The sequence below is a fragment of the Strix aluco genome, chromosome 2, assembly GCF_031877795.1.
Source record: "Strix aluco isolate bStrAlu1 chromosome 2, bStrAlu1.hap1, whole genome shotgun sequence".
NCBI lineage: Eukaryota > Metazoa > Chordata > Aves > Strigiformes > Strigidae > Strix > Strix aluco.
In genome coordinates, this window is record NC_133932.1 from 58,466,655 (window position 1) to 58,755,012 (window position 288,358).

Sequence of the window (288,358 nt, forward strand, 5' to 3'; positions counted from 1 at the left end):
TAAAAAAACCCTCCAAAACCACAGAGAGAAATTGCTGTAAGCCTCACCTCAACAGTGAGAAATTTAACTAAAACTACATTTAGGCTAAATGTGCCATGTTTCAAATAACTTTCTCTAAATTCACATTTATTGTTTGTGTGCTCCTCCTACTATCTATCTTGTTTCAGTTTTATGCCTTCAGCTTTGACTCTCATTCATGTTTTTATAGCTTTCAGCTTTTTTGTTGAGCACTGCTGCAGTTATTGAGGTCTTGTTCTTCAGATGAATTTAAAGATGAATGGTAGGATTCATATTGCCTAGTGTCGTGGTTTAACCCAGCCAGCAACAAAGGATCATGCAGCTTCTCGTTCACTCCTCCCCCCATGGTGGGACAGGAGAGTGAATCAGAAAAAAAGGTAAAACTCATGGATTGAGATAAGAACAGTTTAATAATTGGATAATAATAACAATAACAATAACAATAGCAACAACAATAATAGGTCCCTGAGCAGCAATTGGCCCCTCCTGGACAACTCTTCCCAGTTTATGTACTGAGCATGACGTCCTATGGTATGGCATATCCCTTTGGCTAGTTCAAGTCAGCTGTCATGGCCATGTTCCCTCCCAGCTTCTTGTGCATCTCCTCACTGGCAGACATGGGAAACTGAAAAGTCCTTGACTTAGGATAAGTGCTACTTAGCAACAACTAAAATATCAGTGTGTTATCAACATTGTTTTCATACCAAATCCAAAACACAGCACTGTACCAGCTAGTAGGAAGAAAATTAACTATCCCAGTCAAAACCAGGACAATATCCATCCCTTATTCTATAGCATCTATGTCATGCCCAGGTCCCACACTTTCTAATACATCCCAATTAATCACCACCACCTTTCCAGTCCCTTGATATATACACACAGATATCATTCCCTTAGTCTATGGGCCATCTCTTTAAAATGTCCCTTGAGTTCATTTAGTCCATGACTTTGGGCTCCATCTGTCATGACAGTCTTTCAGGGCAGGAAAGACAGTGTGCATGCTGAAGCCAGTGTCCAGTTCTGTCATTGCTACACTTTGCTCGCTTTCATCAAATTTCATTCCTCATTAATCTGAGTGATTTTTACTGTAATACCCTTGATATGTCATACAGCCACCATAGAAGAGATGATATACAGTGCTATATAGTAATTAACTTAATACAATTTAATGAATTAGTTATTCTCACCCAAAATCAAATCCCCCTGAGGCACACATCGGACTTACACATCCTCCTGCATTACCCACCAAGTGCATCCAGGTCCTTGAGCAAAAGCAATCCCATGGATGGGCTTGCTTTTGCCTGAGGCAGGAATAACGCAGTCTTCCCCTGCATAATTTTTGTGTTCACTACAAGGGCTTTATCCCCTTCTACAGCACCTAAAAGTTTTGATTAGGCAGGGCCAGCTTGATTGGCACATCCCCTAGTGTTGACTAACCAGGTGTCTTTTGCTAAATGTATATCCTAATGTTTGAAGGTCCCACCACCCATTGCCGTCAGTGGAGTCTTTAACACTCTATTGTACCATTCAGTTTTCCCAGAGGCTGGTGCATGATAGGGGATGTGATATACTCACTCAATGCCATTTGACCCAGGTGTCTATGAGGTTGTTTCAAAAATGAGTCCCATTTTCTGACTCAATTCTTCCTGGGGTGTCATGTTGCCATACGACTTGCTTTTCAAGGCCCAAGATAGTGTTCCAGGTGGTGGCATGTGGCACAGGATATGTTTCCAGCCATATGGTGGTTCCCTCTACCATTGTAAGCACATGGTTCTTGACTTGGAAGGTTTGTGGTAGTGTGATATAGTCAGTCTTCCAGGTCTCCCCATATTTGTATTTCAGTCATCATCCTCCATACCACAGAGGCTTTAACTGATTGGCTTTCTTGGCTGCAGTGCCTGTTTCACATTGATGGATAACCCGTGCAATAGTGTCCACGGTCAGGTTCACTCCTTGATCATGAGCCCATCTGGATGTTGCATCTCTTCCTTGATGGCCTGAGGTGTCATGAGCCCAATGAGCTATGAATAATTCACTTTTATGTTGCCAGTCCAAATCCACTTGAGCCACTTCAATCTAAGCAGCCTGATCCACTTGTTGGTTGTTTTGATGTTCTTCAGTGGCCCGACTCTTGGGTACCTGAGCATCTACATGACGTACTTTCACAACCAACTTTTCTACCTGGGCAGGAATATCTTGCTACAGTGCAGCAGCTCAGATGCTGTCAATTGCTTCATTTCCACTGCCTTAACCACCCCCACGGAGCATTTACCACCATCCATGAATCAGTACAGAGATATAGCACTGGCCATTTTTTTCATTCAGCAATGTCTAAAGCCAGCTGGATGGCTTTCACCTCTGCAAAGTGACTCAATTCACCTTCTCCTTTAGCAGTTTCTGTGACTTGTCATATAGGACGCCATACAACTGCCTTCCACCTCCGATGCTTTCCTACAGTGCAACAGGACCCATCAGTAAACAGGGCATATTGCTTCTCATTTTCTGGTAGCTTATTATACAGTGGGGCTTCTTCAGCATGCAGCACTTCCTTCTCTGGTGACATTCTGAAATCTTTGCCTTCTGGACAGTCCATGATCAGTTCCAAGATTCCTGGGTGACTGGGGTTTCCTATTTGAGATCATAGTGTGATCAGTGCAACCCACTTATTCCACATGGCATCAGTTCCATGATGTGTAGAGTGGACTGTCCCTTTGAACATCCAGACCAGCACCAGCAGTTGGGGTGCCAAGAGGTGTTGTCCTTTCACACCAACTACTTCCAAAACAGTTCGAATACCTTCAAAATTGCCAGTATTTCTTTTTCAGTTGGAGTATAGTGGGCCTCAGATCTTCTATATACCCGACTCCAAAATCCTAAGCGTTGGCCTCTGGTCTCCCTGGGTGGTTTCTGACAGAAATTCCAGGTAGGGCCATTCCCCCCCAGCTGCAGTGTAGAGCATGTTTTTTACGTCTTGCCCTGCCCAGACTGTCCCAAGGATTACTACAGGAGCTGTCTCCTGTTTAATTTGTTCAAAGGCTTGCCATTGCTCAGGGCCCCCTTCTAAGTCATTCTTCTGGGTCATCTGTTAAAGAGTGTTCACAATCAGACTGTAATTTGGAATGTGCATTCTCCAAAAACCCACAATGCCTAAGAAAGCTTGTGTCTCCTTTTTACTAGTCAGTGGAGACATAGCTGCAATTTTATTGATCACATCCATTGGGATCTGATGACATCCATCTTGCCATTTTATTCCTAGAAACTGGATGTCCTGTGCAGGCCCCATGACTTTACTTTGTTTTATGGAAAAAATGGCTTTCAGAAGGATTTGGACAATTTCTTTCCTTTTCTCAAAAACTTCTTCTGTATTGCCCCACACGATGATGTCATCAATGTATTGCAGGTGTTCCAGAGCTGCATCCTGTTACACTACAGTCTGGATCAGTCCATTCCAAATGGCAGGGCTGTGTTTCCATCCCTGGGGCAGTTGATTCCAGGTGTTTTGGATGCCCCCCCAGCTGAAAGGAAACTGTGACCTGCACTCCTCTGCCAAAGGGATAGAGAAGAACATGTTAGCGATATCAGTTGTTCCGTAACATTTGGCTGCCCTTGACTCCAGTTCGTATTGAAGATCTAGCATGTCCAGAGCGGCAGCACTTATCAGCGGTGTGACTTCATTCAGGCCATGATAGTCTCTGTAAGCATCCACTCTCCATTAGACTTTTGCACTGGTCATGGGGCTGTTAAAGGGTGAGTGAGTCCTGCTGATCACTCTTTGGTTCTCCAGCTGACAAATCAGCTTATGGATGGGAACCAAGGAGTCTCGGCTAATGCAGTATTGCCACCAGTGCACCATTATGGTAGCTATTGGCACCTGCTGTTTATCAGTGCTCAGCAACCCCACAATAAAAGGGTCCTACAGGACACTGGGCATGGAAGACAGCTGCTTGATTTCCTCCATCTCTGAGGCAGCTATACTGAAAGCCCACCAGTACCCTTTTGGTTCCTTGAAATATCCTCTCCTAAGACAGTCTATGCCAAGGAGTGATCAACAGGACTTGCTCAACAGTCTGTTTTTTTCCTGTGCAGCATGGGAAACTGAAAAGTCTTTGCTTTAGGATATGCACTGCTTAGCAACAACTAAAAGATCAGTGTGTTATCAAAATTATTCTCATGCTAAATCCAAAATACAGCACCGTACCAGCTAGTAGGAAGAAAATTAACTTTATCCCAGTCGAAACCAGGACACCTAGTCTGGCTGCCCTGAGCTGAGACAGGTCTTACCTGGTCCCTCAGACTCTCTTTATCAACAATTCAAAAAATAACTAGATACATGGGATTACATTAATTTTATTTTAAGAAAGAACAAATCATTCCTATTATCTAATTATCACCACAAATTATAAAGGAAATCAAGGCACACTAACTTATACTCAGAGATCCAGCTTTTAGATGCTTCAGTGTCATGTATTTCACCTCTAATTTCCATTTTATTTGATTGTCTATTTTTTGTACATCACTTTAAAATTTGTCTTGCAGGTAACTAAGAGGAGAGGGAAGGCATCAGTGGTACAAACACTGTTCTGCCTATGGCTAGAAATTCCTTAGAAAGGTGTATGTATATAAAGTAAATCAGACTACAATCTGTCCTCCATTTTTTGGGGTAGTTCTTTTTCATAAGTGTTTCCTTTTTTTTTGTCCCTAACTTCATGTTCGTTTCTCTTGACTCTAGAATTTGTATTTTCCCAGAAGAGCACAGCTGCCAATTGTCAAATCAAAACTCAAAAATCAATAGATCCTCAGTCATCTGGAATACTTTTGAAAACACCTCATTCTTTTCCCCTGAAGCTTGCTCCCAAACTTTCATTCATCATTGCCTTCTGGCACAAGCCTGTGGGGGATCTGTGGTCCACTCAACCTACACAGCCAGAAAGCTTAACACGCATCAGACACAGAACATTTTGGAAATTGTCTGTTCTTCTTTTCCCACTAGAGTCAGTCTTTTACACATTTACCTGCCAGTTTCAGAAGTCAAATGCCTTCATTATGATCATTCATTGCCAGCAATGTGCTCTGCACTATGCAGTATATAACACTGCAGGCAGGGTCTTCTCTAGGGACAAAGAATATTGTTCTCTAGCTAATGGCAGGCAGTGAGATTGTAAGGATTTTGAAGGCAAAATATCTTCTTGGGCTTTACAGCTACAACAAGAAAAAGATCAAAGTATTTTGAACCAGTCAGTGCAATCCTCACAGCTCCCTATTAGAGCAGGGGTTTTATTTGTTTTGGATGTGCTTATGTTGTGGACAGAATTCTAGACACTTTCTCAAAATAAGTCAATACTTACATTATACTTCACCACTGTTTGCTTTTTGTCAGAGTAAGACATTGTTTTTCTGTATATTTTAAGATGGGAAGTGCAGTCTCAGAGAAGGAGTAACACATCCTTTATCATGCCATATGCATGTGCCATGTTTCTGTGACACAAACAGAACCTACACTTTTCAACAGTACACTGCCTGTGTCCAGAAGTTACATCCTTTCAAATGATGGGACTTTGGAAGAATTGTAAATGGAAGCAAGTTGTATAGTGGTGGAGTGTCATACTAAAAGGTCCACATACTAAAGGTACACATATTAATGCAACTGCATCACGCCAGTGAATTCAAAAAGTATACTGAACCTTGTGTTAGAAGGCAGCAGTTGTATTATCCATCATCAACCTCTGCAGATGACATTTAGGCATTTGTAAGAATCTGAGATGCCCAGTGTTACTTATCCTTTTGGCTCTTCAGTTACTATAGATTGACACACCAGCCACCCATAAAATACTTTTTCCTGTTGTTCTCTATAGGTAATGTACTTGTAAGTTTTGCACACTTGCTTCACATTAATTCTCGGTGTCATGGTTTAGATCTTCTTCATTTAACTGTAAGATATATGACAACATTCTGGAACAGCCACTGAAGAAGAGATGAAGGTTGAGTTTGGTAAGTGTAAGATAGCTACTGTAATGTCAGCTGGCAGTGAACACACTTCTTCCAGCAGATGAAAATAAGAACATCTAAAGGTGCTATTTTCCAACACAGTGAATGAAAAGGAAACTTAGAAATAGCTATTATTAATCCACTTAGTGATGAATGCTACTATTTTTCAACAGCGTTAAATAATTTCATAAGAGGCCATGGCTTCATATTGTGAATTGCTACTTACTTGAGCAGCCCTAGTCACTCTGTAGGGAAGAAACACACAGTAATTGCCATATTTAGTAAGAATGAAATACTATCTAACACAGTGTATCATTTATAAATGCAGCCAGCACCAGATAGTTCTTATAAAAATTAGGAAAATCCTATGATCTTGGAACAGAAAGACCTCCCTAGGTATTTTACATGAGGTTACTGTTAGCTTTGATGCATTCTTAACAATCTAGTGGCCAAAGTATGAGAGGACAAAATTAAAAGTATATTACAGTGATATTAACACCATTTTCATTAGAAATACTGTTGGCTTTTGTATATGAGAACATAAGGATAATACTAACCCAGGATAGTTGATTTTTAAAAAATTATTTACCCTAAGTTGCTAAAATAACAGCTTGCTAATTTGGTTATATCTATTATTGACATATTTTTTCCTATTACAATGAGATCACTATATGCTGCCCAACAAAGAAGTGATAAAGTAAAAAGCATGGCAGGAAAAAAAAAAAAAAGTGGAAAACAATTTTTAAAAGCATTTTGATCACCTCAGGGCAGGATTAGGACCAGAAACAAACATCCTAGGCCCTGTGTCAGGGCCTAGACCATGAACCACTTTTTTCTCTGCAACAAAAGATAATGATCTCAGAGAATAGTCAATCATGCACTTACCTTTTCTGCTGCAATACAATCATATTCCTTTGAGTTTTAAAGACCCTTATTGCTCTTTTCTCCTCTGGATCCAATTTTTGGAGATGAGCCACTGTCACTGGCAGTAATACTAGTCTTAGTCAGAGCTTGTTCTTTGTTTGTAGAGAGATCCTTTTATTAAAGGTGAGAATTAAGCATTAGTATCAGAAAAGAAAAAAAAAAAAAACCACAACACAACAAGACAACAAACCAAAAACCCACAGAGGAGGAAGATTAGGCTGCAAAGAGTTTATTTCACCACTGACAAATTTAGAGTTAGGTGCTAAGAGCTACTAGTACTGGATGGTGTTAAATCATCTGATTTGGCTTGCAGCTCACAAAGTTTACAGAATTACTTTTCTAGAGCATCCCATTGCAATCCTTTTCTATTTCTTTCTTTCCCATCTGATCTCTCTAGAGTATGCCACCTTCATTGGGGTAAATCTTTAACTAGTAACACTTCTAAGTGAGTTGTGAACAATATTGATTTATATTAAAGAAGCATGTGCATTTTCCCCCTGCATTTCTTTTTATAAACTCATTCTTCACATTTGCAAAATTTCAGAATAGTAATTCAGCACTACTGTGATATCTCCATGCCATAGGCCTCCCAAGGTATGACTGGTCTCAATAATGCAGTTTTCATTGCATTGTCCAGTCCATTTTTTTAAACAAATGCTATCTTAATCCATAAATAAGTTTTCATAAATCAACACATCGACACATTTCCTACCTTTAAAGCTGGTGAAACTTGTGAATATAAGACCTAAGTTCTGACAGAATTGGTACTCCTGGGGATCAAAATTGCTATGTAACAGTGCTTGTGAGGAGAGGACAGGAAAATATTTTTCTGAGTAGGTCCTATGAATATTCTTTTGGTCTCTTATAGGCTAATTCACTGTCAACTTCCTAAAAATCCTGTTGAAGCTTAGTGCTATTTTCACTCAGTGTCCTCAATTTAGGAATGTTTGTGCATGGGTTCAAAATGTATATGTGCATCTTGAGGAAGGATTGTTTTTAACTATGTTTTAGGTTAAGTAGCCAAAGAGAGGAGTCTGCTTTAACACACTAGTCCCAAATTTCTGCCTAGTTTCTAAAGCAGAATGACATAATTTTTAATCTACTCAATTAGACAGAGCCTGCTCCAAACTCTAGTAACATAAGACATTTTTCTCTTATTGATTACAGCTAAACTTTTATTTCAACAGTATTTTGAACACCACTGTTGTTCCAGGAGCTTAATCTCATTAATTTCATTTCAATATTGTTCTTTCAGCTTTTTTCTCTTCAAAGAAAATCTCTGCAATTTGTCATCAAAGCTCTAGCCATAGACAAATTATTTGCATTTTCTACCCTGTGAGGCTTATCTTTCAGTTTAGGCAATTGCTTTGGAAGTTTGCATTTTGGGGTAATCTTCAGACCTTTTCTTCATTCAGTAAGGAGAAGAAATTCACAGTCAGAATTATTCAACTGCAGAAACTTTGACAATTGTAAATTTTATGCTGAATTTAACCTATGCTACAGCTGATTGCACAGCTGCTACATGTTTATACTAATGTGGGTTGCAGTTTTTGTTTAGACCCAAGCACCAGTCACCCATATTCTGATATGTCAGTTGACATTCAAATTCTACTCTTGAGTGAGCCAGCTGGCTTCCCTGGCAGGAAAATGAGGGATTGCATTCAAGTCTTTTCCCTGCGGACTGTGCGATGACCAGAACCATGCTGATTAAAGCCAGTTCACAGTGCTCCTCTCCTGTCTTCCCATACCCCCAAGCATGAGCCACATTGTCCATGCTGCATTGACCTTGGCTTTTTACTGCAGAAGTTCATACAAAGTGGGCTGCAAGGCAGCCCTCTCATTTCTGGGTAAGTTTTCAGTGTACCTCCTATGTAAGGAGGGTGGTTGGTATCCCAGAGAAAAATGGAGTTCTCACCCATACTTTGAATGTGTCCACATCTGAGTGCAGAGCATCTAGTGTGAATTCTATAGCAGGAGAAGGAGGCAATCTCCTACAATCTTCTGTGCCTTTGTCAGCAGGGGAGCCACACAGATGTTTTCGTTTGTTTTGTTTTTTAAAATAAATTCAGGAGTGTTTATTCTCTGCTATGTTCTACTATATCTGTGATGAATTGCACAAAATACATAGCATGGAAGCCACAACTGGGACATCTAGAGCTCAGGCAGCTTTAACTAAATTTCAGCACAAGTCCCAGCTGAAGCCTCAGTGAATGGGAATCACAGAATCCAAAGAATGAAAAGAAGACCCTTACACACAGCTAGGCCTGAAGTCCCAGTAGAGGTTAATTTTCAGGAGTCTAAGGCTCCAGAATTAATTCCTTAAGAGATCCTTCAGGACTATACTAATTTCTCCCATAGTCTGCATAAATGCATTACTATGTATAATCTTTCTGACATATGTAGAAGAATAGATAGATGTATGGGCTCTGGCTAGCAGAAATGTTTTATGAGGTACTGACTGGTTTGTAGGACCTGGCCTCTAGGACATAAGAACCATTAAGATACATTAAGGTGTCATAAATCCTCAACATAACTGCATCTTCATCATCTGCAAGATACCATCTAGTTTAGCTACTTCTAGTTTAAATGAAGGAAACTACTCTGATTAGTAAGGCTCGCATATCCCAAACAATTTTTTTAATTTTTTTTTTTTTTTTTACCATGTTGGCAATTTTTTATTGCGTGATTTGGAGCAAATCTCTTAACCTTTTTTTGCCTCAGTTTACCAAGCTGTAAAAACATTACTCTGGCACTGTCTTTCTTTCCTATGACACTGGCCATTGAATTAAATATTATTGAGTATTGAATTGTATATTATTGCATTAAAAATATTTTTTGATTTAAATAATCTTTGTAACTCCTGTCAAGGTCTTCAAGATCCTTTTGTACTGAAATAATACTAAAGATTTATTATTATGTTGTTCCTGAATCTTCTTACATTTCCAGAATATACAGCATCGGTATCAGGACTGCTGAATAGGCTTCTACTGCCCACTGAAAGCTCAAAAAATGTGTAGACGATGTTTTGTGTTAAACTGCTTGTACTTCCAGTCTGTATAAGAACCTTTGGTTTTGGCTAAGGTTAATGGAAGACTAAAGGAATACCTTTGCTTAAATTTTTGTTTCAAGGGTTTGAAAAAACTTTTCCTAAATTTTAGTATCAAAGGTTTACTCCAAAATTAACTTTATCCTTGTTTTTTACTTCTACACAGCTTTTTTGAGTATCTTCCAGCCAGAGAACCCATCCTAGAGTGCAGGTGATTCAAAGCATGTGGTTGAAAATCCCAGTGTCCTGGTTTGACTTTGTAGCTCTATTAGATCTGTCTAAATCTACCCAGAACAGGACTAAGCTTTTTATAGAAAGTTTTGAAATGTCAACATGGTTTCTCTAAAATGGAACACCATTTATTATCTATCGATAGATTAAATAAAAGGCTTTGATTCAGAAACTCATGTTATTCCTTGTCACCCATAAAGCAGAACAGATTAAAAAATTAATAAAATATTTGTTTTGAAATATTTTTTTCTCCAATATGTTTCACTTTAATCCATTCATATTTATAGTTCTGTAAAAGGGTTGGATGCAAATGCTGTACTGATGAATGTGGATGCCTCACTGTTATATGACACAACTCTTCTGCAATGAATCTTCCTCTTTGGGAAATTTTTTTCTGCTTTGAATAAACTCACTTTAAAAGAATTTCCTTTTTTCTTGTAATAATAAATAATTTCTATGACAATATCACACATGGCAAGGAAATGTCTACTGTACCTGAAGATACAAAAGTAATATCTTATCTGCTATAAAATTACTATTCATATAATTCATTACTATCTTGTGGTCAAAGCAAATAGAAATACAAGAATCCGAAAAGCATATATAAACCATACTTTATGCTTCATATAGCTAAAAGAACAATATCACGAGATGATATTAACAAAGATAGAGCTTTTTATGTACTATCAAAAGATCCTCCATAAATCACCATTTCTTGTGGTTTTTTGTGTGTTTATTTGGAGGTTTTTTTGCATTACAAGTATAAATACACATTTGCAAATAATACATCATCTCCAGCTGTCTTTGACAGCAACACACATAACATTTAGAGGATGGAGCCACATGTCTCTCAGAGGATTCTGGCACTATTTCATGTAGCTGAGGATATATTCAGAATTATCCTTTCACTGTGCATTTTTCCCTGTCCTTCACTTATTATAGCATCAAGTACCCCAGTAGGTGGAGATTTTCTCCTCTAGATCTTTTTTCTTGTCAATGTCTTTACTTAAAACTTTTTTTCAAGTGACCATAAAAGCATACCTCAGGTAATGTATAAACAAGCAGCTAGCTGATAGAAAAGTTCTCCTTAAAATAAATACGCACAAAAACACTTGTGTATTAACTCTAACACTCTTCAGTAAATGACTGAGATTGATGAGAAATAAATTAAGCTGTTTTTAGAAAACCCAGCGTTATGGAGATATGTACCTTGCAGGTGGAGTTTGGTTTTGTATTATGGATATTATTTTGCTTCTACTTTAGGTTAAAAGAGTAACAATATCAAGTTAAAGTATTCAGAATGACTTATTTTTAAAAGGCACTTTGTAATACTATGAGAAAATGGAAAATTAGTTTCTTGCTTCAATCGCAGTTGAAAGATTTCTGGAAAAGGAGGAGAATCAACCTGAAAAACAAGTCCAACAAAATTATGTTTTAAGTTACCTAAGCAACTTGGTCTGACCACAAGCTGATCTTACTTTGAGCAGGATTTGGCACTAAATAACCTCCTAAGGTCATTCTAACCTGAATTATTCTACAATCCTATGATTTAGATATGATTTTCCACAGACTTTAAATGGAGTTAAGACAGATCCTTTTATCCGCTGGACCACTCCTGAATTACTATTAAATTTCTATAAATATCCTATAAGGCTGTTGTCAGAGATATTATTTAGGATTAGTGGTGTATCAAATTGCAATACCGATTTCATACCTCTTTCCAGAATCTTTACAAGGCCTAATTAAAATGTTCATGAATGTTTATGTTCTATGGATTTGGGAAACACTAATACTGGAAACTCAAAGTAATCCTGATGAGAAGAAGGGTATATTCCCTTCTACTCCATACTGATGAAATTGCTTTTGGAATATGATCTTCTGTTTTGGATGCCCATTAGATTCCCTGGAGACTTTGCACTGGAAAGTGAAAATAGATCAAAACAATCACCTGTCTGGTAAATCTTCCTGTCTCTAACACTGCATAGATTTATGAGCAACCTCTATACCAATCAATAAAAGGGGTTAATATGGTTCCTGACCGACACAGCCCAATTAGTCTAAGCACTGTCCATGCCCAAGCATATTCTGAGAGGGTGATAGATAGTCCAGGCCAAAAATATCCTGAAAATGGTGCTAAAAAAGTAATAATATGGATGCCCATTTGATTTGGGGCTGTGATCTGTCCATATTTAGTTTACAAGAATAGATAAATCCAGAGTTCCAACCAATTCAATGATTAGGCATTAATACCCTTATACTAAGAGCAAACAAGCATTGTGATGAATATCCCAAACTTTTCTTTATAAATTTCTAAAAAGAATTTAAAAGAAAATCTGGAGAGAGAAAGAGCAATCAGTATAACAGTAATAGATGCTTAAAAACAACTCTGCATAAGAACTATGAAACAGTAGTAACGTCAAAATAGGAAACTACATTTATTAAATACTCCTCCAAAAAAGAAAGTAAATTAAGATAGTGAGTCAGAAGGTATGTATGTAACAATTGTTAAAATGTGATTAAAGTCTAAAAATACAACATAGCTGGCAGAAAGAAAAAAGAACATAATTCAAACAATAATGCAGGAAACAGAAGGTGGAACAGCTGGGTGAATCTGAGATTTTTGAACGTCTGTGATCAGTTACCTCCATTCTAAGTGACAACATTTGGGTTTAGATCCAAATGGCTCCAGAGCTCAGCCATGTCAGTGTGTGCAAAGCTTTTAATTGAAATTCTGTGATCTGGTATCTGTCAGAGACCAAGGTGTGGCAGCCTCAGTTTCATAAATAGCTGTTAGCAAAAGATGTGTTTATTTTGTGAGACTGAGATCAAATGCTAGGGACTTCAAGGCAACTGATAATCACTAGATCAATGTTTGTTAAAGCTATCTCTGTTAGTATCAACTCAGCAGACTTTAATTATCAAGTCTACTTCTTAGACAAAAGAAGGAGCTCCTTAGCAGTTTTAAGAGAAACAAAATAAAAGCTAGGATTTGGAGGTCTATTTCCACCAGTATGAGCACTGGATTAAGGGATGATCATGGCTAAGTGTTTCCTATTGTCCTTGCTCCAAATGAGGATGAGATAGAAAGAGGGACATGAGATGTCCATCTGGGCTATAGAAGAAAAAATCCTAAACCAACACTTCAGCATTTGGAAAGCATTGTAGCAAAGTATTTTAATGTCCATTCATTCCAGTCACTTTCTTTACATATTTGCATGAATGCCATGATTTTCTTACAGGTTCCAAATCTTCTGACCATTTGTTACCATATCTTGATTTCCATTTTTAAAACTCAGTTTGTGCTATCTCAGTACAAAATGTTTCCTTTTTGTTAGGTTAATTTCCTATCAACTCATTCCTTCTTTTTTTCTAGTCTCATTATCTTTGATTGACATAGATTCTTTTTCTTGATTGCTGCTGAAATTAAAAAAAAAAAAAAAAGTCAGCCAAACTCATGACAAAGAAACATTGCTGGGCAATGAAGAGACTGGGTATATGTTAAAGGCTTGACATTAAACCACATTGCTTGATTTAAAGATTTCTCTAACTGAATACAACTACTAAGGCACTGAGACTCAGATCAGATCTTCACAATTCTTGCATCTAAGTAGTCTAAATTATGTTGAACAGCTGCATATAAATAAAATAAAGAATTAATAAATATTGGAACACGGAAAAGGATTATTTCACTGATCAGTTATAAGTAAAAAGATATCACTTTAATTACTTCATATGAAAAAACTTGCTTTTGTCATTTTAACTATTAATCTCAAAGAATAAAAGTTGTTTTAGCTGGAAAAATAACATGCACATTTTTTTAACTGTTCAGTAATTTTAACATGTCTTTAGCTTGTTGTTGTATTATAACAAATGTTCTATACAAAAAAAAATTATTTGAATTGAGTGGTGGAATTCCAAACTATTATTTGAGTTTAGGGTTTTTTTGGTTGGGTTGTTTTTTGGGTTTTTTTTACAATAAGAAGTGATACTTCCCTGAATCTGGAAACAGATTAAGCATAGTAGAAATAAAATTTTTGGCTCAGTATAGGTGATTTTCAAGCCACTATATTTAGTCCACACTTACTATCAACAGTATCTATGATGAAACTGAATTTTATGCAGTAGCTGCATAGAAACTATTGAAGTACTGAAATACGTGAATTTCATATTGATTTTGAGACTTAAGTCATATACCTTTAAGACTTCCTAACACAGTAAAATATTTTAGCTTTAGCCCGTTAGCTTCATGCTATCAATGCTTGTCACTGCTTTTCTTCAGTTTTAAACCTGTCATTCTGAAGTCCACAAGTTCCTTGATATATTATTACTAATTTTTTCTTTAGAAAGAGAGATTCTTGAAAGGAAAATAAATAGCACAATTCAATATCTGAAATGAAAGACAAATTGTGTGTGTGGGATCAGCCACTTGGCAAAACTTAGTGGAAATAACTAGAAATAAGTCTGGTAGCACAAATTATGGAAATGAATTCTGAAACTGTGTTAGTCCTTTGTTTCAAAACTCCAAGAAATATTTTGTTTGCCTAAGTGATCTGGGAATTTTGGAAAAGCAATCTCTTTCTGAATATTTTCATTTGCTCTGCTTTCAGTCCTTCAGAAATTGGTAGTAAAGAATATGGAAATAACTTTGATTAAGTTTATTTAGTCCTCTAAAATATTAAGGACAGATATATGAATTGTGACAAGAGTGCATATCATGGGGATTTATTTGAACACACAATTAAGACCATCAGGGTCTTGTTAGCTAATTTGAGCTATTTTTCCATAGTCTGCCTCCCCCATTCTTGTTTGATGTCTATATAAAATTATAACCTGAGGAAATATACTGTGATACTTGAAAAGACTGGTTTTGCAGAAACTTTATGTTTCCCTTAGAACAAGTAACAAAACCAAAACAAGATAAAACCAAACCAGTTGTAGTTGAATTCAGATGAAATCCACAAGGATCACATTTGCAGCATGCTCATTTCCTTTTCCCTCTTCCTCTCAAGGGTCAAGAGGGGGCGGGAGGCTCCTGGCAGTGGAACAGGAGGTGGTAGCCAGGGCCCATCTGGGCTTTGTTCCCTGTCACAGAATCCCAGGATGGTTGAGGTTGGAAGGGACCTCTGGAGGTAATCTGATCCAAACCCTTTGCTCAAGCAGGGCCACCTACAGCCAGTTGCCCAGGACCATGTCCAGATGGCTTTTGAATATCTCCAAGGAGGGAAACTTCACAATGTCCCTGGGCAACATGTGCCAATGCCCAGTCTTCCTCACAGTAAAAGAGTGTTTCCTGATACTCAGACAGAACCTCCTGTGTTTCAATTCCTGTCCTTTGCCTCTGGTCCTGTCACTGGGCACCGCTGAAGAGCCTGGTTCCATCTCCTTTACATCCTCCCTTCAGGTATTTATAGATACTGATGAGATCTCCCCTCAGCCTTCTCTTCTTTAGGCCAAACCATCCCAGCTCTTTCAGCCTTTACTCATAGGAGAGATGCTCCAGTCCCTTAATCAGTTCTGTGGTCCTTTCTTGGAGTCTCTCCAGTATGTCCATGTCTCTCTTGTACTGGGCAGTCCAGAAGTGGACTGGAGAGTTATTTCTACCATGGCTTCCTGTCAGCTGCTGTTCTCATCTGCTCTGAAGGACACTGTCTCCAAGTGTATTCCAAGTATGTTCACTCTTCTGTCTGCCTTTTGCTCTGGTGATAGCTTCTTTCACTGTACTGCTTTGGAGAGGCAGGAAAGTGGAGAGTGCATATCAAGAAGAAAAGAAGGTATAAGGGAAAGATATTTAACGCACAGGAAAAACAGGTTCCCTCTTCTCGATGGAGATGCCAAGACCTGAACTAGTTTCACTATCAAATAACAATGAGCTGTAACTGATAAAAATTCATAACAGGCTCCATTACCTAAATCTCCTTTTCAAAAATGGGGGGGTGGGGGGGTGGGGGTGGGGGGTGGGAGGTGTCTGAACCTCTGCAGACACTTTAGAAAAAGAAATCAGGATAGTATCTTCAGAATGAAGAACATCTCCCAGCCTTTATCTAAAAAACAGAACTATTTTAGCTGATCTGTTAAAACATCATCTTGAGCATTGAAAATGCCATCAGTTAAAGTTGAGCAAATTTAAAAGAAAATGAAAACAGGCCATACAATGTTAAAAAGTGGTCAATTCTGAGAGGCATCATTAACATTCCAGATTATAATGTTATGAACCTTGATGTTTTGTGGATACTGTTTAGTATCTCTTTCATTTAATGAACATTTTTCTGATAATTTAGATAATTGTTGGGCTACAGAGTCAGGAAAATCACAGCTGGGAAAGAGACAATTACAAAAAATTTAGCCATGTCTGTGCACTGAACTAGTATCAAGTACAGTTAGACCTTTCTGGAAGATATTTGTCTAACCTCTTTTTCATAACCTTTTATGAAGGTATAACCTTTCTCATTAATATCTGGAACAGTCTTATATTTTTATAATATGTATTCTGAATTTTTCTTATAAGGGAAAAAAAAAGGACAGTTTTCTTCTAGTCCAACATTCATGAACATGGAAAAAATCTTTCACAGTTCTGTCTCTGTATATTATTTGGTTAGTGGAAGACTATTATCCTGTCCCCGTTCTTTAAACTTTGCATATTAAAACTTAACAATCCCAGTTCTTTCAGCTTCTTTTCTTAGCTATTTTTTATTGTACATGACTAGACATTACCTAGCTTGTCCAAAATGTTGAAATGTGATGCCCAAAACTAGATGCAATATTTCTTTTGAGAGTCCATTAGTAAAGTATCAGATGACATAACTCCCTTTTGTTTCATTTATGTGAGATTTGTCAATTTTTTTCCCAGTAGAATCACAGTAGTGCCTTCAAATACAGCTTGTGATTTATGAATCATTTACTGTTGTAACATTTTATAATTATATTCAGGTCTCCATCATCAAAGTCATTACTGAAAAAATTGAATTACTCTGACTTTTTGGAGAGCCCACTTTAATTACTTGTCCACTTAGATAGCAAACCAGTGAGTGTGATATATTCAGGCAGTTGTTCATATAATTTATGGTGTTTTAGTTAGACCATATATTTTAGAATGATTATGAAAAATATCCTGTAAGTTAGCCATTCCTAAAGTCAAGATACATCAATCACATCTGGTATTTCACTTTTTGCAATTGGGTTAGTTATATGATCAAAAGAAGCAAACCAGGCATTTTATGTGATTTCTTCAGAAACACATGGTAGCTTCTTTTATCACTATATAACGTAGACATTTATAATTGTCTGATTGATTATATTGCAAGTATAACATTTTATTTATGTATTTTCACCCTTTCTACTTGTGCTCAGAAAAGAAAAGGTGCTATCATTCAACTATGCATCTGTGGATAAATTTGAGGACAGGAGAGGTTGTGGGAAAATATATTTTTACTTTCATTTCAGGTAGTATGAATTCCTGAAAAGGAAAAATTGAAACCTCAGTATCTCATAGTATGTTGAATTCTTCCTCATTAAAATTGTCTGAAGAACATCAATGTCAACACCTTAAAAAGGGAATTTTAAAAGAGAGAGCTAGTTACCAGATTAAATGACTGACATATTGATGATAATCAAGAGACTGTGCTTTAATTTCTTTTAATTTCCAGTGTAAAGGACAGGTTGAAATTCAAATAAAAAGGAAGGAAAAATACTTAAAATATAACTTTCCTCCTTGATTTTTTTAATAGCTTTATTAAATCTCAGTGAAGGATAGCCTCAGGAACACTTTTAGGACCTGGTAGACTGACTTTTTTTTTTTTTTTCTTTAGTGAGCCTTGTCACATAATTGCGAATAAGTGCATTTCAGTGAAAATATTGCCAGTTAGATTTATACACTCCCAATGTTTATAAAATACTTCTAATGAATGAATGTCAATTTAAAATGAAATTTTAAAATTACAGATTAACAAGGCAACGAAATCACAGATTCATTAATATTTATACTTTTTTTCAATTTAACATGTATCCAAGACACATTGTGAGAATAGCAAAGAAAAAGCAAACCAAAACATTTCAGAAGTCAAACACAGAAAAAAATGGGAAAGTTAGAAGTGGAAAACAATATTCTGGAAAAACTCTATCTATATATATATATTCTTTTTTTTCTTGTGATACTATATTTTCTGATCCATTAGATTCTTCTTCACACATATTTTTTAAATTCTACCATTTGTTGATTTTAGGTGATGATGATGATGATAAAAGAATAACAGAGATAAGTGATGGGATGTATTGTAGTATTGCAGCCATGGCTCTTCCTTTTAAATACTCTATTTTTGTAATTTTTATTGTTTTCTGTAAGTTAACTAGAAAATCTTTTAAATCCATAAAATTTGCCTGATTGTTTATACATGTGACAGTAGAATAGTTGAAGACTAATACTACTCTGTAGCAACAGACCATGTTGTAATGCAACTGTATTATTGTGGTATTGTATTATTGTAATGCAGCTGTGTTCTCACTATGTTTCTTTAAGGTGTCATTCTGTTCATTGATTGCTTGGTTATACTTTTCTCTTCTTATGTTTGTTGTTTATGTTTTGAGTTTTTTTTCTCCCATAACTATTATCTTGTATAAAAACCATTAAATGAAACAGCAGAAGAAAGGTAAGTATAGTGGAATACCATTTAGTGAAGCAGAAGATGTAGAAAACTGTTGCTAGTCTGGATGATGTCTTCTTTTCTGAAGTGCGTACTTAAATGTTTGGAATTGGTTTTGCATTTTAAACTGCAGGCAATTTTTAGATTTAGTAAAATAAACAATATTTTTATTCAAACTTCTCAGAAGTCACAGAATCACACAATCATTCAGGTTGGAAAAGACCCTTGGGATCATCAAGTCCAACCATCAGCCCTACTCTACAAAGTTCTCCCCTACACCATATCCCCCAACATCTCATCTAAACGACCCTTAAACACATCCAGGGATGGTGACTCCACCACCTCCCTGGGCAGCCTATTTCACTATCTGACCACTCTTTCTGTGAAAATTTTTTTCCTAATGTTCAGTCTGAACCTCCCCTGCTGCGGTTTAAAGCCATTCCCTCTTGTTCTATCGTTAATTACCTGTGAGAAGAGACCAGCACCAACCTCTCTACAATGTCTTTTCAGGTAGTTGTAGAGAGTGATGAGGTCTCCCCTCAGCCATCTCTTCTTCAAACTAAACAGTCCCAGCTTCTTCAATTGCTCCTTATAGGATTTATTCTCCAGGCCCTTCACCAGCTTTGTTGCCCTCCTCTGCACTCGCTCCAGCACCTTGATATCTCTCTCATATTGAGGTGCCCAAAACTGGACACGATACTCAAGGTGTGGCCTCACCAGTGCAGAGTACAAGGGGACTATCACCTCCCTACTTCTGCTGGTCACACTATTTCTAATACAAGCCAGGATGCCATTGGCTTTCTTGGCCACCTGGGCACACTGCTGGCTCATGTCCAGCTGCTTGTCAATTAGAACACCCAGATCCTTTTCTTCCAAATAGCTCTCCAGCCACACCTCCCCACGCCTGTAGCGATACATGGGGTTGTTGTGGCCCAAGTGCAGGACCTGGCACTTGGCCTTGTTGAAGCTCATACCATTAACATTGGCCCACTAATCCAACCTATCCAAGTCCCTCTGTTAGTGCCTCCCTATCCTCCTGCTTAACTTGGTGTCATCTGCGAACTTACTGATGATGCACTCTATGTCCTTATCAAGATCATGTTGATGTTTCAGAAGTTATTTTTAGTTCCTGGTCTCTAAAGTCCATACAGTAGTAGAAAAGAAACAAGAAAAATCATGTCTTTTCCTTTCTTCTTCCTACCCATTTGGAAAGTCACACTAAGAAACTTAACCTCCCATAAAATTGCTGAACTGTAATTGTAAAGTATTAATTAACACAAATTTTCTTGAGAATTTGATCAAAAGTAACGTCATTTTCTCCAGATAGCTTCTCTTTGAATAAGCTATATGTAATATAATAATTATTCACTATAGTTTGCAAAGCTTACACTTCCAGAATTACTACAAGATGAATCTCAAAAATTAGAGGCTGGTGCCTCAACTCCTTCAAGTCAGATACTCCAATGGATTTTGCTGACTTAAATGAGTCCTAGTGAATATGCTCCTCTTTAATATCTTTGTTAATATCTATGCCTTCAACGTAGTTTGAAATTGAACTAATTCACAGAGATATTATGAAGAGGGGAAGTTCATACATATCCAGCTTAAAAACACCAGCTGCCAGCTGTTCCTTCAATGTGTGAACATTGCCTTTTTCTTGGAGCCCATGATATAGTGGTCCTATGATAAAACCTGAAACTGTAGTATCTTCTATATCTAAATAGATCCTAGGGTAGGATGTGAGATATGGGATATCAAGCCATATTGGATAAGATGTTTTTATATAATAAGATGAGGAAGACTTTTCAATCTAAAATTGTTTAGGATAAGATGGGCATGAAAAGTTAAAGAGCTGCATCTGACTTGCAATATCACAGTCTCCCATGAAAAAAACTTAGAAATGAGATAAAATCTTCAATTCAAGCCACCTTCTTTTTCCTCCAGAGTTACACAGTCTTCTATTTGGGTCAACAGAAGCCAGATCCTACTTATTTGGATATTAAATCCAAATGGTCTAAGGTATTTATTTCCACATGTATATTTTTCCTTGATATGACTTTCTTAAATAAATCAATTCCAGTTAGTTTTTTTAAATGCTCATATTAAGAGAATCTTAGGTGTTATATTATATTCATTAAATTTTCTAGTGTATTATTGGGTCAGGCTGTCAATAGCAACTGCAGGCATAAGAACTATGTAATTCATGACCCACCAAAAGTCTGACAATTAACACCGTCATGTTATTACAATTAACTAGCCCAGTGGTTGATCAAATCTGCAAAGCTCATCTGGCTGTTTTCCAAAAGTTTGGTTTACCTAGAGTGGTACAACAGAATAAGTACAAGCAGGTCTGTCATTCTCTGAGGAGGAACGCATTAACCCTTTTGAACATCCAGTGTATTGCAACGGTGAAAACAATGGGAATAGTAGTCTTTCATTAGGTTTCTTAATAATTTGTTTAATAGTAATATATAATTTTTTAAAAATCATAAATGTTTGTTACAGTGCTCATACATGATAATTATGTTGCAAGATTAACACTTTATTTAAGGAATTGTGCAGAGGATATATACAATACAGGCACATACAGGCATTTAGATTCTGTCAAAACTAAACCCATCTTTGATGTGTTGGATTGGAAAACAAGTTTCTGAAATATCATCAGAAGCAAGAGAAGTTCTTATTTCAGTCAACTTTTCAAGAACTGAAACAACTCAGAGAAAGATTGATATCAGAAGATGTACACAGGGGAGGAATTTGGCAGTTCTCTCCATCTTTGTTCATTAGGCTCTAATTTCCTTAGACTTGCACGTCTGATATGCTCAGTTACATAAGCAATATATATGTCTCATCTATAATCCTCTAGCTGGTATCTACACCTCTTGATCCAATAAATATTACCATAATGATAGAAGTCTACTATAAAAACAAGCTCTTAAGGTAGGTGTTGATTCTGAGGGGTCCAGAGAAGTGTCAGTGAGGCACCAAAAAGGCAGGAAAGGTTCTGTGTGGCTGCTTCCTCAACCACAGCATCTCAGATCTTGCCCTACACAAAGTGACAACTACCCACCACCATTCTAAAGTAAAAAGGCTGCAGATCTACAGTTCCTCATTCTCATCACTTTTGCTTGAGAAGAAAACTTTTTGTAGTCAGTGAGTTTCTAGAGGATAAGAAAAAAAGCCATTCTGTGATTATAGTAATAGACTTCCAGTGTGACCTCTGACTGATTATTCCACCTGTCATCAGTGCTTTTCGAGATCGCAGGTCAGAGTGGCTGATGACATAGGGCTTAGAAACTTATTTTCATGTCACTGCTCTTGTTCTTAAAACCAAGATGAGTTCAGTTTTGATAAAACATTTCACTTAAAGCCTTTAAGTCTGCAAAGCACTTATGCAAATGTTTAATTTTAAACATGTGAATAGTACTATTAACTTTGATGGGACTATTCGCATACCTAAATCTAAGGACATGCTTAAGTGCTTCGCTAATAACAGTGAAGGAGGGGGAAAGAACACCCATGACCTCCATTTACGTTATTGCTTCATTATTTTTTTTATTTATAGTCTCCTTTGTGGCATTCATCATCACAATATTGGAGCATGTCAAGAATATTAATGTTGCCATTCATTTGCCTTTGCTTGACAACTGTTGTGCTTCACGAAAAAAAAGGGAAAGAGGATTCTGTGGAACATTGAGAGGCTTCTGTAGGCAATCATGACAAGTTCTTAATCTGATTAGAAAAAAAAAAAAGTATTAAACTTTTCCAAAAACCCCTGAGACTCATAAAATGATAGAGATTTGAACTTTAGTGTGCTGTAAGTTTTTCCACAATCATAATTTTCTTTTCATTTTTTTTTTTTTAAAGAAATACTCCCAAATCAAGGAAATTATTTCCAGAAAACAGAAACTTTCTAATCTTCACTATTTTAGCAAAGCAAACCAAAAGAATCTGTCATGCTTTTAAAACATTTGCTTAGAATCTACTAATTATTGTGTAATTTCTTCCTTTGCTATTCCACAGATGGTATGTTATAGGTCCCACCCTGAAAACTCTCTCTAATGTTAAGTGTAGGTCCCATGACTCTAATTCAAGAAATTCATATTGCCTAAATGTTAGCAAGATAACAGTCCTTCATACAAAATAATAGCCATGTCACAATGGAGTAAATTTTGAAATCTAGTCTTTTGTACTCCCTGTTTTACTTCCATTTGCTCCTTTACCTAACATCGGAAATGCAAATTTTAACGGCTGACAATGCTATAGGCTGATGAATGTGAGAACTAGAGGACTGAATAAAAAGTAATGCCTAACCTCTCAGGTGGAACCACTAATTCTCTTGGGTGCTCTCCCTGAGTCTGTCCCCAATTCATTACTGACAGAAAAGATTACTTAAATGTGCTTTTTACAAACGTTATGAACTATAATAAACAAAAATGAAATATGACATAATTAATCACTTAGGCAGGATGATTACAAATTCCATCGAGCTAATTGAAAACTAAGCTATATAGTTATCAAACTAATACTGTTTAGCAGATATTTGTGATAAATTTGGAATTATGGTTTATATTTCCTTGTAAAAGTAAGACTTAAGGTCTTGGCATTTTCTGCTGAAGGCAACATCCAGTCAGTTAAGCAGGCTTCACAGAATGAATCCTATGCTTAGACTCTTTGTTAACCCGCTGGTGTCGACCAGATCTGTATTTCACATTTGCTCTGAAATACAAACCGACTCTGGTCAAAGAGTTGTACCACCATCACACCGTAGCTTCAGGTATGTTGAGGAGTTGGTAGTTAGCTCATCTAATTGTGACCCTGGTCACATCCTGTCAATGCTTTCTGAGCTGGAGCTGATTTATGGGCAGCCAGGCTGGACAGCACAGGCAGAATTAGCATCATGTACCTGCATGTGTTCATGAGTACATGAAGCTCAAGTTTCCCAGCTCTTTCACTATGAATTTTAGCTTGGTTTATAACATGGTGTGGAGGTTTGAACTCAGCCAGCAACCAGACACCACGTGGCCAGCCATTCACCTCCCCCTCCCCCCTCTGGTAAAATAGGGGAGGGACAAAAAGAAGAGAATTCTTAGGTTGAATAAAAAGAAAGAATTTACTAAATATAACAAGAGAACAACACTAACAATAGTGAGTCCAAAAAGAAAACGGGTAAAATGCAGCAGTGGCTTACCGAGCGTGACGACCGCCCCCCCCACCCCTCCTCCCCCAGCAATAACAAGGCCTGATGAGCAGACGGCCAGCGTGCAAGCCCCAGGTGAAAAACCAAGAGAGAGAGAGTGAGAGGGAGCCCGCCCACATAAATCCCTGGGCATGACATCACATGGTATGAAATACTCCAATGAAAATTAACTCCATCCCGATCGAAACCAGGACAGTCTCCACCCGTTATTCCATACCATTGACGTTATGCTCAGGTTTCCAAATACATCTTAAGGAATCACACCCCCCCCTTTTTTTTTTCCCCAGGTCTCACAGATATCATTCACTTAGTCTATGGGCCATCCTTCCACAATGTTTACTGAAGTTCATTTGGTCCATAACTTTGGGTTCCATCTGTTATGACAGTCTATAAGGCTGGAGGAATGAGGTGGAGTTGGCTCAGTTGGTGGAGCAGGAGGCTTTGGATGTGACATGGGGGTGTTGCAAGGCACCAATTGCCATAACAGGGTTATTTGTCAGTCTGGTTCATTGGCTGTTCTCACCTAAAATCAAATCTCCCTGAGGCACACATCGGATCTCTCCATCCTTCTGCATTACCCACCAAGTGCACCCAGGTCCTTGGGCAAAAGTAATCCCACGCATGGATTTACCTTTACCCAATGCAGGAGTAACCCAGACGGCCTTCCCCAACATATTCCTAATGCGCACTACGGGGGCTTTATCCCCATCCACAGTACGTAGGAGGTTTGATTGAGCAGGGCCAGCTTGCTTGGCAGATCCTCTGGTATTGACTAACCAGGTGGCTTTTGCTAAATGCACGTCCCGGTGTTTAAAAGTTCCACCACCCACTGCTCTCAGTGTAGTTTTCAACAATCCATTGTATCACTCAATTTTTCCAGAGGCTGGTGCATGGTAGGGAATGTGATATATCCACTCAATGCCATGTTCTTTGGCCCAGGCGTCTATGAGGTTGTTTCGGAAATGTGTTCCATTATCTGACTCAATTCTTTCTGGCGTGCCATGATACCATAAGACTTTCTCCTCAAGTCCTAAAATGGTGTTCCGGGCAGTGGCATGGGACATGACATAAGTTTCCAACTAGTGGCTGCTTCCACCATTATAAGCACATAGTGTTTGTCTTGTCGAGTTTGTGGGAGTGTGATATAATCAATCTTCCAGGCCTCCCCATATTTATATTTTGACCATTGTCCTCCATACCAAATGGGCTTTAACCATTTGGCTTGCTTGATCGTAGCACATGTCTCACATTCATGGATTACCTGTGCAATAACATCCATGGTTAAGTCCACCCCTTGGTCATGAGCCCGTCTATATGTTGCATCTCTTCCCTGATGGCCTGAGGAGTCATGGGCCCAGCGAGCCATAAATTGTTCACCCTTATGTTGCCAGTCCAGATCTACTTGAGACACCTTGATCTTGGCAGCCTGATCCGCCTGTTGGTTGTTCTGATGTTCTTCAGTGGCCCGGCTCTTGGGTACATGAGCATCTACATGGCGTACTTTCACAACAAGATTCTCTACCCGAGCAGCAGTATCTTGCCATAATTCAGCAGCCCAGATGAGTTTGCCTCTGCGCTGCCAGTTTCTCCATTTCCACTGCTGTAACCACCCCCACAGACCATTTGCCATCATCCATGAGTCAGTATAGAGATAGAGCACCGGCCACTTTTCTCGCTCAGCGATATCCAAGACCAACTGGATGGCTTTCACCTCTGCGAACTGACTCGATTCACCTTCTCCTTAAGCAGCTTCAGCAACCCGTTGTGTGGGGCTCCATACAGCTGCTTTCCACCTTCGATGTTTTCCCACAATGCGACAGGACCTGTCGGTAAACAGGACATATCACTTCTCATTATGCAGTAGCTCAGTATATGTTGGGGCCTCTTCAGCACGTGCTACCTCTTCCTCTGGTGCCATTCCAAAATCTTTGTCTTCTGGCCAATTTGTGATCACTTACAATATTCCCGGATGGCTGGGGGTCCCTACTCGAGCCCATTGTGTGATTAATGCGATCCATTTACTCCACATGGCTGCATGGTGTGTAGAGGGGACACTCCCTTTGAACATCCAGCCCAGCACTGGCAGTCGGGGAGCCAGGAGGAGCTGTGCTTCAGTCCCGATCACCTCTGAAGCAGCTCGGACCCCTTCATATGCTTCTAGTATCTCCTTTTCAGTCGGAGTATAGTGGTCTTCCGATCCTCTGTATCCCTGACTCCAAAACCCCAGGGGTCGACCCAGAGTGTCCCCTGGTGCTCTCTGCCAGAGACTCCAGGTAGGGCCATTCTTCCTGGCTGCAGTGTAGAGCACATTTTTAACATCTTGCCCTGTCCAAACTGGCCCGAGGGCTACTGCATGAACTATTCCCTGCTTAAATTGCTCAAAAGTCTGTTGCTGCTCCGGGCCCCATACAAAATCATTCTTTTTCCGAGTCACTTGATAGAGAGGGCTTACAATCTGACTGTAATTTGGAATGTGCAGTCTCCAGAAATCCACAACACCCAAGAAAGCTTGTGTCTCCTTTCTGTTAGTCGGTGGGGACATAGCTGTTATTTTATTAATCACCTCCATTGGAATCTGATGATGTCCATCCTAAAAACTGAATCTCTTGTGCAGGTCCTTTGACCTTACCATGCTTTATGGCAAACCCAGCTCTCAGAAGGGTTTGGATTATTTTCTCCCCTTTCTCAAAAACTTCTTCTGCTGTATTACACCATATCATGATGTCATCAATATACTGTAAATGTTCTGGGGCTTCACCTTGTTCCAGTGCAGCCTGGATCAGTCCATGGCAAATGGTGGGGCTGTGTTTTCACCCCTGGGGCAGTCGATTCCAGGTGTATTGGACACCTCTCCAGGTAAAAGCAAACTGTGGCCTGCATTCTGCTGCCAGACGGATGGAGAAAAATGCGTTGGCAATATCAGTCATGGCATACCACTTGGCCACCTTCGACTCTAGTTCATATTGCAGTTCCATGTCTGGCACGGCAGCACTCAGCGGTGGCGTGACTTTATTCAGGCCACGATAGTCCACTGTCAATCTCCACTCTCCATTAGACTTTCACACTGGCTATATGGGACTGTTAGAAGTGGAGCGTGTCTTGCTGATGACTCCTTGGCTCTCTAGCTGATGAATCAGTTTATGGATAGGGATTACAGAGTCTCGATTGGTGCGATATTGCCATCGGTGCACAGTTGTAGTGGCAGTTGGTACCCATTGTTCTTCAATCCTCAACAATCCCACAACAGAAGGATCCTCTGATAGACCAGGCAACACAGACAGCTGTTTAATTCCTTCTGTTTCTAAGGCAGCTATACCAAAAGCCTACCGATAACCTTTTGGGTCCTTAAAATACCCTCTCCTGAGATTATCTATGCCAAGAATACATGGAGCATCTGGGCCAGTCACAATGGGGTGTTTTTCCCACTCTTTTCCACTTAGACTCACCTCGGCCTCTAATATAGTCAGCTGTTGAGACCCCCCTGTCACTCCTGAAATACAAATGGGTTCTGCTTCTTTAAAATTTGATGGCATTATTGTGCACCAGTGTCCACTAGAGCCTTATACTGCTGGGGGTCAGATGTGCCAGGCCATCAAATCTACACAGTCCAGTAAACTCGGTTGTCCCTGTCCTCCACCTGGCTGGAGGCAGGGGCCCTCTAATGTTGGTCATAATACCCGCTAACGACAAATGGGTTAGTGTGGTGTGCACGGGTTTCAGCCTCATCTTGATCACTCACTTCTTGTGAATACAAGTCAGGAGTTCTTCTCATAGGACCATGAGCAAAGTTGACCTTTTTGCTCCATTTGGGCACTTGATTACTGGAAACCGGAGCAGCATTTCTCCTGAAAGGACCACGTTCTGTACTTGTTCTTCCTTCCAGCTCACATACCTGCTTTTCTAGGAGGTAGGTAGGTTTTCCATCCCATTTCTTCATGTCTTCTCCATAGTCACACAAGCAATGCCACAGCTTCCCCCTTGGTGTGTACCGGTTCTCTCGAGTAGAGAAACGATTGCTCCTAATAGCCGAGATTCTGGTCCGTGCAGGTGGGGAGTAGGACATGTTCTCGTTAAGTTGCTGGACATCTTGAGATAATTTGTTCACAGCCGCAATGATGGGGGAAGAGACACTTTCTTCATATTGTTGTAGTCGGCGAGCCAGTTCATTCACTGTTGGTCCCTCTTCGTCTCTCCAGTCCATTAGTGCTAATGCATTGGCATATGGTGATGGTGTGCTCCGTACAAAAGTCCTCCACATGGGCCAGGTGCATCAGACTTCACCTGGATCTGTGGGTAGCCATGCGTTATCTGGGTCATAGTAAACTACCTCCCGCACAGCTAGCTCCCTCAAGTATTGAATGCCTCTTTCCATAGTGGTCCACTTACTTGGTCAACATGTAAAGTTGTCCTTGAAGGGATACCTCTCCCTCACACTTGACAGAAGTCACTTCCAGAGACTAAGATTTTGTGTCTGCTTTCCAATGGCTTTGTCAATGCCTCCTTCCCTAGACAGGGATCCCAGCTGCCTCGCCTCCCTGCCCTCTAGTTCCATGCTACTGGCCCCGCTATCCCAGCACCGAAGCAGCCAGGTAACGAGTTGCTCATCTGGATGGCGGCTGTAATCTTTTCTTATGTCTTGCAACTCACTCAAGGACAAGGATTGGGTGACTATCACTGGCTCTGCCTCCTCCTCCTGTTCTCATGATGGGCCTGGTTCATCATCACCCTGCACACTGTGAGAGGATTTTCTTGTGTATTTCTTCTTCTGTATGGGAGCAACTGACACCGTCATGGGTTGGTTCTCTGGTTCAGCTGCAGCGCCCATCCTTGAGCTTGTAGTGGCTGCAGTTTCTGTTACTTGGTTAATCTTAAATAGTAGCTTAACCATAAACAAAACCTGAACCACATTCAGGAACACAGTAGCTCCTAACAGCGCGGCAGCCATGTTTATGTCAACGTTCCAAAAATTTTTGAACTCCCCATATTTCTCAAACACAACTGTAAATAGCCCCAGGGCTGATGACTGCACACTATCATAGATTAGCATCACATAGGGAAGGTGAGCAACAGCATGGGAAACATGTAATGCAAATGAGGCGATAAGATCTTAAGGAGTCAAGCAATCCACATTTTACCCATTTTGTTGTTATCTCAAACAAAAAGAAAAACCTCGGGGCCCCACCTTGGGCACCAAAATCTGTGGAGGTTTGAACTCAGCCAGCAGCCAGACGCCACGGGGCCGGCCACTCACCTCCCCCTCCCCCCTCTGGTGAAATAGGGGAGGGACAAAAAGAAGAGAATTCTTAGGTTGAATAAAAAGAAAGAATTTACTAAATATAACAAGAGAACAACACTAACAATAGTGAGTCCCAAAAGAAAACTGGTAAAATGCAGCAGTGGCTTACTGAGCGCGGCGACCGCCCCCCCCCGCCCCCAGCAACAACAAGGCCTGATGAGCAGACAGGTGCACGTGCAAGCCCCCAAGCGAAAAACCACGAGAGAGTGAGAGAGAGCCCGCCCACCTAAATCCCTGGGCATGACATCACATGGTATGAAATACTCCGATGAAAATTAACTCAATCTTGGTCGAAACCAGGACACATGGCTAGCTAAATTTGAGTTTGAGATTCCACTAGTGGAGAGCACCTAAAAGCTACAATACTAAACCTCAGTCAGCATTCATGGATTTAAAGCTAAGTATTTAGGAATTTTATTGATAGTCACAAAATGATTGTGTTAGAGAATCCTTAATTATTTTACTGACTAGTGGCTATATTAAATCATAAAGATAATTTTTTAAGCTAATATATATCAGCTCCTCCTAAAAGGAAATATTCAGAACTTGTTCAATTCTACTGTATAAGCTGCTGTACATATTTTCATACCATTTTTATGTATTTTAACAACCTTGACTTCAAAGAGCTTTTATTGTATATAACGTTAAAATATATATACTTTCTGAACTGGTTGCTAAGAATAAGCAGTGGTTTTTTTCCAATCTCCTCTACTTCTGAAGTTGTACAGCATCAGATTTCCAGGGTGATTCTGATGTGAGACTCCAGCAAATGGAACACTTTCATGTTACCCTATTAGAAAGTGTTATGGATTAATGCAAAAGGTCAGTCTTATCACAGTTTGTGCAATACACCATGCTACTGTGCATTAGGAGTTGGAATATATCAAGGGCTAATATTTTAATACATTTTTCTTCCGTAATAGGAAGACAAGAAACTAGAAGCTTTACATAATCAGGGTTAAAGGTTTCTGTAAAAGCTTAAATGATGCAAAAATATTCTTTTTAAACATTTAAACCTGCAATTAGAGGTATATCTGAGACATACATCTATGATCTTGAATCTCAAAGAGCAACTGGGCATGTTTTTAGATCAGAGGTTTTTATAAAATATTTTGATTTGTGTCAGCCCGTTTTTTGCATGAGGAATAGTTAGAAACAAAGTTTAAAACTTGTACCAGTTCATCTTCTGTTCAGCCTTGAGTCTAATGTTTTGTTGTAGATCCGTTTCCAACTTTAATCTCATCCAGATAGTGGACACAGAACTGTCTTTCAGTAGGTCTTTTTATCATTGAATAGGCATACAATAATATATATCCAATTTATTTTCAAAGCAATTTTGACAGTTCAGATACATTATACAAGTTGAAATACTTTGGCATAAGGTCTTCCATCCTCATTCCTAACCTTTTGTTAATATTATGGCTACCACTCAGAAAGTGGTTCAGTAATATCAGAGCATGCTGTCATGGATCTCTGGAATCATATAGATGTTAGCTTATAATTTGAGTATTTTGATTGTTAGGATTTACTACAGGGAGCTTATTTTCTCATTCTGACCATACCATCCTCAGCTTTTGATGTATGACATGGGAGTTGAGAAAATGGGATATACATAATCTCTTTTTTACCACTATTAGGCTTTTTAAACTGTACCGAGAAGTGTTCTGCTGCACTGAATCCTATGACAACCAATATTATTTATAACCTCTCAAAATTGTTTTCAGAAATGCTGTACGATGTGTAATGAACAAGATATACATTGTACTGTAAATATAAATTCAAATAAATGTCACCTAGTTTTATAAAATATAAAATTCCTGCAGGAACAGAAACCTTAAGTAATGGTTTGCTCAGGAAAATCAGTTTAGTCAATCATTATAATGCATGTTTCTATCTATTTCAATAGGAAGCTACTTCCAAAAAAAATGTCAATATTATGACTTTCTGGAATGTTGTACACAAAAATACCAGTTGCTGCTGCCAGTTTTAGTTTCATAGATAGTATGTGATAGTATCTAGTACATACTAAGAGTTCAGAATGAGTAGACTACACGGTTCTTTATTTACATACTTCGCAGAGATAAAGTAGCTAAAGTACTAAATCACAGTTATTCCAAACTATTAAAGGTCATCCTTTCTCAGAATAAACTCATTCAAGAATTGAGTTCTCATGCTGAAATAGGTATTGGCATTTTTTTCTTTTTGCCTGATTTTTTCTTTTTCCTTTATAGACTCAAAATATACAATTTTTATCACACTTAAGAGTCAAAAATTGCTGCATTTCCTAAAGTTGGAAATAAGTATTCCTGAAATAAAATTTTTTGTTCTGTTTCCCTGCGAACTTTCTGTTATGTATAATCTACATTTCTATCTGAAGTAATCAGTATACTGTATGAAAGCCGCTGCAGTACAAACATTTAGTAATGAGATGGCACCAAATAAAGGATCTATAGGACAAAAGAATTATTAGTCAATTTTCTAGTACTATACAGTTAGAAATTATGCTACTGAAACTTCATACTGAATCTTCTGTATCAGTTAAGTTTTATAAATCTATGAAGAACTGAAAGCAGTAAGTTTATTGTCGCAAGAATATAAGGAAAAACAATGTTGAGCACAGACAATGACAGTTTAAGAATGGGCCTAAGCAGAACAAGATTTGTAGGAATGTGTTATGGTTTTTATTGACCAACTAAAAAGGTGAAAAAAATGAAAAAGGAAGAAATAAGTAAATACACTGGCAGCAGTGATATTGAATAGACATACTTTCTTTCAAGGCTGTAAAACTATTTTTAGACACTTTTCTAGTCTGACCTTGTCTTTAATAGCATATCTAACTTATTCTCAAATAAAATGCCTCACATATGTGAAAGATAACAAGTCTTGGATGTTAAATACCATTGTCAATCAAATGGATAATCTTCTTAAATAAGAATGCCAACTGTGTTTGGCAAGATTGTTTCTCCATGATGTCATGCAGCTGACATTAATAATGCTTCATGTTTAATTCCAGAGAGACATGTAGACCATATCATGCTCCCTGTGGTTTTTCACCCATGTCAAGTTGCCTGAGTTTGCTATATTTCCAATATCTGTTCTCTGGAGCTTGTGGAGTACTCTACACTGTATTCTGTCAACTGTCACTGATTTCTAAGGTTGACTTTCAACCCATTATTTTAAAAAAGTGAAGAGCTACTAATCTAATTTAACATATTTTAAAAGTTGTTTATTTCTTAGTGTCCATGATGATATACTGTAAAAGTGGAAAACTTGTTATGAATTGTAAGCTCTGAGTACACCCTTACGACTGAAAATAAAAAGAAGAAATATTCATCAAATGCTATTTAAATTTTGTATAGTTTTACCACCCTTCTTTACTAAAAAATCTAAATGAGTTTTAATCACTTGTCCCTGATGTATACTTTTAAAAATATTTAACGCCAATTTAAATGGCATTGAAATAAAAAGGCTCGTAGAGTCTAGATTTCCATTTTTTATTCCAGTGATGTGGCATTCATCTGCTGTTGCTGTTCCTTTCTTCTCTTTTCTTTGAAAGAGTGACTTCTTTTCTTAATTTCAACAACAAAGGAGTCATGCGACATTACATGTTCAATAGCATTTTATATTAACATGTATTTTAAATTTAAACCCATAAATTTGTATCCAGTGACTACTGTTATGGCATGCTTAAGAAGAGAATTTGCATATTTTTTTCTTGAACAGTTCCCTTCCTGTAGGGAAAGATTTTGTCAGTTTATTTGTAAGACCATGTCTTCTTATCAGAATAAGTTGTTTCAACCAGAATAAGCTACTTTTTCCAGGCACATTAACAATGTCTAAGCTTATAACTACATAACTAATGTCTAATTTTTTAACTGCGGGGTTTGAGACTGACCATGAAGTTCATGGATCCAGTACCGTTAATCACCAAGACAATCTGTCAAGCACAAGTTATATACTTTGCATTAGAAAATACAGTACTGGTGTGACATTACAGAAAGGTTACCCATGAGATATCATGTAGACAACTTATGGTAGCACATCAATTAAAGAAGCAATGATTGAGACTTGAATTTTAAAAGCGTGATTGTATGTTGACCAAAGACTTGTGAGCCTAAAGCATGCTGCAGTCCTTGAACTGAATTAAGTCAATCAGTGTGGGAACACCATTTGCTGTAGGCAAAGGTTGCCTGTGTTCAGAAGAGACAACATGCTGTAGTCAGTGGTTCAGAATTTTGATATCTTTAGACAGAAAAAACTGGGGACAGGAGCTTTTAATCTATGAAATTGGAACATAAACCAAGGTATGCTATACTAAAGCTAAGCAGTTTCAGAACAGGATCCTTCTATTCTCCCCCTTAACAATGAAGACAATCAGAAGAACAACTTAGCAAGATCATAGTACATTCTCTGTGACTGGGAATTTTGGATTGGTCTCCCATAAAATCTTGGTGTGTGTGCTGAGGCAAGCATGAGCATCACAATCATGTGCATATAATTTATAATTTCTCCTCAGGGGGCTGTTTCCAAGAACATGAAGTAGTACAGTTATGACATGAAAGATTGTTACAAATGGGACTGAAAGTTGCACTGGATCTGACCTATGTGTAAATACAGAAAAAGGTGTCAAAATTCCATAGCAATGCCAACATCTGAAATATAGTCAGATGGCTATAAATGTGTCGCTATATATTTCAACTTAAAAAACCCCATGAAAACAAATAAACAAAACACACCATACTTGAATATTCAACAGCATGAAAAAAACCATGAAATTACTGAGGTCCTGATCCATGACCTGTAATTTGTTAAGGGTAAAGTTTTGCCTGGCGTTACTCTGATGTAGTAAGTTTTATTCTAATGTGAAGAGCTATAGATTATCAAAACATACTTTGAAGAGTTCTATCCAATCTTTTCCTTCATAAAATAATGGGTGCAGCTAGTTGTAGCCATTTGTTTCCATTGAATGCTTTGGGTTTGACAGGTCTTGTGCTAGGGATTTTATGATGTGTATATAAAAAGAGAACAAACTGTAAAAATTTTAAATTTTGGAAAGGTAAACAAAATAACATTTTTTAAAAGTCAATCGAATCAGGTTTCATCAGGCCTGTAAGGATATAATCTTAATTTTTTCACTAAAATCAGGGTAAAAGGTACAATTCCTCTGTTCAAATTAGGTTGTCTTTTGAAATATTAGTAAGTACACTAAACTACTTAACCAAAGGAAAATAAGTAGGTTTTATTTTTTTCTGTGTGGATATAGGACTCAGACTTAATGAAATATTATGTGGAAAAATAGATATCAGACATCCCTGATGTAGCTCTAATTTTATTTCGTCTTCCAAGACATAATACAAAATAAAAATACACCTACTAATATACCATGTCAAAGTTTTCTTTTAGTGCTGATTCCCTTCAGGAAAACAGAAAGATGACAGACATGTTGTAAAATCACTGTGAACATTCCTAACAGTGTATTAGTAACCAATAAATGATATTTTATTGTTGCTGAGGAACTGGCATTTGCCAACTGCTGCTTTTGAACTAATTGCTGTGATAACAGATTGATAAACTGAATTCAAAGGTTCAGGTATAGAACCAGCTGCGTTCAGACGTAGTGATGGTAAGGGAAAAAATTGTTAGAAAACCTATCCTATCATACAGAAAAATGTTAGTTTTTGCTGTCCTTGCCTAGGCAAATGTGGAACTTACTGCTAATTTTCAAGTATTTTCTATCTTCTAATTCTATGGAGATTTTGGGGTTTTTCAGTGGTTTAATAGTTATTAGACAGCTTCTGAAGTCACAGATCGGGACTGACATGATATTTTTATCACCAAGAAGCAAGAAACTGGAGAAATATTGAATGAAAAGCAGCCTGAGATTAGAGGGCCCAGCCAAGAGGGAGCTGAAATAGAACGGCCTTGGGTGAATCCACCCTAGAAGTACAAGGAGTTTTAGCATTATACTAGTACAACACTGTGCCAGAGGGAGCAGTGGGTTTTGAAAGCAGAATTAGGAGAGCCGGCCTGACAGTTTAAATGCAAAAGCTAGGGTCTGAGCCATTGATTCTGGCCTGCTCATTACAACATGAAGATGCTGTAAGTTTACATCTCTGTTCAAGGTCCAAGATTATCACTATACATATATGCTCTTCTTTTACTGATTTTAGCATGAAATTGAAATAACGGTTCATTAGTCCAACACACAGACAGACTGGGTTAATTGATAGTCAAATGTATTTTTCTTTTTGAGCAGGTATTTGAGCCCAAAAGAGCACCTTCTAGAATACAAAATATGTCTCTATACGCAGTGCTATGTTCTGAAGCAGCAACAAAACTAGAAAATGTTTCAGGCCATTAATTAAAGTGTTTACAGTTTCTCTTTCAAGTGGTTGAAAGAATAATAAATATTGAACAAAGAAAATTAATCTGTTTCTGCAGCATTCTGTTTTACCAGTCTGGGGATGTTGAATAACTTCCTGTCCAGAATAACAGAGACACAAAAATGTCATGTATTGCACATGCTGCTTCCTTAAAATTGCTTTCTCCCTTGTGTGGGTCCAGTCTTACAAGCAGTGTGAATGTCAGTTTAAATTTGAGAATGTAAGAGTTGTGACTTGAAAAGGTACAGAACAGTGGCGGCAATATTATCTCCCTGAAAATCAGACAAAAATACCTTTTTTTTTTTTTTCCAGTTAGAAGATAGAACACCTCCTCAGCAAGAAATGAAAACTAACTTCAACCCTTCAACTTTCAAAGTTGTGTTTATCATCAGGGATGATAAAAGTTCTGTAATTACAACTTCTTAGCATTATGACATGCAGTGTGAACTTTTTGGTATGGGAGATGAAAGTCAGGCTCTGATAATTGTTCTGTATAGTTTCATATCTAAAATAAGACTGGCAATTTATTATGTCTTCTGTGAATCCTGTGGATCTTATTATCAGAAAGAAAAATTAGTATAGAAAGGTAAACGAATTACAAAAGTGAGAAAATCCACAAAATACCACGTAATCCAGACAGCACCATTTGTATTATACAGAATATATAGGACTTTGCAGATCAAGGATTTCATTTGGTAGCAGACAAAAAATCCTAAACTTCAGTGTATGAATTTATCAATGAATTGCAGAAGAGACATCCAATTTATCATATTTTCTCATAAGAATGGCAGTTTTGTGTATACAAAACTTAACAAATTCCACAAACATCTAATGTCAAAATAGTTAAGAGTTCTGAGGATGAGAAGACTGACCTAAAAAAAAAAAAAAAAAAAAAAAAAGAAATTACTAAATAATCATGAATTTAGATAAAAGTTCAGACTTTCAGGTACAGGATTCTTAGTGAAATTTAAGGTTAGTCTTATTTGAGGCTGTCCTGGTTTCAGGTGGGATAGGGGTATTTTTTTTTCCTTCTTAGTAGCTATAATAGTGCTGTGCTTTGGATTCAGTATGACATTCGATATGAGAAGAATGTTGATAATATAGTGATGTGTTTAGTTGTTGCTAAGAAATCAAGGACATTTCAACTTCCCATGTCCTGCTAGTGTGCAGGTACACAAGAAGCTGGGAACGAGCACAGCCAGAGCAATGGACTCAAACTGACCAATGGAATATTCCATATCATAAAATGTCATGCTTAGTATATAGATGAGGGTTGACCAGAAATTTCTCTCTCTTCCAGGATTGTGTTTTTGGGATTTTCTCTCCTCTGGGATTGCTAGCCAGGAATGAGCTGGGCATTGGTCAGCGGGTAGTGAGCAATCATGTTATGCATTACTCATTTGTATTTGCTATTATTACTACTATTACTGTTATTATTTTTTTAAATTTTATTTCAATTATTAAATTGTTTTTATCTCAACCCACACGTCTCCTTACATTTACCCCTCCAATCTTTCTCCCTTTTCCCCAGGAAGGGTGGGTGAACAGTTGCGTAGTGTTTGGCTGCCAACTGGGTTTAAACCATGACAGAGGCACAAAAGTCTCTAGTGGTACAGGATCAGTGCAGTAATCTGTTTTGGCTAATGAAAGAGAAGAAAGTGGAAGCTATAGTCTCATGCATCAGTGAAGAAAAAGAGAAGAAAGATTACAGTGGTACCACAGAAAATACCTGATATCACCCTGTCTGATACTTCAGATCTTTGCCTAAAGCCATGTTAATATCTTCATAAAGAAGCTAAAATTGAATGTCATTGTTGTTGTAGTACTGTTTGAGAAAATTCAGCATTTATTTGTTATTTAAGCTTGCTCGTATGTTCACTCAGTTATAAAACTAGAATGTTACATTTTCTTATTTATTTTTTTCTAGAAGACTATTTTTATAACACCCTTTAATGAATAAAATTACAAGTAGTCCCCAGGTGAAACAATTAATACTTACTCATATTTATAAGGTAAGTGAATACACTTTACGTCTTGGTGGTTTACATCTTTTTAGATCAGTATTATTTTATCATTATTTTATGTATTATCAGCATATATTAATTATGGATTAGCACTATTTCTTTACTTGTGGATCTGATAGTAAATTTTAAAAAAGTATTAGAACAAACTCAAAACAATCATTGGCCCCAACAGAGTCAAATATTTAAGAATGTCTTCAGCTTGAACTGTATTTTTAAGTGCTCTGCTGATACGGAGTCACGATGAATTAAATATTTCTCCTTTTTTTTTTTTTTTTTAAAGAAGACAAATATGTAGATTTTAACCAAATGGCTTCAACCACAAATAAAAATCTCTCAGCTTCATGATCATGCATAATGCATTTTTATACAAAGTGCAAACTCTGTAGCATTTACAATCTGCCCAAAGTCTTCATAATAAATTAGGTCAAATTAATAGTTGATGTTATACATACTGACATCAGTGAAATTACATGAATGATTAATTTGGCCCACTGCTTAAGATTCAGTTTTGAACCTCTAGGGTTAGACAATTTGCATTATGAAGAACTGATCCTGTGTTAAGGTTAGAGTATGTACCTATGTTCTGAAGTCTAATTCAAAGCTCAGATATATAAATAGATGGATTGATCAATTTTGAAAAGGACAAATTAGAATAATAATAATAACAGCTGTGAAACAATTTCTCATTTTCAAACTGGCTGTCATTGCTTTTTTGGACATTCCATAAAGGCACAACTCGTTACATGCTTATACACCTCACAACAGGTGAGGTTCATTTTGAGACAGAGACTCTAAACTGAACTCTTAAGGTGATTGTGTATGAGGGGAGAAGAGTGTATATCATCCACCTTGACTTTACCATTATCTATGAACACATCTTTGTATTTGAGGTGGGTTGTTATGGTCTAACTAGGTGGACTACTAGATGTATAAAAAAACGATTAGGTTTTTGTGATTCAAGTGGAGTGATTAGTGGTTCATCCTCTACCTAAGGCTCAGTTACAAGTCAAGTTCCTCAGGAGTAATTGGACATATCCTGTTTGATATCCTTATGAAGGACCTGGTGAGATATAAACTGTAGACACTCTCATCAAGTTTGGAGATGGCACTGTACTAGGAGGCACAACTGATACACTTGAGGGCAGGGCCACCATTCAAATGGAACCTGACAAGCTGGAGGAATCAGCTAACAGAAACCTTTTAAATTCAACAAAGATAAGTTCTGCACCTGGGTTGGAATAAAATTCTACAGTAGCTGGATTGGGGATTTACTAACTTGGGAACAGTTTTGCTGAAAAGTGCCTGGGTGTCCTAATGAACAACAAATTGAGGAGGTTGCTGAGGAGAGGGGCTCCAAAGAGGAGGATAGTGGCGGGGACCCTCCTGAAAGCATCAAAAACCCACGGCAAAACCGCAAGACACGAAGGCAGAAGCCCAGTGAAGAGGGAGAGCCTCAAGTCGCCTCCCCCCTGAGCGGGAAGAGTGAGCTGCTGCTAATGAGGAGAGCGGTGACTCAGAGTGGGCGGAGACTGAAGTGACAACACCCCACACCCCTCACATACAAGAGCAGCCCCCAGGGAGCATGAGCGACCAGGACTGCCATGAACAGGGCGGGCAAACTGGGCGTGGCGAGTCAGAAGGGTGAGGTGCGTCAGTTTGCGTGGCAGTTCGCGCAGGCAGGGCGAGTGGACAGGGCGCAGTCTATCTCCGGGGTCTACATCTTATACGAGCTAGTTTCATCTTATCGTCCTCGATGAGTAGACTGAACCATGGTCTCCACTCACGTCAAAACCAGCACCAGAAAGAACGTGGTGACCCAGACGGAGCTGCCACACAGACATGCAACGGTCCAGGTCCCAGGCTGCAGGGAGTGCCTGAGGCTGTGAATCCTGTCAGAAGGCACCAGTGATAACACCTGTGTGCACTGTGATCAACTGGATGACCTGCTCAGCCTGGTGGCTGAGCTCAAAGAAGAGGTCAAGAGATTAAGAAGTATTAGGGAGTGTGAAAGGGAAATTGATTGGTGGAGTAGCATCTTGGCATCCCCAAAGCAACAGGAGCAAATGGAGGCTCCAAATGAGGCAGGTAATCGCTCACCCTCTTGCTACCAGGCAGAAGGAGGGGACCTAAGAGATGGGGGAAGCTGGAAACAGGTCCCCACCCAGGGAGGCAGGAAAATCCTCTCCCTACCTCCCTCACCCTCCATGGTGTCCCTTCACAATAGATTCGGGGCCCTGGAACTTTTGAGTGAAGAAGAGAAGGAGGAAGAAAATGAGACAAACAAAGAGGAAGACCAAGGTCCACCAAAGCCAGGTCGTTCTAGACCAGGTCTTAAAACCAGTCCTAAAAAGAACCCCAGAAGAGTCATTGTAGTGGGTGACTCCATTCTGAGGGGTACCGAAGGCCCCATATGCAGACCAGACCCGCTTCATAGGGAAGTCTGCTGCCTCCCTGGGGCCCGCGTTAAGGACCTCAAGGCAAAACTCCCCTCTCTAGTGAGACCCAAGGACTACTACCCTCTCCTGGTTTTTCAGGTAGGTAGTTGACCACATTAGCAGGAAAAGTCCTAATGCAATGAAGGGAGATTTCAGGTCCTTGGGAAAACTGATTAAGGGGTCGGGGGCACAAATTGTGTTCTCCTCCATCCCTTCAGTTGGGGGGATGGATGAAGAAGAACACCGGCGAACTCAACAGATGAACTTGTGGTTCCAAGACTGGTGTTACCATCAGGGCTTCGGATTTTTCAATCATGGATTGGTATACAAGATGGCAGAACTTTTGGCATTAGATGGGATGCACCTGTCCCAGAGGAGGAAAAGGATCTTGGGGCAGGAGTTAGCTGGGCTCATTGACAGAGCTTTAAACTAGATTTGAAGGGGGAAGGGGGCAAAACATCAGCCCATCTGAAGTGCATGTATACCAACGCACACAGCACAGGTAACAAACAGGAGGAGCTTGAAACCATGATGAAACAGGAAAATTATGATGTCGTGGCTATTACAGAAACATGGTGGGATGTCTCCCATGAATGGAGTGCACCAATTGATGGCTACAAGCTCTTTAGGAGGGACAAACAAGGAAGGAGAGGTGGTGGGGTGGCGCTGTATGTTAGGGACGGTTATGATTCCTTTGAGTACAAGTGTAGTCAAGACAGGGTAGAATGTCTTTGCGTTAGAATCAGGGGGAAGGCCAACAGGGCAGATGTTGTAGTAGGAGTCTACTATAGGCCACCCACCCAGGACAGAGAAGTCGAAGAAATATACTATAGGCATTTAGGAGAAATCTCACAATCGCTTGTCCTTGTTCTTTTGGGAGACTTCAACTTCCCAGACATCTGCTGGAAATACAACACAGCAGAGCAGGACCAGTCCCGGACATTCCTGGAATGTGTGGCAGAAAACTTCCTGACGCAACTGGTGAGTGAACCAACCAGAGAAGATGCCCTGCTGGATCTCCTCTTTGTGAACAGAGAAGGACTGGTGGGTAATGTGGCAGTCGGAGGACGACTAGAGCACAGCGATCATGAAATAATAGAGTTCTCTATTCCTCGAGAGGCCAGGAGAGGGCTAAGCAGAACTGACATTCTGGACTTCCAAAGGGATGACTTTGTCTTCTTTGGGCACCTTGGGAGACGATCCTGAAGGGATCCTTTGGGAGATGATCCTGAAGGGTACAGGGGTCCAGGAAGGCTGGCCGCTCTTCAACAAGGAAGTCTTAATGGCACAGGAGCAGGCGGTCCCTAGGTGCCGTAAGAGAAGCCGGCGACAAAGAAGACCACCCTGGCTACACAGGGAGCTTTGGCTGCAACTCAACGGGAAAAAGAGAGTTTACGGCCTTTGGAAGAAGGGGCTAGCCACTCACAGTAATTACAAAGATGCTGTGAGGCTATGCAGGGCGGAAATCGGGAGGTATAAAGCCCAGCTGGAAATTAATCTGGCTTCAGCAATCAAGGACAACAAGAAGTGTTTCTATAAGTACGTCAGCAGCAAAAGAAAGACCAGGGAGAGCCTCCATCCCAAGCTAGACACGGGAGGAAACATGGTAACAAGTGATGAGGAGAAGGCTGAGGTCCTTAATGCCTTCTTTCACTCAGTCTTTAATAACAAGACTAGTTGTACTGAGGGAATCCAGCCTCCTCAGCCAGAAGACAGACACTGGGAGAACGCCCCCCGCCCCCCCGCAATCCAGGAGGAGACAGTCAGTGACCTGCTGCATCACATAGACACACACAACTCTATGGGACCAGATGGAATACACCCGAGGGTGCTGAAGTAACTGGCTGGGGTGCTCGCCAAGCCGCTTTCCATCATTTACCAACAGTCCTGGCTGACCGGGGAGGTCCCGACAGATTGGAAATTGGCCAATGTGATGGCCATATATAAGAAGGGTCGGAAGGATGATCTGGGAAATTACAGGCCTGTCAGCTTGACTTTGGTGCCCAGGAAGCTGATGTAGCACCTCATCCTGGGTACCATCATACAACACATGCAGGACAACCAGATGATCAGGCCCAGTCAGCATGGGTTTATGAAAGGCAGGTCCTGGCTGACAAACCTGATCTCCTTCTACGACAGGGCGACCTGCTTATTGGATGAGGGAAAGGCTGTGGATGTTGTCTACCTTGACTTCAGTAAGGCCTTTGACACCGTTTCCCACAGCATTCTCCTGGCAAAACTGGATGCTCACGGCTTGGATGGGCACACGCTTCGCTGGGTAAAAAACTGGCTGGATGGCCGGGCCCAAAGAGTTGTGGTGAATGGAGTTAAATCCAGTTGGTGGCCAGTCACGAGTGGTGTCCCCCAGGGCTCGGTTTTGGGGCCACTCCTGTTTAACATCTTTATTGATGATCTAGACGAGGGGATCGAGTGCACCCTCAGTAAGTTTGCAGATGACACCAAGTTGGGTGGGAGTGTTGATCTGCTCGAGGGTAGGGAGGCTCTGCAGAGAGACCTGGACAGGCTGGAGCGATGGGCTGAGGCCAACTGCATGAGTTTCAATAAGGCCAAATGCCGGGTGCTGCACTTGGGCCACAACAACCCCCAGCAGCGCTACAGGCTTGGGGAGGAGTGGCTGGAGAGCTGCCAGTCAGAGATGGACCTGGGGGTGTTGATTGACAGCCAGCTGAACATGAGCCAGCAGTGTGCCCAGGTGGCCAAGAAGGCCAATGGCATCCTGGCTTGCATCAGCAATAGCGTGGCCAGCAGGGACAGGGAAGTGATCTTACCCCTGTACTCAGCACTTATGAGGTCGCACCACTATTACTGTGTTCAGTTTTGGGCCCCTCACTACAAAAAGGACATTGAATTACTCGAGTGTGTCCAAAGAAGGGAAACGAAGCTGGTGAAGGGTCTGGAGCACATGTCGTACGAGGAGGAGCTGAAGGAACTGGGGCTGTTTAGTCTGGAGAAGAGGAGGCTGAGGGGAGACCTCATTGCCCTCTACAGCTGTCTGAAAGGAGGTTGCAGAGAGCTGGGTATGAGCCTCTTTAACCAAGTAACAAGTGATAGGACAAAAGGGAATGGCCTCAAGTTGCTCCAGGGAAGTTTTAGACTAGATATTAGGAATAATTTCTTTACAGAACGGGTTGTTAGGCGTTGGAATGGGCTGCCCAGTGAGATGGTGGAGTCCCCATCCCTGGAGGTGTTTAAGAGTAGAGTCGACATGGCGCTTAGAGATATGGTGTAGTTGGGAACTGTCAGTGTTAGGTTAACGGTTGGACTGGATGATCTTCAAGGTCCTTTCCAACCTAGATGATTCTGTGATTCTGTGATGACCACCAAGGTAGTGGAGGTCTGGAGCACTTGTCTCCTGAGGAAAGGCTGAGAAGCTGGGAGACTTGGGCTTGTTCAGCCTGGAATTTACTTAGCTGACTAGATATGGAATACATGAATCTCAAGACCATATGTAGGCAGTTAGTGCTATTTGACACTAGGGTATTATTTGAGACATCTGTGTAGGTAATATGAGAAATTGGTTGCTAAAACAGTGACTATGTAGTAATAAGACACGTAGTAACTAACTGGTGGTAATAAATGCAGATAAAAATAGCAATGATGAGATAGTATAAGTTGGTATGTTAGCTGAGAGACACAGTGGTAAGCTAACCAATACTTATTACATTTTAATATGTGATGCTCAGTGCTGCCCAAAATATATAACTGCAGTCATCTAGAAAAAGTGGGAAAGGGAAATAAAAAGCACTGAGAGGATATTGAACTAATAGTTCAACACTGTTAATAGTAAATTATTATCAAGAAAATCAAAGAACTGAAAAAGAAGAATTGAGGACAGATTTAGCCCAAAGAGCTTTTATTTCACAAAACTATAAACACCTGAAAAAAAAAAATCTAATAAGAAGGTTTCTTAGCTATAACTGTAAAGCTGTTAACTAAAAAACCCCTATAATTCATTGTGAAGCCAGGTTTGAAATCTAACTTCTCATCATACACCTCAGATTTTTTTACTGTGACCTTTTCTTCAGTGTGCCATAAGTATCTGGGAGGAACACTGGGCACGTGCAGAGAATTACTGAGATGATAGTTAACGAGTGTGAAACAAATGATAAACTATTAATTTAAAAATCACTTTTTCTCTTAAGTAGACTTTTCCTGCACTTTTTTGTCTTTGAAAAATTTGGATACAAAATTTAATAGACACATTGATATGGAAAACAAGTACCTTTTTTTTGTTAAACAGTATATGAAAAAATTAAATATGTGATATTCAATCTTCTATACTAAAGTTACAGTTGCATTATTATTTGTATGTCAGTAATGCCTATAATCCCAAAGAATGCCGAAGGTGGTGGTAAACAAGTACTTTGTAAGACACACTCTAATTCTTCCAGTTTAAGGGGGGAAAAAAAGAGATGGAAGAGTATAGCATTGTTCCTCTTTTCTCAGTGCAAGTACTGGTGCAGAAATTAGATGGTTTCTTTAACAGTTTGGAATTTAGGTCTCTTGAGTTCTAGTTGTATATAAACTCTCTCCCCTGTCCATAAAGTCTTTCACCTCTTTTGCTGATCTTCTTAGCTGATCTAGGACTTCTGATATAATTTCAATTCTTTTGCTTCTTGCTAGCTCAGGTTTACCAGCTGTCAGCTCTGCAATAGTAGATCTCATTAGAAAACTTGCCATTCAAAAGGAGTATTCAGGGACATGTTACCTGAACTACCTTAATTCTGAGAACCATGCTTTTTCTCAGTTAGCTCAGTTAGTTTGCTCTAAATCTCTTTGGAAATCTCATTTCCAGAAATTTTCCCAGATTCCTGATAAAGGGGTGTTATTATTTTACCATAGTGTTGGCAAAAGATTTAGATATTAGGAAATGGGGCCATGATTTTCAGCTCATGTAAAACAGTACCTTATGTGTTAATAGAAATTCATGCAGCTTTTCCTATAAGATATATTAAATTTTTGAGTGTTATGTATATTGGAGAGCAGAATTTGGAATCAAAATATATTATTGAGTTTTTTTAGATTTTGATAAATATTTACAGATAAAATTAACCCAAGTTTAGTAGAAAAACATTACAATACTTATGAACTTTAAAATTCATTTTAAGTTTAGCTAAATAGTGGTTTCTTCTTTAAATAGAATGCTAAAAAAATAATAAGATATAATGACAATTGTATTTAGTAATAGGGAAACAGTCAATGTGAAAAAATAATTTTTGGAGGGACGCAGTGCAAAACCATGCTTGAACTAAACAACTGTCATCAAATAGTTTAAAAAAATCAGGTTTTGCATAACATTATTAATTTTCTGCTCACATAGCCCTTCTATCATGTCTGTAACAATTTTCAAATTAAATTCAAATTAGGATAGCTATTGGGCCTTAAGTGTGTTTGACTAATAGAAGGAGTTTGAGGAAAGGACACATGAAATGCATACTACAAGAGGAAAAATATGTTAGTTTTCTACAGTGGGACAAAGGGATGCATAGATGGGCATATACTTATTAAACCATATTTTGTTCATTGTTAGCCAAAACATTGGAAACCTCGTGCCTGATGATGAGACCAAGTGAAACTCTGGGAGTGAGGAGTCCAAAGTCAAAGATGAGGAAAGACAGAAAGTGGATCTGAGAGCAGCTCTGTGTCTCTGGAAGAGATTTGATGCAATTCTATAAGATGTCCAGGTTAGTCTAACAGCCCTCTTTTAATTACAGCAAGACTTTGAATCAGCTCAGCTGTACTGATTGATTGGATCATCACAGCTTCCATGATCCTGTCCTCACCCCACTTCTGACCATGCAGTGCTACCCCCAGCTATCCCAGTAAAAAGAAAGGGGATAAAGAAAGCAGGATAAAAAGCTGGGCCAGCTTCCCAGACAAGTCCATTTCAGAGTCACATGAGTGACAATGTGAGTAGAAGTATGGGTTTTCAAAAAATGTCTTAGGATAAAGTTACATTTTGGGTTGAATGCAGATACAGTCAGCTCAATTCATATGTCTGCAGTAAAAATTTCTGCATGTCATTCTTGTGTCTTTATTTCTCATCACAGCCAGTGGAGATCTCTGGTCTTCTTCAGTGTCAGTTTAGATGGTGTGAGCTATCTCACCTTGACTTCATAACAGCTTTCAGAAGAGCACAAGTTTCCTACATATTTTATGTCTGCCAGTCCCATCTAAGTATCTCAAATACCTAACTACATCTTGAGTGGCACTACATATGTATGTTAAGCCCACTAAGATGAGCCTGTTGCCAAATTATAACTGATACTTAGAAAACCATTAATCTGAAAAAAATATAGACATTGACTTCTGGATGACATAATAGCTTTCCATATTCTTCTAATTAGATCTCCACTGGCTTAGACATAATGACTGCATATAGACACCTTTTGCTATTGACTTGTGCACTTATATTTTGCTGCTCTTCAACAGTCTTGATAAGGAGCTAACCTCACCCATGATGTTTTAGGTGATCTAATAGATCTCTATTGTCTGGAGGGGTTTGTCAGATTACCCACAACTGAAAAATGAGCTGTAAGAGAATGTAGATTCTTCACAGAAATCCTTTTCTTTGATTCCTACAGTAATCAGAAAACCATCCATCTCAAGCAGAATTACATCAGTGAAATAGCTTCATGTACTACTGTTTCCTCCTAATAAACCACAAGATACAAAATGTAGTTAATTATGTATGTAAGAAAAAGATTAATTTTTTATGTATTATTTCTTCTAGTACAAAATGAGTCAAAGAATCTAGCAACTGCTACAGCAACTGTTACATATAAAATGACTGCTCAGGTAGTATTACTTTCTAGTAAAGTAATGAAGTATAAAATGGTCTTTCTTTGACCTTTTCCACCTAACCATGTAGTAAACCATAAACCACTCTCCTTACCACTAAAGCCTATTGGTCTTTATCCAAGTGAGGATTCAGTGTAATTAGTATGCATGCATTGCTACTCAGAGAATGCAATCATTTGTTCTTTACATGGTTATCTAGAACATACCTTTCTCAGATATGCTGTCATTCTCATTGCTCCAAATTATTTATACACTCTCAGTTCATTATATGGCAATCTAGATGCATAAACTTGAGCCACATCTGATATGGCCATAAATTCACAAACTCATTATGGCACATGCTGTGAAGTCTATGCTGGTTAGAGGAGGTGATCTTAACATATACATAATTCCCACTAAAAGGTTAACACTTTTGGACCACTTAACCACTTCTGAATAGTTATCACTTTCAGACCGGCACTGGAAGTTTATGCTTAATCATCACTCAGCAGGCTTTGGAACAGGAATTTTGAATATGGAGCTATGAAGCTAAAGTAATGAAACTGCAATATGGCAGCACAGGAGAGGATGGAAGGCAACTGGAGGTTGGTGTCATCTGGTTCTTATTAGTCAAAGCCAGACTAATTCTCTTAGAAAATCTTGGGTCTTCAACCAGCTCACTAGGCCTCTAGTTTATTTAAATATGGTTGCCTATGTAATTAGATGTGACTTGAATTACAGTTTTAGATGAATCTATAAGCAATACATAGATTAAGGTGTTTTCTTAAGCAGGATAATATGAAATAGCATAAGCAGAAGGTTAGTAGTGAGTTATGGGTATAGTCTCTTAACATGATAGTGTGTATTGTAAACTAAATATTTAGCAATAGTCTGTGAGACTGAATATTACTGGAATCTGTCCTTGAATGAACCAAGGAAAACTTTCATGGAAAAGCTAATGGCTCAGCAATTGTGCATGTGTCTGAAATTTTGTTTATGTTGACTATTTCTTTGATGAAAAGTCACCTTAATACCTGTATGAATTGTTCAAATATTCATTTGCATCTGACTGTCTGTGACAAAACATATACAACAGGAAATAGAAATAAAAATAAAAAGGTCATTCAATAGTGCCCATGCTCTGCTGGGCACTTTCCAGGTAGGTCCTTTGCAGTACAAGAGGGATACAAAAAATGCTGTCTTGTTTCTTCAAAGTCAATCCCATTATGTTGAAGCCAGATAGAAAATCTTTTTTTCCCCTTGATATGTGCCAATCATTGCTACTGTGTTTCAACTGTCATTACTGAAAATAATTCCTCATATATATGTGGTACGGTCAGTTTTCTGAATTCCAGCTATCCGTGACACATTTGACACACAAACTTGAGTGTGTATATGACTATAACCCCATATCCAAAACCGAAAGATCCATTTCGAAGACATAAAATGTATTTCTAACATAGTAGTTTGTCATGAAAAGAATCAGAAATTATCAAGTTTCTCTTTGCTGCTCTTAAGCTAAGAGCTCTTCGGAGGCATGATGCAAATAGGCAATTTCATAAGCCATGTCAGAAGTCATATTGTTTCTGGAGGGGCACCATGTTTAGTTCTCTAGCCTACAGACCATACTACAACTTTGAGTGATTGACCAGGTTCAGGAGAAACTGAATTCAAGCACAAATATGCAAAAATTTAACCTGTTCAGTGGTACCTGATTTTATCATCAAAATTTTGCTAAAGGGATGACTTTATTCAAAGAAGTTAGACACAGGCATAAATGTCTGTGAGACAGAGGCTTTGGGGAAATTGGTGATGGAAGAACATTAAAACTGTAGTAAACACTAAGACAAATATCAGCAAACAAGTCAGAGACATAAGTAAAATGTTAATTTTATTTTCTACTCTATATACTATTTATCGTTGTGTTTGTATGAACCAAAGCAATTTCACATCTCTGAAAAAACTTTTCTGCAATCACAACTTTTTCCTAAAGTAGCACCTGTAATATTTACAGCACAAACATTTCTGTAAACTCTGGTAATGAGATTCTGAAACAGGAGAGATGAAGGATAAAGTATAATTGCTTTTTTGACTCCAGAGATTCTTGGATAAATTCTAACATATGGCACCATACTATATCCTGAAAGACCTACAAGTTTTCATGGGAGTAGCAATGTCATGATTCTGTAAGCCCAGGTTACGCGCTTGATATCTGGCTTATTTTGATGACTTCTATTTCTGTTAAAATAAGGTACTTGTTAATTTGTTTGCTTTAGATAAATTCCTGTGCTATCCTAAAAATAGTTGCATTCAAAGTTAGATATGCTTTTCTTACTTTCTGTAAATAGAAAATACACAACTTGCCTTGTTGGAAAGACTAGTGATTAAAAATTAATTTTTCATAATGCCTAGTAATCTGTCCTCTGAACCTACTGTCCTGAGAGTGGCCTATTACTTTCAGATAAGTGGTCGCATATACATTATTATTATATAACTGTTATAGATACATTGGCTGGTTAAGTTAACCTTGCAAGATAATTCTTACTGGCACCTTGAAAGTTGTGTTATTTATCTTTTTCTGCTTTTAAGATTCAATCAGTTGTGTCCAAGACATCATCAACTATTATATCTTCCCTTCATATTAAAGGATATCTTATTAATATGTTCATATATGAATAGTGTTATCTCTCTACAATTATAAGATTAATTCATTTTTTTTTTTTTTTTGTCATCTGACCATAATTTCACTGTTCTCAGTTATGCTCTCGTAATGTATTATCTTGATATAACCCTCTGGTTAATCTAAATTTCAGTCAATTGTAAAAATTAACCTGTGATAATGAGTTTTCTCTGAGTCTTGCAGAAACAAATGGTCCTTCATTAGGGGACAGGTTTATTTTGCAGTAGGATAAAGTAAGTATTTTAGTGCTAATATTTCTGGATAGGAAAATCTGTTATTCATAGTCACTTCTTTTTTGGCTCTGTGACTTCTGAAAAGAAATTTTCACCTCTTTTTTTTGTTTGTTTTTTCTTTTTTCACTCTGCTCTCACACTCCTATTTCCTGAACCTTTCTATCAGTATGAGGACACCTTGGTGACTACTATGAGTTAATGCTTTGGAAAATGTAATACTAATGGACATATCTCAAGATCACAGATCTCATCTGCTGAATAAAATTATTTTGTTATGAGAAAAAAATTTTTTTTTAAAGAGCAATGAAAAAAAAAAAGTCAAATAAAAACGGTTCCTGTCTTTCATGTGCACAAGGGACCCACACAAGCTCAAATGCTATCATTCTGGATGAAAAGATGATGTGGAGGCTGGTGCCATTTAAATATTTTATTCCTTACACGTACTACCTCTTTCTTATGAACTGTGGGTAGGGACTATAAAGTTTCTTGGATAACGCCATGATAGGTTTGAATCTATTTATTCAGGATTTCACAGAATCACAGAATCATCAAGGTTAGAAAAGACCCTGAATATCATCTAGTCCAACCATTAACTTAACACTGATCTTTCTCAACTACACCATATCCCTAAGCGCTATGTCAATATAACTCTAAAACACCTCCAGGCATACGCACTCCACCACTGCCCTGGGCAGCCCATTCCAACATCTAACAACCTGTTCTGTAAAGAAATTATTCCTAATATCCAGTATAAACCTTCGTTGGTGCAACCTGAGGCCATTACCTCTTGTCCTATCACTTGTTACTTGGTTAAAGAGGCTCATACCCAGCTCTCTACAACCTCCATTCAGGTAGTTCGAGAAGGCAATGAGGTCTCCCTTCAGACACCTCTTCTCCAGACTAAACAGCCCCAGTTCCTTCAGCTCCTCCTCGTACGACATGTGCTCCAGACCCTTCACCAGCTTCGTTTCCCTTCTTTGGACACACTCGAGTAATTCAATGTCCTTTTTGTAGTGAGGGGCCCAAAACTGAACACAGTAATAGTGGTGCGACCTCATAAGTGCTGAGTACAGGGGTAAGATCACTTCCCTGTCCCTGCTGGCCACGCTATTGCTGATGCAAGCCAGGATGCCATTGGCCTTCTTGGCCACCTGGGCACACTGCTGGCTCATGTTCAGCTGGCTGTCAATCAACACCCCCAGGTCCATCTCTGACTGGCAGCTCTCCAGCCACTCCTCCCCAAGCCTGTAGCGCTGCTGGGGGTTGTTGTGGCCCAAGTGCAGCACCCGGCATTTGGCCTTATTGAAACTCATGCAGTTGGCCTCAGCCCATCGCTCCAGCCTGTCCAGGTCTCTCTGCAGAGCCTCCCTACCCTCGAGCAGATCAACACTCCCACCCAACTTGGTGTCATCTGCAAACTTACTGAGGGTGCACTCGATCCCCTCGTCTAGATCATCAATAAAGATGTTAAACAGGAGTGGCCCCAAAACCGAGCCCTGGGGGACACCACTCGTGACTGGCCACCAACTGGATTTAACTCCATTCACCACAACTCTTTGGGCCCGGCCATCCAGCCAGTTTTTTACCCAGCGAAGCGTGTGCCCATCCAAGCCGTGAGCATCCAGTTTTGCCAGGAGAATGCTGTGGGAAACGGTGTCAAAGGCCTTACTGAAGTCAAGGTAGACAACATCCACAGCCTTTCCCTCATCCAATAAGCAGGTCGCCCTGTCGTAGAAGGAGATCAGGTTTGTCAGCCAGGACCTGCCTTTCATAAACCCATGCTGACTGGGCCTGATCATCTGGTTGTCCTGCATGTGTTGTATGATGGTACCCAGGATGAGGTGCTACATCAGCTTCCTGGGCACCAAAGTCAAGCTGACAGGCCTGTAATTTCCCAGATCATCCTTCCGACCCTTCTTATATATGGCCATCACATTGGCCAATTTCCAATCTGTCGGGACCTCCCCGGTCAGCCAGGACTGTTGGTAAATGATGGAAAGCGGCTTGGCGAGCACCCCAGCCAGTTACTTCAGCACCCTCGGGTGTATTCCATCTGGTCCCATAGAGTTGTGTGTGTCTATGTGATGCAGCAGGTCACTGACTGTCTCCTCCTGGATTGCGGGGGGGCGGGGGGCGTTCTCCCAGTGTCTGTCTTCTGGCTGAGGAGGCTGGATTCCCTCAGTACAACTAGTCTTGTTATTAAAGACTGAGTGAAAGAAGGCATTAAGGACCTCAGCCTTCTCCTCATCACTTGTTACCATGTTTCCTCCCGTGTCTAGCTTGGGATGGAGGCTCTCCCTGGTCTTTCTTTTGCTGCTGACGTACTTATAGAAACACTTCTTGTTGTCCTTGATTGCTGAAGCCAGATTAATTTCCAGCTGGGCTTTATACCTCCCGATTTCCGCCCTGCATAGCCTCACAGCATCTTTGTAATTACTGTGAGTGGCTAGCCCCTTCTTCCAAAGGCCGTAAACTCTCTTTTTCCCGTTGAGTTGCAGCCAAAGCTCCCTGTGTAGCCAGGGTGGTCTTCTTTGTCGCCGGCTTCTCTTACGGCACCTAGGGACCGCCTGCTCCTGTGCCATTAAGACTTCCTTGTTGAAGAGCGGCCAGCCTTCCTGGACCCCTGTACCCTTCAGGATCATCTCCCAAAGGATCCCTTCAGGATCGTCTCCCAAGGTGCCCAAAGAAGACAAAGTCATCCCTTTGGAAGTCCAGAATGTCAGTTCTGCTTAGCCCTCTCCTGGCCTCTCGAGGAATAGAGAACTCTATTATTTCATGATCGCTGTGCTCTAGTCGTCCTCCGACTGCCACATTACCCACCAGTCCTTCTCTGTTCACAAAGAGGAGATCCAGCAGGGCATCTTCTCTGGTTGGTTCACTCACCAGTTGCGTCAGGAAGTTTTCTGCCACACATTCCAGGAATGTCCGGGACTGGTCCTGCTCTGCTGTGTTGTATTTCCAGCAGATGTCTGGGAAGTTGAAGTCTCCCAAAAGAACAAGGACAAGCGATTGTGAGATTTCTCCTAAATGCCTATAGTATATTTCTTCGACTTCTCTGTCCTGGGTGGGTGGCCTATAGTAGACTCCTACTACAACATCTGCCCTGTTGGCCTTCCCCCTGATTCTAACGCAAAGACATTCTACCCTGTCTTGACTACACTTGTACTCAAAGGAATCATAACCGTCCCTAACATACAGCGCCACCCCACCACCTCTCCTTCCTTGTTTGTCCCTCCTAAAGAGCTTGTAGCCATCAATTGGTGCACTCCATTCATGGGAGACATCCCACCATGTTTCTGTAATAGCCACGACATCATAATTTTCCTGTTTCATCATGGTTTCAAGCTCCTCCTGTTTGTTACCTGTGCTGTGTGCGTTGGTATACATGCACTTCAGATGGGCTGATGTTTTGCCCCCTTCCCCCTTCAAATCTAGTTTAAAGCTCTGTCAATGAGCCCAGCTAACTCCTGCCCCAAGATCCTTTTCCTCCTCTGGGACAGGTGCATCCCATCTAATGCCAAAAGTTCTGCCATCTTGTATACCAATCCATGATTGAAAAATCCGAAGCCCTGATGGTAACACCAGTCTTGGAACCACAAGTTCATCTGTTGAGTTCGCCGGTGTTCTTCTTCATCCATCCCCCCAACTGAAGGGATGGAGGAGAACACAATTTGTGCCCCCGACCCCTTAATCAGTTTTCCCAAGGACCTGAAATCTCCCTTCATTGCATTAGGACTTTTCCTGCTAATGTGGTCAACTACCTACCTGAAAAACCAGGAGAGGGTAGTAGTCCTTGGGTCTCACTAGAGAGGGGAGTTTTGCCTTGAGGTCCTTAACGCGGGCCCCAGGGAGGCAGCAGACTTCCCTATGAAGCGGGTCTGGTCTGCATATGGGGCCTTCGGTACCCCTCAGAATGGAGTCACCCACTACAATGACTCTTCTGGGGTTCTTTTTAGGACTGGTTTTAAGACCTGGTCTAGAACGACCTGGCTTTGGTGGACCTTGGTCTTCCTCTTTGTTTGTCTCATTTTCTTCCTCCTTCTCTTCTTCACTCAAAAGTTCCAGGGCCCCGAATCTATTGTGAAGGGACACCATGGAGGGTGAGGGAGGTAGGGAGAGGATTTTCCTGCCTCCCTGGGTGGGGACCTGTTTCCAGCTTCCCCCATCTCTTAGGTCCCCTCCTTCTGCCTGGTAGCAAGAGGGTGAGCGATTACCTGCCTCATTTGGAGCCTCCATTTGCTCCTGTTGCTTTGGGGATGCCAAGATGCTACTCCACCAATCAATTTCCCTTTCACACTCCCTAATACTTCTTAATCTCTTGACCTCTTCTTTGAGCTCAGCCACCAGGCTGAGCAGGTCATCCAGTTGATCACAGTGCACACAGGTGTTATCACTGGTGCCTTCTGACAGGATTCACAGCCTCAGGCACTCCCTGCAGCCTGGGACCTGGACCGTTGCATGTCTGTGTGGCAGCTCCGTCTGGGTCACCACGTTCTTTCTGGTGCTGGTTTTGACGTGAGTGGAGACCATGGTTCAGGATTCCCTATCATCAGCAACTCTGTGTTGCTAAAGAATATGCATTAAAAAAAATGGACTAGCTAAGTGATACTGCAGTTACTGAAAATGTACTGCTAGAAGTTTGGTTCCTTTTTTTTTTGTTTTTAGCCCTTGGGTCAGACAAACATATTTGTATTTTTCCTGCTGATTAATCGCTGCAATTCAGATATTAAGAATTAAGTCATTATATATTAACAACCCATTTTATTTCTTTAGAGCAGGCAATTTTAGCTATTGAAGAATGTCACACGTCCATGTTGAGCCAGCAGTGACACAAAAGATTTTTTTGAAAGTGACTAAATTGGTCTAGATTAAACAGACAGTTTTCTAAGAATCTGAGATTGTGTCAAACTGAGATTTGAAAACATTAGAGTGTGGGAATTCAAATTTCTTTTCCTTTTCTTTCACTCATCTAAATTCTCATAAGCACAGGGAATTATGAAAGAAAAAAAAATGCTAGAACAGAAGGAACATAAAACAAATCCCACAAATCACAATGTGCTAAATGTTTTCCTCCAGTCCATAAGAAATTTAAGAAATACATGGCAAACAACAAGAACATCAAATACATGGTATTGAACAGGAGAGATCAAGACCACTGTTGATATCCTATGTCTGTGCACTAACAAGGAATTAATTTATATAAATATGTAAATGATCTTGTGATAATATCATGTATTATTCAGGTAAGCAAGAAACCAAACCAAAGCAATTATTAACATCAAATACATAAGATCTCAGCAACTCTCTAAACACCCTTGTAGTTGTTCTTGGGGTAGGGAAGGATCTTTCTTGATTTGACTTCAAATTTGGGGTTGGTTCATTATAAGCAAGGGATGTTGCAAGCAAATGGAGAACCTTTAGAGAATCAGTGCACTGTCACTAACATTGCATCCTTACACTTGGCCACTAAGGCAAAAAGTACCTCAGAAATGAATCTGAAAAAAACTTCTTCTTCTGCTTCCTATGGTAATTATTGGAATTCTTGAGACAAGCAAGTCACACAAAATGATTGAGACAAAACATATATAATCATTAAGATAAAAATATTTCTTGTGGCTCCATTCAGGTTTTATATCAAAAGATGCTTATCTGAACTTCATAGTTGTAGGAGCATCAGAATTTCTTCCATAAATTTTCATAGATTCATAGAATAGTTTGGGTTGGAAGGAACCTTGAAAGGTCATCTTGTCCAATCCCCTTGCAATGAGCAGGAAAATATTCAACTAGATCAGGTTTCTCAGAGCACTGTCCAACCTGACCTTGAATGTTTCCAGGGATGGGGCATCCACCACCTCTCTGGGCAACCTGTTCCATATTTCACAACCTTCATTGTAAAAAATGTCTTCCTTATATCTAGTCTAAATCTACCTCTTTTAGTTTAAAAACATTACCCCTTGTCCTACCACAACAGGCCCTGTTAGAAGTTTGTTCCCATGTTTCTTATAAGCCCCTTTGAAGTATTGAAAGGCCACAATAAGGTCTTCACAGAACCTTCTTTTCTCCAGGTTGAACAACCCCAACTCTCTCAGCCTTTCCTCACAGTGTAGCTGTTCCACCCCTCTGATCATTTCTGAGGCCATCCTCTGGACCCACTCTAACATGTTAATGTCTTTCCTGTACTAAGGATCCCAGAGCTGGACACAGTACTCCAGGTGGGGTCTCACGAGAGCAGAGTAGAGGAGCAGAATCACCTCCCTCGACCTGCTGGCCACACTTTATTTCATGCACCCCAGATAGTATTTTATCAAATACTATCTTTAAACAATTAAATTAATTGTCCCCACAGTCCTGCATATAGGCTTATCTGAAAATTTACTTCATGATTGTAAATATTTTTTCTTATTCTGTCTGGAAATTTATTCATAATCAATTTATAGCTGTTTGCTTTGCACCAACATTATCTTTCAATTTAATTAGTTCTTTCTCACTTCTTCCAAAGCCCCAAATGGTTAGCTTAACAAAATTAAATGACTCCTCATATAAACAAGTCAAGTCCTTTAACCTCTTTTCATAAGCTTGTTTTTCCATTACTGTAATTATTTGGGCATTTCTCTGAACCTGTTTCAATATAAGTTCATTAATGTAGGTAACCAAAACTGTACATTTCATTCTATATGCAGACTTAACTCAACTTTTAGAGTGTTATGAATATAGAAGTGGTTTTTTTTTTTTCTATACTGTCTTTTCTGTTGCTTCCTAGAAGTATGATGATTTTTTAAAAGTTTTGTTACACTGGTAGCTCAAAACCATCTAGTAGGATTTGAGATAAGAAAAGAAGTGGTAGTCTTAAACTGAAGCAAAGGAGATCTAGGTTTGCCGAAAGGGAAACACTCTAATGAAACATCAGAGTAAATGGTTTAAGGAGGTGGTGGAAGAGAAGAATTTAAAGAACAGCTTACACAAATACTTGTCAGGAATGCTTTACGCTTAATTCATCTACCTCTTAGTGGAAGAATAGGCTACACGAACTCTTAAAGACCCTTTCATTGTTACGGCTCTGTAATAAAATATATTTCTATACCATCTAGGTAACTCATAGAATCATGTATTTTATTATTTACATCAACAAATATTATTCTTAATTTTGAAGTAAATTCTATTGCAAATTACTCTTCTCAGTCCTTGAGAAACTGGGGTGAAATTATCTATACTTAATCAGAAAGTTGCACTATGACAGGTGTCCACAACTATACTTTTCATGAATACTTTTCATAATATATCATATTATGAATATTATAATCAGATTCCTAACTTTACAAGATTTTCCATCCATACATCTCTTTGTTAAAATATAATTTCACTAACATTTGTAATAGATGTGATCTAATGAGGGAGACAATCCTTTCTCCTGATCTGAGGGCTGTGCACCTGTTCATATAGTCCTGGAGCTGCCAGGGCACACCATGATAGATGTTTCTACCACTACCCCAGATCCTTTTCCACAGAGCTACTCCATTCCTTCAGCCTCTCTGAGTTGTCTGAATGGCAACTCTGCCCTCAAGCATATCAACTGATCACCTCAGTTTGATGTTATCTGTAAATTTGATGAGCATGCTCTCCATTACATCCTCTAGTTTGCTGATGAAGACTTTAAACATAACCAGACGTGGGATAGAGCCCTGTGGTATGACTTGTTAGAAGCATTTTGGTAGAGTGTAACCCATTACCACCTGGGTCCAACCATCAAAAGATATTTTTGCTCATCTAATTGTTCACTCATCTACTGTCATAACCTAATTTGTCCAGAGGAATTTTATGGGATAGAGTGTCAACAACATTGCTGAAGTCAAGGTATTGGACATGCACTCCTCTCTCCTCATCTACATATCCAATCATTTTATCATAGAAGGCAATCAAGTTGGTCAGGCACAATATACTTTTGGTAAATTTATGTTGACTGCTCCCAGTCACCTTCTGCTTTCTGGGTTTCAGGGATGCTCATTCCATGATTTTTCCAGGGATCATAATGAGAATGACTGGCCTGTAGTTGCCCTGATTGACTTTTTGTCCTCTTTTCAAGTTGAGTATGACATTTGCTTTGTTCTATTTGTAAGAAATGTCTTCCAATCACCACAATTTTTCAAAGATAATGGAGGGTGGTCTTGCAAGGACATTGGCCATCTCTGACTTGGGTGCGTTCTGTCATGGACTTTCAATTAATCCATGTCTTGATCCTTATCCACTGCTGCTGTCTTTCCTCCTTGAACCCTGCCTCCAGGCACAGATTTCAGATAATAGTTCCAATTTTGTTAGTTCTAAAATAAATTTTTTTCTACAGAACATTTACAGTCATGAAGTGTACTCATTACCAAAATACACAGTTCAGCACAGGACTCCTAGCCTGAAAATTCCCCAGACATTTCATTTTAGTCACCAAAGCATGTTCTGCAGTATGCTCTAAAGTGTCATAATTACAAGATTATAAGGTTTTTCTTGCTCATGAATGCCTCTTCTTCAGGAGGAAGATTTTTACTTGCAACTTTTCATAACCTGGTGACCACATCTATAAGTACAGTCCATTAGATTCTTGCAGCCTCATCTACCCGAGACCCCTAATTTCTGCCTGTTTTCCAAGCCCAAGCCCCTAGTTGTTTTTCAAAAAGTGTTCTGATAGCAACTGAGTCTCCAAGTGGGTGATGATGAAATAATTCTCATTAGTTGTCTCTATTCTCAGTGAAAGAGAGGGACATGTGACAAAAGAGGACTCAATGGCACCAAACCTCCTCAAATGTAAGTTTCATAGACTCCTGGGGAGAAAGGAGGAATATAACTTAAGTGAATAGGATGTCTTTTGACTGTTTGGAAAATATGAGATTATGTTAAGTGGATTTATTCTTTCATTGACACATTGCCAGGATTAGACATGTCTTGCTATCAGTTGATGTGTTCACTTCTCTTATGCCCTTGTTTTACGTGTAATTTTTGGAGTATTCGTTCATTACATTATTTTTGTTAGAGCTGAAGTCAAAAAGGCTTTGAACATTTAAATGTCTTCTGTCTCATTCAGTAGTTTACCTCATAAAGGAACACCTCAGTATTTCCCTTAATCTCTTTTTAACTTCTACTGTGTTTAGAGAATATTATATTGCTGTTGATATTCTCTGCAAGTTTTAACTCCTTAGGTTTTCTGAATTTGCACCTTATGTGCTTTTATTTTTCTTTCATAGAGCATTTTGTTGTGTTACTGTGGTCACTTTTTCTATGATTGCCTTCTGTGTTTGAATTTTTCATTCAACCACATTGGTTTCTGACCTCCTAATCTTATCTTTCCTTTATATGTAAATAGTTTACCTTAAAGCTTTTAATATTGTATTTTTTTAGAAATATGACTTGTTCTACAATTTTACCTTTAGATTGCTTTCTTCACAACAACTTTTTAGGCTTGTTTAAGTCCACTTTCTTGAAGTACAAGAAATGTTTTTTCTTTACTTTCTGCAGAACTGTGAAGTCTATAGGTTTTGATCCCTTTTGCTTACTTTACTCTCTGCCTTAAGATTTTAAATTATTATGCAGAATTAAGTCTAAAAAAATTGTGAGCTGATTCTTGTACTTTTTGTAATAAAAAAGTCATCCCCAGTGTGTTCCAAGAACTCACCTGATACTTTCAATCCTATGATAGTACTTTTTCAACATGTATCAGATAATTCAAGTCTTCTAAACTGGATTGCTTTTCAGTCACTAGTTGGTGCTTCTTTTCTGCTAAACTGGACTTCAAAATTTTCATCTGAACTTCAAAACTTTCCAAATGAACTTCCTGGTTTGTTCAAAAAATCTTGGTTGGCATTTCTACTGCTGACAGCAGTTCTTGCATTTCCTATGTTTCTATTTCCCTTACCTCCATTCTGGGCCAGTTTATACTAGACTTAATGTCTTGCCACAAACAGACAAAATAGTATCAAGCACAACAAAAATACATATAGAAACTACAAAAACATTCCTCAACTTTCTAGAAAGCATTCCTTATTACCATGTATAGAGTAAAACAGATTACCAGAAGACTACAAGGTGTTACTAAACAGCACTTTGAAGGAATTTGCAGTCATGCACAATTTTTGAGTGAATAGCTTTACAAGCACCAGCACAGTTATTGCCTATTATGGTCACTAAGGCTTCCATATTTCTTTGCATTCTCTCTATTTAAAAATACATCACTCACATATTTCATCTTTACAGGGAATGTCATATATTCCAAATTTTTGCACTGTAGATTTATTGTTAGTGTTCCATTAAAGATGAAGGAGAACTGAATGATGTATCTAAACACATGACTCCTGTACCATTTTTAAATATCTGTAGGCCATTAATTCTTTATGCTCTTCAGCTATCATTCTAGGATGGCACAGTTATTTACTGGACTGTATCTGCCAGCCCAGTAGAAGTATCTGAGATAGTCTAGTGCATCTAGAATAGCACTAGATCTCTGTTTAACTATCCTAGCATCTACAACTGTTGGACTGGGCATTCTAAAAGATATGACCCTGTCTAATCCCTTTATCATCTGTTCATGGAGTTATTAATAAACCTCTATAGCCTCCTGTGGTGATAAATTCTGGAAGTTCACTATCCACTGGGAAGAAAAAAATTTTTCTTGTGCTTGTTCTGAACTGGTCTCCCACAAGTAAGTGCAGTAAGTTCTGGTATTGTGTTATGCTGATTTTGACTGAGATAGAGTTAATTTTCTTCATAGTAGCTGGTATGGGGCTGTGTTTTGGATTTGTGCCGAAGACAGTGCTGATAATACAGGGATGTTTTCATTATTGCTGAGCAGTGCTTACACAGAGTCAAGGCCTTTTCTGCTTCTCATCTCACCCCACCCCTCCCAGTTGGGAGAGGACACAACTGGCACAGTTGACTTCAACTGACCAAAGAGATATCCCATGCCATATGATATCATGTTCAACACATAAAACTAGGGGAAGAAGAAGGAAGGGGGAAACGTTCAGAGTGATGGTGTTTGTCATCCCAAGTCACCATTATGTGTGAGCAGCCCTGATTTCTTGGACATGGCTGAATGCCTGCCTGACGATGGGTAGTCGTGAGCAAATTCCTTGTTTTGCTTTGCTTGCATGTGCGGCTTTTGCTTTACCTATTAAACTGCCTTTATCTCAACCCACAAATTTTCTCTTTTACTCTTCCAACTCACTCCCCCATCCCACAGTGGTGGAGTGATCAAGTGGCTGTGTGGTTCTTAGTTTCAAGATGGGGTTGAACCATGAGAGTGCATTTTGATAAATTCTGATTCTTCATTCTTCATATTCACTACCTTCATGTTTTTATAAGTCTTGATCCCTCAGCCTTCTTCTCTCCAAATTTAAGAATATCAGGTATTTTTTTCTCTCTTGTAAAGGGGAACTTTCATCCCCTTGTTTGCTGCTCTCCTCTTTACCTTCTGTAATTCTATTCTACTCCATTTCATCCCTCTTGAGATGCACAGGCCAAACCTGTACACAGTACCCAAGAAATCAGTCCAACAAGTATTTTTATAGTGGTAAAATGAAGCCCTCTCTTTTGTTGTCTCTTTCTGATGATCCACAACATTTTGCTACCTTTCTTTGCTAGCATGTACATTAAGACAATGATTTCAAAGAACCTTAGGATCTCTTACCTGAGCTGTAACTACCAGGCATAACTGACAGAATCCTATGAGATACTTTGGAAACCACACTTTGTAGGAGGAATATATGCCAGTTATGGATTGTAAGAAAGAACTATGCACAGGAAATAAGTTTGCTGTTAGTTTGTTAACAGAGTTTATGTGTTTTAAACATTCTTAGAACTTGTGAACAAATACTATTACTGAAGTTGCTGTTTTAGAGTTATATTTCCTGGTGATTTCCAGAAATTACATATGTTGACCTGTTTGCTTAAGCCTAATTTCAAGGGGGAGATACATACAAACATATATCTAAGTCTAATGGTAAGAGAAGATGAGCATTGGGAAATGTTTAAGTGTCTGGATATGCATTCTTGTAAGTGTGTGTGTAGTGGTCATATAAGGACAATTTAAGATTTACAAGGATCTGTTATTAAAACTTTAATGAAATGAGTCTGGAAAGTTCATGTATCATTAAGGACATCTGTCATATGGTGTGCATGTGAGATCCTTGACAAGTGGCATGCTGGAAATGAAATACATTAACAATGTGTTCCAGAAAGAAAAATGGGACAAAAGCCAAGTGAAATGTGGGATAAAGCCAGAAAAGGACCCTTCTGCATTAATATTTTCAAAATAACATGCGGAGGATTTGTACTTTGATGAAGAAATATATACCTCCCGTAGATTCATTCTCTGATAATCTAATGTTTTGATGTAAAAAGAAGTCTTTGTTTTTACTGATTTCTGTGATATGGGAGAAGAATGACTAGTTCAGCTAAAAGAAAAAGCCATGAAATATTACTATATCAGGTAATTATTTTTACTTAGTGTTTTTCCCAAAACAAATTAGCAATAAACATAAGAAAAAAGTAATGTTTACTTTTATAGACATTCAGAAAATGTTCATGTAAATCAGAACTTTACAGAATATTTTTCCATCTGGAAAACCTTCTAATAAAACTTTTGATCAATAGAAAAGAAATCCTGACTACTTCTAGTGTATTAGACATGAACTGGTAATGTGTGCTTGCAGTCCAGAAGGCTAGTTGTATCATGGACTGCATAAAAAGAAGCATAGCCAGCAGGTCGAGGGAGGTGATACTCCCCCTCTGGTGAGACCCCACCTGGAGTACTGCATCCAGCTCTGGGGTCCCCAACACAAGAAAGACATGGACTTGTTAGAGTGGGTCCAGAGGATGGTCACAAAAATGGTCAGGGGGCTAGAACACCTCTCCTCTGAAGAAAGGATGAGGGAGTTGGGGTTATTCAGCCTGGAGAAGAGAAGGCTCTGGGGAGGCTTACTGTGGCCTTTCAGTGGGGGTTCATAAGAAAGATGGAGAGATACTGAGGCCTGAGATACTTGTCCTGTAGTGACAGGACAAGGAGCAACAGTTTTATACTGAAAGAGGGTAGATTTAGTTTGGACATAAGGAAGAAATTTTTTACAATTAGGGTGATGAGACACTAGAACAGGTTGCCCTGAGAAGTTGTGGAGGCCAGATAGGAAATGTTCAAAGACAGGCTGGATGGGGTTTTGAGCAACCTGATCTAGTGAAAGATGCCTTTGCCCAAAGCATTGGGGTTGAACCAGATGATTTTTGAAAGTCCCTTCAAACCCAAACCATTCTATAAGGCACAGATTAATAAGGGACTGAGTAGGAAATCCTGAGTAAAACCTTCAGACAACTAGTGGAACTTTAAAAATAAAACATTTCTAACTGTCTGAAGCAATGCTGAATATGAAATTGTTAAAGATAATAATCTTAAACCAGTTCTAATGATTATATAGAACTGAAAATTATCTCATTTTGTGGGTTACAATGATTACATATCCATGTTGAAGTAATGCATAGTTCAGTGACATCTAGTGCTGACAAAGTATTGATCTTACAAAGTCAGGAGATCTGACATATGAAATATAGAACTACTGAAGTTTGAGGATAAAAGATAGGCTTGTGATCAAACAATTAATAGATCCAACTTTTTTAAAAAGTTAAAAAAGCAATTATTCTAATCAGTGTAGACTTAAGGAATTGACAGCATGCCAGCCGGAAATGGAGAGACGGGTAAGCTCATGCCAAATTAACTGTCCTTTCCATCTTAGACAGGGAAATAAAAAGTAAGGAGTCACTTTTAGTAAAAAAAAAAAACTGAGGATAACCAAATATTGTTTTGTTTTCTTTTGTTTTGTAAGATATTCAGACAGCTGTGGTTCTCCACTGCTGAAAGAAAAACTCCTATATTCAAAATCAGAAGAAAACCCTTTATGTCAAGAGAAGAATAATAAATATTGAGCAAAAATTGCAACAGAACTTGAAGAATCCACAAATAAGAAATAGAATCATTTAGGTTGGAAAACACCTTTAAGATCATCAAGTCCAACTGTTAACCTAGCACTGCAAGTCCACTACTAAACCATGTCCCTAAGCACCACATCTACATGTCTTTTAAATAACTCCAGGGATGGTGACTCAACCACTTCCCTGGGAAGCTTGTTCCAAAGCTTGATGACATTTTTGGTGAATAAATTTTTCCTAATATCCAATCTAAACCTACCCTGGTGCAACTTGAAGCCATTTCTACTTGTTCTATCACTTGTTACTTGGGAGAAGAGACTGATATCCACCCTGCTATAATCTCCTTTAAGGTAGTTGTAGAGAGCAATATGGTCTGTCCTGATCCTCCTTTTCTTCAGGAAACCCCAGTTGCCTCAGCTGCTCCTCATAAGACTTGTGCTCTAGACCCTTCACCAACCTTGTTGTTCTTCTTTGGACATGCTCCAGCACTTCAATGTCTTTCTTGTAATGAGGGGCCCAAAACTGAACACAGTATTCAAGGTGCAGCCTCACCAGTGCTGAGTACAGGGGGACAATTACTTTCTTAGTCCTGCTTGCCACACTATTTCTGATACAAGCCAGGATGCCGTTGGCCTTCTTTGCCACCTGGGCACACTACTGGCTCATATTCAGACAGCTGTCAACCAATATCCTAAGTCCTTTTCCACCAGGCAAATGAATTAACCTATTATGGACAAACAGATGTCAAAAACAGAGCAAAAATAAGTTGCTTGTACTTTAATATGTTCCAATACTCTCTGCCATGGTATTGAACAGTATGAAATGGATGGTACAGAAGAGAGGTTGCTGTGTTTTAATCAGATATGGAGCCAGAATACAAATAGAGTGCACACCCAGATCTACAGCCATGAAACTTCCCTTAAGACTTATGTTTATTGTGTAAAATAAAAAGATCCAATATTAGTTCCTAGCTCTGAAATCAAGGAGTGTGAATTTGTTTACATCAGCTCTATGTTGCTTTAGTGGTAGACATAGAATTAGTCTAGACATAGACCCTGGATTTTGACTGTCACTGAAGTCAAAGGTCTGGGTTAGTTGTAAAGTAAACTTCACCATTTTGCTTGTGTTTGTTTCTTTCTCCACACAATTTTAATTTGGAAACATGAAACCAGTATCCTGACTGCTGTCAGACTTCCGCTTGTCATGACAGATGGGAAGTGTCATTGAAGATTAAGATATTTGGAGAACAGCTTTCTGACCTAAGTAGGACTCATACTTGCTTGCTGCATATAGAGAAATGGCCTAATATAATAGCTTTTTAAACGTCTGGTCTTATCTCTTCACAAATGCTACATGACTTAATGTCATTTTTTCACCCTCACATTCTATATTTTCTGCTGGTGTCCAAAAAACCATGATTAATACCAATGAGATTCAGCAAGACTGGTTAAATAGAAGTGAGAGAGGATTTGAGTTATTTTTCACTCTGTGTTTGCAGTAGCGTGGTTTAAGGATGAAAAAAAAAAAAAAAAAAAGTGCTATTTTTGCTTTGTTCTCTGAGCTATTATTCATGTACAAGTCAGGACAGAAGTGGTTACTGGCAAAAATTCCGACCTGGATTCTTACGTTTCTGATACATTTATGAATATTAACATTTATGTAGGGGATACTACCTCATTCTTTCAAATTTTATAGGCCTATTTTTCCCCTCGATTAGATTAACATTTCTCAATAAATTGTGAAAGGGAATTGGACTCAGAATATTTACATTTGCACATCTTATCTGCTTTCATTAGCAGAAAGACATTTTAAGTACAGAGCTGTATATTATAACATATATTGATATATAATAACCTGAAGTATAAAGAAGATGGAAAATTGGAAATTTAAGTATGTTCTGAGAATAATTTTCTGAGCAGCTGTCTGCAAAAAAAACCCCAACAAAAATGACTTGATGATTACTTCAAAGTGAAAGAACATGGTGATTATATTAACACCCAACTATGGCATTTTTTTCAACAGAAGCAATAAACTATCTGCCACAAAGAAAAGTTAATCAACAGGGAAGAACACTCTTCCCTTATTGGAAAACAGAACTGCAGCTTTTTGATAAACTGAAAAAATGAAATCGGAGAAAAATTTATATCCCTTATGTATCACTTGCCTAAAATGCATTATGCTTTAATTAATAGTTAATATCTAAGGAGGAGCATTTCTGGTTTTGAATATGCCACCAAAATAGAAGGCGGCACTTATTTTCACTTCAATTATGCCTATACTGGTACAGCTATAATTTCTGCTCCGCTTCTCATGCTAAATTAATCCACGATCCTCTTTGCTCTTACATTTAGCCTGTTCCCAGTCCCTAAGATGGCACATTGCTAACAAGTTTGAGTCTGCTTGAGCTGCACTGAAATGCTTTCTGCAGAAGACATTGTGCTCCATGACAGAAGATATCTGGTCCAGACAAGAAGGTCTAAACCCAACAGAGAATGAATTAGAAGAAACCTGAGAAGAGGAACTGCAAACAGAATTCACAGCAGGAGATTTAAATGTGTGTGGTAACATCAGGACCTTGTCTCCTATCCAGTCTTCTAACTACATTTTTGAGGGTTGCACCTAAGCCTTGCTGCCTTAGCTTGGATTCTGTCTGCATTTATAAGGACCGCAGCCTACATTTTCCTGCCAGCAAGTCCCTAGAGGAGTGGGTTAAAACAATCTGGCATACCTAGTCCTCCGTGATAGATTCTCTGAAGAAGTAGGCTGGAGCACAACCAGAACAAGAGGCCAGTCTAAGAAGATTGGGAAATATGAACGTCAGTATAAAGGAAATTTTGGAGCACTATGTAGATAGCCAGTCTAGAGGTCTATAGCAACCAAAGATGATCTGATGCTGGTAGCAATGGCAAGGTGATCTGTGAGGCTACATGGAAATTTGTTCTGCATTAGCCATCTATACAGCTGTCCCTTTGCATTTTATAGACATGTGGTACGTATCTAGCACTGGCAACAGTTGTAGATTTTGCTGGTGGTAAATATGCAGTTATTATACATGACGTTAGAACCATAATGGATCTAACATTATCTAACACCAATCTAACACGTGTCATTCCCTTTTTGTGCTGCACTATTCAGAAATATAGATGAACCTAATGAGGAATTAATAACAAATTATATCCGATAAAGAAATACCAGAATAAAACCAACAGAAATCTGGACAAAGATCTAATAGCCAAGAGGAATAATGATATTGATTATGCAGATGAGGAAGAGAATGGATAAATTTGCTGCCAACCTTAGCTCTTTATTTACCAATACAAAAGGATGAGGAACACTTGTAGGAAGAAGTAGAATCCTTTATACATAATTGATATTAGAACTTGGTGTGATGAAGACTAATGGACAGATTTATCTCACTTAATTTTAGGAATAAATTATTTTCCTGATCTGTAACTAGTGCAGTTGAAGGCACCCTGTTATATGTGAGATAGCAGCATGGAACTGGTAAAGATGACATAGGATCTACCCTGCCCTTCTGAAGCAGTAGCTGAAGGTCAGCAGGCAAAAGCACCAGAAATAATACTAGATTGATTACTTACATTTCTGCAGCTGAATTGTGCATTGGACAGCAATGGATGAGTCTCATACACTTAGGCATTTATAATGTAGTTATCAGCACATGATTGAGTATTATATGAGCTAGGTGTCTGCAATCCCACTGTTGTTATTGGAGATCTAGTCAATGTAGTGATATATTAATTCAGTCCCTTATAAATATATATGCACCTCTTGGGATTTGAAGTAGTTCCCAGGTGTGTCCAAGACACCTGTCCAGAGATGACAGAAATAACAAGACAGCTAACTAAAGACCTAGTAGATTACAGGACGATATCTTAAAGAGAAGCATCAATTCTTCCATTTACACAAACGAGCCATGCTGAGTGGAGTCTGAAGATCTATTCAGCTGCACAAATGCTTCGTAGACATTTCTGGGAGTATTTCCATGTATGTAGACATAACCAGACTCCGGGGTTCAAAATGCATGCATGACTTTTATGTATTGAAAGGAGAAATGGAGGCTTAAAATAAGGTTTTTATAAGCTTAACTGAAATCACTAGGGAGTAATTTTGGAAATTAGAACTAGAAGTAACTTGGATGAGAATAATTTTGAAATAAAAGAATTCCTGATCCTTATAAAGGAAAAAAAGCAAAAGCAAACTAATGACAATGGACAACAGACTTCTGTAGACTCAAAGTTGCTGTGGGAAGCACAGTCCCACAAGAAGGAAGTCTAGGAATAAGATGTTTTAGGAAACTGTTGATTCCTTAATGAAACAATATTAGGGACACAAAGAATTGCTGTGAAGAAGAATGACAGGAAATGTAATAAGATTAAACAGAATAAAATATAAGATCTTTCATGACCTTAAACTAATTGAATAGTAGCAAAATATTAGCAAAATCAGAAAGGCTGAGGCACAAAATGAGGTACCTCAAGCCAAGGAAATCACAAGAGAACTAAAAGGGCATTCTTAGTTTATTAGAAGGAAAAAACAACAAAAGAGATAGTTCATTAGACAGTGAAGAAGCAAAGCTATTGAAGATTATGTTGAATGGCTGAAGTGTTGAACGAATTTTTACTTTTCTTGAGACTACTTTCAATTGTGATCAGATAACTAAAACAGTGGGGACCCTGAACTATACATACAAAAAAATTTCTAATAAAGTGTTCTGGTGAGTTTAAAGACCTCAAATCATCTTAGTGTGATTAATTCACCCTTGGGTACTAAGAGAACTAAATAAAATAATTACAGTTATCAAGGAGAATTCAAAGAGAAAAAAAGGCCTATTTTAGAAAAGATATAAAAGACAGCTAACAATTTCGTCCTACAAAAAACACAACAGGGTTTTCAGGCATGGTGGTGTAATTCTATGCCCCCATGCTCTCTACCTGCTGTGCTGCTCGGTGCTTGGTGTGATACCAACCCTCTTCTGGGTCATACCAACTTGAGGAGGTAAAGACTACTAATGGTTGGGAACCAGAGCATTAAGGTACCCCTTTGACGAGTCTGGCTCCTGCTCTCCTTTGAAATGTTATAATAGTCCATCACCTCCTCCTGACAGCTTAATACATCTGTACCCCAGATGTGGTTGAAGAAAAACAATAACAGAATTGCACATGCATCAAGCTTTTGTGTACCTGGTGAGAACACCAGAATACCCCATTGTCCGAGCTGGAGTGATAAATATCTGACAAAAGTCAATTATCTTGGACCCTATAAATTGTGACCCCAAGTGAGACTTTTTGAGCTCTCCTGGATGGCAGCGGGCCTGTGACCAACATCTCCCCTGAGTTGGGATGCCTCTCAGATATTAAATCTTAGTATCATCTGCTGTCAGAGCCGACAGGAAACCAGGACAAGGTTGACCTGCTTGAGTCTCAACCACTGCCCATTGAGGAATGCTGATGCATTGTGAGTATTTACTCTAAACTCGAGAAGAGGGAAATTTTATCTTTGAGCTAGCTTCTGTTTCACCCACTCTCTCTCTCTACTTGCTAATGTGTTTGGGCATACACAGTTGTTTTCACTAGTGTGGGTACATACTTATTTTACTGTATCCAACTATTTTTGCCTATATTTTTTGTGTTTTTGACTATGCATGCATGTATATATATTGATTTAAGTTACCGTATGGTAAGTTAGTGTGAATCTTGTAATCTTTGAATCTGTAGTTAAGTCGCTATTTTAATTATAACATATTTTACGGAATTATTTTGTAAATCTTTAAAATTATTAATGATTAAGTGCTACTAGTCATTAATAAATCTTGATCTGCTGCTAAAACCATTACCATAGTAATACTTTCATGTGCTATATCAGGAAAATAAAAAGAAACACATACTTTATATTTTGAGTTTACTGGGATTCTGACAGTGTTTCTCATACATGATGTAAGATATGGAATTTACAGAAACATATTTTAGATTAAACTTCTGAAAGGGTATAAAACTGGGTAACTACTCAGGGTAGTTATCACTGAGATGTTGCCCGGGTCTTTATAATGAAAAACAACCTAGCGGTTATAGTAATTTGCAGCATTAGCAATATCATGCTGTTGTGAAGAAAGAAACTGATACATAGATATACAAATACAAATATTATTGCAAAATAAATACTATATCAAGATTGTACTGAATACCTGAAGAATGCTGAAGGCCAGCTATTTGAAAATGTCTTCAGAAAAACAAAAAGAATCATCAGTGGAAGCTGATAGAACTAATAGAACTAATAAGAACTAAAAGGTTTTAAATCAGTGAAAGAGCTGTTAAAATAGGAGGAATTAATTATTTTCCATGTTTAAAGAAGATAGAAGTTGCTGTTTATACCAGTCACTCCAAGAGGTATTTAGTATGGACATTTAAGTGAAACCTCCTAACCAAAACTATAGTTATTCAGCAAATTAAATTGCACAGGGATGCTGTAGAATATCCTGAAGGATATATATATATATATATACACACATAGTAAAATGGCATAGATAAATATCTTTTAGGAATAGTTCAGATATAGTTGATAGTGAATTTTGAGGCAGGGATGCATCCTAGATCTCATTCATTTCCATTTTTGTGTCTACAAAGTAGATATTCGTATGTGCCTCTGTTCACTTTAAGTAATTGGGTGGAACAAGATTTACTGAAGCAATGTTAGAGATGAATTCTATGTTGGTAAACTTCTTTGACACCTCAGACGAAAACTGCTGCATAAGGGCAAAATATTATATTGTATTACTAACTCCATGTATCACAGACATTTTGAGATGAAAGCAAACTGTAAACAAGGTCATCACACTGATAATCTTTGCAGACCTTTCTCCACTCTGTCAACCTTACTTAGAATTTGCTCAGTGTGTGCATTTGGAACTGCTGAGTTTCAAGAACAGTTCAAAATCATCTTGCTGCTCCACAGTAGGTGTTTGTTGCACTGTAATGTTTCTTAAATATAATTGAAGAAAAGGACAAAGGTTTTCCTATTTGAGTGTCAGATTTTCCACTGAAGATTAACAGCTTCCAAAAATGGATTAAAGCAAAGAAGAAGATAAAAAATAGCATCACTGAGAATAAAAATGTACAGTTAGGTTTTTTATAACTTCTGAGCTGATCAAAGCTATGCAAGTGTAGAAAATAACCTTTATTCATGAGAAGTTTTTTGGATAATGTAGAATCATGAATAATATTGAAACAGATCGTACTTGAGGATATTCTAATGGAAAACATTCTTTTATATTTTCTTTCTACACAATATTATAAAAAGAAAGAAGACTGAATTTCAGTTATTCATTTAGAATTGGTACTTATTTGCAATGCTTTTGTTTTCAAATTGGACATTCAATAGTATGACTCCAGTATAAACTATAGTAGATGGAAGAAGAAGTTGCTATGACCTCAGAGAAGAATGTAATGCAGTAAAGAAACAATGGCAATAGGATGTTTTTCAGGCAGTCTGTCTTCATAATTACAGACCAAACTATATGATCCTATGCTTCTTTAGTAACAGCTCTGCAGATGACATTATCAGAGGACAAATGCTGCTAGCTGAGTTCTCAACCAAAAGTAAACAGCATATTTTCTTTATATAAACATTATTGCTAAATTTTGTCCAACTTAACACAATTCATCAGCTACTCAGACCTCTAATGGTAATTTTCATCTCTCTTTATATGTGATTCCATGGAAGATAATATCATCCCATAAAGAAGTTGCATTGTACATAGTGGTAAAATATTTCAATTTTTACCAAAATGCTTTAAGGTCTTTCTTTTTCTTGAAGTATGAGAATGACAATTGCTGTTTTTCACTTCTTTTAAGTGACAGAAAAAGTGGTGATGTGTAACTGGTTACCAATTTAGTGTCATAATTAATTTTTCTAATATTTCCCTTTACTATTAAAATGTTAACAATAGCTGGAGTTCTGGGAATGCATCATAAACATTTTAGGGAAGGTTGGAATTTCCTACTGCTTTTTTTTAAAGTCTTATATGTGCAAAAAAATTAAAAACCTTCTCATTCAAGAATTAGATGGCCAATCACTTCCCCAGGCTTTTTAAAATCACTTGTTCTGGTGGGACAGCATCTAACTTTTAAACTCGGTGTTTTATTTTTAGGAAACTATGAAAAAATTTTCTAAAAATTTAGGAAAATATGAAATAATTTGTGAAATGGTCAGGGTAATATGCTGAGCACTGTTGCTGGTATGCAGTCTGTCCTGGTTTAGCCAGGATAGGGTTAAGTTTCCCCAGCAGTGGGGGGGGAGATCTAGCCAGGTTATTCAAATACCAAGGGGACATCACATCCTGGCGCCCTGGCGCTGAAGCAGGACAGTAGGTTACCGCGTGTACTGTGGGATTTGCTCTGTTCTCACTGCTGTATTGGTAGATATTTTGCTCTGTTCAGTGTTATTATTGTTATTCTTATTGTTATTGTTGTTGTTTGTTGTGTCGCTATTGCACTGTTGTATTAAACCTCTCCTTATCTCAGCCTCGGGGCTTTGTATTTCACTCCCTTTGTGAGGGAGGGGCAGCGGCCGCTTGGTCTCAGACCCCAGCAGGGGCTAAACCACCACACAGTCTCATATTATTTTGTACTGGCTTTTTTATGGGAGAGAATACTATTAATCTCAAGGTAGATTTTTAGCAAGTGACATGATAAAACCACACAAATCCTTGAGGCTTTCATAACCTCATTATTACAGATTATTCTCCACCCCACCCCTGAAAACAAGGTCCATTTTCTACCAGACAAGCTGTATTTTGATCAGAACTGAGTCTCTGTCCTGTTTCCAGTCTTGCCAGCACCCTTGCTGACTCTCTCTGATTTGTCAAAGTGGTTTACACACAGGCCATTCTGTTGAATGATGATTTGCTTTTTGAACCTTCAAACACTACTTTCAAAGACAAGGAAACAATTGTGGCAGATTTTCATGTTCATTGAATTTTCTTTTTTGATGTCTTATTACAATGTTCATGGCTTTTAGATGTGCTTGGTATAAACATTTTTTGTGATTATCTGCTTTGCTCTGATGTAGTCATCTGTAAAAGCCATTTATTGCCTTAAAAATTTTTTCATAATAAATAGTTCTTGGAATCCAGAGTAACTAAGTGTAGCTTAAAGGCCAAGAGTAGGACACAGGTTCTGGGTCATACTGCTGAAACTTTATCTGTACTATTTATGCATTTAAAAAGTCAGACTCCTCTTAGAGAAAAATCTTGGATAGAGGACTGGGGTGCTGGGATGAGTAGTCTCTACATGGCACAGTTTATTTAGAAATTTTAAATGCTATGATGTTTTGGCTCCTGACACAATGCTCAGATCATCTCTAAGAACTGATTAAAATAATTACTACTATACCATATTTATACTACTAAAATCTTACTTTCAAATGACATTAAAACTTCTTTGTTGTGTTGTATATATATTTATATATTATATATTTATACATATAAAATCTATATTTAAGAATTTTGCCTTTTCATTTGAAGCAGATGTCTTACAATTATGCTTGTATTAGCTGTGGAGAGATGCAAACAATGTTCCTGAGGCCTAAATATTTCATAACTCTCCTGGGATGTTTCTTCAGTCATAATGCGTGTATTATCTCATACACAAAACTAAATGCCAAGGAATCAAATTCACACAACCACTATAAAATATTTGTGCATTGCAATTTATTTTTTTCATATCCTAGTCTTAATGTTCTTAAAACTGAAAAAAGGTTATATTGTTTCAAATTACAACACTTTTGAATACTTTTTTTTTGTCTTTACCACACTTCTAAGACATAGAGCCACATAATACAGTATTTTTCACTTTAATATATTAAGAATTTTTATTGGAGTTGCAAACCCCTGAAGCTTGAAAATGGTGCTTTTAATAGAGCTAATTTGCATGACAACAGTACTGTACAATTCAATTTGTTTTAAAAGAGGAATTACTGAAACTTTTATTTTATTTTAGATGTGAAACATTTGACACTATTGTCAAAACCTCTGCTCATTATCATCATAAATAGCAGTCTTTTTTTAGTCTTTTTTTTTTTTTTTTTTAGGACAGCTTTTTATGCCAGCAGTGACTTGGCAAAGAATTTTTTAAATCTCTTAGGCTCTCATGTATTCTGTCTCAGTAAGTATTGTAAATAGTGTAATAACTGTGTTGGAAATCATAATACTACATTGCAATTTAAGGTCAACTTGGATTTGAAAAATTAAATACAGGGTATAAGAAAATAGTTGTTTGCTTAGAGTTCTATGCAGGTACATTTGAATATAGTATTTAATTGCTTTGGAAGGTGTTTTGAGAACTGTCCTTTTGTTTAAAGCTTTGGAAGGATTGGTTTGTGTTAACTTGCAGGAGTAAAAGGAATTGCCAATACCTATAAAATAAGGAAAGTTTTGTCTGATCCACCACAGGTGTTTGTGATATTCAACCATTGCAGAAAATAAAAAAATCCTTCTCTGAGGTTAGTATAGATAAAACAGGAACATATTTTCATTTGGAAAAAACATATTTTTGAATGAGTCTCATAACTATACATACTCTGAACATCTTCTTTTTCTTCTTAAAACAAATGCTTTGGTTAGAAGTACTGGAGCTATTGAGACATTAAATAATTATCTCCAGTTTGTTGGGGTTTTTTAATGTTGGAGGCCTAATACAGTGATGTCACAAGTTGTTCCATGACACACATAGGTTAGAGTGTCTGAAAGGCATAACAAAGATGATATATAAGGAAAAATTATGCAGATAGAACAGGTTGACTGTTATTAAGGATAAAATGGCTGAGAGGATTCTCAGAGAAAATGGGCTTGAGAGACATATCAGAGATAGATGAACATTCCCAAGGTAGGAAAAGAGTGACATCAGACTGGGAAAAAAGGCTGAAGAGACATGAATGAGAGATGAGTAGGCAGACAACATGCAAGTGAAGGCTAATTACAGAAAATGAGAAAAAATCATTTAGAGGAGCTACATGCAGAAACTTCGGTATAGCTTACACTTAGCATGTAAGATACAAAAAATTATGAAACTAGCAGTGAGATGAGAGTAAGAAGTTTGAAATAAGCATTTTTTCGATAAATTTATGGAGGCAGATGTGTAAAAAATACAAGTAGTCCACCATAACATTCACACCTTAGTGAAATGTGGAGTTCTGTATCTGAATTTGTGTATTGATGGGATTAAAACTGAACGCACAAAGTTGTAGGTAGGAATTTTTATGAATTAGCAATTTCATAAATTTAAGCCCCTCAAATTCTTAAATTGCATAAATAATTAGATTTTAATGGACAGTTGGCCTGACCTTATCTTGAAAAATTGTGCATAACAGTCATGCTAATGTACATCAGTCAAAGGTATGGCTCTTCCATTTAAAATTCTAACTTTCTTATAATTACTACCTGTCATCTCTTTCATATCTACACTACCTATTTTATGCATCAACAATTTTCAGTTTGTTCTATAGTTTTAAATTTGACCTTTTTTTAATGTTCTTCACTTCTCAGGTTTGAGTTCCGATTCTCTTTCCAGCACTGACATGTTCCAGAGTATCTACAGCTTCAATCCCTTTTGGATTTATAATTTCTATTATTACTAATTGCTATTAGTATGACACATAGATAGCACAGCTACAACAGAGCTTTGGCAGTTATATGATATGGCGACTGAATAGCCCCAAACTGATCAGTCAGTCCTGGGAGGATCAGCATGAAGCCATGATAATGCCACATACTCTAGTAGATGGAGACCATAGACATGACTGTAACGCACATAAATGCATACTTTATTGTCTCACTTTCAGAGGAATTAAGGTCAACACTGAGATACCTAAATTCAGATGTCACATGTAAATTAGGTATCTATGCTCCTATTACAATCAAGAGACCTAGGAAAAGATTCAATCTTTTTATATATTGCAGGTGTCCCGCCTGGCCAATAGTTGCTGTTCAAAAGGGTGCATGTCCTCTGTAAGTCTTGTACCTTCTGGCCAGATATCTTAGACTTTTGTGAAGATGTCTTAGACTCCATAGAGAATTTCAAATGATGATATAAATATCAACTGAATCCCATCCCTAACCAATAAAGTCAGTGAGAGGATGATTCACCTTACTCTCAAGACAAAATCTTTGGTTCCATGATATTGCCCACAAATATATGTCTTGAGCTATGCCCTACAGTATCCAGGACATGTGCACAAGTCTATCAGATGTGACACAAAATTGGCAGGAGACATGTTCTTCTGTGGCAGCATCTGGAGGGATGGCAGGATACCTTAGGCATCTCAGATTTCTGTATTCTGACATTAGCTTGCTATGCATGGGCAACTGAACTGAGTGTCTAATGACTGAATTGTGCTCCAAACTCATTTAAGTGTGTTGCTTAGGTATCCTTTGACTTTGCTAGTAACTTTGGCATGCTCATATGTAGACATCCAAATTTAGGTGTGTTTGTCTTCCACTGAATGTTTAGCCTTTCTGCTAATAACTTAATCTAGTATTGCAACAGAACATATAATCTCTCACTTACAATTTAACAAACAATGTTTTCCAGTACACCCTTAAAAACAGCTGTTTAGAGGAGGCTACAAAGGGGACTCATGCAGGAAAAAAAAAGAAAATATCTTTCCACTGTTAATTCCACTTTTAAACATTGGCCTTTCAGTGTAGAAGTGGAGTCAGTGTCTTTATAGTCTTGCACCTCGGTTTGTCACCAGTTCATTTTGAAAATGCATGACATACAATGAGAAAATATCTAAATTCTCAGGACTCTTCCATGAACAGAGAAAACATTTTTCCATCCAGCTCTTTTAGCGTGATTAGCTGTTTATCATGTATTATAAGAACTCAGTGATCATTTTAGAAAGTTGGGGGGGTTTAACTCTAAATCCTCAATGACAAGAATGACATCTTCATAATCCCTTCAGAGAAGAACAGGAACTTATTGAAAAACAGGTTCTAGAAGATAGAAAGGAGTATTTTCAATCACTGGATGAGCCCAAAGTTCTAATTTATATACAAATGCATATATGTTTATATATCTTCACTGAAATAAATGACCAGCAAATGCTAATGGCTGTGATCTGTATTTCTCCCTACTCCTTCTTTATCTCTGAAGGATTGCAGGGTAGCATGCATTAAGTTAGTTTCCATATACTTATTCTTCTGGGACCTAATCAAACAGATCCCATGTCTCTAGGCTTAAACAGTGAATCTCTGCTAGTGTTGTTGGAGCGTTGGCTTCCCCATCAGTCAAACTCACGGCTTTGGAATCATAAGATGTTGCTAAACAGCACTGCTGGGCTGCAGAGGACTTCACTGCGAATGAATCTGCCGGGGCAGTGTTAGAAGGAGAAAATATGATTTGTATGCATCTGTTTGAACCTGATAGGATGGTTGGCTGAGAGGCCTTGTGATTTTGAAAAAGTATAGGGAGTTAACAACAATAGGACCCTTCTTCTTTCTAGAAACACGAGTAATTGACTGCTAGAACTGCTTCTGTTGCTGGTATTGATCAGTGACAGTTAGAGATGTTCTTTACAATCACTCGTCCTGTGAGGCCTAATTAACAAAGGCTGGCTTGCTGAATTAGATAAAACTCAATGTCCACTGAAATTAATGTGATGCTGTCTAAGCGTCCTTCAACTATTAAGGGAAAATCAAGTTTAAGTGGAAGAAACAAGGGAAGTCCTGTTAAGGGCTAAAACAATTGTGACTGGAAAAGTGGATTAAGACAACAGTTTTGCAAGGACAATGCAGAGGCACAAAGGCACTCTCTTTAAAAAAGGTACTTCTTCTTTTTCTTCTTATATTTTTAATGGTGTTTATGCTATTTACTACCAAAGAAATAATCCTTTTTTTTTTTTTTTTTTTTTTCCCCTGGCAATCACCCAATTGCAGAAGTAGAGACTGAGAAATTAGAGCTTTTAAAAATAAAACTATTTCTTGGTGATACTTTATTACCCAGCATATCTCTGGATATTACCTTACAGGTTGGTCAAGAAACTGAGGTTCAGTATTTTGCATTTTGCTGTAGAAGTAAAATAAGTAATTGTAAAAGAAGGAACATGACTAAAGAATGGATGACTCTGGAGCAAGAAAAATGGGTATCATGGAGACACAGAGAACAGTTTCCTTCACCCCTCCTGTCAGCTCATAGTACAGAGCCCTTTGCTTTCCCCTGAGATTAAATCAGTGATACAGGTTTTCCTGAAGCCACCAACACTAGATCTTTCAGGTTCAGAGTCCTAGATTCACAGCAGAACCAGGAGATTAAGTCTGCATTTAACCTGCAGGGCCAGTATGGGTTGTGAGCTCTGTAGCCTTAGTTCCCCCATTATCTGACCAGGTTAGATGATAGTTTCTGTGTTATACCCAGATTTATAAGTCAGCTCTCAAAGCAGCCTAACCAGACCAATTAATCACAGCCAACAAAATCTTCAACTAGATACTTAAGAAATCCACTTTATAATCACAAAATAATGCTTATGTCACAGTATAGTACAGGATCTCAAAATATCAGTGCAGAAGAAAAGGAGCATGTGAAAAATTCAGTGGGGTTTGTTACACTCTATATACTCAGTGCAGAGCTGGTTCTACCTGAGCTATTCATTATCTTTAATGTGGGCTATTCGGCAGTGTATGTTTTCTTAGATAAACTGCTTATTTTGCAGCCTACCCATTTTCACATAACCTCTTCATATGTGGACTGTTTATTTTGTCAGATAACTTTTCTACCTGTGAATGAAATAAGGGTATTTTATCAGATACACATTTGCATTCTTTTAAAACATGGGATCTTTCACAGGTTTTTTTCAAGTGTGGTTTAAGATAGCTTCAGTGTATATTTGGCCAAACATATAGTCTTCTGCATTCCCAGATTTCCTATTTACCATTTTCCCAATTTCCTGTAAATTGATGTCACATTACAACAGTTAAAGAGTATGATTACATGTACAGTGCCTTTCTAACTGCTTCTTATCAAAATCTTAACATCTCTCAATTTATGGTACTTTTAAAGGAAGATATTAATATTTTTCACTTAAATTTATTTAATTTTCATCAGGCTACACCACCTGGACTCCTGAGATTGTTAGACTTCTTTTCCAATGGATGATGAGAGTCTTTAGAGGTAGACTGTAGCCCTGGAAATGTCTGTACAGATCCATATGCCATGAATCACAACTGGTGAATTATCCTGCTGTCAGGGACAAATCCACAGATGTACTGCATAAGGGGAAGGGAAGTACACACTTATATTTGTGTGCAAAATCAGCAAGATTATTTTTAGAAGTGACGTTTAGGTTAGTGTAAACACTCTGAAATAAAGCGACCTGTAAAGTAAGGATGAAGGAAGAGTTGTTTCAAGAATACTCTGGCTTTGGAGCAGACTTTGATACCCAGTGACAGCAGCTAAAGTTTTTGTTGTACTCCAGGGAAGAGTATTTGGCAGAATGCCCCAAAAACTCATGCTTCCAGAAGTCAGCATTTTTGAGACATACCCAAAGTCTACCAGCTATAAACTAAGCTCTCCTTTTCTCTTTGATTTTGGTGACAGTTAATGAAATATGAAATATTTTAAATGATACTTCATCTGCCAGTTTACAGTAATGGCTTACCCTCAGTAAGAAACTTTGAAAGAGGAAGGAATCAATGTTTCATCATCTTCAGGATACAATAAATTAAAAGTAATGCAACTTGGAAATTGAAATCTATCATAATTAGCCACTATCAATACTTTTTTTTTCTGTCTGCAGTCATTGTATATTCATGTGTAAAATTCTCAAAGCTTAATTTGGTGGAAAGTATCAGCATTTTTGACAGGATACTGGAAATCACAGAGCTGAATTTCAGTTTCTTCAGCCTTCCTATAACTTTTTGAGAGAAAGATCTCAGCACTGGTGACAAGATAAGCTTTGAATCTAAGAGATTGCCCATGAACTACAGCACAAGAATACTCCAGCTGATCTCTGTTGCTCATAGGGTTAACAACAGAAGCTATAAAGTAATGTACATCAATGCACATCAGTTTGCTTAATATCCGCAAGCATTCAAACAACAGTTAGTCTTTTAAACACTTTGAAAAATGATCTGCTCTGCTCTGTAAGTAGGGGAATAATATAGATGCTAGCTGTCAAATGACAGCAATTTACACATCCTTTTCCTCTTATACTATCATTTGTCAGAATCAGGTTTTTATTATATGTAAAGTGGTTTAGATCAATAGCTAGAAATCAGCTTGTATTGCATTGATTTGCTGAGCAGATTATGTATGAAGATGACAAGGAGTTATGGCTGACAGAAACCAATCTCTAATTGCCTAATGGATTTAACAAGTTTAGTCAATTCTGTGAATACAATAAAGTATCAGAAGTATTTTAAATATTTTTACAGCATGTTCAGTGACAATTAGAATATAACCTAGGTAACTTAAACTAGAACCATGGGCAAGAGAACATATTTTTTATCCTTTAATCATAATTTAGTAAACAGTTACTAAGTCAAAAATGTGCAGAAAGCAGACTTGTGATTGACTTGGTATTATATTTGTAAAAGTGTGTGGCTAATCAACAGACATTAACAAAGAAATCAGCAATGAAAGAGTTCTGTGGCAAACATAAGTTAAATAATGGGAAAAGGGGACTATGGAGCATAACTGGTGTTTCGTTTGTAATACAGTATCTAAGATCCATTCATTCACATAATTTTATTAACAAAGCTGTACCCATTCTCAGTTCACAGCAGTTGAATAAAATGTGGTATCTAAAATGAAGATTATGTTTCTTTTTCTTCTAATTCTTGTCTTTTCAATGGCGTTTCTTTTTTTTTTTTTCTCCCTGCTTGATTTAAATGTATAAAAGGAACGACTTGAATTGAACTGGAATAGTCCTCATATTTTCCTGAAATATGATATGATTTTTGTGTTTATAAATACTGGGTTACTTTCTTATGGCCTAGATAATATGATGTAAGAAAATAAGGAGTAGAGACCGGAATGTCTTAGGTGATTCCAGTCATGCTTTTCATGCCACATCTAGAAGCACAAACTATTCAGAAAAGGGATTGCATCTTCCATCTGTTCAGGAAAGAAAAGAAAGAAGACATTGTAAAAAATTATGGAAAAGTACTTCTAACAAAACAAATTTTTGAACATACATGAATCAAAAAAACCCAAAAACCAAAGGCATCAATTAATAGTAAAAATTTGTGACAATTTGAGTTTAATTGGCACTTTTCTTCCTTATTTTAGTGAATATAATTAAGTATTCAGATTCTGTGTTTTCAACCTGTTCTACTACAGGAAGGCATAAACCAAAAAGATGTTCTGTGGGAATTTTATTCATTGTGTAGGTAATATTTTGCACTAATGGAAGCCTGAAGGTTACATTACAGAGATGCGTCATAACATTACAGGAGAACATTAGACTTTATTAATTGGAGATAATGAACCATTACTATAAGAAAATTTCTTGTACTTTCTTCTTGATATGTATGAGATTACAGTAGTGGATCATGAGGGATAATGAGCCCAGATGACAGAATCGTATAGTCAACACACACCAGTTTATTTTATAAACATATACTTCCATCTATAGTTACATTTAATCATATCCACATCCATGTAATTGTTACAGATATTTTTTCTTTGTAGCTATGTGATGAAGTGAGCTTCCCTCTGGGGAAGTCAGGTAATTAGGCCCATCCTGGTCCTGGAGGGGAAGAAGACTGGGTTTGTGTGGATTGGTCTTGTCCCACTCTTCTGTCACAGGCATGTATGTCACTGGTGGGATGAGCCATGGTACCCCTGACACTCACTCTAACTAAATTTCATCTGGTTTCACCTGATCCAAGCAAACTCTTATTTCATAACAGGATGAAGCATAGATCAGACAACTACCTATTACACAGAGTTAAAAATAGGTCAAACAGAGTAAAAAACAGGTTTGCATGGGTTTATTATGCTATATTCTGAATCTGTAGTTTATGTCCTCGTTTACAGACAGCATGCTGCACTGAATCAGTGTGATGTAGGTTTGGCATTGCCTCTATCCTTACAGTATTTCAAAGGCCTCATTTAGGATATTGAAAGAAAGACATGTATTTTGAACTCACATTAAACAACAGTTAAATTGTTTATTTAATAGTCCAGGTGAAAGCTGTTAGAAAAATATGACATTGGTCTTAAATTGTAAGTCTGGATGAGAAAACAATCTGTCCTCATCACTTTTGTTTTATCTTTTGTTAGATAGCACAGGCTGACTATCTCAGTTAAGAATATCTTTTAGAAAATATTTCTGATATACCTCTCCAATGTATAACTAGCACAGCAATGTTTCAACATTCTTTATAAAGTCTCATAAATTCAGATAGGTAACTGGGAAATTTGACCAAAATTGACATTTAATACAAATTAGAAGACTCTAGACTCCAGTCAGAATTATCTCCCCTTCATTTTTATACAGACAGCGTTTATCTTCAGAGGTGGTTTGTTATTTCATTTGTTACACTATGATTGCAAGGTCCACACATAATCTGTAACTTCTCTCTAAACCAGTTTTGAAGAATCAAAGGGATATGAGTCAACAGAGCATGATGCGTGCTATGTTTTAAAAAGGCAAAAATATAGACAATTTTGTTGATACCTACTTTGAAATCTGGTATCCTTCCACTCACAGGTAAAATTAGTGTCTATCTGATTTTCTTTTTAGAAAGGTAACATATTGAAATATTTATCTTAAATTATTAGTGGAAGAAATGTTAGCTTATATGTTTGGAACTCAGTAATTTTTCCTGAATTTTAGCAGTATGGACCAAAAAAACCTAAGAGAAAGTAAAATACATTTCTGTAAATAAACAAATATCTCTAAATATATGTTTAGAAGTTATGTTTTTGTCAAGGGCACTTGTAATACTTTATCTTCAGACTAGGAATGTTGCCTGGATCTGCCTGTGCATCAAAACTGTTATCTTCAATATGCAAAATCAAAAAGACAATCTCTGTTTGAATTTTCAAATGATGAATTTCTACAGGTTTCCATTTCCACCTATGTTCTGAGACTTTGGCTGAGATCTTCAGTGCTATTGCACAGTAGTTCCTATGAAAAACAGTCTTCTCATACACAGCATAGCTGAGGGGAAGTGTTGTGCTAGATTTTTATCAACTCTTTTCTCTTTGAATTTTTGCTAGAATACCTATTTTTACCTTCTGCAATAAAATAAGTGAACAATATGGATTTATGTAAAAAAATCTCACTAATAATGTTCTTTGTAAGTTTCATAATTGCACTAAGAAGAACACATTTACTATGCTGAATAGTTCTTATGACATTGCCATGCGTGAAAATTATTCATGTAATACATTTTCATTGCTTGTGGACAGGTCCTTGAAATCTTACTAATAAAAATCAAATAGAAACCAAGTAATGTCTTGGGAACTTTGTGACTGTTTTTTTAAAAAAAAGAAAAAAATGATCATTACATAGCAAACAATCATTGATATAAGTTAAATGATGTCATTATTAAGAGTGCTACAAAATGATAGTGCAAAATTATCAATAACATAGCAACAAGTATGTATGCAGTAAAGCAATGGAAAGAGGAGAGGGAGAAGGGAGAGGTATGGCAAATGAGATAACACAGAATAGGATAGACTGGGAAGACAGGAGGATAGAAAAGGAAACAAAACCTAAAAAAGAGGGACTCTAAGGAGCAGAATCTATTAGAGTCTGTACAGGGGTATTATTTTGAATAAAACAATCTTCTTCAAGAATGTTCCCTAACAGATTAATAGTTTTTATAAAGATATATTTTTTCTTATATATGCGATTGATTCACTGAAAGTGGGTAGTTATTGAATCTCCTTGGAAAGCAGAATCTTTTAACACCTTTTAAAAGGACCTCTCATAGTTTTCTTTTCTAAGGACAGTTTGGATCCTCTCCACTTCTGTGCTGCTTAAATTCTTTACATAACTATGGAATTAATGAGTGACAACTTTAGCATCTCTAATAGGATCTTCTGACATATGCAAGATTATCTCTGCTACCCAGAGCCAAAATAGCAGCAAACATATTTTACACTCTTCAGTATCTGAATGATCACAGAAATCACAGGATAACTGAAGCAGGGGGGGACCTCAGGAGGTCTCTAGTACCCTCCCCACCAAGTCAGGACCAGCTCTAGGGTCAGATCAGGCTGCTCACAGCTTGGTCCAGTCCACCTGCTCACTGTCACCTTGCCTCACTCTCCTCATGAGGAAAACTCACTCCTTATACCAAGTCTGAACCTCTTTTGCTGCAACTTGTGCCTGTTGTCTCTCAACAACATCTTCTGCACCACAGTGAGGAGCCTGCCTCTGGCTCCTCGATGACCCTTCATAAGCAAAGAGGGGCTGTTAGGTGCCTCTAAAACCACCCTTTCTCCAGGTTATACCAACCCAGCTCTCCCAGCTTCTACTCATGGGGCAAGTGCTCCAGCCTCACCACCTAGGGGCCCTGCACTGATCTCCCTCCAGTATGTCCATGTCTTTCCTGTGTTGGGGCTCACAACTGGGTACAGCATTTGTATGTGGTCTGATAAGTACGACATACAAGGGGATAATCCTTTCCTTTGATCTACAGTCTGTGCCACTGTTCATACATCTCAGGAGCTGTTGGACACCTTTGCTGCCATGGCACACCATGGGTTCACGTTCAACCTACTGTCCACCACCACCCCAAAGGCCTTCCTGCAGAGCTACTCCACAATCCCCCTGTCCCCAACCAGTGTTTTTACAGGAGCTCTTCCCTCCATTGGGCAACACTTGACATTTGCCTTTGTTGAACTTCATGGGGTTCCTGTTGGCCAATTCCTCCAGCCTCTTTGAGTCCCTCTGGCTGGCAGCTCTGCCCCCTCTAACATATCAGCCAGTGCATCCCATTCCCACCCTGCAGTTTGGCATCACCACCACTATGTGATGAGTGCATTCTTCACCACTGGCTCAACATCACTGATAAAGTTGTTAAATGAGACAGGTTTCAGGACCAACCTGTGTGTGGTACAACACTTGCCACAGGATCATGGTTCTCTGGGTCCAGCTCTCTGAACAGGTTATTACCTGTCTGAGTGCCTGGCCATCCAGACCACAATGACCTAAATTGGATATGAGAATGCTGTAGGAGGCAATGTCAAAAACCTTGCTAAAGTCAATGTAGAGTGGACACCCACTGCACTCCCTTTGGCCACAAATCTAGTCATTTTATCACAGAAGTTAGTCAGAATGATTAACCCTCAAAAAATCCATGATAACTGCTCCATGTGCCTGTAAATGTGATCTAAGACAACTTGCACCATGATTTTCTCAGGGACTGAGTGATTCCTGGGTGGATTGTGGGCCCTTTCTGGAGATGGGTGCAATGGTTGCTTTTCTCCAACCTTCAATCTCTTCCCTCAATCTCCATCCACATGTGGTAAATATTCTGAAATGCATGTTAGAATTGCAACTCAACTTTTAACATTTAGTTTCTTCTCTAACTTTGGTCATGATTATAGCTTACTAATACTGTCCTCATATCTGAGACTCTATGTTTGGGAGTGTCCAGTTGCATCCCAACCTGTTTTCCAGCTTTGTGTCAGGGTAAGACATTCAGCGATCCTTATGTTCCCAGCATCTGGGAAATTAAGCATGTTCCTGAATGGAGGCTGTGGAATGTCCCAACAGGAAGAAATGGGGGTGATCAGAGGAATATGATTTTTAGGCTGTGTATTTATCAAGCAATTAATCTCCAAAATCCATTGTTTATTGTTGCATTAATTTTCTGTTTGTGTCCATTTTCACTCAGAAAAACACAAGCTCTCTAGACTGTATGTATACTCCCCAGCACAATGATGTCTTTGTGTCCTGAGTCAAATGCTAGTCACTTTTCATATTTGATGATGTTATGACTCATTTACATATGCAACTGTGAGAGACTGAAATGTCCTATGACTGTCTCAAAGCTTGCTTGTGTCTGTGCAAACCTCCAAGAGAAGCTGCTGCAGCCTGTGAATTGGCCTGGGGGATGTCACCCAGAGAAGCAGGAGTGTATTGAAGGATGCACCCCCCCACACTTTGCGGTTGCATTGTCCGGACTCTTTAGACAAGCCTAAAAGGGGCAGATGTGTACTGAGTTGACCCCATCCTGTAGCCATTTGTGGCCCTATTGTGTAGGCCAGACACCATGCATGCACTGCTAATGAACTGATAAGACGCAAATGTTCCTGCCCTGAAGCCAGATGCAACAAAACTTGTTGGACCAGAGAAAAAAAAAAATAAAGGTGAGCAGATATGCTAATCAGCTTAAAAAAGGCAGCAGAAAATTTTGCTCAGTGTGCATCCACCATCGAAGCCAGATCCGTGTGCACCCACCACTGAAGAACTGAAGACTGAGGACCAACGGGACGCTGCTGGATCCATGGTGGTGACTATTCTTGCAGCCCTATCCTTCATCCTTGCTTTATTTCTGTCTTTTCCTTCCATTCTGTCCTATCGCTACCCCTCTTCACTTTTTTAATAATAAAAACCCGTTTTGGGTATACGGCATTTGACATTGTTTGTGTCTTAATCTCACTCTTGAGATCGTGTCGAAACCTCCCCCGATATTGGATCAGGACAGCAACTAAAGTAAAAGAAATTATGAATTAAAAAAAATCAAAATTTAACAATCCTTTTGAGTAATCTTAAAGTGTTATGGAAAGTTTATGTTTTTCTACTTATTTTTACAGGAGTTTTTTGTTGTTGTTGTTTAGGCTCTAATATGTGGGTAATGTGTTTTTTTTTAATGATATGCAACACATCTAGGTCAGTTAGGACAGGAGTATGGCTGGCCACAGACTTCCAGATTTTTCAAGTTTTAAGTCTTGTAGTAATGGACACCTAAATTCTTTAGATTTCATAAAATGTCACAGCGTATGAGAATGACAATAAAATTTTTGAGGCTGTGTATTAAAAAAATGTAAAGCAACCAATCAACAGTGTTACAGCAGTTGGTCATGCAAAATTGAAATAATTATTTCTTTACATAATCAAATTATTGTATAGTCTTTCAAACTTCATAGTAATATATTCATACATTCTGGGCACTACATTTTTCCTCTCAGGAATCTTAGTTCATACACTCTTTTTACTTAGTTTGTGCTGACACTTCACACACTGAAGCCTTCACTCATCTCTTATTTGCAGTACAGTATTGTAGAACCACCTTCTATATACGATTGGGTACCAGCACAAAACTGTGAAGTTTTTAATGAAACAGGAAACAAACACATCTGATTTCATTACAGTCCCTTCTAATTGAAGATTATAATTTCACCACACCTAAATGAACAGTATATACTTTGTTTTTTTCATGTCTGGGTTGGTGGACCCCTGCAGTCTTACTGTGTTAAGAAACTGATCTTAGTTGAGTTCTATTAGTGAAGAACAAGTGCAAATAAACTAATGTATTTATATCTTTGTATAAAGATTGCTATCTCCATCAGAGCTAAGGTAAATCCATCTTCTTAAAAATCATTCTTCAGGGTTTATACCTCAATTCATCTACTCTCCCTGAACTACCACTGAAGACAGAGCCTCATTGCAAACTAAATGGAAAACTTCTAAGAATTCAGAAAGCTTTTGACCTTAGGCCCTCAGTTTTAACACTCTACCTATGCAACTTTACCCAATAAGTGCAAATGGAATCTTCCCAAATCGTGCCCTTGCCATGGCTCTCTATACTGTTCTAGTTATATTTTTTGCTTGTAAGTCACTTCAGTCAAATGGAAGAATACCAAAAATGTAAACCAAGGATATGCAGTGCAAAATTAGTGCTGATGCCTTCTATGTCTTTGTAGCCTTTAAGTGTGTTTAAAGTAATAAAGACTGTGTGGGTACACTGTGGTCTACCAACTGGTCCTAGGAGCATGTAGAAAACCACAGGATTCTGCTTCATAAATACTAAGCCAAAATATTTTGCCTGATTATCATACAAAGTGTAGAGCTTAGAGAGAAGTTTCTCACCTTTCACACTTTGCAGGTGCATGAGGACAGTCAGAAACTGACCAAAATGTTTGATTCTCTCCTTTGCTGCTGGAAATCAATAGTTACTATATTTTATGACAAATTTAAACAGTTTAGATAGTCCCTCTGAATGCCTAATTTCTCTTGTTATACTGCCTCATTCTGTCCTGAAATTTACTGCATAGAGTTAGCAGAGTTCAGACAGCTCCTGTCACCAAGATAACAGCTGTTTCACTGTATTCATCAAGAAGTTCTATATAATGAAATCATTTATTAATCTAGTTAAATGTTCTTTTTTCGGACATCCCCCACCTACACAGACTGGTTTCTGTGAAATGGTGGCTGAAAGTAGAACTAATGACAGCTACAAGAAAACTGACACAGCATTTCTTTTTTTTCCTTTCTCTTTGCACTGTATAGTACTGAACTCCAGGTAAGACACTTAGAATTAAGTCATAAACCTAAATCTTTTCCTAAAGACAATTTCTGTTACTATATGGTGTATAGTGTATACATATATAGTGTATATATATGGACACACCATATGATCATCATCAGTCCTAAAATATAAATTTTGTGATAATAGATTTTAAAAGAGTTTGATACTAAACACTACAGCTTAGTTCCTTAGCATAAAAATCTGACTTTTTTTAAAGGATGACTTTTAAATGTTTGATAAATATTTCATGCTAGTTCTATTTGTTCTGTAGTACAGAGACACACCAAATAATAGCAACAACTGAATACAGAGGACTAGAAAACTCCAAGACATTATCCAGTTCAAACATCTTTTGAACTTGTTCTCTGCCCAAAATTCAACAAAAAGCAAACTTAGATTCTGCCAGAAATTTTAATGACCTACTTTAGTTGACATCTAAGAGTCAAGTACTTTACAGAAAAAGTCCTGTTGAAGTGTAAAGTGAATCTTTGCAGTTAATGAACTTCACATGGTGTTGACACTTGTTTAGGACCATAGATAATGTTAGTGTAGACTGTTCGCTGTAAAAAAGAAATGCACGTAGTAAATAAACTCTTTTGTCTAATTGTCAACTGGTTCAACATGGACAAAATTTAGATTTGGTATCAGTATTTAAGAATTATTCTTCCTCTTCTAGTGCAAATGAGGTTTTGTCAGTATAACGCTCTGAGAAAGGATGGTGTAAAATGTAGCTCTTGCATGACAGTCTTGCTCATCAGAATGTGAGAAAGCATTTGTAAAAACCATATCTATATTCCTTTACATGTCCTCCTAGTTCTTAAAACATTTACTATGTTCTGAATTAAACAAATTGAAACATGTTAAAATTAGCAATAACTATTTTTGAGAAAAAAAATCCAATCATACAATATGTTTTCATACGATCTTTTAAATATATTGTGTGATTTCTACTTATACAGTTGAATATCATATGGGGAGATATTTCAGTAGCTGATAGGTGAGCGCAGCAACATACAACTAACTACACAGGGATCAAAGGACTAAAGTAATTTATTTGTATTATGATTTCATCTTCTAGGTTATTGCTATTACTATTATTTATAGTATTCATCAGAAAGAAACAGATTATTTTGGCTACAAATGATTAAAAAAGCCATGAATAGATTTTTAATCTATTATCTGGGAGAATACCCTCACTTGCCATCTCCCATAACAGGGATTTTATTGGTCATTCCTTACGCACCTTCTGGCCTGTGTATTTCTATGTGTAAATTAAATGACCACAGAACTGTATTACTACGAGCCTAACACTTTGATCCAGTTTCCAGTTTATGTCTGTTTCTTCCCCCACATCTATGATTATTATAGAGTCCTTTACCAAGGAATGTGCCTTTTTATTTTATTTGTGTATTATCTTAAATACACATTATGATCCTATAACTATTAGATAAAATATTAATTAGAAATATAAGCTTTGATCTTCTCCAAGGGATTAGTCATTTTATTCTTAAGAAAAGGTGAAAAGGTAAAAAGGACAAAACTTGGTTCTTTTCAAACTCACTATCATGTAATTTTCAAGTTGATGCACTTATTTCAGCACTATTATCCTTTAGGTTATAGAACTAATATAGTTTAATTTAATTGCATTTAAGCCCAAGACTCAAACAACAGAGTCTGCATGTCAGTTAATGTGAGTAAAAAAGGGGAATGTACAGAGCACAGATCCAGAGAAAGCCTAGGAAATTATTTTGCTGTAGAAGATTCAAGAACTCAAGGATTCCTGAGAGATTAGTATTAAGTGATCAGTTTACTCCTAGAGGTAATAATATAGATATTTTAGATATCATATGTGAACATCAGGTATAGAAATATAGTTCAGTGACTAGAATACTAAGTGAGGATGGGGGCACCTGATTTCAGTTACCTCACTCTGCCTAGACTGTCTTTCTCATGTCAAGAAATTCATTAGTTCAGCACGCCCAATTCTAGGGAACCATTCAGTAGTTCAAACATAGGCATCTTAAGCTCTTTGTGATGCTTCCAGAGGTACCTGAGACATTCAAAGATGTCTGGCAAATACAACAGTGGATATCCTTGTCCTCTAGAGGGGCAGCTTAAGGCTAGAGAAGTTACTCAAAGGCCTTCAAAACCACAGCAGACACCTTCATGCTTAGATGTTAAATGCCGACTTCAAGCTAGTCATCTAGGATTCAGTTCAGTTTCTCACACACCATTAGCCAGTACCACCCGAGATGCCTTGCAATCCCTTTCCCTCCAAAGTCAGTGCTGAGATGATTTGAGGAGCTGGTATCCACACTCCACCATAGCAGCCTACACTGAAGGGCTGAACCACTGTCTAACAGTGCCTGTCAGTTTCCCTGGCTGTGCATGCAGCCTAAATTACTAACTGAAACCGAGTGCTTAATTTCCTATATGAATAAAAATGTATGAAATTAATGCCATCATCCTTTTTCTTTCTTAGCGTTTCTGTTGACCATACTACCTCACAGGGTGATATGAGAATCAATCCCCTAAGAATCCAGGAGCTGTGGCAGTGATGAGTGCAACATAAATACTGGTGTGAAGCTGTGCTCCTAAGTGAGAATGGGTAACAGATGCCAGATTAAAATGTCTTTCCAAACAAGGGAAAAGGAACACTCAGATATACGGATTTATGAAGTTTAGTGCTGAAGATGACTGGCTAAGCTAAAAAAAAAATTTTTTTTGTTCTGTTATTGTTTTTCACTTTTAGATTTTCCCCTGGAACTTGGTTCAGAGGATTGCTTAAATAATATAAATATGTGAAACCATTCACATCGCTTAAATAAACTGGGGTACGTTTATGAACAGGTGGTACTTGATTATAACATTTTCATGTGTAAATGAGGGTATGGTTGTATTTACAGTAAAAATATGGGTTCTCCCTCCCTCTTTAAAAAATTGACCAACTCATTGCAACACACCTATTTATTAAGTGAACTCCAAAGGTTAACAGACCATACCAGAAATTTTTTATTTGAAATAATAATTTCCCTTCTCCTAAAGTTTTATGTGTCAAAAGAAGAAAAGCACTCTAACTTTCAATTAATGTAAAGACATTTATAGTTTTTAATAGCACTGGTGGCAGAAAAGATAAGTACTGGTAATACTGAGGCAATAAACAAGTCAAAGGTGTGAACTCACAATTAAAGATACCAAAGGAAACCAGGCTGGAAGAATAAAGTGTACAAATACCTGTGCAGTTGTTGAGGACTACTACATCTGACAATTTTATTAGTTGGTGAAGATGTCATCTCCTCTGTGACATTCAGTAGCAGAAGACAGCTAGACACAAGCAGTACAAGCTGAAATCAGTATTCTGTAAGAATAAAAGTTGTTAGTGAAAGCACAACACATGCCTAGCATGAAATGCAGACTTGGCTATCTACCTAGAAAGTTTGGTTCACTCTGCAAATGAGGACGCAATGATCAGATTTTCATGGCTATTAGATGGGTTTCATCTCCTATAACACAGAATATTTACAATGTAAGTAGCTACATCTGAGCTTGTGATCACTGATTTCATTGGTAGCCTTGGGGACTACTGGGCCATTCCAGAAACTGATTTATGTCACTGTTTTAGACACTAAAAGTAAGCAAGGTGAGTCACAATTTTGAATACTTTGTTCCAGATGCCTGAAAATGGGCATCTGACTAGGTAAGAGGAAAAACGCAAAAGGGTGTTGATGAAAGTGTTCTGGTAGTTGTCACACATGGACAAGGTATCAAACAGAAAACAGTTCTACCTGGTGTCCTGATCCAATATCAGGAAGGGTTCTTAAATGATCCCAAGAGCGAGATTAAGACACAAACAAGGTCAGATGCCACACAAACTTTGTAAGCTTTACTTCATGAAAAAACTGATAGTAGCGATAAGACAGAAGGAAGAAGAAAGGAAAAGTCAGAATACCTAAGCAAGCAAACAAAAGAGATGCAGCAATACTAGTTACCACCACCACGAGTCTAGCGATGTTCCGTTGATCTGGTTCCGGTGCAGGTGATGGGGGGGTTCCTGCAGGTGATGGGGAATGTCGTCACTGCGAGACTAGCAGCGTTCTGTTGGTCCAGTTCTGGTGCAGGCAATGGGGAGAAAGCTCGGCAGGCGACAGGCTTTGGCAGGCAACAAGGGAGAGAAAGCAAGCAGTGAAAAGCTTCAGCAGAGAGGATCACGCAGCCACTTTTATACAGTCCCCACCATTAGGTCGCTCGTTGCCACAGAGCTCATTTGCATATTCACCGCCCTGTGTTCCCCCATGTGCGCATGCATGCCCAGATGTCCACAGTGGTCGTACCAAGGGGAGGGTCGGCCATTGCCTTCCATTACACCTGGGGGTTTCTACACCTTTCCATTGCTCTCCCTCATGGCACTTTAGCTTGCATCACATCATGTTCCTGGGGAATGCAAAGGACTCTCAGATTAAGCTAAAACAAGTGATCTGCTCTACACCAACTGCTAATGCTAACTAACTGTACAGTACTAGCCTAGAGACAGTCTAAAGTGAAACCATAGAAATGCATATAGAGTGTATGTCAAGTCCGCGACACCAACCATTTTGTTGTACAGATGTGCTGCCAATATTATGCCCTAAATGTTACACTATAAACATAATCCTTAAGATCTAGGTCATATTATAATGAATAAGACAGCTGGTATACAGTTCTGTAATTCATAGAATTAATTTTACATTTGTTATATTCATTCAAGGAATTTTCTTTCTTCAATATTTCTTCTCATAATTTTTCCATTCTGCTTTCTTGTTGCAGAAAAATGATCACACACAAAAGCAGATATGCATGTATTTATGTATTTACTTGACTAATTCATAGATGGTTCATTTCTGTCTCTTAATGCAAAACAGTATTTTAATTCTCTATGTAAAAATATGTGTTATTGAAAGGAATTCCTCTAAAACTGAATACTTGGAGATCTACCAGGAATTGCTCATCAGCACATTGCTGCAGCTTGAAAAGGGAATGGGTGGTATTGTTAGTAGCAGACATATAATTTGTGATGAAAAATAGTGGGAAAATGGAAATAATCCCTCTTAACTGTTTCAGTGGGAACTTTTTCTCCATGTTTCCGTTAATTATAATCGCTCCCTCTGTTTTATCCCTAAATCTCTCTTCCTAGTCAAGCACCTCTTGTATCACAGTGCCTGGAGATGGATAAGCAGTGAAGTACAACAGCAGAGAGGGTGAATAATGCATCGCTAGCATGCAAGTACCCTTAACATTTATATAGCAGCTGCTTCAGACAGACTTTTTAAAATGGGATGTAGGAGAGAGGTGTATACTGAGATGCAAATATCATTCTCCAATTCTTCACATATAATAAAATAAAAATTTTATCAGGCCTTGTGATTGTTGTAAGTGTAGGATTTAATAACAGTTGTGAAGGAACCACTTGTGGAAATAGTCCACCTTTGTTATTTCTGGGACAGGTGGAATTTGCTGGTTAGTTTATTTCAGTCCCACCCTTTTAAATATTTGATTGTTTGGGAGATTACTTTGGTTTGATTTCCCATCCCTCCCCACTCCAGTGAGGGAATTAATTCCTTTCATGCAGCAGTACAAGTGAATTAGTTTTCATAAAAAGAAATTTTGCAAAATTAAGAACAAAGTTAATGGGGCAGTGAGAAGAACTAATAAAACTTATGAGACTGGAGACAGAATGAAAGATCTTGTTAGAAGTACCTAATGAAGCAAAGACAGAACAATCTACAAATCCCCCAAACAGAAAACTGTAGTGGACAAGAAAAGAGAAGTTCTGCTAAACAAAAAACTGGGTACAAGGAGGGCAGAGAGAGGGGGAATGGTAGAGATTTGTATATGGACCAGAAACGTAAAGGAAATATTTTACCTTGTATTTATGTCAATAAAAACATCAGGATCAGGATTTTTATGATGTCAGTATATAAAAAAGATAGCAAAAATATTAAAATCTATGAAAAATGTCAATAGAGTGTAACTATGTTTTAGAACATTTAAAGACAAAGATTGAAGTTCTACATAGATTAATACTGTGGAGACCCATAGTAACAGTCTGAAAAGCAAAGACCTAAATATGCAAGAAAGGCAAACAGAAAGATGTAGTAAGGAAATAAAAATGAAAGAGTAAGGAGTAAGACCCTAATTGCCTCACTCAGTAGACTCTGCTGCCTCTTTCCAAGGTAAAAATTCTAGAATTAATGAAAGCCAAGAATCAATAATTGAGGAGGAAGAGGGCAAAAAACCCTGAACAACCCATAATTACCAATGTAGACTACTGAATTTTTCTTTTTACCAAAGGTGAAGAATAAGAGGAATTTTCCAGTGCCAGTGTTATATGATAGCTTTTGGGTAAAAAAAAAAAAAAAAAGAAAAAAAGAAAAAAATTTACAAAGTATTTTTTGAGACTCACTTTTGAGATTAAGCAAAATAACCTAAAGGAGCATCTCAGGAACATCAATGGAAGCTCCAGTATTACATAGGACAAGATTTATAAGAAATTGTTCTTGTACTGGAGAAGGAGTCATTAGACTTTTATACCTATTTTCTGTTATTCCACACAGCCTTGGGTAGTGTTAAGATGTGAGCTTATTTTTCCCAAGTGAAAACTCTTCCCAACTATACAAAGTTATTTTTCCCCCAAAAATGACATTAGCATAGCCTTCAGCATTATTTTTATTTTCTTTCAGTAATATATGTATTTATAGGCAGTGAAATATTTACGTTCTGATTTAAGATACAAATAAGGAATATTGAAAGTGCTTATTCTTCCCATTCAAACTCTCAGTCTGTCAGGAGAAAGATAATATAATTAAATATGAAGTCTTTTTGTTTAATAGTAGTGATAACCATCATGACTTCAGTGCCTGTGGGTCTCAAGGCGCCTAACCAAATATAACTAAAACAACAAGACAAATGATGACATGGTTCAGTACATTTCAGAGCCCTTAAGAAAAAATGTCGGAAAAAAGCACACAAACTAATTATTCAGTAAGGAAAATTCTTATTTTTTATCATTAACACTGTGTTGTGACCAATTAATATATTATGCTATAAATCCTTTTAGAAATGGAAACTGCACTGCATAGTTTCCCAAGATGGCGATATGATTTCATAGATCCTTTTTAATGGATTATTAAGACAAATCCTTGTGTAATCTGCAGTGTTGTAGAGTTATAACAATGAAACAGGTTGCTTCACCTGTGAGAGTTTTTCAGTACATATTTTGCACCTGATACAGAGGCTCTGAAATAAACAAGCAACCACCAAAAATTAAAAATTTATTATCAATGCAATTAACTAGCCCTCTGCAACTATTCAATTACAGATTCGAATGTCCATGAGAGGAGAATAAAACAACTTCCTAGGGTTTAACAACAACCTAAAACAAAGCACCACTCCCTAGGGTTTAACGACAACTCAAAATGCTCTATCACTCACCTAACAAGTGAGGGCTCTCAACCTCTAGGAACATCTCAAGGCAGCGTCTTGACCCAAGTAACATCAAGGAGTTTCTTTGGGCAGCATCCTAACCCAAGGGGAGAGTCCTCAACCGCAGCGTGCTGCTCCTGGGTACAAACTCAAAATGGCTCCCCAGGGGACTCCATTTATACTCAGGCCGAATCTGACCTGTAGTCAATAGCGGCTCCCATTGGCCAAAGGCACCAACTACTGTGAAGCCCTGAGAGCAAAGGCAATCAGGAGCTGCTACTCTTCAGCAGCCAAGAAGCTCTGCTTTCATTGGGCGGGTGCACTTGCCACACCAGAGTGAATTGGTTATGAAATGTCTCTTTTCTTTTTATCCTTTTTTTTTCCTAATCCCACTGTTTGTCACTGTATCTGGGGCAAATTCAACTTTTGATAACTACATCATGCTTACAGAAATTAACAGTAGCTTTAAGTTGGATAAAGTATCATTTTTGTACTATCCTGTACTACTTCAAGTCACACAATCTACTGCTAACCAGCTGATATGTTCCACTAAAGAACTGGCTGGAGTGCTGTGACAACTAAGATGATCATTAACTACACAGAGAAAGTTCCGTGGAGCTTGAAGTTGCTCTTGTAACATGTTTCAAAAAGAGCGGGAAAAGGCAATTCATGCAACTCTAGCATTTATGGTATACACTTATTTAATAATTTCACAGTAGTGTACAAACATTTAATTAACTACAGAGTGTTACTTCACCAGTAAATTAACATTATTATTATTTTGGATAATAGTCTTTCAGGTCCGAAAGCTGCATAATGGTGATGACAATTTCCCTCTCCCACAGGTTGTTTTCATTCTTGAACGTATTCTTTTCTAAACCTGAAAGTCTGCATTTCTCAAAAAGAACATACACAAATAAACAGAACAAGAGATTCAGTTACAATTTGAATTAAAAATATTAGTTTAAAACATACTAATCCACAAAAATAATCAGCTATCAGCATCAGTTATACAATAGTTTTTAACCATTTCCTGCATCAGCTGTTTGGGCTATGATGTGTTTTCTGACATGTTTGGTTTTGCATGTAAATGTTAAAACATCTTTTATTTCTAATTGGGGTGGAAAGAACTCCCACAGAAATTTGGGATATTGTACCGCTTATTTGTTTTCTTTTCTAGGAGAACATAAATAATTCAGCTAGAATCTGGATTTCTTCTGTACAACTTAGTTCAGGATTTTGTTCCTTAAGCTTCAATTTATGACCACTTTATGCACATGATACTACTCCTAAAATATACAATGAGTTTTTTATAGGCTCCTATTGGTTTTGGGTGACCTTTTCTCCCTTTTGAATGTCTGGGAGTGTCGCACTTGCAATATCTCAGGGAATCAAGCCCAGAGTTTTTAGGAGATACAAAGGAAGCTGCTGCCTTTTGCTCTGACCTGAACACATTTTATTATAGGGCAAACCCTGAGCTCCCACTAAAATAGATATAGATACAGTGTAAATCCACCAAAAAACTTAGCTGATTGAGCTAGTTTTTCTCCTTTTTTTTTTCCCCTTCTTTTTCTTCCTCCTTGACACCCCCCACCCCCACCACGTTTTATTTTAAACATACAATCAGTCCTTTCTAGTTTATTGACCTGTGCAGAGCAGATTATAGCTAATAGTAACAACCTACCATTCTGAGACTAATGTTGTTATTCTTGTGACACAGGGACATCAAAAGGAGTATAAAAACATTCAGAGTGACAGGTGGCATTTGCTTTGTTACTCTGCTTTTGCACACGTCTGTGACATCTCTTCATAAGCACAGTAGGGCTTTGATTCCTTAGTGTTTTGTATTCATGTACTTTCCACAGTGCTGCTATGGATCTACAGTATGCTAGGAATTGCAGAAATTCAAAGCATGCATGTAAAGGGATAAATGATAAATTGTTGATGGGAAAAAATGGCTGTGGTCAAGCATGGGAAATAATCCATGAGAGATTTGTATTCCAAAAAGAATATAAACTCCCATGGGAACATAAATGATCACTATTGTTTGTCCTACAATTTTCAACCATACCAGTGAGGTTTCCTACTAATACTAATCTTAAAAATAGATGGTAGTTAGCAGAGGCCACAAATGCATCCTCTCATAGCTGGACAGTGTATTTTAATCCTGTAAGTGTCATTGTGCCGCTCTCTGGTTCAGTGTTGGTTTCCCAGTTTAGTATTCAGAGAGCTAATTCATTTTGTTGCTGGCAGCAGTGCATTAATGATCAAGCTACGACAATGAACACTGTCTGCATAACAAATGCGTCTTTCTCAAGCTGCAGTAAATACAAAGTGATTAACATGAAATAACTGCTCCAGCAAACTGCTTCTCTGCTTTTAAATAGATACTAGTGTTTTTATTTAACCCTGCATTTGTCAGATATGTCTTGAATGGGCTTGTTTGCATTTATTTTTTGGCTGAGTTAAAAGCAAGGGGGGATTGCTATTTTGGAGCTTTATTTTACAGAGTGCATTCTCTTGGAGATCTGCTGTTAGCATACTGGATGCAAATGATTATTAATACTCTGTTCCCTGCTTCTGACATTTACTAAGGCAGAAGCATCAAATAGAACTAAATCACATCATGCTCCTACCAACTAGCTTAATCCTGCCATCCTATCTAAGCTAATGAAAATAAGGTCTGAGCAGGTTAATGTTGCAGTTGTTAATAACCTTTAAATCTAAAAGAGCACAAGGTGGAGTTGGTTTGCCTCCCGAGTCAGACGAGAATGTACGAAGAGGGAAGGTGGTGGAATGAGAAGAATCTGAGGTTTCTCTCCCCTCACAGCTCCACCCCCAGTTTTTCTTCTTAATCCTGGCATAATGAAAGATTTGAGCAATGTCACTGTATTATGAAAAAATGGGATTATTCTATTCTTAGAAGGAGTGAAACAGACAGAGACAGAGACAGCAATAGAGACAGAGATAGTTGATTTGACAGTCAATGTTCCTTATCCTTGTTGCCACTCAATCCCTGTTGGGGGAGCCCCTACCTGAAATGTAACAGTGTAAAACTGAAAGTATAACATCCTCCATGAAATGCTTTGGAATGGTTCTCTTGTCATCCAGACAATCCTCTAAAGCTGTGTTGTTCACATTCCCACTGTCATCTCACTTCATCTCATTATAATGTACCAGTAACGTAGGCTTTCTACTCCACAACAGTCTTTAGAGACAGAGTTTTATTGGAAGATGTCGTATAAGAAAGCTGAAATATTCTTTCTTTTCCATTTTTTTTTTTCTTTTCCCTGCTAAGACATTGCTGTAAGGATTTATTGTTTGCATGTAGAAATTTTCCTCATTTAGATCATGTACGAGGCACTTTTACAACCAGGTTATAGAACTTGAATGATTACATCTGTTGTGGAAATTTGTCTTTCTACTGTTCTATGAAGCTCATTTGAAAGTATATCTCAGTGAAAAATAAACAGCATCATGCCAATGTGAAGCATAATCAAGAGGAAGAGAAAAAGAAAATTGGAAAAGAAATTCAGAAGAGAAAATTTTGCTTTTCTCAAGGAGAAACACAAAAAACATTAACAATATGTGGGGTTTTTTTAAAGACATACTGACCCACTCACCATAAATATTGAGTAAAATTTAGAGAGGAGGAAAACAAAGAAATAGCTTAATGCTCTGTTTAAAAATTTGGAACCAGTTCCTTTTTCATTCATTAAGTACAAATCTGTTTCATGGGAGCCTTAACTCAAAGGAATAAATCCCCTCTATTCCCAAGAATAAAAACTGTGCATGGGTTATTTACAAGAAAGATTTGGAAAACATCTTAGCTTGAAGCAGGATGCATATGGACCTGTGACTATAATATAACCTACCAAAGACCATGAGTAGTGAATGGCTGGTAAACAGGCAAAACAAATTTCCTGAAGTGTTCCCTTGACAATCAGACCCTCAGATGTAATCATGTTTAAATACAATGTGATCAATAGAGCTCTGCTGATTCAGAGGCAAAAAGATTCCCATAACTACAGCTGTCATCTTCCATTTCGGTAAGTTATGATAGTTCAAAGAAAGTGGCATCCATATAGTGCAAGGATGAGGTGTACCTGCTGTGCTCAGGAGGGGAAGATCTAGAATACCTACAACAGAAAAGACCCACTAACATTTAAGTAATCTCAAAAGACGTAACATCTTCTATCTCCTGTTTCTGCATTACGTTAGGCGTTCAATGAACTGGCATAAGCACTACCTCCCTGTTACTTTGCTCTCATTTTTCTCTACTTCCGTTAAAGCTCATGGTGTAGGACTATAGACAGATGCTCCTATGTAGTACAACTAGGTTTAGGAAGCCTTAGAACACACATGCATCTGGCTCATGGGCAAATTTTACAGGCCCTGATAATCTCTGTCCATGCTCTTTTAAAATTATGACTATTGATGTTTTAAAAAGATACTTAGGTAGGTTAAATCAGATTCACATTAGGGACATTTAGCTAAATTTGTGTGTATGTGTGTGTTTCTTTTCTTAAACTAGAAGTTATATGCCAAGCTTTAAATGACAGACTACTAAAGAAAATTCTGTAATTAATGAAAAAAATAAACTTTTAATAAAAATTATGAAAACCAGCAACATATCATGAAAGCAAAGCAAGAATGCTGGCTCAAACTCACAGCTCTCAAGTCAGTTAAATGAATTTCAGTTGATTTCTCAATTAAATAAAATAACTGACTCCCTGACAGCCTGAATTAATGAATGAATGAACAATAAAAACTAATAAAAGAAGTTATGATTGTCATGCACTGATGGTAAGATGAAAGCATCAAGCCAATGTCAGTTTTTAGGGAAAGATAAACGTTTAACTAACATTAAATTGCTGTGAGGCCAACAATCACTGTTTCTGCTGTTTTTTTATTGCAAGCGGTCCAGAAATTCCCATCAAATCAAGGTACAGTTCTTGAACAAATGGACAAAGCCATATATAGCTCTCTATTGCTTTACACAGTCCAGTTAAATTTTACATTGATAAGGTAACCCTTATTCTTTGCTTAAACTATTTGGACAGTTAGGTGTGTAATCAGAAAATCAATAACATGTGATCTCTCTCACACTGAGAAATAATTTTGAAAGTATATGTAAACCTGCATCATATGGGTTCTTTCAAGGTATGCTACAGCTTTATTTATGGTAAGATCATGAAAAAAATAACAGATGGGACTTTTTAAAGAGATATTTTCTATTAATTATCCATTTTGAATATTCTTTGCTCTGGCTTTTCACTGGATCAATGTTAAATCATAAAAGCTTTGCTTGTCACATGCTTTATGGCTACTCAGGCAGGAAAAACAGCTGTGTACTGGAGCTGAGGTAAAGACTTTTAACCATAATGAATTTTGCTTCTAGGTCCTAGTCTCTTTTTCTTTTCTAACGTCTTTCACTCAGGTAGTTCTTTCTTTTCTCATTTTTCCTTCTTTTTTACTTGTTCACAAAGACTTTCAGTGCAAAGAGAAAACATCAGACAGGTCAGAGTTTAATAAATAGTTTTGGCCTTGTGTTGGTAGTATTAGTGTACTTTCTCCACCCAGTTAATCTTATACTGTTTGATGCAAACATCTTTCTAATCCAGGTTCTGCCTTCTGCAACAACCCTCCTACATTATTTAGGTTATTAATTCCATTTTTCCCAATTTTCATCCAAAAATACATGTTATGTAGTTTCTTCTTTCACTTTAATTGCCTGTCTGTTGTTTGTTAACCTATTGTTTGCATTATTTATCACTAAAAAACATTTTAAGTTAAAATTTAAATTGTATGCTGTATGAAATTACATTGTGTCCTCTTAAAGAATTATGTTGACTCGATGCCAAATTGTGCTTTGCTTGTACCATCTCCACTGGAGTTCTGCAGTGTACAGTAAGCTACATAATATTTGGGGATAACAGATTTTTGAACAGCTTTTGGCAACCACTCTGAAACATTGATAAGAAACATTAAGGAAGAAAAGAGGAATAGAACACCACATGGAGTTTGCATTAGTAGAGTTGTGATAAATTGACAGTTTACTGCTTGCTCTTTTATTCATGCTGTATCACCGGGGAGCATCGGGCTGCTGAAGTAAACATCATGGATGGGAGAAACACACAGAGCACACTGTACTGTTACAAGGAGGGAATTATTTGGGAATTTATCAGCATATTCTTAGTAATTTTGTCTTCCCTGGTGTCAGGCAGGGAATTATCTTGCTTATATTTCTTCAGAGCTGCTACACTAAAAATAGGGAAATCCACAATAATACTATGTCTTTACTAGTATGAAATTATAACATTAAGAATAGTTATCATAACATATGATGTATCAAATCAGGAATATGGATCTCTACAGAAAATTTTGTGCCAGAAGTCTAATTTAAACTATTAGTTCATGGAAATTTTAAGGGACAGAAGCTCTTCAGGTGAGAAAGTATTACAATGATGGTGTTCTAGATGTCCACATTTTACCATATTCTTCTTATAAAAAGAGGTATCTATTTACTTCAGTAGCCAGAGACACATTTATATTGAATCCTGAGCAGAAAACACCTTATGGTAGGTCTATAAAGGAGGTCTTTGAGCAGCAAAAAAATGCTGAAATTATTGTACTATTTTCCAGTTTTCTCCTAGATAGAGTACAAATGTCGATCATATTACTAACAACCAGAATAAGAAAGAAAGAAAGAAAGAAAGAAAGAAAGAAAGAAAGAAAGAAAGAAAGAAAGAAAGAAAGAAAGAAAGAAAGAAAGAAAGAAAGAAAGAAAGTAAAAAAGGTAATACTTCCCTCCCCCCAGTAAAATCTCCACTGGTTGTTTTTTTGTCTTACTTTGTTGAGTTTTTAGTATTCATACTTATTCACATAGGGTGGAAGGAAATGAGGCTCCTGACAACCTGTTTTGATGCTGCTTGATACTGAAGTGATGAAGAGCTGTTGGATTCCTACTGGTTACCCCCGTGGATTAATGAAGGGTGAGACAGAAATTGCAGAGCTGCCATGCAGAATGACCTTACCTGATAAGACTGTTCTGCCTTCACTGCAGTAGGTGAGAAGGGCAGGCTGTATGCAGCAGGCTGTTTTTTCTGTACCTTAATGAGAAAAATTGACCTGTTTATCCACCAGCTGTCTTTTTTGTTTTTGATTCAAGCCATTTTTGGAAAACCTTTTCTGTTCTTAAATGTTGAATTCAAGCAGACTCCTCCAAAGAATGGCTTATTGTCAGCAAAATTTAGTGGATTTCCACAAACTATGGAAAAACACCTGCCAATAGATGTGTTTGTAAGACAATGACATTCACAGACTACGTCAAAACACATCGTATACTGGCTTAATTTATATGACATATGAAGTAGTGTATGAGTGAACACGGGCTCCTTTTTTCCACCTACTAAACTGTTTTCATTGTCTTCTGTACACCTTTTCTATAGCTTAACTTTGCTTTTTATTTTTCTTTTGTATCTTTAGGACATTTTTGGTAAAAAAGTAAATTATTAAAATCTCCAGATTACAGCTTTTTTTTTTTTTTTTTTTTCATGTAGAAAATGAACACTTTGATTACATCACTTTGCTTGGCTTTAATTTCATGCTAAAAGATAAGTATTTTCTAATACATGCAATAAAAACACAACCTGTTTATATCAGACTGTACAAACAAAGAAAGTATCTTTTAAGGTTACTGAATCAAACATTGAAAAGGTAGGAAATGCAAAAATAAAGGTGGAATGAACGATTAAGTTAGAATTAAGGTAGAGTAAACAATTATCTGTTCCACTGCTCTTTTCTGTTTTTCACAGTTCTTGAATCTAGTATATTTGTGCAGTTCAGATTTCTCCCCAGATGCTCATCTCAGCATCTGATTCCTCATTCAGCCATTAGACTCCTGCTGCTCCTTGATTTTCCTCACTTCTTTCCAAATTATAGAAACATAGCAGCCCTTCTCTCCCCCAATTTGTTGTGTCATACTCAAACTTTCACCGTTCTCAACATCCAGGTTGTCAATAAATACATCAAAAAATACTTACACCAGTATTCATTCCTGAGAGACGTTACTGCTAACCATCCATCAGTGGGACTTCACACTGCTGATCACAATCCTTCGCTCCTGATGATCCAGCCAATTTTCAATCCACCCTTTGGCTGACTTACACAGTTCATATCTCAACAGTTTGGCTGTTAGAATACTATGGGAGACCATATCAAAGGCTTTACTAAAGTCAGGGTAAACAACACACAGTTTGTACAAATTGTCTGAGATGTCTTTTCACTGAACGTTTTAAGCAACTATATTTCAGTCCATAGGTTGATTATTAATTGTGTGCTGAGGGTATTGCTTTTAGTAGTAGCTAATGATTCACTGATCATCATGTAGCAGCACATAATTCCCAGATAGTATGATGTTTCAGACATCCTAGTACTTGGCAGAAATCAGTCTCGACAGGTCCTTCAGACTCTGGAACTGTGCATAGCATCAGCACTCACAAGGCAGTTATGTTCAGTTAACAGGTAATGATATATATCAATATTACCATACATGCACCACGCAAGTACTAAGGACAGTCCAAGTCTCTTAGACTGATTCACTTACACTTTGTGCTATCTACAGTATACTTTTGCCACTTATGTAGCTGCTGTTATTTTGTTGTGGAGGATCCAGAAGTACCCCACTCCCCAGCAATTCTGGAGTGGAGTTCACAGGGCAGCAATAAGTTTCCAACAAAAATTTAAAAACAGCACTGCAAAACACATTTGGCTAGTCTCTAGGTTTAGCAAAACAAGATCAAGGTGGGTAGTCAAAGAGAGATTTTCATGGAAACTCTACAAAGCATTAACATATGACAGTAAAGTTTGAACAGACAAGAACTGATGTGATATAATATGTATTCAGTGTAGGTGTTCAGGTGTCGGTAGCAGGGTGCTGCAGGGTGGGCTCTGTGAGTAGAGGCCAGGGGCTGCCTGTGCAGGGCACAGAAGGTTCCAGCCAGCTCCCGTGGACCCAAGATAGTAGTAAATATATATTTAAGAAAGAGAAAAATGCCACACAGTAGTAAGAAGTGAGGGAAAGAAAAGTGAAACAACCCTACAAACACCAAGGAGAGAGAAGAAGGAAAGGTGGAAGTTCTCCAGGGACTGGAGCAGAGATACCTCTGCAGCCCATGGAGGAGACTGCACCTGAGCCCATGGACAACCCCATGCTGGAACAGGTATGTGCCCTGAAGAAATTGCAGCCCATGGGAAGGGCTGCAGACATTAACATCGTGTTCCTGAGGTTCACCAGTCAGCACTGGCTACACAGCCCTAACCGGCCCTTATCTAACTCTGAAGCTGTTGTCTTCTCAGTAAGAATGCTCTAGATATTTGGGTGGTGAGAACAGTACACATGCCCATCCCTGTACATCTCAGAAAACAAGATGGGCCTCTACAGATGACATACACATGACATATACACCTTGCTCTACATTGTTTACAAACATGAGGCACTCCTACTCAAATCCTTTTTTATCACCTCCTCATTTTCTTCTTTGCAAAAAAGACCACATCCTTTCCCTCCAAACTCAGTCATGCCCTGATTCATTCAGAGTCGTGGAACTGGTGCATTAAAGAACAGGCCTTTGTCATCCTGAAAATCAGTGGCATTGCCTCCAGCAGTTTGGGGCAGCCTTACAACATCTCTGAAGACATTTAACATAATTTTTAGAGAAAGCTGTGTTCTGTATGCCAAGGGAAGGGCAGAAAACTGCAGTAGCTTGTTGGAGATAGGTCCCAGTGCTGGCCCTAACATCTTGGCTAGGAAGACATTTTTGGCTATGCCAAGACATAGACTTATGACTGCAAATCTATTCTAGGACAGGAACTCCTGCTGGACTGTTAATTCTGAGTGAGCCCTGTAGGGACAAATTACTTTCTTGGCAGCATCACAGAAGCAATCTGGACATGTTCTGTGAGAGATAGAAAGATAGATAAGGCAGAAAATTTGAATAGTTACTGCCTTACATTTTCAATAACATTTCTGGCCTGAACCAGAAGCCCACAATACTGAAGTTCACTGAGCGGCAGTCTGACCAGATGGAACAGTCGCTGGTATTTACAAGAACTCAGCACCGCCAATCACATCACAGCACCTTTCTCCTGCATAGACATTTTATCAGGAAGTGTAGAGGTAAGCTGAATCATTATGTGAAATTTTGAGACAATTGGCCTGGTCCATCCCTTTGTTTGCTGTGCAACTCCATCTTTTTCCAAAGCTTGGGAATTCTTCTGTGATATGGGAACTGAAGTGGCCAGAACTGGCTAATGCGATTGTGGGAAACCCAAAGACTTGTGTTCCAAAGACTTGCAGACAGTCATGAGATTTCATGTTAGAAATTGTTGGGAGTACATAAGGACAATCAGAGTGGTAGATCATTACTTGGAGCAGCTGCTGAACAGTCCTGCTTACTGACTTCTTACACTGACTTCTTACCAGACATGAGAGACTGCAACATGTCTTCTCATTCCCTTCTTCTGTCCTCTTCTTCCACTCTGGGGTAAGTAGCTCTTAAGAAAGGGGAATGTGGTTGTGATCTTAGCTACTTATCTGTAATAGCTTCATACACAAACTTTCCCTACCTCTTCTCATGTTGCATAGATGAAATCTCTATCTTCCTCAGTTCTTCTGAAGAATTGCACATAACTTTTCTGTTTGTACTATAGCTTGTTAACAAGTAGGAAGTTCTGTCTTACTTGATAGACGCTACAATAAATTGCTGTTCTTTTCCTCATCTTATGGATGTGAAACCTAGAAATGTGTGGCTCATTTTTGCAGAAATTAATGTAGAGATAATGACATCTAGATTTCCTACCATCAGTCAGTTTTTAGGTAGATGTCCTTACTGAAATCACTAGGAGTTTTACATAAAAGATGTTTTACCGCATCCTTTTAGAGTTAAGTAAAGAAGATTTTTTTTTTTCCTTTTCTGCCCTCTCATTAGTATAAATTACAGTTCCATTTAAAGTTTTTTCAAGACTGGAATTAGTGTTAGGGAATTTCATGTGAAAAGTTTTGTTATCTAAAATAATTTATATAAGTTAAATCTTTCGTAACACATTTGTAGGTTATTGAAATGTGGTCAAATGGAAGACACTCATGTATTCACTTACTGTAGCTTAACACAGAGAGTGTGTCATACCATCAACTACTACAATAAAAAGTACCAGCTTCCACAGCTAATTTAATATTGTCCTGTGGCTTCATTAAGAAGAAGGTATGCATACAAAAATGTTCTGCTTTTCCAGCTGTCTTTATATGCAACATTTGTAGTGCTGCTAATGAAGTAAATAAAAGGAAAACAAATCCCTGCTGGATCCTAGTTTGTTCACTGATATGAAAGGTCTCATTAAAGAAATGGCTATTGTGTACAAGTATTCCACAACATTTTGGATATTAACATTATAATAAGGAGTGCAGTTGAGAGCATATGACATTTTCTAGCCTTATCCTACTACTAGAATTATCTTGCTCTGAAATAAAATTGGAAACATTTAATTATTAAATACAAAACTATATTTCTGGTTTTCCATAGCGGATTTGTATTTAATAATTAACTATTTGTTTCAAGTAAACAATGCAAACATTGTTATTTAATATCTGATCTGCAATATTGCTGTGGCACTATTTTGTGAGCCATTTCATTTTTCTCTCTGCAATTATGTACTCTGTGCCACTTGTGTGTCATCTGAAAGCTTCTGAAAATATTTTTGATATCTTCAAACCAAGGGGAATATAGATAACAGCTTCTCCTACTAAGTGTAAATGTACTGTGGAAATGTCCTTGTTATTAGTCTAAAAATATTTCTAAAATGTTTTTGATAGATGTTTATCAGCATAGAAAGAAAGCTTTGTTCAAGAAACTGTATAATGGTTAAGAAGCAATTATAATACAGCAGTTGCTGAGCATATTAACTCTGATTTCATTTTCAGAAAGAGAGAGATGAAAAGAGTTAATATTTTGCTTTTAGATAATAATAACCTTTTGGCCTACATATATAGCTTTTATCCATAAAGGAATGATTCAGAAAGTTCTAAAATGGCAAGTAAGTTGGATAGGGAGAGAGAACCCATGCAAATAATTATCCCCAAGAAGCACTATAACTGCAGCAGACCATTGTCCTTCCTAAAGTTATTGTCCTTCCTAAAACTAATATTCCCTCTAGCAGTCCACTCTACAGCAGTCTGAACATTCCTGAAAAAGCTGGACTGTTGAATCTCGAATAAAAAATATAGATCTTATCTTATAAATGTACTAAATGAACCTCTACTGGGAGAGATGGAACGAGATAAAAGAGAGGATCAATGAAGTTTCAATTTGTCTTTACTATCAGCCTATGGAGCACATATCGCCACACCCCATCATGTGGTCATTCAGCCCTACCTTCCCTGTACAAAATGGGTTTGCTTCCTCCTCTGACAGAACTTTTTATCCAGTAGGCAATAATCCATGTAGACCAACTACGTCCTCACTGTCAGGAAAAAGGACTTCAGACCGAGAACTAAAAATCACCCTTTCCCTTAATCTACTGCCTTGGGAGACTGACAGCACTTGGGCTGACAGATTTTCCAGTCTGATGCTGTGCTGAGCCCATAAAATGTCCCAACCTTCCTACCCATAATTTATATAGTATAAAGTAGATTAATTACAAGATATAGAGGGACAGATTTGGTTTATCTATTTATTCTACTTCTGATCATAACCCTGTGATTTCTCTTTTCATTTCTTCACAGGCATGGGTTTACTTCAATAGTTTCAGCTTTTCAAATGAAACCACAGTTGGTGTTTGGAGTCACATAGTTTAAGCCTCAAGGGAACCCCTCAGAACAAAACTTCGTAATCTGCATCACTTATAATTAATATTTTATGTAAAAATGGGAGCTTATTCTTTTTCTGGCCACACCTTTTTCTAATACTTCTTTTTATTAAGCATGTCACATTGGTATTGTTAGGTCATATAATTTCAAATGAATTACATATAGTTACTCTGCCATTAAAAGGAAACTCCGAAATTCTTTCTGAGTTTTTTTAAAAAAGTTTCTTCTGCCAAAGGTTGTCTAGTACAGACAATTTGCAACTGAATCTTAAGCTTACCCCTCATGGAGGCAGTGTACTGTCATCACTGCATTTTGCTGCATGGGCAAGGTAACATGTTTGAAATTCTGACTTCTGGCCAAGATCTTGAGGAATATTGGAAAATTACCTACACAAAAAGAAACAGTGTCTTCAATTTAGTGTGAATTTAAAATTTTTCAGGGAATTTTAATAAGCCAGGTAGGTAGGACATACTGGCGTTCTCGTGCAAATTGCTCATATTAACAGCAAAGTTAAATACTGAGTATTGTGGAAATGGTGTGAAGACACTTGCATATTCCATTATTGTGGGAAAAAAGGTATCTGAGCCATCAAAGATTATTAAATGTAGATTAGACCATGCAAGCAATCCCCTACTTAGGTAAAAAGCTGCAAAATGCTTTATGTCTGCTTAGCTATGCTTGCTTGCTTGCATAATGAGTGTACCAGTTAATATGTGGTAATCTTTCAGCTGACGTGTATGTGATATAAGACAAAGGAAGATAGAGGGAGGAAAAGTTTACTCTTCTGCTAATGACTTATGTTTGCATTAACCTTCCAAAGGGACACAAACATTTGTATCTGTACTACAGAAGAAATTATTTTCAAGACTTAATGGAATTTTTGCCACATGTTCTCCTCTATATAAAGGTACTTCTTTTTTTTTTTTTTTTTTGTTACTAAACTATTGATGAGCCGGCTGTTTCCTAAATAAATTCATAACTAATAGAAGACAGAGCTTGAGGAGGTAATTACAAAAACATGACTAGGGACAGAATTTTTTCTCAATCTCCTACTACAATTATTCTTTTATTAGAAAACAGAGGCTTTGCAGAGTATTTTGCCAAGTGAATTATGTAGAAGAAGAAAAGAGTAAGATCCTAAAAAGTGAGAAGGATTAAAAAAAGTTTCTGGTGACATTTGTTTTTTGGATGAATCAGTCTAGTTATGGTTGTGTTTAGAGCTAAGAAAGGTTGAAGGATGATTTTCCAAGAAATGCAGAATAAACCACCAAACCAGAAATTGTATTTGAGAAGCAGGGAATATGCACTTTCAACAAGAATTGCAGTACATACCACAATACTTTAAAATCCTTGATGATAGTATCCATAAAACTGTAAAATCCTCTAACAGTCAAGAATTTAAGCCTCAGGCAGTGCATGAACAGTAAACATTTAACAAAAACAACTCCCATCTCATTTTTCCTCCTCTTGCTGTGTACAGTTTAATTCATTTTATTGTTTCATATTTCAGTTGATCTCACACTACCTTTTCCCTCCCCACAATACTAGTCAAGAAAGTGTATGGTAATTAGATAGCATGCCTCTGGCACAAGTTGTTCACTGCAGTAGAGTCAGAAAGCATTTCTTCCAATGCAGTTTGGAGTTGCATTATGGGATAATTTAATTTCAAACTCCTAAGTCTTTTCTGTGGTGAAAAAAAGCATTAAAGGAATGAGTATGAGGCAGGGGAAAAGAAGAACTTCAAGGTTTTTCCTTAAAACAACCAGAATTAAGTATGGCTGAAGGCACAAATGACCAAATGAGGCTTCCTCCTGGATTTAGAGAGAACCCTCCAATTTTGTTTCCACTGCATACAAATTTTTTTCTGCCCACTTACATTCTTTCCAACTCTAGCACTCTTCCCAGCTGCATACATCTTTTTCCAAGCAAACTCCCACAGCAAATTTTCAGAGATTCTTCCCATTGGATAAAATGTCTAGATTTTCCCCTACACATCTTTTAAAAGAAGCAGCAGACATAGCTCAGGAACCTTTGGGCAACAATGTTAACTATTCAGGACAGAGGTCGTAACAATACTTACCTTAAAGAAAGATTCTTCTGAAAGACTTCTAAATGTGTTCATACAGGAAAAGGCAACGAGAATAAAATAGAAGGGAGGGTAAATACCAACTGTGTCTGTACGAGACAATTTCATTCCAAAAAGAAAATTAATTTCCATTCTACCTCTCTCAGGCCCCAAAAGTCAGTACACCAAAATCTTTACTTTGGCCTCACAAACTGTATCTGGCCTCCAAGCATGTTCAGAAGGTAATTGTAGTGCTTGAGTTTCTGATTTCTCAGGGTCTTTACTAGAGTGGATGTTAGTGATGGCCTATGGAAAACTGGTAAGCTTCATTCTTCCAGACATGACTATGGTGCATAAAGTAAATAGTCACTTTATTGCACAGATATACCTAAACTAAGCTAGCTACAGGGCAAAATGTATTTTGGGGTATATTTTCCCTTAGCTCATTTTTAGAAATGTCAACAAAGTTTTGCTTTTCTCAGAATGTCTGGGAGAGGCTGGCAAGATTGTTATTTGAGTATTTTGCAGGTATCCTCCACACAGATGAAAAGAAGATGAGGCAGGCAGTGGACACCTGTCCTAATAGCATTATTCTGCCAGAACTTCCCTGAGGAAGCCAGCAAAATTTTCCAGCTGGCACAACACCTGACTTTCATTAATGATTATACAGTGGCAAAAGAGATACTCTTCGCTTGCAGATAATGCCAGATCTGCTCCTCATTTGGCTGCAAGTCTGAAAAAGGGATGCATCCCAGGAGCCATAAAGAGGATGATGGCACTATTTCAGTCTTCCTGTATGGTGTATGTAATGGTGATTTTGTAAGCCATGCTGCATGTCACTGGGCAGGACTGTGACAGAGATGGGTGAACTGAGTTGGCACATGGGTAGGCCCTGGCTAGGAATGAGTGCATTGACCTACAAGTGTCGTGTGCTATCCACAGCATGTGCATGACATGTCCAGATTAGCTTTCTTATGTATACCCATAAATTTGCTAAAACTTGGCTTGGATATGAAACTGTTCTATGTGGGTTTCATCAATCTGTTCCTAGCCCTGTGTCTTGGTCCAAGATCATGCAACTATTTAGATTAGAAGGGACCTTTGGAAGTCAGTTGGTTAAGTCAGGGCTAAATTCAAAGTTCAATCAGGTTGCTCAGAGCCATATTCAGTCAAGTTTTAAATATCTCTGAGGATGGAGATTCCACAACCTCCTGGGGCAACCTGTTCCAGTATTTAACAACTTTCTTGGTGATGTCTCCCACTGTCACTTTATCTCCAGTCAGAATTTCCAGTTTTGCAAATTGTCACTATTCCTTCCTTTTTTTTTTTTTTTTTCATTTCTATCTGAAAATACTTTGGATCTGTCTTCTCTGTAATCACCCATTAGACATAGGAAAAAAGCAATTAGATCCCTCTTTAACCTTTTTTTCTCAAGGCTAACTTCTCCACCAAGTCTTTCCAGTTCATCAATATCTCTCATGCATCCAGGAGCCCATAACTGGCACAATATTCAAGATGAGGACTCACAAGTGGTAAATAAGAAAGAAAAATAATTTCCTCCAGCCTGTTGACTGTAATCCTAATAATGAAGTCCAGTATTCAATTAGCTTTCATCTCTGCAAGATATACTGCTGATTCAGTCAGTAGTCTTTTTTTTACAGAGCTCCTTAGCTAGCCAGTCCCCGCCCTGCATGGACGTGTGGAGTTAAACTGCAAATAAACCTGTATCCAGCTGTGTCCAGCTGTTTCTGAATTGTCGTTTTGCTTTTCCAACATGACCTTGGACCTGACTCACTACCTCAACTTCTCTGAAGATTACTGGAGCATTGAAAAACCCTGTTGTTATCATTACCCCTGTTCTGCTCACCCTTCTCAGACTGTGCCCTGTTGCAGCAGTGCAGCACCCTGCCTGGCCAGTACTGGGTCACCTGTGCCTCCCAACTCACCCTCCCTGGAGAGGACTCCTGCTCTAGCTGTTTCCTGAAATGGGCCTCAAGACAGGACTTCCTTCCACTTAAACAAGTGAAAGTCTCTTTTGCTGAAATCTGGGATCTTCAGTCTGCTACTGGTCTTCCTCAATTTCCTCAGGCTCTTAAATTTTCCCATCTCATGGTCACTTCAGTCAAGGCTGCCATCAATTGATCAGTTTTTCCTTATTGCTGTGTGCATAGCAGATCCTCAAATGCACTTTCTGTTGTTGAATTTTCCAGCACAAATATTTAAAAATTGTACCCACCACACTCCGGAAGTTTCTGTGTCAGCATGGGGTGAAAGTTCAAACTCTCCTATGGAAAAAACCCCATGTGATCATGAGTCTTTCCTTACCATTTCAGCTTGGGGAGGGACAGGGCATGCAGGAGAAATGAAGCACGGGACAGCTGTGTGAGAAGGCAGTAGCGTCATAACCTGTGCAGCAGAGGGAATGTGTATATCTGGCTAAAGATGGTTAGATTTTTCTCCATTTTGTGTCTGTACTGCATGCTGCCTACAGGTACACACTGAAATAGCAGCTACCAAGGATTTCAGAAATACATATAAGTTTGGCACTACATTACCTTTCGAAGTGTAACATGAGTGTGATATTCTGACATAACTCCTGCCTAGAAAAATCTGCATCACTGGGCAGCCCAGGTCTCAACATAATGCTGGCAACAGAATAAGGTTTGTAGAGAAATCAAGGCATCCTATCTCTCAAAGGCATTGCATCAGGGGAAAAGGAGTCCTGCTATGGCAGATGAACAGCTCTCTGCTTATAAGTCTGTACACATAAAGAAAGCTCCAGTTCTATTAATCATCATGCTCACAGGTTTTTTGATTATGTGGCATATGATTCTTTCACAGTATGAAGGGGATTATCCTGCTGCACAGGCATCACAGACACATGCTCTGTAAATGATGCAGAGTTCAGTCTTCTGCTTGTGTGTATTAACATAATATGATGGCATGGTGCAAACTGTTGTGCATCCTTCTGGGGATACTTTAAGTATCTAAGGCATCTTATGAAAAGTCTGTTTACAGCTGTTGCATGGTCTTTGGAGTACATACTCTGACAAGCGTTTCCTGGGTGCTCTGATTATGGCTCAGATATGTTCCAAGGCCAACACGGCATGGAAAGCCAGGCAATTAGTCCTTGGGGATGTATATGAGACTGTTGAAAAGAAGCAGTGTAGGTATAGGTAGAATGTTAAATGCTCTCCTAAGACAGTCCAGGAGACTACTAAGGAATTTGAGTCCAGGTTACCTGAGTCTGAGTCAAGTGCTTTCACAGCAACACCATCATTTCTCTGATGTTTATCTGAAGTTTCTGGCTGTTGATTACTTCCCACTTCCTATACATTTTATTGTGTTCATTTGATTGTTTTTTTTAACATTACATTCTCAAAGCTAAGTCCTAACTCTTGCTACTGATATTAAAGCTGATAAGAACTGACCAGAACTACTTAAGAAAGCATTTACTAATGAATGATAAGAGGCAAACAGCAAAACTAAGGAAAACAGACTCTTCTTAGTATCAAAGGTCATTTCCTAACTCTGTAGCAATGTAACTTCTACAGTTTGCATGAACCTCTGCAGCTCCAATTATTTGTTCTTTGAGAGTTTCTAGCTTAAACTGTCAGATAAAACATCAAAAACATCAGATAAAAGGTCAAGGGGGAAAAAAACAGAAAAAAGGCAGAAAAAACATCAGATAAAAAATGGCATGGGATTCTAAATCTATAAATGTTCTAAAGCTATAAATGTTCTTTGTTCCCTCTTTCAAAAAGCTGAACAACTCAAACTATGTGTTGTAAGACTAAGAGGTAGTACAGAGAAACTGAACAAAACCGATAATGCCAATGGTAGAACATTGGTATATTCTATTATCTAATGCTTGTACAATAAGCCAAATAAGACTTCAGTTCTTGCCTTTATTTCTTTCTACTTTTTCGATTATAATTCTATGGTTTTGAATCTTCACTGATGCATTTTAATCATTCTATTTGCTTTGTGTGTTGCAATACTTGCAAATGAAACTATACAAGCCATTTGATAGGAAAATAAGATAGGTATGATACCTGTTCCTGAAAAAAATGTTGAAGAAAAATACAGTAAGGCAAAATGTAAGCAGTCATTTTAAACTCTAATGAAATCTATCAGATAGCTTTTAATTTTCTTGCTTAGTTCAAGCAGACAGCTTCCTATCACACCCCTGAATTTAGGTGTTCTTTGCATTAATACTGCAAGGTGGAAAAACAAAACAAGAAGCCCTGACAGTATCACTGTCCTACTCTGAGAGTTTAATAAAACATGCATAGATGCAATGTAGGCTGTTGTTGCATGAAATCTTAGGCAAGGTACTGACATGGAAGAAAGGTTGGAATTCAGGTTACCTAACTTGAGTATCTACTGAACCAGTCACCTAAGCTACCTTTATAGTCAATGGGAGATATGTTGACAATTTTAGAACATGATTCAAGCAACCTATTTTATATGTCTATTTCAGTATGATACAAACCAGTCTATAAACAACTAATTCTTTCTGCTAGCTAAAATGGAAGAATAACTTGTCTATTCAGATGAAGATGTCTATGTTTAATCAGATGAGCTACACCCAAAAACTTAGTTTCTTCTTCTATTAACTTTGACAGAATGTGTAAATACTAAAAGTCCTACTGATTTCCTTTGCCCTTTCTAAGGCAAGAATATTTCTCCATAAGTTTCCCTAAGAGTTTCATTATATTGCATTAAACAGGATGAGACACACCCTGGCCTCTCCTCCTGTATTGACGAGACTGTTTTTGAGGGACAACATACAAAGAAAGCATTAACCTTTCCACAAAGGAAACGATTATATGTCCTATTAAAGTCAAGTTTCCCACAGCTACACATAAGAAAGCAGAGTTTGTCCTTCAGTTGTACTTATTGGCTACTCTATACTAGTAAATTGAATAATGTCAGGGTATGTTCCTGGATACTGAAACTCAACCATCCATGCTCTTACATTGTTAGAATGGTCCTTGGCATGGGTTTTGCAACTGAACAAAAGGCATTCTCTCAGGCATCTTCTGGACTCATTGTAGGAGTTAGCAGAGCCAAGAGATAATCCTCAATATGCAATCCACATACAAGTACCCTTTTTTAGGAATTAAGAGAATTCAGCCATACAGATGCAGGCCACCACATGCCAATGGATCTCAGTGCTACAGAATAGTTAACATTCTGGAAATATTTATATTTTCCACTGCAGACAAAATTCAGAACCTAGCCACCTAGGTGAAGGAGTTCATATCTCTCTCATTCTAGCATGCTTGTCAACATTTTTCTTCTTAATGATAATAAAAATTTTAACTAGATAGAAGTTTCCTCTGTAATCTCCTCTTTCTCCACAGTCTCCAAGTACTTTATTTTGCAGCAAGATGACTGATCATAATGGAGGAGACTGTTATGTCAAAACCACTTGATTTTATTATCACTGAATAAAGCAACTGGGAAAATATAGTATCTGTTAACACTTCAGCTTCAAAACAGTCAATAGGGATAAAGGGTAATAAAAAAGTATATCACAGATTGATGAAGTTTTAGTAAGTCTCTCTAATAAATGTAGCTATTTCTACATAGGATCACCAAAAATTATGATTGTTGGAGGGGCAGGTTATTGAGGTTTAGACATGCTTAACCTTAAAGTTAAAAGTTCAAAATAATTTTCTATACCAGTGGCATAGAATTTTTGGTATATTTTTCCATAACTTTTTTTTCTCCCTTTTTTCTTCTAATAGGGTTGAATTAATTGTGTAAAATAACTTCTGTCAAATGTGCAATGCATTCCTAAGTAAAAACCATTACCATACACTGAAGTGTTTTATACTATGAAGCGATATGTAAAATACACCTGAGATTTATAAAATGCTATTGTACTTCAGGCTACATCTTCACTTTAAATATGTAGTGAGTGTAATTAAAGGAGCAACAAAGGTAAATGAAAGTGCAACACAGCTGTTAGCCTCATTCCTTACACTCAGTGGTTTCCAAAAAAACCTGTAGCTGTTTCCTAGAAGGAGCATGTGGTTTTAACTCAATGGAAGTAATGGAGTTTGGACTCATATTACTTACCATAAACAAGTGGAAGTCAAAAGACAAGAATCTGGTCCCCCATTGAATTACACTGTCACCTTAGAATCTCTCTGGATCTTTCTTGTTATCAGCTCTATAATTCATGTAGGATTTTTTCTCCTTAGATACATTTTTATGCAGACCATTTTAAAATTAATAGTACTTGGTATCTACACCCTATCAGATTTCATTCCATACATGAAAATGTATTTTATCTTAATTTTGTTGTGTTATGTACATATTCATATTTCTTTAACTATTATGTTTTGGTATTTTCAGTGCATTGAGAAAAAGAATCTTTCTTCATATCAGGATTGATTTATAAGTCTTTAAGGCACTCCTTAGTGTTTTACATCTGAGGCACTTCTTCCTCTCTTAGCAGATCATTTCTTTTTTCCCTTCCTTCCCTCTTTTATAAAAAGAGTTAAAAAATCAACCAAAACAAATCTTTCTAAGAAATTTATCCAGTCTGTTACAGATTATCTTTTTTGAATGAAGTCAAAACATGAATCATAGTTCTCTGGTATTAGAAGGGAGTGATACATATATATTTTTCCTAATTAATGTATTAAAACCAGAGATATAATAGATAAAATTAACCAGACATTTAAAGTTGTTCTGCTGAGATATTCCTTAAGAATGTTGACTTCATATTTATTAATATCATTCATAACCTTTCTAATAAGTTTTAATGGAAGAAAGCTATATTGATTTTATATTCTATGGGTTTTTTGAAAAGTTCTATTTATTTCTACAGTATAATATGATTATTACATATTTAGCTGACCGATGATGTGTTCATAAGAGCCGGCTTGAGTCTAAGAAGAAGGAATTCATAAATCCAAACTCAAATATTGCCCTTAGTGCTCACCATCAAGCCAGTTTGAGCTTTTCACTGACAGTAATGCATACATAATCTTAGACCAAGTAAGAATTTTCTATCAAAAGCTTCATCATGACATTTCTCAATCCTAAAAAATTATGTCATTCATCTCAAACTCAGTGTTACTAGGTTTTTCAGAAACTAACAGTGAAAGAAATTTTTTTACTCACTTCATATATTCTCAGCAGCTGAGAACTTGTAGCTTGTGTAAAAAATATTTTCAGTATAGATTTACATATGGAGCTTCCCACTCTTCAGAAGACATTCCAGTCAAAATGTGTACTCTATTTTCTATAGTCAAGCTAAACTCCAGCTTGCGACAGAGTTTCCTTTGCTACCTGTGAGACATGGCTCTGCATGGTTTTATCTGATGGGTACTGACATTTCCAGTTTGCAGTGACTAGTAAGTTAGAGGCATTCTGTTTCTGGGGTACGATTTGAAATACATCTCTTTTGACATATTTTGTCATATTTTACTGACTCTCACAATGCTCACCACTCCAGAATAAGATGCCAAAGAGGGAACACAATGCTTCCACACTAACCTGCACAGCGGTGTTAGGATACTGGTAAGGCAAATTCCAAATCTGCGAGGAAAATTCTAGGGAAAAGCATGAACCAGAGTATTCCTATTCACAGACAGGCACAGAAGATTAGGATGCTCAGTTCCCAAGAGTCTTCACTAAAGAGTGAAGAGTATTGAAAATGTCTCCACAGCTATTCTTTGTACCTAGGAGAATGCAATTAAGGGTTGCTTTTTTGCATGCTCAGGTTCTTGGCTTTCTGTCCAGCAGAAGGTTGATTGTAATACAGATACACAATTAGATACACACACGAGACCTTAGTAATATTCAAGGCTCACAAAAAATTTTTTCAGAAACTCATTGGAATAAAAATTGTCCTTCCAGAAATATTTCATCAGGATTTCCAGAGAAATATTTTATACAACATGTCCAGCTCTGAATCACGAACAGCTGCTTTGTCATATATTTATCTTATATTTATTTTCTGAGAATATTGTCCTTTGTAGAATTCTTGCCAATTTCATCATTCTGGATGCCAACCTTAATGAACTGACTTTATATATTTTTATCTCTGAACGTCTGGCCACAGAGATAGTTTCTTTTTTTTTTTTTTTTCTTTTTTTAAGAATATATTCCTCAAAGACTAGCAATGTGGATACTATAAACCAGCTATATTTTTCTGGTTTATGATTTTCCTTTATATCTTACTTTCTCATTGTCTTGTTAAGTATTTTTTGGCAACATGTTCATTAAAACAAAACAGAACATGTAGCATCCTCACTAGAGAAAAAAAGTTAATGAATTTTCCTATGAATGGTTTTTCTAAGGTCCTTTTTTTATTTCTACATAATATTTTCTCCCAAGGCCTAAATTATTTGCTTTTCTCTCCTGGTTTTATTCTGTGATGTAAATGTCTTTTTTTTTTTTTTTTTTTTTCTTTCTCAGTGTTCATTTTCAGTATGAACAAACACTTCTAAAGACTTTTGACTCTTGTCAAAATTTTTTCTGATGTCTCTACTGTGAAATGGTGGTTAGAGTTTTCTGTGAGTTTTCAGGCATAATAGTGGTGCTAATAATTTTTTAGTGCTAATAGAGATTCTAGAGAAGCAAGTTTTGTGCAGACTGTTGGCTGATCACAGGTCTCTAGTTTTCAGCTTAGATCTTTTTTTCTTCCTTTTTGTTCCTGCTCCTTACCCAATGTTGAAAAAAACCCCACCCCCACCCCTCATAAACTCACAGTGAAACTGGTTTTGCTCCTTTTATTCTACTAGTTCTTCCTCTAAAATCTGAAAGTACATATTGCATTTTTTCCTATTTTTTGTTCAAATGTACTAAGAGTACATGTTTAATACAAACATTTTGTATTGTAACACATTGATAATATCTATTACACTAAGTAGAAAAGTACCATGAAATCTAAAAAGAAATGTAAGCGAGAGTGGTGGAAGGGTGAAAAGAAGTCTGATAAGCTGCAAAATAAATTACTTCATCTTAGTATTTGTTAGTTCATATAAGTTCGCTTCTTGATATAAAACTTGAACTGGTGAAATGGTTATAGGAAGAGCAGGAATTTTAAACTCCACTAGAAAGTTGTATTTTTCCTGATTCCCATCCATCACTTCATTGAACCTCAAAAGACAACAGTCAATACAGAGACTATTGTTTAGCAGTAATACTGATGTTTATTATCTTCAGATAGAAATATTCTCTGTAAATATAATTTCTGGGTAAGATCAGTTGTTTACATAGCATCTTTTTAGCAGGATTTTTTTTGGTGAGCATATCTTGACTAACAAATCTGGAACACATTGTTTCCTTCTCAGTAAATTAAAATTAAAGTCTGCATAACTGAGAGACTGCACCTTCGTTTGTCATCACCACATGGTTGTACATCTGCAGTTGTCGTTTGAAGACTGTGCTCAACATAGAGATTATAACCCAAAGACTTTGGGGAATTGAAAACTATTCCAGTTTAAAGAACATTCCCTATAGGTGTTTGAGGTTCAGCAATCACTCAAAAACCTCACTTCTATTGTGGTTGCCATATTGCCCAGCACCTGGAAACTCAACTAGGGACCTTTAGGATAAAAACACAGACTACCAAAGTTCTGCGTTTGGTGAGCTGATATACTCCTAATTTTTTTAGAACAAGTTTGTGAAGACATGCAAACACCCTTGTATGTAACTGTTATGCAGTTCACCTCATAAAATATTCCTACACATTTTTCTCTGTGATTCAATTCTTTTCAGATAGGTGGAAAAGTCTATTTTCTGTGTTCTTCCCAACAGTTTCCAGTGTTTCTGTGGAGTCTGACAAATCTGATCATTCTTTTCTAAGGAGGTAAATCACTGGCAACACAGTTACATCCACACGATCAACCAACATAAACCTGTGATCTACCGATTAATTTGATTGAGATTGCATAGTATAGTGTTTCTTTCTATGATGGTTGATATAGAACATCTACTTTTTCTTCCACAAAGTTTATTTTTTTCCTGCCTTATGACATATAATCCTGCATCATCATAATGCTTTTCAATTTATCAGAGACTATCCTCAAAATTGTCTTAGCAAAGCCTTAAGCCTTTTCAGTTTTGGATTATAGAATTTACACATGATCGAAATTCTTCTTATCTTTCCAAGCAGTTCCATACAAGAGCTTAGCACATGTCCAAACATCTGTAGTGCTGGGTGTCTTTCCTTCTCTCTTTTATTTCTGTCTTAAAAGCTAGTATTCTGTATATACAGATTACAACCCTCTTAAGGTCTGAGAAGGTGGATAAATGAATATGCAGCATTTGCTGGAACAGTTGTCTTGGAAAGTAGGGGTAAGAGTGTGGCAGGTGCACCCACCCAATGAAAACAGAGCTTCTTGGCTGCTGAAGTGTAGCAGCTTCTGATTGCTTTTGCTCTCGAGGCCTCATGGTAGTTGGGGCTTTTGGCCAATGGGAGCTGCTATTGACTACAGATTTGGCCTAGGTATAAATGGAGTCCCCTGAGGGAGCCATTTAGAATTTGTCCCCTGGAGCAACATACTGTGGTCAAGGACTCTCCCCTTAGGTTGGGACGCCGCCTAAGGAAACTCCTTGAGGTGACTTGGGTTGGGACACTGCCCTGAGCAGGTCCTCAAGGTTGAGAGCCCTCACTTGTCAGGTGAGTGATAGAGCGGTTTGGGTTGTTGTTAAACCCTAAGGAGCTGTTCTGTTCTCCTCTCACAGACATTCAAACCTGTAATTTGCGGAGGGCTAGTTAATTGTATTGACAATAAATTTTTAATTTTTGGTTGTTGGTTATTTATTTGAGAGCCTCCGAAACAAACAGATGGCATGATTTTGTATTAATAAGGCTCATCTAATGATCAACTCTTTAGATTTAATGAGTACTACCAAGATAATGTTAAATTTAAAAAATACTTCATTCTTCTTGCACAATTATCACCAGTACTTTCCTCAACAGTCTTGTGTAGAGATACAACTTATATATAGGGGTATAAAGAACTACCTCCCCTTTCATTGCAGTTCTTTACTAGTCATGTAGAGCAAATAAATACTCCAGCTGTGTTTAGTTCACACTGTCTTCTGTCTCTCTTCTCCCAGAGCACAGTCCTTCAATAGTGATGATGAAAATACTTCCACCTTGCACTCTTATGCAATGCACAATGTCCCTTTTCTCTTCCCTCTCAGTCTTCTGTTTGCTTAAGGTACTTAAGTCAGCTGGTTGTGTTAAAGCAGCAAGTTACATTTATGATGTTGTGGGCTAATGATCAGCCTTTTGAGCAGAAGGTGCATTATGCATCACTGTTTCCAGAGACAAAAGATAACTTCTTTGTGGTGCTAGGGTTCTGGTCAATCCTTTGAAGGAATCTAAAAATCTGATTTAGCTCTATACTATCTACAAGTTTATGTCTTTCTCTGGAAGCCTGAGAATTCTCTTGAATCAGTTCTATGTCTACACCTTTATTTTTTTGTTATTCTTTTTATTTTGTCTCAGTCTTTATGGGACAACATTGGATCACATGCAAGGATTTGTATTAGTAAAGGTAACATTAAAAGTGAAAAGGCTATGTTAACACTTCTCTAGTAAAAAAGTACATGCAATTTGCCTCTCAATTCTATTCTATTAAAATGTTGACTGAAAGTACCTTTGAAAATTATCTTAGACTTTTTTATACTACTTATTAATATTAAAACAAATATGGTATACATGTATAATAGGTCTAATTCAAAATGCCCCAAAAGTGGTTGGAAAGTGTCTTCTGATTTTGATGGACAATACATAAAGCCCTACTTTCTTTTTTATGTGACTTGTATTTTGCCATTTGTTACTAGTTGTCCATTGTTGTACTATTCTGTCTGAAAATGAAAGGTTGAACTGCAGCAGAATGTTTTGGCAAGCTGGGCACTTCTAGTTCCCACACCAGTGCTCTTTCCTCCCCTGCTCAAAATCTCCTCTCAGCCTCCAAGGCTTTCTTCCTCTCAGCCCCAGAGACTACACTGGCCTTTTGGGCTCCTTACATCTGCCACCGCCACAGACTATTTATCTCACCAAGTCGGGAGCAGCTGCCATTAGAAATCTGACATATTTCCTTTCTTGTCAAACACTGCTGTACTCTGAGGTGACAAATTTGTGCATTGCATTCAGATATGATATTGCACTCTTGGCCACAGCTGCCTATTTTGACCTATTTCTGCACAAAAAAAAAAAAAAAAAAGGCTTCCTGGTCCATGAAAGTTCTTCAGATTATTATTTTTTTTCCATCCTGAAATGGTACAGGAAACTGATATCTTAGATTTTCATAAATACACTCCAAACTAGAAAAATTGATCAAGGTATTTGAAAAATTTCAAGTTTGAAATATTTATTCTTTAACTTTTCTTATATAACTTAATATCATTCTCAGAAGGAAGATATTACAAATTGATGAATGAAAATTTTACTTTAAAAAGTTAGAATAGAATGTTTTAGAAAATCTTTACTTTTACCTTTCAATTCTCTTTTTCTTTTATTAGGACACTCAAATGAAGTCTTTCTCTCAAGGTGAATAGTTTTTTGATAAGTTCGCAGTTTCGGTTAAAAAAGTTCAGTGGAATATTTCTAACCTATTTTACCTGTATGACCAATGATTCTTCATAGATATTTAACAGAAAGGAATGTACAAATGCTGAAGTGTAATCAGAAACTAGTAAAGAGTTTAAAATAAAATTCAAAAGAGAAAAATATATCATATTTGAAATAATGTATGAACAAAACTGTTGAAAATAAGCTGCAGAGACTACTAGACAAGCAAAGAACTAAGAGGGCAAAACCCATCTATGCCCTATTTTCCAGAACTGTAATCCTGAAATGTAAAGCATGACTGAGAAATCATGTCTGAGAGTCATGCAACAGCTTCTAATACCTGTAGAAAATGAAGGTTTTAGGACATTTAGAAAGACACCAGATTACAGGATAATAGTAAATCTTCACTTTGAAGGTCAAGGAAGCAAAACAAAAACAAACAAACAAAAAGAGTTAGGAAAGTTGAGGAAATGTAAAAAAACCTGAGAGGCAAGCCTTGTAGAAAGCAGTCCAAGAGTGAAAATGAAATTAAGTAGATGCACAATTGCTACATGTGTAGGAGTCAGAAACTAGGAAGGCTGTGTTCCTTTACATTTATTGACCAGGAAGAAAAATAAAACAATTGACCTTAAAAAAAAGAAGGAATTAAAGATAATTTTTTGAGTACAGAAGAAGATGGTATTGATTCATTTAGTTCTATGGCATTTATTAGCAAAAGCTGTGGTCCTAATAAATCTCAGTTCCCATAAATTTCTGTTAGTAGATCTAAAAGGCTGAAGAAATGTCAAAGGGAAACAGGTTAAAGGAACCTTAAGATAACTAATTTACAGGAAAGTAATCATGTCTCTCTGATTTTGTAGTATCCTTTGTAAAACACAATTAGTTTGTGTATTTTAATACTACTTCTCCATGTGCTGCTGGTCAAAGCAGAGGCAGAACCAAGTAAACTGAAAATTCCTAAATGGCTTATCTGTATTTTCTATCTGAAATTTATATTTATTTTTCTCTGTTGTGTCTATGAGGTTAGCTTAAAGTTAATAAAGTGCATCTAGTAACTTGTTCCTCTATAGCCATGAGAATTTTACTCCTTTACTTGTTCATTCTGCTTTTAATTTTTCCTCTTCTACCTCTTACAGGTTTCTCTGTTGATTTTGTTTCTAATTAAGATTTTTCTGATCTTAATATATATCTAAATGCACAAAAGTATTTAAAAACTGCATTTCAGATCTCATGATCTGCATACATTCTCTACAAATGGGGAAACTCTGACTTTTCCTCTGTGATTTTACTTGGAGAGCATGAATGAATGTCTGAAGGAGAATCCATTGAGTCACTGTTTTGGTATCTCTGTCAATTAAATCTTCAAAGATACAGCTGTGCTTCTCCAGAGAGGTGATCAAAATTTCCATGTGTGGAAATTTCTAATTTTTAAAAAAGTTTTCTTTTCTGACTGTAATGAAAATGGAAACCTAATATGTAGAAGAAAAAAAGCCCAAGCAAACTACAACCAAAACACCTAAAACATAACTTAAATCTTTGATTTCAAGTGCAAAGAAAGTGTCTATACAAGATTTTTGTCCCCCCCAAAATGATATTTTGAAATTCTATATGCTTTCTTTAACTAGAAGACTCTCTGGAGAACTGTCATAAAGTTCAAGTGTCATAAAGACAGGTCTGAAAGAAACACTTTGAGCCATGTCGTATCTGGGAGCACCCAGATGCTCAATGGAACTGAAGTCTCTTGCCCTCACATAGCAGAGACATCAGCAACATCTTCCTGGAAAGTTGCCAGCTCCCCTACCCCAGGCTCTATCCCAAATCAGTCTTGTCTTTTGATAGAATTTCTCAAAAATGTCACGTTTTTTTTGTTTTGCTAAGACTAGATTTTACACCAAAAATGTGGTGTGTTTTTTTTTGTTTGTTTGTTTTGTTTCCTTGACCCATTCTATTTCCCAGGATATTTAGCCAGGAGATAAGTACTGAGAGGCAGGGACTTGCCTGGGCCAACAGGCTCTGTACTATTCTGAAAGTTATTCTGATCAACATTCTGCCTCATGTGTAACTAAGCAAATTAATAGCAACTCCCTAACTTGTTAGCACAAACTAAAGCACAGTGTTGCCTATGACTAGAACTGTTTCTTCATTGAAACAAGTCTTTCGCAACATAAAGGAGAGTCTAGTCATGATGGAAGTAATTTAAGGAAAAAACACTCTTGTGCTGATTACTGCAATAAATCCAACCCATCATATTCAAATAAAGCCACGGGATTACCATGATACACTGTGTTTCCTGCTTGATTATTTCTAACTATCTAGATGTGGTGGATTTACAGGTATTCTCTCATTATCAAAAGGTGACAGAAAAGCCAGTAGTACTAAAAATAACTAATAGTAAGTGTGTCATACCATCTTTACCTTTAAAAACTTCTTGATGTTTAGAAACTTTTTCTTAAAGTCAGTCTAGACTAAAAATTTTAATACTGGCAGAGGGGAAAAAAACCCCAATTCTCCAATGTGAAGAAATGTGAAGTACTACTTTTCTAAAAATCCATTACATATCTGGATCAATAGGTGAACAAAACATTAGGCAAGTAGAAGTATATATAGTATAGTCATCTAGCCCTAGGGATGTAACTTACAGATGCAAGGATTCTGAGTGCTTGTCCCTGCTTCTTTACTTTCTTGATTATTTTTCTCTGCTGTTTGCACAAATTAAATACATCAGGATCAGGCAGTAAAGCTTTATTCTCCTTTCAATGTGAATACTTAGTAAATCGGACAACAGAAGACTATTAATCCTTTTGTTTCCTATCTCTGAATGACTCTTGTATTCTTCTCTGTGAAGTTTCAGCTGGAGCAATATTGACTGCTTCTAATATTGAACATTCCAAAAAAACCTGTAGCCTACTGATTAGCAGGCCCACCAGGAAATAGGAGGAATCTGAATTTCCTCAGGCAGAATAAAATCTTTGATCTCCCACATTCCTAATGGATGCCCTGACGATTACACTAGACTATAAAAAGATAACATTGGAAAATCTGGTTGAAAGTCTGTTTGTGGATCAATCCAAGGGCATTTTGCACAAGGAACTGAAATAAAGGGCTATCCTGCTAACAAGGTTTCACTGTAGCAAGCATAAGAAGAACAAAAAGGTTATGCAGGGCTTAAAAAATAACATCACTAACACCTTCCTGTGTATCAGAAAGAAAGTAGCTAGTTAGTCCAAAATAATTTTTAGATCCTCAGCAATTTGTTAGAAATAGAAACTCACCAATGACAGAAACCTGGGGCAAATGAAGACTATTTCTAAATCAAGTGGCTTGCAGCATTTTAACTTTCTCTTCAAAGAAATGTCTAAAACCTGCTGCCCTGTTGTACAGTAGTAAGGAGGCAGACACAACAAATAACCATGAAAGACTGATGAACTGTGCAAATATACAGTATCTACATTGGTTGGCTTACGGTGCATAAGGGGCAAACAATCAAAAACAGAGTTCCCAGTCAAGGAGCAATCAAGTGTTGACTGAAAACTAATTGAACTAAATACCATGATATTTTTGAATGCCTCCTTGCTGTTCTGTACCACAGATCTGCTCAAGAAAACTGGCTAAAGAACAATGCAACCAGTCAGCCATTCACTGTCTACTTCAGGGTGAAATGAATAACTTTTTGGCCACAATGACTAGATTTGTATAAACTGTAAAAGAACATTAGAGACTTAGCTCACATGTGACCCCTAAATGGATGAGTTGGGATGAGTTGAATCCTACTCTCAGAAAAGATAAAGAAATGCAATGGCCTTGAGAAGGGGAATATTCAATATTTTTAACGTATCAGGTAAGTGTATAAAAATAGGAGTAGCCCTAGGTTTTATGAAGGCTGGATTAACTGTAGAATGGATTTTGTTATGAAATACTAATTATTGGAATAATTGGAATTATTCCTTTAAGCTAAAATATGTAAATAACAGCAGCATAAATTAAATAGATTATCCCTGGCATACCAGAGTCAGGAGATTCTTTCCAAAGCCTTTGGGTTAAAATGGGTTATCTATCTGCAGAAAAAATGCAGATAAAATTTTTACTCATATCTTTAAATGATCTTCTCTTCCAGCATTCTTTACTTCTATTTTATATGATTCATAATCTCTTTGCTATAATGAAGTACTCCAACAGAGGTGTCAATAATTTTAAAATTAAGAATATTGCTTGAAGAGTCACCAATGTTTCTAAATTTTTCCCTTTATGGATTCCATTATGTGAATCTACCATAAAACTTAATAAAACTTCATTCTCACTATCAAAAGGAAAGACACATATGACAGTAAGAGCATGGTGTTAAATTTTACAGTGCTGGAGCATCAACAAAAGAGTAAATACATACGAATGCATCAGATTTCACCTGAGTAGCCCAGCCTCAAATTGAACATTTAGTGGCAAGATACCATTCATGTAATACGCAATCTGAATACTGTAGAATTTTAGACATAGGTTGTTTTCTTCAGTTTCTGAAGAAACTAAGTTTGATCCATCCCATATTTCAGGTAAGCAAGTGATATATTATATATGGCATTACGCAGGCACAACTCCATGTCATCAATATCTTTTGCAAAAAGTTTGCAAAAATTTTTACAAAAATTTTGTAGAATACAGAAATGACGGCTCATCTACAGTGATCTCTGTGAACATGAAAGTTGTTGACAATGTTCCTCAGAGAAAGTGAGTCTATTTACACAAGTTTTTAAATTTCTGTGCTGAGTGGCTTTCAGTATCAGATTTCAATAAACTGTGAAGTTGGAAGAACATTTTGTTTTCTTCTCTTGGCTTTTCAGTCTCTTAAACTGTTTATACAACTGTAGCATAGAAATGCTGAAATAGAAAATATGACTATTATCAACTTTTTAAAAACTGGAGTTTATTATGATTACCTTAGGCTTTTGTGCATGATTCTTCACTCTGATCTCTCTGTTCTGTCTATAATTTGACCATCTTCTGCTCCTTGTTTTGGGAGTCTTCAGGAGATTCTTCTATTTTCTTGTCAAGATTTCTCCCTGAAAGAACTCATGTTTATAGTTTCAAGGTTTGGCTTTGGGGACTTGCAGATTTTGCCCATCATTCCAGTTTTACCTCCATTAGTTCCTACTGACTCCCCTACAAATACCTTGTTCTAGTTGTCCATTTATGAATTCACTTAACGCAACCAAAAGAGAGCTATTTTATTTTCCAGGTTTTGCATTTTTCTTCTGCATCTCTATTGTATTCTCTACAATTGTATTGTATCTCTATCTATTGTAATCTCTAAAGTACCTTGTAATGTACATCTTGTTAGCTAGAGTTTGGTTTGGCTTGACACAACTATAGCCCTCATTTCTGGGCACAAAGTCTCCTATGTTAACCTTTTTTGTATTGTTCAAACCATTTCTATGCAAATTGATTTTTACAGTGATCAGTAAGAAATGCCACTGATATTTTGACTGTCCCACACAACCATTCCATTTCAACATCATTATTTTAACATTATTCATTGAACAACAGTTTTTCCATATCACTTGTTCTTGTCCAAACGTGTATCAAATTCATACAGCCTCATACATGTAGAATTAGCCACTAAATGTCTATATAAGAAAAAGGTACAACTACAGTTATACGTGAATATTTTTCCCTTTCCCAACACCACATCATTTCCCAAATTATTTCTTCTCTCTCTTTTTTTTTATTATTTATTTTTTTTTTAGATCTTCTATTACTGTCATGCTTTTGACTGGCTTAGAACTGAATGGACAAAAATATGGGGTGAAATAATTTAGCCAGTGACATAAGGAATATCAATGTCAGTCACAATGTGTTTTTGAGACCTGAGCTCCATGAATGTTGATATAACACCATAATACCAGGAAGAGGTTTATGTAATAGAGAGATCTTGGATAATAACAATTTAGAAGTCCCCAATAAGTGATTATAAGGTTACTGTTTTCTCTCTTAATTACAAAAATATCATAGAACTGGAATTACAAAAAATGAGCAATAAATTTTGTTAATATCAATGAATGGGTAAATATAAAGTACAGAACTTTTGTTTCTGGACCCATATAAATAAATTGTGTCATTTTTATTGATCTCACCATGAATGTGTTTAAAGCAAAATACTTTTCTTTAAAAGAAAGACACCATTTGTTACTAGTTTACAATAAATTATGACATAGTCTTAATAGCTATATTAATTACTAATAAAAATTGAAACATTAATAGACATTTAAGTCCATTATAACTGCTTGGGTTTTGCGTGTCTGATATCCTTCTGTGTTCATATATACATCTGTATATTACTGATGAATTGTATCAATGTTAAATGCAAATTGAGGGAGTAGTTAATTACTGCCTTGCTCAAGAACATGCAAGTTACCCTGGTCTTTTTAAAAAGTTGTATATTAATAACATGTCATTGAAGTAGAATTTTAATGATCTGTAAATGGAGTTGCCACGAAGAAACAATATGATATGATGATATTTAGAAATGTGTACAATATCATAATTTCCTGCAACAGTTCCTTATAGAGACTACTTCTATTTTTCTCTATTGACCTACTTATAAAGTCTGACAAATAGCAGGTCACACAGTCTCACTGCTTATTGTGTGTGTAGTCTCACACACAAATCAGTGCTTCCTCAGAAAAGGACCAGTGAAAGTCCTAACATCTTATTTTGTGGAGGACTGTGTTTTATCATAGAGTCAAATCAGAAGGGCATATGGAAATAGATATAAAGAACTGGAGTCTATAGAAATACTTTTATTATTCACTGCCATGTGTTGATGTGCCAGATGTCTCAAAATGACCTCTGTGCATCCCTTCTCTTAATACAACAAGCTATGGATTCAAAAACCAGCTTCTCTCATCAGGCTTTTTGAAAGTGCTTTTGCACTATATGTGCCAAGTAAATCATACATTTTTCAACCCCATCAATATAAACAACCTTTGTAGCAAGCATATATTCTTTCAGTAAGTGGAGGAATAGGTAAGATGAGTTCAGCACGTAGAACAGAACTGAACCAAAAGTGAAGAGGACAAGACAAGAGAGAAGTAGAGAGAGAGTCAATCATCTGAGGTCCATCCAGACCCAGAATTGTCTCTCAGCCATCTGTTCCTTGGAGAAAAGTAACCAGTGGTTTACACCTGCCACAGGAAATGCCTTCCCAGATGTCATCACAGTAGGGGCAATTTAAGGTCCCAAGTTGCTTCTCTGAAACTTAGCAGGAAATATTTTTCAGCTCCTTTAATTCCCTAGACAGATGTGCAAGTTTATTCAGGATTTCAGAACACAATGCTTTGCTTGGATTTGCTACTTCCATGCAGACAACACAACATGAGTTTGCCAATCTCACCCTGACTCAACTCATCATTCTTAACAGAGAAAGCTTACAGTAAAACTAAGAAAAGATTCCTCAGAAGCAAAAAATAAAGATAAAATATTGGTTAGAAGATTGGAAATAAAAAGCGGCATGGAAAGCTAATAAGAAATTATATTTTAATTGAAACTTTACAAGCATATACTCCTTGAGATATTAAATCACTCATCCCTAGAATATAAGGCATAGTCCAAACAGCAGAACTGGGGGGTTAGTGTTTAGAGAAACCCTCCATGTTTCTATGTATTCTCTTCAGTTCTGAATGAGCTTCCTATTTCCCTCACTTGCATAGTTTTGGAGTTTTGTTAAGGATATACAGGTAATTGCCCTTGATGATTAAACATGGAGAAATGAGTCTCATTGTTTGATCAGCTATTAAACTGAATGATACAATATGATATAAATTATTTTCATTTTTTTTCTGAGTCAAAAATTATTTGCAGACCAAACATGATCTTTAAGTTTCCCAAAGCTGCATTTTTAGCACATGGAATGTATATTCATATAAATAATCACTGGTTTCAGTAAGAAAAAATATTCAGATTTGTCTTAGCTCAATCTTTTTCAGAGATAGTATCCAACAAATATATATTCTACCCATTAGAAAAATATAACATATTTAGGCTATTGGGATTCATTTCCCAGCATCAAGCATATTAAATAATGTTTGGAAATGCTATAGATAAAGATCTATCATTCTTCTCAGCTGGCCACTCCCGTCACATTATCAAAGTGCTCTTGAGAGATTAAGATGAAAATATACCCACTCAAGTATTTAGACAGTTAACACTCTGAAACGAGGCAACCAAAACTTTCCCATATATTTGATTGTCTTGAAGTTCTGTTGTAAACACAGGTCTAGGTCTAGTCAAGGTTTAGTGCTTTTTGTTTGTATATTGTCTCTCACAATGTAGTCTTTTTCTCTTAAAAAAGGACTTCTGTGAACAAAGATAAACAGTAATGAAGCAAAACCAGCTAAGCCCTGAGAATGAAGTACCCGCTGCAGAGAAATTAAGTACTGGGAGAAAATTCATATTGCTAGAAAAATTAAGCATAGTACATGGCTTTTTTTTTCTCAGGGCATTTCTTCCTTTAAAACAAATAGAAACAGTTCTGTTTCAAGGTCATGATATTATACACAGCATAGGATTTCAGTAGTAGCATGACCACAAACTGGTCCAGTACAGAAGATCTGAGACTTTGGAGATTTTGTTTTCAATGGTTTGGTTTTGTTTGTTTGTTTGTTTGTTTTTTCTCACAGTCCTGTGAACTTTTCTTCACTTCAGCTTTAGTAAATCTTGAAAAAGAATTAAGCTAAGACAAGAAACTAATACTTCAACATAATGTGAAATATCTAAAGCCCTCCTAAAATATTTGATGATTTCGCCTATGGTTCTTTTGGTTTCACATACCATTTATGTACCTATATTTAAGTCAATCACACAGATTCTTATGTAATCAAATGTGCACATTTAAATTTTAACATTTCTCTTCATGTATTGACAATATGTCACACACAGAATTTAGATGTTGTCACATCTTTTCCTATAACATTATCTTATTAACATCATAAGTCTACCAAATACTTTTCACTAAATTATTTTTTGTATAATCCAGCATGTAATACTTTATATGCTTTGCTTTTCTAAACAATATGACCTTTTATGAACCGTACAAAAAAATGTGTATTTCCTATAGCTTTACCACAGCTACAACATCAAGGTTAACTTAAGCTAATTTAGTACCCTCAGTGGTTTTTGTAGCCCACTGTAAACTCTGAAGAGTATGTGCAGCTGTACTGCTACCAATGCCCAAAACTGATTACAGAAAGCTCAGTCTCCAATACACTGAGGGCACCTTTCTCATTGTAGCTCTATTCTGAGCCTTATGGAAATGCACAAGGTTCATCAGAAATACTGCATTCAAGAAACTGAATCAGAACTCGATGTCTAGTTCTTCCATTAGACCTTTATTTTCCTGTATGGATGTATTTCTGACTGAACAATATTTCAAAGAAAGTCAGGCATCACATAAGTTTAACTTCCATTGATTTCAATGATTAACATATATAAAACAACAAAAAAAGACAAAGAAACATAAATCAACTTCTTACAAATGGAGAAAATAATATAATTTAAAATGTGACAATCACTATGCTTAACTCTTTGAAGATGTAAAACAGTTCAGAACAAGAATTTTATTAAAGATTTGTTTACAGTATAAGAAGTATTAAATATGAATTAGTAGGGTTATATTACTATGATCATCTGCTAATGAAATACAATCATCTTATTTTAAGAAAATTTATATGTTCAATAAAGGAGTATAGAGGTGAATAAAATAAAAATAGCAGCCATACATGAAATATTAAAAGAGTGAAGATTATTCATATAAGATCCTGGCAATGCCACCAAATCAACTATCTAGGTATGTGACAAAATCCAAAAGACACAAGTGCGTGAGATATTGCACATCTGAAAAGAAACTCTCAGGCACTGGAAAAAGCAAAGTGATAACATAATAATTCAATCCCAGGAAGTCCATAACTGTCTTCTTCATATAGAAGTTCTAGTATGGATAGAGACTAAACCAGTCTTCAGAACTTTTCAGATTTCAATTTCAGTATTAAACCAACCTTAACAGTTGCAGTTGCAGAAACTTTCTGAGGAATTTTCACATGCAGGTTCCATAAAAGAAGTCCCTTAAAAAACATTTCAGACAAGTTTCAGAAGATAAATTTCACAAAATAATCTGTGTGGTGCAGTGACAAAATGAAAAGGCAATCGAATTCGCTCAAATTACAGGATGTACAAATATGGTACAGTTAACGAGATCATCATCAGACACTCTGCTTCTACCATGCAGTCACCTCATTAGGAATCTCAGCAGAAGATTGTTTTTCAGTTTCACAGTTCAGCAGTACTCTAGAACAATGGTCTAGCAAGTTACTGTCTGAGAGGACAATTCCTTCTCTGTATCTATTCTGTGGGGCTATTCACATATCCTGTGTTTTCACTATGTAAATATATATAGTAGACTTCTGAGTTACAGTCATTGGAGAGAATAAAACACTTCTAAAGCATGATTTATTTAATTTTAAAGAGATATTGGAACAGACTCCATAATACATTCTCTACAAGTGTCTGTTTTTTCTCCATTGTCTTTAAATGAAACCCAGGTTGATTAGTTCAGATGTGGTTGTCTGCACTATAGATGTCTATTTAAATTAATTTTATTTATTACACTTCTAAAGCATTTCATTTCCAATTCTCTCTTTCACAAAGTCCCACTTCATAAAGTGTTTTAAAAAATCATGCTGCATTTCTAAAGATATTTCAATTGTCCTTTATTTTATTTCTCAGTCTGCATACCACACATGTACCAGACTACTACATTGCTAAATGTGTAGGTTCCAGAAGATCATCCTTGGTTCTCTAGGCCCAAAAATGAGCAGAGATCATGCTTAGGGATAACCCCCCCCTGGTGCAACCTAGTGAGAGCCACATGCATAGCATTTGGTCCCAGGCCATCTCATGAATGCCTGTTGTGTTTACATGCTACCATGCTTAGGTGTTCCCTTCCTTCTTTTGCTTTAGTGGTTGAAGGTGTCAAGATATTAGTAATAGAGACACTGGTGTGTACAAATACAAGATATTTGCCTTGGGACTACTTTGGTTTAGAACAAGTCCTGACTCATTTAGATGTGCACTGTCCTTCAGGCAGCATGTCGTTCAGTCTCTGTCTGTGGAAGCAACATACACATGGACTCTCTTATCACCTTTACCTACAACTATCCACTGCTCTTTCTGGCCTCATTTTGAGCTGATGTCTTAAAGGTATAAAAGTCTTCTTCATGATACCATCCTTTTCTTAATCAAAGACTGTGTTTGCTTACATCTAGGGGAAGTTATTACTGGGCTTGTGACATTTATCTCTAAACAGAAAAAAATTCAAATAATTTAAAATGTTTATATCCTTTGATCCTTCAGAGTCCAAGACATACGTATTCCCATGACTGATCATACTCCTGCCAATGTAAGGTCTCAGACTGTTTCTGTGCAGTGTAAATATTTTTAAATTATACTCTAAATGAATTTTTATGCAACATTTTGCTCATCTGGAGACATTCGTGCATAATTCTAAGCACTCAGTGTTTAGGAATGAATCATAGCTCCAAATGTTCTCATTCAACTCAGAAGTTTCAAAATACTTGTTCTAGACACAGACTTGAGAACAATATTAGGCAGGATTTTGATATTAGATGTCTCTTTAACATCCTAGAAGAGCATGACAATAATTGCTTTATTTCCTCACTGTCAATGCATGCCTATTACAAGAATATCTGATTTTCTTCATTAAGTGAAGCAAATAGCTGAATGTCTGAATCACAGTCCTAGTGCCTCAGAATGTAAAAACAGCCCACAGGATCTAATGCAACATACTCCAAAAGTCAGAGCCTGAAGCCTTGCCTAATTATTTTTAAAGTTGACACATTCACTGACAACAGTTCATAATGAGATAATCATTTCACCTAGAACTATACTTTCTATGGTCAGAATCTGCTACCTGCATCATTAAAGGTATTATTTCTTATACCAGTTGTTATCTAAAAAAACCCCATTATTCTAAATTTTGTCTTCTTCCTACCTTAAACATCCTAAAAAAATTTTGTCTACCAAACTCAGATGGCCTGTTCCTACTCATCTTTCATGAATAACAGGAGACATACTGTCTTATAGGTAGTTTACATACCTGGACGTGATTAACTTAGAAATACAGTGTAATTGAAGATGCCTCATTTAGATTATTGCCCATTCCTTTTTTTTTTTTTTTTTTTTTTTCAGACAAATGCTTTATGTAGCAGAGTACAAGAGTATAAATGGAAAACCCAGTACTCGTACATCTTTGTCTTTGGTTTCTATTTCTGACATACTAATCTTCGTAGTCAAAAAAAATGAAATAGCACATCTAGAAATATGTGTCTGGCTTCTGAGACTGTGTCCTCTGACTGTCAATTTTCTGTTTTATAAGGCATGTAATACTCTTGCTCAGAAGGGTGCTCATGTCAGTCTAGGCTGACCTCTTTTTTTCATTTGTCAATAACTTGCCAATGGCTTAGTGTGCACCTGCTAAATGAGTTTCCTTTCAGAGAAGTTTGAAGAGGAGTGAAGTTGCCAGATGGCCATATAACTTAAAAGCTATCTCTGACTGAGGCCAAAAACAACTGGCAAAACAAAGAGAGGAATTGTCCACACTGAATACACAAGCAGATACAGGACAAGCGCAACAAGAGCTCTTTCCAAAAGGAAAACACACAGGTCAGACAAGAGAAAAATGGGGGCTAGAACAATTAGTGCAATATAACAATGGGACCTATTATGATGGCTCTATCAGAAGTGGCAGTTTCTACCTCCTCTCCTGCCTGACTATTGTATTATCTGCACTTCTTACCTAAATTATAGCTTACTGGAGATCAATATTTGATACACTTTTTCTTTCACCAGTTAGTTGGTGGCTATATGATATTAGAACAAACATGACTATAAAAGTTGTTGTTAGAGCTCTTGAACTGTACCAGTGCACGTGGTACTGGGAAGATGAGACTCATGGCAACATAGTACAGTTAGACTTGAATATTCCCCAAATCAGTTAACAGTCCTGTTTCAGTGAGGAAGGCTCACAGAGCAGTGTTCAAAGTACCCTCAGTGCTAAGGGCCTTGTCAGTTCTTCTGTGTCTGGAAGTTGGACGAGATGTGAATACTTGAGGTACTTTTAAAGACTGTATCCTAGCTGAGAATGAGGAAGCATTTTAAAACATAAAGTTCCAGTCTATTCAATTATCTCATGTGCACTGAGGAACCTAAACTCCAAACTAATAAAGGGGCATTATTCATATTTCAAAGAGATGTATGTTCTCTCCCTCTGTTTTCTGATCTTTTTGTCAGTTAAAAGGCCTAAAATCTTAAATTCCTACTAAAGCAAGATTTCTTAGTTCAGTTTCCAGGATCACAGACATGCCCTTCCTTAGTTGTTAGTAACTGGTGTGAAGTTACATATTTTTCAAGATTCCAGAACTTGATATAAGATTTCCATATAAATCACCTCTGGGTTATAAGTAAAACCAATTATGAGGAGCAGTTCAAGTTATATACTTAGTTCATACTATAAAGCAATGTTTAATAGGTTGCTCTAGTAACCATCCTTCCTCAAGAGCCGTTGGCTTGTGTCTTGTTTTACAAAAACCTCCTCAGGTCTCATTTTTATACATATTGTAAAAGATGGAGCTATACTCATGAAAACTTTATATCTTCCATAGATGGCAGCTTATTTAGCTTTGTAATAATATAACCAGAGGCTTCTTCCTTCCCCAGAGTAGTTCATTACTGGAAGGAACAAAATTATCACAGCCACCAATACTCTTAGTTTGGTGTGGGAGGCGGGAAATTAATTTAGTCTATTTTCATTGACATAGAAAAATGATTGGAAGATAAAATAAGAAAACTGAAGACAGCTATATTTTTCCTGGTTATTTTCTTTTCATTTCTGTCAAACTCTTTCAGTACAAACAGAAATCAGTTTTAAGGAGAAAATAAGATGAATTATTTCTAAAGTAAGTAGCAGATATGTTTATTTCTTTGTTATTTCTATAAAAAGACAATTTGAATTATTAATCATACTGTGGCGTATCAGTAGACATTTATAATTTTATGTCTTATATAATGCTGCCACAGAGTAGTTAAGAAATACAGAAAACATAGTCAGTTATATAACTTAAAACAAACATAACTTTTATTCAATTCAAATTTTTTCAGAAGATATTTCTTAACGTTACAAATTTCTTAAAAGAATTACTGTGAAGATTATCTTTTGCAAAGAGAACGGCTGATTTTTTCTCACATAATTCTGAATTTTGACCAGCTTTGAATTTAATTCTCCAAGTTGAATCAACAAGCATGGCAGCAACCCCTAAAAGCTGTTGGAAAGTGAAGCAATTCAAATAACATGCAGAACCACTCATCACATTGTGTCATCTCTCGCATCTTAGTTACATCAGTCTCATATCATACTGGAGAAAGGAGTAGGATAGCAGTGGTTGTGAAGAGAGAGAATTAAGAGGATGAGTTATGTAGCTGTTAAAAACATGCAATCCTCATAATTTCACTAAAGTCTTTCTTAAGGACTTTCCTTAAAAAAGGCTTTGATCTTATTTACTTCCCTCCAAGGCTTAGAAAGGGGGGAAAACTCTTACAAGAAAAGACAAAGGAATAACAGCACTTAATTTGTACTTGCTGCTGAAAATCTCCAAAGTAACTTACAAACATTGACTAATTAATTACAAGATCATTTTGGAAGGAGAGGTGTATGTTTCTATGCTAATAAAACAGTTAAATAATACTCCCAAAGTTAAATGCCTTGACTCGGTGTCCTTCTTTAGCTAGGATAGGGTTAAGTTTCCCCAGCAGTGGGGGGAAGCTCTAGCTGGGTTATTCAATACCATGCTGATGTCACCTCCGGGCACCCAAGCGCGGGAGCGCGAGAGAATCGGTGCCCGCGTGTGTTGTGCGATCTCTCTGCTCTCACTGCTGTATCGGTACATATCTTGCTCTGTTCATTGTTATTACTGTTATTGTTATTGTTATTGTTACTGTTGCTGTTTGTTGTGTTGCTGTTGCACTGTTGTATTAAACCTCTCCTTATCTCAGCCCCGGGGCTTTGTATTTCACTCCCTTTGTGGGGGAGGGGCAGCAGCCGCGTGGTCTCGGACCCCGGCAGGGACTAAACCACCACACTCAGGTTGAAAGAAAAATATAGTCAGAGAATTCAAAAGTTAAAGATTCATAGGTATTCATCCACATCCTGCGCTTAATCTAAATTCAGGTTTGAAAGTAGCTTGTAATTAGCAGAAAAGAGAAAACTAATTACTTTGTTGATAAATTGTATTGTCACAGAAACTTACAATTATACAGTTTGAAAATTTCCATAAAATTAATTTATTAGAAATATATTTCTATTTTTTAATTTTTTTATTTATTTCAATTCAGGGGAGATAAGGCTCCAATTCCCCTCTGTGCAGAACAGAAGAGTCTTTTCAGCAGCTAGAAAGTTCGTATGTCTGGTTAATGTTACCTGCTTTTCCTCCAGAGAATGTCAGGGAGTTACCACATGCAAACCCACAGGTCAGGAAACTGGCTGTTGAGTAGAATTCAAAGAATCCGTGAAGTTGCTCTAAAACACTATGGGTGTCACCTCCACTTATCTACACATGCTTCTTATGCTGGTTGTCAAAAGAATTTGTATTTTGATGTCAGGCTGCCCTTTTGTTATGGAAATTGTTTCATCCTGACAAAGGGAGGAGGTGTGCTTAACACTGAAATACTCTGCCACCCATAGGCATGACTGCTTGCCACAGAAATCAAAGGGAGATAAAGTAGACCTTTAACCATGAAAAAGACCAGACCTTTTAGGAAGCTCCGTTGGTCCACAGGAGATTCCACGGAGACAAACTCTCAGCTTTCCCTACAACAGAGACATCTTCTCCTGCAGCTGCATGTAGATCTGCACTTCAAAGGCTATAAGAGAAAAGAAGGGGGAAAAGAGGAAAAAAAAAAAAAAAAAAGAGATTTTAAAGAACTAGGAAGTGTCTACATGGAAGGGAAATCTTAGACTTTCTCTTTGTTTGTCAACTCCACAACTGAAGACTCAGAGAGGTGACAACTGTGCATTTTTTATCTACAGGATATCTGATCTGTGAAGGGTGATTATTACTGCTTTTTGTGAGCTTTTGAGTTACTAAAGTCTTTCTCTGAAGTGAAAGAGAAATAATCATCACCCTTCACTGAAGAGATTTTATTTTTTCTGCAAGAAACCGTGTCTTCATAAAAGCCCACATTTTAAGTCTGAATTAGTAAGCACATCAGCTTCAGTCAGTCAGCTTTTATTTCTGCTTCCTAGCACTAAGGAGGAATGCTAGCCTTTATCTCTTCCACGGAAGGAGGCCAAGCTCTCTGGCAGAAGCAGATGTCCTATGGAACATCAGGAATGTACATGTCACAGGGAATAGCAACCCACAAGTTCTGTGGAGCTCAAACTTTTCCATTAGCTGAAAGTATTTGAAACTTTGCATGCTTCTTCATATTAAAAATAGTAACCATTTTAAAAGATTTTTTTCTGAAATTGGCCCTTCCCCCATGTCTTGGAGACACAAATTTCCATTTAAAATTTACATGTTAAGGTTATATCATTCCTGTGATGCTTCTGACAACTGTTTTTTATAAAACACATATAATTTTTCAAGACTCTTTGTTAACTGATATGGGAAAAAACAGTGCACAGCTATAATTTAACCCCTTGACGTCCACTCAATTAGACACTAATTTTCTGGGGTACATTTCTAAGGAGTGTTGTGCATTGTTAAAGGTGCCTGGATTGCATATGAAGTTCTGCACAGTATTATTCTATATTTCTGAAGTACTACTGGCATTGAATGTTGTATTAATACATTAACACACTGAGAATCATTTTATCCCTGACTCAAAAGACACAGCACTTATATGTTTCTAATTTGAAAATGGTTGTAAGCTATAAAATTCAGAGTGTGCTTTCAAGACTCTAATCCCTCAAAGAGGGCTGGTAACACTGTGCCTCACAGAGTGCAAGTAGCATATGTTTTGAGTATTTTACTCTTTATACATGAAATAGAATTGTATTCACTGAATTTAGGGTCTATCTTCCCCAACACTTAATTCTAGTGTCTTCACTCTGTAAGTCTTATCTGGATGATGTCACATTTCTGTTCTTATTTTAGTTAGCCATTTGCTGTTTTAAACATTTAACAGTTCTAAATGCACTTAGGAGTATGGAGCTATGTTTTCAGGATCTTAAGCTTTTGCCATGCTGCCCACTGTAAATGTAGGCACTGATTCATAAACTTTGTAATCTGGGCCTGCCTATAGGTTACACTTAGTCATTTGTCCTGAAATCTTCATACTGCAAAACATCATTTTATTCCACAAATGTTCATTTGTAATAATCAGAAAGCCATAACAATCTATTATATTCATGGCAAGCTTACCCCTCTTTGACACTTAGAAAGCAGTGAAATGTGTTGGATGTATTCACAGGCAACTTCACTACTACAGAGCTGCTCCTGAAAGCTGCCCACTTGAAGAACCCCAGGTTGGATTGCCTTAACACTGCAGGACCTAAAGTAAGCTCGAGAAAACCCCAGGGGCTTCCTTGCTGCACATAACAATATGTGTCTTGTCCCACCAGATACCCCAAAGCCTACAAAGCTTAAATATCAAGGATAAATAAGATGAAAAGCTTGTGGGTCAAGATAAGGACAAGGACATCAGTCACCAATTACTTTCTCTGGCAAAACACTTGTCTTCAGAGAAATTAATTTAATTTACTGACAATTAAAAAGAGTAGAATAATGAGAAAGAAAACAAAACTAAAAATACCTCTCCCTCCCCCCTGCCTCTTACTTCTAGGTTCAGCTTCATTCCTGAGTCTTTTACCTCCTCCCCACCAAGTAACACAGGAGGGCTGAGGAATGTGGGTTGTGGTCAGTTCATAACACTTTGTCTCTGATGCTCTTTCCTGCTCACACTTTTCCCCTACTCCAGCATGGGGTCCCTCCTACAGGAGACAGTCCTTCATGAACTCTCTAATGTGGATCCTTCCCATAGGCTGAAGTTATTCAAAGACTGCTCCAGCGTGGGTCCTATCCTCTTGGTACAGTTCTTCAGGAGTGGATTCCTCCAGTCTGGGTCCCCAACAGTGTTACAGTTCCTGACAGAAAACCTTCTCCTGAGTGCACTCCTGTCCACAACCCACAGTTCCTGCCAGGAGCTTGCTCTTGCATGGACTCTCCATGGGCTGCAGAGCACATCTACCTGCTCTGGTTTCCTCTGCAGTTTTCAGTGTGCATGTCTGCTCCACTGTGGTCTTCTCCACAGGCTGCAGGGAACTCTCTGCTCCATTGTCTGGAGCACCTCCTCCACCTCCTTCTTCACTGACCTAGATTTCTGCAGAGCTGTTTCTCTCACATAATCTCATTCTTCTCTCCCAGTTACTGCACAGCATTTTTTGTCCTTTCTTTAAAATGTTATCATCACAGAGGCACCACCACAGTTCCTGATGGGCTCAGCTTTGGCAGCAGCAGATCCCTTTTGGAGCTAGCTGAAACTTTGTCCAACATGAGGGCAACTCCTGATCTTTTCTCACAGAAGCAACCTCTTCAGCCCCCCCTCCCACTACCAAAACCTTGTCATGTGAACCTAATACACAATAGAATTTTTAAAAAGTCCCATGGTGATGGGTGAGATCCTCAGATGTCTAATGTGATTGCTAGGTGCTTGTTTCCAAGTACACATTTTGCAGATTTACCAATCTTTATATTTATCAGCTAAACAGATTGAAATGTGGCTAATTTAGCAATTCAAAGTTGTGACATACATGGGAAGAAATTTTGTCTGGGAAAAACAGTAAATATTGACAAGGAAAAACAAAAGAAATATAAGCAGGAAAAAATGCATGATACTAGCTTGTTATAATTTGTTTCCACTGGAAGTAGACTAGTAAGCAGAGTTCAAACGAAAAGTGATAAACATATTTGCAAGATTTGCTATTGGTCATAAATCAACATCCACCCTCTTAAAAAAATGCTCTACTGTCTTCAGAACTGAAACTAGGGCTTATTTTTTGTTAGATAATGATAAAAACAATAATATATATTTATTATATAATTTATTGCATTATTTGTCCAGATCAGAAGAGCTTTAAAACTTATGCCTTTCAGATAATTAATAATGACTAATGAAAAATGACATCTGATACATCCATGGTTCGCCTTTTACCATTTTGCTACCTCTACTAGCTAGCAAAATGTACTTTGTGCAAGGGGACTAAATTTATTTGACCTCTAAAAGAAATTACTACCTAACACATTTGCTAATTATTAAATATTGGTCAACAAGTGTACATGACCAGTGTCACACTGTGCAATATTCATTGGAAACAGAAGTGAAGGAAAATATATTTAGAAATAAAAGACCTTTCTGTAAATAAGAGAATACTCAGTTCAAGTTTATTTAAATGAAATGCACTGAAGAGTTGAAATATTTTTGTATATGCAGTAGATTTACATACAGAGGGGAACTTTGCATGGTCAAAATTCTGCCTTTGAAAAAAATATCATGTCAGAATAATAAAGAGAAAATCCAGAGCTCTATAGTTTTCTGTTAGACCTTTTCACTAAGGGAGTGCCACTCTAAAGAAGAAAATACCTTTCTCAAAACCAGTCTTTCTTTTTCATTAATTTTTTAGTAGCTGCTGCATAACATTTGGAACTTATTAGAAAACAATTCAAAAATTGTCAGAGGTTTACAGTGGTTACCAGATTGTGTTCTGAAAAGGAGAAAAATAAAATGCTGCAGAAAATAAGTACGATATATGAACACTAATAACTTAGTTGAGAACTAAATGCACAAATCTCTATTTTAACTCTTCCTTTTTTTTAACGGAATAAGAGAAGTAATCAGCTAGAGATAAGTCAAGAGCAAAGATAACTTGTTTCTCAGTATGTCAAGGAAAAACTATAAATACAAGGTACTTCAACAACAGAACAAGAAATAGAAATCAGTCTTTGGAGTTGCTTATGGCAAGACAAGACACCCCATCAGAGAAATCAATTCCTCAGCAATTCAGAAGGATTCACCAAAAAACCAACCCACTATAAATTCTTTTTACCTGAATATTCTGTGACTCTAGAAAAATCTCAGAAGTTAAAATTATATACTGAAAAATAAGAGCTATAAATACAATTGGACAAATATGGTTTTCTAATTTTCTCAGTTTTGAAGTAAGCTCTCATTAAGGAAATTTAAGTTAATGGTGAACTCCCTTGGCTTATTTCTCCCAGTCATACACAGAGTCCTGCACTAAGTCCTGTTCAGACAAAACATGCAAAAAAGTATTTTCCCCTCATGATTTGGAAATAAATTGAACTTTAATGAAGATTAAAATTACAAATTAATGGAATCTTTTACAAGTTCACTTTCATCTTTACTTCCCATTTACTTATGTGAGACAAAGAGACAAAAATAGTAATAAAATGTATTTGGCTGTTGCTAGTATTTTGGCTTAACTGAGCGATAAAAGTCTGACAGCTATGAAACAGGTGCAAATATTCTGGATAAATACCTTACCTTGTTTTATAACTGCATTACTTCTCTTTGTGCAGGTAAAAATTCCACTGGCTTCAGCACAGCTACAGTAGTGTAGACATGAGCTTAAAAATTTGTCCATTGAAGGTTTGTCTTCTCATGCAACCAGATGATTTTACAGTTACAGATATGTTTAAGACCTAAATCTGCAGATATGAATGGCCTTATTAACCCAAGTTTCCATTTCTGACTAAAGTAGATTAGTCACACAGAAAAATATGGTGTCAGTACTTTAGTTTTCCAAATCTAATTTCTTTCTGAAAGATAGAAGCATTGCTTATTACAAGGAAAACCACTTTGATCAGTGGTGTGGATTACAAAGGATGTACTAGGAAGGAGATAGAACAAAGGGAAGTGTTTCAGAATAGATCTTCCTGTTCCTTCTCAAGATGACTGATTCACGCTGACCAGTCAAAGCAATATGGTGGTTGTGCATTTTTGACTTCAATTTCATAGTCATTTCACTATTCAGTGCTGGAGGATGCAGAGAGGCACACCTTATTCCTACGCTGTGATCCCCCATCATGTCATAGGGTCATGACCTGAAGATACTGTAGGTGTGACTGACTATTTACGTTAAGAAATAGGTTTTTTTTCCTACTGGGATCAAACTGGCAAAACTTTGATAGTTTGTCTTTCATTCCATTAGTTTGTCTTCCATTCCATTAGTTTGTCTTTCACCTCCCTTTCAGCAATATTCAGTCAATTACTTAGATTAGAACTAGATAGGCTTGTTAGTTATTTATAATGTGTACCTAATGCCCAGTGTGGTCCAACAGTCAGGTTATACAAATGAAAGGGCCCTGAGATATCAGTGAACAATGTACAAACGATATGACTAGAGCCTGATAACCCAACATAATGCACTTACAGAATCACAGAATCATCAAGGTTGGAAAAGACCTTGAAGATCACCTAGTCCAACCATTAACCTAACAATGACCGTTCTCAACTACACCATATCCCTAAGCGCTATGTCAACCCGACACTTAAACACCTCCAGGGATGGAGACTCCACCACTGCCCTGGGCAGATCATTCCAACGCCTAACGACCCGTTCTGTAAAGAAATGCTTCCTAATATCCAGTCTAAACCTTCCCTGGTGCAACTTGAGGCCATTACCTCTTGTCCTATCCCCTGTTACTTGGTTAAAGAGACTCATCCCCAGTTCTCTGCAACCTCCTTTCAGGTAGCTGTAGAGGGTGATGAGGTCTCCCCTCAGCCTTCTCTTCTCCAAAACAAACAACCCCAGTTCCCTCAGCCGCTCCTCGTACGACATGTGCTCCAGACCCTTCACCAGCTTCATTACCCTTCTTTGGACACGCTCAAGTGATTCAATGTCCTTTTTGTAGTGAGGGGCCCAAAACTGAACACAGTATTCAAGGTGCAACCTCACCAGTGCCAAGTACAGGGGTAAGATCACTTCCCTGTCCCTGCTGGCCACGCTATTTCTGATGCAAGCCAGGATACCATTGGCCCTCTTGGCCACCTGGGACACTGCTGGCTCATGTTCAGCCGGCTGTCAATCCACACCCCCAGGTCCCTCTCTGACTGGCAGCTCTCCAGCCACTCCTCCCCAAGCCTGTAGCGCTGTTGGGGGTTGTTGTGGCCCCAGTGCAGCACTCGGCATTTGGCCTTATTGAACCTCATACAGTTGGCCTTAGCCCATCGCTCCAGCCTGTCCAGATCTCTCTGCAGAGCCTCCCTACCCTCGAGCAGATCAACACCCCCACCCAACTTGGTCTCATCTGCAAACTTACTGAGGGTGCACTCGATCCCCTCGTCTAGATCATCAATAAAGATGTTAAACAGGAGTGGCCCCAAAACCGAGCCCTGGGGGACACCACTCGTGACCGGCCGCCAACCGGATTTAACTCCATTCACCACCACTCTTTGGGCCTGGCCATCCAGCCAGTTTTTTACCCAGTGAAGCGTGTGCCCATCCAAGCCGCAAGCATCCAGTTTTGCCAGGAGAATGCTGTGGGAAATGGTGTCAAAGGCCTTACGAAAGTCAAGGTAGACAACATCCACAGCCTTTCCCTCATCCAATAAGCAGGTCGCCCTGTCGTAGAAGGAGATCAGGTTTGCCAAGCAGGACCTGCCTTTCACAAACCCGTGCTGACTGGGCCTGATCATCTGGTTGTCCCGCACGTGTTGTGTGATGGTACTCAGGATGAGCTGCTTCATCAGCTTCCTGGGCACCAAAGTCAAGCTGACAGGCCTGTAATTTCCTGGATCATCCTTCTGACCCTTCTTATATATGGATGTCACATTGGCCAATTTCCAATCTGTCGGGACCTCCCCGGTCAGCCAGGACTGCTGGTAAATGATGGAAGGTGGCTTGGCGAGCACCCCAGCCAGCTCCTTCAGCACCCTCGGGTGTACCCCATCCGGTCCCATAGACTTGTGTCTATGACTGACTGTCTCCTCCTGGATTGCGGGGGAGGGGGGGGATTGTTCTCCCAGTGTCTGTCTTCTGGCTGAGGAGGCTGGATTCCCTCAGTGCAACTATTCTTATTATTAAAGACTGAGGCAAAGAAGACATTAAGCACCTCAGCATTTTCCTCATCACTTTTACCATGTTTCCTCCCGTGTCTAGCTTGGGATGGAGGCTCTCCCTGGTCTTTCTTTTGCTGTTGACCTACTTATAGAAACATTTCGTGTTGTCCTTGATTGTTGAAGCCAGATTAATTTCTAGCTGGGCTTTAGACCTCCTGATTTCTGCCCTGCATAGCCTCACAGAGTCTTTGTAATCGTTGTGAGTGGGTAGCCCCTTCTTCCAAAAGCTGTAAACTCTCCTTTCTCTCTGAGTTGCAGCCAAAGCTCCCTGTTTAGCCAGGGTGGTCTTCTCTGACACCGGCTTCTCTTACAGCACCTGGGGACAGCCTGCTCCTGTGTCATTAAGACTTCCTTCTTAAAGAGCGGCCAGCCTTCCTGGATCCCTGTATCCTTCAGGATCATCTCCCAAGGGATCCTGTCAAGCAGGTGCCTAAACAAGTCAAAGTCAGTCCTTTGAAGTCCAGAATGTAATTTCTGCTGCCCCCTGTCTTGTCCTCTCTAAGAATAGAGATACTTAAATGCCTTGTATATGAACGGGAGAAGAAGGAAGAGCATTCTCTGTTGTAGAGTGCCATACAATAATTTTATTAATCATCTCTCTTTGCCTGTATTAATTTCCATACATGTCTTGATGTTTACCTTTTAATTTCTGATTCTTGGAAACAAAGACCAAAACAGTAGAAACAAAATTCAGTAGTGAGAATATGCCACACTGCAATGCCTTTCTACCATGACCTGACATGTTCTTAAGGTATCTTCAGACCATTCCAGTCCCAGTCTCATTTCATACTATAGAGCATGTTACCACAGATTGCACTTGCATGTGCACATTCTCCTCAGCTATTTTACTTGTCTGCTTCATGCACTACTGCCTTCACCTTGTTGTAGTTTAAAAATAACTCATAGCAAAGCTGATACTTATTACGTTTTTATGCTATAATGGACTTAATTGGAGCACCTCTCCTACAACAGGCTTAGAGATTTGGGGTTGTTCAGCCTGGACAAGAGAAGGCTCTGGGGAGACCTTATGCAGCCCTCCAGTACTTAAAGGGAGCCTGCAGGAAAGATAGGGAAGGACTCTTTAACTACAAGTGTAGTGATAGGATGAGGGGTAATGGTTTTATATTAAAAGAGGGTATATTTAGATTAGCTATAAAGAAGAAATTATTCACAATGAGGGTGGTGAGACACTGGAACAGGTTGCCCAGAGAAGTTGTGGCTGCCCCCTCCCTGGCAGGGTTCAAGGCCAGGTTGGACAGGGCTCTGAACAACCTGGTCTGGTGGAAGGTGTCCCTGCCCATGGCAGGGGGCTTGGAACCAGATGATCTTTAAGGTCCCTTCCAACCCAAACTATTCTATGATTCAATGATAATATGATAATTCTTGTAAATTTGGATGATGGATGAAGAATTAGCACACATTATTTAAAATATAATTACAACACTGGTGGAATAGACATTCCTGTTTACTTGAAAGTTTTTTCACCTAGAAAGTATTTTCATTACAAATACTCTCTCCTTCTTCCTTCTCTACTTACTGCGACCATGCACACTTACTGCAGCCAAACAAGCCCACTTCCTGCAACTAGCTGAGAAGGAGTGCACTTCTGACATACAGTATCGAGAAAGAGACCTGCCTTTCTTATGGGATCTTAATCCCCAGCTGTCACAATGAGAGTGACAAATGTCATGGTTTAGTGGAATGGATTCAGAAAATGCCTTTTTTGAGTTTTGTGCACAGAGATATTTCATTGTGGTGATATTTATAAAAGGTTGTTGAATAAATGAGTCTTTGAATGGACCGATCTTTTAAATTTAATAAATAACACAGAGTATCATTTTTTCCTCATTATTTAGGTTTTTTTTTTACACTATATTTCATCTTTTTGGAACCCTGACACTGCAAAGAATCCAGTTGCTCAGAATTATTGCTCAGTTAACTAGATCTACTGTACTGCAAATATATTCATTCATATCTGTGGAATCCCTCTTCAATAAGAAATTGTTTAAATTATTATGAACATATTGTCAAATATAATCTTAATTTAGCTAACAGCTATAAGGTAGTAATTTTTCATTCTTGTCCGCATCTCTCTCTAACTCAAACTTTGAATTTGTCTATTGTATTTATTTCAGAATACATTACAGAGAAGTATTTTTTGGGGGTTTTCCTATTTTTCAGCTAAACGATAAAAATATGCTCATGTTTCAAAACAGGACTAAGGCTCACAAAACTTTCTTGACTTTTCACTCTGACAACTTGATCAGGAAACTTATGCTTCTCAGATATTTGGTTCTGAAAGTTCATATAATACAAATTATATGCTCTTGTTTTGAGTTTGTAACTTCCCAAGAGGCTCATTGATGAAAATTTTTTGTCACAAAAAGAGAAAATTATTAATGTCATTAAAATAATAAACCAAAAGAAATCAAAGTTCATCAGAAAATTCGGGTTTTATTAAAACTGAAAAAACATAGGAAAAATCATACATTTTCAACATAAGAAATCACTTTTTCATCAAAATAATAATGAGAATTACTCCATCAAATCCACTTGTGGTACCTATTTATAACACAAATAAATAAGTTCAAATATCTAAATCAGATGCCATTCTTCTCGTATATGTAAATTCTCCAGTCTCCTACTTCATCCTTGCACTGAGAATTTTAAATTAACATAATCTCTGCTCTTTCATATATGAATGGACCCAAGCTGCTGCTCTGTTCATAGCGTGTTTTCCAATACCTCTTTCCCTTTTGATTTTTGTTTCATTCCCAGAGGTGACTCCACTTCTGTGCTTTTGTAAATATTTGAGCTGAACATTTCTACATAAATTTGTATAACTATAAAATATGTTATTTTCCAAGTGAAGGTGACAGAATTTTATGTGTTGAATGAAGTATAAGATGCAAATATAAGGCAGGTGAGTACAACTGTGAAAGAACATTTAGCTCCTGTTTTCAGCACAACAATAACCATACTTTCTCTGAATCAAATAGTAGTTTTATAGTAAAACCTATTTGAACAGGATTTAGAATCATGTATTTCAGAAATGAGTTTACTGTTAAACACAAAGGTGTTTTGAGGTTTTGTAGTGAATAACTTTTAATTATTTGCGTGGTACTGTTGGTTGGTTATATGAAGCAAACTTGTTTTCTGACTTGTGATAAAAGAACGTAGTGCTATTAGCTTAAAAAAGATTATATGAATATTTTCATGCTATTTGGCTTATTAACTCTAGGTCCATAAAATGCTATTAGTTGTGCAGCTCTTTTTTAACAGAAATCTGAATAATGATTCTTGAAACAAACACTAGCTCGAGAGCAAAATAATAAAAGATCACATTCAAGTTCTGGGAAAACTGTTTCTCAGAAAGACAAAACAGAAGTCTTGAATTTAGATGAAAGTAATACAAAATATATAAAATCATGTCTATTTCTGTGGAAAAACATTCCCTTGCACGCTGTGTTTATACCAAAACTAAGTTCATACTTAATTTTCATACTACAGAAAAATATATCCTCAAGTAGTTAAAATAATAATGTTACTATGAATCTGTGCATGTGTTCCATCTCACCTGAGTTCAGATGTTTCTTAGAAAGGAAAGAGACACAATTGTGCATACCCGTCATGTTTGACTAGTTAGCATACTCTACCTGGGCTCCAGACCACGCACTAAAATAGTGCAGGTGTCCTGTAATCCTGTTCTATCTCTGTCAGTCCCATCCTGAAGTCTTTGGTACCAACACTAGGTGCACAGCCTTAGGCTACAGAATCACTTCTTCAGATGTTTGCATCACAGGGTTAGAATTCAACTTGAGAACAGACAACTAATTTAGGCCTGTGTAGGAAGGTATCAACAGATGAGCCAAGCGTCTAACCTCAATAGAGATGTGACTAAACCAGATAATGTAATCTAGAAAGCTATCAGATAACCTAAAACAGTTACCTACTAATCAATTTGACCTCCTAAACATAAGCTTTTAGTAATGCTTCATTTAAAGTGACATAATACATCCTGTCTGATCTTTACTGGTCTCCCATAGATCCTGTGTTACTTCTGCTATACTGACATCCTGGATACAATACTGTATCACAAATATCATTGGATTCTTCTGCTTAGTGAGTTGAACCAAACTTTGTAAGTTTGTTAAGGTAATTTAACTAGATTGATAGCATGAGCATCATGTCATTTAACCTGCAGATGCTTAACTCTTCCTCTTTTGAACAGTGAGGTAGTTAACCGAAGAAGGGATATGCTTCACAGGAAGATGACTTATTACTTTAGGTGAGATACTTCGCAGAGCCTTCTTACTCTTAATATACAAATATCATCTTTTACATGCTTGAGACTACTGAAGGACAGTTTACAGAAGCTTTGAGCTTGTATTTACTGTATACATTACTAATAAACTATCTAAGACATTATTCAGTCATCATTGAAATACGAAATTCACTGCTGTACAGAAAATATTTCTGATTCATTCCATACAAACTCTTTTTCCTATTTGTATATAGTTTCCATCTCACAATGGACTTATTTAGAAATTGTTACCACTAGTCACATTGCCTAGATGTTGGTTCCTTTCAGCGAGTTGAAATTTCTGTTAATTAGCTGGCTTGGTTTGACTATTGCTCTCAGTTTTATCTGTTTAAAAAATTAAGCTCACTGTCTTGCTCTCTCTGAAAACAAACATGGAAATTCCAGAATGCAATTTATTCTACCTTATCTTAAAAAACCAGGACACGTTAAACTAAGTAACACTATTCCCTATGTTTATCTTAAAATTGCAGAAATCAAGATACTATTCATTTCTGTCACATATGTTAGCTCTACTTGGTCTTAAAGTTCCAATATTTGAATCTAGGCAGAGCATAAATTAATTTTGCTTAAAAGGGAACCAAGGAAATGGCCTAAATTGTAAACTATAGGGGAACTTTTTACAGTAGTTAAGAACTTAAGTTGGGTGAATAAGATTTTACTCTGGAGGTTCACATAGGCATTTATTCCCCTGTTGTGACAGTGAAGATAAATTAGACATTTCCTTGAAGAGGTTTACTTCTGTAGAGATCCAGAATTTGGGTTTATGTCCCATTAGTAAAAAATAAACTAGATTAGATTGAGGGGAATCACATTCTAAAAATCTTGGTGATTTTAGTCCTAGTGCCTTTGTTGTAACTAACTGATTAAAATTAATAAGTTTTGTTAGTTTCATATTTTTTTGCCCAATACAGAATGTTATTTCTGGTATTTTATATAGGTACATACCACAAATCAACAACTGTGTTAACATATTTGTGACCATGTGATCTACATCTTTTCAAGGGGTATTAAGAAGACTCTGAAAGTCAGCATACATACCTTCAAATTCTGGATATTTTTAAAATTTCACTGATAATATAGATGGAAACAAATGTTTCTTTTTTGCATGAAGAGCTAAGAAGCTTTACAACGATGTTCAGCAAAGTTCATAAAACCTTCAAATGACTATCATAGATGCAACCCCTTCAGAAAACTCAACAAAAACACACAGCAAAACTCAAAATCTCCTAGCTCCTAGCAGCTGCTCTTTAAAAAGTCTGAAAATTTCATTGATGGAGACCACAGGGATCATAAGATTAAAAAACTCTAGTTATGGTTTAAGGAACTTAAACCTCCATAGACAGTCTGGGCAGAGCAAGTAAACTTTGAGGCTAAATATCTGTGATTTAAGGGACTTTGAAGTTTTAGCCACAGCTGACTAAAAACCTCTATAAGATACATCATTTAAATTTCCTGAAGTTTTCCGGGAAATTCCAGAGCCCAAACACATTTGTTTTCAAGGACCTACAGGTGACAAATGGGAACCATAGTTTCACCATCTGAAGTGTTCAGTAGCAACACTTTTGTCACAGTGCCTACCACTTGGCTTCTCACGCTGACACTGTTGTATGACACCTCCCAGTTATGCCAAAGCAACTGTTCTGAGTTCAACCTGGAAGACAGTCAGAGGCTGATACATTTTAAAAAGAGATTTTCCAGTTCCACCTCTCTTTCAAAAGGTTTTTTGTTTTTCCTTTTACATAGATCAGTTGCTTCATCCCACAAATACTGGCGTGAGAACTACTGAGAAGTGCTACTCTATTACTAGCAACAAGGAACCAAGTGTTGATGGGAGGGTGGGAACTTCTTGCACTGGAACTGGCATAGGGATCAGTCATTGTAGATTCATGGTCTGAGACTGACAGTCCAAGCCCATGCTCTTCTGGGACTTGGATGAATTGACCTCAAGGCAAAACTAATAGTTCTTTCAAACCACAGACTGATCCACAAAAGCTTCTGAAAGCTGTCATTCAGATTTCCAGGGCACTCAGAAATAATACATCTTTTTCTCCAATACTTCATACTTAATGTAATCTTACAGTGGTGAAATGTAGTAATGAGAAGTTCCTAGGCTACAACTGCAAAAAGTTTACCTTCAACTGGTACTTGTAGGTGTACTTGGCTTGCTGAGGAGCAAAATGAAAAAGATTCAGGTCCATGCTCTTCAAGAGCTTCCCCCGGAGCAGTTGCTGTCTGCATCATTCCTTAGTGTGGCATCTTATAAACATGGTGTTGATCTTCTGTTTTTTCCACTACCTCTCTTTTACAAAATAAACATACCCATGTCTTCAGTGGTGAGGAAAAGTGCTAAATAAACAATACTCATCTGTTAGTCTTAGGGGAAAAAAAAATATATAGTGAAGGACTAGTTATTCTGCTATTACTCAAGCAAGTTATTGCATAATTGCCTTCCCAGGACTCCAGCCCCCCATTCATGTTAACAACTTGTTTTAACCACATTTGTTTGCAGTTCTCACTAGAGAAGCTGATCAGGAACCCAGGTTAGAAAAAACCAAAATCAAAAACCTGGAGAACAGAAAAAACAGTGGTGCAATATGAATTTGGAGGAGAGGATTTATAGAATCTGCTTTAATGTTATGAAAATGTCAAGCGAGCCGTTGTCTTAACAGACATAGGTTTCATGCCTCTTTATAGAAGAGTAGCTAGGACAAAGCTGAAGGTTAAATATTTTTGTGCTGACTAGTAGTCTAGATATACTCTCAGCTACGTACATATATGGAAGTGTATGTGTGTTGTGCTTTATTGATTTTAGTCTTTCAAGAAGCAAATAACACCGTCTTTTTTGTTAAAAAGCGTCAAGTGCATGCTATGTTCATACAATAAATGGGTCTTTTTTTTCTGTTATTGTTAAAACAAGAGATGTTTTCAAGTCCGAAATGCAGAGTATCTTTTTGGTTGCTGTTATCTTTTTAATACAAATTTTAAGTAAATTATGTAATAAAACAATCTTGTTTATCTTTAGAATCAGTTTTTCCTAAACTTTCATACCTGTTATCCCAATGAATATCTAAGTAATTACAGTTTCCAAGAAAAGTTCTGGCTTTCTAGAATAATTCTCATATCTTTGATAAGATTTTTTACACACTCTGTTAACTGAAAACTTGTAGGAATAGAATCACTTGAATAAATTAATTTTCCTCTAATAGACACTCAGTAACTTAATTTCTTACTGTTGTTATAATGAATAACTTCCCTCCATAGCAAACTCTATTATGAACCCAGCTGTTAAAAAGAGAAATGCTATAACTTATGTAGGTAAAATGCAAACTGGGTTTCAGAGCAGTTAAAATACAGAGAACTGGAAATCAATTGGGAAAGGAATAAAAACAAATGTACTTTTAAGACTTGATAAGAGGAAAATGGTAATCTAAACAGCTTAAAAATTGGTTCTGACACTGAGCGTGCAAGATAATATTAGGTAATACATTTCCTGTAATACTATACATTATTATTTGTCATAGAAATATGTCATTACTGTCAGTGACATTGTAGAATTTCAGGATGGGTCACTACATTGTTGAGATCCTTGAAGACTGGGAAAGCACTATAAGATAATGAGTGGTAAAAAGGTGCTGACCTTCAGAAGCATTGAAATTAATGTATGTCCTGCAATCACCTCTAACTGTCCTGGCGGCTGGACTAAATGTTCATTGTAGGTCCCCCTTCCAGCTGCAGCTATTCTATTCTATTCTATTCTATTCTATTCTATTCTATTCTATTCTATTCTATTCTATTCTATTCTATTCTATTCTATTCTATTCTATTCTATTCTATTCCTAATTTGTCCTTCACTAAAAGGAGTACCTGTCAGAAAAGCAAATTAGACTTTGTGACCAGGACACTAGCTTTAAGGTCTACTAGACTGTACAGTAGCTCCTAGACTATACAGTAGAGTAGGAGAAAAGAATGCCCTAAACACTGAAGACCAGACACAGAGACTTAGACCTGCACACAGAGGATACTGCTTACAGGTGGGCAGCAAACAGCCATCAGCAGGGCAGAGGAACAGCATAGCATGCCCAAACCATACAGGTCTGGGTGCAGGAGAGAGGAGATCAAATCCAGGCTAGGGGTAAAGCTCTCTTGTAGAGCCATGTAATGAACTCACAGACTGTTTCCAATCCACAGGTGTAAAAGGAGAAAAAAGTGTGACTGTTTGGTCACTTCTGGTCAGTGAAGAGTAACACCCTGACAGCTCCAGGCAGAGCTGCCCACCAGGAGAAAAGGACGCTGCTTCCAGAGCCAGGCTGTCCTCAAGCAGTTGACAGGCTAAGAATTACTTACAGAAATTTCTGAATGAATAAAGCTAATCAGCAAATGCATAGAATAAAGCAACAAATGGCAGCCGTCAGTTCAGGAAGATGGGTAAGATTCATTGAAGGAGGTAGTAATCACAAATTAGGCCCAAGGAAAACCTGTCAGTATTGCAATGTTTCAGAAAAACACCTGAATCTGATTCCCACTCCTACTGAGCTCAGACTTTCAAAGGCAAATATAATTCAGTAGAACATGCACCTCAGAAAAGGTTAATAGCCAGCCACTATAGATTCACTTCCTGGTGAGGAAGTTATTAGAAACAATTTGTTGGATGAAATTCAGAAATATCTTAGGAAGAGTGATTTGGCTAGAAATAGTCAACAAGAATTTATGAGACACTAGAGGGACTGTATTTCTTTTTCTTAGTATGTAGGATTCTCAGAGAAATTACTGTTACAGTCAACACAAGAGATAAGTTATATGGCTAATTTTTAAATTTTTTTAAACAACATTTCAGTTGTCTGCATGGAGTAGTGTACTGGGTCTGTCTGTGATGGAGTTAATTTTTTTCATAGCAGCTCATACAGGCCTGTGTTTTAGATTGGCAACCAAAACCAGTGCTGATAACACACTCACGTTTAGGTGTTGCTGAGCAGTGCCTGCACTGTGTCAAGGCCTTCTCTGTTTCTCATTCTGCCTCCCCAGTGAATACATGGGGGGTTGGGGGTTGTGCACAAGAAGGTGGGAGGACACACAACCAGGCAGATGGCTCAAACTGGCCAAAGAGGTATTCCCTGACATATAGCATCATGCTCAGCAACAAAAAAGGAAAATGAGGTTTTAGGGAGGTTAGCCACCTTTTGCTTGTGAACTGGCTGGGCATTGGTCTACCCATGGGAGGTGGTGAGTGATTGCCTGTTTTCTTTACTTTTTTTTTCCTCTGTTCTTCCACTTCTCCTTCCTTTATTAAACAACTTTTATCTCAGCCCACAAGTTTCTTGCTTTTACTCTTCCTTTCCTCATCTCCCATCCCACTGAGGGTGGAGGTGAGTGAGCAAGTAGCTGTGTGGTGCTTAGCTGCCCACAACAAGAGAGTAAGGGGACAGATAACTCGTTATATAGATAAATGGCTAGAAAATAAAACTGTTGCAATATTCAAGGAATCACAGGAATCAATACTCCTTAGGCAGGAGAAGAGGTATGCCTTAGTCCCAGGGCAGGATTTATAGCTGTAGCATCCATTCATTTATCTTTAGGCCTATCTAATTTCCTATATGGATTAAAAAAAAAAAAAAAAAAAAGTTATGAATGTGATTCCAGTTTAGATAGTAAAATTATGCCTTCAATACTTAAATACAACCCCAAAGTTATAAGTTTGTATAGACATGATTTTTTTTCTTTGCACTGTAGGGACAGAATATGTTAGGTATTTGAAAAAAAAAAAAAACAACACATAAAAAGTACATACATCAGTAGTGTAATACAGTTAGCTCTAGATTGTGCTAATTACAAAGCATTATTACACATTCTGCCTGCTTAACATATCTTCATTTTCAATCTAATCCACTTCAGGAAAAATATTAGAGTATTTCAAAATTTCTAATTAAAGAGAAGAACCAGCTAGTCTTTTCAGAACTTAGAGATTTTTTTCTTTTTAAAAATTAATATATTTAGTAGCACAGTAAAGAACAATGCCCTAGCTACTAAAAAAGGTTAAGTACTAGCATAATGTTTCCATCCCTTCATTTTCTAAAAGAAGTCTAATAATAATAATTACAATTTATAATAGAATTTAGTGGCTGCCTAACTGTGTTTTGATTTCTTAGGATTAGCAGTTGGTGCTGTAATTGTTGTTCCTTCTGATTGCAAGAGGCACAGTGTTTAACCAGTCATTTTTCATTTAGCATTTCACATGATGCATCCTTTTGAGACTGATTTACAGGTAATGAAGTAATCTATATTTAGATATTTTTCAGGGGATGATTCTTTTGATATTTTTAGTTGGGAGTTAAATATGCACTTTCCTGGTACGAAAGTAATAGCACTGCTAATATGCATAAAGTTATGGGATTTTTTTTTTAAGATGGGATTTAAAGTATTAGGTTTTTTAAGTTGTGTTAGAACAGAGAACAGAAAATAGACTTACATATTTGTGTTTTGTCTAGTTGGAAAATTCACCCTTCCAACACACACAGTATGCGAGAGCAGATCAACTATTAAATTCATAAAATGGAATATTTGAGTAGTGATTAGGTGCTTAATCGATACTTATGTTAAACAAATCTACTAACTTATTTTATTTCTTAGATTGTATAACACCTGTCTCTGACATTTATCAAAGTATGACTGAGAAAGGTAAGATGGCTATTATTAAGGTTTCCAATTTTCCTCTGAGTGTGTCTTTTCTGTAACATAAGTTAAAGCATGATTCTGCTCTTCCTCTGTAACAAACATTACCTCTCAGCCCTACAACAGTCAGGGACAAATTCTCACTGATCTCTTATGAGGCCAGGATTTCACCATTAAGACTGAACACAATGTAAATCAATACATTTTATTTCAGCTTATCCAACATTAATATATACTGTTTTAAACATCACAGAATTGTGGAAATGTTGTCTGGAGGGGATCTCTGGACATCACTATCCCGATGCTCTGACTAAAGTAGGACTATTGTCAAGATCGGTTCATTCATCATGGCTTGGTCTAATCTAATCTTGAAGGTTTCCAAGGAGAGAGATTTCATAGCCCCTCTGAGCAAGCCATTCCAGTGCTGCACTGTGCACAGTGAATTTTGTTTCCCGATGTTCATCTGACCCAAGTTGCCATCTGTAGCTGTTTCTCTTTCTATTAGTGTCTCTTGCACTAACCAGGAAGGTTTAGCTCCATAACTTTGCAACTGCCCTTCTGATAACTGCAAGCCTGTGCTAGACCACAGTTTAGCCCCCTCTTTGCCAGTCTAAATAAACCCAGATTTCTTGACTTCCCCTCCTGGATTATCACCCTAGTAACTTCCTCTGGGCAATCTCCAGTTTATCTACGTCTTGAACAGGAGAGCTCAAAACTGAACAGAGTCTACTGGTGTAGGCTCACCAGTGCCCAGCAGAGGGAGAAAAAAACTTCTCTTGATCTAGTGGCCATGATCATCTTATAGCAAAGTATGTGGTTTGAAATTTTATCAGCCAAATTCAGATATCTATAAGGTAGGCATCCACATCTGAGCCCATGCTATGTTCTTCTATAATCAATGGTAAAAAGAGTTGCTTAAGATTCCATCCACTCTCCCTGCTGTAGTGTTAGCCCTTAAAATGAGAAATGCCTATTTCTATAATTTGATAAAAAAGGATATCACCCTGGGGTGATACCTAGTCCCTTGTTAGATATCCTGAGGTTTCTAAGTCATCTTCACAGGCTGGCACAGGATATGTCAAATGCCTCTATATCTTAGAGTCAATACTGAAATAGTGATTCTGGAAGAGATACTATGCAAGAGATGCTGGATCTAATGGAGATACACATCCTATACACAAGCTGTATGTGGTCAGTATGTGGTGATCTTTTCTCACGAGTAGGTATGCTAAAGTTCTAGCTGTATTTAGGTTGGGGTAAACACATTCTACATCTATAAATTCCCTGTATTAGTCTTACCTTAATTTGCTGTCCTACTGGATTACAGTGAAATAAATTTGATCTGTTACACTCTATTTACATTTTGGTGCTGGGCTAGTTGCATTTGATTTCCCTTATGGCACTTCAAATAGTATGAGATATAGAGAGCAACAAAGGAAAAGCTTTTTGTTCTCTGGAATAAAAGTCAAAGGACTCCAGTATTAGTAATAACAAACATGAATGAGGTCAGATGGAGCCTTCATACCCTCTGCTTTTCTATTATGTCTCTAAGAATAAAGAGTTATGGCTTTGAAGTACTTAAATTTCCAAATAATTATATCTACTAACCTTTTGATTCCATATTACTTGCAGACTACCACTAATTTCTGTGGAAATTGGTGCAGTTACAAAGGTCCACATTAGACAAAACAAAATGTAGGACATGAGAATTACTTTTACTGCTATCCCTGTGTATTTTAGGACATAACGCTTTCTAAGGGTATGGAAGTACCTAAAGCTAAATACACTGATATAAACAGTTTCACAGTAACCTATAATGGATCAATGCTAGGAAAACTTCTGCTACAGCTATACAAACACCTCACCCCTGTGTAATCATTTCAGGAAGAATATCGTCTAATACTAGAGGGTTGTTTAATGGGCATCTTTATTTTTCATTGACAGTGAATTCATCCTTTTCAAAGGGCAAGTACAAGGTCTATGGACATTTAGGTCCCATTTGAGTGCTCAGAGTAGAACCAAATGGGAAGTAAATGGTCTTGTTATGGACTCAAGGTAAATTCTACACTGATTAAATAGGCCATAGTGTCTCAGTGAGAGACAATGGTTAACAGCAGTAAAGGTGGAAAGAAGCTGTTTGAGTGATAATGTCTTCTTAAAAGTGCCGTCTTTGCCACTTCAGATATGTAAAATTAAGCCTGATGAATTTAGGACCTTGATTATAGCCTCCATCATGAAGAACTTGCAGAAATGCAAAATGCTATCAGGTAAATTGGTGTTTAAGTGTTATCACCTAATTTCACAGAATAAGCATGTTTACTGTAACTCTTTCTAAACCTCTCTCCTGGTCTGTGTTTGTATATGCTGTGCTTTCTCTGTTGTCTTTCAATTCACTGGAGAGACTACTTTCTATGCTGCCTCCCACAGAGCCTGAGTATCACACTTGTGAGAATTAACACTAACAGCTCTAATTCTTAGCATTCTAACACAAGGTCAGAGCACATTCATAAGTTATCACATAAATTTTCTGAACATTTGAGCAGGTGATGAATTAACTGTAGAAGAGAATTATCTGTGGCTAATCCAAATGCTTCCTCTAAAAGACCCATCTAGTAATTATAATTTTTATTTCTTTAATTGTAAATTGATTGTCCATACTCTTTAGTTGAAGAGAATGATCTTTATACATGGTCTTTTTTGATGTTTATGTCATGAGATTGTTCTCAAGAGAAGGGACAAAAAGAAATTATAAAGACACATCTGGTATCTGCAGATCAGAAGACCTGTGTGTTCTCAGCTTTCTCATTTCTTTTTGACATCTTTTGTTTAAAGCAATATGCATCAATATTTTTTTTTGCATAGTAAGTTATCACATTTGTGTGCTCAAGAATTAGTATTATTCTGTGATTTTAATTAGTTTACCCACTGGGGAAATGAAATGCTTCAGTGTGTACACAGAGAAGTAGTGAATGAAAATGGATTCTCACAGAGATTTCCTAGCAAAAAGTTTACATTTATATAAACTTGGTGGCCAGTTTTTTATTCTTGTAGCATTTAGTTTATCAGACACTGATAAAGCCATCAATCTAAATGTGAATAATTTATCCAGCTTAAACACTACTCTCTGGTATGTAAGCTACTATCCTGGAAAATAATAACATATCTGTGTCTAGGAACATTTTAAAATAAGCCATCATTCATGGACTACTACTCTATCTCTTTTCTACCTGTTTCTATGATCTCTGCTACATGAAACCATTTAAATTTTCATATTGCTTTTTCTATCTTACCTCAGATCCCTGTTATCTACTATCATTTTCTTGATCTTCTCTGTTGATACTATTGACCAAACCCCCCTTTTGATGCCCACTGACATCCTACATTACTTCCTTCAGTGTTACTCATTCCCGTTGAGTAAGGGTTTTCCACCTTCACATTTGTGTTTTGCCACCTTATTATCCTCTCCACTGGTTAGCAATGGGAAGGTCTTATGGTAAGCTTAGTTGTTATTACATCTTCAGTTATTAATTTTGTAAACATCTCCAAGAGTGGTAACTCTTCCTCATGTCTTTTTCCCTCCTTTCAGTTTATATTATCTGTCCCTTTGTCATCATTTCTGTCAACAAAATAATCATGTCTAAGACAAATTTCTGCCATCATCTTCTCACTTCTGCAACTTAAAATTTTTGTGTAGCCGACATTGAACCTCTCATGTCTATGTCTCTTTCATACCTGATGTTGTCCAGAGCATTCTGAGTAACATGTACACCCACAAACTTCTGCAGGAGTCTACCATTCTCAGTTAGCTATCTGTATGCCCTAGGGACCCTGGTTTCATATTTTAATCTGAGGTTTCATGACATAGCTGAATGATCCAAAAGCATAGTACCATGGGGAAGATATTCTTCATTCCTGGCTACAGGGTGATATTTCTTTCTTGTGTTTCTTGTGAGCAGGCACATCTGACACCTCAGTAAACTAGGTCAGATTAGCAGAATCACAGGATGGCTGAGGCTGGAAGGCATTTCTAGATATCATCTAGCCCAGCCTTATGTTCACAACAGAGTCAGCTAGAGGAGGTTGCCCAGGACTGTATCCCAGTCAGATTTTGAATATCTGCAATGACGAAGACTCCACAATCCCCCTGCACTCTCTGGTTCAATCACACTCATTGTTTGACCACCCTCACAGTAAAAAAAAAGGGGGGTTTATGCTCAGATAGAATTTCCTGTGTTTTGCTTTGCACCCATCATCTCTTGTCCTTTCACTGGGCTTTGCTGAAAAGACCCTGGCTCTGACTTCTTTGCACCCTCCTTTGGATATTTATACCAAAGGCATTATAAATATCAGCGTGGTTAGGATCGCCCCGAGCCTTCTCTTCTCCAAGCTGAACAGCTTCACCTCTCAGCCTCTCCTCCTATGTCAGGAGCTCCAGTCCCTTAATGATCTTTCTGGCCCTTTGCTGGACTTGTTCCAGTGTGTCCATGTCTCTCTTGTACCAGGGAGATGAGATCTGAACATTCCCAACATGGTCTCATTAAGGCCCAGAAAACTCCTGAATTTCCTGTGTCCTTATGTGGTGTTAGGTATTTCAAATTTCCCATGAGGACTAGGACCTATGGACTTGAGGCTTCTTCCAGTTGTATGAAGAAGTCCTCATCTACTTCTTCCTGATCAAAAGGTCTGGTGGCAAACATGCAGTGAATGTCACCCATGTTAGTCTGCCCCCCAATGTTGATCAACAAGCTCTCTACTGGCTCATTACCCTTCCCTCAGCAAAGCTCCATGCATGGACACCACTTTCTCACAGAAAAGACAACTTGCCCTCCTTGTCATCCTGGCCCATCCTTCCCAAAGAGTCTGTATCTATCCATGTCAGCACTCCAGTTATGTGAGCTGTCTTTCCATGTCTCCCTTATTCCAGTGAGGCTATAGCCCTGCAACCGCACACAGACTTCTCATTCTTCCTGTTGGTTCCCCCTGCTTAGTGTACAGTACTTGATAAATGTACCCAGTCATGATGATTTCCCAGAAGATATATGAGAGCTTTCCCAGCAATGATGGCCTCTTGGCACTTCCTTATTTATGTGCACATTCTTGGGGTGGGCTCCTTCTGCCCTCTTCTGTTGATTACGAGATCTCTCCCGTCCACATCAGACTGTATTTGCATTTGGTCTACCACTCCCTCTGGATTGTGGGTCATTATCTACATCCCATCTTGTTCTTAGTTTAAAGCTCTCTGCAACAGATTGGCCTGCCTGTTGACAAAGATGGTTTTGCCCTACTTGGTCAGATAGATCCAACCTGTTCCTAACTGAACTATATCCTCAGAGAAGGTCCAATTGTCATAATAGTCAAATCACTGTTATTGACATCAGCTGAACTTACCAGTGGTTAACTTGCAGGATGCACTCACTCCTCTTCAAGTACCACCCCCTCACTGGCAGGATCAAGAAGAAAACCACATGACCCCTGTGCCCTTTACCCCTGGCTGCACAGCCATGTAACCACGCTTGGTATGATCCAGGCTGCCATTAGCCATATTGTTGGTACCCACATGGAAGAACAGCAAGGGCAATAATAGTACAAGGGATGGACAAACATTGGAAGTCTCTCCACAATGTCCGATACCCAAGTCCCTGTCAAGCAGTCAAACTGCCTGACAGGTCAGCAGATGAGAATATCCATCCTCCACAATAGGTTATTGCCTTCTGCTGGCACTCACAACCTTTTCTTGGTGCTGCTGTGGTGCTCAGTCTCACCTGACTTTGGTTCTTCATTGGACACAGTTCTTAGCTCCCAGCTCCTTGCCTGCTACCAGGGCACTGAACTTATTCAGCAGCTGCAGATCTGCAGGTAGAACAGGAGTTGTCTGCCTGGTGCCAGAAGTCATGATCTTCTAGCCTTTACTCTAATTTCTCAACCCAACAGGCACAGACCTTGCCTGCCCCTCCTTTGGTATATCTGTGGGGGTCAGGCTCTTGTACCCTCAGGATGTCAGAAAAGCTCAGGTCACTCTCTTTTTTGTCATCTCTGATATCATACAGCCTCCTGACCTCCACCAACAACTCCTTTCCTTGGTGACACAGAGGGTCCCTCAGTACACACCTCCTGTGGACGAGTAAACCTGCCTCAGCAAGAGGCACCAAACACCCCACAGCCCAGAGTTGCAGAGCTGCATCTTCCCTCAGGAGCTCAGCCATGCCAGGGGTAGTTGCTGCAGGACTGGTGACAGGGACTGTGTCTGTCATGTCACCACCACTGCAGAACCTGTGTGTGCCGCCCTCAGCAGAGCTTCTGAACCCACTTCTGTGTGTCTTCCTGCCCAGGCTGCTGCCTCCATTAGATGTTCTCTTGACAGGTATCCTAGGCACCAGGGTTGTTTTACCCTCCCTAATCATTTGGACAAAGGCCTTTGATCAGGAACACCGGATAAGGCTTAAACTCATATTGTCTGTTTCACCAAGCACACCACTCAGAAGGGCAAGGAAAGAAGGAAGGGGCTGCAGGCTTCCACTCAGCCCAGGAAAGGTGAATGCACTCAACTCTAACACTTTACAAAGGGAGGAAGAATTACTGTTTCCTCCAGGTGAACTTGAGGATGTACTCCTACTCATGCACATGTTTTCCTTCACTCCCAAATTTCCAACAGAAGTGAGTCATAACTATAACTTCAGAAGAAGTTTCAAGGATGTAAACTTCAAGTCCATGTAAGTGTGTCACTGAAACTCTGGGCAAGATACTAAAGCTTGTTGCCTGTTTTAGATACAATTCAGAGGTACATATCTTCCCCAGAAATATCCCGCTGCGTCTCTCAGAAGTGGTAAGAGCAATATATCTAACCCCTAGATAGTACTGTTGAATACTACAAACTGCTTCACTAGATAGAAGTGTGACAATTTGTAAAGATTTTGTCTAATATGAATAAAACACATCAGCTAACTTCAGCTGGTTTATCACTTTTCAGAAAGTTTTTTCTCACAGATTAACTAGATAATTAAATGAATAAGTGGTTTTGGCTTTTTTTCTTAAGCTTATAATTAAAATAATATTATTATTAAGGTTATTAAGGATAGGTGTGGAAAAAAATCAATATTGCTGATGGATAGAGTATCAGGCATCCGGGTTGCATGAAGAGAAGTGTGGCCAGCAGGTCAAGGGAGGTGATTCTCCCTCTCCACTCTGCTCTTGTGAGACCCCACTTGGAGTACTGTGTACAGCTTTTGGGCCCCCAAAATAACAAGGACATGGACCTGTTGAAGCAGGTCCAGAGGAGGCCACAAAGATGATCAGGGGACTGGAGCACTGTAGGAGTCTGGGCCGCGCTGGGAGAAAGTTAGTGCAGACAGAAGAATGCAAGGACGAAGACAAGGCCAGCAAAATAAGGCTGGCAAAAACACACAAGACAGCAGATAAGTGAGAAACACCTGTGGTCAGCAAAAGCACACAAGTCTGAGCAAAACAGGGTATGAGATAAGGGAGTTTTGGCAAGTTTTGGGCTTTACATGCTAATTGCAATTAACCAATGCAAATGCTTGTAGAGGCGCGTGAACAGCGCGTGTAGATGACCCGTAGCCTATTAGAAGATAGATGAGTGCGTGTACGGAACTTAGTAGAGTATAAATGTAACCAGAAAAGGAATAGAAAAAAACTAGAACAAAAACAATAATATGTAATAAAAAGATGGACGACCTGATCATCACATTGGTGTTGCGTCGTTTCTGTTCCCGTACGGAGAAATAAGGACCCCGGCTAATGGTGACTCCGACAGAGCACCTCCCTTATGAGAACAGGTTGAGAGTTGGGGTTGTTCAGCCTCGAGAAGAGAAGATTCCAGGGAGATCTTATAGCAGCCTCCCAGTACTTAAAGGGTGCCTACAGGAAAGATGGGGAGGGACTCTTTATCAGGGAGTGTAGTGATAGGACAAGGGGTAACAGTTTTAAACTGAAAGAGGGTAGATTTAGATTAGCTATAAGGAAGGAATTCTTCACTGTGAGGGTGGTGAGACACTGGAACAGGTTGCCCAGAGTTGTGGATGTCCCCTCCCTGGCAGTGTTCAAGGCCAGGTTGGATGGGGTTTTGAGCAACCCAATCTAGTGGAAAGTGTCCCTGTCCATGTCAGGGGGACTGGAACTAGATGTTCTTTAAGGTTGCTTCCAACCCAAACCATTCAATGATTCTATTATTTATTTTGTAGACTATTAATGGAAAGAGAGAAAGGTAAAATAAAAATACAATGCAGTAAAAAATATCATAAGAATTTAAAATATTGGTGCTTTTTAATCTAAGCTGTTTGTCTTCTGCTTTGGTCAGTTCATTATACAGGCCTGTATCTTTTGTATGATAATGGCCTACTTCCAAGAATTAGCCACATGGATGAGTCATATATTTAAAGGTATGACTCCTGTGTATTTAAAGTAATATGAAAATAAAAGATACATGATTGTAACAAGGCTGAATGTTGTTCAAAGTTATTTAGCACCATCAAATTATTCAGTTATAGCTAACATATTTTCTATGTCTACTTGAGCTTGATGTTACAGTTCTACTGGTTAGAATTATTCCTGGAAAGAGTAATAAGGTGGAGGAGCTCAGTCTGACTTGTACATTTTCTCTGTACATTTTCTCCTCATGAGAAGAACACTGGAATTATTTCTTGATTCATAAAGTACATATTAAATGTTTGATGTAAAACACTTCAATGTATTATAACTTAGAAGATCATATGTTAGAGTACTATTAAATTCTTTTTACATATCTAGGAATTAAAAGTCATTGGAATCAAAAATCATTGGAATAAATTAGTCAAAATAGGAATACAATGTTGAACAAATGCAGTGAGGGCTTCTGCTTTCATGTGTCATGCCAACAGAATTATGTTGTAAAGAAATTCAAGCTGTTGTCCTTCATCACTGTGGGACTTAATCTATTTGACAATTTAAATGTGTGTAATTTCTGGTCAAAGGGTTAGTACAGGAGGTACCTGTCTACTTCAGTCACCATCTGAAAGGTTTCAGTTGTCAAAGTAAACTAATTAAAGGCATGCCTGTTTCGTATCAAGTAGCCAGTTCTTCCTAGACTTAAGAGGATGAAAACACCTGAGCAGACTTAAGGTAATAAAAAAGTAACATGAATATAAAAACCATAAATTTGTGTTGCTTAGAGATATTTTTTGTTTGAGGAAAAAAATAAAAATAGAAAAAAAAAACCCTTTCTCCTGACAAATTCAGGAATTAATTGAATTTGTGGTTCATTATGTAAATTCCTTATTTAACAGTAAAACAAAAATAGAAAAGTCAATGGAACTTAAGACTTTAATTATGAGAAGTCAGATGAACAGTTACGGTTACCAGACCAACATTAACACTGCCACATTGAGTTATATAATATTTTGTCTCACAGATTTTGTAATAAAGTTTATAATTTTCCTTGTGTATAATCCACTGAAGTTATTAATTAATGTTAACAGTGCTCCTCTGTTACACAACTGGGAAAGATGGAGAGACTATATGTTTTTGCCAAAGGTAACAATATCTGTACTTAAAATTAATAGGGCCACAATGAGAACTTATTTATTATTTAGTATTTGGTGGAGCTCATATGCTCATTTAGGCACTACTATAGGGTATCTGTTTATAGCAGAAAGCTGTCAGAATATTTTTTGAAGAATATCTTGGTTTTTGCTTTTATAAAATGTAGGTACAAATGCATCTGAACAGTTGCAGAATTATGTTGGCTTGATAACATCTTAATGAGGAAGCTATCTCAGAACCAAGACAGGAGAGGCAGAATTACACCGGAAAGGGAAATTGCCTAGTAGTTATAGCTTTCACCCAAGAAAGTACAGACACAGGCTTGGATTCTAGCTTTGGTGAGCGAATGCAGACTATGTTCGTAAGGACAGATACAATCTTTTTTCCACTAGCTTTCTCCCTCAAGAAATAAATTAGAAAGAACCTAATCCCTGGCCAGAGAGACAGGAGCCTGCATATTGCATACCAATTCTCTCCAGCCACTGCATTATAACTATTTTGGGTGAGATCTTTTTTTTTTTTTACATATTTTCTTGTCTATTTTTTCCAAATGAAAGAAGAAAAGAGATCACAATCTCATCCCAGTAAGTTATTTGACCTAGGTCAGTAAAGCATATTTCACAACTGTTCTTACGCCTGTGTAAGGCAATTAAATTAATATAACTGTGGAAAGTCTGAGTCTAATGTGAGAACTGGCACACAAACATTTGAGCTTCCTGACTTTTAGGCACTTAATTAATAACTTTCTTTTTAATTAATTGATTAGGATTCACTACTAATGGTTAACAGATTTGTTAGCAGTGGCGGTACTGCTTTGTTGGAGGGCATGGCTGCAAGGGGTCCAGCAGCAATGTCTGGAGAGGCTCCTGCCCTGCTGCTTAGTCCTGAGTAGAGAAGGACTTTGGCTAAGCACACTGGAGTGCATAGCCTGAAATGGATGAAATGCAGAAGTAAAGTGTAATGTCACTCCCAGAAGAGTCAGGAAAAAATGCACTAATTACATCTATGGAGAGATCTTCTAGGGAGTCAGTTGGATAGTGCACCAAGAAAGCGGGAAGGAAGATTCAGGGCTGAGATGACTCGAGCATGGTTAGGGCCAAACAAGCTGGGGACAGAGATTACAAAACTGGAACACATTTTGAGCAGAGAACCAGGCTGGGATAGTACCTAGAAGAAAGATCTGGTGAGTACTATGAGAGGTAAAAGTAATGAAGTGTCCTGGAAGGTGAATATAGAAATACCATTTTTTATGTCCATGAGTGTAGGAGTCTGGGCCGCGCTGGGAGAAAGTTAGTGCAGACAGAAGAATGCAAGGACGAAGACAAGGCCAGCAAAATAAGGCTGGCAAAAACACACAAGACAGCAGATAAGTGAGAAACACCTGTGGTCAGCAAAAGCACACAAGTCTGAGCAAAACAGGGTATGAGATAAGGGAGTTTTGGCAAGTTTTGGGCTTTACGTGCTAATTGCAATTAACCAATGCAAATGCTTGTAGAGGCGCGTGAACAGCGCGTGTAGATGACCTGTAGCCTATTAGAAGATAGATGAGTGCGTGTACGGAACTTAGTAGAATATAAATGTAACCAGAAAAGGAATAAAAAAAAAACAAACCAATAACTATAATAAAAAGATGGACGACCTGATCATCACATTGGTGTTGCGTCGTTTCTGTTCCCGCACGGAGAAATAAGGACCCCGGCTAATGGTGACTCCAACACATGAGCATTTGCTGTATGTTTTATTCTCAAATTCCTCAAAGTACGCTTGAAGCACCTCTTACCACAATTTCTGTAATGGGATTTAGATTGTTCTATTTCACTTTTTTAACTTCTTAGTGTCTTTCTTGTGACTTTCAGACTTTACAGGAGTCAAACGTTTGCTGTTTCTTCATGGTCTGTGGTAATATTGTTTGCTTGACAAGTCAGCACTGCTAGTACTAGAGTTTTGTTTTTAAATATACAATGCAGCTCTGTTACTGACTGAACTACTTTACACTGTAAGGCATACTGTCTCTCCAAATCTCCTTTCACCACCCCTCAGAAAATCCATATAGGAAGAAGAAATGGTTACAATATCCTGGTAGGCATGCTATAGTATTGTTGTTTGCAAAAATTAATTAAATTTTTTTATGTATTAAAAAGTAAATACTACAGAGAAGGCACTTATAGACTGAAAAGTATGACAACGGTTGCTCAAGGCAAAAAATGCTGCAGCAGGTGGGAAAGATGGGTGATTGCTTCAGGGAGGTTGGAGTTGGTTCCAGGACTGTCCCAGCTAGGAAAACTAGTCAGAAGGCAGGAAACACATGTTCTTGTTATTAAGGGAAAACAACAAAGAGAGAGAGAAATTTAGGACTTTTTTTTCTTTCTTTTTTTTTTTTTTTCTTCTTTTTCCCAAGGCTGGGTTTTCACTTTTAACAAGCAACAAACTTAGAACACTTTGGCATTTGGAAAAAGGGCTAATTTTCAACCAAAGATGAAATTAAAAAGAAAATCTAGTATTTATTGCTAGAGAAAAGATCAGAAACAAAGATATCAGTGAAATTATAAGTTTTTGATATCAAAAAATAGTTTTCAAAGGATATAGCATTAGAAAACTGTTGACTAACAGAAAACTTGGTGGTTGTCTGAATGAAGGTAACTCAGGTGTTTGCTATCAGGGCACAACTAGTAGTAGTACAGCCCCCCACATCCTTATGTGCTGTTAACTTGGCATCCAGCACCAAATGCTACCTCTCCCAGATCATGTTTCCACAAAATGCCTGTCTGGCTTAAGACATAAATGTACACATTAAATGCTTGCAAGTAGAATGAACAAATTGTTCTGTTATCTTTTGCTCACATTGGCAGCAGTTTTGTAAAGATTTAGTTTTATAAAAGTGTGTGTGGGGGTTGATTACTCAGCTATGTTCTTGAAAGTCTATGACATTCTTTACTTTTTCAGGTAAAAATTAAATAGCACTTCTTTTTCCTTCCTTGACTTTTCACTTAAAACTGTTTGAGAGTGAAACAGGATATGAAGGGAGGATTGATGGAAAGATATTCAGGATCTCCAGTCAGAATAATCCTGTAAACTTTCTTTTAGAGTGTTTGTATTACAGAAAAAAACTACATTTGAAAACGTTTTCCAATTACTCATGTTATTTCATGTTATATGTCTTTAATGTTATTCATATTTCCAATTATGTTTTAATTGTTTTTTTTTTGTTCCACTATGTTTATGATCTTTAATCTGTTGCATTTGAAAATTAGCAGAAATATTTTGGATTATTCCACACCAACATATAGGAAGTCACTGAAAATTTTTCATGCATTTTTATAAAAACCTAGCAGTTAGAAAATAACCTTTTTTTTTTTTTTGGCTTTCAGAATATGAGTACCATGTCACTAGGAAAGAATAAGACAGTATCTGGAATACTATTTACAGATCTGGTAAACCATTTTGATAAAAGTGGTTAAACATGACTAGATTCAGAAAAGGTTGCTAGAACATATAGACCCTATATTACAAGAGTATCTAAAAAAATGTTGCTTCTTTGGCTTAGTAAAAGAAAGCTCGAGGAAGAACATAACTGTTATCCACAAATATTAAGTAGTTAACACCTAGCCTAAAGCTGGTTCTAAAAAGGGACTTGATTGTATTTATGAAGGGATTACATTATGCACATGTCTATGAAAGTAAGAAAAGGGTCCAATCTTCTTGTCTAATCCTTACTTTGTGTCAATTTAATTCACTTCTATAGCAGCTATGCATTTACTTTTGCCATTTTGTTCTGTACCTTACTGTTCTCTTCTGCCAGGAAGGAACTATTTTTTTATAGTCTTCTCACATTTTGCGTACTCACTCTCCTACAACTTGAAATTAGCAAATATTCCTAGGATTTACTTTATTTACATTGAATTTTCTTCAGCACATCTTCCTTTTTACTGTTCCACAGAAGCTGAACAAAGCCTTCTATGATTCTAATATTGTGCCTTTCCCAAGTATAAACTATAAGTATTTCAGTGGTGGTAAGTACGTAAGGGGTGTTCACTAAACAAATCCTATGAATCCGTGTTCTTAGTAATCAGAAAATTGCTATCTGCCTGTTTTTAAAAATACATGGTATTATTGTTATTCTTTTTTTTATTTAGAGATAATCAGTTCCATAGTCCCTAAAAATGTAAGATGGTAAGGATCCATTTGCCTCACCTGCAGGTTTATTTGTTCATTAACATGTGATCATCTGCTGCTCTGTAATTATTGAATGTAAAGAAGGTGGGGTATGTATAATGTATGTATAATTCCATTTTACATTGATGAGTCTGTTTTTTTTTAAAGTTAACTATGCGATTTTTAGAGTCAGGATTTTTACCCTTGAAAACACATTAATTGTTTTTGTAGGCTGCAGTTTAAAGGCACTGATGTTTGTTCTGTGCAGTTATTGACTTTTTGTAGTTATTTTTATTAGATGATTTAGGGAAAAAAATACAGCCGAATCACCCTTCAACTTTATGATAGGAACAAATTGCATTGTAGTCAGAAATATAATGCTTAGATCATTTCTAAAATGTTGATTCAGAGTTTCGGGGAGTAATCAGAACCTAGTACCTCAGGTTAATATTGTGGTGTAGAGACCATGTTTTCTATGATATTGAAGTCTCCCTCGATATAAAATTAATCTTCATTAATGCACTGAAAAGAGGGAGATTTTGTGCTGTATTACGTTATCAGTATAAATCAGAAAATTTGTGTATAGCACAATGCAGATTTAACCACACTTTTAACTTGATATTGACTTCATAGTTCGAAATTTCTTTTTTGGGGGGATGGAAATGGCATTGTATATTTTTATTAAAAATAAAATATGTATCAGCTTTGGTATTGCTCAAGATAGACACTTTTTTTATTCCAGTCTGAACTGAAGAGAGAAGGACTGCCTTGAAGGCATCTGCTGTGAACAAAGGCTTGAAAGTTCAAAACAACTGTTCTGGCTCATTGGTGTTGGAATTTCAATTTGGACCTCCACAGTGGTGCTAAAGAGAGAAAAGGAATCCAAGAGAGCTGCTGACTCTGCAAAGTAAACTCCTCTTAGAGTCTTGATATATTTTTCAAGTTGCTTTAGACAAATCAAGATAAGAACTAATGAAAATGTAATAATAGTTATGACTTTTTTTGTGTGTCAGTATCAGTGTTAAGAAGTTAATAAATTGAGGTCCCAGTGAAGACCAAGTTATTTGTGGTGCATCTGCTGCCAATGAACATTTCCTTTTTAAAGGAGCAAGAAGAACATGTTAAAGGCCAAAATGACACACTGTAATCTTTATATGCTTACTCAGTTTTGCACAGGGTAAAACTACCCGTCCTGGATCAGAGAGAGAAATCTGGAAACTCAGAATCAGAAGAAAATTACACCAAAATATATAGCTTGCTTTTTTCCTCTCTTTTTTTTTTTTTTTTCCTTTTTTTTTTTTTTTTAACCTTAATGACAAATGAATGATGGGAGAAGAAAGGGGAGCTTACCAGGCCATCAAATCTAGCAGTCTCACACATAAAATAGTTAGCCCTGTTTATAGGAAGAAATTCCTTTTAGAACAAGAAAAGTAGATGAAAGATTGTTTCAATTAATTCCTAGAACTGAGGGAATTCCCCTGTATCACTGAATGACTTCCTGAAGTTTGCATCTGAATAATCCATAGGGAACAAGACCACTTCATGGAACAGTTCTTGTTATACTATTCTGCCATCATCTACTCCAGGAAGGAGAACAAGACCACCAAAGATTTTGACTCTGCTACATAGCTCCCATCTTATAAGTATATTTTACTATGGTTTTCTGTGTTTTTAAATCCATTAAGGATGCCAGAAATCAGGTGATGAGAACACAAAATTGCTGAGAAGTGCTGTAAAAAAGTGGGTGTGTGTTGGTGGGATGAGGAATTTGTAAACTCATGGTATACTCCGGAATGTCAGCATCCTGATTCATGAAAATTTTATGTAATGGCCTGCAAAGGTGGTTTTTCAGTTCCTGTTCTGAACTCGTTGCATCCCAAACTATTTGCAGTGACATTTCTTTTCCTCTCTGTTTGAACATACACATTCTCTATCCTGCTCACATGTTCACAGGAACTCTCCTATGGAGAAGTAATAACAGAATGACCTTTCATTATGCACAGGTAATTCTTTCTTCCTGGCTTCTGTGTGGTTATTACCCTGACCTGTTTCATGCTGTTCTACAGACAAGACTTCTAAATCATTGTTTTCTTCTCAAAATGGTGAGGGTTTCTGATCACTTTTATTTCTCTCTCTCTCACTTAGCACAAAGCAAGCCTGCTGCACTGAACTCTCCAAAGGCATAACTGGAAGCCTTAGGTAAGGTTTATCTGCTAAAATATCTACTTAGTGCTAGTCTGGATATCAGTTGCTGTATATTGACTGTAAAGATATGCCTAGACAGATAGGTTTGGTGTGAAAATTTGAGATGTAGATAACTGTATTTAGCTCTTATTTCTAAATCAAAACAGAGCTGAAGTTGCAGCTAAATTGGGAGGACAAAGATTTATGTATACATGTACACATAAAGTCTATTTTGCATTTCCTGAAACAAAATCTACTGAATTCTTCTTGTCTCCTGGACCATGGCTTAGCAGTCTCCAAAAGACATTGATTTAGATGACTTGCTAATAATCACAAGCATTATGCCTGTATGGACCTCAGTGCCAAAGTTATCACTGACGTCAATAGGACTCAGGGGCAGGCATGATTTTTTAGAATATTTTTTATATTTTATAAAAAAATATAGATATTTTTTATTTACAATGTGTTTTGTTTCTGCCACTGAATTTCCTCAAGGGCTGTAGTCTATGTACAGTTTTTGTTGTTCTCACTTAAGGCCTCTGACATGGTGGTTAGTCTTTTACTTCATCTCCAACCCAAATCAGTGGACAATAGCCACTATTCATGAGTGGTTCTCACAGCTTTTTTATGGGAATAGAGAAGTAGCATTGTTGGTTTGATATCATCCTTGAACTTAAAACAGAATGCTCTATTTCAACAAGCTAGAAACTTGCTTGGATTTGCAAGTTTCAAACTCAAAAGCCAGAATGCAATTTAAGTCTTAAATTTACTTTGTATGGTGTAATAATAATGATCCAAATCTAGATGTCTTCTTGAGAGTCCTAGTTATAGGCACTTCAGGACAACCATATCTACTAAACATTGGCATCTACTGTGAACTCATTACAGTCTAGAAGTGCAAGGGGGACTGCAGAGGGGGAAGTGCCGATCTCTCTCTGGTGACTAGTGATAGGACACAAGGAAATGGAATGAAGCAGTGTCAGGGGAAGTTCAGACTGGACATTAGGAAAAGATTCTTCACTGAGAGGGTAGTTGGTCATTGAAGTAGACTCCCCGGGGAAGTAGTCACAGCACCAAGCCTGTCAGAGTTCAAGAAGCACCCGGATGATGTTCTTAGTCATATGGTTTAGTTTTAGGTAGCCCTGTGAGGAGCACGGAGTTGGGCTTGATGATCCTTATGGGTCCCTTCCAAATTAAGATATTTTATGATACTGTCATTTTTTGTTCTCCAGGTGTCCTTCCAGTAGGTTGCTAGTCTATTGTTCTTGTGTCATATCTATCACATGCAGAGGTTTGGGGTGTCCTCTGGTTTCTCAGGTGACACTCACCATCTACAGACATGGCAACTATATCCAGCCTGGTAGTTTCAAACTTTAATTTTTCTTCTAATTCCATAATGCTTGTGGTATTGCATCCCAGCAGCAAGGAAATAAGTGACACTTTGTATCCTAAAGCTGGAAAGGAAAACAAATGCAGCTGAGTGCTCCAGCTACTTGTCTGTTATAAAAATATTTTTTTTCCTCCTTTTTTCTTTTTTTTTTTTTTTGTTGTTGTTTTTTTCCTTTTTCTTCCTGAAGTACCCATTCCATATACTACATTGAAGACATATAGAGTTTTCTATTTGCATCCATTGTGTGCAGAGCTAGTCTACTATTCTGGAATATCTAGGGGCTTAGAATGTAAACTAGTAAGACAGTGAGATTCATCTGCTGTTCCACTCTAGATCCAATTTTTGTCTACTGATAATAAAAAAATAATCTAGACAAACAGTTTTGATGTATAGGTCCATAGTATGGATGTCTGAATTTAGTTCTTTCTAAATACTGAGGGAGTTCAGGGTAGAAATCAGTGCCTGAGTAGGCAGCAGAGAGTTCTGTTGCATTGGGGTGGCACTTGGCTTAGAAGTTGATACTCAGGGCGAGGAAGCTGCTGATTTAGGCACCTCCAGCATGAGGGTGTTGTTGAAGGGATCTTTCTAGATCTCTTTCCTGAACCCAGAATTTAATTTTTACCTAAATCTTATTTTCAATGTTAAAGTATATAGTCTTGCACTTGCTGAAATTCTTATCCTACTTCATCTTAAGATCATAATAAATGTCTTGTATACTGGAAATCATACCTATGGCCTTGTTATCCACAGCTGTAAATTGGAGTTTAAATTGTATTGACATTGACAGAACTACTGTCACCTAAACCAGTTATAAGTCAGTGTAGGTGTACTTAAATTGATCAAATCTTTGCTGATTTCCATCAGCAAAAGATCTATCATGCTGAATTTATTTAAAGTTTAGAGCGTTCTATTGAATTGGTAACACTGGAGTGGTAACTGCTCTGATTTGTGTGATATGTAGAAACTTTCAGTATACATAACACCAATTAAAATGCAATATAATCCTGAATTTTTCTTGCAAATACAAGAGGTGCTGAATTTTTGTTTGTTTGCTTTTTTAAGAAAACAAAGTATTTATCACTGGTTCTGGCATATGAGTTAGTTGTTATTGTTTTATATCTGCTGAAGAAAATCAATGTTTCATTTCATACATTAAGCAGGGTGAATCAGATTGCATATGACACCTCTCCTGTGTGACAAATGGGTTTGTAAAGTATTACTTGCACAGCATAATGGTAATTTGTCTACTCGGTGGCTGTAACAAACGCATTACATTTTTGTTTAACGGTTATAATTCATCATTTCAATACACAAAATACTTTATTTCTCAACAGGGGATAGATAGGATGTCAACATTAAAGTTACATTTGTTTCTTAAAAGCAGTATTAGTAATTCATTCTTGTGTCTCCCCATAAGTAGAAGCCAGGTTGTGACTGTGGGACTGCATTTCTAAGAACAGTCAAAAATTATACTGAAGAAAGAACTCAGCTGCATGAATGATCTATGCTCATTTGAGCAGGTGTAACACTATGTGGAGATGTCATAGGACACATTTATTTTTAAATCTATTTGACACAGAAATCATGACTGCTTTATCTACATTTGTTCATATGGGCTTAGAGAATATCTAAATATCTAAGTACATCTAAATGATTAAATCTCTTTTTCCATGAACAATTCCTTCGAAAGTTTTGCTTGCCTGTATCAGTTAAAAAAAAAAAATAAATCCCTAGCTTCAGTAGACATTTTAAAATACAATAGTGCAACTAGAGAGAAAAATATTCTCATATTGAGTGTAATATCTACAACAGAAAGTCTCAGTAGCAATATTTAAGTTAGAGATATATACACCCATTGTGGCTTTTCTGTGATGGGCGCGTAAGAAATGTTTTCGATCTAATCTACTCTATAAAACAAATATATGAGAATCATTATAAATCTTATTTAATGTTACTCTAAGATGCTCTCAGATGGATTTTAAGATCTCAACAGGTTGAGCACGGCAGTGGTCATTTTTGTATGAGTGAATGGCTAATTACGAATTGCAGATTTCTGAAGAGAATTTCTTCTAGATTAGAAAATTAGTAGTAAGTTTAATATTTCTTCAGATTATGTCTTTAATCTTAAAAGCAGAAATACAGATTTTCCTCGTGTTTGGAATAAAATAGAATAGACTATTTCAATTGGAAGGGACTTACAACAATCATCTAGTCCAACATTCTGACCAATTCAGGGCTGACCAAAGGTTACAGCATGTTATTAATATTGTCCAAATGCCTCTTAAATGCTGAAAAGCTTGGGGCATCAACCACCTCTCTAAGAAGCCTGTTCCAGTGTTTGACCACACTCTCAGTAAAGAAATGCTTCCTAATGCCCAGTCTGAAACTCCTGTGGAGCAGCTTTGAGCCATTCCCATGCATCCTGTCATTGAGTACCAGGGAGAAGAGTTCAGCACCTCTCTCTCCACTTGCCCTTCTCAGGGGGACTTTCCTTTTCAGAAAGAAAGTCACTGTTCCTGCAGTTGGGGTCCTGAAACTCAGAGGACCAGGCAGCCCAAGGTCTATCAATATAAAGACTGAGGCAAAAATACCATTGAATGAGTCCTTTTCTTCATTCCAATTTGTCAGGTGACCTTCTTCATCAAGCATTGGTCCAATATTTTCCTTAGCTGATTTCTTGCTATTAACATACTTTAAAAACTTTTGTTGTCTGACACAACAATGGCCAGTTTTAACTCTAGTTCAGCTTTGGCCTTATGTGTCTCCTCCCTGCATATGTGAACCACAACTCTGTAATCTTCCTGTGAAGCCTGACCTTGCTTCCAGAGGTCATACAATTTCTTTTTCCACCCAAGTTAAATGAGGAGTTCCCTGTTCAGACTAGCTGGTCTTCTGACCCACTTGCTTGACTTATGACACAGTGGAATTGCCTGCTCCTGTGCTTCTAAGAGGTGGTTCTTAAAAACTCAGCAGCACTCATTGACTCTTAAACCCTCAAAAGCAGATACCCAGGAGACACTGTTAAGTAGATCCCTGAATAGTTTAAAGTTTGCTATCTTGAAATCCAAGGTAGCAATTCTGTTGTCCTTTTTTCTCATTACAATAAAAATTTTAAACTCAACCATTTTGTGATCACTATGGCGAAACAGCCACCTACCATCACATCTCCCATGAGTCCTTCTCTAAATAGCAAGTCTAGGAGGGCATCTTTCCTGGTTGACTCACTGAGTACTTGTGACAAGAAACTATCTTCAAGAAACTTCAAGAATTTCCCAGACTTGCTCATCACAGCAGTATGGTATTCCCAATTGATGTCTGGGAATTTGAAATCTCCCATAAGGACAAGGGCTACTGATACAGAAATATCTACTAATTGACTACAGAATAACTCATCCCACCTGGGTGATCAGTAGTAGACACCCATAATGACATCTGCTTTGTTTTCCATCCCCCTAATCCTGACGCAGAGGGTCTCAACTACATCGTCATTAACTGTAAGGGCTGTAGAGTCAAATATCTCCCTTGCATATATTGCAACTCCTCTACCTCACCTGCCCTGACTATTGTGTAACAATAACCAACTGTATAAAAGTGCTCTATTACATAAAAAAATATTAATAAAATGACTTTTTTTTCTCTTTTCACACTGGGAAGATTTTTTCATAAATCTAAAATTATTACTTCTCTGCAGGTGGTTTTTTATAGTAGTAAGATTTGGTTTATTTGTAAAGAAAAGGAAGTTTTTTTAAAGGAGTAAGTTTTCTAGTCTGATTCTCGCATCCCCTTATGCTGGGCCCTCATAATTTTCACTCTTTGTTTGACCTTGGCTAAATGCCAGGTACCCACCAAGTCGCTCTCTCACTTCCCCCCCCCCTTTCCCCTTTTTTTCTCAACAGGGCAAAGACGGGAAAGAAAATAAGAGAGGAAAACAAAACAACCCTTATGGGTAAAACAACAGCAGTTTTAATATAAGCAAAGCGAAGCAAAGGTCTGCGCGCAGAAGCAAAAAAAAGAAAACAGATTTATTCTCTTCTTCCCATGAACAGGCGATGTCGGGCCTTCTCAGGAAGCAGGGCTCCAATACACGTAGTGGTTGCCTCGGAGGACCAAGGGTGACCCCACCCCCTTCCTCCTTTCTCCCAGCTTTATACTGAGCAGACGTCATATGGTCTGGAATATCCCTTTGGTCAGTTCGGGTCAGCTGTCCTGGTTGTGTCCCCTCCCAAGATCTTGCCCACCCCGTCCCACTGTGTGGGGGGGGAAATGTCGGAAAGACCCTTGGTGCTGTGTAAGCACTACTCAGCAGTAGCCACAACACCAGTGTGCTATCAACACCCTGCCAGCTCCCAACATAAAACACAGCACCATGAGGGCTGCTACAGGGGAAAACCAATTCTGGCTCAGCCAGACCCGGTACAAAAGCAAACAAAATAACATTATTATCTGCTTATTAGCTGTTTAGTAAAGTTATTTATAGATGTTTATAAAAAGAATATATTAAATAATTTGATTCTGAAAAGAACTGTGAGTTTAACTTCATGAGAAGGAAGGTCATGATTCAGTTTTACAATAAATCTTTTTTAGAGTTTCCAGTACTGTATCAAAAGTGTCATAACAGGATGATATAAAATGATAATCTGATAAAAATGCACTCTGCTAGTTGAAATCCTTTCAGAAATATATGGTGGATTATCATTGTACTGCCAGGCTTTATGCAAGATCAAATATTGTTTGTTCATGACTTTTTAACTTTATGCTAAATCAGGTATAGTCTGTCCTCCTACAGTTGACATAAAAAGAACAAACATTTTATATTGTATAAGCTCTGTCTATTTCAACAGAAACAGTGTGGAACAAAGGTGTTTATATGATGTATGCTGTTTGATGTAGAAGTTCAGCAGATGTAGGGTTAACAATCATGGAAAAAATTTGAGACAACCCCAGCTCTGTGAAATCAGTAAAACTATCCCCAATCTATTATGTTATATTAGCGTATGTTTCTACAGAATTAAAATTTAATATGAAGCAATCAGTGTCAAGGGCAATATAATTTCACATAGCAACTAATTTGAGGCTGGCAATGGCCTTATATAAAACTGCTGAATATAACAAACAAGAAAATGTAGAACAGTTTCATGTATATTTCTTCATTTCTTCATGTTTCTTAGGGAATAAAAAATAAACCTATTGTGTATGGTCAAGGAAGATGGGAAAAAGTCTTTAAAGAAAATAAGCAACAATTTTGTCCTAACAGTACCTGACACCCCAGCTAAAGCAGAGAAACTTTCCAAAGAGACTTCCTCTACTGTTATAACTGTGTGACTCAGTTTAAAAATTAAAAATGTTAGGTATGATTAAATTGAAATGAAGCTGAGTGATGGAGAAACATTATCATTTTATAGTGTCAAAGTAACTGATTTGTCAGAGACCATAGCAGTCAGAAACCCCACTGATTTTTCTACCTAGAAAATAGGCTAAAGAATTTAATATTGGATCTGAAATTCTGCTTGGTTATGATGGAAATAACACGAAAATTATTAGGAAAAAAAATAGATTGCAATGGAGAGGGAATGAACACATATAGCTCCCTAGATGGGTAAAACTAGAGACCACTGATACACTTCTAGATTTAAATATGAGCTAAGATTCTGAGTGCTTAGTTTAAAAATATTGAAAAATTCCAAATTTAAAAAAGGGTATTTGGGGGTGTATGGGGGAATGTAAATGCCTAAAGCAAGATAGACGTTTTTTGTTGGTTAACAGAAGTGATTACCAGACTTAAGTTGACAGAAAAAAATCAATATTCAAAATTTCCTCCTGGCCAACTATGTATCTTTTTAATTAAAGGCAATAGTAGAAATAATATTTAATATGTTTCCTCGAAACAGATAGTTTACCATGTCTTTGTGGACAACAGTTTGGAAACCTCTGATTTATACTGATGAATTTCTGGGAATTGAGTAGGGAAATACGTTCTTATGCCATATATACTAAGTAAAGATCTCTTAGGATAGCAAAACTGGGATTTTATATAGCACTTGTTATGATGCTTCTTTTGCAGGAGAAAAAGTGGGATTTGGATTTGTGAAATAAAAATGTTTTTCTTTCTTCTTGTCTAGGTGTCTGAATTCCCTCACCTCCTTAATTCACAAGGGCTACAAATACATTTTTTTCCCCAGATGACTCTGCAGAATTTTGCATGGAGGTAGCCCCAGTAGGCAAGATCTTGTCAGCAACAATGCTGCAGCTCCTTAGGAGCATCACAATGCATGATGCAAATCCAAAAATAGGAAATTGGAAAGGGAAAACAGTTTTTAAAGCTGAATGTATCTTACTGTTTTCCATGGTAAAAAATAATTTTTACCTCTGAAAAATCAGAGGATGCATTATGTTTTTAAGTTACTAATATAGCAAGATGGTGTCACTGATATTTATATTTGATTATAGAGAGAGAATGAGAAGACATGCACACACAGAGGTCATATGTAACTTTTATTCTTTTTAGATAGGCCATAGTATACTATATTAGTTATTCCTCAGGCACAAAAAAGGCCATTTATAGGATGTATAGGTCAATCCTCATGAATGGCAACATTTTTACAACATAACTATACCATGGTTCACTTTTGCATGAGACTGTTGCCAATTAGTTCTCCTGCATGTGCAGTATAACCTCTGAAAATACTTAGGGGCTATTTAACATGTGTGTACAGTCTGGAACATTAATTATGATAAGGTCAAATGCAGAATACTTGAAAAAGTTATAGAAACCTCCAAATTATAACAAAAAATCTAAAAATTCTGTTTTTAGTCAAGAAAAATCCGACATCTCAGAATTTCTTGAGAGCTGAAGTGAATCTCAGTCACATAGTCTAGATTTGAAGGGTCGTGGGATCATATGCTTTAGAAGTCTACCATGTTTCTAAATACAGAGAGGCTGTTTGTCACAGAACTGTACATCACTCACCTGAGACAGCACAGGGTTATGTTTAGGGTAAATTGTGTCATTTAGAGGAGGAGGAAAGATGTCTAGCAGAGTCACAAGAACAGAAAAGTCTATCTGTAGCCCTTCTGGGTCTTAAATCAGCAAATGAAAAATTAATAGGAATTTAAGAAATATGTTTATCTGTAGATTTGTTATTCCTATGCATGAAATACAAATAATGTTTACACAGGTTATTGAATATATATACATACAGTGAAGTCATTAGGCAGAAGTCTTTCTCCATCACCTTCTTTCTTCTTGTCCTGGGATTTGCCAGCCTATGTGGAAAGGAGATTACTACCTTCACTAGTTGTTTGCCTTCTCTGTTCGGTGCCAGTGAAGAAGGGCCTGTTGAATGAGATCCAAAATATCCAACAAGCTGAAAAATGGTTGTTTATGAGCTAGCTAACTGGTACAGGCAAATTCTGTTATCCCACCCTTCTTCATTTCCTCTATATTTGGCTGATGTTTGTGAGAATTTGTTTTTATTTACTCAAAATACACAATCTGCAATCCCTCTTCTCATGTAGACTTCATTGACAGTATTTTTTTGAAGACTGGATATTTGTGCTGTGATAGAGGTGTTCATGCTGCTGTCCCTATCTGAGAAATGGGAGACACCAGGTGAAGTTCCTGTTCAGGCTTAGTAGATTGAAAGTTAATATCTGGCTTCCTATGCTAATTTGGTTGTGGGAATTAGGAATTACTTCCTCCTTTTGAAACTGTGCCATTACACACACACACACGCACACACACATATATATAATCTATATAAAAATGATTAAGAAGGGCAAAGAGAAAGTATGTAAATAAAAACATATTCTTCAGCAATAGGTTGGTTTGACTTCTGCCCAATATTTGATATCACATTTATATTTAATAACTTAGCACTTAAAAATGTGCCCTGGAGATAAGGAATTTCTTTCAAATATGAGGAAGCTAATGAATAATTCTGATGGTAGAAATGTAAAGTAATGAAATATTGCTTGGGGAATCTAAGCAGCCTTAATAAACAAATTTAGAGAAATAAGATACTTGGTAGTTTGAAAAGGTGAAAATTGTTCAGGGAGACCCATTCGGAAAGTAAAGTGAGATTTTTTTGGATTGTTTGTTACTGTTACTTGCTTCAGACAATAGTGATAATATGGAACTATTCTTCTACTAATACAAAAAATTATCTTGTTGTATCTCAGTTGAATCCAATTTAAATAGCTATGTCTCCAAGTGGATGTGGGGACAAATTTATGCTAGGTGGGCTTCTTTACAGTAGATATATGCTTATAATTAGTGTTCTAGTAGAACAAATGGAAACCCTTTCAGTGATAAAACATTAATTAGAAGCTCTAAGAGTCATGCCAACACAGAAGCACAGGATGATGGGAGTATGAATGCAATATCTACAAGAAATTCTAGCTAGATTTAACAGATGAACTTGAAATAGAAGGATAATTATCTTTCTAGAGGCTCTTTCTGGCCTATCTGTTCTACTTCAACATGTGTATTATAGGGACCTCTATTTGAGAAAGAAGTATCTGCCCAGCACAAGTTGCTGTGTGAACTTGGTATTTTTATACCTGTGATACTTATTCTTTGATCCGAGTGAGAATGAGAACATGTGATACCTGACAGATATTTTGGTTTGCATTTAAGAAAAAATATCTTAGAGTCCTTCATACCTTTTATCTGACTTTACAAAAAACTTTGGGGAATAAATAGAGGATTGATTTTTCTAATTCTATTTCAACAATAATAAAGAAACTTAGTATAGTTTCTTCCTTTATAATAAAATATATATATTTGGACCCCCAAACTCATAAAAGTACCACACAGTTTATGCAAATAGCTTTGAAATAGCTTCTGTAAAATACAAGCAAAGAAATTACAAATCCCAAGGAGTATAACAAATATATTTTTAAAAGTGAAGTATTTTTGAGAAAACCTCTCATGTAAACTTTATATAGTATATTGTTAAAGAAATGGAACAATGTAGGATTTCAAAACCACTTGGAGTGTGTTTTTGTGAGGTAACTTTCTTTATTATGCATTTTTTATGTTAATACATATTATATTAATGTACCATCAGTTCAAGTTTAGATGAGAAAGGCAGAGAAGGATCTTCAATCCTCTAGATGATTACACTAAGCATAAGGCAAGATTAGTGTTAGAGGAACCAGGTAACCAAAGTTCTGGCTGACAAAAAAACAAAGCTGTTCTACCTTCCCAATTGTATTTTATCTGCTATCAAGGAATACCTCCTGTATGTTTCTCATGAAACCCAATATCCTCCTTAGTATCACCAATATGTAAATGGGAAAATGCAAGTGAGAGTTAGTAAGAGCATTTTGGCAAAAAATGAGAAAATACTTTTGTTTTAATATATTTCTCCCCCCTCCCCCCCCTTCTGAATATAGAGAGCATTCTAATTAGTTGTATGTAAGACATTAATAATTTAACATTTCTTTCTATTGCAACTAGATAAATCCAAATATCTTTGGGGGGTTTTTATCCCTGAGTTTTGCTGAAGGGGACTTAATCTCCTTAAATTAACAAAAATCAAAGCTAATTTTAAAAGCTTGACAAGATAAACTAGGTTTGATTAAGAGATAAAGAAGCTTTATATTAAACTTTTTCAGTTGATATTTGTGACACCTATAAATTATGTATCACTGCTTTGAAAGTGTGTATAGAAATTCAAGTGAGAGGTCATTTCCTTGTGGACAGAAGATAGCCTTTAAGCTATTTTGAAATTGGATAAAGAGAAAAGAGGATAGAGAAGGAAAGACCTGAAGGGATTTTAGGTTTATTTCACATAAAACTTGATGTGGTAAGCATGCACAAGCTTTCTTCTTTTGTTAGATATGAGAAATCCTTAGTTTCAATAGCTCTGATATTTTTCTTTCCCATTTCTTTATCAAATTTAAGATCTGGAGGTACACCAAACCAAAATAGGATTTTTAAGATGTTGGAAGTCAGATATCAAAGTCAAAATGAAGTACTCTGAATGCTGTGGTGTCAGGTATGAGGGTGGTATTTCTTTATTCCCTTCCTCATCTTTTATGAAAACTAGTTGTGTTACTGGCAAAAGCCTACCAGTTTGGGTACATCAGTGAAGTGAGGGGGAGAATGCTTAATTTTCAGTTCTCTTGGGGTTGTTTCCTTAGAATGAAGAAAGAAATATATTGACTTTGTCAATGAAAAATGTGATTCCTATAAGCACATATCAGGAGGTAAATAGTAGTTAAAAAATATTTTTGGAGTAGGGACAGAATTGAAGAACCTAATAGTTACCTAAATTATAAATACATTTTGGAAAAATACCCCAATTCATTAATATTAAAGCAAGGGAACCAGGCAATCTGCATGAGAGAATTTGTCTCTGCAAGTAGATTTATCATTTCAGATTCCTACTTAAGGATTGTAGATGTTCTAATGTAAGATCTCTGTACCTTAAAAAGATATAATTCAATAAACCTTTGCCAAATACCAAGTGCTAAGTTATAAATCCATTTTTTATCTCAAATGTTTGTTTTCATAAATGCAGAAAAAATTAAGCTCTACTTCTTGACAGATGAGAGTTTAGTATACTTCTGTTTACTCTTAATATTGTATTTGTATGCTCTTAACTATATCATAATTAGTGCCAAATTCAATAACTAAAAATGTTGCTCTTCATCCATGTTGATATACTTAATATGAAGTGGTAAAATCCTTAGTCTCCAATGGATCAAAGAGCAGCCCCATACTTATATTTGTGTTCAATCAAATTCTTGATTTTGAAGGCTTTTTTGTTGCTTGTTTTTAATTCCTTTGGTATTTCTGTAATTAGGAATCACAGGATTTAGTTTAAGAGTTACTAATGACTTTAGGAAAATATAAATCCTTTGACTGGACTTATATTTACAGTAAAAATCCACACCTGACTTTTTAACCCAAGTCATATTCTCACTGGAATACACACCCTTCTCATGTCAAAATTGAGTCCTACAATTACAGTCATTTGAGAGTCTGGGTCATGAGAATTCAGCTGAGGAGCTAGTATTATCACAGTACTCAAAGCAATTCTTGAACAGTCAAGAACAGAAAGTTTCTTTATAGACTCTCAGACTGCTGCAATTTTTTCTATTTTATGTGAAAATATTTTCATATCTGGACACAAATAGTCAAGTTATACTCTGAAAAGAACGTTAGTTTTGAAAACATCCTTCATCTGTTTTAAATAAATGTTGTTCTGTTTGGCATCAATTTGCTGTACTCTTTTCAGAATAAAAAACAAGAACACCGAACACATTGCATTCAGGCTTTGACACATGTGTAAACTGCTACTAAGCCAACTTTCACACAGCACGGTTACTTTCTTTTCTGAAGAGATATCTGGTTGAGAAAGTCCTTCTGGAAACCCTTAATCACGACAAGTCTTTGCCTGAATATTGTATCATTTTTATAGTCCCAAATTACCTTTGTACCTGGTCACACATTATATTTCTACCTTGGTGTTGGTACTACATTGTCTTTACTGATTTAATGATGCAGGTACCTATTTGATTCAATAACTTTGTGAGACAGTTATCCTAATTTTACTCTAGTTTAGTTAAGAACACATACTGTGTTCTTCCCATGGGAAATATAGGTAAAATGAATACCGTGTCATATTTTACCATTCTGTTTTTCTGTTTGTTTTCTGTTTGTGATTCAGTATTTATATTTTAATTTTGCACAAGAAATAACCAAACTTTGAAGGATTTTTTTTTCCCTTTTGCACATGGTTAAGAAACTTAAGGAAATCTGCCAAGGGTGTTTTTTTCTCCCCCTGCCTAATAGGTGTACTGAAGCCACCAAAAAATTGAAAGGATGTACAGACAAGAAGCTGATAATAATAATTGTTTCTTGGAGTGCAAATGGCACATCACAATCATGTCCAGTTAGGAGATCTTCAGTGGAGATTTTGGAGAGTGTGTCAATCACCACCTTCTATTGTCAACTCTCTTGCTTCAATCCAGCAAGAAGGTAAAAGTATTTATTGTCAGTCCACAGTACTTCAAACTCCATGAGAAAATTTGCAGCTGTTAAGAGGGTTCATGACCTCTGTCCCTTAGCTTCATTCAGTACAAAATGTGGTAAGTTTACACATGCAGCCTGTGTACCACTGGCACAGTCTGTTTGCTGTGCATTATGGTTGGGTTTTTAGACTCATTTGCCGGAAACTAAACTGAACATTACAGACAGAACTAACTTGCTATAAAATACAAAACTCAGTTCTTAAAACACAGATAAAGTAGAACCTACTGCAGAGTTATATATGATTTCAGACTACTGCCAAATCTGACTGCATAGTGATTGTAAAAGGAGTATATTACAAACAGGTCACAGTGATATGCTGACCAACAGAAATGTATCACATGGGGGTGGGTTTCTATTTCTATCTAAATTGTAAGGCTGAAAGTACAATGTACTGCTCTGTTTCTACCAGTTTCATCTTGATCAGTGCTTCTTCAGGCACAGCCAGTTACATGAAGTCACTCAAAGAAAATGCTTTTCTAGGATGACTTACAAGAGAACTTCCATTTTAGTAGAGATTTTTTTCATAGATTTTGTATTTTTCAGACCTTTAAGACATAATGCACTAGTTGGTAAAGACAGACCTGAAACACTTCACACTGTGACTTGTTCCATTTACCACTAGCTTCCTTCCTGCTACCCCTAGGATATTCAGGCATTTTCTCCTTGTCTTTGTAAAGTCCTATAAGATCATTACAAACAAATTTTAAGTCTTCACAGTTTTCATCCTCTTGTGGGAATGGTTTCACCAAGGCATACCAAAGGTCCACCTAGGCCATAATTCTTTCACTGCCAGAACAAACTCCTGATGTCTAGGCAATATATAGGAGAAAGGGCTGATATACAGTGATAGATCCATCAGTATATTCTCCCAGCATCTTAAAATCCAATTTGCATGGATTTTATGGGTAGAGGCAGCATGATTGTGCTGATAGTATGTTTGTTCTCAGATAATGTGACTACTTTTGGCATGGTATCTGTAAACTGCAAGTCTTTTGATACAAAACCACAAGAAGAGTGGAGCTGGATACTGAACATATCTAGGGCTTTTGAATTAGCCAGTGAAATGCTGACTTTTCAACTGATGCTTTCCTACAGTGTTAGAAGACTCTGTTTTGAAGATACTGTCTTCCAAGTGAGGCTTGGTGAACCTGGTCCTGAGATAGGTGGGGTAGAAACTCTGCTTGTCCAAATTCTCTAGAAAATCTCTCACATTGACTAGTTAAAAGTTATTCAGTTAATGTTCAGTAGACAGCTGATCTCAGGTGTCATAAGGCAGCAGGAGGATTAGAGATGTTTGGAATGTGTCAAAAAAGTGCATGGTACTCCACCAAGTAGAAAACTAAGATGTAGATCATTCTTATTGCCATTTTTCGTATTTTCTGTCATCAGCAACTAGTAAGCAATATGGAAGTCTTTCCTGGCTTACAGATAATACAGAAGTACTGCAAATTATAGAGAAATTTTTATCTCAGGTCCATAAATTGATTTTCAGGATAATATTTTAAACATTTTACAGTATTTTTAAACTTTTATAATCACTGTAATTATGCCAGTTATACAGTTATGTTTATTCTGTTTACTGTGTAGGTGTAGAAAAAAGCTGGATAAGTAAAAAGAAAGTAGTAGGCAGACTCAGGAACTAATGAGGTACTCAAAAATACATTTTTTACTTTTTTAAGCAGGGAAAATTAAGTCATAGATTTCATAGTGGATTTTCATGCTGAAAGTGTCATATAAATGGTTATTTTGAGTCAGAGAGATTTTGTGAAGGGGATTGGGACTATTTAAAAAAAAGTTGAAGGACATATATATTCATAGGCACAATAACGAGCTAGATTTAGCCACTAAAACTATTTAAAGATAAACAAAGGGATCTGTGGATTTTTTTTGGTGTTCTGATCCATACTGATTTTCATACCTAAAATAAAAATCAATAATGTGACTTCAAACCTCAGACTTTCCTTGCTGAATATTCACAATGCTCCAGGCTCTGCATTGAGCAACTCTGCTTCTAGCCCTTGGCAGACTGATAATGAAATGCTGAACAAAGAACAAAATACATGGAATGTAAAATCTAAGTAGCAAATACTTGCCACATATGGGGGCTAGTATGCTTTATTCCAAATACACTTTCACTGCAAGTTCAATAAAACATGAATGGAAAGAGTTTAAATGTTTTATCAAGCATGATTTTTCTAGAATGATTTTCACAGAATCACAGAATCATCAAGGTTGGAAAAGACCTAGAAGATCACCTAGTCCAAACATTGACATAACACCAACAGTTCCCAACTACAGCATATCTCTAAGTGCTATGTCAACCCGAGTTTTAAATACTTCCAGAGATGGGGACTCCACCACTGCCCTGGGCAGCCCATTCCAACACCTAACAACCCGTTCTGTAAAGAAATGCTTCCTAATATCCAGTCTAAACCTTCCCTGGTACAACTTGAGGCCATTACCTCTTGTCCTATCACTTGTTACTTGGTTAAAGAGACTCATCCCCAGCTCTCTGCAACCTCCTTTCAGGTAGTTGTAGAGGGCGATGAGGTCTCCCCTCAGCCTCCTCTTCTCCAGACTAAACAACCCCAGTTCCCTCAGCTGCTCCTCGTACGACATGTGCTCCAGACCCTTCACCAGCTTCGTTGCCCTTCTTTGGACACGCTCAAGTGATTCAATGTCCTTTTTGTAGTGAGGGGCCCAAAACTGAACACAGTAATCGAGGTGCGGCCTCACCAGTGCCGAGTACAGGGGTAAGATCACTTCCCTGTCCCTGCTGGCCACGCTATTTCTGATGCAAGCCAGGATACCATTGGCCTTCTTGGCCACCTGGGCACACTGCTGGCTCATGTTCAGCCGGCTGTCAATCAACACCCCCAGGTCCCTCTCTGACTGGCAGCTCTCCAGCCACTCCTCCCCAAGCCTGTAGTGCTGCTGGGGGGTTGTTGTGACCCAAGTGCAGCACCCGACATTTGGCCTTATTGAACCTCATACAGTTGGCCTTAGCCCATCGCTCCAGCCTGTCCAGGTCTCTCTGCAGAGCCTCCCTACCCTCGAGCAGATCAACACTCCCACCCAACTTGGTCTCATCTGCAAACTTACTGAGGGTGCACTCGATCCCCTCGTCTAGATCATCAATAAAGATGTTAAACAGAAGTGGCCCCAAAACCGAGCCCTGGGGGACACCACTCGTGACCGGCCGCCAACTGGATTTAACTCCGTTAACCACCACTCTTTGGACCCGGCCATCCAGCCAGTTTTTTACCCAGCAAAGCGTGTGCCCATTCAAGCTGCGAGTAGTCAGTTTTGCCAGGAGAATGCTGTGGGAAACGGTGTCAAAGGCCTTACGAAAGTCAAGGTAGACAACATCCACAGCCTTTCCCTCACCCAGTAAGCAGTTCGCCCTGTCATAGAAGGAGATCAGGTTTGTCAAGCAGGACTTTAATACTTCAGGAGAGGACCTGTGTTTTAAAGAGATACTGACAGTACTAGAGAAGCCCAGAGGACTGAAAGAAAAATGCCTCATAATGGTACAGTAGAACTGAACAGAGAAACTGCCTTCCTTTAAGATTAGGGTTTAGGAAAGTTAAAGAGTCACCAAACCTGAAAGGGAAACTATCCAGCATTCGTCTTCAGACAATACGTGTTTTTCAGCATCTGTACAAGGAACTAGGAACAAATGAGTGAAATATTGCAGGTACCTTTTCCTCTCACAATTTTCTGATTGACTAAATCAGGACTTGCGTTTTATGGAAAGATATTTCATTTTCCAAAACCACCGTTTTTGAGGCAGACTCCTTATATGTATGATCACAAAAGTCCATAGCTCATATTTCTGTAATGCATATAAAGAACTTCTAGAATCTTTGCATTTATAAAATCTACATAGAAATTGTTTCACCATTGGATTACAAGAAAAAAAATGTGAAATATATTTTGAGAATACTGACAGATTATACAATATGACTGAAGATGACCTTTTATTTCCAAGTCTTATTTTCTAAGGATGATTTTTTATCCCATATAATTATGATAGACAAAATATATGGTATCAAATAAGATAAAATATTTGCCTAAGAAAACTCAGCTTTATTAAGAGACATTTCAGGATCTATTTTCTGTTTGTTGCAGGTTTGTATCCACTTATGCCCAAAGCCATTAAAATAACAAAATATTTTGATAGCTTCTCATTACTTTGTAACTGAAAAGTGGACTGTCTATTGACTTTTCAAGGCAGTAATGAAATTTCATTATGAATATTTGGAAAAGTATTAAAGTATATGAAAATGTAGTAAAAACAAATGTTTTGAAATTTGACACTGTGTCTTTGTTGTTATCAGGGCTAATATTAACTCTGGGAAATATTGTGCTGTCTTCACAATACCCACAGTAAAATGAAAGTGATTCTTTGCTTTTTGGTAATTGCCCAGTTCAATTATCACATGATAAAACAGAACAAACAATCTATAATTCCTTACTTGGTCTTGAAGTCTGTGTAATAAAAGCTGAACACTGGTTATCTGTATCTTTGAAAAATAGGTTTGCAATCAGAGAACACGTTTAAATAGTTGGAGAAGTTGAGATATTGTCACCCTAATATTTCTGGCTTGATGTGCTCATACTGAAAAATAGTTTAAGATGCTCTGTGTATTGTTGTGTAAAGGTGTTGTCTTTTTCACTAGGTGTCTCTTGCTAGCATTTGTAAGTTTATCAGAAAGGATGAATAAGATATTTTCAGTGACATTTACTTATATATTTCTTACATTGTACTGAAAGTTTGACCTTCTGCACAGACAGTACTAGCTTTATTACTCAACATATTCTCTTCTATGACAAATCATTGGAAGTAATTTGTCATCTACTATTTGATCAAAAATGTAGTTCTTCTATAAAAATACATATTGTAAAGCAAAAGTCTTTCAGAAAGAATTAATGTATGTTACATTTTAATTATTATACTCAACAACATGATTTTAGCAGACAAAATTTGTCTGAACATGAATTATCTGCTTTATTTATAAACAAATGTTAACTCTCCAAAAAATCATATTATTTATTAAAAGAGTAAAACCTTGCAAAAGACATGATAAAAACTATGAAAAATTATTTGGTACAGCTATTTTCCATACACCAGTAATTTTGTCTTATAAAATGGTCAAGTGTTCTATCTTCAGATCATGTGTTTCTCCCTTTAAAAAAGCCCAAGAAATTATCCATATCTTAGGTGCAGTAACAGAAATAATAATTTTCTTACTTAAACAGGAAATTTGCCTGCTATATATTGATTCTTCTAAACTTGAACTTCAAAGAGAAGTTTGTTTTAGGTATACAGAAAAATAGTCAACATTTTATTGAAAGTTATATTGAAAACTATTTTTAAAATATTATTATAAATATTCCCCCTTGATTTAGCCAACATTGTCTTATTCTGGTTTATACTCTTTAATAACTATTGATAACATAGTCATTGGTTATGGAAAAGTTACATATTTGTGCAGTCAAAGATCACGCTTTATATCAGATGTATTAATGGTGGGCACATGGATGCAGTTCTCTTTTCTTCCATCCAGCCACTGAACTTGTACTTCATTTGCTTTCCCAAATGTCTGGGCATGTCCTTCTTTAGACATCCAAGGGCTGTGGTTCTGTTGTACTTTACAAAACAAAACTAAACAAAAGGGTCACCATCAGGAATGTGCCTCTCTAAACTAGAACTAACGTTCATTTTTCACATAATCTCCACTGGCACCTTGCATGACTGTCACATCTAAGTGTTTGTCATGGAACACAGAAGCAACATTCTGAATACTTTGCAGAGGGGTTGCTTTTGATTACCTGCTGCTCTGATGGGTAGCTGAGGAATTAGACTTCTTTGTTCATTTGTCTTGCACGGTTATCAGTACCTATGTCATTTCAAACTAGACTGCCTTAGTGCCTGGCCATGCTGGGGCTACAGTTGGTCTTACATGTCATGGTGTTAGGAGCTTTGTTGTCTTCTATTTACTTCCATGTGCAACCAGTGTTTTGGCTCTATGTACCGTGATTCCCAACTTCCTAGTAATGTACCTTTCCAATGATGGAGAGCGTTGAAAAGTGTCTGTCACTCTCCTGATCACAGCACAGTCTGAAAAATTTAGCAGCCTTTGTTCTGAAGCATCTTTCATTCTCAGATTTAGTTTGCTTTGAGAATATGAATCTGAATAATAAGAAATTGTGCCAGGTCCACGTGATTTTTGGTTTGTATTTTGGTGTTTGGTTTCTTTTTTCTTTTTCTCTGTGATCTGAAGACTACTACTTACACTGTTGTAGGGATGCACAATTCTTCAGTTCTTTCATTTGTGAAGCTTTGAAGCAGAACAGAAGTGAAGCTAGTGGTATGAGTGTATGGACAGATTGAATAGCATTTGCAATAATGATTCCAGAGTAATAATAAAGAGCCTTTATCTTCCAGTAGAATTAAAAACAGCAACAAAAACAGTTGAAAATGTGTGTTTTCTTTGCTCAGCAGTTAATGTTCTGAATCAAGAACTGAAGAAAAAGATAGGTAGTGGGATTTATTTCCATAGGAAATACCAAGAACGAACTCAAACTGAGAAAATGTAAGCAGAGCCTTTTGTTATCAGGTTCTTTGTGTTCCTTACATCTGAAAGTCACAGGAGTTTCAGTTTGTTTTCATTCAGATTTACAAGCAGTTTCTGAGGTCAGGTTGTAAAAGACTTCAAAGAAAGGTGAATATTTTAAGGAAGTGATTCGACAGACAGGTATTTGTTAGAAAGTTGTTATTCCCAACAGTATTGGGTTCGCATGGCAAGGTTTTGGTAGCAGAGGGCTAGAGGAGTGGCTTCTGTGAGAAGCTGCTAGAAGCTTCCCCTATATTCGACAGAGCCAATGCCAGTCGGCTCCAAGGCAGACCCATTGCTGGCCAACCCTGAGCGCATCAGCAATGGTGGTAGAACCTCTGGGATAACATATTTAAGAAGGGGGAAAAAAAACTGTGGGGGAGCAATTGCAGCTGGCGAGATGAGTGACAATATGTGAGAGAAAAAACTCTGCAGCACCCAAGGTTGGTGAAGAAGGAGGAGGAGGAGGTGCTCCAGGCACTGGAGCAGAGATTCCCCTGCAGCCCATGGTGAGGCAGGCTGTGCCCCTTCACCCATGGACATCCACAATGGAGATCTCCACCTACAGCCCATGAAAGACCCCACGCTGGAGCAGGTGGATGTGCTTGAAGGAAGCCGTGGTCCTGTGGGAAGCCCATGCTGGAACAGGCTCCTGGCAGGACCTGTGTACCTGTGGAGAGAGGAGCCCATGCTGGAGCAGGTTTTCTGTCAGGACTTGTGACCCCGTGGGGGACCCATGCTGGAGCAGTCTGTTCCTGAAGGACTGCACCCCGTGGAAGGGACCCAGGCTGGAGCAGGGAAGAACTACAGCCTGTGATAAGGACTCATGTTGCAGAACTTCATGAAGGACTATGTCCTGTGAGAGGGACCCCACGCTGGAGCAGGGGAAGAGTATGAGGAGTCCTCCCCCTGAGGAGGAAGGAGCAGCAGAGACAACATGTGATGAACTGACTGCAATCCCCATTCCCCGACCCCCTGTGTCACTGCAGGGGAGGAAGTTGTGCTGGATTTGTGTGTGTGGTGGGGGAGGGAGAACGGGCTATAGCAGTGGCCACCTGTGAGAAGCTTCTCGAATGTCCCCAGGCTCCAAGTCGGACCCACCTCTGCACCAAGACCGAGCCAATTATTGATGGTGGCTGCGCCTCTGCAATAACATATTTAAGAAGAGGAATCTGGGAGGACATGTGTCATGACCCGGACTGGAAGCCCAGAGAATCGCAATGGTTCTGTGATCCCCTCAGGTTAAATTGAGGTGAAATGACACCAAACAACCAGTAAAGGTTTTTTACTTGCAGTAGAAAATAATCGAAACTTGGAAAAGGATAATAAACAATGTAGTCTTTTATAAAAAAAAGGAAAGGAAAGGAAAGGAAAGGAAAGGAAAGGAAAGGAAAGGAAAGGAAAGGAAAGGAAAGGAAAGGAAAGGAAAGGAAAGGAAAGGAAAGGAAAGGAAAGGAAAGGAAAGGAAAGGAAAGGAAAGGAAAGGAAAGGAAAGGAAAGGAAAGGAAAGGAAAGGAAAGGAAAGGAAAGGAAAGGAAAGGAAAGGAAAGGAAAGGAAAGGAAAGGAAAGGAAAGGAAAGGAAAGGAAAGGAAAGGAAAGGAAAGGAAAGGAAAGGAAAGGAAAGGAAAGGAAAGGAGTCAAAGAAATCTGGATCACCACCCCTGGAGCCAGTGTTGTCTCAGGTCCAGTAATCTTGGGTGATGGGTGCACACTCAGCAAAGTTTTTTTTTGCCTTTTTAAGTTCATCTTATCAGCTGATTAGCATACTAGATGAGGAGGGGTAGGTATTCCACAAATTCATTTCCATGAGAGATGAGGAAAAAAGTGGAACATGGGTTCCAGTTGAGTAAGTGGTCATTGCCCAGCTTTGTTTTTTCCTCTGTTCCCAAAGATCTTATCAGTCATCCCAGAAATGATCACCTCTTATCAGTTCTTGTTACCACTTCAAAGGCAAAGGTGTGAAATCATTAGTAGGGCAAGCATGGTGTCTGGCTTGCACAACAGAGCCACAAAGTATTGGGTTTAGCAGTATTTGTGCTTGAGAGGAAACACCTGGTTTCACTCAGTCCATGTCTCCCCCTCTGAGGCTTATCTAAGGAGTCTGACAATGCAACTGCAAGGGAGTGGGGGGTGCATCCTTCAATACACTCCTGCTTCCTTGGGTGACATTCCTTAGACTAATCCAAAGGCCACAGCTTGTCCGTGAGGTTTTCTGTGTTGATGAATGTTTGAGGCATTACTTATTTCAGTTCCTTACAAGGTCTTAGAGTTGTGAGAAGGAGTTGTAAGGAGGACACCTATGTGAACACCGAGGTCAGTGGAAGAAAAGAGGAGAAAGGGGGAGGAGGTGCATCGGTGCAGAGAAACTCCCTTGCGACCCTTAGGTGGCAGAGGGGGGTGGCCCTGCAGTATCACCCACAGAGGTCCAAGGCGTAGCAGATGCTGACCTGCAACCCATGGAGGACCCCACACTGGAGCAGGCGGCTGTGGCCAAAGAAGGCCAGGACTCTGTGTAAAGAAGAAGCCCCCGTTGTTGTAGTTCAGCACTGGGAGAACTGCAACACACAGGTGTGACCCAGGCCAGACCAGCACGGGACTGACTGCATCCTGTGGGAAAGACTCATACCAGAGAAATTTCATGGAGGACTGTCTCCCATGAGAGGGGAATCACTCTGGAGTAGGGGAAGAATGTGAAGAGTTTCCCTCTGCCCCCACTGAGGAGGAAGAAGTGGCACGACTGACTGCATCCCCCCATTCCCTGTCCCCTGCGCCATTGGGGGAGAGGAGGTAGAGAGAACAGGAGCAGAACAGAGCCCGAGAAGAAGGGAGGGGTGGGGGGAAGGTGTTTTTAAGATGTGGTAATATTTCTCACTGTCCTATTCTGTCTGTTAAGTAGTGTTGCTAGTTGGGGTCTGAATTAAATTTCTTTTTTCTTTCCCTAACAAGTCTGTTTTTTTCCCATGACCATAATGGGTGAGTCATCCCTCCCTATCTCTATCTCAACTACTGAGCCTTTTGCGTTATTTCCTCCTTCCCAGTCCTGAGGGGAAAGGGGGGAGTGAGCAGCTGTGTGGTGCTCAGTTGTCTTCTGAACTCAAACCATGACAAGGTATAGTAATTGGGAGTAAAGTTAAGCCTGGAGAAAAGGGAGGGGTGGGGTGAAGGTGTTTTAAGATTTAGTTTTTATTTCTCATTATCCTACTCTGATTCGACTGGCAATAAATTAAGTTACTTTTCCCAAGTTGAGTCTGTTTTGCCTGTGATGGTAATTGGTGAGTGGTCTCTCCCTGTCCTTATCTCCACCCATAAGTCATTTGTTATATTCTCTCTCCCCTGTCCAGTTGAAGAGGGGGAGTGATCAAGTGGCTTTGGTGGGTACCTGGCATCCAGCCAAGGTCAACCTACCACAACAAATTCTAGTGAAATCCTCTTCAAGAACATTTTCATTTAACACATCAGTCTGGAAAAGCAAGTGTTGTTCACTCCCTGAAGAAAGTACAGAAAGTATGAAATACACAAATATCATGCTTATGAAGTTTCCAATTTTTGAAACATTACATAAATATTTGAGGAAGGTAATTGTAATTAAAATGAAAGATTGCTAATGTCACTAGTAGTATTTTCTAGAATTAAATAAACACTGTATTTTTTGTATAAACTGCATAATTTTGAGGTATTCACAAATGCATTCTCCTGTGCTGAAATATAGTACCACTGGCAATGGCCAAACAGAAACAGTCACATAAAAGCACAGAAACGTTATGGTAGAATAATATTTTAGCCAATCTATAGGAGTGTGGCAGGTGTATCCGCCCAGTGAAAGCAGAGCTTTATGGCTGCTGAGGTGTGGCAGCTTCTGGCTGTCTTTGTTTTCAAGGTCTCACGGTAGTTGGGGCCTTTGGCCAATGGGAGCTGCTATTGACTACAGGTCAGATTCGGCCTGGGTATAAATGGAGTCCCATGGGGGAGCCATTTTGAGCTCGTCCCCTGGAGCAGTACACTGCAGTCGAGGACTCTCCCCTTGGGTCAGGACGCCACCCAAGGAAACTCCTCGAGGTACCTTGGGTCAGGATGCTGCCCTGCGCAGGTCCTAGAGGTTGAGAGCCCTCACTTATCAGGTGAGTGATAGAACGTTTTGGGTTGTTGTTAAACCCTAGGTAGTGAAGTTTTGTTTTGTGTTTGGGGTTGCCGTTAAACCCCTAGGCTGTGAGGCTTTGTTTTATGTTTCGGGTTCCCGTTAAACCCCGGGTTCCCGTTAAACCCCAGGAAGTGAAGCTTTGTTTTGCGTGTTAAACCCTTAGGGAGTGGGGCTTTGTAAAGTGTTTGGGTTGCTGTTAAACCCCAGAAAATTTTTCTGTTCTCCTCTTGCGGACATTCGAATCTGTAATTTACGGAGAGCTGGTTGGTTGTTTTATTAAAAAATAAATTTATTTATTTTTTTAAATTGGTGGTTGGTTGCTCATTTGGAAGCCTCCGTAACAAGGAGAGATATTTTTTCTGAGCATTCTGGGTTGTATTATATCCATAATATTATTTTTTAATACATTTTGAGTAAAAAGTAAAATGTAAATTTATTTCCTTTCAGAAACAAGGAGTTGTGATGAACTCCTTTGCATTCAAAACTGTCTATGTGCTTCTTCTTAGATGAATATCCAATACTTGTTTAAATTAATGATGTCCTAAAATGTATTGACCAACATGCAATTCTCACTGGAGCCATAAGACAAACAAGATTTTACAATGGAAAGTCCAACAAAGAATCTCTTAAAATCTCTCACTCTCTCTCATGTATAAAACCACCAGATTTTTACATTTTACAGTGTCTGCACATGGTAAGGGAAAAAAAAAAAAAAAAGTTTTCAGAAAAAGAGTATTTTGAAAAACATAAACCAATGCAATCATAAGACTAGAGTGGGCTTCAAAAGGTCACTTGATTCACCCTCCTTCCCCAAAGCAAGATTAACTATACTTTTATTATTCTCAACAAACATTTTTCTACCTCATGGCTAAAGATACCCAGTGATAAAGATTAGGTAACTTGCCTTAGTAACAGATTCAGGCAATTTAGTATAATATTCTGATAGTTTCTAAACTATGTATTGTGACAATTAAAAGCAACATAGTATTTTCCTTGCAGAGGAGTATGCTTGTTATTTATTGCATGACTGAAAATTTTTACCTAAGATTTGTATGTGAATGTACTGTCCTTTGCTTGCCTACCTTTCTATCTCCTGTCCATGTCCTTCATTTTGCATCTGGTACCCCTTCAATCTTCTTGTCACCATCATAGTATGTTAACAGATGGAGTTTCAGGATCTAATACTGAGCTACCATCCTCTGATTTCTAGACGTCCGCTTTATGGCGAGCTGAATCAGTTCATTGATTTAGCTGAAAACTAATAATCTTACTTTAACTTTTCAGTGTTCATTTTCAGCTGGAACAACAATGACATTTCTGTTATTGATGCAAGAGATTGCCAAATAAAACACCAGACTGAATGCTGCTTACATCCCTCTTGGAAATCAGTTCTTTAACAAAAAAGAAAAATATAATCTGTCAGTTCCAGTGGAAGTCCCATGTTATATTGCTTTTTAATTAAGACAAAACCAGATAATTGATCTGAAACTGATAACATACTTGAAATTTGATAAGCTTTTCATTAGAAATATAAGAAATACTCACAGTTTGTTGTTTAAGAGTATTAAATACTATACCTGTAAGTATCAGAAGAAATCTTATTAATAAATGTTAAAAATGAATAATAGAGCAGGAAATATAACGAAAGTGTTGAAACACAAATGACTACAAAAATCTGTAGGTGAACCTCTAAATATTTTCCCATTTTCTCCTTTAAATTGTTTGAACCCTGTGGTTTTTGTTATTTTATTTTTAGTTTGCTTTTACTTTGAATCTTCTGCTTCATCACAGCTAGACAATATTATTAGATAACCTTGCTCGAACAGTATAGCCTCTTGAAAACCCAAAAGACAATTATTAGGCAGAAGGTATCTCAGTGCTGCAAAGAGATTCCTTAGTTCATTTCTGTGTTATTGCTTTTTGTTTGATTTTTCTTTTCTATAACTTTAGGGTGGTGAGTGTTGGTTTTTTTTGGTGGGGTGTCTTTTTTTTTTCCCTCAGGATCTGGGAAGTATACCATAAGTACTAGCGTGCCTAGTATTACATGAAGCTCTGAAACAGTTTAATTAATACCAACAATACCAGTCTTGCTTCAGTGCCTGGTGAAATGACAGAGATGATTACTCTAGGAATTACTGAAAAACACTTGAAAGCCAATGCAGTCATGGGTCAAAGACAAGATGGATTCATGAAGGGAAAGTCATGTCTTATTAACTTAATATTCTTTTATTACAAGGTTACTTACCTAGTGTATGAAGGGGAGGCAGTGGATGTGGGTTTTCTGGAAATAACAAAGCTTTTGATACTGTCTGTCATAGTATCTTTCTGGACAAAATGTCCGGCATACAGATAAACCTGTACACAATACAATGGTGAACAGTCAGCTGAAGAGTTCAAAGAGCTGTAGTAAATGTAGTAACATCTGCCTCGTGACCAGCCACTAGTGGTGTTTCCGAGGGCTCAATTTTAGGAAGAGTTCTCTTCAATGTTTTTATTAATGACCTGGACACAAGAGTTGAGTGCACGCTAAGTAATTTTGTCTATGATACTAAATTAGGAAGAGCCGTTGATTTCCTCAAGGGTAGAGAGGCTTTACAGAGAGATCTTGATAGATGAGAGCTCTAGGCAATCACCAACCATATGAAATTTAACAAGGACAAATGCCAGATTCTTCATCTGGGAGGGTGTAATCCTGGATGTACATATAGAGAAGGACAAGAGGCTAGAGACCAGCCCTACAGAAAGGGCTCTGGGGGTTTAGGTTGATGGTAAGCTCCATATGAGTCAACAGTGTGCTCTGGTGACTAAAATGGCCATACCCTGGAGTGCATTAAGCACGGCATAGTTAATTGGTTGAAAGAAGTGGTTGTCCTACTATACTCAGCATTGGTGCAGACTCACCTTGAGTACTGTCTTGCAGTTTTGGGCTCCACAATATAAGAAGGATATGAAAATCTTAGAATGTGCCCAAAGGAGGGCAACAAAGATGGTGAAAGGACAAGAGGGCATGACTTATGAGGAACAGCTGAGGATACTAGGTTTGTTCAGTTTATAGAAGAGACCTCATAGTTTATAGAAGAGACCTCATTGCTGTCTACAACTTCCTCATGAAGTGGAGCAGAGAGGGAGGTACTGATCGCTTCTCTCTTGTATCGAGTGACAAGACACTAGGAAATGGCTTAAAGCTGCATCAAGGAAAGTTCAGATTGAATATTAGGAAAAGGTTCTTCACTGAGAGGGTGGTCAAGCACTGAAACAAACTCTCCAGGGAAGTGGTCATGGCCCCAAGCCTGTCGGTGATCAAGAAGAGTTTGGACAATGTTCTTAGATAGATGGTTTAACTTTTAGGTTGTTCTGTGTGGAGTCAGGAGTTGGACTCATTGATCTTTGATGGGTCCCTTCCAACTCAGGATATTGTATGATTCTATGAAAAAACTTTCAGAAGTATATAATTAAAGCTACCAGAACTGTTTTTGGAAATGTGTGCTCTCCCTTTTCTGTAGTTCAAGGAAGGATTTCCTTGCATTTCATTCATATAGAAACATTGGTGATAAGAACTGTGGTGCCCTACTAGGTCAAAACAGCAGTCCACCTAGGCAAATACTCTACCTGCAACATTTAGAAGGACCTATTTAGGACCACCAAAATTTTCTAGACATTTTTTCAACTACCCTGGGCTTACCATCAATGCTGTAGATAGAATAGACAATACATTCCTATATTCTCTCTTTACTGTCTGTTTGTAAAACTCCTATTCAGAAATTTAATACCTTTTAAACTTTCTCTTCCTGCCTCCACAATCTGATGTAACAGTAAATTTCAGAAGTTTAACACACATTGTATTAAAAATGTACTTTTTCAGGAAAAAAAACTATTTTAGGTAGACCTCCTACTAGATTCAATGCACGTCCTCTACTTCTAGTGCTGTGATATTTGATGAATAGCAGTTCTGCATTAACTTTACCCACTGACATTTTGGTTTTGTAAACCTCAGTCATACCTTCTCTCACCCTTCTCACTAGAGACACCCACGGCCTTTTTATTCCCTTCTTGAAAGGTAAAATCTTTATCCCTTCATTCATTTTAGTTGCTCTTTTTGTACCTTTTCTAGTTCTGCCATGTCTTTCTTGAGAGGTGAAGACCAGAGCTCTACATATCAGAGATCAGAATTTTGCATAAACCTCTACGTTGTTCTCAGTCCCATTTTAGTTAATACCTGAGATGTGTTAATTATTGGGTTACTACTATATATTAAGCTGGTGATTTCAAAGAACTGCCAGTGACAACTACAAATTCTTTTCTGAGATGTAACTGCCATAATAGTTTTCCTTCTCCAGTAGCACAGCCTTGATCTTTGCATATGATAAACAGAGGTTTGGGGGTTTTTTTGAAGAGTGACATTTTTCTATTTTTGCATTCTGGTGGAGAATCTGTCAATTCAGGTAAAAGATACAGATATGTTAATACACAAATGATTGCAGATATTTAATTTTTTTTTTTATAAATTAGAAAACTTCTGCTGAAGAGCTAGAAAACCTCAATATTCTGTAGAAAATTCTGCTATTTCACTGAAGTTTTTGCAACTGTTTCTGATCTGGAATGAAAAATAAGAATATTTAAATGTTCCATTATTTTTTATTTTAACAGAAATATTTCTAAAGGATTTTTTTTTACCTTTTGGAGTTACAAAAGCCTCCAACATGTTATAAAAACGTTGAGGGCTATTCTATTTCACAGAATCACAGAATTATCTAGGTTGGAAAAGACCTTGAAGATCATCTAGTCCAACCATTAACCTAACACTGACCGTTCCCAACTACACCATATCTCTCAGCGCTATGTTGACCCGACTCTTAAACACCTCCAGGGATGGGGACTCCACCACCTCCCTGCGTAGCCCATTCCAGCACCTAATAGCCCGTTCTGTAAAGAAATACTTCCTAATATCTAGTCTAAACCTTCCCTGGCGCAACTTGAGGCCATCACCTCTTGTCCTATCGCCTGTTACTTGGTTAAAGAGACTCATCCCCAGCTCTCTGAAACCTGCTTTCAGGTCATTGTAGAGGGCGATGAGGTCTCCCCTCAGCCTCCTCTTCTCCAGACTAAACAACCCCAGTTCCTTCAGCCGCTCCTCGTAAAACCTGTCCTCCAGACCCTATTTAGTACAGTTTGCCCCCAAAACAGAATCACTGTATGTATGTTTGGCGTGTCCACTCTGATTCTGTCAGCTTTAAGAGTGCAATCTTCCTGTTGAGACCATGGTGCAATTTAATAGGAACATCAGGGGTACTTGATACATGTGGTGTAAGTAGAATTTGCTCAGAAGTTTGTCAAACTGATAAGTTTCCACAAAACATATTTCTGTGGTTAATCAGTACTTGAAAATCTGACATCCACAACTCAAGTTGACATTATCCAGATTAAAATCTACTTTCCAGTTAAATGATTTTCATAGCCCAGTTGTAAAATCATGTTGCAGTTCCTAACTTCCTCTTATGCCTTCTCAGGTTTTCTGTTTTTTTTCTTCCTTTCTTTTTTTTTTTTTTTCCCCTCCTTTGCTTAATCCAGCACAAAGCCCTCAAAACAGTGTAAATGATGCTTTAATGTTGCATACAGGAGATTTTTGTGATTTTTCAGTGGTAATACTGAAATGTCACTGTAGAATTTTATCACAAAGGAACACAGATTAGACATCACCACTGCAAGTTGTCAGTAAGCTTTTCCTTTTACTGATGTCTGATTAGCACTTAAATTGTTTCACACCATTAGTTGCCTAGGATTTAGTGATCATTAGTGGGTCTGAAAATGAACAAGATAAAAAGAATCTTTGTTTTCAATTCAGGGGATGGTTTACTTTTTCCATGCAGGGTCATTTACCACTAAAGAGGTGTGTGGTGTTGATTAAAGTTTAGTTTTATTCATTTTTATATTCTGTTATGAATATTAATGGCAGTTTCAAGGTAGGCAGGCTATTCTTTACTTTCTCCTTCAAACATTGTGCATTTAGTATTGTTGTGCATCCACATAATTTGGATGCGGCTTGTTTTAGTGATAGTATTCACACTCATTTCCACCATCATCTGCATTTCAGTACTGTTCTCTGTGTATGTTTATGCCTGTGCAGAACATGTATCAACATAAACCTGCACAAAATGGATGGTAGAGTTTCACACTGGCTTGTATTACTGCTACTGCTGTCTCTGACCTAAGGTGTGGTGTACCCTTTATGGGACTGGACCACTGTGAGGTTGAATACTACTGATGTGAGGGCTATACTTAACTATAATTAATATTCACTGTCAGTATGAAAGCATAATGATCCTGTAAAATGATAATTATTATGCAAGACTTTAATGCAAAGCATGATACAGAGGTTAAATTATTTAAAGATGTTGTGACAAAATCACAAATAAAAGTATCTTGTCTTGAGTCTTGAGACGGTTGGTTAGTCCATTAGATTCTATTGCTCCCTTACTCTTATATAAACTGTATGACTAACATGGATTGTTTTTAACAGTTTTTATTTCTTTTGTTCTGAAAGTAACAAGAAACAAAAAAAGAAGAAAAATATGTGATTATTTCTTTCTTTTAAGTCATCCAAAAAGAAAAGAAAATGTTGGTTTTTTTTTTTTCCTGAATCTCTACTAGAAATCTTCTTGCTGTTGCCACCTCATAACAGTTCTAAAGAGAAAATCCAGACCTTGAAAGTTACAGGCTTTTCATTTATTCCTAGATGAAATATATTGACTATTGTATTTCCAGTAATTTGGTGGTGTGTTGGTGACATGGAGGAGAGGTAGAGAGAATTTATGATTTTTGTCACAGCAGTTTGATCAAGGGCTATGAAAGACTGCAACTAGAAAATTAGACAGGCATTTAAAATTTGCTCTAAGTAAGAGTTTATTTGTGTTAACATAATTTTTTAAAAAGAAATTTAGGAAGTGATTGTTCAGTAATTGGAAGAAATTGAAGAATCTGATAAGTCTACTGCAGACTGCTTAGCTCATGATGTTTTGGTTCAGTGGCTCTAGTGTGCTACATTAAACAAAAAGTACACTTTGCAGTTTATGATATTGCTGACAGTGTGAGGAACAAACAGTTGACACAGACACAGTTCACACGCAACAAAACATTAATTGTCTTTTCTTTGCTGCTCGAAGAAAAGTTCCATGAGGTCCTGACTGTCTTATATTTTGGAGTTATACAATAAAAGGAATGTTCCACATTCTTCCTCTTCTTCATCACTATCATACAAAAACCCCCATACTTTTCAACTTCAGCTGAGATAATCTGTTTGGTAGTCCTTATTGTATGAACCCTGTAGGCACGTTCTTGTTTCAGAGTACAATAGAATATAAAGGTTAATTCAGATATTGATAAAACACGGAAGCATGCAATTTTGCCATATGTTGTGTGTCTTGCTGAGAAGTAAATTCTTAAAAATTCTTGAGATTGTACAGCAGCAGCTAAAGCTGAGAGACTTTGCTGAAGAACTCTGAGTATCTTTAAAGGAAGGAAACACGAGAGTTTGCTGAAATTACATAGGTGAGTATATGGATGTTGACAGCTGATATTTGAATTGAACTTGAGTCTGGGTTTGATTGAAACTCTGACAGAGTTCAGTGTATAGAAAAAAATGAGACTCTCTTACAGAGCATTCCCAGGAGAAGTTACTGCAGGTGTCAGTGGAAGCGTTGTGGTATGAGAGTAACAATCTCAAACTGGAACCACAGTGGTGATTAAATATGACCATTCTCATCTTGAAGCAAAGCTTAAGAGAAGTGTTTTCCAACAAACAAATGTGGTGCGCATATATGAGGGGTACTTTCCAGTGTGAAAAGGATGCGTAATTTTGCCATTATGTGTTCACTTTTTCTTATCTGTGGTGATCATGAAACTATCCCAGAGCCATTAAAGTTGCCTGCTGGTGGCTCTAATTTCAAAGCTTTCAGAGCAGAATATGGTTGTCAATGCACTTATCTCCACAGGCATAAAACATCTGTGATGGAAAAGATGTCTGTGTCTTAAGATTGCCTTATTATGCACCACAGTACCGCTGCTAGGTTTCATATCCATAAAAACATAGTACTATAATTAATTTTCTAGTCACATGAAGATTTGATCTGATTTAAGAAGCTGCAAGTTGTCTGTACTAAAGGTTAGACACCTCTATTTAAAGGTAATTTTCACTTCCTACTTTGCTTTGATCAGGATCATTATAAGAAAGAATTAGGAGCAAAAATACTATTGTAAAATGCATGTTTAATTGTGACATGTGCCATAGTATCTCTTCTGCAATTCCCTTTTAATTGCTGAACAAGGTGCAATAATTAAGTCTTGAACCTGAAGCCCTTCATTTAGATTGTACTGTTTGTTAAAGAAAAGAGGTTATAGCACTTTAGTGAGTGTGAGATTTACTGCAGTTTTGAACATTATTTTGACTTTAATGGCAGTTTTGAAGAAGAGCTAAATTTTCCTTGTTTTTCTCTCTGGTGACGACTTGGCGAATTACTTTCATTTAACAGTGAATCCATCTCAGAGCAACCCTAATTTCTGCAGGTTAAACAAATAATGGAGAAAAAAGAGAACGCAGATGATAAAACATTTTGAAAGTCATACGTAGAGGGCAAGTCTCAGTTGCTTCCACCCAACCTTAGTCACTAAATCCAGGAGCTGCAGGTGGTAGTCTTGCTCTGTAAGGAAAGACAAGCTCAAAGATGGTTGAGACCACCTAAGATCTAAATAATTCTGTAGACACCTGCCTCTTTTTAATTTACACTGGAGAGGTATTAATTTTCCAACTAGGACTTTTCAGCCTAATGTGATTTGTCACAGAACTGTGCTGATCCAAAAGCAAGTAACTGCTGAAATTATTCAACCCCTCTGTCTCCTCTCTGTGCTCCTGGATAACCTTTCTTACCCCCTTCCACTGACTCACACTGACAGTGGTTTGATTCTGGAGTGGTTTAAGGCACCAAACATTCAAGAAACTGTGTCTTATGTCTTTGAATGGTTTCAGTGAATAGTCAGATGAGCATGAAGGGCGTCTTCTGGCACTACATTTGGTCAACAAACCCAGTGTTTTCATAAAGCCTTACCCTTAACCAAAGGGTGAAGAGGATGGTACAGGAACGAAATATTAGTTTGTATGAGGAGAATTTGAGGTTTGAAACTTTTACATTTAAATCTGAAGAAGCTAAGATAAATTAATATAACATATCAAAGAATTACTGAGGTATGGGAAGAGATAACATTTTAATAACTGCGTTTTCGTGTCTCAGCTTAAAACTGACAGACATCATTCTCCGGTTATTCTTGATTCATATTTGTTCAGAATGTAATTTGCAAGTATAAAGATGAGAAAATAGCTCCTTACTTTTAGATGAAAATACAACTGCGAACTCTAACTGCCATTTTCATTAAGAAGTGCCAGTTAGTAGACTGACACAGGCAAATTATTGTGCCGTATAATTCAAATAAGAGTTTCACATAGGTCATGCAATTTCCCTTACTAAGTGAATTGGCAATCTATATTCAATGAAATTATTTTTGTTTACCATAGCCTTTAACAAAGTCAGGAGTTACACATTGGCAATAAAGTTTACCATTGTCATGGTTTAAGACCAGAGGACAACTGAACACCACCAGCAGCTTGCTCATTCTTTTCCCCTCAGGGATGAAGAGGAGAAAATAAAGCAAAAAGCTGGGGAATCAAGAGAAGGACAGGGAGGGATGACTCACCCATTATGGTCATGGGCAAAAGACTCAATTGGGGAAGAAAAAGAACATCAATTTAATTTTAACACCACCACCACCAACACTAATTTACCAATCAAACAGAGTAGGACAGTGAGAAATGCAACCACATCTTAAAAACAACTTCTCCCCCACGCGTCCCTTCTTCCTGGGCTCAGCTTTGTTCCCGATTTCTCTACCTCCTCTCCTGCAGTGACGCAGGGGGTCGGGGAATGGGGGTCGCGGTCAGTTCATCACCCACTGTTTCTACTGCTCCTTCCTTCTCAGAGGGAGGACTCCTCACATCCTCCCCCTGCTCCAGCATGGGGTCCCTCTCATGGGAGACAGTCCTCTATGAATTTCTCTGATGTGAGTCCTTCCCACAGGGCTGTAGTCCTTTATGAACTGTTCTAATATGGTTCCTTTCCACAGGTTGCAGATCTTCACAAACTGCTCCAGCATGGGCCCCTTCTGAGGATTGCAGACCTCCCAGCAACAGACTGCTCCAGCATGGGCTTCCCTCAGAGTCCCGGTCCTCTTCAGGCACAGCCACCTGCTGTGCTCTGGGGTCCTCCACAGGCTGCAGGTGGGCATCTGCTCCACCGTGGGCTCCATGGGCTTCAGGGGGATAGCCTGCCCTCTCACCATGGGCTGCAGGGAAGTCTCTGCTCCAGCACACATTCCCCCCATTCCTCCTTTCTTCTATTGACCTTGGTGTCTGGACAGGTATTTCTTTCACTCCTCCCTCCTTCTCTCAGTTTCACTTTCTTAAATATGTTATCACAGAGGTGCAACCACCATTGCTATTTGGCTCAGCCTTGGCCAGAAGCAGGTCCTACTTAGAGCCAGGGGATGTCCTAGAAGCTTCTTTCAGGAACCACTCCTGTAGTACCTCCCCAGCTACCAGTCCCCCCTCCCCCCCTCCCCCCAATAGAACCATAAAACCCCAATTCTTGAAACAATCAAGAATTACAGGAGCAGAATACATAGAGAAAACTACAAATCTGATATGCTGTGTTGACATCTCTAACTTATATTTCCTCTGTGATTCCAATTTCAACAACTTTCAAACAAATTTGAATTAAAAGAACATAATTCAAACTTTCAATTACTTTTAAAATTAAAGACACCTTTTGTAATATTCAGTTAATTTAGGATAGCATATTTTAAAAATACAGAGGCTTTTGACAGAAGGTACCATAGAAGAACCAGAGATGGTTTTCTGAGTTTATGACAAGGTTGAAAATTCTGCCTGTGTTACAAGGAACTCTTTAGTTTACAATATTTCCAGGCTAAATTTGTTAACTCGCCGGATCTGTATGCCTTGCACTGAGAAACTGACATTATAGTAGAATTGAATCTCAGCCTTTGAAATTGATATATCTCTTCTCCCCCAGATCACACTAATTAAAATATTGATAGATTTCTTAATTGTAATGATTATTTTATTTTCTCCTGTGTTTGCAATTAAAAGTTTCAGTCCACAGAGATATTTTTAATGCAGATTTATCAGAATAAACATGTCATAGTCCCTGCCATGATGTATTCAGCAGAGGGTTATTTGTGAGGATTATAATCTGACCAGTTTTGGTTTTGAATATGGGGTATGAGAAGACTGATAAGTAATGTATAGTCTAAAATACCTAAAATCTTGTTCATAAAGGAAAGATATTTAAATTAAGACAGACTATTCATAATAAACAGTATGTGGGAAGATTATTGATTTTCACTACTGGAATTATTTTCAAAGGAATGCAAGGGATTTGTGGATTTCTTTAATGTCTCAAATATTCTCAGAAAAATTTATCCTAGCTATCTTTTGGCTTGAGAAGGGTTGGGCTGGTTTTGAAATTGAGAATTTAATGTAATAAAATGTCAAGATGTTTGAATCTCTCTCATGAGCTCTGCTCTGCTTAGCTGAACTACATAAAGGATAGACCTATGGCTTGAACCTTTGGGTGAAGGAGGAACAAGCCATTAGGTGTGTTGAACTTTTCAGTTTTAAAAGGGCTTCTGTTTTAAGAACAGCATCTTGCCCATAGCTTCAGAAAGTTCATACAGTAGTCATTCCCACCTGACATTATTATACATGTATCTTCCAGAATAAGAAACAGCAGTAATGATTGTTCCTCTCTACCAACTGCCTTTGAACATCTTATCTCCTTCCTGTTCCACTTTTGACCTCTGAAGGATTCTTCTGTTTTATCTCCCCTATCATATCACTTATACAAAATGGTGACAGTTATTTTTACAAAAAACACAAACTGCATTAAGTCATAAATGGATGATAATCTAGGAAATCAAAAGTGATTTTAATTAATCAGAAATAAACCTTTGCATCTAAGAATGAAAAAGTTGAGCTTCAAGTTGCAGGAATTAAAACAATTTGTATACATCTTAATTTTGTTATTCCTCCAGCCTAGTTGTGAGACACTGGCTTGGGCAAAAATTCTGGACTACAGCAAGAGAAAACAGAATACCTGTGGAATGGGTTGTTCTTCTTTTCCCCATATGTATATATATACAAATAAAATTATTTTCTGTATATCTATATATGCTGTAAATGAAGTGCTTTAGCTGAAGGGATTGTCTGTAGTAAGGAGAGAAAAATTTCTTGACAGAGTCACTGAACTGTGTTTTGTTAACATGGTCCAAGACAAGTGTATATAGCTCACATTTAGGTCAATGGTTTTCACAGCTTACTTAATAAAAGGGTGTGAAACAGATGTCACAGATGCCAAAAGGATTAAAAACACCGGAGGTTTCCTTTCAGTCACGCTTGTAGGATGATAACTTTCTAAGATTTTCCTGGGAGACTGCAGAAGAGGTTGAGTTTGCCAAAGAAAGAACAAGAGTGGGAGAATAGTGCAAATAGCTATAATGAAGAAATAAACTCTTCGTTATGGAATGCCTATCCTGAATTCTGTTTTACTAGATGAACAACATAATTTGTATCACTAGATTCATAGCCTTCTTTCATAGATTATTAGATTTAAAAATATAAGGGTGAATATTATTTTACTTTAGCATGAACTCTTGTTTATTAGCAATCTCTTACCAAGTGATTCCTGTATCAAACTCATGACATATGGTGAATCCAAACCACCTTTTTAAAAATGTACCTTACCTTGATTCAGAGTCTGTATCCCAATAGAGAGGTGTGAGATACTGAAGATAGTTATAATGGTTTATTACTGCACCACAGTTGTTCACGAATACTGAAATTTCCTATTTCAGTGGCTGGTTCTAAGTTTAGCAAATAGTGAATTGCCTACACACACAGTGAAGCTTTCTACACAGCTCCTTTTAATGCCTTCTCTTCATTGTCCCAGTGGTCTTCATCACTTTGCTAAGGCACATGAATTTCAGTAATTTCAAAATCTAACTATGGTCTAAATCAGGTGGTTTTATTATGGTCCCATCTTCTCACTTATCAAAATCATCACGTCATTCCTGATGATATCTGAAACACAGTTCCACTTTCTACAGGTGAGACCTGTATTTTTATTTCCCAGATGTATGCCTTTTCATTTAACTGTATTGAAACACATGCATGAAAGTGTCTTAGTCAAACGAAATAACCTGATGTTCTTAGTTACCAGTCCAGAAATGTCTGCAAACTTTACATGTTTTGTGTTCCTGTTTTATTTCAGATTGTTAATAAGGTTTTCAGTATCACAGAATCACAGAATTGTCTAGGTTGGAAAAGACCTAGAAGATCACCTAGTCCAACCATTGACCTAACACCGACAGTTCCCAGCTACAGCATATCTCTAAGCGCTAAGTCAACTTTACTCTTAAACACCTCCAGGGATGGGGACTCCACCAACTCCCTGGGCAGACCATTCCAACGCCTAACACCTGTTCTGTAAAGAAATGCTTCCCAATATCCAGTCTAAACCTTCCCTAGCGCAACCTGAGGCCATTCCCTCTTGTCCTATCGCCTGTTACCTGGTTAAAGAGACTCATCCCCAGCTCTCTGAAACCTCCTTTCAGGTAGTTGTAGAGGGTGATGAGGTCTCCCCTCAGCCTCCTCTTCTCCAGACTAAACAACCCCAGTTCCCTCAGCCGCTCCTCGTACGACATGTACTCCAAACCCTTCACCAGCTTCGTTGCCCTTCTCTGGACACACTCAAGTGATTCAATGTCCTTTTTGTAGTGAGGGGCCCAAAACTGAACACAGTAATCGAGGTGGGGCCTCACCAGTGCCGAGTACAGGGGTAAGATCACTTCCCTGTCCCTGCTGGCCACGCTATTTCTGATGCAAGCCAGGATGCCATTGGCCCTCTTGGCCACCTGGGCACACTGCTGGCTCATGTTCAGCCGGCTGTCAATCAACACCCCCAGGTCCCTCTCTGACTGGCAGCTCTCCAGCCACTCCTCCCCAAGCCTGTAGCGCTGCTGGGGGTTGTTGTGGCCCAAGTGCAGCACCCGGCATTTGGCCTTATTGAAACTCATACAGTTGGCCTTAGCCCATTGCTCCAAATCCCTCTGCAGACCTTCCCTACCCTCGAGCAGATCAACACTCCCACCCAACTTGGTGTCATCTGCAAACTTACTGAGGGTGCACTCGATCCCCTCGTCTAGATCATCAATAAAGATGTTAAACAGGAGTGGCCCCAAAACCGAGCCCTGGGGGACACCACTCGTGACCAGCTGCCAACCGGATTTAACTCCATTCACCACCATTCTTTGGGCCCTGACATCCAGCCAGTTTTTTACCCAGCGAAGCTTGTGCCCATCCAAGCCGCGAGTAGTCAGTTTTGCCAGGAGAATGCTGCGGGAAATGGTGTCAAAGGCCTTACTGAAGTCAAGGTAGACAACATCCACAGCCTTTCCCTCATCCCATAAGCAGGTCGCCCTGTCGTAGAAGGAGATCAGGTTTGTCAGGCAGGACCTGCCTTTCATAAACCCATGATGACTAGGCCTGATCCCCTGGTTGTCCATTATATGACTTTTAATGGCACCCAAGATGACCTGCTCCATGACCTTTCCTGGCACCGAGGTCAGATTGACAGGGCTATAGTTACCTGGATCCTCCTTCCTGCCTTTCTTGTAGATGGGTGTCACATTTGCCACCCTCCAGTCCAGTGGGACTTCCCCAGTTAGCCATGACTTCAGGTAAATCATGGAAAGTGACTTGGCGAGCACATCTGCCAACTCCCTCAGCACCCTTGGGTGTAACCCATCCGGTCCCACAGACTTGTGTGCATCCAAGTGGTGTAGCAGGTCTCTCACCACCTCCTCTTCAACTGTGCTGACCTCATTCTGCTTCCCCTCCCCATCTCCCAGCTCATGAGGCTGGGTGTCCAGGGAACAGCCAGTTCCACTGCTAAAGACTGAGGCAAAGTAGGCGTTGAGCACCTCAGCCTTTTCCTCATCCTTAGTTACCATGTTTCCCTCTGAATCCAGTAGGGGAGGGAGATTTTCTCTAATCCTCCTCTTGCTGTTGATGAATTTATAGAAAGATTTTTTGTTATCCTTAACAGCTGCAGTCAAGTTGAGCTCTAGCTGTGCTTTGGTTCTCCTAATGTTCTCCCTACATAGTTTCAATACATCTTTATAGTCTTCATGAGAGACATGCCCCCTCTTCCAAAGGTGATAGATTCTCCTTTTGTTCTTGAGATCCAGCCAAAGGTCCCTGTTTAGCCAGGCCGGTCTCCTTCCCCTCCTGCTTGTTTTTTGGCACGTGGGAACAGCCTGCTCCTGTGCCTTTAAGACTTCACTCTTGAAGTATGTCCAGCCTTCCTGGACTCCCATTTCCTTCAAGGCAGCCTCCCAAGGGATTTGGTTAACCAGTCTCTTGAACAGGTTGAAGTTAGCCCTCCGGAAGTCTAAGGTGGCAGTTTTACTAACCCCTCTCTTTGTTTCTCGAAGGATCAAAAATTCGATCATCTCATGATCACTGCACCCTAGACGGCCTCCAACCTTTACCTCCCCCACAAGCTCTTCCCTGTTCACAAGAAGCAGGTCCAGGAGGGCACCTTCCCTGGTCGGCTCACTCACCAGCTGTGTGAGGAAGTTATCCTCCTGTGTAGACACAGTCAAAAGCAGTTTACTATATATGACTACAGGTAGAAGTTCTGTTTATGGTTATTTCTTTAGATTTGCACACTGGTAATTGTTTTAATAAAAAGTCTGTGTTGTCTCTTCCACACCTTGAATAAGTTTTGTCATATCTGAATAGTGAAGCAGATCTGCTGAATATCCCCAAGTCCTAATTCTAAGTGATTGCAAAACAATGTAAATTTCTGAAGAGCTCTGAACAGAAAATGCTGCCAAGAAGTTACAAACAGGAAAAAGAACAATTAATTTGCCTCTTGTAGTCTTGGTGCAGTAACTTCATTTCTTAATGTATTAAGTAAGCTCATTTTGAAATGTTAAAACTCAAATGTTTTATGACAAATGTTCCTATTATATATAAAAAAATTATTACAGTGACAACTTGAAATTCTTTAGACCCCACTGCCTGGTGTAACTTTCTAAACATAATCACTTTCACAAATTAAAAATTTTTATGTAATAATTTCCTACAATCAATCCATATGCTTCTGGAAAAAAACAGTCTAGGATTAGACCAAAAATATCTTTCGAAATGACTTACACCTGATGTAATGTACACAAACTTTAATTCAGTTATCTGTGTACTTGCACTAGTGCAGCTATCACAAAGCTATTTCGTATTCATTTTCCAGAAAAAAACCTTTGTATTGGAAGGAGCTACTGGGCTTTTTTATTTGGTTGGGTTTTTTCCTCACTGTTATTGGAGGGGAAGCACAGATCTATATTGACAATAAGAGGAAAAATTCTGAACCTGAACCTTTTCCTAGGGACAATTCCCAAACCTAATCATTTATATACATCGCCCATGTGACACTTAAATCCATATTGACAGTCTCTACAACAAGGGACTGTGATTTTTGTTTGAATTTAGAGACAGGAAGGAAAATATTTGGAAGATTTTGAAAAAAAATAATCTCATAACAAAATTTCTAATGCAGCTCCCAGTGTTACCTGACAGTGACTGTAGGTGCTGTCATCAAAGGCACTCTATGTAAAAAATACTATTTTACTGAACTTCTGTAGATTCTAACAGTGTGAGTGAAACCAACAAAAGCACCAGGTCATTTTCTTGGAAAATTCTAAATGTGAACCTTTTAGGAAAAAAAAAAAAAAAAAAGCTAGTATGATTGCAAACCTCCCATAAGGTTGTGATAACTGAATTTGGTTTTGCATGCCTTTTATTGTTGTTATGGTTGTCACTGTTAATAATCCTGGCTCAGTCTAGTAGATAATACTGTGACTGTACCATAATGCCTTATACATTTTCCAAGCTGGCACATTAAGCTAATGTCATACTTCATGCTCTTATACAACTGAGAAGGTTACCAAGAATTTTTGTGAAGTTCACAGTTATCTAAAAGACTAACTGGATTATCCAGCATGGGGAGTCTTTTGTTTGCTCAATTGGTTTGTCCATGTAAGTACTTACAATAGGAGGTTGCAGCTGCGAGCATGAGTTTACTGCTGTGTGAGAGAGAGAGGCAGGCTTGGGTAGCCAATTAAGAGATGCAGTGTAGTGATTGCTCCAGGCTGGAAAAATGTCAACATCAATTTCAGGTTCCTCACATTAAACCAATCAGCAATAGACTTTGTTTCAGCTTCTGCGGTCTTTCAGGTTTTTGGTTAAATTAAATTCTATAAACAGGCAAATTGAACTGAGCCCTTCACCATCTTGAAGAAGGTTTCTGTTTGTGCAAGTGGAGGTTAATAGGAAATGCAAATATCATATGCATACGAATTATTCTTTTAAAATGTTTCACCTTCTGCACCCCCTTCAAGTCAATTTCCTTCCATGTAGAAGTGCTTCACACGGAGTTCCCTAGAGTTTAGTCATTTGAAAATATATAGGCATCATGAATATAAATTTTATTAAATATTCCTGTTTTTTAAGTGATACCCAAACAAGATGTGTTGTCCAATTTCATTTAGCTACAGTGATTTGATGGTTTCTGTAATTTAATCTTGTTTCAGAGCAACTTACCCTCCAACAGAGAGAAGTAACACTTTCTAGCTCTTCTGTTAAATTCATGGTTGCTATAGTAAAACATCTGAGGAGGTGTTCTGCTCAAAAAGTGGTATAGACATTCCCCTTCTCCCATTATGTATGTATAAGGTATTAATAAGGGCTTCAAGAGCAACTTTCATTTTTTTCAGATTAATATTAAGTCCCAAGTACATCTGTTTCAAGTTTCAAGTGCCTCATGGTTTTTCAGCCCTAATGGTGGTTTCCTGAGGAAATGGAGGTTTCCTGGTCCTTCCTAGCTCAGACTTCTTCCATGGTATCCTGCAAGTGTGAACTAACTTTTCAGTGCAACAAAGCTCAAGGGAAGATAGCATATTCTTTCCACAATTGAGCCTTCAGATAAAATTTTCCTTCCCTACTAAAGAGACAAGCCATTCAGGCTGATCTAAAGAATAAATCATTCGGATGAATCTGATCCAGCCATGCAGCAAGACTGTTCTATCCTTGTTACAAAAAAAAACAAAAAACAAAAACCAAAAACCAAAAAAAAAAAACAAGCTCAAAAGAAAACTTATCTGTTATATATTATGACAGTTTCAGGTCTCTGGGCTATAAACATCACAGCTGCTCTGATCAACCCATAGAAGGATGTCCTCTTGAGTTGTACCACTAGAATTACGTGATTTATGAGTACTTTTGCATGCTGTGGATGCATCAGAGTTATTGTCTGTATAAACATGGACAGCATATTCCTTGTCAGACAGTCCTTAAAAACTATCCAAACTTCCTGATGCTATTGGAGATATCACAGGGGTGAAGCTTTTATTTGAAAAAGGCTGGCCACAGATTACTTCTGCTTTATACACTTTTTTATAATGGACATTTAAAAGCAATTGATACAAAATTTGTTCTTCTGCAACCATTTTTCTTTTTTTTTTCCTGAAAGCATTTTAGTACCTAGTCTTACCCTTTCCTTCCTCCGATAGCTTAGTTGTAGACCTTCTGAATGGATACAGATATCCTCTGATAGCAGATGAATATGTGATCCTTTCAAAATCACAACTTTTAAAGACTTATTTAGATTTTTCATTGAGATATGATCAAACACACCATTTGATCACAAAATCATTTCTAGAAGAGACCTTGGAGATTAGAATCATGTGTTCTTTGGCTCTTAAGGGTTGATCTACTTAAGACTATCTGCAATTTACATCATCAAATTATTCTCAAATGCATGATCACCTAATTTGTGTATGAATGTAGGTCACTTTCTCTGTTTGCTGCTGCTTCTCATGAAGTTTCTGGACCTATGGCAGTCTGTAGCAGCTTAATGCAAGCTTCATGTTAGTCTTGCCATTTTTAGTAGAATCATATTTTATCTTGTACAGTTGCTACCAAATTAAGTAACTAAATCCACCAAGATCACATATTTCCTTGAGAGAAAATAGCCTTTTGTGAGGGTTTTGTTTTCTCACTTGCAATATGAAAGTAAATGAAAAAAACTCAATTAAAATTATGTTTGTGATCAATTCTATGAGTTATGTGTTTTTTTTCACAGAAAGTAATACACCTTCTGGACTCTAAGGAGCCTTGCCAGGTAGTTATCTGATTTTTTGCCAATACTTTGAAATATTCAATCTGTCTCCTCCATCCATCCTCCATATTTTAACATCTTGGTATGAATGGGATGCAAATGTTGCTCTCCTTTGGCTATCTTAACCATTTCTGCAGTCTAAATATGTTGTATTGCCCCATGTGCATTAGCTGCTGGCTGCAATGACTGAATGCTTTGCTTATTGAAATTCCCTTATACCTTTCTACCAGCAGCATACATCAAGGCTTAGAGATACTTACAGGAAAGACAGTTACCTACTTTTGAATATAGTATCCATTAGAAGATACAGACATGCCTACTTCATGAAGAAATTCTTGTTTCTTATTTTGTTTTTCTTTTCTGAGTTAAATTTTTTTATAATTTCTTAAGAAAAGGAGGAAAAAAAAAAAAAGGGACAGGAGAGCTTTAAAGAACTTTTCCTATCAGTTCAGGGTTATCTCATTCTGACTTTCCTCCTAGGGAAAGGAGCTGCATGCATTCAAACTAGTCTGACTTACCCAAGTTCATGAGAAATGGAATAAGCAGAAATTCAGGCCAAATTAAATATTGAAACATTCTGACATGACTGTTTAAGAGTATCTTGATTGGTCTGACAATAAGACCCCCCTGTCTGGAATGATAATTCTGAGTGTAAACAGTATGAATCACAGAATCACAGAATCACACAGAATCACAGAATCGTCTAGGTTGGAAAAGACCTAGAAGATCACCTAGTCCAACCATTGACCTAACACCGACAGTTCCCAGCTACAGCATATCTCTAAGCGCTAAGTCAACTTTACTCTTAAACACCTCCAGGGATGGGGACTCCACCAACTCCCTGGGCAGCCCATTCCAACGCCTAACACCTGTTCTGTAAAGAAATACTTCCTAATATCTAGTCTAAACCTTCCCTGGTGCAACTTGAGGCCATTCCCTCTTGTCCTATCGCCTGTTACTTGGTTAAAGAGACTCATCCCCAGCTCTCTGCAACCTCCTTTCAGGTAGTTGTAGAGGGCAATGAGGTCTCCCCTCAGCCTCCTCTTCTCCAGACTAAACAACCCCAGTTCCCTCAGCCGCTCCTCATACGACATGTGCTCCAGACCCTTCACCAGCTTCGTTGCCCTTCTCTGGACACGCTCGAGTAATTCAATGTCCTTTTTGTAGTGAGGGGCCCAAAACTGAACACAGTAATCGAGGTGGGGCCTCACCAGTGCCGAGTACAGGGGTAAGATCACTTCCCTGTCCCTGCTGGCCACGCTATTGCTGATGCAAGCCAGGATACCACTGACCTTCTTGGCCACTTGGGCACACTGCTGGCTCATGTTCAGCCAGCTGTCAATCAACACCCCCAGGTCCCTCTCTGACTGGCAGCTCTCCAGCCACTCCTCCCCAAGCCTGTAGCGCTGCTGGGGGTTGTTGTGGCCCAAGTGCAGCACCTAAAGAGATGTTTATGGTTTAGTTGAGATAGTTATGATTTGAGATAGTTTTAGTTGAGATAGTTATGAGATGTTTATGGTTTACTTAAGGAAAAAGTAATCCTATTATATTACTCAGCTTCTGGGAATCAACAGTTCAAAGCCTTTTAAGTTGAAGGCTGCATCTAGACTATTATGTTTAAAAATTATGTCCAGCAACAGATATTTTCCTTTAATATCTGACACGTTTTGTTGTCTTTGATATAATTCAGAAATATATGGCACAATGCAGTCATTCTCTGTATAAAAAAATAAATTGCTTTCCTTTTTTGCTATCTTGGGATTTGCTACCTTTTAAGATGTCTTCCCGGTTCTGTTCTAAGTATTTCCTGTTCATTTTCTTCATAACCTTGGAATATGTAGACTTCTCTGGCTCTTGAGGTCTTCAGATAAGACATCTGATTTCTAGAATATTTAGTCTGTCTATTGATTTTAAAATAATTCACTTGCACAGAATGCCTCGTCATCCTTGATTTCTCTGTACCTTTCTAGTTAAAGGATTTTCTTTTTGAGATGGAGCAGCAAGAACTGTGCATAATACTCAAGATGTGGACTCACCAGCTACTGTTAACATCACAAAATTGTTTTCTGATTTATTCTCAGTTCCTTTTCCAATGATTTTTCACACTGTGTGGTCTTTTTGACTGCTGGGGAAAACTGAGATGACATTTTGAGAGATAAGCAACAGTGGCTTTGAATTCTCTTTTATATCTGATAATATCTAAGCTGAAGTCCATCATTTATAGGTACAGTAATGATTAACCAGGTTTTAAAGGCTGACCCCTTTTAGTGAAAAATAAGAACATATCCCCCCCCCCCCCCCCCAAGTTTCTCTTCACACCATCAAATGATGTCTTACGTTACACAGAAACATAAAATATGTTTTGTTTGGCATTTCTAAATTAAACTAAACTTAAGTGTTGTTTATGCTTTTTCAAATCTATAGAACATAAACTGCTGATCTTTACTGCTTCAAAGTTTCACAATTCCATCTTACTTACATTCCCTGAATTATAATATTGCAAAAGAAACATTGTGTATTCAACACAATTTTTAGAATTTTATTTACAAAGAAGAAGTATTAGGTATTATTTTGCTATTATCAATCAATAGGACATTAATTTTCATTTTTAAATGAGGTTCAATTGCAGAGTGATATCTGAAATAACTGCCTTCTTTGATGTGCTGAACTAAAACAGACAGTTTCAGGAAATGGAAATGAAAATGAGCTGTATAGACTCACTGAACAATGAAGAAGGGTGCTTTTTCAATCTATACGTACCTAAATATCTAGAAATATTGAATCATTATCCAATGCTAAGAAATACATTGTCAAAAAAGCCACCATATAAGAACCTGTAAGAGGAGGAATTTCTGTACTGTAAGAAATAACTTTTAATCAATGATTAACTTAAATCAGGCAAATCTCATAACCTCAGAAGATGTTTTGGCTAAAGATGAAAAGCAGTCTTCACATAAAGAATAGTATGCATGCAAGCTTCAACTGAGTTTAGACTGTCTTTCTTATTCCTTGCTTTTAAATAAAAGGTGAGAGTTTGAATCCCCAAGCAGAAAAAGAATATAAATAAAAAGCACAAGTCTATGATATTGAAGCTGATTAACCTACCCAATAGGATTTCAAATGGAAGAACAATTGCAAAGCCACTTGTGCTGTGTTTTGAAGAAAATAAACAATCTTAGCTGCCTTGGAAGGAACAGGAAAATGTCATCCAGGAGGACACTTCTGAACACAGAAATGAAGTTCAGGGTAAATGAGGTAAATGAATAAACAGGTAAATGAGTAATGTTGATGATACACAGTAGGAACATGGACATTACTCCCATTGTACAGTTCATAGAGGAATTCAGGAACCTGTGAAGTGAGCTGAAGATGAACAATGCCTCTTGAATGTTCTTGCAAATAAAGATAAAAAGTAAAATAACAGAGCCCTCAGTTAAGTAGTAGAGGGGTAACAGCCTGAATTTAAAAAGCACTGAGCATCCATTATAGAATATTTGATGGTTCTAATGGACTCGTCTTGTTTCTAACAACAATTTCCCATCTGTCAGATTAATAAAGAAATTGGAATGCTTTAATTAATCAGAAAGGGAAAGATTGGGGCCAGGGTAGTCATGGTTCTATAATTTCAATATGCAAAATCTTCATGTTGTCATACTTGGAAAAAAAAAAAGCAAAAACAGATATACAGATATTTAGTAATTCCTTATGCCAGTAATGAAGAAAAAGCTGGAGATGTGTGTGGGTTCAAAGAAATATGACATGTGTGATATAACTGAATTGTCGCAGAATTTTTCTTACAGATAGTAGGTTTGCAAGTTACAGCTGGCATACTATTGGAATATAACAGGAAAGGGGGAAGAGCCTATTTACATTAAAGAAACTATTACTTCACAAATTATTGAGAATCATGAAAATATAAAAATTAAACATGTAACTTTTAAAACAGTTAGTGCTAAAGTTCTCTGAGAAATGTTAATATCTAAAGGTAAACTGCTCTTTAAGAATCTGTCCATTCTATCATTAATAAATCTGTATATGCTATTCTACATGAGTTACTGAAGACTTTTTTTTTTGGAGAATGTTATTTCCTTACACATATAAAATTAATAACTTCTTACCACAAGCCTTGCATTCAGCAAGACCAGTTCAGTAGTGCACTACATTTTGGCAAGTATCAAAGAGTTAAGTACTGATATAAATTTTGCAATTGCTTAGTTCAAACTGATTAGGAACTTGATCCATATACTTGATGTAATTATATCATGGTAGTTGGTAAATGTGTATGCATTTACACATATATAGAGTGATCATTTAATTCTAATTGGTTTAGTAGGCTGCTATAAAATATGAGTTTTACATATATCACAAAACTATCAGCTTACACCAACTGAACTTCAGTTATGCTAAATAAGTTATAAGATCAGCAAATATTGAAGGCATGAACAGATACTAACTTGGGTCTCCCAAGGGGCCAAAACTTAACAGGAACAGTTTGAATGCTAAGTAGCAAATCAATTTAATATTTGCTTTGTTTAGATTTAAATAAGGTTATCATATTTCACTATTTTATATAAATTAAGATATACTACTAAGATTAAAAAAAAGAAGTTGACAAAATTCTGACTGAATTCCTCTGTATTTAAAATTATACTTGCATCGAGGCTTCCTTCTGCAGATCTCAAAATCCTCCTTAAAAGACAATAAAATTTCTGATCCAGTAAACAATGTTTCTCTAAGTCTTCAAAATGATCTGTATTTTTGGCTTTTGCTTAACTATCTTTCCTTTCTTAAACTTGTTATTTCTTTTCTTCTGTTTATCCCCATTTTATATCACCACACCAAATTACTTTGCCACAACACATACATATTTCTTTATTCTTTGTTACTGTGCTATGTGATGAAGTTGTTGAACAACACTCTTTTCATCTGTTATTATGAAAGTCCCTTCATAAAAAAATTGCTTGAGATCAAGTGATTTGCAAGGACATAGTCAACAGAAATGGAGGTCTGCAAGAATTTGCTGTTGAAGCTCTAGATAAGATTACAATATGTGCATATCATTTATGTTTGTGAACGTATTTTATATATATATTTAAATATACAGAAAATCTCTCGTGTGCATATATGCTTTAAAGGACAATTGGTGCTGATATACTTGACTAGAAATAATTTAAATGAAAAATTATTTAATAAAATATATATAAAATCTCATGGATTTATAAATTATATGTTTAAAATATACATAATCGTTTGGGGAAGCAGTTAAAGCTAAGAATTTAAAATATGTATGAAGAGCAAGAAAAATCACAGGTCATATATTCATTGCTAGATACTGAAAACTTTTCAGAAACCTTTGATAAATGCTTCTACGCTGCATCTGAATCAAACACAGGCGTGTATAGATTCTATATGATGCTGTAGCAAAGAAGTGAGAGACTTCATGGCTAAAATTACATGTTTACAAACTAAGTTGTCCATGTAATGTATGCTAAAGAATCTTAAAAGAGCACCTGAGAATCTCTGAACCACTGAAGTGAGTTATTAACACAGTGTGAAAATCTTAGAAAATGATAAAGGATAAGTCACAGGGGATGACCCTGGGAATTATATACCAGTTGGAACATCACATTAGTCCTTAAAATATACTAACTACCATGTGTTTTAAGTAGAGAAACAGATTTTTTACTTTTGCTGCATTAGATTTCAGTTAACTGTTGGAACAAGTTGCCAGAGACCCTGTGGAAAAAATCCTTGGAAGATTTCATGATTCAACTTGGCAAAGATCTAAGCAACTGGTCTGAATTCGTGCTTTAAGCAGGTTAGTCTCAGTCACTGGCTTGAGGATTGCTCACCCTTTCTCTATACTTTCTTGCTATTTTGTAGACTTTGCCGGGGCAGAATGGCATTTGGCAAGGTATTCTGGTGAGGAATGACTCGTCTTATGTTAGGTTTAGATGAAATTTGGAGAAAAGCATTTATTCAAAATATTCAAGACCAACAACACAGCTAAAACTGTGACACTGATAAAGAAACATCAAATGAATGCTTAACCTGTTCACATGAATGCTTTGGTTCTGTAGCAAATGAGTACATAAGTGAAACAGGAGATTGATGTATGCAGTATTGCCCTCTTACAGTAACAGTGCTAATCATTGTGAAACTCTTCTTTCATCTTAAAATCAGAAAGCTATCCTGCTTAGTTTTCCAAAAGACCTATTGTAATCTTTCTTAATGCATGCCTGTTTGGGGTCTTGCTCCCTCTTTCTCCATACACTACATTTCAGATTGGGTACTGCTTGGAAGAGCTAGAAATATCACATCTTGCCTTTGAATCTCTCCAGGAAGATTTTAATCTTCCACCCCAGGTTTAGTTTAACACTGTCATATCCAAGATGCCTTCTGGTCATTCATCTTTACTTATATGGCTCAAATGCCTCTGTGCCATCACATACTTATCTACCAAAATATGTCTCCTTATCTCAGTGAAGCATAAAACTCTCTCCTCCTTCCCTTATTGCTGTTGGTAAAGTAGTGTGTACGTGCATGTGCGTTTTTCAAAGTGAACTGTTTCTCTCAGCAGATTGTCTCTGAATCAGCCTGCTCTTTAACAGTCATACTTAATGACATCATCTTGGTAGAATAAATGCACTGATTTAGATGAGACACAAGCATCTCATTTGTATACTTTCAGGTAAACAGAGGGTTTGTGTGACTGAGCTTCAGCTTCTCTTTCTGAGATACTGTACAGCAGGAAATCAGATTAGATAGTTTCCTTGTGCACATCAGGTTTTTAAGTCTAAGAAACTAATTTCTTGTAGATGATGTCTTGTGTGCCTGTTCACAGATATCATTCATATTCTGGGAAGTGTCTTCAGAGGTCTATAACCATAAATTATTGTTTTGCTATTTGGATTGCTCATACAATACAGTCTCTCATTTGCATGTAAAAGTTATATAGCAACATCTCTTTATGCATTGTTATCATTACTGGACTGCTTTGGTTTGGAGCATGACAAATAGAATGAGTTTGCTTAGACTTGAGCCAATGGTTTGGTAAAAGACATTGTCTAAATCTCCATTAAGTAGAATAAGTGACCACCATAAGGAAGTGTAAGTGTTCAAGGCAGTGAGATAAATCTTCCACTTTTCCTCAGTAACAAAAATATATTTGCTACAATTCTCCAATAACTCAAGGCAGAGATGATACTGGCTTATTAACACACACTGGGAATTCATGTACATGACATAGTTTTTCTTTTCACAGTTAAAAATATTTTCTTTAATTTCAATAGCACTTGCTCTGCCAAAAGGACTAGGTTTTTAGGATACGCATGTCTGTAAATCTTATATATTATTTATGCTGCTATTATCATAAAAATCTGTTTTCGTATGAATGCATATGCAGTTAAAATATCTTTATTTTCATGCCAAAACACGGCTATGTAATTTTAGTTGCATTTGTGTTGTCTTTGGTAAGATCAATAACAGTCTTAATTTACTAACAGAAAACATTAAAAGAGTTTCCATGAATATTAAGTAACACAAATCAATATGAATTTGTAATTAATTACTTCTTCTAGACAAAAGTAACCATGGTTTTAATGTCTTGAAATGTCTTTCAAGTTCATGAAGATGGAATAGTTCTGTTGTGTTTATATATAATGCTACTTATAGGGGGAGGGCTACCAAAACCCATCCCCTCCCAGAAATTTCGTGTTTTGTACGCTTGTCTTTTATGCTGGAGGATATGAGGCAGAAGTAGTTAAATAAAATTGTAGCCCTCCTTTCTCTCTGTCAGTGAGAGTGAATTCATGTAAATAATGGAAAATGACAGAGGGAATTAACATAGTTCAAGAATTTTGTTTGCAAGAAATAATTTTCTGGAGGAAACTATTGTATAGCTGGTCTATATACAGGAGGAGATAAAGGTAGTGTTTATCATATTTTCTCAGTTTCCATCTAAAAAGAAGTTAGTATTGAATCTTGCCTCAGATTAAGAGCTTTTCAAGAAAGGAGTCATTACACAGATTCCAATCAGTCATCCCATTGTAAATCTGGATTGCCTCTATTGAACTCACCACCATAACTCTGGAATTACTGCAGTGTAATTTGGCACATGCAGTATAACAAGATAAAAACCCCAGTGGCGTGATACAAAATATATATGTGCACATAAAAATCATAATTCTTTCTGCAATGCATTTAGCGGGTCTGTGTAAAATTCTTTGCAGAGGAGTGTGCCAGAGAAGCAGGTTAAATGATATGCACAATGTTCCAAGCTACAACTGCAGGAGCTGATTTTTCTGCAGCTGGTCTTGGTATCTGCTCACTGCACAGTAGGCAGAAGTATAGACAGTCCAAGAATGACTTCAGTAACTGCTGGGTATAATGGAAAAGGTCCTCATGTGCAAATATTCTGTAAATCATTTAAAATGGTCTAATTAGGTAAAATCACCCAAAAGGTGCTCTTTAATTTTTTTCCTAAATGTCTTTCTGAACTTGAAATATTTTTTTTACCATCACTGAAGCTGAAAAATACTGTGATAACTCCCGAAGATTTCATAGATTAAATTTGTCTTTCAAGAAATGAACTTTTCCTCATGATTCTTGTGTGTGATAGGATATAAAATATTATTAACATGAATTAGGATGGTTGCAATTCACAGGAGAGTGAAAATGGTAAGTGATTTATGCAGCTTACCCTTGGGACTGTGCCTCCAGATAGTTCTTCATAACACATCATATCTGACTTTAGTATATGAATGTCATGACTCAGAAAATTATATTGTTACAATACTTCTAGTGCTCTAGTTCCTATTAACAACTTCTCTAAAAAAAATCAAACTAAATGAAAAAAAACCTTCAATTCAGAGTCTAAGAGAGACCTTATGTATGTAAAGATGACACCCAAGAAGTACATGAGTTTTTGTAAACATAATTTATTTTAGAAAACTGTTATGGACTCTTCATTTTTGGGAAAGGTCACTGACAAGTGAGACAATAAGACTCTTCTTTATGCAATTTACCAGGACAGTATTTCCTCCTAGCTTTGGGAATCCTGCCTTGAAATTGAGGGAGAAATGATACCATAGATATATGTACATAAACATTCTGGGAAAAAAAATGCACAACTCTGATGAAGTTAATTCTATCTACAGTGATATAAAGGTTTTTACTATTTCTCTAACTGTAAAAATACATGGACCCTACTAGTGAAACTAAACCCACTCCACCAATAATAAATAAATTTTAGAACATTTATAAAACATTAAATATTAAAAACCATTCTTATAGTCTTGAAATCTACTGTTCATTACCTCCTGCCCCTGTGCCAAATGCAAATATGCACAATGTTCACTGGCTAGTTGCCAGTATCCCAAACAACTACCCACTTGTTAAATTTTATGTGGCATTTTGAAATACAGCCTTGTCTCTCCAGTTTGCTTCTAGGAATCTGTCCAATAAAATATGTATTAAATAAGAAAATATTGTATATTGTGTTCTAAACACAGTGCTCTTCATAACAGGGGAGGGGTATAAATGAAAGAAGTGGAAAAAAATAAGCTGCTGTGCTGTTCATGAAGTTGGTGGTACATTCTAAGTGAGGGAAAAATACGCAGCACCTTATTCATAAGTTTTGTTTAAAAGGAAAGATGTCTATTCTTTCAAATTACAGTGTATTTTTCCATCCTCATTTGCACACATATTGCTGTCTTGTCTTCATGAAATACTTTATATAAACATTTAAGGATAAAATCTACCATTATTATAAGGCTATAGGGGCTTGCTTTTAGTTAACATTGATTAACAGAATCTGATGAAATCAGCTCTTGCATTTTGAAGAGGTTTACTTTTTTGGGAAAAAAATATAAATGTCTATATACTAAGATTTCTGATACCCCTGACTGGTTTCTCAGTTTCTTCTTATTTGAAATTAATGGAATATTGACAGCAAGAGACAGAACTTGCAATTTAGAAAAAGGCTGGGTTCTTTCCCTCACACACACACAGAGGGAATAATTAAGATTTTGGGGCTGCTTGACAGTTTAAGACCATCATGAATAAATTACATTTTAGTTTACATCACACTTTTGAGCAAAATCTGATGTTTGCAATAAATCCAATAAATCAAGAGTAATAGGTTTGCTCAGGCATTCTGTCTCTGATCATCATGATGGCCTAGAAAAACAAGCTAATGAGAGACACAAAACCCTGCACTCCATTCACTGACAGGTGTTGGAGAAGTTTGCATCTGAACTTTCTGGATCATGCTGCTTTTTCCTTAATGAGCCTAAGCTTTGTTAGCCTATCTGTAGTAAAACAGAAGGATCTTTAAATGTATTGCATGCATACCAAGGTTGTGGAAAAACTTTGCAGCTCCTGAAGTTAAATGCAATGTAGTGCATGCATCATTAGAGATATAAAGTTGGAAGTTAAATTAGTTATTGAACTACCTGCAGACTGATACCATCTATTTAATTGTGACTGGACAGTAAGACTGACAATCACATAAATCCTCATATCACACCAGAACTAGTTCAATATCTCAAGCATATAGATACTGTTGTCCTTGAAACCACTGTTAAGACAAAAAGGCTGGTTTTGGTGGGGAGGGCTTTTTTTTTTTCCTTCTTTTTTTTCTGAATGACAAAAAATCTCAGCTATAGAAGGATGGTTGTACAGGCTTTGAATAATAAAGGACGGATGAGTCGCATGCCAGATGTCAGGAGATCACAAGAAAAGATGTGTCTTATAATCATGATGGTCCAGGTGGTCCATGTAAGCATACTACTAAACTGTCTTGTAAATAGACACACACAGTCCCACAGTGAGCCAACAGCTGGTAAGTTAAAAAATTTGCTGACTTTCCTTCCTTGTTTTGTGTGATTATTGATATATTTTCTTTTTTTTTTTTTTTTTTTTAATGACATGGCTATAAAAACAAGATAGTGGATAACCTAAAACTGTCATAGAACTTGCCCCAGTCCACACCTCTTATCCTAAAAGTGACATGGTTTATCCCTGTTCCACTCATAATTCTGAAAAGAAGACCCTGCATATGAGTAATAACACAGTGAATACTTAACGTACTGCATCCCACTTCCTAATTTGCTACTTCAAACTTGCTCATGTTAGTAAACTTGGGATAATATTGAAACTGATAAGACAGTATGGTTTAATAATGCATTCCAAATTAGTTGTTGGCCAGTTTTCCTATGACAGATTCAGTGGCTCAGTTGCAGGCACTTTTAATAATGCATTACAAGATAGTTATCAGCCATGTTTTCCGTGACAGATACAAAGGCTTAATTACAGTCACTTTTTTAAGCAACATTTTGTCTACATATTGTAATCTGTATACAGCAAAGGAGAGGGTAGTGTCCTACTCTGCGTCTTCAAGAAAAGAAAGCCCATTCACTGCATAAGTTCATGGATAATACAGGAGTTACTACCGTGTCCTTCTCAAGCAGTTTCACTTTCATATGGCTCTATATCAGTATCTTACAGACCTTTTTATACTTCTTTAAAAGATATTGATAAACATAAACTTGCTTAACATACAGAAACAAGACAAACATCTTTCTGAAAGTGCTGTGTCACGATGTGCTATTTCTTGCTGAAAGCAATTTTCAAATTACAATGAATGATACTTAGGAGATAGCTTTATTACCATGTGCAAATTGATTTATTTTAAATACATTGCTTTGTGACAAAAAAAGCATATTTCAAAATCTTTCACCAAATGGAAGACTGTCTGGAAATTAGCTCAGACATATTCCAACCGGGAACTATCACAAATTACTAGCATGACCACTCGGATATAGCGAAATGAATATCTGGCTTCAAACAGAAATTTTAACTTTTTCACATGTAAGTTTTCTTGGTACATGGCTAACTCTGAAAAAAATTTGGCTTTGACAAGTCTGATCTTTTACTACAATTTTAATCCGTATAATTCCCAAAAGAAGTACAAATTGTTCAGACTGGTTGAAAAATTGGGCAGGCAGCCTAAAAAATAACAAGCATAATGTTTTTGGTAGTGACCAACAGAGCGTGAGCTGGTGATTTTCTGTAAACAGCTGTGCTTGTAAAGACACACACCATAATGGAGCTCTCCATCCTCTTCTTCATTGAAAGGAAAACCCAAGGGAAGGCAGGGAAGAGCATCCCTCTTTTCTGCGCCTTTCTGTACTCTAGTGACTGCTCTCTGCCATAACAGCGTAAGTAAGATTTTAGTGAAAGAATATGCATGTAGTTGGCTGCTTCTCAGAGATAAACATTTTCATTTTAAATGACATTATTACAAAAAAGTAGTGCAGCTATATAGCAGCCTGAAGCTCCACACTCACATTTTCTTTGGTTTTACCAGGGGTTGAATGTCATGCCTTAAATGGTTTTGTTATCTAAACTAGCACTCAATTCAGTCAAATTTCAAACATCTCCATTTAGAAGATTATACTCTGGACATTTGTGTTTGACAAATTATGTGAGGTATGTGTATGTGAGTGTGTGCTGAAAGGGACAAACAAAAAATGCTGATATTGAAACTATAACTCACATCTTCTTTTCTTTCCCCTCATTAAGTTTATAAATAAAAATTATTCAGTTCCAGTTCCAGTATAGATTTTTCTAATAATAAATGAATTAATTTATGAAAATTAATGTAAAAATATTTATCTTTTATAGAATGGTGTTATTTCAGTCATCTTTTTTTTCCCTGAAATGTAAAAACTCACAGTTGCTGAGTGTTGTAAGTGAAATTATTGTTTTCTGACAAGTTTTGTATGAGTCATTTAAACTACAGCATTAAATAATTACATTAGCTTATTTTATTTGCTAAATGCAATGTAAAGTATTACTAAAAAGAAGCACAGTGACAAGTCTTTGTTTGGGTGGTGTTTTCTTTTTCCTTATTGACAAGTTTTTTTCCACTGGGCATCTTCTTTTCCCTGATAAAATAATATCCAGTTTAATTAATGCCTGCTCTCTCTCAGCTAAAAATCTGCATTTTTGGGCCTGATCCAAAAAGAAGTGAAATCAATGAAAATCTTTCCACTTGTTTCAGAGGGCTTTGAGTCAAGCTTTTAGCTAAGCAGCTGTTTGGTACTTCTAAGCAGAATAAATCGCTCTTTTGGATGATATGCATTTTTCTGTACTGTACAGCTACTCTAGGTATATTCTGAGTTTAATAAGAACATGACTCTTTACAGGTAACATTCTCCAATTTCATCATGTGTACCTGATCTGAATATAACATATAATAGGCATAATTGTTAAATGTGATAACTAATTTGACTGAAGTAAAAAACAAGGCTGTCAAACCAGAAATGCTAAATACTGTTTCCAGGAAGCAACTAACACTGCTGACATTGTCATCTATTCCTGTAAAATGCTATGATAAAAATGAAATATCTCAAATACAAATTCAGATGATTTATGTCAAATGCAGCCTTTAAAATACTGTCAGGATAAATGAAAAATGTAATGTCATTTGCAGCCAACTCCACATAGTTCTGCCATTAGAAACACAGTTAAGTTTATAAATAGCTATTTTTACACAAAGCCAATACTATATGTGAAACAGACAATTTAAGTTTTCTCCCATCAAAAATAGTCCTTACATACAGTACATCAGGCAGAAATTTTAAAATGCAACAGGAGTACACTTGAAAGGGTAACAAGACCTCCATTCTTGAAAAGATATTGTAGCAGGTGAACATTATGTTATGATGTTGCTAGTAACACTATTGTTCTCAATATGATGTGCTATCCTAAATGAGACAGACTATTGGTTAATGCTCCATGGGTTAATAGTATACAGTGGAACATTGGTTAGCAGAAAAGTTTTGGCACATTAGCATAGTACTACTCACCAGAAATAGGGGAACGGTTGAGTCATAGATTATACATATGGCCTCATTCTGCTGTAGTACTTTACAGACACTGTATTTCTTCTCTTCTGTTCTTGAATATGGGTTTCTTTTCTCTTTCCACACCTCATTTCTTCACTATTGTCTCCAAACTTTTGGCATGAAATTGCATGGCTCTTAGAAAATGCACTGCCTATATTGCAAGTTTTAGGTTTTTTCCTGATCAATATACTTCAGACATTACATACTATGCTGAGTATTAATTGCTTGCACCCACTGAAATAAAATACTATGATATTCTTGACCAATGTTTGCAATTAAGAGGGCGTGCAGAACATTGTTCTGTCCAGCATATTATGGTCCAGGAAATAAACTTTTCCCTTAATTGCTTAATAGAGTTAAATAGTAATTTTCTGTTGAAAATCAGTGACAAATGTAATTTTAATTTATAAGGGTGCTTCTGAAATTTTGAAAGACTTTGCAGGAGCTCCATGCTTATTTTTAACCTACTCAGTGGGAAATAAGATAATTTAATTCAGCTGATTTTACAGTGATTTTTTTTTATGTTTTACAAAGTTACTGGATATTAGTAAAATTACTATTTAAGTTCATCCTGTAAAAAAGGGTTGAAATGTCAGTTTGGCTTTCAGCTAGGTATGTTTCCCTTCTCTATCTTATACCTTGATTGCAGAGTCATGCACAGGGTCACAGGATGGCTGAGACTGGAGGTACCTCTGGAGATTTTCTAGTCAGACTTTGTTCAGAGCAGGATCAGACAGGACAGGTTTCTCAAGGCTGTATCCAGTCAAATTTTGACAGTCAGCAAGGATGAAGGCTCCACATCTCTGGCCAGCTTGTTCTGGTGATCACCCATATTAGAAAAATGTTTTCTTACATTCAGACAGGATTTCCTGTGTTTCAGTTTGTGCCCATTGCCTCCCATCGTGCTGCTGAGCACTGATTAGAAGAGCCTGGGTCTGTCTTCTATACTCCCCCAATGGGGTATTTATACACATGGATAAGATCCTCCTGAGCCTTCTCTTCTCCGTGCTGAGCAGTCCCAGCTTTCTCAGCCTCTCCTTATATGCCAGATGCTCCAGTCCCTTAGTCATCAACACACTACAGGAAGGGCTGTTTCTTATGGTATTTCTATATAGTAATATCATAAATGCTGGCATGCATATGAGAAAGGGTCAGTTAGTGAAACAATGTTTCAGCAATGTCAGAATCAGTGCTGGCATGACAGAAGTATCACTTTATTGTTCAAAAATAACATATTTCCAGACCCATATTAATTCCTGTATGACCTACTTTCAGCAGCAGCTCTTATTTCAGCAACAGAAGATTTGGATGTGTGAGTAGCTCATACTGCAACTTAGTTAAGTGCCAGCTCCTCATAATCACAAGCAGCAAAATTAAATGTGATTATTGTGGTATTCTAGTATATCCATACCAACACACATTTTTTCTTCTTGTCCATGGCTAAGGCTTTGACCTTTCTGAGTCACTAGGAAAACTGAACCTGATAAGCATAATTACTGAAATCTCTCCTAGCAAAAAAGGAAAAAGGGGAACGGAAATCTCTGGCCATTAAAAAGTTGAAAATAAATGAAATCTCAAGTACTGCAGCCTGTGTAATATGGATTGGGAAGCACTCACAATAACAGATTCGGGTTCTGCTAGATAAATAGAAATGACTGACTCATTTGTAGCAGTTTTCAAACTCAACTGTGAGGGATTTTTGGTTTTGGTTTCCTGTTCTATTCCCTACTTATTATAACAAGGTAAAAGACCTGTTGTGGTTTGAGCCCAGGGGGCAACTGAGCACCACACAGCTGCTCACTCACCCCTTCCCCCAACACTGGTAAGGAGAAAAAGAAGCAAAAGTCTCAGGAATTGAGATAGAGACAGTGAGGGGTGCCTCACCCATTATGGTGACAGACTTATTTGGGGAAGAAAAGGAACATCACTTTAATTCAAAACACTAAAAACAACAACAACACTTAACAGACAGTGGGACAGTAAGAAGCATTACAAGATCTTAAAAAAACCCTCCTGCCACCCCTCCCTTCTTCCTGGGCTCAGTTTTGCTCCCAGTATCTCCACCTCCTCCCTCCAGAAGCACAGGGTCAGGGGATAGGGGGTGCAGTCAGTCCGCCACTTCTTTCCTTCTTGGAGGGAGTGGGGTTTCCACACATTCTTCCCCCTGCTGCACGTGGCTCCCCTCTCATGGGAGACAGTCCTCCATGAACTTTCTCTGGCCTGAGTTCTTCCCACGGGCCGTAGCCATTCCCATGCTGCTCCGGCATGGGTCACCCCTGCGTGTTGCAGTTCTCCCAGCACTGAACTACAACAGCAGGGGCTTCTTCTTCACACACAGTCCTGGCATCTTTAAGCACAGCCTCCTGCTCCAGTGTGAAGACCTCCACAGGTCTCAGGTGAATTTCTGCTCTAATGTAGACCTCCATGGGTGGCGGGGGGGAAGCCCTGCTGTATCACCACAGGCTACACGGGAGTCTCTGCTCCAGTGCACCTCCCCTGCTTCCTCCTCCTTCCTTCCACTGACCTTGGTGTTTGCAGAGGTGTCCTTCTTGTAACACCTCCTTACAAGTCCCCACCCACTCTCAGGTTCTCCTTCATAAATACATTATTTCAGAGGCACAACCACCATCACTAATGTGTCCAACCTTGGCCAGAGACAGGTCCAACTTGGAGTCAGGGCAGCTTTCAAGAAACTTCTCACACTGGGCCCCTGCTGTAGCCCCCTCCCCATTACCAAAAAACTCACCACACAAACCCAGCACAAGAACTTAGGGAAGATGGGTACCCATTAGAACATGGATAAATGGTTTCTGAGAGTATTCTTCCACCTTTTTCTATTTTCTTCTACATAGTGACTTTATTCACTCTCTTTAAAGGGTAGCCAAATAAGAAGGAACAAAATTTTGGACATATTCTTGGAAGAAGACTTTTTTTTTCTTTGATCCAAATCCAAAATCTGCAGATTCCTTCATCAACAGCTGCAAGAAATAGCATAATTTGGGCTTCAGTATTTTCACTGTTTTAAAATAAAAAAACTTTTATGAAACCTTTTTTATTACTTTTTTCTTACATTGATAAAATATACATTGAGAAAAATATTGATCATGCTGCTGAAACATATTGTACTTATAGAAAGCACATGGAGTACATTTGTCCTATGAACTTTTTCCTTGTACTTTTGTTTTCATACCATGTAGATGGACATGGTCACTGAATATACTTCTAATATTAATTAAAATTTGTTAAAATGCTAAAGAACCTACCATACCACTTCAGTACGGATTGTAGGAAAGTGCAACAGTACATTGTAGCTTGCATATTCAGAGACTAATTACTTAACACTTTTCTAATAGTAGTAAAGACAGTAACTGTTTAAATGGCCTAAAACTACAGTCCTCTTGTGTTTTATGGAAATTTCCAAAATTAAGCTAAAAAAAATCCATTAAATCAATCAGAAATTTTTTCTTCAGAGCCTTTGGCTACTTCTGGAAAGTTTCTTTTAGTATAGATTGCTTTCATAAATTAACATGAGCCAAAATACTGTACATGAAATGATCCAGTACTATCAGGGGAAAAAAATAGGTAACTTTTAAATTTCCTACTGCTGTGACTTCATGGTGTGTATATATATATATGGTATGAAGTCTCTCTAGAATGAACAAGTGTTACCCTGTTCTCCCAGTTTCATCACTACATAGAGAAAAAAGTGATTTATATGAACAATCAAACACTGCAGAGGCAGATGTTGGGTTGGGTTTTTTTTTTCAATGCAACTGATGCATTTGATGCTATTTTTAAGGCTGAGTGCACAGGATAGTCTAAAATGTTAGAATCCATTATACTTAATGAAGCATGTGAATTTATAGGTTTTCTGTAAAGTCAGTCAGGGGCAGTGAGGTAATACATTATAATAGCCTAAAAAATAGTCTAGATTTACCTCTTCTTATGGCTACTATCTAGCACTACAATCTATGATTAAGAATACTAAAAAACCCAAAAGGTTTTAAATAAAAGGTAGAAAAACTCTGAAAATTCAATACATTCTCTAAACTGTTAGAAGATCAAGAAACATTTTTTTTTCTGTAAAAGTACATCATCTGGCACACTGTATGGTTATGTGGGCCATTTTACCCTTTCATTATGCAAATATTTAAATGTACAATGTCCTTTAGTACAAAAAAATCAGCATCTGTATTTTGAGAGGAGATAGTTACTGAACACTAGATTTATAATGGCATAAACTAGTTGTAGCATTGAGGGATGTTTAGTTACACATAGACTTACTGAATTATTCTTTGTTTAGATAGTGCTATGGTAGGTTATAAAAACTGTAAGTGTGGCTATTGAACAGATTTATTTTTAAATGAACAAATTATTAGAAACTATTTTTTTCAGTTTGTGTGGCAAGCTTTTGGTAGTGGGGGAACTAGAGGGGTGGCTTCTGTGAGAAGCTGCTAAAAACTTCCCCTATGTCCGACAGAGCCAATGCCAGCTGGGGCCAAGACAGACCCTCTGCTGCCCAAGGCCAAACCCATTAGTGATGGTGGTAGTGCCTCTGGGATAACAGATTTAAGAAAGGGGGAAAATCTGCTGTGTAATAGCAGCCAGGAGAGAAGAGTGAGAATATGTGGGAGAAGCAACTTTACAGACACCAAGGTCAGTGAAGAAGAAGGGGAAGGATGTGCTCCAGGTGTCAGAGCAGAGATTCCCCTGCAGCCCGTGGTGCAGACCATGGTGAGGCAGGCTGTGCCCCTGCAGCTGACAGAGGTCCACAGTGGAGCAGATCTCCACCTGCAGCCTGTGGAGGACCCCACGCCGAAGCAGGTGGGTGCCTGAAGGAGGCTGTGATCCTGTGGGAAGCCTGTGCTGGAGCAGGCTCCTGGGAGGACCTGTGGACCCATGCAGAGAGGAACCCAGGCTGGAGCAGTTCATGAAGAATTGCAGCCCATGGGAAGGATTAATGTTAGAAAAGTTCATGGAGGACTGTTTCCCATGGGAGGGACCCCACACTGGAGCAGAGGAAGAGTGTGAGGAGGAAGGAGAGGCAGAGACAACATGTGATGATTTGACCGCAACCCCATTCCCTAACCCCTGTGCTGCTCGTGGGGAGGAGGTAGAGAAACCAGGATTGAAGTTGAGCCCAGAAATAAGGGATGAGTGGGGAGAAGGTGTTTTAGGATTTGTTTTTATTTCTCATTATCATGGAACAATGATCACCCTCATCCAAAATTTGGCTTTTGTAGTGTATGTAGAATGCCATAATTAGTCTTTGTGCCTTGGTTGTGGAGCTCTATCATAGTGAAGTCAATTCACATGCAGCATGAGAACTATACCACCTTAAATGATAATTAAAACATCATAATAAGAGTTGAGTGGGATTTCAGTATGTACTGGATTGGTGCAGTTCCTGGTCTGCATACACAATTTCATCTTCTGAATTCTGTCTGTCCTGCTTTTTGTCAAAAGGTGACTTTGGTAATGTGGCCTTTACGTTCTGGATGTAATGAAAATGTGGGTGTGATTACAGAGCCGAGTGTTAAGTTAGCAATGGACACATATATACATATATATATGTCCATACACATATATATATATATGTAAGTACATAATGCAACATTATTCTGAACACCAGTTCACAAATTTGACACCTGTCCGGCATGCCATTCCAACTCTCCCTAGCAACACACCAACTCTTCACAGTAACAATCCATCTGTCTGTGTTACCAATCCAACTGTTCACAAGAAAACCCAAAATCTTTCCAGGATCAATCAATCTCAGTATGCTGCCAAGCTATTTTCCCCTCTATGTTAAAATGACACAGGTTCTTATGCAATAAACTGGTTTTTTAAAGGGCCAAATCTGCTGTGGTCCACTGGTCTTCAGATAGTCTTGTAGCTCAAATTTCAGCTACAAAAATTAGATAACTGAAAAGGGGAGAAGAAAACCTGTTCAGCACCTGTGCCAGATAAAACAGAATAATATTTTTTAGAAATCATATACTCTTACACCTTCAACACTGGGCACATCTCCATATGGGAGTACAATGCATAACTTTGAACTGAAATTGAAAGGAAGATAATTTTCTGCAATCACAGAGCACATTTTACACTAGAAAATATGCAGTATTTCTTTGGGTGAGTGCTGACTACTTCATATATATTGCAAAATTCTAAATGTAATTATCTGTATTCATTTCTCTCTTTCTCTCTAATGCTATGAAAATAACCATTTATGCATGTAATTTACCCTATTTCCAGTCTTATTTATTCTGTCTTTAAGCTTCAGTGACTCTGTAGTTCCCTGTGTCATTTTTCTTTATCTCACAATACAGGATCACAGAATAATTTCAATGTATATCTTGTTTTCTATAGTCCCAAAGGATAAATGAGGCTGGTAGGGACCTGAAGAGATCTCTAGGTCACCTCACAGCCTGAAGCAGAGCCAGCTATGGGGTGAGACCAGGCTGTTCACAGCTTGGTCCAGTTGTGACTTTAAATCCTCCAAGGACAGAGGAAGCACAGTTTTCAGAGCAACCTGCTCCACTACCTCACTGTCCTCACAAGGAAGAAGTTTCTCTTTATAACAAGTCTGAAACTCTCTTGTCTCAATGTTGTTTCTTGTATCATCTCACTGAACTTCTGTGAGGAGTCTGGCTCCATCTCTTTGGTGACCCTTGTGTCAGCTGTGGGGTCTGTTAGGTGTGTTGAAGCTGTCCCTTCTCCAGGCTGACCCATCCCAGCTTCCCTGTCTATTCTCACAGGGCAAGTGCTCCAGCTCCCACCACCTTGGAGAGCCTCTGCTGAGCTCCCTCCAGTTTGTCCATGTCTTTTCTGTCAGATAAAAATTGGAAAAACTGGACGCAGTAACTAGATGTCATCTGATGAGTGCCACGTAGAGGGAGTCAAGCCATTCCCTCGATCTACAGCCTTTGTCACTACTCATACAACTCAGGAGGTTGTTGGCTGCCTTTGATGCCAGCACACACCATGGGCTCACATTCATATTGCTGCCCACCTTCACCCTAGGGCATTTCCCATAGAGCTGCTTAATGGCTTCTTCATCCACAGACAGTGTTGTTGCAGGAGCTGGTTTTCCTCTGTAATGGTGTGCTGGGTTTGTGTGTGTGGTGGGATTTTAGTAGCGGCAGAAGGGGCTACAGCGGTAGCTGTGACAAACTTCTTGAAAGCTCCCCTGGCTCCAAGTCAGACCCACCTCTGGCCTTGGTGGAGCCAATAAGTGATGGTGGCTGTGACTCTGTGGTAATGTATTCCAAAAGGGGAACCTGAGAGGGAGTGGGGACTTATGAGGAGGTGTTACAAGAAGGACACCTCTGCAAACACCAAGGTCAGTGGAAGGAAGGAGGAGGAAGCAGGGGAGGTGCACTGGAGCAGAGACTCCCGTGTAGCCTGTGGTGATACAGCAGGGCTTCCCCCCCGCCACCCATGGAGGTCTACATTAGAGCAGAAATTCACCTGAGACCTGTGGAGGTCTTCACACTGGAGCAGGAGGCTGTGCTTAAAGATGCCAGGACTGTGTGTGAAGAAGAAGCCCCTGCTGTTGTAGTTCAGTGCTGGGAGAACTGCAACACGCAGGGGTGACCCATGCCGGAGCAGCATGGGAATGGCTACGGCCCGTGGGAAGAACTCAGGCCAGAGAAAGTTCATGGAGGACTGTCTCCCATGAGAGGGGAGCCACGTGCAGCAGGGGGAAGAATGTGTGGAAACCCCACTCCCTCCAAGAAGGAAAGAAGTGGCGGACTGACTGCACCCCCTATCCCCTGACCCTGTGCTTCTGGAGGGAGGAGGTGGAGATACTGGGAGCAAAACTGAGCCCAGGAAGAAGGGAGGGGTGGCAGGAGGGTTTTTTTAAGATCTTGTAATGCTTCTTACTGTCCCACTGTCTGTTAAGTGTTGTTGTTGTTTTTAGTGTTTTGAATTAAAGTGATGTTCCTTTTCTTCCCCAAATGAGTCTGTCACCATAATGGGTGAGGCACCCCTCACTGTCTCTATCTCAATTCCTGAGACTTTTGCTTCTTTTTCTCCTTACCAGTGTTGGGGGAAGGGGTGAGTGAGCAGCTGTGTGGTGCTCAGTTGCCCCCTGGGCTCAAACCATGACAAATGGGAAAGGTTTCTTTGGATTTGGAGAGCATTTGTCCCTACTAAATTTTATAAAGTTCCTGGTGGCTCATTTCTTCAGCCTGTTCAGAGCCCTGTCCTTGAGTGTATTCACTGGTGCCCCTAATTTCTTATCATCTGCAAAGTTCATGAGAGTGTGCTTTGTCAGCTCTTGCTCATCAATGATAGAGATGTTAAGGAGGAAAGGTCCTGGAGCAGACATCTGTGGTAGTCCAGTTGTCACAGATATCCAGGTAAAGTATGACCCATTGACCACCTTCTAAGCCCCAGCATACAAACATATTTGACCCATTTGGTCGTCTAACCATGCAGACTGTAACATCCCAACTTCAATGTCATGGACAACAGTGTCAAAATCTTGATAAAGTCTATGCAAATAATATCCGCTAATGGCCCTATATACACAAATTACTCATTTTATCATAGAAGACAACCAGGTTGGTTAAGCACAATTTACTCTTGGTAAATCCATGCTGGTGACTTACAATCACCTGTTTAACTTCATGTGCCCAGAAATTTGCTCCAAGAGGACTCATTCCATGATTTTCTCCAGAACTGAATTGAGGATGACCACCCTGTAGTTCCTGAGGTTGACATTTTGGCTTTTTTTGAAGGTGGTGGTGATATTTGCCTCTCCAGTTAACAGAGACCTCCTTTTCCTTCTCAAAGACTATGAAAAGAAACTAAAACTAAATTACTATTTTTAAATCTTTTCGAAGCTTGCACATTTGTCAGTGAGTACATATCTTATTTTGTTGAATAACAATAGAAACATTGAAATTACCATCCCTTCTGCAGATGGATTAACATTTGATTTCAGCTGAAGTTGTATTCATTTCCATGGTACGTAAATTCTTCTAGGTATGAATTACTGATACAAAGTTTCGGGCTACAGAATATATCTTGGCAATCCTCAAGAAGGTTATTGTGTTGGTTCAGTGTCAAGTGTACTGTAGCTTGTAAGATGTCAGTGGAAATTAGAGATGTACAGACATTAAAATATGAACAACCAACTTAGTCAGCTGAGGAATTCTTGAATGATTCTAAATTAACCTACTCTTCACTCAAAGGAAATTCAGGCAGTGTTTCAAATGAACAGTCTAAAGATTATTCATATGAATTAATAGTGTAGGCCTGAGTACACAAATTTGCTAATTGCAATTAGAAAACAGTAGTAATTAAATATGTTTCCTGAGAGTTTAGAAACCATTTTTAAATGGTTTCTATTGCTCTCATTACTGGAATTCATCTAAAGTTCAGTTAATTCATATTCTTTAGGTTACAGGTCTTTTAAAAAAGTTTGACAACTTATTTGTCTAAAATAATTAAAATTACAGAAAAAAAAAGCCAACATGACATACAGTAATAAGTTACTTTCCTGCCTAGTCCATTGTACATAATTTGTCTTTTAGATCAGTCCTTAAATAGATATGCCTGGATGACTTTTAAATCCCTTCACCTGCATAAGAAGATGGCTTTGCACTTTTTCTTGTAAGCAGAAAACTTTATTCTTTCTTCTGCTGGTACTGTCAGCAATCAGTGGCTAGAGTTCCTACCTTATGGTCACATGCTCAAATACCTCAGTAGCTGGGGAACTAAGGTGGGAGTGGATTCATTTCTTGTGCATGAATTTTTGAGGTGCCTGTGGAGAACACCGGCAACACAGAAAAACTCTAGTACAAGATTTTCCTCTCCTGCTGCTGAACAGTGTTAATAAGTGAGTTTTGTTCTTTATTTTGTTTTATTGATGTGTGAAGAATAGTTTTATTTATGCTTATAGCACAAGTAACACATCTTATTGGTCCTATTGCCTTTTAAAAATAGCCATCTCCTTGTAAAATATTCTGTGAAAATCAGGTCAAGTTTATTTTTAATGTCCAAATCAGCACTGAGATGCTGGGGATAATATGCTTCTTGTCTTTTATGCAAGTTGTTCCATACAAGAACAGGTACTTATTATTATTTGCATTTCTGTACTTTTTTCCAGTCTAACATGTCCTTAAGAGGTATTAACATGTTAAAAAAATGGATCTTATAGAATATGTAGTGTGTTATGCAAATTTGAATGCAAAAAAGAGCAGTTCTAAAGCTGACTAAACTAATCAAATGATTATTGGTATTATAATTAGGTCTTTAGATATTCTTGGCATTTTATTAGTTAGAAAGATTTCAGTCTGGAGAGGTAATCTAATAGTCCTGGTCAGTAAAATCCAGCTCTCAATAGATGTCCTTATTCAGATGAGTTGCCCTGTACATCCTGAATAATTAGATTGTACATGGGTGGCTTGAACTTCATTGCTTGGTGCAAAGAGCTGACTCGCATCTCTTCAGGTCATGTGAACTTAATTTGGGATCTGTAATGTAACGGAGGGTAGGCTTTGTGCAAAATTCACATGCCAGACTAACAACAGGGGATTCGCAGGGGTGAGAGGGTTGAACAGACGAAAGCACTGCTGTATTACAGACTCACAATTAAACCGAATTTGGAGATAGAATTTCAGCTTTTCGTCTCTTCCTTACATTCAGTCGCAAAGCACAATTGTTCAGGCTTTATACATGCCACGACTTTGGCCCTGCAGTCATAAACAGAGGTGTCACAGTTAGTTCATCTAAAATGCATATCAGCACTAGGCACCATATAGGAAAATGTTTAAAAACAAGTAAAACTAAGCACTGAGTATACAGAAGTTGGCTACTGTGATAAATTGATGAGACAAAATGTTAGTCTTGTGGGAAGCAAATGGAGGAAACAGCTGTACATCTAATACTGCAGAACTATTCCACTCCTCAGAACACTACAGAAAGAAATAAAAAGCCAGATTGTTTAATTTTCCATGTTCAGTTTTACAGGTGTTTATATTTCTTCCATTTTTATTCTTTTTTTTACTGAAGAAAGCAATACCATAGTTATATTTCTCTTCTCTTGCTTGCTTGCTTTCTTCTGCAATGAGAGAAGATGTTTTTACTGTTCCGCATGTCCTTCTCAATTATTGAAGGGTAAAGAATCACATGGTTTTAAACACTAGATAATGGCAGGCAAGGAAAGGTGATGTAAGAAAGAAAAGAAAGACAGATTGAGGAAAAAAAAGAAAGCCAGTGACCCGGAAATATAGCCTGATTTTATACTTTGAAGAAAACACAGGCAGAATAGATTTCTTGCAACAGACAAATACTAAATGGTGATGTATAAAAAAAATTAAGACCCCACATTATACTACATTTCCTGTATGTGATAAGGTTATTTTCTATCTTTCTGATGAAATGACAAATAAATGCTATAATAATAGTGTTCTCTGTTAATGAACACTCATGATGTTTATTTATTTAGTTTTACATTAGAAAAGGGTCTGGATGAAGAAAGATTTTCCATTTGAAATCCATTTCACATCTCATCTTTGTAATCAAACTGACCCATCTTGTGGTGTTAGGTGGAACACAAATGGGTACTAGAGGAAAGAGAAAGAGAAGCAAATTGGGACAAAATTTCACAGGAAAGTCTTATAAAAGTAAGTAAAAGATTGTACTGGGTCTGGCTGAGCCGGAATTACTTTTCCCCTATAGCAGCCCTCATGGTGCTGTGTTTCATGTTGGGAGCTGGCAGGGTGTTGATAGCACACTGGTGTTGTGGCTACTGCTGAGTAGTGCTTACACAGCACGAAGGGTCTTTCCGACATTTTCCCCCGGCAGTGGGACAGGGTGGGCAAGATCTTGGGAGGGGACACAACCAGGACAGCTGACCCGAACTGACCAAGGGGATATTCCAGACCATATGACGTCTGCTCAAGTATAAAGCTAGGAAAAAGGAGGAAGGGGGTGGGGTCACCCTTGTCCTCTGAGGCAACCACTACGCGTATTGGAGCCCTGCTTCCTGAGAAGGCCCGACATCGCCTGTTAATGGGAAGTAGAGAATAAATCTGTTTTCTTTGTTTGCTTCCATGTGCAGACCTTTGCTTCACTTTGCTTATATTAAAACTGCTTTTGTTTTACCCACAAGGGTTGGTTGGTTTTGGTTTTTTTTCCTCTCATTTTCTTTCCCCTCTTTGCACTGTTGAGAAAAAAAGGGGAGGGGAGGGAAGTGATAGAGCAACTTGGTGGGTACCTGGCATTTAGCCAAGGTCAAACCACCACAGTCTTTTTTTGGCGCCCAACGTGGGGCACGACTACGGAAGTTTTATATTAATTGTGCTATAGCTATAGCAGTTTTTAAGCAACAAGCTCTTGTGCTGCTCACGGGTTTGTTGATTGCGCTGCTTATCTTTATTTTGCTAAGCTCGGGAACATGCTGGAAGAAATTGGGAACATCATGAGTGGTTTTATTCTGCAGGCTCCTGAGGTACTTATTCATCCTTATGTTAGCTCTTTGGTACTGTTCATTAATGTTGTTTGCCTATTGTGGGTTGTGTGGAGCTCGGTAGGTTTTTGGTGTAAGAGAAGGCAAATTTTGGGTGAGACAATACCAAAACGTGCCCTGAGGCGGCCTGTCCCTGGGTGGCAGGGGGAGTGGAAGGATTTGGGCAGATTCCTAGGACGGTTATCACCTCCTGTAGCCTGGGATCTTACCCCTGAACAGGCAAGCAACCCCACAAAATTGACACAACACCTGATAGAAGGCTGCCTTGCCTATCCCAGTGAAAATCAGCAACTTCTAGAGCTGTACTGGGGCCTGGCCTATGCTTATCAGTACTCTCAAAGGAATATGGTTGACATGGGAACTCAAACAATAACAACAACAGCAGAGTTTGCCCCAGTAGTAAAAAAGAAACAGTGGATAAGGAGAACAACAGGTCTATACCCTCGATTAATAAGGGAGGAGAAAGAAGAGGAAGAAGCCGGTCCTTCAGAAAAGGGATTGGAAGAGGGAATAACAGAACTCAAACAGGAGGCAGAAAATACCCGGTCCCTGACCTCATCAGAACTACGAGATCTGCGGAAAGACTATAGCCACCAGCCGGGTGAGCGGATTTCTGCCTGGCTGCTTCGATGCTGGGATAATGGGACTGATGCTCAACAACTGGAAGGTAAGGAAGCCCAACAGCTGGGTTCCCTTGCTAGAAATTGAGGAATTGAAAGGGGAATTGGAAAAGAGACAACAATTTGCAGTCTGTGGAGACGGCTCCTTTCAAGTGTTAGAGCAAGATATCCTTTCAAGGAAGATCTTACGGACAACTCCCCAGGGAAGTGGACTACTGCAGATGAAGGTGTCCAGTACCTGAGAGAATTAGCAGTGCTGGAAGTCATCTATGGTGATCCAGATAATGATGAAGCCCCTAAAAATCCAGAGGATGTCCTGTGCACACGGGCCATGTGGAGGAAGGTGATTAAAGGTGCACCATCCTTGTATTCTGCCAGCTTAGCCGCGATGTACTACCCAGAAATGGATGTGGGAGAAGGACTAAGATGTACACCAACTGTGGAGGCAGTCTCTTCCTGGCTTCAGAACTTTGAAGAGAGTCTTGGTACCTCCTTATCTCTACGGGCGAGCGCCCTGGATGTCAGGAGCACCCCAAGAAATCAGTTCTTTTCGGCCCTAGTCAGAGGGAAAGGGAACCCCAGGCACATGACACGTGGCGAACTTTGGTTCTTCCTGTGTGACCAGGGGGAGGACATGAGGAAGTGGGATGGTCAACCGACCTTTGAGTTGGAAGCTCGTGTACATGAATTACAAGGAAAGACCCCTGCCAAGAAGAAGACATCCAAGAAGGTTGTTAATGTAGCTGGTGTAAAACCACGAGAAAGTAATCAGCGATCTCCCAGATACAGGAAGACTGAGATCACGTCCCTTGGCCCTGATGAAGGAATCTCCGGCCTGGCATGGCAAGGGTCAGACAGTGAATACTCTGACCAAGAAGGGGAATAGGGGGTCTCTGCCTCCAGCCAGGAGGAGGAAAGGGATGATCGGGTGTATTGGACAGTGTGGATTCAATGGCCTGGCACATCAAATCCACAGAAGTACCAGTCTTTAATTGACACTGGGGCACAGTGTACATTAATGCCATCAAGTTATAGAGGGTCAGAACCTATCTGGATCTCAGGAGTGACAGGGGGATGTCAAGAACTGTCAGTGCTGGAGGCCGAGGTTAGCTTGACCGGGGACAAGAGGGAAAAACATCCCATTGTAACTGTCCCAGAAGCCCCTTGTATCTTGGGCATTGACTACCTCACAGGGGATATTTCAAAGACTCAAAAGGATACCGATGGGGTTTTGGTGTGGCCAGTGTGAACACAGAGAAGGTCAAACAGTTGTCTAATCTGCCTGGCCTCTCAGAAGATCCTTTTGTTGTAGGACTGTTGCGAGTTGAAGTACAACAAGTGTCAATTGCTACGAGGACTGTGCACCAACAGAGGCTCTCTGGCTCCCATCCAAGAACTGATTCATCAACTGGAGAGCCAAGGTGTCATCAGTAAGACACATTCACCTTTTAATAGCCCAGTATGGCCAATGCGAAAGTCTGACGGAGGGTGGAGGTTAACAGTAGACTATCATGACCTGAACGAAGTGACGCCACCACTGAGTGCTGCTGTACCAGATATGTTAGAGCTCCAATATGAACTGGAGTCAAAGGCAGCCAAGTGGTACGCCACAATCGACACTGTCAATGCATTCTTTTCAATTCCTTTGGCAGAAGAGTGCAGGCCACAGTTTTCTTTCACGTGGAAGGGTGTCCAATATACCTGGAATCGACTGCCCCAGGGGTGGAAGCACAGCCCCGCTATTTGTCATGGACTAATTCAAACTGCACTGGAGAAGGGTGATGCCCCTGAACATCTACAATACATCAGTGACATCATTGTGTGGTGCAACGAGGCAGAAGAAGTTTTCAAGAAAGGACAAAGAGTAATTGAGATTCTTCTGAGAGCTGGGTTTGTCATAAAGAAAAGCAAGGTCAAGGGACCAACACAAGAGATTCAGTTCTTGGGAATAAAATGGCAAGATGGACACCATCATGTGCCTGTGGATGTTGTCAACAAGATAGCAACTATGTCTCCACCGACCAACAAGAAGGAAACACAAGCTTTCTTAGGACTTGTGGGATTTTGGAGAATGCATATTCCAGGTTACAGTCATCTTGTGAGCCCTCTCTATCAAGCAACCTGAAAGAAGAACAATTTTGAGTGGGGTCTTGAGCAACAACAAGCCTTTGAGCACATCAAACAGGAGATAACTCGGGTGGTAGCTCTTGGGCCTGTTCGGACAGGACCAGCTGTGCAAAATGTACTTTGCACATCAACTGGGAAGCATGGCCTCACATGGAGCCTCGGGCAGAAGATACCAGGTGAAACTCGAGGTTGACCATTAGGATTTTGGAGCGGGGGATATCGAGGATCAGAAGCTCACTACACTCCGACTGAAAAGGAGATACTAGCAGCATATGAGGGGATTCGAGTCGCTTCAGAAGTTGTTGGTACAGAATCACAGCTCCTCTTGGCATCGCGATTGCCTGTACTACATTGGATGTTCAAAGGAAACATCCCTTCTACGCACCATGCAACCAGTGCTACCTGGAGTAAATGGGTAGCGTTAATCACGCAACGAGCTCGACTGGGAAAACCCAACCATCCAGGGATCCTGGAAGAGATCATGGACTGGCCAGAAGGTAGAGATTTTGGAACATTGCCTGAGGAGGTGGCTCGTGCCCAAGAGGCACCACCATATAACGAGTTACCAGAAGACGAAAGGCGGTATGCTCTGTTTACTGATGGATTCTGTCGTGTGGTAGGAAACCATCGGAAGTGGAAAGCTGCTGTGTGGAGTCCCACAAGACAAGTCATTGAGGCCACTGAAGGAGAGGGCAAGTCAAGTCAGTTTGCAGAAGTAAAAGCGATCCAACTAGCCCTAAAGATTGCTGAATGAGAAAAGTGGCCAGTACTGTATCTCTACACTGGCCCCTGGATGGTGGCTAACACCCTGTGGGGGTGGCTACAGGAGTGGAAGAAGACCAATTGGCAGCGCAGAGGTAAATCCATCTGGGCTGCTGCATTGTGGCAGGACATCGCTGCCTGAGTGGAAAATGTGGCTCTAAATGTACGTCATGTAGATGCTAACGTGCCCAAAAGCCGTGCCACCGAAGAACATCAAAACAATGAGCAAGTAGACAAGGCTGCTAAAATTGAAGTAGCTCGGCTGGATCTGGACTGGGAGCGCAAGGGTGAGCTATTTGTAGCTCGATGGGCCCATGAAACATCCAGGCATCTCGGGAGAGATGCAACGTACAGATGGGCTCGTGATTGAGGGGTGGACCTGACCATGGAGGCCATCTCACAGGTCACTCATGAATGTGAAACATGTGCTGCAATCAAGTGAGCCACACGAGTAAAGTCTCCCTGGAACAGAGGGCGATGGCTGAGTTTTCAATATAGTGAGGCCTGGCAAATTGACTATATTGGACCATTGCCATGAACACGCCAAGGCAAGCGCTACATACTCACCATGGTGGAAGCAACTACTGGTTGGCTCGAAATCTACCCTGTAAATCATGCCACCACCCGAAATACCATCTTAGGTCTTGAAAGGCAAATTTTATGGCGACATGGTACTCCTGAAAGAATCAAATCAGACAATGGGACCCATTTTCAAAATAATCTTATAAACTCCTGGGCAAAGAAACATGGCATTGAGTGGGTGTATCACATCCCTTATTACCCACAAGCATCTGGAAAGATTGAAAGATACAATGGACTGTTGAAGACTATGTTGAGAGCATTGGACAATGGGGGATGGAAGCACTGGGATATAAATTTAGCAGAAGCCACTTGGCTAATTAACACCAGAGGATCTGTTAACCGTCCTGGTCCTGCCCAAACAAAACCCCTTCATACTGTGGGAGGAGATAAGGTCCCTGCAGTACACACAGGGAAATGGCTGGGGAAGGCAGTGTGGATTGCTCCTCCCTTGGGAAAAGGCAAGCCCACTCGTGGGATTGTTTTTGCTCAGGGACCTGGATGTACTTGGTGGGTAATGCAGGAGGATGGGGTTACTCAGTGTGTGCCTCAAGGATACTTAACCTTGGGGGGGAAATAATCTGTGGGCTGAGTTGTATGTTGCAGGAAGTGATGGAGGAAGTAGGAACGATGAAGAGTGAACCAGATACGTTCAATGATGACCCAAACCTAGCCGGTGCTGGAGTCCAACAGTCAAACATACTGCTCCTGTCCTGAACATCCATCTTGACAGATGGAAGCCAAGTCACTGAACATCTGGAGGAGTGAAGAAAGCTTACGGAATGAATAAATGAGTGTTATGTGGGACCTGGGCATGACATAAATGGTATGGAATAAGGGGTGGAGACTGTAGTCTGGCTGAACCAGAATTGGTTTTCCCCTGTAGCAGCCCTCATGGTGCTGTGTTTTATGTTGGGAGCTGGCAGGGTGTTGATAGCACACTGGTGTTGATACCACACTACTGCTGAGTAGTGCTTACATAACACCAAGGCTCTTTCCGACATTTCCCCCCCCCACAGTGGGATGGGGTGGGCAAGATCTTGGGAGGGGACACAACCAGGACAGCTGACCCGAACTGACCAAAGGGATATTCCATACCATATGACGTCTGCTCAGTATAAAGCTGGGAGAAAGGAGGAAGGGGGTGGGGTCACCCTTGGTCCTCCGAGGCAATCACTACGCGTATTGGAGCCCCACTTCTTGAGAAGGCCCGACATCACCTGTCAATGGGAAGTAGAGCATAAATCTGTTTTCTTTGTTTGCTTCCACGCGCAGACCTTTGCTTCACTTTGCTTATATTAAAACTGCTTTTGTTTTACCCACAAGGGTTGGTTTTTTTCCTCTCTTATTTTCTTTCCCCTCTTTGCCCTGTTGAGAAAAAAAGGGGAAGGGGGTGGAAGTGATAGAGTGACTTGGTGGGTACCTGGCATTTAGCCAAGGTCAAACCACCACAGAGATTTTGAGTGCTTTATCTGAAAAAAGCCAATAAATCATTTTTTGAATCTTTGATTTCTGCTTGTCCTAATTAGATAGATCTCATGAAAAGTTCAGCAAAATAAATGTTTGGTATATATTTTTTAAATTACAAAAGCATTTCTTATTATAATGAAAAGGAAGCATGTTGAGCTTGAAAGTATGATGCAAATTACTACACTTAGCCTATAGCAAACATTCTGCATCAAAGAGCTGTGTTAGCTGAGGCAGTAGTCAATGTTTAAAAAGAAATAATGACTGCAGAAAATAAAGCTTGCATTTTAATTCTGAAAGCATGTGGAAATTTAGTTGTGTCTGTGGAGTCACATTTTTGTCCTTAAATCCAGACCAAACTTTAGTCTTTGATCATGATATAGTTCATAAACTTGTAGTCCACAACTCTGGCGTATCTGGAACAACATACCAGAAACAATCAGAAGTTGTCATTTTAATATGTTCAAACGGATGTAGTGGACTCACTTCTGAAATGATACATTTGTATAAAAGAAGATTTCCTAAAAGAATCACAAAATCACAGACTGGTTAATGTTGGAAGGGACACCTGGAGGTGATCTGGTCCAAACCCCCTGCGCAAGAAGGATCACCTAGAGCTGATTGCCCAGGACTGTGTCCAGATGGCTTTTGAATATCTCCAGGGAGGGAGACTTCACAACCTCCCAGGACAACCTTCACCAGTTCTCAGTCACCATCACAGTAAAAAAAAAATTTTCTTACGTTCAGATGGAACCTACTGTGTTTTAGTGTGTGCCCATTGCCTCTGGTCCTGCCACTGGGCACCACTGAACAAACCTTGGCTCTGTCCTCTTTGTACCCTCCCTTCAGGTATTTATATACATTGATGAGATCCCCTCTGAGCTTTCTCTTTTCTCCAGGCTGAACAGTTCCAGATCTCTGAGCCTTTCCTCGTAGGAGAGATGTTTCAGTCCATTAATCATCGTCGTGGCCCTTTGTTGGACTTCATCCAGTATGTCCATGCCTCTCTTGTACCAAGGAGCTCAGAACTGGACACAGCACTCCAGGTGTGGCATCACCAATGCTGGGTATAAAAGAAGGATCAACCTGCTGGCAGCACTTTATCTAATGCAGACCATGATACCATTCTCCGCCTTTGCTGCAGGAGCACATTTCTGGTTCATGTTCAACCCCCAGGTCCTTTTCTGCCAAGCTGCTTTCCAGCTGGGTGACCCCCAACGCACATGGGGTTGTTCCTCTTCAGGTGTAGGTCTTTGCACTTCCCCTTGTTGACCTTCATGAGGTTCATGTCAGCCCATTTCTCTTCCTGAAGGAGAACCCAGAGACTGCTGCAAAAACTGCTGCCTTGGTTGGCTGCCTCTGTTACCTGTGCTGTTACAGAGATACCTCTGAATAACCTGCTACAGAAGCAGGACAGTTGAATTGCTGCAGGACCCTCCACAGGTTAATTACTTCTGATTAGAAATAGACTCTGTTAGCTTTGCTGCATATTCTTGCTAATGTGCCCATCCTCCTTCAGAGTGCACTGTGTAGACATACAAGATTTCTCAGTGTTAGGTTGTATTTCTGCACAATAATTCTATCAATGTAGAACAATACTATATGCAGATTACTTAAAATACAAGCACCTGCCTCCTATGTTCATTCATCTTTTATTCAGTTTTCTAACAATTACTTAGAACAACCAGTTACTAATTGTAGGGAATAGTTCAATTATCTTTTTTTTTAATTTTCTTTTCTTTTGTTTTTAGAGAAAGAACAAATAACTAGTGTAATTTTCATGTTTTTTCTTATGTTTGTGTGTTATGCATTTACAAACAATTACAAGAAACATTATAATGTGTGTAAGGATTTGAAAATAAGCAATTATTTAGATTTAAGGCTTGTAAAAATTGTTTGGAGTATTCTGATTCTTAAGGGTATGAGAAAGGCTCTTGAAGAAATTGGTTCCTCATTTGTATACCTAGTTTTATCTAATAAACATAAGCATCTAATTATAAAAATCATCATGACAAAATCTTAAAGGCTTTAGTCCATTCTAAAATGTTTCTTTTTATTAATGTTTCCACAGCAACAAGAAAAACTTTTGCTTATACCAGCCCCACTTAGATCAACCAATATATTTCATAGTTTTGTTTATGTGACTTGACCAGTAGTTCTTGTTCAAACTTCCTGTTTCCAATTTTCTGTGACTGTTGTCCCAACTCATTTTAGCAGAATTTCTTATATTTCCAACCCTGGCAACCCTATCAAATTACACTGTAAAGAGCTATGTTGTATCAACACTCTTAAAAGGAATTCCCATTTCTTGTCCCATATGAACAACTCTGTGAACAGTATTTTTCTGTTCTTGTTTAGTTTCTGGAATGCAATATGACAGCATGTTGGAGACCAATACAAGTCATGATTAAGAGTATTCTGCATGATTCCCTCAGAACTGCTCCAGATTATTACTGAACACAAATGAACAAAAATTCCAAAGTACTGAAGTAACTGCAAAGCCCTGTAAGGAGCATAGACAAATCTTTTAACAGTGACGTATAAAAAATGTATATTTAAGTCCTTGCAGTTTACTAATATTGACATTTCAAGGTCAAAGTTCTTTCAAGTAGGGAAAGACCTTGTAAAATGCAAACACCTGAATGGACATAAAAAATGTGAATTTCAAACCTAAGAGCAAATTTCCGACACAGGGTACAGAAAATAAACATGCAGTTGCAATAAATAGTGAGAAATTTTGTTTTAGTTTTCTGAGTATTTTAACAATTGACTCCACATCTCATTTTTTTAATGAATTGTCAAAGAATATTATCTTCATTCTATTTCAAGTATATTTGCATTTTTACCATGTTAAAGGATACTTTTATGAGTTTAATGAAACTTGATTAAGCCTTACAAGTTCCCTCAAAATTACACATGAAGGCTAGGAAAGCCTAAATGATACATCTAGTTCCAAGCAACAGTTAGATCTTGTCTCAGCTGAGATAAGTACTACCTTTCACATTACATCTTGGCATTCATTTCTCTGACCTTTTCATCAACTATATAAAAATTACTTCTCTGGTCAATGGCGATGAACAATTGAGGCGTAAATCTGAAAGTGTTGAATCTCTTGAGAGGCGTGTCTGTCTCTGCAGTGCCTATAGAGGGAGCTTGGCTGCCACATTTTTAAAATTCTGTAATTAGGTGAGATGAATCCCCATCCTTCATATGACAGTATGATATATGACCACTAATTCCAAACAGTTAAGCAAGTAACTTTAAATCTCTGCATCCTCACATACTATGTGCTATACAACATAAAAATAAGGAACCTTTCTTAAGAAACACTGCATGTTATTAGGAAAGCAGTAACACAAAAAGTGTATATAAGAATGTTATAAGGTGATGTTAAATGGTCCATGGGTTGAGCAGAGATTTTACCTACATTTTACTTTGTATTTGTCATTAGTGCCGATTAATGTAAAACAATAAATCAGTGAGAAAATTGTAGAGTAACAAGGTTTGGGGTCACCTCCCATAGTCCATTACACTAGAAAGTTCAGATAAAAGCACTTCTTTCAGACAACTGGGGAAATAATGTTTAGTATATAGCAATAATAAGGAGATAAGTAATATTAACATGGTTTGTCAAGAACAAATTATACCAAGCTAATTTGATTTCCTTTTATGACAAGGCAACAAATCTTTTAGGCAGAGAAGAAACAGTTGTCACATATTTTGAATTTCAGATATATTCTGTGTTAAGCTTTGTAAGCAAGCGAGGGAAACAGAGAAGAGCTGCTAATCACTCACTATAAAAATGAAAGGATGAACTGAGTGATGGTACTCAAAGTTCTGTCTTGGATCTCATTTTGTTGGCTTTAACTCTGACTTTCTTTCTGTTGTACTAAATTTCTAGGTAAAGGCAGACTAGAAAAGACAGTAGTAATGCAAAGAGGTCCTGACAGATGTAAGAAAAGGACTGGAAACAAAAATTAAGAGTCAATTCAGTAAAAATAAGCACAAAATTCCACAATTTTGTCCCCTGTAAATGCAGCTGAATGAACAACAGGCTAGACATCAGTAGTAGAACATTTGAACAGATGAGGAAGATGAGGCAATGATATTAGCCTAAATAAGAAAATCTTGAAACTTGATGATTTTTTTGGATATTCACAAAGTAACTACTTATTCTTGATGTCTACTGCTATGACAAAAAGTATGGATCAATTTGCAATGAGAGAAACTCAAAGTACACAGAAGAAGCAGAAGCAGCAGCAGCAGCAGCAGCAGCAGATGAAGAACAAGATGGCAAAGGAATAACTTTCCAGTTATAAGGATAGTGATGCCTGGGAATTTCATGAGACCTTGTTGGTCAGGGAGGGGTGGACAATATCTCCTCTTAATTTGTTTTCTAAGCTTATGTGATACCATGACTCTTTACATTGGAAGTAGAACTTTTTGGGTCATATTTCTTACTTTTTTCTTATGACGAAAATGGAGTTGTGCATCTTCCCAAAATATAAATTGACTGGTGAAAGAAAGTCTTTAAATTTTGAACTATGCTAATGAGGTGATCTGCTCTCCTGTTATCTTTTGTGTTGGTTAAAGTTGGATCATTAAACCCAGAAAAGATATATTATTTGTACCTCTTTGTATTACTATTTCTATGGAAAGTTGTGTTTTCCTTGCACTATAAAGGAATATGTGATGACCTATAGCACCTTCTTTTTAATGTTGATCTGGAAGGAAAAAGAGTCCTTTTTTTGGCTCTGTTTTAGAAAATACTATTTCTAAATTAAACACAAAAACATTTAAAAAAAAAAAAAAAGCCAGGAAAGATTCTTCTTTTTTTGGACTTAATCCAACCCGTAATTATGTTGGTAATTACTTAATGTTGACTTTGATAGCAGTACAATTAGGCCTATTATTTGTTATTTCTGAAGACAATTTAAGAGGGGTAATGTGCAATTGATAACTGGTGCTGTGGCAGTACCACCACTAACAAATTCAAAATCATATCCATAGTGTCAAATCTGGCACAAGGCTGGCTCTTACAAGCACATGCAATGCTTCTACTGGTTTGAAAGGATTCATACAAACATATCTAAGATTAGATTTTGTGGCAAACAACAAAGAAATTTCTTCTCTTTTGGGAAGCAAAGTCTTTATTTTTTATTATTCATGCATTCTCTGTGCATAAGCACAGTAACTAGAACTATATGAAAATATGACATGTTTCATAAACAATTTCATAATGATTGCTATCCAGTGGTTTAAAATGTCTATTAAGATATTGCTCTCTTACAGCTCAGTGAAAATTTTGGTTCTGATACATAGCTGTATCACATGTTCACAACACTTTCTGAATTATAGTCATGTATTTCAATAAATAATTAGAATATAGAAAACTCATAGAATAATCTATTTTGTACTATTTCCAGTACACCTCCCTAATTCCACAGAATCTGCATTGTGTTTCCCTGTGTTTGAGGTGACTAACTAATGTGATTGACTAAAGAGAATAAAATGTGGGACTAAATGTTTTGTGTGACCAAGCTGAAGTGGCAAAGATTGTTAATATTTCTTCCATGTTGTGTCACAATAAACCTCTGGAAAGCATATTTCAAGGCATGGCCAGTTAGATGGCAACCGTGAAAATAAGGGCCTAAGATATAGGCAGATACTACAAAGAGTCAAGCTCTTTGCTTCCATTTATTCATCTTTGCAAAATCTACATTTTTAAATGAATAGTTCAAGTTTGTTTATTGTGACTGGTGACTTCAGTACAGAATGATGTTTAGAAAATGTCACAACATTTAATCTTTAATTATTAAATTTAAAAAGTTTATTGGCTTATTTGGAAAGGAAAACAAAATTTTCTTGTCATAAATCTGATAAGGGTGTGAAATTTAGGACCTACCAGTAGTTTATTTTGCTATTGCACTTATGTTGCTATACCTTAGTAATCAGTGCTCATCTCCTGAAACAGGTGTCTTCAGGTAGTATGACTGAATTCCAGTAACCATAATATTGTTTTCTGTTGAATAAATAATGACAAATTTATATATGAGTATATGAACATGTATACATATATATGCTCTGCTACTAGAGGAAAGTAAACTTCTCCACTAATTACAAACAGCAAACATGTTCATTGTTATAGTATGCATTTGGAACTTGGCCATGTGTAATCCAGTGATTGAAAAAAACACAGAATAAATTAGTTTTATTCTGTCACTTCTTTCCTTTACACAAAAAGTTTAAAACCTCAGGATCAAAGACTCTCTGTGGGATGTATTTTTACTGTTGTTTCTTAGACTTTGTGTTCTTTTTGTATCACTGAGAATAAAGAAGGTTCCAAGAAATAGAAAAATACAGAAGAAATATATAGAAATGTAAAAGCAGTCTATTTATTTATCTACTATATATATATAAAGATTGTGTATTTATCTGCTTAGCAGTAGAAAAATTCTATACAGTAAATTTGGAGAAAGAGAAAACCTGCTAGAGAACCACGTCTTAGGTATAAGCAGAGCTCAAAAGCTACTGCAGTGTTGAAAGCTGATTGAAACAATGAAAGGTATTATCCTGGAGGTTGATCTTGTGTGTTTAATTGTATGCATTCTAAGTACTCCCAGCAAAGTCATTGAGAATACTTGGAGTGCTTGAAGCATGTGTATAAATCTTTACAATAGCAGGGCGCAAAAATCGATATGGTATGTACCTAATCATTTTATATTAAGAAAATACTGGCATAAAAATATAAAGCACCTCCTCTGTCAAAATATGAGGCATCTATATGACTACTTATAGGGCATGACTCTCCAGTAGAAGAAAACCATCTTCTTGATCACTAAGTAGCTGATAGAGAACAGATTTTAAAGCTTGTTTTGCTGGCTTTGTTTTGGTTAGTTTCCTCTAGTATTTTGGAAAGTAGAAGAACACAACATGTCTGTCTTTGTGAAGATAGTGACAGCTTCAACATTTTGCAAAAAACGAGGGGATAGAGCAATGCTTTACTTTGGCTATGACAAGCTCAGCAACGTGTTCATTTTCTGAGGAAAGAAAATATCAAGAAATGTCAGAAAAACTTGCTAATGATAATAATTGAATATCATCAGTCTTTTTTTAAAAGGAACTTTAAGTATCATATAGAAAAATATCTTGATTTTGGTTTATTTTTATTTTTGTTTAAATCAGCAAGGATGAGATTATATTTGAATTTTAAACCAGTTGATGGTAATGGCCTAAACTTGACACAGTTTGTTGCAATTGTTTAAGTATATAAAACTACGAATATGCTGAATGGTGAATGACCTTGAGAGGTGGGGAGGTGGTGTGTTATATATCTCTAGAGAAAAAACACCTCTAATTGTTGACTTCAAGCTCTAAAATGCTGTGTATTTCTACAAGAAAATTACAGTTAAGTATCAGCATTGTTATAGCTGAGCATGAAACCACCTCTCTGTATCAGGGTCAACTCTCCTATCTAATCAGATATTAACATATTCATTCAGATTGTCTTGAAATCTGTTGTCCCTCAGGGACTGCAGGACAGGCTTAGTGACCCTTAATTATGGTCACAGAGAAAAAAAGTCATTAGTAAGACAGTGCCCTTTAGCTCACAAAACAAGCAAAAAACTCAAAACCAACACAAAACAGCAACAAGAACAACAAAAAAACCCAACAAAACCCAAACAAACAATAAATCCCTCCGAGTCTCTCCAAATGCAATGAAATTGAACCCAACATCTACAGCATTAGGAAGTATATATATATCAGTCTAATAAGTTAGTTGTCCCTCTGTTTGTTCTGGTTTGGTTTTTTTGAAGATCAAGGAAATGGTGTATTTAAGGCAACAGGGGAAAAGACACATTTTGGGGACCCCAGAGAAATGCTGGGAAGTAAGGCAAGATGCATACTGAGGCCATAAATTTCTGCTGCATTCTAACAGAAATTGGGAGACCATTGGGTAGTCTATTGGAATAACAATGAGCAAAAAAATTTACCGTGCTAAATATTATCCTCAATGTAAAGGGAAAAGGTGATGACAAATATGACACACATGGTACTGTCACTATAAAATAGGCTAAGTGTCTGAGTTTGGGGCTTACACAGTTTGGTCCTGTTTATAAGTGTTCACAGGGTTTGCACTAGCAACTAGAAGACACCATAGTCTGTTCATAAGTGGCCGTTTGCCAGATTTCCAGAGTATTCTGCATCATCAGGTGATGAAAGGACAGAAGTCAGTTTGAACTGATATATGTATATTAACTCTGTTATTCTCTCATTTCAAGTGGTAGGAGTGTTGTTAAATTTAATATGCTGAAGAGACAATTATGACATGTTATCAAAGGTATATTTTATACCTTTTACATATATGACACTTGTGTGTGCATATATATATACACACAAGAAGAATACAGTGGGCTAATTTAGAAGCTTAGTATGTACAGTCACCCTGAAATATAATTGTTAAAACAAAAAGTGTAGTTCACTTTATCAGCCATACCTTCCTAAACCAAATGAAAGAGAAGTAGGCATCCCAGAAAACCTGCCAAGACAGATCAAATCTACGCGAGTTGGATATCTCCTTCTCTAAGTTGACTAATGATTGTGGAAAGGTCAACTAAATTACTGTAAAGATCATAAGCAGATTTAAAGCCAGACTGGAAGTGGGTTCCATAATGGTTTTACTGTATATATCACTGTTCTTAATCTTAGCAATAGCCCTTGAATGTATCTGATTCACACTCCAAATTTAGGTTACCTACAGAGATGGTGGCTTCATCCCCATTAAGTGTCCAAATTCCCAGTAAAGTAAATCAAAGTCAAGGGTTCAATTCAGGTTGTCCATACACAGGTATTGAGTGCCCTCTGAGGATACGGTATGCAACCAGAAGGTAACCTGTACCAGTGAACCTGAACCCCAAGTAGGACAATCAAAGTCATCCATAGCTTTACTAAATATTTAGATGTAGGCAAGTAAATTAAACCTCCCCCCCCCAGGTCTGTATAGTTAGATGTAGTCCAGAAAATGGTTCCATTGACCATGAAATGATCTTAAACACTTACCTCATTCATAGGTATCCCCTATATAGACTTATAAATTTAAGCATTTGAATTTGAAGTAAATCTCACCCCTAGTATGATCTCAAGCATTTTCTAAATGTCAGAAATTTCCACCTTTGTATTACAGAAAAGGTATATTTGTAATTACTCCTACTTAACTCCAACAGAGATTTGTTTTATTCTAGCAGTGTATCTATCATTCATTTATCATTCTTTTGTTTTGGGTTTAGTAAGTTACTACAACCAGCTATGAAAAGATTTTACAGAATCACAGAGTCATCTAGGTTGGAAAAGACCTTGAAGATCATCTATTCCAACCATTAACCTAACACTGACCGTTCTCAACTACACCATATCCCTAAGCACTATGTCAACCCAACTCTTAAACACTTCCAGGCATAGACATTCCACCACTGCCCTGGGCAGATCATTCCAATGCCTAATACCTGTTCTGTAAAGAAATGCTTCCTAATATCTAGTCTAACCCTTCCCTGGTGCAACTTGAGGCCATTCCCTCTTGTCCTATCACTTGTTACTTGGTTAAAGAGACTCATCCCCAGCTCTCTGCAACCTCCTTTCAGGTAGTTGTAGAGGGCAATGAGGTCTCCCCTCAGCCTCCTCTTCTCCAGACTAAACAACCCCAGTTCCCTCAGCCACTCCTCATACAACATGTGCTCCAGACCCTTCACCAGCTTCGTTGCCCTTCTCTGGACACGCTCGAGTAATTCAATGTCCTTTTTGTAGTGAGGGGCCCAAAACTGAACACAGTAATCGAGGTGCGGCCTCACCAGTGCCGAGTACAGGGGTAAGATCACTTCCCTGTTCCTGCTGGCCACGCTATTTCTGATACAAGCCAGGATACCATTGGCCTTCTTGGCCACCTGGGCACACTGCTGGCTCATGTTCAGCCGGCTGTCAATCAACACCCCCAGGTCCCTCTCTGACTGGCAGCTCTCCAGCCACTCCTCCCCAAGCCTGTAGCGCTGCTGGGGGTTGTTGTGGCTGAAGTGCAGCACCCAGCATTTGGCCTTAATAAAACTCCAACAGTTGGCCTTAGCCCATCACTCCAGCCTGTCCAGATCTCTCTGCAGACCTTCCCTACCCTCGAGCAGATCAACACTCCCACCCAACTTGGTCTCATCTGCAAACTTACTGAGGGTGCACTCGATCCCCTCGTCTAGATCATCAATAAAGATGTTAAACAGGAGTGGCCCCAAAACTGAGCCCTGGGGGACACCACTCATGACCGGTCACCAACTGCATTTAACTGCGTTAACCACAAATCTTTGGGCCCAGACATCCAGCTAGTTTTTTACCCAGTGAAGCATGTGCCCATCCAAGCCACAAGCAGCCAGTTTTGCCAGGAGAATGCTGTGGGAAATGGTGTCAAAGGCCTTACTGAAGTCAAGGTAGACAACATCCACAGCCTTTCCCTCATCCAATAAGCAGGTCGCCCTGTCGTAGAAGGAGATCAAGTTTGTCAGGCAGGACCTGCCTTTCATAAACCCATGCTGACTGGGCCTGATCATCTGGTTGTCCCGCATGTGTTGTATGATGGTACCCAGGATGAGCTGCTCCATCAGCTTCCTGGGCACCTAAGTCAAGCTGACAGGCCTGTAATTTCCCAGATCATCCTTCCAACCCTTCTTATACATGGGCGTCACATTGGCCAATTTCCAATCTGTCGGGACCTCCCCGGTCAGCCAGGACTGCTGGTAAATGATGGAAAGCGGCTTGGCGAGCACCCCAGCCAGCTCCTTCAGCACCCTCGGGTGTACCCCATCCGGTCCCATAGACTTGTGTGTGTCTATGTGATGCAGCAGGTCACTGACTGTCTCCTCCTGGATTGCGGGGGGGGATCGTTCTCCCAGTGTCTGTCTTCTGGCTGAGGAGGCTGGATTCCCTCAAGACAACTAGTCTTGCTATGAAAGACTGAGGCAAAAAAGACATTAAGCACCTCAGCATTTTCCTCATGACTCGTTACCATGTTTCCTCCCACGTCTAGCTTGGGATGGAGGCTCTTCCTGGTCTTTCTTTTGCTGTTGACATACTTATAGAAACATTTCTTGTTGTCCTTGATTGCTGAAGCCAGATTAATTTCTAGCTGGGCTTTAGACCTCCTGATTTCCGCCCTGCATAGCCTCACAGCCTCTTTGTAATCATTGTGAGTGGCTAGCCCCTTCTTCTAAAGGCCATAAACTCTCCTTTTCTCCCTGAGTTGCAGCCAAAGCTCCCTGTTTATCCATGGTGGTCTTCCCTGTTGCCAGCTTCTCTTACAGCACCTGGGGATGCCTGCTCCTGTGCCATTAAGACTTCCTTCTTAAGGAGTGCCCAGCCTTCCGGGACCCCTATACCCTTTAGGATTGTCTCCCAAGGGATCCTGTCAAACAGGTCCTAAACAAGACAAAGTCAGCCCTTTGGAAGTCCAGGCTATCAGTTCTGCTTCCCCCTCTCCTGGCCTCTCGAAGAATAGAGAACTCTATTATTTCATGATCGCTGTGCCCTAGTTGGCCTCCAGCTGCCACATCATCCACCAGTCCTTCTCTGTTCACAAAGAGGAGATCCAGCAGAGCACCTTCTCTGGTTGGTTCACTCACCAGCTGTGTCAGGAAGTTATCTCCTACATATTCCAGGAATCTCCAGGACTGCTCCTGCTCTGCTGTGTTGTATTTCCAGCAGATGTCTGGGCAGTTGAAGTCTCCCACAAGAACAAGGGCAAGCGATCATGAGATTTCTCCTAAATGCCTGTAGCATATTTCATCCACCTCTCTGTCCTGGGTGGGTGGCCTATAGTAGACTCCTACTACAACATCTGCCCTGTTGGCCTTTCCCTTGATTCTAACACAAAGACACTCCACCCTGTCTTCACTACACTTGTGCTCAAAGCAATCATAACCGTCCCTAACATACAGCGCCACCCCACCACCTCTCCTTCCTTGTCTATCCCTTCTAAAGAGCTTGTAGCCATCAATTGGCACACTCCAGTCATGGGAGACATCCCACCATGTTTCTGTGATAGCCACTAGACCATAATTTTCTGTTTCATCATGGCTTCAAGCCTCTCCTGTTTGTTACCCATGCTGTGTGCATTAGTATACATGCACTTCAGATGGGCTGATGTCCCCACATTTACTGATCCATCAACATCCCTTGCATATTTGTTGAGTACAAATTCAGTGCACTTTTTTCAGCATTTTCTACACTGAATTTTAATGTCCATATAAGCATAGCTTGACAAACATAGTATGTGAGCTAGTATCATTTAGTGTATTCTAATATGATAAAAACCTGAAGAAAAGAAGCATCTGGTTTAAACACCCAGCCGCTGTTGACTGATGGACACAGTACTGAGAGGATAGCATACTGCAGGCTTGTCACACTTGGTTCTTTTTGATGGGTTCATTTTTAACTGGTGTTAGCCTGGGTTAAGCAATTTTAACTTCTCTTGCCTGTAAGCAATTGTTTCTCATGGGACAGAATGTTTCCTGTGGCCATAAAGTGAGGTCACTGATTGATGAAGGCAGATATTCTTTTGATTAGCAAAATGGAAAAGTAAAACTATCAAAAAGAAAATACAGAATTGTAAAAATGTGAGTCAATGTTTTAATGAATAGATCAAATCAGAAATGGACTTCGAGGAATAAAGCAATTCATATAAATAATTTATCAAGAGGATTTTCCCCATCAGTGATAAATCTGCTTTTGCAGGGACAAGTGTTCAAGCTGTTTTGAAGGTTTCACTCACCTTTGCAGAGCAATTCTCAGTGATTCAGTTTCAAGAATGGGAATTAAAACCCTTGATCTTGAAAGAAGCTTGAGGTGGATGATAACATAAGTACCTATTGGGGTACACTTTTGTTTTGTGTACATTTACTTATACAAACAGGCCATAAAGAAGAAGTTTAATATTGGTTAGATAACTACGTAAGGAGAGAATAAAACTGAAGGACTCCTGAAACTCAGAGGGTAGGATGTTTTTTCATAACAGATATATTTTTTGTGAAAATTGTATGCTATATAAAACATACTGTAGATTTGAAATATACCTCTATGGACCATCCAAGAACTATTGATTTTCAAAGTTTTCAAGCTATTGATTTCAAGCTTACAAAATATGAAATAAATCAATAATTAAAAGACCACGATCAACTAGATTGAGTAAGTACTAATTCTGTCACACTGGAGAAAATGGTATAGGGGCAGAATTTTATATAAGATATAGGCATTCATAATTTGACTAAATGTTTATCTTCATATAATGAACATATGCATTGGATCTGGTTAAGAATTCTCTTGAAGGACTAAAGAATCTCTGAGATCTGAATACTTTTAGAAATCTAACCTGTCAAGAATTATCTTGGTACTTTTGAACGACAATTTTGCCTTTCTCTTATCCTAGTAAAGTTTTTATAAACTGTAATAGGAACTATGCTTATCTAACCAGGAGTAAGGTTTGCCTTTACATTTTTAAAATAATCATTCATTCACCTCATAAATGTTTGAACAAATCAGTTCTGAGAGGAGCAGGAAAAGTAGACATCTAAGGCAATTGAACTATACAACCTTCTTCTATGATTGATATTTTCATGCTCATGTTCTGAGCTATAATATTGATGCATAACAAACCAAAATCCTCTTACACAGTAAAACTGAAAATGTTATTTCAAAAGAAACTAGAGAAGAATATAAAGTATTTAAAATGTTACAGGGCTTGCTCATGAGCCTTGAATATCAACAAATCAGATTCTGTAGAACAATTCTGACTGTTTTTCTAATTTTTGGCAGAAGTTGATAGAATAATGCTTCAGTAGTTTTTCTGTTCTTTCTAATTAAACAAACAAACAAAAAACAGTCCCAAGATTAAAATGCATACAGAGCTCAAGAGAAATTTATTTTAAAACAACTTTACAGGAGGGACATAAAAGTAGTTTACTGTCTCAGCTTAAATAAAATTGTATACAATGAAGAATAATACCAAGAGTAGGAGAAAAGAAAATTGCATTTACAAGAAATGAGTGTGTGTCTTGCTGTGTTTCTGTCAGAAGCTAGGGGAGTAGGTATGGTTGGGGAATGTGAGAATGATGAAAACAAACTCCCTTCCTAATTTTGAGAATCCTTGCAATGATATCCAGAAAATTTCCCTGCAGATAGATCTTTATCCTTTCTCTTCTCATCTGCAAGTGTAAAATGATCTTTCCATAAAAGATAATTTCAGTAAAGTTTTCCACTTCCTAAAGTATATACCGGGTACACATGACAAGGGGACGTTTCATGGGTCATTTTGAACTAACACTATGAGAAAAACCATGTCAGATGAGCACCAGAAAAAGGCGTAGATATACTGTTAAGTGCTAAGGCACAGATATACCATTAAGGGCTAATTAATGTAATGAGCTAGGTTACCATGCAAATGTTTTTTTTAGGTGGTCCTATTTCTTTGCAGAAAATCAATCAACATGTAATACCAAAAGGTTTTCCATATGATGTTTTCCTTTTTGTTGAGTACCAATTAAAAAGCTACTACAGGAATAATCTACAAGATATAGTCTACACTCTATAAGGTGGTAGCATACTTTTTTAACCTAATAGGATCTTGTAAGAAAGGTTGAGATAGGAATTAAAATGCTGGTGAGGAATTTTTTAGTGTGTCTTTTTCAGTAACATAAGGCATCACATCAAAACCTAGAACTCTAGACAATATATGTTCAATTCCAGCACAATTTTTCTCAGAAATATTTTCCAGTTCAAAATGAAATTCTGGATAGAAAGAGGTGGGCAATAAGAGTTAACCTAACGCATCACTAAGTCAAGGATATAACTGTGACTTATCTGGAACACTGAAGACCTAAGTTTGTCTTTCTGCTCTGTCTGATTTCAAACAACAACTTTGAACCTGCATTTTTTATATTCAAGGTGAATGCCATTACCAGTAAAATAAAAAGTTAGTCTCTTTCTCTGACTTAATGAATATTCATTTATATATACAAAGTAGAACAGTCTCAGTAAAAATGAATGAAGGAGAGAGCAATTTTGGTTATTCATATGTATTATACTGATTACAGGGGCCAGAAATTCAAACTGAAAGCTGACATTCACTCATTCTGCCAGAAGGGAATCACAAAAAGCATGCTAAATGCAAATAGGCAAACAAGAATGGTAAATACTGATAAAATTACATGTTTTAAAAACTGTGGATGTCTGTAAGAATGACTTGTTTCCGTAATAGCTTGAGTAGATAGAATTTGTAATTTCCAGCAAATGGATTCTTCTGTAGTCCTTATGCCCCCTCCCACGCCCTTCCTGTTAATTTAAACGCTGCTTGTGCTGCTCATCGCAGCTGCAAGATCAGCCCTTAAGAGAGCCAGGCAAACTGGATGCATCTTTTCTAGGATGTATGTTAGAGTCAGTCATTTGTGTTATATCATTTATTTACAAAAGAAAAATTACAGTCTTTGTAAGTCTCACAAATGTAACTTCTTGTGACAGCCAGGATATCAAACCCTAATGCTTTACAAGCTGCTCTTGCATGTCTCTGTTTCTGGTTTGGATGTCTGAATCTAAATTACTTTCATTACTATTCAGATTGATTTAACCTTTCTTCAAAAGTTATCATATTCATTTTAAAGAGGAAAAACTGTGATCCATACATACCAGAGTTATGACAAAGAACTGCTAAACTGAAATGTAGAGACATAAGTGAAAGTTTCAATGTTTCATATTGCTAAAAGTTATAAGATTAAAAAAAAAAAAGGTTTTAAAAGAAATAAAACAAAAAATGTATTCCATTTAGATTTGGGTTTGTTAATGAAATGGCTACTCATTTTTATAGATACTTCAAAGTAATGAGGAGGGGAAAACCACTGCACTGAAGAATTTTTAATCTATACTTTCAGGACATAATCATATATAACCTGTTTATCCCTAGAAAATTTATTGAAGTGTATAATTTTAGATTCAGAAAATCAATATTTGACATTAAAAGTTCCCATATTATATTACTTCATGTCTCAGCTGAAGGCCTGCTCCTTTTGTATGTTAGCTCCCAGCATTTAGAAGTACAATCTTGCTCTTATTGTGCCCAGTTGAAAAAAAATCAGTGGCTTTCCACTACAATGTCATATTCATATTCGTTCAGCAGTATTTGTTACCCTTAATCTTTCACTTTAATGGTTCTTATATATAATCTACATTTGTGTTATTTGATGTAATATGTACCCATTAATGCAGCTCTGCTTTAAGGGCCAACCAAAGAAAGGACATGAGCTAAAAGGAGACGGTACAGGCCTATAAACTGTTCTATGTCAGTGTCAGTTTTCAAGTCAGAATACTTTAGGCATGTTTGTACTCCTTTGCATTATGGCAAATGAGTTTTAAGTAGGTCAGATGGATTCTGAGTATAAGGGAGCCTGTCTCTGTGTAATGTGGTTCAACTGGCTGTAGGGGGACGTGATTCATTGTACGTTCCACATCGCTTCCAAATATAACACTGCATTTTTTTGTGTGCAAATCACTGTGTAAAGAAGTTATTTAAAGATTTAATAACAGTGACAACATATATTTTTCTGCATTTTTAATGTAAATTTCTTCATATTAAAGAATAATTGCTGTTTATTGCAATGATGCATTTTTTATGGATTTAATTATCATTCATCATCATAAACACATAAACTAAATACTATTCTTTAAGATCACATGAAAAATATTATAACTAGCATTTTTCCTGATATCTGGTATTTAGAATGCATGAGTATGTGCCTGTGTCTATGAAAGAGACATAAACAAAAAGATACCAGGCATGTGGGGAAATCAGTTATTGTGTTTACACATGCCTGAACAGCAACAAATTTTCTAAGCTAATTGGCAATGCGTGGTGCATTTCAAGGGCAGGAATGAACATTATTAATAAGCTGAGAAAAGACATAGATATTTCAAAAGAATAAATTTATTTAGTTAAGCAGGTGTTTGATATTAAAATTGTTCACAATATGAAGATATTAGTGTAATAGATAATGTGAGGGTTTTTTCTGAGTAATTATTATTTCAGTGGTACTAAATATTTAAATTGATAACATCAGGTTTTTGTTGGTTTTGTTTTGTTTTTGTTTTTGTTTTTTTAATGGAATTTTTGCAAGAGAGGTAAAACAAATCTTAGGAGAATGTAAAGGACTAACTGCCCAGCTAGGAAGGAGAGGTGGATATCATATTTGTGGGTAATTTCACACAGAATTAGGTGGCTGAAGAAGGAAAAAAAATGCCTCTGGGATCAGCCATCCATGGGAGATGACCACATGATTACTGCATTTGGCTTTTAATCAGTTTTTCTTTAATAACTGGTTGTGTCTCAAATGGCTGTGGGCTTCATGTTGAAAATTTTAACTCAAGAAAGGGACCCAAAGCTCCCCTGACCTAGGGGTCTAACTCCAGAAGCAGTCAATAACCATTGTGTAGGCAGAGGAACATAGAGCAAGAACAGTGTGATTCCCCTCTTGTACGTTCTACACACCACCTGGCAGTCAAATATCTAAGCAATGCCTAAGTCTCTGTACGCATCCAGACAGTTGCAGTCTTTGAGGACTTCTTATACTCTTTAGCCCCTTAACAATTTTTTATCACAAGTCACAGCGAATTTTTACTTTATAAAAGTGTCATGAGTTTTTTGCTTAAGTTAAGCTTGATAGATTGGTTCATCTTATGCTGCAGAGAATGTTTATAAATTACAGGTTCAATGTTCCTGCACATAGAGTTAATACATAGCTTTTGCATCATTGTAAAGGAGGAGTAACTTCTTTGTAATCAATGCTAGGAATTTTAAGGATTTTCTATATTTTTATTTAAATATAACCCAACTCAATACTGGGATCAATATGCATGTGAAAGTTTGAAATGTATAAGTAAACTGAAAAATATTTTTTTTTACCATTTACACTAAAGTTATGGGATGTCAAACCATGTGGTAAGTCAAAATGGATGTTAGGGCTGAAGGTGAATGACGAGGTCAGTACTAGGCTCTGTGCTGTGTTAAAATGTAACTGAGCAGGACAAGGCAGATGATGAGGGGAGGGGAGGGGAGGGGAGGGGAGGGGAGGGGAGGGGAGGGGAGGGGAGGGGAGGAGAGGAGAGGAGAGGAGAGGAGAGGAGAGGAGAGGAGAGGAGAGGAGAGGAGAGGAGAGGAGAGGAGAGGAGAGGAGAGGAGAGGAGAGGAGAGGAGAGGAGAGGAGAGGAGAGGAGAGGAGAGGAGAGGAGAGGAGAGGAGAGGAGAGGAGAGGAGAGGAGAGGAGAGGAGAGGAGAGGAGAGGAGAGGAGAGGAGAGGAGAGGAGAGGAGAGGAGAGGAGAGGAGAGGAGAGGAGAGGAGAGGAGAGGAGAGGAGAGGAGAGGAGGATGCAGGACCAATGGCCAACAATTGTGTTAGAGCTGCATAGAGTTACAGACATCACCACTGGACTTTCCGGATTGACAACTGGTAATGGAGGGTGTCATGCAAGAGATGGATGAAATTTGTAACTGAAGGGGATGGGGAGGGCTCCTTTTTGGGGTGCAGGGCCTTGCAGGAATAGTAGGCACAAGTTTAACCTTGTCAGTAAAACCATATAAGGCCAAGACTGCCTAGGTAATGGTGTCAGGCTTACCAAATCTCAGTGTAGGTGAAGCAAAACTAAGACCGATGTGACAAAAATAATTGTTAGTCGGTTATTTATTTGGCAGGAGATTGGAGCAAAGAAAGGAAAGTAGAAGAGTGGTAAAATGAAAGGTCAAGGAAAGAGGAACAGGGATAAGTAATAAAGCAAATCAAGTGATGGGTGATGTCCTGGGGTACCCACTTGCAGTACTGTTCTTAATCCTTGCAATGAAAATCACAGCAACAAACTCCACCTGTTGCTATGACCATACTATGTATGTTGAACACACTTTTCCAATCAGGAGGACCAGATGGGAGAGGGTGCTTTCTCTGACTGGGAAAGGACCACCTGCTGTGTCCAGTGTTGGTGGTCATATCCAGACTGATGGCAGTGGCTTGTTCTCAATCTCTTCCTAACAACAACTCAGATGAGTTTTCTACCATGTACAAACTAACATTTGGGGGTGGGACTCAGCTTGTTATTGATGACATTTGTGCAAAGAAATGGATCTCCAGAAAATGAAAAAAAGTTCTGTGCAGCCAAAGCATCTCAGCAGTAGTCTATCATTGCATCCTTTAAAGTTGTATTGAGATTCGCTTTGATGCTTTTGAAACCACCACCTTTTTCAGAGATCTTATTTGTTTAGGTTTTTTACATTGCAGAAAAGATATAATGGAATCTGAGAAGTCTGAACATCTCATCTTGGATTCCTGTTGTTTGCAACATCAGTTAAGACTTTGTTAATTCACATTACATAAGTGACATTGCACAATGGCAGAAGGGCAATGGCCAATTACACCCCTTAGATATGAAGCCAATGACAACCTGAAGATTTTCCACATAAGATGGGGGGAAAGAAAGAAAGGAAGAAAAGAAAAAAAAAGCAGACTTAAGTTATAAAATGCAAGTCAGTGGAGCTAGGAAGACATTTTCTGGAGCTTTATTGTAGATTGTCAATGTTAACACTTGTACTAGGTTCTTGGGTAGTTTACATGAATAAAAATCTCCTTTTGACTTAATTCCTATCCCATTCTACCATTCACCATGCCAAGTATCTTCTGTGAAAAAGGGACCTTCAGCCTTCTTTGGTAAAAAATGTATTTAGAGTTCTGCTGCACTTTAATAATTTCCAGTTATTAGATGGCTCTTCATGATCATAGCTGCATTGTATTCCTGATTGTTTAGGGTACTCTTATATTCCAGCAGCAGTAAATTACCTATTTAATCCACTGCTTCCCTGAAGTATATTTTTTTTAAGGAAAAATCAGTGCATGTTTTTCCCCTAAATTGTTTTCACATGCAGCGTTATGATTGAAATAAAGATTTTGTTTAATTTGTTTGATAGATTTTAAGTTATTTGTAAGAATGTATTCACTTTATATTTTCCTTGTTTTTCTGTATTGCCTTGCTGTACTTTTAGGATTTTGCTGTTATTCTTAGTTTTAATACTCTGTAATATGAATGAGCTTGTCTAACTGTTTAAAAAGTCAGCAGAGGCATAGCTGAATGGACAGACTCCTCACCCAGTGAGAGTGGAGTCCAGTTTATTCTTAATTTTTGGCTGTTCAATCCCCCTGATTCTGCATGGTTTGTAACCAAACATATTTTATCTTTTCATTTCTGCTTAGAGGAGGTAGCTCCACAGTGAAATGTACTTGCTCATGGTCTTTTACTACATGCATTCTCACACAGGTACTCCATTACAAATCAAAATGTACTGCTAAGTGTTACATTGTAAGTCGTGCTCTACCATAATTGGGAGTATTTTGTTCTCTCCAAGCATTTTCAGGTGAAGAAAGAATATGGTGTGTCTCAGGGCTTCATACTCTGTTAATTTAGCATACCTGCTAGAACAGATTATAACAATCCTATCAAGAGCAAGAATTATCATGCAATATATGAACTTTAGCTTGGGTGAGTAACTTTTGTTTTGTTTTGCTTTGTTTTGTTTTGCAGGAGGTTGAAACAATATATTTCCATGGTGTGTCATGCATTCATTTTTCTGTGTTTTGTTGGAAAGTTTAGATCCTTAAGTCATAAGCAATCTTAGATGTGTAATACATTTAATTGTATGGACAGATGTATTATAATTAAATGTACTTCACAACTATCTTTTATTATGATTAATAAGAAAGTCAAGGATTCAAAAAATTATTAGAGAAGGACAGATTCAATCTTCTTTATTAAACATATTTCCAGTGCAATTTTTGCTCTTTCCTCAGTTTCATTAAGGCAGAAATAACTCCTTTAATTAAGTGAATCACATACTATTGCAACCTCCCCAGCAGTCCATTTTTGGTGGATTTATTATTTGTTAAAAATAATTTAGCCAGCTGTATTGATAATGCTTTTCAGTACTTTTACACGTCTTGTCTCAAAAAGTGTGTTGCAGAATCTGACTCATAGGTATGTAAAATGCCATTAGCAAACTGAACTGTATGCTGGCTTTGGTTTGGTTTCCTTTTCTCTTTCTTTTTTTTTTTTTTTTTTAGTTTTATTTAGAGTTCTGTGTGGATTTTGTTTTTATTTTGCAATTCAGTGTATCTTTGAATTATATTTTATAGTAGCTGATAAGTAATTTAGGTGTTAATTAGTTCCATATTAAATATTATAATACTGCAATGAATATTTAATTTCAGTGATTCATAGACAGAAAGATTTTTAAAAAATCATTTTGATAAGGTGTCTATAGCTGAGGGAAGTGCTGATGTTTCACAGTCTTAATAAAAATAAAATTGAAGCTGAGACAAATTGGAGAAATACCTAGCTCACTTGAGGTTCCTTACAGGCCTACACCCAAACTGTGTCCTTATCCATTTCCCATAATCCTGCCCTCTTAAAAGTTGTTACTGATTTTCAAAGTATAGTAAATGAGAGGTTGCAAACTTGTTACTTCAGGTTCTCCATAAAAGTAGGAAGATATTAACCATGTTTAGGCTGTCTTTCCAAGACACTGTCCTTCCAAGAATGATACTTATTTTGAAATAAAATGGGATTGGGATTTCCTGTAAAGTTAGTAAAAAGAAAAATTATATTGTCTGATGAATAACTAAAGTGATATTGCAACAACAACAACAATAATAAATATTAATAATAATAATGATTATGATGTAATCATATGATGTAATCATAATCATAATGAAACAAATCTTCACACCCTATATGCCTCCAATTGCTCTTGTTCTTCCTGGAAGTTGCCACAGTGTTACCTGTTCATGGTATTCCCCTGCCTCTGGAGGGTAGAGAAAAGGTCTGGGACTGGGTATCCTCTCCAGCAAAGTGACAAAAGGAAGAGAGCTGCTGAATGTGAACTGCCAGTGTGGAACTGGAGAAGGTGGATGGAAGGAGACCAGGTGAGGAGTTCATCTGTGATAACAGGTTTCATGGCCAAGAGCGATACTGCACCAGAATGGGATCATAATTCTTCATTTTCATATTGTGCAGCAGCTTCCACTAGAGAGGAAAGGCTCTAGTAATATAAAATCAGTTGAAGAGTGAGAAAGGAAAGAGATCTACGCCCTTCACCCACAGCTTTTCAGGCCTTACTGATTGCCTGTTCAAAAGTGTAGTGATAATGCTTACCGAGATCAGAGGAGGACATTTTTTGGTCTCAGCACTGTGAAACGTTCAGATGCCATCACTTACTGTAGTGCCTGTCTGCATCTCAGAAAGAGTCTGGTTACAACCTAACCTCAGAGATGCTTTGTGATCACAGTTCACTTTCTGGAGAAGAGCATAAATACCACAGAAAGACTTGTCCCTGTATCACAGTGTATTCAAAACAAGGCTCAGACTAAAGGCAATCTGTTAATTACAGAAAAATTAGACATTGGAGAAGGAAGAAATTAAGCACTAAAGCAGCTTGGTAAAGACCTCTCAAGGTGGCCATGCAATTACATTTTATAATCAATAGTGGTAGTAGAGCAAAAAGGAAAAGAAATGCCTGGATCACTTTGGCACAACACGAGTAAATAGATATTTGCACATTTTACAAAGGTGACTGACCAACCTCCAAATCTTTCTGAATATTATTTAGCATCAAATAGGCAAAAAGATGGAACAGAACCTGGACAGCAATTTTCTGTTTCTAAATTTCTTTAAAAAGAATAAAAAAGGAGCATGAATAAGCATCTTATCATGAGTAAGTCGTCATATACTGCTGAGAAAACCATTAGTTATGAGATCTGATAAACAGTTTGTAATCATCGAGATGTCCATCTGAAGCTTTTGTAAGCTCAAGCCCACAGTGTTTTTATCACCCTTAAATGCTGAATAAATCCCAAACATGAAAGGAGTTGGATATATTTTGTTGGTCATTTACGCGCTTCCATTCAGTAAATACCAGTTTGTTTACTGCTTTTGAGACAGAGACATAAGAATATGAAAAAAAGAAACAGTTCTCACCCTACATATGATTTCATCAACTACTTTTACTTGTGGGTTTTCCTACATTGTCAGCTTGGACCTTATTTTTCCTGTCCTCTGACTCCATTGCCTGCAGTGCTTTCGTGCTAGATGACTGCTCAGGATCCCTTCTGGAATGGGATAACTCCATCTCTGAGAAAACCAAGCAATTGCTCCTGCAGGCAATAAGAACCAGACGGTTCCATGTCTCAGTCCCTCTACCTAAATCAGTCCTCAGGCTTTCTTCCAGCATTTCTTACGCCCTAACATATGGCATGCATCACATGCTAGAAACATGATGTAAGTAGCCACAAAGACCTCCAGTCATTCATCCAGCTAAAAACTGTTACAAGTGCTTTGCAATGTGGGCACAAGTCAATGCCCAGGAAACTGCACAGGCCACAGGCTTTTCTCAAAAGGAGTTTGAACCCTGACAGTCTGTTCTGAGAGGGAAGAAACCTTAGCTATATGGACACAAGCTGGATCATGCAACCTAGTCTTGGCAGCACAGGAAAGTCCCTGGACTGTTTTATTTACTTGTATTTATTATGCAGACATAGTATTAGTGACAATTTCACTGGGATAATGATAATCAAATTATTCTTTTTAACATATTCTTGTCATTATTATCCTTATTAACATTCTGATATGATCTGGCAACAAATAACAAATGAAAAAAAATACAGTGAAATAGTAAAACCGTTCCAACTGCTGTAGGTAATGCACGAAATAATGATGTAGACTTGAAAATAGGGCACTTCTTTAGCAAAGGGGAGGGTAATTACCCTGCAGAGATGTCATTCGCTACTGCTACTCATCTTCACCTACCACCTTTACAAAGGTATCATGAGCAGAAAGATGATATCTAAGTTTTTTCCACAATGACATTAAGTTTGATTTGTTAGTTACTGGAATACATGTGAGGAAAAGAGCAGGTCAAGGGCTGCTTTCAAGTTATGCTGTTTAATGCAAGATCAGGGGGCTAATTATTTTAGTATTATCTTCCATTATTCAGGCATGGCTAAGGCTCTGAACTTGGTGTATAGATATTGCTAAGGGATAATACAAGGCAATTATAGCTGTAGCTTTCTGTCTCATAAACACAGCACAAGATTGTATTCAAGACCATGCTAATTATGCAGACTTAAAGCCCATAATCACAGCAACAGGACTATCTGGAGCATATGCTTTCAGACTCACAGGACCTTGTATAACCCTACACAGTCAACATGGCAACTATCAAACACATTCAGACAGGAATCTTCAACTAATTCACCCTCCAAGACTACAGAGGCCTTCATTCCTCATAGGAAGAGAGCTGGAGCTGACACATGTTAACAACATGCTATGGTAACATCTGTACATATTTCTCATACACATTCTTAAGAAGTTTTAGCAGGAACTGTGACTGTGTTTTATGTATATTTAAATGAAGCTACCCTCTTGTTCTAGAAAAAAAGAAAGTGGAAAAGGATTTATGTGTGTCTTACACTTCAATATAAGATGTGGTTAAATACACTTTCTATATATGTAAGAGCCACTCTGTAAAGCTTCTCAGCCAATATTTTCCCAGCTGCCTGCTAACACTAGTATCTGTACAAGCATTCTTCCATGCCAGTTCCAGTGACCTCTTCTCAGTCAGCATTAAATCATGGTATTGATGGTGATACAATTCCATGGTTTTAATATGTGTTATGACGGAGCCCATGTCTCATCATACTCAGTGAACTGGTAGGCTAAAAAGAGCTTAATGACTTGTCCTTGTAATGCAATGCAAATATGATGATGCATCAACATCATATACTTAAAGTGAAGGTATTCCTGCTAAATTAGAAGTTCACAGTCATATAATGGGATACGCAGCAACACCTAATATATATGTTCATTACCATTATCATATGAACAAATAGAGATGGCTTCATGGTTGTCAGGTGACCTCAGATGCTGCATGGAAGCCACAGGGATGCTGAGAAGTGAAGTTGTCTATGGCAGCCAGAACCATTTTTGGGCCCGCAGTGTGCTGCCCAATGTTTGAGGGTACTTTGTTACATCTTTGAGGGTCTCTCTGTTACATCTTTGTGAAAACACTTTTGTATGTATTTTTTTTTTAAATGCAAGTTATCTACTCCAAATTATATATGGTAGACTTACATTTTAAAAAAATTAAAAATGTCTTGGACAGATTGCAGCGCAGATGCAATCTTATAACTCAACTTGTGTAAATAACTTGTTTGTTTTTTCCATTGGTAGAATGAAAGAAACTATCTGGGAATTACTTCACTTTGAAAAAATATATTACTTCATGCACAGAGGGGTTTAAGTAATTCTTGAAATTTTATGCTTTTGTTAGGTTTCCTTTAGTTTTAAGTAAATTTCAGAATGCCATTTACTCCATTTGAAAAAAGTAAAATGTGTCATCTTTTATTTTTATTTTTTCAGATTTCCTCTCCCTCCAGGCCTTTTCATTCTACTCAGGAATAATTCACAAAGTCATCATTTGGTTAATGTAATGCAACACTACTTTATGAATAAGTCGCAGACCACCTGTAGATGAATAAACTTCATCCACCTGTAGACATAATCCAAGGAACAATAGAAAATAGAGTGGTCAGGTTCTGTTACAGTATGTAGGAGGGTGTGGTACATAGACTCCAATGATTCATAGACAAATATATTATTTGTACCTGGATACAATATTTCAAACTTCTTACTTCACTGTGCTACAAGATATCTACTCTGCACAGCAATGTGGTTGAACCCAGTACTGACCACAAGGTGTCTACTTTTAGGAAACTGCATCTGTGAGAATTTTGGATCTTTAAGCTGTAATTATTTTTTTCATTCCCATCACCTCCTTTTCTTGTTGTTATCTATTGAATTCTAGCAGGTCAATAACAGACTATGATTTCTTTTGTTAAATCTCAAACAGCACAACAAAGCTGTGCTAAAGGAACCTCTTCATCTATATGATGATACTTTGCAACTTGGAACTATCCATAAAGGGAAAAGGTATAGGATAACTGTCAGCTCCAGGCAGTTATTTTTACACCCCTAGCCACTCTTTTTTTGCCATGTTATTCTCTATTCTCATTCAAAAAAAAAAAATTATACGTCATATCTGAATTGTAGATAAAAACTGGAAAGTTGTAGAAAAAACATGAGAACTGGGAAGATGCTGTTTTCTTGACATTACTGTGACCAGGCACTGAATGGCTTTTATTCTGACTGCTCCTCCAGATTTTGTCTTCTAAAATACAAATTTCTAATATCATTTTCTCCATAAATTGTCTTGATACTGCAGCAGCTATGTTGCCTGATCTATTTAAAATCTGAGCCTTCTGACCTTTTTTTCTAAACCAAACATTTTTGATGATGCAGATGTTTGTCAATACTAGGTATAGATACTAAATAAAGTTCCCTAGGAGAAATGAAACTAAGTAGCTGGTATTTTATCATGCTTGGAATATTTACAGGCAGTTATGTTTGTATTTGAAAATATCACTTTTACCTGTTATTTTACTTTCAGCATACAAGGATGAATTAATATGTAAAATTATTTGCTGTATATGATGTGGGAAAGCTTGTAACGAATATCTGCTTTGTTTTTTTAGACACAAAAGGACACAAACAATAAATCCTAAGTCTTTTATTATCATATAATTTAAGTGTTCCTGACACAGATGTTTGTATTTATAATTGAAAATTTAATTTGGCTTCAGACTTCCCAGGAGAATGCACACAATGCTTAGACACTTGGAAAAAAATAAATTATGTTTGAAAGTGATTATAAAAGAGAAGCACAAGCAATTAAAATATCCAAAACTTTGTTAAATTGTTTATGATTCTCTTAGACCTCTAACTGGTTGCTGGGTCTCATTTAGGGGTGCAACTTAGTAAGCAGAGGATTCCTTCTTTCATGTTGAATAAAGATACTAAAATGATATAGCAAATATAATTTGACTGCAGTGGATTCAATTGCTCGTATTGTGCTTCTACTTTAATTTAACATATTAACCTTGTAGACATTTCTAAAAAATTCTATTTCCTTTTGTATGACATAAACTTCTTTCACTTTATGGTGAGGCCAGTAACATCAAGTTACATCCTTCTGAACTGAAAACTGCCCAGTCTAACTCTCATTGGTATTCTTTCCTTCAAGAACTTATGTTCTTAAACATAGAAGCATGATCAGCAAGTTGAGGGAGGAGATTCTCCCCCTCTAGTCTGCCCTCCTGAGACTCCATCTGAAGTACTGCATTCAGCTGACGTCCCCAGAGCAGGAAAAACATGGACCTGTTAGAGCAGGTCCAGAGGAGGGCCACAAAAATGATGAGAGGGATGGAACACCTCTCCTCTGAAGAAAGGCTGAGAGATTTGGGGTTATTTAGCCTAGAGAAGAAGGGGCTTTGGGGAGACCTTATAGTGGCCTTTCAATATATAAGGGGACTTATATGTAAGCTGAAAAAATGCTTTTTACCAGGGCCTGTAGTGACAGGACAAAGGACAATGATTTTAAACTGAAAGAGGGTAGATTTAGATTAGATATAAGGAAGAAATTCATCACTGTGAGGGTGGTGAGAAACTGGAACAGGTTGCCCAGAGAAGTTGTAGATGTCCCCTTCCTGGAAGTGTTCAAGGCCAGGTTGGATGGGGCTTTGAGCAATGTGGTCTAGTGGAAGGTGTACCTGCCCAAGACAGTAGAGTTGGATTAGAGGATCTTTGCAGGTCCCTTCCAACCCAAACCATTTTATGATTCTATGATATAGTTCATGATTTTCTTATTCTTTTGTGCATGAAATGGCACAGAGGCTCTTTACTTTGGCCTAATTGGTGAATTATAAACAGCTGAAGTCATCTTCCAACTCTGCCACAAATGTCATGGTGACTTACAGCAAGCTCATTAGTCCTGAAGCTTCAAAATGATGTATGTGTTGCAATACTTATTAAACAACTATCTTTGTGGCCTACTGCAATGTGGATTCCTCAGTTGAACAGTTACACAATGCTAATGAAGAATTAGATACCTAAGTATCAAATTCACAAAAGTTGCAAGTTAGGAAGGCAACCTCTCATAGAAAATTCTGCCATAAGTTGCCAATTAGAGACAGAGGAGAAGGAGGAAGAGTTTAGTTCTGTTCATAACTCTCAGCAATTCTCTCTAACTGCTAGACCAGGAATCAAGTTTGCCTATCTTTTACCTCTATTGGGCCTCCACATGTTCCTTTAAGGTGCCTGTATAATTCCTGGTTCTTTTTCTAATCTTTCAGTAATTGTTATGATAACATTATTGAGAAGAAAAGGAAAGGAGTTCTTTTGTTGTTCTGTTGTTATTGGTTTTTATAATTCACAATCATTTTACAACTTAAGAAGTTATGAATTCCACTTCTGTTTAGGTAATATTTACCCAATTTGTTTCCTTTTTTCCATTTCACCTGTTTCTAAAGCAGATGTTAATAAAGCATGAACATAGCCCTGAAATATAAGCAGCATTTACCACTTACGATTCAAGATCTAAATAATATATTATATAGAAAAGTCTACCATCCACTATAGTCTGAAGATATTCTGTCTCAAGCTTTTCTTTTGAAGGAAGGATCTGATAATAAGACATGTTGGATATTTCCCTGTTCTCAGATTTTGGCTCAATTTCGATATGAACCCCATTACCACAGTGTCTCTTGGCAGTATGAGCCATGGACTGAGGGACTGAGAAATGGTATCACATGTAATTAGCACTGAAGCTAGTCAAGGGTTTTGAAGATTAATATCAAGATCATAAAGTAGTTCTACAATCAAGTAAATCATCAGGAGCTGAACAAAACATTGTTGTGAAATGTTCCCAGAAGCCATTTATGTTTAACTACAGGTTTCTATGTGCAGTAAACCAGAGACATACTTATTTATACTATTTATACAAATTCTAAACTAAAGATATGTATTTCATTTTAGAGTGAAATAAGTTGCAATCATTTTGGAGGAGGGGGATGATAACTTATTAAGCAGTGGATCACTCACTTTCCAAGCAAAATGGGTAAACTCTCTAGGATAATCAAAGAGGGGAAAGGAAATTTTTGTTACCTTTATTATTTCTATTCTAAAGAACATCATTATCCCAGAACCTTTTATTCAGCTGACAATCAGAGGAGGTAAGATATTTGAAGATAGCGCTCTTTTATTACTGATACTCAGTTAATGTTTAATTATGAAAACTTTTATTTCAAAGATCCTTTCAATCCTTTCAAATGTGCTGTCTTTCAAAGATTTTTCAGTTTAAGCTTTGAATTATGAGGTTTCTGAAGGTTTATAGATGATACGTTGATTGAAATAAAATGCAGACTAGAGGTTCTATTTTAGTTACTTCCCAAACATTATAATGTACAAAATGGGAAAAAAAAAAAAAAATCTATATATTTTGAGAAAATAGAGGTCCTAAGACCTAAGAAGGTTCTTGCAGGCCAAAAAGCTAGCCTGTTTTTCCAGGTACATCAGGTGGCTTATTAATTGTTCCCCAAACTTTACATTCCTAATTAATTTTTTGAATTACACAACTTAACAACCTAGACAAGCTCATGAAGACTGAATGGAGATAGGTTCTCCTGAGAAAATTTAGTGAAGACATAAGGACATTCAGGAAGATTGTGAAGATTTGAAAAGGCTTTCAGTGGACAAGGCTTAGGAAAAAAAGGTAGTATATCAGTGATGGTATTTTTCAGCATCTGGAAAATAACTCTGTCACAGGCTTGATGTGAGAGCTACTAGACATTTAAACCAGAAAAAAAACCTATAGTGCCCTCCGTTCCTGTGACAAATTTAAGACATGGCATTTTTTCATTTATGACATTGGCAATCATTTTTCTCTGATAAACCGTGACTGGATAGACTGATATGGCAGGGCAAGAAATTTTAAGTAACATAAATATTTATATAAGTTTTATTTCATAGTCTTTCTATGATGGTGCTAATGAGTAAGAGATAACATTTCTTTTAGCTGCTTGTGAGGTCTGCATTACAGGTTTCTGAGTGGAAAAAAAGTCATTTTTAGTTTAAGATACCACTTCGAATAAGGTTGAACTTGAAATGGAGAAGAAATCCCATCTTCTGTTTGCCAAGGGCTATATTTTAGCAATCTAGATGGCTGCTGCCAGTCATGCAGCTGTATGGAAACAAAATGGCAGCCTAATCACATATTTGACTGCACGATGAACTTTTTTTTTCTGACAGGACTTTAATCTCTGAACCAGGAGAAAGGTGGCAAATGTACTACTGATGCCAATACCTTAAATGTATTTATATCTAATTGGTAACAATGATGCCTTTCTGATTATGAAATTAATCTTTAATCCATCAACTGCATTTGTACTTTTTGGTGCTTGTCTTCGCTAATTAAGTTAGAATTCTTTTCAATTTAATAAAATATCTTCCAATCTAGCAATTAACATACAGTTCCAATATGGGAGTAGTACTAGCTATGCTTCTTGAGTGTGTGCATAGTAATGCATAATAAAGCATCCCATAAATATCTATCTGTGTGTGCATATATGGCATATTGATAATCAAACATTTTTTTAGGGAATGGGAAGCTTCTGTATAGAAAATCTCTCTGTCTCAGTTAGAGTCCAAAAAGACAAAATTAATACTAATATTGAACATGACATGTTAGTAAATGTCAGTATCCACAATATTAGAAGCTTTTACACCCCTAAACCAACCCTTTTCTAACATTCATAATCGTTCTGAGAACCTCTTGAGAACCTCTTTTAATTTTGCACCTTCACAGTGTCCAGTAACCATTGTCATAAATTAGATATGCCTTTGATGAAGTAGAACCTTTGTATCTTTAAAAAAAAAAATCTGCTTGATAATTTATTTCCTTCTACTTCATATATTTTATAATTAGCAAACGAGTATTTCCTGTAAAGTTTTTACACACACAATTTTGGAAATACTTACCATATTCCTCCAACTCCCCACTTCCAAGCAGCTAACACCTCATCATACCTTCTCTACCTTTATAAGACCATCAGTTCCGCCCTACATCCTCCTGGGACACAGTAACCCAAGCTAAAAGTGTGGTTACATGATGAATGACAGGTGGCATGATTATATTTTCTTTTTGTTCTCTATTCCATTCTTATAGCTTCCCACCTCTACCCCCCATTACTGAGCATTCAACTATTGTAGTCAGTGCTCTGTCTGCAATGGCTCCCGGATCTCTTTCCCAATTAGTAAAAGATGTTTTACAGTCTGTCACTGTGTGTGAATAGTCAGAAGTGCAATATTTTGTCCTTACCTAACACTGTATTTTATCTGCCAAACATCTTTAGATATGGCTATCCTAAACAAGTTTGTGACATTTGCTCTGTTGTCTCATTTTTATATTTCTTTTCAAGATAATGCGGGGCTATGTTGAACTACATAAGCTCCAGTCTGAACATTCGGGTGATCCCTGTAGTACCTGCCTTCCACTGTTGGTAACAGATCACTTATATACCTTTTTTCCTGTCTTAACCAGCTGCTACTCTAAAAGAAAACCATACCTCATACTGCAGGGATCCATTGTTGCTTTAATACTTCTTGTAATAAATAAATGCTGGCTTGTCAATTAACATATGTCATACCAAGTATGTTACCTTCACCCACAACAATCTTGGCCACTTCAAATACTCTTCTGTTAGGTCAGTCTATAGAAACACTTTTGTGTGTGATATCTGACCACCTGTTTAATAATTATGTTTATCATATTTCATATTAATTTCCTTGGTACAAGTATAATTCTTATTTATTGTAGGACATATCTTAAAGCTAGATTCTACATTTCTTATCATTCATTCTTCTGGGTTCAACACTCTGTTGAGTCCTGGGTTGTCCCTGACATGTGTTTAGAGTATGTTGTGTGACCTTTTTTTGGAGTTACTTGTTCTGCGTTCCTGCACCAATCAATGCATTAGCACCCAGTTTATCAATGGGGTTTTAAATCAATGTATGCATTGACTCATTATTCACTATTTACTGGAATGCTGCTAAAAGTGCTGCTTATGGGAGGAGAGGAGAGGAGAGGAGAGGAGAGGAGAGGAGAGGAGAGGAGAGGAGAGGAGAGGAGAGGAGAGGAGAGGAGAGGAGAGGAGAGGAGAGGAGAGGAGAGGAGAGGAGAGGAGAGGAGAGGAGAGGAGAGGAGAGGAGAGGAGAGGAGAGGAGAGGAGAGGAGAGGAGAGGAGAGGAGAGGAGAGGAGAGGAGAGGAGAGGAGAGGAGAGGAGAGGAGAGGAGAGAGGAGAGAACTGCACGATTGATGGTCGATAAGGTGTCAGAGCTGCAGAGTTACAGACAACACCACCAAGAATGTCCAGATTGCACAGTTGGTAAAGGAGGGGGTTGTACAAGAGATGGATGAAATCTGTAACTGAAGGGGATGGGCAGGTCTCCTTTTTGGGGTACAGAGCCTTTCGGAATGAGCAGGGACCAGTTTAACCTTGTCAGTAAAACCACAAAAGGCAGAGACTCCCTAGGTAGTGGAGTCAGGCTTACCAAATCTGGGTATGAGTGCAGCACAACTGAGACCAAAGGGGGGCAAATAATTGTTGGTGGGTTATTTTGGAAGAGGTTGAGGCAGAGAAAGGGAAGTAGAAGAGTAGTAAAACACAGGGAAAAGAATGGGGAAAGGGGATAAGAAGTTATTCAAATCAAGTGATGAGTCATGTCCAGGGCTTCTTCACAACCTCTTCCTAACAATGATTTACATGAGTTTTATGCAATGAGAATCTAGCATTTGAGGGCAGCTCATGTCCTGTTATTGATGACATCTGTGCAAAGAGATGAAACTCAAAAAAATATTAAGTAAAAAGAAATATTAAGTAGGGTTTTGAAAGCAACTTATCAGGATTGAACATCCTGGTATCACTGTGCTAGTGTCCATTCTGGACCTGAAGACATTGGCATCTCCTCACCTCTTCTTAGCACACCGATTTATATAGTCAGTTTATCTTTCTCAATAGTGAGGCAGTGGTGGTATTCTTTTCAGTGTCCTCCCACCTCTTCAGGAAAAAAATCCAAAATACTTGAACCCATGATATTCAATCATGTGCATATTTTCATAGAATCATAGAAACGTTTATGTTGGAAAAGACCTTTAAGATCATCTAGTCCAACTGTAAACCTAAAACTGCCAAGTCCATCACTAAACCATGTCCCTACACCATGTCTACACATCTCAAAAATACTTCCAGGGATGGTGACGCAACCACTTCCCTGGATAGCCTGTTCCAATGTTTGATAACAAGAAGAATTTTTTCCTAATATCCAATCTAAACCTCCCCTGGTGCAACTTGAGGCTGTTTCCTCTTTTCCCATCACTTGTTACTTGGGAAAAGAGACCGACACCCACCCACCTCACTACAACTTCTTTTCATGTAGTTGTAGGGAGTGATGAGGTCTCCCCTGAGCCTCCTTTTCTCCTGGCTAAACAACCTCAGTTCCCTCAGCTGCTTCTCATAACACTTGTGCTTTAGACCCTTCAACAGATTCGCTGCCCTTCTTTGGACATGTTCCTGCACCTCAATGTCTTTCTTGTAGTGAGGGACCCAAAACTAAACACAGTATTCAAGGTGTGACCTCACCAGTGACAAGTACAGGAGGACGATCACTTTCCTTAGTCCTGCTGGCCACAATATTTCTGATACAAGCTAGGATGCCGTTGGCCTTCTTGGCCACCCAGGCACACTGACGGCTCATATTTAGCTGGCTGACAACGAACACCCCCAGGTCCTATTCCGCCGGCAGATTTCCAGTTACTCTTCCCCAAGCTTGTAGCTTTACATGGGGATGTTGTGACCTAAGAGCAGGACCTGGCACTGAGCCTTGTTGAACCTCATATAATTGTCCTCAGCCCATTGCTCCAGCCTGTCCAGATCCCTCTGTAGAGCCTTCCTTCCCTCAAGCAGATCAACACTCCGCCCAACTTGATGTCTGCAAACTTTCTGAGGGTGCATCCAATCCCCTTGTCCAGATCATTGATAAAGAGATTGAACAAAACTGTCCCCAATACTGAGCCCTGGGGAACACCACTTGTGAGTGGCCACCAACTGGGTTTAACTTCATTCACTACCACTCTTTGGGGCTGGCCATCCATCTGGGTTTTAACCCAAAAAAGAGTACATCTGTCCAAGCCATGAGCAGCCAGTTTCTCCAGGAGAATGTTGTGGGAAACAGTGTCAAAGGCTTTACTAAAGTCCAGCTGAACAACATCCACAGTCTTTCCATCATCCACTAAGCAGATGTCCCAATCCAATGTCGGGGGAGGTTTTGATATGATCCCAAGAGCAAGATTAAGACACAAACGAGGTCAAATGCCATATATCCAAAACAGGTTTTTATTATTAAAAAAGTGAAGAGGGGTAGCAATAGGAGACAATGGAAGGAAAAGACAGAAATAAAGCAAGGATGCGGGATAGGGCTGCAAGAATAGTCACCACCATGGATCCAGCCATGTCCCGTTGGTCCTCAGTCTTCAGTTCTTCAGTGGTGGGTGCACACGGATCTGGCTTCGATGGTGGATGCACACTGAGCAAAATTTTCTGCTGCCTTTTTAAGTTCATCGTATCTGCTGATTAGCATATCTGCTCACCTTTAGTTTTTTTTTTTCTCTGGTCCAACAAGTTTTGTTGCATCTGGCTTCAGGGCAGGAACATTTGCGTCTTATCAGTTCATTAGCAGTGCATGCATGGTGTCTGGCCTACACAATAGAGCCACAAATGGCTACAGGATGGGGTCAACTCAGTACACATCTGCCCCTTTTAGGCTTGTCTAAAGAGTCCGGACAATGCAACCGCAAAGAAGTGGGGGGGGGAGTGCATCCTTCAGTACACTCCTGCTTCTCTGGGTGACATCCCCCAGGCCAATTCACAGGCTGCAGCAGCTTCTCTTGAAGGTTTGCACAGACACAATCAAGCTTTGAGACAGTCATAGGACATTTCAGTCTCTCACAGCAGGTCACCTTGTCATAGAAGGAGGTCAGGTTTGTCAAGCAGGACTTGCTTTTCATAAACGCATGCTGACTGGGCCTGATCACCTGGTTATCCTGTATATGCCACGTGATGGCATTCAAGATGATCAGCTCCATAACCTTCCCTGGCACCAAGGTCAGGCTGACAGGCCTGTAATTTCCCAGATACTCCTTCCAGCCCTTGTTGTAGATGGGCATCACATTTGCTAACCTCCAGTCAAGTGAGACATCCCCGGTCAGCCAGGACTGCTTATAAATCATTGAAAGTGGCTTGGTGAACACTTCTGCCAGCTCTTTCAGTACCCTTCGGTGGATCCCATCCAGCCCCATAGACTTGTGTGTGTCTAAGTGATGCAGCAGGTTGCTAACAATTTCCCCTTGGATTATGGGGCTTCATTCTGCTCCCTGTCCCTGTCTTCCAGCTCAGGGGCTGCGTACCTGGAGGACAGCTGAACTTACTATGATAGACTGAGGCAGAGAAGGCATTAAGTACCTCAACCTTTTCCTCATTCTTTGTCATTTTGTTTCCCTCCACATCCAATAAAGGATGAAGATTCTCCTTAGCCCTTCTTTTGTTGCTAATATATTTGTAGAAACATTTTTTATTGCTTCTTTTTATGGTAGTAGCTAGATTAAGTCCTAGTTGGGCTCTGGCCCTTCTAATTTTCTCCCTGCATAAACTCACACGATCCTTGTAGTTCACCTGAGTGGCCTGCCCCTTCTTCCAAGGGTTATAAACTCTCCTTTTTTCCTGAGTTCCAGGCAAAGGTCTCTGTTCAGCCAGGCCAGTCTTCTCTGCTGGCTCATCTTTCAGCACACGGAGATGGCCAATTCTTCCGCCTTTAAGTTTTCCTTCTTCAAGAATGTCCAGCATTCCTGGAGACCTTTGCCCTTCAGGACTGCCTCCCAAGGGACTCTGTCAGCCAGTCTCCTAAACAGGCCAAAGTCTGCCCTCCAGAAGTCCAAGGTAGCAGTTCTGCTGACCCGCCCTCCTTACTTAACCAAGAATCAAAAACTGTATCATTTCATGATTGCTATACTCAAGATGGCCCCCAACCATCACATCACCCACAAATCCTTCTCTGTTCACATCCAACAGGTCCAGCAGGACACTTTCCCTAGTTGGCACACTCACTGTGTCAGGAAGTTATTTTCTACACACTCCAGGAACCTTCTAGACTGTTTCCTCTCTGCTGTATTGTGTTTCCAGCAAACATCTGGTAAATTGAAGTCCCCCATGAGAACCAGAGGTAGTGATTATGAGACTTCTCCCAGCTAAGAAATACAAGAATATAAGAATATTTCATCTGTCTCTTTATCCTGGTTTGGTGGTCTATAACAGCATCCCACCAATCTGCCTTGTTGGCTTTTCCCATGATTCTTATCCATAAACACTCGACTCTTTCATCACCATCAAGTTCCAGACAGTCAAAACATTACCTAACATACAGGGCTACCCCACTGCCTCTCCTTCGTTGTCTATCCCTCTGAAGGGTTTATAGCCATCCATTGCAGCACTCCAGTTGTGTGAATCATCCCACTGTGTTTCTGTGATTGCAACTATATCATAGTTTTCGAGCTGCACAATGGCTTCCAACTCCTCCTGTTTGTTTCACATGCTGTGTGCATTGGTCTAGATGCGCTTCAGTTGAGCTATTGATCCTGCCACATTTTTGGGGAAGAAGCATTAATTCCTATGTGGCTGTTCCCAGACACTTCCGTGGTTTCTAACACATCAATAACCCTTGTACCCTTGTGTCTTTGCTGCCATGTGGATCTCCAACCCCTACCTCCACTGAGATAGCAGATGGAAGGACCTCGCTAGCACATCATCCCTCGAACATTGGTGTGCTGTCCTCAGGCTTACCTCTCATGAGCCTGGTTTTATCCCTTTCCCCCTTCAAATCTAGTTTAAAGTTCTTTCAATGAGCCCCACTAACTCCTGTGCAAAGATCCTTTTTCCCCTTTGAGACAGGTGTACCCCATTTGTTGCAAGCAGGCTTGGTGTCATGTAAACTGACCCATGATAAAAAAAATCCAAATTCTTCTGGTCACATCAGGCTTGGAGCCACGTGTTGATCTTCTGGCTCTTCCTGTTTATTTCCTCATCATTCCCCGCAACTGGAAGGACAGAGGAGAATACTACTTGTGCTCCTGATTTTGAGCCTTTCCATCCCATATACCATTTGCGTGTCAGATCTAAGTAGAAAAGTACATTGCTACTGATTTCAAAAGCATTCTCCAACCTTCAGATTAAGGTGATGTGCTGTTTTTGGCTGGAATAGAGTTAATTTTATTCATAGTAGCTAGTATGGGCTATTTTTGATGAAAACAGTGTTAAGGATACAGGAATGGTTTCATTATTGCTGAGCAGTGCTTACACAGAGTCAAGGCTTTTTCTGCTTCTCACACCACCCCACCAGTGAGGAGGCTGGGGGTACACAAGAAGTTGGTAGAGGACACAGCCGGGACAGCTGACCCCCACTGACCAAAGGGATATTCCATAATATATGACATCATGCCCAGCAATAAAAGCTGAGGGAAGAAGAAAAAAGGGGGGAATGTTTGGAGTGATGGTGTTTGTCTTCTCAAGTCACCATTACTTGTGATGAAGCCCTGCTTTCCTGAAGATGGCTGAACACCTGCCAGCCGATGGGAAGCTGTGAATGAATTCCTTCTTTTCACTTTGCTTGCATGCACAGCTTTTGCTTTACCTATTAAACTGTCTTTAACTCAACCCATGAGTTTTCTCGCTTTTACCCTTCTGATTCTTTCCCCCATCCCACTGTGGGGGAGTGATCAAATGGCTGTGTGGTGCTTAGTTGTTGACTGGGGTTAAACCACAACAGATGATAAGAATTCTTGAAAAATGATGAATATGTTTGGGACATAACAACCAGTACAGGTGTACTGGGTCTGGTTGAGCCACAATTGGTTTTCACCTATAGCAGCCCTCATGGTGCTGTGTTTTATGCTGGGAGCTGGCAGGGTGTTGATAGCACACTGGTGTTGTGGCTACTGCTGAGTGGTGCTTACACAGCACCAAGGCTTTTTCCAACATTTTTCCCCCTCAGTGGGACGGGGTGGGCAAGATCTTGGGAGGGGACACAACCAGGACAGCTGACCCGAACTGACCAAGGGGATATTCCAGACCATATGACGTCTGCTCAAGTATAAAGCTAGGAAAAAGGAGGAAGGGGGTGGGGTCACCCTTGTCCTCCGAGGCAACCACTACGCGTATTGGAGCCCTGCTTCCTGAGAAGGCCCGACATCGCCTGTCAATGGGAAGTAGAGCATAAATCTGTTTTCTTTGTTTGCTTCCACGCGCAGACCTTTGCTTCACTTTGCTTATATTAAAACTGCTTTTTTTTTACCCACAAGGGTTGGTTGGTTTTGGGTTTTTTTCCTCTCATTTTCTTTCCCCTCTTTGCCCTGTTGAGAAAAAAGGGGGAAGGGAGGGGGAAGTGATAGAGCGACTTGATGGGTACCTGGCATTTAGCCAAGGTCAAACCACCACAACAGACCAGCTTGGTGGAGAAAACAGAATCACAGAATCATCAAGGTTGGAAAAGACCTTGAAGATCACCTAGTCCAACCATTAACCTAACACTGACAGTTCCCAACTACACCATATCTCTAAGCGCTATGTCAACCCCACTCTTAAACACATTCAGGGATGGGGACTCCACCACTGACCTGGGCAGCCCATTCCAATGCCTAACAATCTGTTCTGTAAAGAAATACTTCCTAATATCTAGTCTAAACCTTCCCTGGTACAACTTGAGGCCATTACCTCTTGTCCTGTCAATTGTTACTTGGTTAAAGAGACTCATCCCCAGTTCTCTGCAACCTCCTTTCACGTAGCTGTAGAGGGCGATGAGGTCTCCCCTCAGCCTCCTCTTCTCCAGACTAAACAACCCCAGTTCCCTCAGCCGCTCCTCGTACGACATGTGCTCCAGACCCTTCACCAGCTTCGTTGCCCTTCTTTGGATTCGCTCGACTAATTCAATGTCCTTTTTGTAGTGAGGGGCCAACAGTAAAACAAGAGCCATGGTTCTTATCAGATTGATAATACTTGCTGGTTATATTTTATTGGTTACAATTTGAATTGCTTACACATGGGAATTCTTTTTTCCCCCTTTTTAAAATTATGTGCCACCGGTGTATATTTTAGTCATACTTCGGTCTTTGGGAAAAGAATTCATGTTTCTGATTAAGACATGTAAATTTCTATGCTTGTAATTAAAGAAAACTCTTTACAAACTCCATGCTCCTGTAAGTCAATGGAAGGGATGTTCCTGTCAGTCAGCTCTGGAAGGGGGAATATTTATCAGGTGGATAATAAAATTTTATATTTTGTTTTCTTTCTTTGTTTTCCCCCCTTTATGCTTTACATATTTGTTTTGGTTATGTTTTGTCCTCAAATTTTGAACTTCT